We start from the raw sequence: 288,358 nt of genomic DNA, 5'->3' as shown, positions 1-288,358 counted from the left end.
GTTCCGTCACATGTTTCTGGCCGCTGGGGCGCTTCATGGTAAGGCCGTCGAGGGACACACAAAGCAGCAAGAATATTTATCTTGCGTCCAGTAGGTTCCACTGCTTTCACACCTGGACGCCGAATCCGGTTTTGCGGTCGAATCCCGTTCCGTTCACCGGGGAGCCTCGGCTACCAGGCGAGATCCTTCTAGAAGTAACCGCAGTTCTGTTCTGGGGCTCCTGCGTGTCCCCTGGATGCCGTCGGCTGCGTCTAACCTACTGGTTTCCCACGGGACTACAAATTTAATTTAAGGCCTAAATTGTATTTGAGAAGTCTGAAGCGCATTAAGCCTTCTGAAATAATTCACTTGGGATTACGTTCAGTGAACGTGTAAATATGAGAATGTGCGAGGCAAGTGGTCTCAACAGAGAATGGATGCGAGACCGCGTTGATGCAAGCCACATGTGCTTCAAATCTTGGAGGAAAATCTGTGTCACCGCTGGCGACCAGACCTTGAGGCTGGCCGGGGAGGTTTACGTCCAGTCGCTTCTGCGCTGGGTCCCTGCCACGTCCCCGGGGGAGACCTCGGAGACAAACTGCTAACTGTGGGATTGTCAGCCAGGGGGCTCAGCTGTCAGCTGTGGCACGGTGAAGGCGACAGAAAGCCAGAGGGAGGGGCTGTGTAGCCCCCATCCCCAGACGGTTCCCCACCAGCTTCTCAGGTTGGGTGTTTGTGGGTGCGAAATGGCCAACGTGTGCTCTTGGAAGCTGCTATGTTAGTTAGACTTGGGTTGGGGACGACAACCGTGGGGTTTTTGCCTCCAGGCTGAAGACCTTTCTTATGCTGGGGCGGGTACAGTGGCATGATAGTGTCAGGCCCTAGAGACACCTGGTCAGTGAGGACAGTGAGCATTGCTAAGTGCCCCCCACTTCCTGCTGACCTCTGGCGGACACGTCTCCCCCTCGGCACCGGAACCTCCCATCTCTGCCTCTCCTGCACCGGCCTGGTCCCCTTCAGCGCATGGGGTCTGAGGTGGCCGTGCCAGCGAAATTTCACCTGCCGTGGGCACGCACGGGGGCTAAAAGAAACAAGCCGGCGAGTCTAATGAAATCAGGCTGCAGATCTGAAGCGATTTTGGAATATCCTGCTCTGCTTTCTGTCCTGTGTCTGGTTTTCATGGAAATTGGTGTCTGGGAATGAGAGGGAATCGGAGGGGATTTGCTGGAGGCAGGTGCCTGGTTCTTTGGCTTTGGCCCTTAGGAGTCAGGTCCAGGGACCTCCTCAGAGGGGGGAGGGACGCAGAGGTCTTAGGAGATTTGATGAGCACCGTGCAGTCTTTAGAAGACTGGGGATTTTTGCAGACTTCCCGATTGTTGAAAATTATTCATAAGTCCGCCGTAGTCTGGGATTTTTAGGACAGAAAGCACACTCCACTTATTGTCCGTGCTTCGCAAGTTACCCTTTGAGGTCGCCACAATGTTATTTTTATGGCGTGCGGGGCGCCTGCGTGGCCACCTGCGTGGGTTAACTTCTGAGATTATGAGCAAAACGACTCCATTTCTTTCTCCGGCAAGGGCCTGACCGGTTCAGGTCAAAGATGTGCAGCAGCACCCTGGCCGTGGTGGAAATCCAGGCTGCGTCCTGAGACATTGGGAATGCGTTCTGGTCCACCCTAGATGAAAGAAGTCGTGGAAATGAGGATCGGAATTCGTTACGTTTGCCCTGGCAAGGGAAGCAAGATTGAGCACCAGTTTTTAGTCCTTGCTCCAAGCAAGTGAAATAAGAATTGCATATCAAGTATTCGAGAGAAATGCATGCTTCCCTTTTGGAATGAGCGAGATTTGTAACAGACTAAGGCAAGAAGGCAGAGATTGCTGCCTTGGCTACATAATACGCAATGAAAAGATGTCCTGAGAAACCTGAGGCTGGTAGGCTTTTTAAAAAATAGGTTGCTGGTTTTCAATAACTACACTCATCTGCCTCATTTGTCTCAGACCATTAACTTTTTATTTCTTTCCTTTTAACCTTCTTTTTTTTTTTTTTGGTTTCTTTTTGGTTTTTTTGTCTTGTACTCGACACCCACCGGCTTCCAGAACAAGAGGCGATGTGTGTATGACTCGTTGGCTAAAGGGCATATCGGGGAGCATCCCTCTTCTAGAAATAATGATGGGGACATCCTAAACTGATTGGGGTAAATGCAGACGGCTTTTATCACGAGGCTTTGGTGCTAAACACATGGAGACCAAGCGATGCTTTCGGAAGTAGTTACCCTTAGGCTTAAATTTGTGTTTTCCACTGTTTTTCATGACCGATGCCCTACAGATGGAGTCTCTGCAGGCATCCTTCTCCTACCCTCCCCTTTTCCTACATGCAAATCTAACACCATTAGGAATTTTATGGTATATATATTAAATGTGTGTGTGTGTGTGTGTGTGTGTGTGTATACACATATTCAGGTATAATTTGTACTTACACATGAAAAGAGGGAAGACTTTTCTTATCCTCTGAGAACTGATTAGCTTTTTTTTTAAAAAAAATTTAATATTCATTTTTTTTTGAGAGAGAGAGAGAGAGAGAGAACGCAAGCAGGAGAGGGGCAGAGAGAGAGGGAGTCACAGAATCCAAAGCAGGCTCCAGGCTCCGAGCTGTCAGCACAGAGCCCGACGCGGGGCTCGAACCCACGAACCGCGAGATCGTGACCTAAGCCCAAGTCGTATGCCCAACCGTCTGAGCCCCCCAGGCGCCCTCCCCCCATGCTTAGCTTTGAAAAAGATTCTGTTTAAGAGAAGGGAGGGCATCTGCCCCAGAGCGTGGCCTGAAAACGGACAGTGGTAAAGCAAAACCCTCCCAAGAGCTCCCGCTGCTTCTCTCAGAGGACTCCGTTAAACACACAGACTCGGAGACCACACATTCCTTCTGCTTGCAAGAAGGTGCCAGGAGGCTTATCAGACTTAGGGTGGACAAGACCCGACGGGCTGCCGGAGCACCCCAGCTGCAACACAAGACCCCAGAGGCCGGTGGCCCCTTGCGCGGTAGCCCCTGCCTTTACTTCTGGGTCTGGACAGGAGCAGCCCTCTGGCTTCTGCAGACAGCCTCCCCCCCATCCCCTTGGACGTACAACTGCAGGCCGTGTGGCCGATCTGGTACAGCTGGACCCCACTGACGCTCATGTCTCCCCTCCAGTTAAGATGGAAATATATTAGAGAATAAACAACCAAAAGAGACATGCTGAGTTTCACCCAAAAATCAATCAGAAGAGAAAAACACTTGGGCCAGCGTCAAGAGAAACAAAACTGAGCCAGCACAGATTTTTATGAAAATGATCATTGAATAGTATTTCCATGAAAAGGCAACTGACTCAGAGTCGGAGGGTGAGTGTCCCGTGAGGCAGACCAGAGTCGGAAGGGCCCGCCCACGCCCGGGGCTCACAGCCCCGCTCGAGCTCAGTTACTAGAAGTGACCCAACCATCCCGAAAATAGGAAAAAGGACACGAGGGACCAGCCAGACTCTTAGGAAGGGAGAAAATGTGTGTTGTGAAACCAGCCCGGCTCGGGAAGACTGTCACGTCGCATTGAGCTTCTCCTCCCCAGAAGCAGCCCCGCAAATAACCCTCTTGCGCCCGGGGAAGGCTGTGCGACACAGTCCCTGACCTTCTGGAAGGGCCCAGCGAGAAAACGGATGTTGCTGCGAGTGCCAGAGGCGCACAGATGAGGCGTTTTGTTTAAATGCTTACCTCCGGCTCAAGGCATAGGAGGCGTTCTGGTACTTTCGGCTGGTATACTTCCTTCTGGAACGTCACGAGGGAGCTGCCTTCCATCTGAGGCAGGAGATCCCAGTGGTTCTGTGAGCATCTCCCGGGAGCTGCCCTGTGGAACCCAGCGGCTCCCTCCGCCCCTCCCCCCGGGCCGTCTGGGCTCCGTATCTGGAATGTAAAAGGTACGTTCTCGTGGATTCTTCTGGTCTGGTTTGCGCTTTAAGAGATGCTTAACTCCTAGCGAGTACCGGCTACTTAGGAAAGCTCGCTCTCGTGAAACTTTCCCCTCTTCTTCTTTCCAAATGGCCCCTTTTTAATGTCTTACAGACAGACGTTAGTTTGAGTCAGCGGTGATCCGCAGTCTTAATTTTGACAGCAGCAGAATGACCAAGAGCTATGTCATAGTCACATGGAGCACAGACTTGGGAGTTTATGAACGCTTGCCCTTAAAAATCACTAAAAATACCTCTTCACACTATGCCTCCACACGCAGTGGATGCCAGGGTGGTAAAATCACATCGTTATCTGCTTTTTTGGTCCTCAGAGTGGATGGTAATAATTTTGGGGTGGATGACAGACCACAATGTGTGTCTAAACACTTACGTGAAACTCACTTACATTATGGGCTGTATATCCGATCTTCTGTGACTATAGCCGATACTTTGCTGTGCTCTTTCTGGGGAATTCTCTTTGAACTTGGTAATGGGGACTTTTGATTGTAAAACAAGACAGGCGTTTAGAAAACATCGATGTTCCTCATGAACCAGGGTCAATGCTGGCACCAACTGCATCTGCACCTGTATCCAGAAAGAGGAAATATCTAACACCGTTTGGCCTTCTGAGACCGTTGCAGACTTGTTTCACAGCTTGGCTCTCTTATTCAGTATGATTTTTGTATGGCATTTTCCCTCCAAAACCTTATCATAAATGTAAGCTCTTACATATATGACGTACACACACACACATACTGTATTATGTAGGTTACATGTATGCATATTACATTACGCTACGTATGTTACAACAACGCTGTATTAAAATAGCCTCGTCATCAGAGCCTAGAATTAAGGTTAAATTGTCTCTTCCTAGACCACATTCAGAGAAGTCTGAGGAGGACCCCAGGTGGCCTGGATTTTACTCTCCTGCTAATTACTCAGGTGGAAAAAGACTGGTCTGTGCTGTTGTCCTTATAAGCGATTTCTGTAGACCCAGGCACCTGCAGTCAGAGTATGGGAAGGTTCCAGTATGCTAAGAAACCACACCTAAATAAATACCAGCCTTCACAACTGGGACCTAGGAAAAGTGCTTTTATCGTGGAAAGCCGAAATCCGCTTTAAGAAAATAAGATTTTTTTTTTTAAACTTTTTTATTTTTTTTTTTTAAATTTTTTTTTTTCAACGTTTTTATTTATTTTTGGGACAGAGAGAGACAGAGCATGAACGGGGGAGGGTCAGAGAGAGAGGGAGACACAGAATCGGAAACAGGCTCCAGGCTCCGAGCCATCAGCCCAGAGCCTGACGCGGGGCTCGAACTCACGGACCGCGAGATCGTGACCCGGACCGCGAGATCGTGACCTGGCTGAAGTTGGAGGCTTAACCGACTGCGCCACCCAGGCGCCCCTTAAACTTTTTTAGCGTTTATTTATTTTTGGGACAGAGACAGAGCATGAATGGGGGAGGGGCAGAGAGAGAGGGAGACACAGAATCAGAAACAGGCTCCAGACTCTGAGCCATCAGCCCGGAGCCCGACACGGGGCTCGAACTCACGGACCGCGAGGTCGTGACCTGGCTGAAGCCGGACGCTTAACCGACTGCGCCACCCAGGCGCCCCAGAAAATAAGATTTTTAAAAGCGAAGTTGTCTCCCCATCTTGTTGTGTGTTGTAGTAAATGGAACCGTCTTTTCAAGCAACTCTTCTGCTCAGTAGGAATATTGTCACACTGATTTGCAGAAGGCCACCTGTTAGCTGGAGCCACAGTTTTCACTGGAAAAGAAAGCCGATGCCGGTCCCTCCTTTTTTACCTCTCTTCCTGGCTTGGCCCTGAGTCAGGCTGGCATATCGGACTCCACTCTGGGTCCAGGGGTACCACCCGGAGTGGGGAGGGAGTGTGGCTGGAGACCCCTGTAGGGAGGATGTCCAAGCCCGCCTACGTTTGCTGCATGGAGCAGGGGTGGGGCTCAGAAAGGGACCGGGCGTGCTCATGCCAGTTCCCAGCCGTCCTAGCCTTCTTTCCACACCCCTACCCATGAGCGGTTTCCGTGAGCTCTCAGCTGTGGGTCACCTGCTGCAGGGGCTGGAATTTGTCACCCTGACCCCGTCACCAGCCAACACAGACTCAAGCCCTTGGTTCTTTCGTCACATTTACTTGAAAACTCTCTGAACACGTGGCATTGACATAAACACACTGGTTCATTTTTCTTTACGTTGCCCCAAAATGGTACTTGGGGGGGGTCCTCAAATGATCTTGCCAGCACTGAAAATGGGGACACACAGGTGCCGTGGCACCACTCACCGATACATTGTGGTCGAGTCCCATCTTCTTTTGACCTTTTGAGGGTTGTTCCTGTGGTTTGGGATATTCCAGGAGAGGACTGAATCGAATGGGTTCTTTTGTTCCTCAGAACGCCTGGATTCCTGGTGTGGTGTCAGGACCGCTTCTCTTAAGAAAGCACCTCCCTCTTAAACAAAAGCACCAGGGACCGCGGACCCTGCTGTTGGCTGTGACGCGCGTCAAGCTTAGAACAAGGAAGGATTGCGTCCTCACTCTGTCGCCCTGCAGACCTGCACCTTGGCCACTGTAGGTGAGGTTCACGGAGCGCGTGTGGGCGTAGTCGGTATGTCCACAAAGATGTGTCTGTTCCCCCACTTTGGGTTTTCGTCCCGAGACTGCTCATTACACCATTCCATAAATCCTCCATTATAGGTAGTAAAACCTAATTTTAGATTTCCTGCCTGTGCCAGTGTCCTGCCTGATTGCTACGAGCTGGCGAGAGGCGGGACCTGGGAAGTGGACTGTTCAAACCCGGCCACGTGTTAAAGGCTTTTCCTTGAGTTTTTGGCCTCTGGTCCATCATTCCCTGATGGCTTTTATCTTAAGTTTCAAAAGCTTCTGGAGATCAACTCTGCAGTTTACTTGGTTCGTTTTGTTTCGTTTTGACACGAGGGATCCGAGAAGGGGCTCCAAGGAAGGAGTGGGGCATCAGGGGGTTAAAGAGAGTGATGAGGCCAGTGGAGCCCCGGCCATGTTTGCCAAGAACGGGAGGCTCCGTGCCCTCCCAGGGGTCCGAGACTTGGCCCCTTCCTCATGTTGGAAGCTTCCTGGGAAAGTGCATACAGGTTCCGAATGTCTGGTAGAACCAGTGCTTTCTTCCCACCCTCCCCGTCCAGTGGGCCAACACCTTCCACCAGGGATGCCGAATGGTTCAGCGGGGCTGGGGTGGGAGGCATTGGGATGTGACTTCCTCATGGCCTCTCTCACGGTCCCAGCTCCATGATGCTCCCTTCTCGACCCTCAGGCTTGGAAAGGTGCATTGAGAAGCTCAGTGGGCGTAACAAGGTTTCAAGGATATTTTGGGTTTGAGGCAGCCATACTTTGTTACCTACAAAGTTGAAACCCACGAGCTGTTCGTCTACCCTGGAAGCTTGGCAGGCAGCAGAGTGCCCTGGAGAGAGGCTGGCGACAGTGGGGGTGACCAGATGTGTGTTTTTATTGGGCGGGTGTGAGCTGAAATCTATATGAACAGTGTTAGAATGTTTGAACCTTACAAGAGGTATTATGTCCGGGCATTTTTGAACTTGAGAAGGTGGTATCCGTAATACTTTGTCTGTTGTGGAAATATTAGAACATACAGACAAAAATATTTAAATCTTTCCACACTCAGACATTATGGCTACTGACAATGATGCATTTAATTCCAGAATTCTTTTATACATATTCTTTTCCCCAAAGTGGATCATATCACATACACAGTTTATATAACGTGTTTTTATTTTACTGAGGAGCACATTGTAAATATCTGTCCGTGTCGGTAAACATGTTTCATGAGATATCTTATTTCTGCCACATTATTTTAAGCCTGTTTAGGATTCCGTTGTATGGTCCTATCATGATGGATTTAATTAGTCCTCTCTGTTGAGTATTTAGGTTGTTTTCTGTTTTCTTTATTAGAATCCAAAAGTTCTGCGTCTTGGCTGCAGAATACGGATGCCCGGGTCCCATCACAGAGGAATGAAATCAGGCTCCCCTGGGAGTGAGGCGTAGGGGTCGGGACTCATGCTGCACAGTTTGCCAAAGTCTAGAATATGTTCTTGAAAGTGGAATTGTGTGGGGCTGGGTGGCTCCGTCTGTTGAGCAGCCGGCTTCGACTCAGGTCATGATCTCACCGTTCGTGAGTTTGAGCCCCATGTTGGGCTTTGCACTGCTAGCCTGGAGCCTGCTTCGGATTCTCTGTCTTCCTCTCTGTCTGCCTCTCTCCCACACTCGCTCTCTATGTCTCTCAAAAATAAATAATCATTAAAAAAATTAAGAAAAGAAGAAAGTGGAATAATGTGGTCCGGGTATGTATCTTCATCTATCTTTTGATATATGCGGGCGGCTTATCATTCAGAACTTTTTTCTTTATGAACTGTTTTACACTTTAAGCCTTAAGGCTTCTGAAAGGCGAGGGATGACGAGAATTTGCACGTGGACTTGGGGAAGAGGTCTTACCACGCCACATAAGCACACCAGGCTCGTTGGCTTTTGCTTAGTTCTTTGGTGTTGTCACATGACCTAAATAAACAGATGAGCACATTCCTAAGATAATGAAGAAGAATGTATTTGGTGCCTCTTTCTCCCCATGGAGCTTTGGTCCGACCACGGGGCAGGTGCCACAGCCCTGGCCACCAGCAAGTGGCAGTGAGTGCTGCAGGACCCCAGGCCTGTGCCTCTCTGGGCTCCTAACCCGTCCGTAGAAATCTCCCGCAAGCCCGTCCGGTGTTGAGTGTATTTACTCTGAAGGTCCTCTATGTATGTCATCACTTTTCTACTTTAATTGCTATTTTTTTTTTTTCTCGAAGGAATACATATGCATAAAGTTAAATGGTACATCTGGGCTTGTAACGTAAAATGCTAGTTCTCTGCCCTCGACCATTCCTTAGCTGTTCTTGGCTGTTCTTTGTCATTCACCTCCATATTTCTAATTTCTGGGCTCGTGGCACTCCTTCTCGAGTTTTCAGTTTGGCCAGGATTAGTTTTCTGTTAAAGAAGATGGGGATTGGGTTCACGCCCCTCCCTCCCTTCTCCGTTCCGCTGTCCTCACAGTGTAGTGAGGCAAAAATGTCCGCTAAGTTCATGTCCACGTCTAGCGTTATTGTAATGATATAAACGTTAGAGGGGAGCCAGAGGATGTGCTGCGGTTACATTTTGTCCTTTCCCAGACTTACTAACTGGGATTTGCGTGCTGCTGTCGTTTTTCTATGTGCTTACACATCAGACTGCCCTCCACTTCCCTGGAGGGCTGGCGTGTCCTCTCCGGGCGGGACGGCGTGTTCAGTGATCGCTTGGGGCTGTGGAAGGGAGGGAGGGGGAAGACCCTTAGGAGGCTCGTGCCATCAGGCTCCGGATGAACTGGTTGCTTCCCGGCACTCTGTTGTCCTGGGTCTTGGCTCCTTGTAAAGTCCGGGAAGGTAAGGAATTCTGAATATACGGCAACCAGCAAACAAAGAGAAGCTGGTGACCGAACCGAAGGGTCTTGGCTTAGATCTTCACTTAGAATACGTCATCACTGGGGGCGCCCGGGTGGCTCAGTCGGTTGAGCGTCCAGCTTCGGCTCAGGTCACAGTCTCGCGGTTTGTGAGTTCGAGCCCCGCGTTGGGCTCTGCGCTGACAGCTCGGAGCCTGGAACCTGCTTCGGATTCCGTGTCTCCCTCTCTCTCTGCCTCTCCCCTGCCCATGCTCTGTCTCTGTCTCTCTCAAAAATAAGTAAACATTAAAAAATTGTAAACAAAAGCGTAGATCATCACAGGGAGGGCCAGCTTTGGATCCCAGATGCACCTCCCATTGTGTAGTATTCCACGACATCTTTTTGCCCTCGTTTAGGGCTCTTAGAACTTAAGAGTTCATGCTTCTTATCTGTAAACATAGTGGGTATTTGCCTCTTTGCTTTTTGATAGTTTGTCTTCTTACCTAATAACTGGCCTTGAGTAAACATTGGCTTCCTTTGTAGCAGGGAGGTTCCCCAGACAGTGCCCACCCGCCCCTCCAGACACGGGGCCCCAGTCACCCAGATCGGACTCTTACTCCCCACGAGGCGGTTGGACCTGGAGAGGACCTCTGGATGACGCCCTGCAGAAATGCAGCAGTGGCCAAGGTGGGAGATCAGATACTGGCTGGGCCTACGGGAGCCAGAGTACATTCCTGCCTCGATAATCCCCTTGGAAATGAAAAAAAGGTTCCCTCAAGTTTTTATATTTCCAGCTTTCATCTGCTTCTTAGTCACAGGTGCTTCATTCCTTGGCTTGAGCAAATACCTTCAGGGAAAAGGAACCAGATGTCTCTTGAAAAAAAAAAAAAAAGAATTACTTAGCTTGAGGAGACCTTCGTTCAACTAAATCGTACATAAAAGCCCAATAAATAACTGCCCCCGCCCCCGCAAATAGAGGACACTTCTTTTGGCGGAAGCCCGTGCACTCTGGCCCTGCCCTACCCCACCTCCCCACTGTCCCCAGACCCCCTCTGCCACTGGGGACCAGCGTGAAAACCGCTAGCTGCTCTATTCCGTTCGTTTCTTGCATGAGAAAATAGACACCTGTAAAAGTCAGTTGTCCGATATGGCAGGACAGGTGACTGGCAAAGGGGGGCCCTCGCCCAGCATCTCATTCCAACCTGAGTCACGCGGGGGTCAACCGTGTTTGAACACACGTGGTGACAGCCAGAGGGAATCGCCATCACGTGACCCCGAACGCCCACAGCACGGCTTTCACGTCTGCGGCCAACCTTACTGAAACATGGAAAGGTGATTGCACGGTGGTCTGTCATCAGGTTATATTTTATACTCGATTATGCTTTGAAAATATCACACTGAATTCCTTTGCAACAGTTTTCGGGTTTTGGGTAGGAGAAATTTTTTTTTTTTTTTTTTTTGGCCACAAAGGTAGACATGCCTGTGAAATTTCCTCCTGATTGTTTTCATTTATTTAATTATTTACTATTTATATATCTACGTAGCTACTGATTTTTTTTTTTTTGCCAGCTCAATATAGATTCTTTTCAAAATTTTTTTAAAGTTTATGTAGTTTTGAGAGAGACAGAATGTGAATGAGTGAGGGGCAGAGAGAGAGGGAGACACAGAATCCAAAGCAGGCTCCAGGCTCCTAGCTGTCAGCACGGAGCCCAACGCGGGGCTCGAACTCACGAACTGCGAGATCATGACCTGAGCCGAAGTCGGATGCTCAACTGACTGGGCCACCCAGGCGCCCCAGGATTCTTTTTTTTTTTTCAAGGGTGGTTTATTCATCGTCATTGTATCAATACATTATTATCAACTAAAGTCCATAGTTTACATTAGAGTTTACTCTGTGTTGCATATTCTGTGGGTTTGGACCAATGGGAAATACCATGTATCCACCATGACTGTTCCTACTGAACAGTTTCACAGCCCTGAAAATCCCCTGTGTTATACCTCTTCATCCCCCCCTTCCTATCCCTGAACCCACAGCAGACACTGAGCCTGTCACTGTCTCTGTGGTTTTGCCTTTTCCAGAATGCCCTAGAGCTGGGATCAGACAGTACGGAGCCTTTTCACACTGGCTTCTTTCCCTTAGTGATAGGAATTTCGGTTTCCTCCATATCTTTCTGGGGTTTGATAGCTTATTTCTTTTACTGCCAAATAATTTCCATAGTGTGGATAGACTGCAGCTTATCCGTCCGTTCACCTATTGAAGGGCCTCTTTGTTGCTTCCGGTTTTCTTTAGCAGTTATTTTTGTGATATTTTTCAAAGCCGGAGCAAAGTTTCTGAGCGAGGGATACGACCTCTAGATGAAATGCTATGCTATTGTAATAAAACTGAGATTCTAATTAAGGATCATGGGTACGCATCCATGCAAAGGGAGCTGGCTATTTTTGATAAAATAAATGTTCCCGATTTCATAAGGTCTGTATCATTTTAGGTCTTTGCTCGGGTGGCCGCTAAAATCGGTAATGCAGCTTCTCTAAATATTATATCCCCAAATCACTCTGCATGGAGAGGCATTCACTCCACTCAGTGTGTGTGTTTTTTAAAATGTTTATTTATTTTTGAGAGAGAGTGCCAGCAGGGTAGGGGCAGAGACAGAGAATCCGAAGCAGGCTCCACACGGCCAGCGCAGAGCCTGATGTGGGGCTTGAACACATGAACTGTGAGATCATGACCTGAGCCGAAGCTGGACGCTTTACCCAATGCAAGGCTCAGACTCACAAACTGTGAGATCACGACCTGGGCTGAAGTCAGATGCTCAACCGACTGAGCCACCCAGGTGCCCTGAGGTAGATGGTTATCTACACCAGATAATTAGAACCTAGTTTCTTCTTGGCATTCTTAATGCTCATATTGTCTCTCCCTGCATAGACCCAGGGCAGGGAGCTCATCCCCTCATCCTTTTATGGTCCTTTCTACCTAAAAAAAAAAAAAAAAAAATGTTTGTCAACAGGTGCTTCCTTAGACTGACCTCAGACGGTCTCCTTCATTGTGTATTGTACCTTCTAGAATAACACAATAAGGAGGCTGGTTTTGCTCACGATCGGCGTGGTTAACCCCTGACACACTGCCTGGTTCCTAGAAATCTTTCAATGAATATTTATCAAGTAATTTCAAAACTGAACAAGTGAATGAATGAATACTTGACAGACATTCGTATATTTCAGGAGAATATTTCCTTCAACGTCCCTTTTGCAGACAAAACACAGCTAGTTTTTTTTTTTTAACCTTATTTCACACACTATGTTTTTTTTAGAGCTATCATATATTGATTTTATTTGTATGGACATATGTTTTTTCTCTATCAGTGTTCTTGGAGAGTCACGACCAGAATAGTCCCTAGGAAATCTGGGACCATTCTATTTTGTGATCTCGGCTCTGTGCCTCCTCTGACTATGTTAGCTTCAGGACATCCCCATCACACTGCCCTTGAAAACCTTCATGTGTTTTCTTGGCCCCAAGAATGTCCTAGTGGTATTTTTAAATAAGTATATGCCACATATTTTAATTAAATGAACTTTCAATGATTTGGGTATGTGAATACCCATGCCTTTCAGGCCTAGTGGCGGGAAATGACAACTTTTCTTTTTATTTGAATATAGTCGACGCTTCATAATAATTAAAATTTTTTTTAACCTTTATTCATTTTGTGGAGACAGAGCGTGAGTGAGGGAGGGGCAGAGAGAGAGAGGGAGACACAGAATCTGAAGCAGGACTGACAGCACAGAGACCGACGCGGGGCTCGAACCCCGTGAGATCATGACCTGAGCTGAAGTCGGATGCTTAACCGACTGAGCCACCCAGCTGCCCCGACCCCTCATAATAATTTAGAAGTAGAGCGAGGAAAGCTTCTAGCACGATTTGACTTTAGAGAGCCATACGTGAGATCGAAAATTGAGACGACAAAAAGAACGAAATAAACAAAACCAACCAACGAGCAGATAAAAAACATCAAACCTAAAATGATTTCTACGCGTTGATGCAGTGTGGAACAAAGGACAAGGCACCGGTAGGGATGACATTCACGTAACCGTTACTCTGTGTCTGCCAGCGTTCCGGGATTTCCACATGTGAACCAATTGAATCCATACAGCAGTCCACGGGAAGGCACGTTTTTGTGATTATGTTTTATTGTGGTAGAAAACACAGAAAATGGACCATCCTCATCAACTTTTCAGCGTCTGGCTTAGTAGTGTTAAGTGTATTCACGTTGTTGTAAAGTATGTCTCCAGAACTTCCTCATCTTGAAGATCTGAAGCTCTGTCCCCACTCAACAGCAGCTCCCCTCTCCTCCCTCCACGGCCCTTGGTCACCACCATTATATTTGTGGCTCCATGAATTTCACGGGTTTAGTTGCCCTCTTAATCAGTGGAGCCGCGCCATATTTGTTCTTCAGTGACTGGCTCATTTCGCTTAGCATCGTGTCTTCCGTGTTGTAGCAGGAGACAAAATCTCTTTCCTTTTGAAGGCTGCGTACTATTCTACCGGCTGCACAGACCACATTTTCTCTATTCATTCATGTGTTGATGGAACCTTGGCTAGCTTACATCTCTTGGCTGTTGTGAATAATGTTGCTCTGAATGTGGGATATGGGTGTACAAATATCTTTTTCAAGACTCTCTGTCAATTCTTTTGGGTGTATACCCAGCAGTGGAATTGCTGGATAACATGGTAATTCTATGTTTAATTTTATGAGGAGCCTCCATACTGTTTTTTTTTTTTCAACGTTTATTTATTTTTGGGACAGAGAGAGACAGAGCATGAACGGGGGAGGGGCGGAGAGAGAGGGAGACACAGAATCGGAAACAGGCTCCAGGCTCTGAGCCATCAGCCCAGAGCCTGACGCGGGGCTCGAACTCCCGGACCGCGAGATCGTGACCTGGCTGAAGTCGGACGCTTAACTGACTGCGCCACCCAGGCGCCCCTCCATACTGTTTTTTAATAATGGTTCTACCATTTTACTGTCCCACCAATTGTACACAAGGGTTCCAGTTTTTCTGCACCCTGGTCAACACATGCTACTTCTTGTTTTTGTTTTTGTTTTGTTTTTTGTGTTTTGTGGTTTTTTTTTTTTTTTTTTTTTGCCATCCTAATGGGCGTGAGGCGGTATTTCGTTGTGTTTTTCAATTGCGCTTTTCTGATAACTAGTGATATTGATAATCTTGTTCATATACAAGTTGGTCACATTGTGTGGGGAGCACTTCTCCCACATCCATCGTGTGGATAAGCAAGTTTAGGCGAAGAAAGATCAGTCAGTTCGTTCCAAGTCATGCAGCGTGTACATGATGGAACCAGAGTTTGAATCCGCAGTGTCTTGCTTTGTGACGCCTGCGTTCTGCCCCTTCCCGTGGGGGCACACGTTTGGTGTGGGAGAATGCTGTCCCTTCAAGTCATTTTATTCAAATCTTCTTCCTTATATGGACTCATGACTGAAGTCTGAGCAAGGGAAGTAGGAGAGATCCCTTCTTTCTATTCCTTCTCTCCCTCCCTCCTTCTCCCGTCTTTCCTTTCCCCCTTTCAACAAGTACGGACCGTGTACCTGTCCGGGTCAGCTGCCATATGCAGGTGGAGAATGGAAAGGTGACCGGGACAGAGTGTCCCCTGTTACCACCGAGGTTCCGGACACACTTGGGAGATTCATTGTGTGTCCGTGTGATTTTTCTTCCAACCTTGGACTGGAAGAAGACACAGTATTTCTAATGACAGCAGACTGAACTAGAACTGCCTTGGATAAACTGGAATGTGGGATTGTCTTTGAGATGAGGCTGTAATAGGAGAGGCACAATAAATGCGAAAAATAAGGGAGGGTTGAACGCGTTTTGGAACTTGAGAGATGACTTCTGTAGCGTGGCGATGGTGGAGTGATGAATCGAACAGAAGCCGTTTAGGCTGGGTTTCCCCAGCAAAGCATACCCTCTAGAACTGTCTATGGGATTTTGTTTGCAGACGCCAGGTCTGAAGTGCTTCCTGACTTGCCAGGGGGGCGGAGCTGGGATGAGGGCCATGGCTACCAGGAGGTCAGGACAGGAGTACGGGGGCTTTTTGCCTGTCTGCACAGACCTTTGCCAGAGTAGGGGGTGGGAAAGGCACGGGATCAGGTGTGCATATGCAGTAACACCGAGTTGTTCTAGTATTACCAGGATTACCTGGATTTGGTCCAAAGGAAAGGAAAGTAGTAAAAAGGAGGTCAAAATTGGGACCACGCCATCTCTTAAAAAGGATGGGAAGGCTATAAAAGTCTTCCCAGGCTCTTAGTTATTTTCTCTCTGCTGCAAATGACATATAGCAGCAACAGAATGTTAAGTTACCACTAAAAGCAAAATTTCCCCCAGTGTGCTTTAAAGAGACGAGACATGTGGGCGTTTAGTGTTACTGATTCTTCCTGATGCCATTTTTTTTTAAACCAAATTTTCTATGACTCATAGAAACTCCCGTTCTCTCTCTTGACTGTAAGACTCTGTGAATCCGTGTGCTCGGTCTGTGAGACGTTCAAGCAAGGACCACCTGGATGGGAAGCACGGTGTAGGGAACGGTGTGTTTCGAAGGTGCCGAATCTTTGTTCTTGAGGGCAGGATACGCACAGAGTTGGGGGAGGAGGATGCCCGGGATAAAGAGAACGTTTATTTCCCACCTAAACCATGAGGAGCGTGCTGGTGGGTCTTCCTAGTCTCTGCCAGAGCTGAATGCAGCCGGACTCTAAGGGCTTTTTTTTTTTTTTTTTACGGTGTTTCATCTTCTATGAAATGGATGGGGTGAGGCACCCTTTACCTTCCTTCATCTTCTTGGGTTTTTTTTTTGTTTTTTTGTTTTTAAATTTTCTTCGTTTCCTTTCTTCTTCTTTTTTTTTTTCTTTGCCATGCTTCTCAGTTCAGCTGCCTGTCCTGCTTCCTGTGGGGAGGTTTATGGTGAATGGCTATCTTTGTACTGCACATCCCCGGATCCTTTATTTCTTCCAAAGCCAGCTTATCAATGAAGCAAGTACTCACTTGGTCACAGCTGTTTCTTAAAGCTCCTCCTTTCTGCACGCAATCCTAGGAAACCTTGAAGATTTACAGCTTGGTGCCAGGAAACATTTTCAAGATGATTTTCACGTGTGCAAAGCTGGCTTGCTGTCTGTCAGTACTCCTTCTTCCCTTCCTCCTTGGGAACAGAACGCCTGCATGTTCTCCAAGAACAAAGACCACATTTCCCAGTTTCCTTTGCAGCCGAGGGCAGCTACGTGACTCTGATCTGGCAATAAAATATGAGCGGAAGGGCCATGTGCAACTTCCAGGAAGTATCCCTAAAGGGAAGAGTGGACTTCCAGGTAGAATCTTTAAAGGGTGTGCACTCTGCTTTCCTTTGTCCTTCCTACCTGCTGGATTGTTGATGTGATGGCTGGAGTTGGAGCAGTCTTTTTGTGTCTGGCTTATTTCACTTAGCAGAACGTCTTTAAGGTCCACTGTGGTGTAGCACGTATCAGAATTTCATTCCTTTTTAGCCTGAATAACATGCCATTTCACGTCTGTACCTCATTTTGTTTGTCCGTTCATCTACTGGTGGACATTTGGGTTGTTGCCACCCTTCACCTGTTGTGAATAGTGAGCATTGATGTATAGGTATCTGTTTGATTCTCTGCTTTCAGCTCTTTTGTGTAGAAGTGGGATCGCTGGATCGTTTGGTAATGCCACTTTTTGAGGAGTTGCCACACACCCTTTTATGGTGCCTGTATCATTTTAACATTCCTACCAGTAATGCCTAAGTGTTCCACTTTTTTCACATTCTCACTAACACTTGTTATTTTCTGTTACTTTGATAGTAGCCATCCTAAGGGATATGAAGCTATATCTCATCGTGGTTTTGATTTGCATTTCCCAGATGATCAGCGATGTTGAAGGTCTTTTCCCGTGCTTGTTGGCCATCTGTATATCTGCTTGGGAGAAATGCCTGTTCAAGTCTGTTGCCCATTTTTAAATTAGATTGCTTGTTTTTAAAAGCTACCATTATTATTTTTTAAAGCAAGTTTTCTGCTGTCATTTAAACGTAAAATGAATCATAACCGCACATTGCCCTGTTGCTCTGGTCGTAACGAGAACCCCTTGGGTGGGGGAAGGTCACGGAGACGTAGTGTCCCAATTCTTGAAGCCGGCTAAGATTGCCTCTGGGCCAGGTGCAGAGAGAGCAGTGATTTGCCTCAGGTTACCTGCTTGGAGGCTGAGCAGAGACGGAGGGACTTAGGACTATTACCTTCTCATGCAGGAATTTACATCTCACCGCCTCCAACTAGAGAGCTCTACAAACAGTCATCTGTAAGCCTTAGATACTCTTTTAAAAAACATGTTTATTTATTTTTGAGAGAGAGAGCACAAGAAAGGGAGGTACAGACAGACAGGGGGACAGAGGATCTGAAGTGGGTTCCCTGCTGACAGCGCAGAGCCCGATGGGGAGCCCGAACTCCCCAACCGTGAGATCATGACCTGAGCTGAAGTCAGATCTCAACAGACTGAACCACCCAGGCGCCCCAACCTTAGATACTCTTGTCCAGGGGCTGTGGGATGCTGTGAACTGTGTGCTAAGCATGGGAAACTTCACTATCAAACTGTGAAGTTATCTACCTAAAAACAGGTCCCCTCTTAGCATTAATGGTAATAGTAATGAGAACAATAACAATAGTTTAGGAGAGTTTGGGGGAAGGGGATACTTTGGATGACATTTATAAACAAGAGCTGTGTGTTGCTGCTTTCTGTATCTCTTGATAAAAGAGAAAAAAGTTAATTATGCAGGTATCACAAACAGTGATCATTTATACACAATGCGTAAAAATGCTCGCCTAGCCTGGTTGACTGTGGAGCACGACAGGTGTCATTTTGAGAGCCTGAAGCAGGTGGAGGGAAGAGGTAGGAGACTAGGTGGAAGTGGGGATGGGCAGTGAGGTGCTATGAACCCCCTGTGAGGGCCCCCCACGTCCACAGGAAGGGAGCGGCCAGGTTCTTTGAGTTGCCAGATTGGCATGGTTGACTCTGCCGTGTCCACAGCTGTCCTGTGATAGACACGCCTCCAGATGAGTGCTCTAACTCTTCGCTTGGTTTGGTAGCTGTGGGCGTGCAGGTGGCTACCGGTCAGGGACGTCGCGTGCTTTAATTGACCCCTTCCTCAGCCATGAGGTCATCACATTCACAGCGTCGAGTTTGTGGTTCCGGGTAGTGTACGGGGCTCGTCCGTAATTGGCGGCTCACGTGGTCCCCTCGACGGGCAAAGCTCTCGAGAATTGTTTCTAAAAGGCTGACCTCATGCAACCCTTTTATTGACTCTGTGGTCTTTTGTTTCTTTATGACACGAGTGCAATTCAGTGTAGAAAAAATGATAAATACAGAGAAGCAAAAGGAAGGGGAAAAAAAAACCTCCCTGTAACTTTCCTTGGAGTTAGCCTCTGTCATTATCTTGTTTTATGTATTTCCAGACTCTACTATGCATCATGACAGAAAGATATACGTTGAAAAGGCACTACCTCTCCTCCCTGCCTAGGAGGATTACAATATTTAAAAATACTGAGGAGGTCAGAGAGATGAGCAAGCCTGACTGCTTATTCACATCTTTAAAAAGCTGGAAAAAAACCCCGGTGTCTTAGAGAAAGAAACACTAAGAGTTCAGGTGTACTCATCTTCCACAGTATCACAGGGGATAAAGACAGAAGTACCGAATGGAATGTGTTAGCTTTCGTGTGCTGTGTCACCAGGCGTGTTGCTCAGCGGGCATTGTTTTCCCTGTGGCAGGAAGCAGGAAGCAGGTTGCTGAGTGCAGTTCGGGCACAGGCACCCTAGCGGCGTGGCTGTTCCGTGCTCCACCCCTGCATTAAGGCTCTGCCAGCAGCTCTTATTGGAAAGCGCTGTGTTATCATGTTATTGGGAAGTGGGACTTGATCGACCCTTGTTTTGGGTCACAGATTCACCCAGCGTTTCCAAGCAGACTTTTTTGATGCACGTTTACATTAACGTCTGGGCAATTTTATGGTTTTTTTTTGTTTGTTTGTTTTTGTACTGCTTCACAAGAAGCCTTCAAAAACAATAGTTAAAAAAGTTTTTTTATTAAATGTGTATTTATTTTGAGAGAGAGACAGAGCACAAGCGAGGGAGGGGCAAAGAGAGAGGGAGACACAGAATCCAAACAGGCTCCAGGTTCCGAGCTGTCAGCACAGAGCCCAACATAGGGCTCGAACTCAGGAACCATGAGATCATGACCTGAGCCAAAGTTGGGTGCTCAACCGACTGAGCCACCCAGGTGCCCCTAAAAAAAATTTTTTTAAGTTTATTTATTTTTAGAGAGAGAGAAAGAGAGAGTGAGACAGAAAGACAGACAGACACAGAATCCCAAGCAGGCTCCACACTGCCAGAACAGAGCCTGATGCAGGGCTTGAACCCACGAAACCACGAGATCATGACCTGAGCCGAAGTCAGACACTTAACCAGCTGAGCCACCCAGGTCCCCAATAGTTTTTTTTTTTTTTAATATGAAATTTGAACATCGCTTCTGTTGCTTTTCTATTAATGCTATTTGTTGCAAATATTTTTTTGAGATTTTAAAACTGTTTTGTGTGTAAAATACTGCTTATGTTTTTCACTGTTTCATTGTTTCGTTTGCCAATGTATCTTTTCAAATGGCATGCAGTGTTTGTAACAGTTTGTCGTCAATTATGGCTACAAAACTGAATTCAGTTGTATGAGGGATCATACTTCCAAGTAAAACAAATACAAAATGTCCTGGTCTTACTGTCTTCAAAATCAGCTCCTTTGTTGTCATGTGGTTTACTGTGATTGCTGCATTTAGAAAAAGGTGTTTTCTCTTGGCCAAAAAGGGGCCATCAATAAATTAGGGTTATAAATAAATAATGCACACTTCACTTCCCTTATTTAGTTGTAACATTAAACTGTAAATTTAGAAAGGGATGATAAAACTTAAAAAAACATGTAAAAAATAGCAAGATATAAAAATAACTATGTGTTTACTTTTTCTCATTTTTTAAATACACTTTTGGCTTATACTTAACACACTGACCGTAAATGTCATACATTATGATGGGGCCCTCCCAGTGCATGACCAGATTGGTTCATGATGTGACTTCTGAACTGGTCTATACTGTGTTCAGAGGAACGAGTCCACCGAACACGCATTTGGTGGCACAGTGATGTCCAGTTGCCGTAAAAGTTTCCAGACCCTTCTTGCTTTGTATACTTCCCTCATCGTGGATGAGGAGTGAACGTTCTGGGACTGGGCACTGGTCTGCAGACCAGACTTTGAGCCCCACCGCTACAGAGGAGATTGGGGTCAGAGGGGCTCAGAAAGCAGTCAGTCAACACATTTATTCAAATGAGCTTCAACTATTTTTCTTATTATAATGGGCTTTTTGGGGCTGCCTCAATGAGTTTATCGAAGATTATTCTAAGTAGTCAGCACCATAATGCTAACAGTACGAATTAACAAGTGCATAAATACTCTGCTTTCCACGAAGCAGCTGGCGTGGGAGCAGTGCTTTTATTGTAGACGTAGTCAAAAGTCGAGTGTCGATATGAAAACCAACAGAACCTGGATCCCAAAGCCAGCTCTCCAAAATCAGCCTGACCCAGGACCTCTGTTTTTCCTTTCGGCTTCTTGGAAGCAGTGCCTCGCCCTGTGCTCAAGTTCAAGGACGTGCTTTGCCTTCTGCTGTTTGAGCCAGCCCATGCTCACTGCTTTAGTCTCCTCCTATGGCACCTTGACCTGCTTTCTAACAGGATGTTTTGATGTCTTTCCCAGAGAACACGGTGATGAGTGTAAGGGGAGGCCATGAGGGTAGTATTTAAAAGATTAGCAGCTCTTGGGGCGCCTGTGTGGTTCTGTTGGTTGAGCGTCCAACTTCGGCTCAGGTCGTGATCTCGAGGTTCATGAGTTCAAGCCCGCGTCGGGCTCTGTGCTGACAGCTCAGAGCCTGGAGCCTGCTTCGGATTCTGTGTCTCCCTCTCTCTCTCTCTCTGCCCTTCCCCTGCTCGTTCTTTCTCTCTCCCTCTCCCTCCCTCTCTCTCAAAAATAAACATTAAAAAATGAAATAAAATAAAAGATAAGCAACTCTTAAAAACGAATGATACAAGCAGACCGAATCACTGTGTTTTTTTAGACCTTTGCCTCTAAGAGAGAAATTTATATATTTCTCAATTTTTCATTCTGCCTTCATAAGCTTGTAGTGCTGAAAATGAGTATTCTGGATGAAATAAGTCAGCACTTTTGGAGAATGCCTTTCTCTTTCAAAGCAACAGTTTCAAGCCATAAGGTATGCATCGAATTTATTTCTGTTCTAACCAAAATTCTCAAAGGAAGCAAGTGGGTTGATGTGAGAAATACGGTACATCCTCTTTGAGCAGTTACGATACCACATTGTCTTTTGGGGGCAGTGTAACGGGAACGTGATGTGACTATACATGAATATCTATATTTTTATTTCATTCATTCATTTGTTCATTCAGCATTCTCAAAATATGTTTTCCACGTGCCAGAATATTTGCTGACTGTTGGGGATATGAGCATATGAAGACATTCTCTCTTTAGGGTGCTCACAATGGAGTAGGGGAGGCAGCCTCTAAGATGTTGTGGTAAGGGCTCTGATGAAAATGACTCATGTCAACACCTGCCGTGTTTCAAAAGTATTACTCTCAGTGCTTTACATTTCTTAAAATGTCGAATAGTTGCCACAGTTTTATCCCGCGGGTGCTCTTATGGGCACTTTGCAGATGGAGCAAGTGAGAGACAGAAGAGGTGAGGAATCGCCTGAGGGCACACAGCTTGTGAGTGGGGGAGCTGAGATTCAAAGCCGTCTAGCTGAGCTCTGCTCCCAGCTCCGCACTGGGACGGAGGTGGACAGGTGCTCCAGGAGGAGCCACAGAAGGGGTGTTTCACCAAGACCTTCCAGGCATCAGGGATGGCTTCCCAGAGGGGCTGCTACATGCATTGGTTGTAAAGGGCAAATCAGAATTATCTGGAACGAGCACGGAGGCGGATTCCAAGAAGTGCATGCAAAGCGCGCGGCTGGAGTGCTAGGCGCATTCCGGAGACAGCCAGTGGTGCACCGGGGCTGCACCGTAGGACGGGCAGTGGGATGGCCAGAGATGACCCAGAAGGTAGGAGTGGGGACCTCCAAGTCACATTGTTGGCTCCTCTTGGAACTTTTTTTCCCAAGGCTTCAAATACAGCCTGAAGGATAAAGAAACCTGAGATGCTTTAATAAATAGTTTCACTAGTCACAATGACAAACATCTCAAGAATGTTTTTATTTGATATGTGATTACTACGACTCTGAGAGCTTTAAAAAATTATTGTAAAAAATTTGCTTGGGAAGAAATGACTCACTTGAATTGTGAGTGAGTGAATTGTGAGTATTACCAAGGATACAGTTAGAGATCTCCTTTAAGAGATCCCGTGGCTGAGTGTTAGAGCCGCACCGTTAACTTAGGGAATAATGCTTGTGTGTTGGAGGCAGGGAGTTCAACGTTTATTTATTTTTGGGACAGAGAGACACAGAGCATGAACGGGGGAGGGTCAGAGAGAGAGGGAGACACAGAATCGGAAACAGGCTCCAGGCTCTGAGCCATCAGCCCAGAGCCCGACGCGGGGCTCGAACTCACGGACCGCGAGATCGTGACCTGGCTGAAGTCGGACGCCCAACCGACTGCGCCACCCAGGCGCCCCGAGGCAGGGAGTTCAAATGCACAGACTCGAGTTCAGTTCCTCCCAGGCAGGTGAAATTCTATGCCTTAGTCCTATGATTGCCTCTAGCGCAAAGCCACATAGGCACTTCATTTCTGAAGGGGGGAGCATCCGAAGTCTAGGACTTTGATTCTCTGCGACGGTTATGTGGAAACAAGCTCAGACACGTGAGAGCCCTGTTGCACGGGCTCATATTGTTGAACGTGCCGTTGTCACGTGACAGAACCCTCAAACACTACCTGGCGGGTGAATTCTTATTTTGCTCACGACGAACTTCTCAGAGGTAATTTACAAAAGTCTTACGTGTGGCTGCTACGTTTTAATCCAGTCTGCACTGCGTGAGAAATTAACGTTTGTTTTCATTTCCTTTCTGTTCATTTCATGGGTGTGCACCACACCTGCGCGTGTATATGTCTGTTAGCTGTGTGATCCGGAAGGAGTCCCAGGAAGCCTTTTAAAAGCTCGGGATTGGCTGAGCCTCATTTTCCTCGTTGTCAGCCCGCTTTCGATGTCCTCTGTTGATCCGGCTCAGGATGCAAAGAGGAATGCTAGTTGGTGAGTTGCAGTTAATGGTGGAGAGTGAAAAGCCCAGAGTTTGGCTAAAACGAGGATGTATCCCATGCCCCCACTGAGCTGATGGCCTGTGGCAGGTGCATCCTGGTGTAGCCTCCGAGGGGTGTCCTCCAGGATGCGCCCACCTCTCTTCCTTGCGGTCCGGCACCTGGGCAGTCCGGGGGCGAGCCAGAGTCCCAGAGGCTCTTTCCAGAACAGCCTCTTGCTTAAGTGGGGGTTGAAGGCCGCGTCTGCCCTCTGTCGCTTCCCAGGCTCACGCACTCCGTGTGTAGGCTGGATATCAGCGCACCAGAGGCCAAGATTGTTCTGTGCTCACCTTTGTGAACAGCTCTGTTGGCTCATTGATCTTGTAAATCTGTTGGACTGAGCTACCGCAATGGCTCACGTCATGTCAGAATTCCTCTCCAGAGCAGATTCTCACTTGGAAGGGCACTCATGTGGAGTGGGGTGGAGAACACCTAAGCAAAGTCTGGAAGTTCCGGTGGTAAACTTGAACCAATTTAGTCTTACCTTGGGCTGACCTTGCACGGCCACCTGGAACTGTCTTGGGTTCAGGGGCCTGCTGTCTTTGAGGTAGGCTAATGTTGCTTTTTGGATGTATCTGTGGGGGGACTGGTTTCATTTATGTATCAGTCAGCTTTTGCTGCAGTGACAAACAGCTCTAAAAAAACGTCAGTGCCTTAGAAGAACAGAGGAAGCGGCAGTGGGAGGAAACTTGAGGGCAAGCAGAAACCTGTCATTCCTCTTAAAGTTGCCACCTGGGACTGGCGCACGCTCACTTTTGCCTGCATTTATTGGTCAAAGTGAGGCACGTGGCCAAGCTCAAAGCTAAGGGGGAGGCACATATACTTTGGCCGCTAGAAGGCGAGAGCATGCCGTAAGACCACAAGGCAGTGCATCGAGCTGCCATATCCTATTACAGGAGAGAGGGAGCTAAGAGTTGGAACAGGAGTCCACGGTAATCTGCCACAATCCATTTATCACATACGGGAGTTCGTCTGTTACTTCAAGGGACCTCATCCAGCCCCTGTCTTCCAGTACTGCCCATGTGCTGATGACTCCCCGTGTCTCCATCCCTAACTACACCCGCTCTCGAAAGCCTATGTCCAACTGTTGACTTGGCCTTTCACTTGGACACCGAATGGGCATCTTTAAACCTGTTCCTCCCGTAGTCTGTGCTCTCAACAAATTGTGGAAATCCTCCACATCCTCCCCAACTTCTTCCTGCGGTGCCAGGGGTGAAGTGTATTGCAGTATGTCTAACGTCCTTCTAACCAAACAAGTCTGTGCTTGGTGAGTGTGTGTAAGTAGCTTCCAAATGGATTCCACTTTCCAAGCTCTTTAGGGCTGTTGTTTCGGGACCAGATTTACCAGACCGATGCCCCCCTACCCCAAACGCTGCAATGGGAAAATTGACTTAGCCCCAGGTGGTGGACAGAAAGGCCTGTCCTTGGATGAACTTGGATGGTGGAGTCCACATTTGACCCTGCCCATTTGTCTCCAAAATCCATGCTTTTTCTCTACAATGATGTCATTGATAATGTCATTTGCTTGTGGCATCCTTAACGTCTTGATGACGGGAACATTTTAAGGGTTTAGAATATCTGTTTTCTAATTTATTAAAAACCAGTTCCTTACCCACGAGACAGTGGAACCTGTATTTTAAAATGAATAAAACCAGTGTTCTCTATCTTTGGTCCTTTTCAAGTCACGATAGCGTTCCTTCTGCAGACAGAGTGACCTCAGAGCCGTGGAGCTCGTTGGAGTTTTGTAGCTATAAGCTAGAGGTCTGTTTGGCTAGTGCCCACGGGCAGGACAGATGAATTGGCACTGGTTTTAGTCCTCAGAGTAAAGAGCAGGAACAAAAGAACGAATCGTAGCTTCGACGCTGCACAGTCTCTCCACCCCCTACACCAAACCAAGCCCACAACTGACCACATAAAACCAGACCAGACGAAAGAGCTAAATAGCAGAAGATCCTTTGTGAAGACACCAGGTCACGTTGAGGGAATATAGTACTGATTTATGGATTCTCTTTATCTAACACTTAAAATGCTGATTTACAGAGGGAACACAGCCCAGATACTCTGACGGAGTAGAGCACTTTCGCTTGGCCGGCGTTCCGTGGATTTTCAACGGGCTGTTCACTGGGTGTTTTCCCATTCAAGTGTGTCAAGCTTTGTGAGTTGGAATCACACTACACACGTTCAAGACTCATCCAAAGACTGCAAACTTTACCAAGTGTCCCCTTTCCTTTGGGGATTGATCCTGGCCATTAGACCATAACCTACATATTTTTCTTCCTCTTTTGTTTATGTTGGTATTCTCATAATAACCATGATGAATTATACCTCAGGATAAAATTAATGCTCCCAGTACTGGAAAGTGATAGCAGTGATGCTACTTTAAGCCAGAATACTATAAATTCCTGGCTAAAACAGCACTCTGAGATGGGACAATAGCTTGACTGGCTAATTTATGAAGCCATAAAGCCGGTAATAAATTCTGGTCCTGTAAACGGTGTCAGGCGATGTAGATTGAAACATAATAGATTCAGCTGATACGTCGTGCAGGGCCTCCGGAGCTACCCCCATTAGCTAGAATCTCAGAAAAGTGATGCTCGTAGGTTGGCTAGAAGATCTCATGCACCATCGTTTTAACTAATGTGGAGGACTAAAGGCCATAGTGTTAAGGAACTGGGAGGCCAGGTAGTGAAGTAGGCTTGAGATGAACTGGGAGAGGAGGAAGAAGGGGAGAGGGAAGAGACGTCACATCTTGGGACAGGTCGTTTGTATGCGTTGAACACTCTTCTCTGGCCCTCTGGACACCAGGTACGTGGGCCACGATTCCAGACCCCTTTGGCTGGTGAAGCTAGAGTCCCTGAAATACTTTCAGCTCAGCGTCTGGGCTGCCTGGGGGGTGAGGCAGGCACTAGATCTCTGGGTCGAGTTCATCCCCGATGCCATCCTGGGGACGTGGGGGACGTGGATGGCAACAGATCACAGAGCCCGGATTCAATTTGATTTGGAATATCTGGCGGACCCGGTGGTCTTCCTACCTAACCCAGCTTTACGTGACCTTTGTCGAATTACATCTTCGTAATATATTTGGGTCCTGTTCGGTTCCTTCCTCAGATACTATCTTTGATTTATTTATTTATTCCTTTGTTGTTTTAAATTTTGTTTGATGTTTATTTATCTTTGAGAGAGAGAGGGGGAGAGAGAGAGAGAGAAAGGAGACACAGAATCCCAACCCATGGACCGTGAGATCATGACCTCAGCCAAAGTCGGACGCTCAACCGACTGAGCCATCCAGGTGCCCCTGATGTCTTTGATTTATTAAGTACTGGCTACATTTTCAGAACTGGGTTCGACTCTGGAACACAGAGTGACCCACTTAATTGTCCCAGCACTCTGGGGCGTAAGTATGATTTTATTCTCATTTGATAGCTGTGAAACTGAGGCACAGAGTGGAGCCTTGGCCAGAGTCACGCTGCTGGTGAGTGGCCGAGGGGAAATGGAACCCATTTCAATTAATTAACCCACTTCAATCTCCGTGCCCGCTGTCTCCCATCACAGGGTAAAACACTTTCTTCAGCGGAAGGCGATGCTGGGTGGTCCTGGGTGTCCTGTTGTGCCCGACACGGTGTGGGTTTTGTGTTCTGTTAACAGCATAGCTACATCGCCAGTAGGCCATTGCCTTTTGCTGGAAGAATCTGCTGAAAGGCTGAGTATTGCCCATTTTATTGTTATGTTTTCAAAAATTTTTGTTCCTTTTCTTTCTTTTCCTTTTTTTTTTTTTTTTTTGTCCCCAAATGAGGAGACGGACTTGTTCTTGCCCACCTTATGGTTGTGGCAGTTTAAAATGTCACCAGCGAGGGGCACCTGAGTGGCTCAGTTGGTTGAGCATCCGACTTCGGCTCAGGTCATGAGCTCCTGGTTCGGGAGTTCGAGCCTTGGCATCGGGCTCGCTGCTGTCAGCACAGAGCCCGCTTCTGATTCTGATGTGCTGTCCCTTGCGCTCTCTGTGCCCCTCCCCCGCTGGTGCTATCTCAAAAATAAACATTAGAAAAAACTGTCACCAACTAAGCCTCTTGCTTTTGGGGCCAAAGAATGTCTGTTAGGTTCCATTTGCTCTAAGTTGCCTTTCGATTATCGCTCTGTGTTACGTTTTCATCGTGGGCTGTGATTTTTACGGGACTCGCACCGTTCTGCCAGTTTATGGATTCTGATGTTCGCTGCTTCCATTCCTACCTCCTCCTGCATGGATCTGTTTATTCTCGGGTCATCTTTTTCTGCCCTCTTTTGGCAAAGGCTGCAAGGTCACTTTCCCTACCCCCCCCCACCCCCCACCACGAGGAGGGGTCTTACTTCCAGCTTCCAGTTGAGGCTGCATTGTTGTGGTACATTCTGCCCATTTCCCCCGCATGGCTTTGCCTTGATTCTCTGTGTTCTTTTCCTCTCTAGTCTGCCTGCCGGTGTTCTGGAAGCTTCTATCCCCGTCCTCCACTGTTGGCCAGTAAGTGTTCAGGCCCGCTCCTGAATGGCTCCTGGCCGGCCCTGCCCTGCGAGGAGCCGCTCCTGCTGACTCAGGGCCACCAGGCGTCCCTCCCCTCTCTGCTGGCTATGAGGGTGGCCACGCGGGGTACAGTGAGTGGGGCCTTCCTTCCCCGCCACTCTGCTCTGGACAGGGGTTTCTCCTTGTACTCCCTCAGCGGCGGACTCTCAGCGAACTCTAGGGAACAGTGGCAACAAGTGGCCTCCAGTTTGAATCTGAACAAATCCCATGGCATGTTTACAGCGAGCCGCGAATAATGCCGACGCTACAGGACATCTCTACCGCACCTAGGGCAGAAGCTCTCCCGGCGCCTCCAGTCATTATGTGCCGTGGAAACGAGCACAGGGGCGCCTGGCTGGCTCAGTCGGCAGAGCGTGAGACTCTTGATCTCAGGGTCATGAGTTCGAGCCCCATGTTGGTTGTAGAGACCACTTAAAAATAAAATCTTTTTTTTTTATTTTTTTATTAAAAAAAATTTTTTTTTAACATTTATTTATTTTGAGACAGAGAGAGACAGAGCATGAACGGGGGAGGGGCAGAGAGAGAGGGAGACACAGAACCGGAAGCAGGCTCCAGGCTCTGAGCCATCAGCCCAGAGCCCGACTACGCGGGGCTTGAACTCGCGGACCGCGAGATGGTGACCTGGCTGAAGTCGGACGCTCAACCGACTGAGCCACCCAGGCGCCCCAAAATAAAATCTTTTTTTAAAAAAAGAGTGAGTGTAGGATTGGCATTGCCTCTGGTGGGGGGGGGCGGGAATTGGTGAGGAAGGAGGTTTAACCATGTGCCTGCTGCGTGTATTTGTTCCTTTAAAAACCTGTCAAGACCATTACAAAGGAAGGCGTGGGTATGTTCTTTTTTTTAATTTTTAATATTTTTTTTAAAGTTTATTTATTTACTCTGAGAGAGAGAGCACAAGCAGGGGAGGGGCAGAGAGAGGGGTGGACGGAGAATCCCAAGCAGGCTCTGCACTGTCAGCACAGAGCCGGATGCAGGGCTCGATCTCACGCACGGTGAGATCATGACCCGAAATCAAGAGTTGGGTGCTTAACCGACTGAGCCCCCCAGGCGCCCCTAAATCTCTGCCTTTTAGACATACTAACCATGCCATTGAATCTTAGAATTGGTCATCTCTGCCAAAATTCATGAGGGCTTAGGGGACACTTCCCAAGGCACAGCGGGGTTATTGATGTGACTGTGTGAATGTGTCATCCCAGCTGGTCACCACAGGTGGGTTTGCACAAGCAGAAGGGGACCCGGTTCCTCAGGTCTTTTTGCTGGAAATTCGGGCAGGTGAGGTCATGAAATGCTGTCTCTTCTCAGCCCATCTTGACGCGTGGATTGGCTTTTGCCGGGAGGAGCATCTCATCGTTTCCTTGGGGAAGCTCCGCGAAATTGCCTGGTGCTCCGTGTAGTGGCATTTTTAGAAACCTTTAGAATCCCTTGGTTCCACAAACATTTCAGAAATCAAAGCTGAACTCTATTTAGAACCAAGAGTCACCTCCATTCATTGAGAGGCATTAGTTAGACTGTGTTTCCGCCCTGGAACTCTTGAGGGCTTACAATGTAAATAAACGAGGGAGGGCAGGACAGACTGATTGTATGTGTCAACTTGACCGGGCCACAGGGCATCCAGGTGTTTGGTCAGACTTGACTCTGGGTCTGTGAGGGTGTTTCTGGATGAAATGAATGTTTGAGTCAGTAGACTGAGTAAAGCATGTTGCTTCTCCTAATGAGGGTGGGCCTCATCCTATCAGTCGAAGGATGATTCACCTTCCTGTGAATAACAGGGGACTTCTCCTGCCTGACATCAGGCAGGATACATCAGTTTTTTCCTGCCTTCATGCTTGAATCGAGACACCAACCCTTGGGTTTTGAGGCTGCCTGCTTTAAGGCTGGAACTTCTGCTGGTGGCTTTCCTGGTTCCCCAGCTTGCTGACTGCAGATCTTCTACGGGGACTTCTCAGCCTCCGTAATTGTGTGAGCCAGTAGCTTACAATAAATGTCTTTACACACACACACACACACACACACATATGCACACACATCTTGTGTCTCTGGACAAGCTTGACCAATACATCTCTTCAACTTTGGGTGTTTCCAGACTTAAGTTCCTTTGTTTCTGGACCCTTCTTCAGTTCAGTCCAGTTCAGCAGACGTTTACTGACTGTGTGCTGTGTTCCTGGGGTGGCGCTGAATAGGAGGAGAGCGACGTCCTTCTTCTCAGTGTGATCCCGGCTGAGTGTAGGCAGTAACCCGTGCCTTTAACATATCCCTTCTCTGTTTAGTTCATCAAAACTTTTTTCAATTTTTTAAAATTTGTTTTATTTTTAACGTTGTTTATTTATTTATTGGAGGGGGGTCAGAAGAGAGGGAGAGGCAGAGAGAGAGAGAGAGAGAATTGCAAGGAGGCTTCACGCTGTCAGCACTGAACCTGATGCAGGGCTCGAACCCACGAACCATGAGGCCTGAGCCGAAATCAAGAGCTGGAAGCTTAACTGACCATACCACCCAGGCGCCCCCCGGTTCGAATTTGTGCCGAATGGTTAAGAGATGAAAATAGCTTAGTGCCTTAATAACCCATCATTCACTCATTCCCTGAATACTTCTTAGCGCCCACTATGTGTCCGGTGTTAGGCCACAGACAGGAGACACCGTGTAGGTGTGGCCACGGTCCTCAAGCCAGAGGTGAGCTGTTGTGAGTGCTTCCTGGCTCGTAAGCGCTGACTGGATGCACATCTTCCCAACTCGGCATTCAGTGACATTGTGCTGGTGGCTGGAAGGTGGCCACAGTGGAGTGTTTGCACCATGGAAATTGGCAGTCCCTACAAATTGGGTTTGTTTGTTTTCTCCCCCAAGGAAAGAACACTTTTACCAGTACAGCACTGCCTCAATCTCACACTGTAATAATCAGCCATCATTTAGCACGAACATTATTATTTAATGTCGTTATTTTTTAAAATTTATTTTGGGAGAGGGAGAGACTGAGAGAGCGTGCGCATGTGCAGGCAGGGGAGGGACAGAGAGAGAGAGGGAGAGAGAGAATCCCGCACAGGCTCCGTGCTGTCAGCATGGAGCCCGATGCGGGGCTCGATCCCACAAACTGCGAGATCAGGTCATGAGATCCGAGTCAGGCACTTAACTGACGGAGTCACCCAGGCACCCCTAGTATCATCATTAATATATATTTCTTTATCCGATTTTCTACATGGCGGACACTTTACAGACCTTGTCTCAATATTTTTACAGCTACCTCTGAGGTGGTTTCTGTTCACCAGGGATCCGAGGCTCGGGGATGTATGTCACCGAGGTCGACCAAAAGTTAACATGAGAGCCAGAGTCAGACTCAGCCCTAACGTCAGAGCCCCCGATCCCACCCTCTGGGAGATACTGCCTCCTTTCCGAAGGAAGGACCACATGTGCATTTTGGACAGGTGCCTTCCACACGTCCGGTGGCTTCACCTAACGGAATAGGACGCAGGGGACTTTCAGGCTCTGTGAAAAGTCAGTCTGGATATTTTGCTCAGATAATCATTTTATTCAGCTAGATAATTTCGCAACTCTCAAGTTGCGCGACATTTGATCTGTTGACGAGGTGGTGGTCTGTGTGTGGGCACCACCGATTGGTGTTGCCAGTTAAACTCTACCCGCTGTTTATCAAGGTACGAAATCCAGCGCATCCCCACGATTTCCTGGTGTCTCTCCACTTCTCGTTGTGGTGGGTCATGCCAGCTCTGAAAATCCACTTGCTAGGCAGGGATGCAACCTCTGCCTTGATAAATAAGGAGGGAGGCTTGCCGATGTGTTACCTCGGATCGACACTTAGCATCGGTCACGGGCAGAGCTAGCTGGGCAAACCCAGCCTCCCCCGGAGAGAGAGCCCGCCCCAGGAATCTTAGCACATGGCACACCCGATTCTTGTCGTTGGGTAGGCTGGTTCCCCAAAGCAAGAGGGGGCCGAGCTGAGCATCGTCTGTGCCGTCTCTCCCACTTACTGATCAGATGCAAAGTGTCCTGCATGAGGACCTGCATGGACAGGAGCAGTCCTGGACTGGTCCAGGGCTCAAGGACGTTGTTGATCATGGACCCAGATCCCTTCTAGCCCCTGCTCTGCTACCTTCGAGGTGGTTTCATCTGCTTGTTCCCAGGATAACTGCCCACCCCCCACTGCTCCCCGCCCCAGCGACCTTGAATCTGATTTTGCTGCAAGAAGGAGAATGTCACAAAAGATGGGTAGGGCTTATGGTAGAAGGGTAAAACTTTCCCAGAAATCTAGAGAAGATGTCTGCGTACATCTTCTTGGCCAACACTCTTATGCTCTTATTCTATGGGCACTCTTATTCTATGGACCCATGGGAGGGGTAAAAGCTATTCCTTCTACATATAAGTTGTGCATCACTGGGGCGCCTGGGTGGCTCAGTTGGTTTAGCATCCGACTTTTGATTTTGGCTCAAGTCATGATCTCATGGTTTGTGAGAGTGAGCCAGCCCCACATTGGGTTCTGTGCTGACAGCGTGGAGCCTGCTTAGGATTCTTTCTCGTCCTCTCTCTCTCTCTCTTTCTCTCTCTCTCAAAATAAATAAATAAACATTAAAAAAAATAAGTTGCGTTATTATTTTGGGGAGGAGGAAGGTGCTAGAAAGGAGGCTGGGCTTTGGGCTGTGAGCATAGGTGCTTCTAGCAGGTGTTTTTTCCGTTGTTCGTAAAACCCGAGGAAGGGGTGACTGGGTGGCTCAGTTGGTTAAGCACCTGACTCTTTATTTCAGCTCAGGTCTTGATCTCACGGGTTCATGAGTTCGAGCCCTGTGTTGGGCTCTCTGCTGACAGCGTGGAGCCTGCTTGGGATTCTCTCTGCCTCCCCCTCTCTCTGACCCTCCCATCTCTCTCTCTCTCTCTCTCTCTCTCTCTCTCTCAGAATAAATGAATAAATTAAAAAAAAAAAAAACATACCACAAAAACCCGAGGGAGAAATGCCTCAGGGATTTTCTGAGAAAAAGTTCACTCAATTTCCTCAACTGTCCGATGAGCAGAGTGGGATGACCTCCGAAGTCCCGAGTGGCTCTGAAAGCCTGTGGTTCTGTGTTTCTAAGACACCTTGACTTGAGAGGGCAGGATACAAACGATGAAGACATCTGAGGTTCTGAGTTGACCTTGTGTCTTGAGCAAGGGCTGGCTGTGGAGGTGAGCCCACACCTGCTGTTGGGTGTGGATGGGGTCCTCTTCTAGGTAGAATATTCCTCATCTTTTGGGAGCCCACGGCGCACAGACATAGAATCCCTTCTTTGCCATTTTGATGAGAAGGAACGTGGCGATCTCAGGGTTGTTTGTCACTCTCACTGTGTCGCCAGGACGGCTGTTTGTCCTCTGCGGTGGGTGTTGGGGGAACGGACTGGAGAGGAAGGAAAACAAAGTGACACGGGTGCTTGTGTGTCTGCACGGGGAGCAGGAGGACGCCAGTCTGCAGGTGCGTTGCCTGCTGGTGTTTGCGGATGTCAGCGCTCTGGGGACGGTGCCGCTTGGGAGAGGCTTCTCACGTTCTCGGGAAAGCGTCCGACGGCCCGCAAATGGGGAAGGAAGAGCTTCCGTGCTTTCCACGAGGACGGCTTTTCATTGCCGTGGCATGTGGTCGCGTGGCACGCTTTACCAACCGGCTCCGACGGAATGAATTCACCCAGCAGCTCTGGTGACAGCGAGACCGTCGGGTTTCACACTTTGGTCACTTTTTAGGAAACACACACATCCACAATAGGCTGAAAAGTGCTTGTGCCCATTTTCATTTGGGAAACTCAGTCTGACCCGAGGCCAGTGATTTCTTTTTTGAACTCGTGGCAGTTGACCAGCTCCGTCTGATTTGTGAGTTTACCGACTTTTAAGTAAGTTTACTTACTTTTTAAGTAAGGCGACTGGTGTCCAGGGCTCCCCTGGATGGACACGTCCAGACAGGGTGCCTGTGACACCAGTCCCACCGTGTGCTTGAAGTGCAGCCGACCACATGACCGTCCGGTTTATGCTGATAAGAACCACCCAACAAATGAGGATGAATCTGGGCATCGGAGCCCCTCCGCCTGAGACGAATAGTTAGCATGTTTGCACATATCATCTGCTGCTTAGAAATGCCCAAGAAAAGAGCTATCATGGTGCAGAGTCACTGTGTTTCCTTTTTAAAATCTGTTTATTCATGAGGATTTAAATAATTCAGTTGAAATGGCAGATGGAGAAAAGCAAAAGACCACGTTTAAAGGGGACACACTGGGTTTAGTATGTGCAGGTGCCCTCCGTGTGAATGGAGTCTGCCCATCGCACGTGATTTAAGCCTTTTAAAAAATAAGCATGTTACAAAGAAGTTACCATGTATAATGATATAAATTGGAAAATAATTTCTTTTCTTTCTTTCTTTTTTAAAGTTTATTTTGAGAGAGACAGAACATGAGCCGGGGAGGGACAGGGAGGGAGAGAGAGAGAGAGAGAGAGAGAGAGAGAGACAGATAATCCCAAGTGATATCATCACTGTCCGCGCAGAACCCACTGGGGCTCGAACCCACAAACCATGAGATATGACTTGAGCCAAAATCAAGAGGCAGGCAGATGCTTAACTGACTGGGCCACCCAGGGGCCCCTAAATGGGAAAATATTTTTAAAAACCCAAAGTTTTACTAATATGCTTTAATCAGAAAGCTACTCCGAGGGCATCTGGGTGGCTGAGTTGGGTAAGTGTCGGACTTCAGCTCAGGTCATAATCTTGAGGTTCGTGAGTTCGAGCCCCACGTCCATCTCTGTGCTGACAGCTCAGAGCCTGGAGCCGGCTTTGATTCTGTGTCTCCCTCTCTCTTTGCCCCTCCCCCGCTCATGCTCCCTCTCTCAAAAATAAATCAACATCAACAAATTTTTGAAAAAGTACTATTACTTTATTTCTTAAAAACAGGAAAAAGAAAGAGAGAAAACTCATCCAAATCAATCACATTTTCACCGAACTATTTTTGACAAAGGTTTTCAGGTCCTATTTCAATAGTATTTTAAGCTTTTCTACACACTTCCTGACTATAATTTTGTAAAATGGAATTCTTCGTGGGCAGGACATTGCTAGAGCTTTAGGACATCTTCTGTGTTCTTTTACTTGGTTGGCCTTTGCCAAAGTGTTGGAAATGTCACCGCATTCCTCCTCTTATTTATGAGTTAGAGTACGTGTAACTTACTTGAGAAAAATGGTTTAAAATGTCTCCAACTCGAGTTAGTTTATTTTAAATTTTTTTAATGTTTTATGTATTTTTGAGACAGAGAGAGACAGAGCATGAGCAGGGGAGGGGCAGAAAAAGAGGGGGAGACCCAGAATCCGAAGCAGGCTCCAGGCCCTGAGCTGTCAGCACAGAGCCCGACGCGGGGCTCAAACCCACGGACCGCGAGATCGTGACCTGAGCCGAAGTCCGACGCTCAACTGACTGAGCCACCCAGGCGCCCCACGAGTTATTTTATTTTAAAATCAGAGCCGTTAACATTTTGATCCAGGAAAAGAGGAATCGCACGGAACCAGTGCGAGTTTCACAAACCAGGAAACAAAAGTGTACTCCTCCCCCTTCTGTTTTGACATAGCCTTTCAGGAGTCAGTCGGCAGGGATTTGGCACCTGCTAAGCATGTGCCAGAGCCTGTTCCGGGTGCTGGGGATGGGGCAGCCAGCCAAGCCGACTGATGACGATCCTGCCCTCAAGACCTTCCACGCTCCCCCCCAGGGGACAGTCCAAAAATAGGGCAAACAGGAAATGCCCAACGGGGGCGGGGGGGCCCTGAGCGCTAAGGAGAAAAATAAAGCAGGGACAGCGGATGGAAAAATGTTGGGGGTTAGGGTTTTACGGAGTGGCAGGTAGTAGAGGGGGTGTCATGGCAGGGCAGCCTGAAGGACATGAGGGGAAGAACATTCCAGATGGAGGGAACACCAGTGCCTCCTGGGTTTGGGGAGCCAGTGTGGGTGGAGTGGAGGTGAGGTCAGAGGAGCACGGGGACCCATCACGATAGCAATAAGGGGGCTGACAGGCCATAGTAAGGACAGGGTCCAATCTGGTTCTCAGTCAGTGTGAGACGGGAAGCCCAGGAGCGGGGCACTTTGAGATGCACCGGTGACGTGACACCTCGGAGGTCTTCACAAGGTCAGGGTGGTTGCCGTGTAGACAGCGGTGTCCAGCATTGAGGCAGGGATGCGGACTGCCACGGGATGGTCCTGATGAGGCGTGATGGTGGCCTGGACCCGGGAGGCTGCCCTGGGAGGGGGGGTGGGTGGGTGTGCAATATTCTGGATGGATCTGCATGAGCTGTAAGGAGATGGGAGAGGACAAGGACGAAGCCGGTGCTTTGGGTCTGAGCCGCTGGCAGGGATCTGACCCCTGTGTCGCACCTGCCCCTGCCCCTGCCCCTGCCCCTGAGGGTCCTGGGGAAGAGAAGGAGCGTCTGTCAGGGGCAGTTTGGGGCAGCACAGTGCGGGGAGGGGGGTGGGCAATGACAAGGAAGAGCCTCTTCCCTTTCAATCATCTTACCCTAGAGCGTCCCTCCTCCTTCCTGTGAAACACCTTCTGCCCCGTCCTCCGCCTCTCCTTGGCTGCCTCCAGGTGAGGGGCCCGCCACACAGGGGAGAGGTCCCGGGGGCCACTGCGCATGCTCCCGTGCGGTCACTGGAGGTGGCGTCACCCCTGAGGTTTCCTTTCTCACCGCAGAGCGGAATGACTGCTGGGCTCAAAAGTTGATTGTCCGTGAGCGCTGGTACAGTCGCAGCTCGATGGCCTGTGCTGTGCGGTGCGCTCAGTTTTCACGGAAACTTGGAGGAACCCAGTCCCACCCGCTCGGCACACCCTGACAGCTGGCCCCAGGTGTGCGGAGGGACAAGCTGGGGGCCGGGGGAGGGGGCGTCTGGACGGGGAGGCGGCTGAGTGCTGCCACCGCACAACAGCTTCCAAGATGCGCCCAGGACCCCTTTATGGCCTGAACTTGGGTCTGACTTTCAGGGATCCAGGAAACACCTCCATTCGCTTCCTTCCTCGGAGGCACGGCCTTTGCGGGCCGGGGAGACCCAAGTCCGAGCTTGCCGTGTGTTTGAGTCCTGACCTGGTGCTTCCGTGTCCGTCTCGAAAGCCCCTGGAACTGGCTCACCCTGTGTCCCCTCACTGTGGCCGCTCCTCTGTCCCCACCAGAGCCTGTGCTCAGAAGAGCGGCAGCCGCCCTCAAGCAGCCTTGTGTTTTCCAGCGGCTTTTCTTTCCTTTAATTCTGTGCGTTGGAAACGCACAAAAGCCCGGTCACGGTAAAACGACATAAACAATCCCTGTACTCAACCAACCTCATTTCACATATGCTAACACTTAGCTATATATTTTTTCAGATTCTTTTCGAAAGAAATAGTGGATGATTCATCCACCCGTCTTCTGTCTCTCCGTTCAGTCCCCAGAAACGGGCGTGTTCTTCCTCCTCGGGGGGAGCTTGGGCTCTGTCTTTGCAGGCGTGTGCCATACCCAGCACACCCCCACACGTGTGAGCTCTTAGAAACGCATTAAAATGCTTTTTAAAATGTTTATTTATTTAGCGCATGAGTGGGGGAAGGGGCAGAGAGAGAGAGGGAGAGAGAGAGAATCCCAAGCAGACGCCACACTGTTAGTGTGGAGCCCCCTGTGGGGCTCAAACCCATGAAACCCATGAGATCATGACTTGAGCCGCAACCAAGAGTTGGAGGCTTAACCGACTGAACCACCCAGGCTCCCCACGCATTAAAATGGTTTCGCACAAACACTGTTCCATTAATCGCTTTCCGCCATTTGCTGTGGCCCAACGTGGTGTCGTAAGATTTATCCACGTTGATGCAGGTAGATCTGTTCGTATACCGATTTGGCGGTGATTCGGCTCTAAGCATCTCGTCGTTTTCTTTGACTCATGATAATTTTGATTATTTTTTTGTTTCAAAGTCTTCTTTCGAGGTGCCTTTCTGGTATTTCTAATTTTGCTCTGCTGTGGTGAAATGTGGCTATCCATTCTTTGGTGTTTGCGGGTTACTTCTTTGGGACCTGCTACGTAGTCAGTTTTTATAAATCTTTCATGTGGACATGAAAAGAGTGTGTTTTTTCTCTTTGGAGCAGCCCTTTTCTTCAATGCCTGTTAGATCTAAGTGGATCATTGTGCTTTTCAAATCTGTATGTAACTGACACATCCAGAGGGTTCTTTTTTTTTTTTTTTACTCTCTGCCTTCATCACTGTGTAGATGAATCTCTTTTTACATCCCTCACTGTTATCTTGGGTAGATTCAAGAACTTTCCAAGCTCAGGGTGCCGGGGTGGCTCAGTCAGTTAAGTGTCCAACTTTGACTTAGGTCATGATCTCGTGGTTCATGGTTTTGAGCCCTTCGTCGGGGTCTGTGCTGACAGTGAGTATCCTGTGTGGGATTCTCTCTCTCTCTCTCTCTTTCTCTCTCTCTCTCTGTCTCTCTGCCTCTCTCTCTCACTCACACTTTCTCTCTCTCTGCTCAAAATATGTGAATAAACTTAAAAAATACTTAAAAAAAAGAGCTTTCCTTTATTTCTAATTCTACTCATTTTTGCTTACATATTTTGAGGCTTTGTTGTTTGGTGCATGCAGCTTCTGGGTTTTCCCATTTTCACGGTGACTTATTCCTTTTTATCATTCAGCATTGCCCATCTTTATTCCCAGTAATGAATTTTGTCTTAAAATCAACTTTTTCCTGATACTAAAATTGCTCCTTCAGCTTTCTTTTTGTTAGTGGTTGAACTGCTTTCTTGGTTTATCACGTGTATCTTTTTTACTTATTTATTTTATTTTAAAAGATTTTTTTTTTTTATAATTTTTTTTTCAACGTTTATTTATTTTTGGGACAGAGAGAGACAGAGCATGAACGGGGGAGGAGCAGAGAGAGAGGGAGACACAGAATCGGAACCAGGCTCCAGGCTCTGAGCCATCAGCCCAGAGCCTGACGCGGGGCTCGAACTCACGGACCGCGAGATCGTGACCTGGCTGAAGTCGGACGCTTAACCGACTGCGCCACCCAGGCGCCCCTAAAAGATTTTTTTTTTAAACGTTTATTTCTGAGACAGAGAGAGATAGAGCATGAACAGGGGAGGGTCAGAGAGAGGGAGACACAGAATCCGAAACAGGCTCCAGGCTCTGAGCTGTCAGCACAGAGCCCGACGCGGGGCTCGAACTCACGGACCGCGAGATCATGACCTGAGCCGAAGTCGGCCGCCCAACCGACTGAGCCACCCAGGCGCCCCTTAAAAGATTTTTAAGAGAAAGAGAGAGAGTGCACACGTGCACACAAGCAGGAGGGCGGGGCGGGGCGCGGACAGAAGATCTGAGACAGGCTCCGTGCTGACAGCAGAGAGCCTGACGCAGGGCTTGAACTCGAGAATTGAGAAATCATGACCTGAACTGCCGTCGGATGCTCAACTGACTGAGCCACCCAGGTGCCCCTGGAAGGTGATACATTCTCATTTAAGTTAGTTTGGGCTCCAGAGTTACGATTATGCCTCGCCTGGCGAGGCAGACAGTTAGGCCCTAGCTCTGTCTTCTTCCCACACAGCCCCAGGCCTGGACTTTACCCTCTCCTCCCATCTGCCATGTGATTGCTGCCCCCACACCCCCTCGTTCCGATCTGCTTTAAAATTCTCCCCACATTGATCAGTGTTATCATAGTTTCAATTGTTCAATGTTTATCTGGATCTCTGAACTGCTGATTTTCTTTGTTTACCGTTGGTCCTTGAATTTGATTTTTTTTTTTTTTTCCTTCTTGGCTTAATTTCCTTGTTACTACAGACATGCTTTGGTAGTTCTTTAATGAACGATCTGTGAGTAGTAAAATCTTTCAGTCTTTACCTCCACATATCTTCCATGTACCCTCCCTCTTGAATGATCATTTTGCCTGACACAATTTTAGGTTACCGGTTCGGGTCCTTCAGCTCTTTGAATGTTTTATTTTGTTGCCTTGTGGCATCTGTTGTTGATGACGAGAAACTTGCACCCTTCACACTGGTTCCTTTGTAGACAGTCTCTTTTCTGTCCTCTGGCCACTTAAAAAATTTTTTTTTAAATGTTTATTTTTGAGAGAGAGAGAGCGAGCGAGCGAGCATGAGCAGGGGAGGGGCAGAGAGAGAGGGAGACACAGACTCTGAGCTGGCAGCACAGACCCTGATGTGGGGCTCGAACCCACAAGCTGTGAGATCATGACCTGAGCCAAAGTTAGACACTTAACATACTGAACCACCCAGGTGCCCGAGTCTTCTGGACACTTTTAATGCCTGGTCTTTCACGTTTCATCACGATAGGGCCAGATGGGGCTTTCGTTATATTTATTTTGCTTAGGACTTCTTTTATTTTTGTATTTTTATTCTGCAGTCACAATTCTTTCTTCTAATCTGGTTATGATTTCTTCCTAAGTATCTCTTTTGAATATTTTTTTGTCACCCATTTTCACTACTCCCTCATCATGGAAACCCTAATAGGTTTGGACTTCACTTTCTAGCCTCCATGCCCTTAACATATGTCTCTCCCTCTCCTTAACTTCTTTCTTTCTAGGTAGCTCACTGATGGTTCTCATCATTTGTGAATAATTAATTTTTACAATTGTGTACTAAGTTTTTTTATTTCTGTAAGTGTCTTCAGTTATTTCCATTGTGACTCCGTTATTTCAACTGTATTGTCTTCGGTTATTATTTCTCTGCCTGTTACTGGTTTATACTGTGCTGTTTTTCATTATGGGTTTAGTTACTTTTTGAAAAAGTCACTTTAAGCTTATTTTATGAATTCTTTTGGTTTGCTTTTTTTAAAGAATTTATTTTTAAGTAATCTCTATACCCAACATGGGGCTCAAACCCACACTCCCAAGATCAAGAGTCACCTGTTCCCACTGACTGAGCCAGCCAGGCGCCCCTGATTTGATCTTATATCCAAAGAAGAAGCTAACCCTTCTTTTTGCAATGATCACATCTGCTAAAATCTACTCAATTTAGTTTCTTCTTTGTGTTCTTTGTAGTCTTTGCTTGTGATCTCATCTTCAGTGGGGCTTAACTCTTCTGGGTAAATACACTGTAATCTAAAATGTGAAAGGGTCGCTACAAAGTAGGTTTTCTGTTTGTTTCTGTCAGAGCCCTAGGGATTTTGATGGTTATAGGTCAGTTTATCTATCTATCTATCTATCTATCTATCTATCTATCTATCATCTATCTGTCATCTATGCATCATCTATGTTGCTGTGTGCTGTACCATTAACGGAAATGCGTTCTCCCAGTGACTTTTTGTTTCTGCATGTGGCCTTAGGCACACAGCAAACTTCCTTCCTAAGGTGGGTTCCAGTTTTGGCTCTAATGTTTCCTCTGGGCCGTAGATGTGTCCTTGGTTCCTGCTTGGGCATAAGAACCCCACCCAGAGTCCTTAAGATCTATATTTGTGACCCAGGCTCCCATGGGTTCCTGGGACTTCAGCTAGCACTTACCCACTCTTGCTGTCTTTGATTCTGTCTTTGATTCTAGATCTTGAGGATTTCTTTTTCTTTTGACCAGCACGTAAATTCTTTTTCTGGGTGATGGGGGTCGGTGGTTCTTTTCGGTAGCATTTCAGCGTGTGTGTAACGGGTGTAGGGCCTGTCTCAGGGGAGGCTGCCATGTGGTGGCCTAGGGTTGCTTTTCAGGCAGAATATTTAAGGGACATTCAGTAAGAGAAATCATTTTTTAAAAACTTGTTAGATGACAATGCATACTGTACCAGTGAGAGATGATTTTATCTAATTTTCTGTTACTGGTGTTGAAAGCGTCAGGATAGTATAGACAGTTTTTTGACTGTTTAAAAAGTGGACAGAAGTGGGGAGGAAGACAATAAAAATCTTGTCATTCATTAGGTGGGAAAAGCTGAGGATTTAGTAAAGATTAAACTTCCAACTATGTGCAAAAGGAAGCTGGAAGGGAGGACAGATGGAGAAAATGATTTAATCTAATAACCACTGGACATTTATTATTATTATTATTATTATTATTATTATTGTAAGAACACTTAACATGAGATCTAGTCTCTTAAAATTTTTTCAGTGTACCGTGGAGTATTGTTAACTGTAGGGAAGATCGTTTTAAGGGGAATTAAAACAGAATCTTGAATGGGAATTGGGGGAGAAGAGGTAAGATCTTCTGTGATAAGTATACTCTTCAGTCACATTTCAGACTCCGCGTAAGAGAGCAAAGGGATTGTGACCCTCGTCGTCACATGAGGCTAATAGAAATTGCACGTGAGTTTTAACTTTGCTCCTGTTCAAGCTTACCTTATCAGACGAGGGTCTCTTGAATGTGTTCTGGACTGTTCTTCAGGACCCTGCATGGACATGAAGGTTGGATTAGCACTTAGGTAGGATGCAGTGAATAATACTCATGATGCATAAACTATAAAAATGCTAAAAGAGCTAACGTGTATTTGAATATTTTTGGAAAGACACATTCCAGTGGCTGTAGAGAGAAATGTGTATGCTTCCAAAGAGAATTTTTAATTTTTGTCTTTTGATCTCCTGCTCGTTATAGTAATATATATTTACTCAGAACTTCTTTCTCTTTTAAACTTTATTTATTTATTTTGAGGGAGAGCAAGAGAGAGAGAGAGAGAGAGAAAGCAAGCATGAGCAGGGGAGGGGCAGAGAGAGAGGGAGAGAGAGAAGCCCAAGCAGGCTCCACATTGTCAGCACAGAGCCTGACGCGGGGCTCACATTCACAAACTGTGAGATCGTAACCCGAGCTAAATCAAGAGTCAGATGCTTAACCCACTGAGCCACCCCGGCACCCTGCTAGAGGCTTTTGTGTCTTTCTCCGCATGCATTTTTGTCAAAGGATTTGATCTGGACCGGTTTCAGATCTCCTCCTATGGCACAGAGACCCTCACAAAGAAAAATTCTTTAGGAGAACAGTAATGTGGGGTAAAAGGTACCATTTTGGAGCTGGTTCCATGTGATGTCATTGAGCGTTCACCGTGCCTGCGCACACAGGATTGTGCCCTGCTTTGGCTTCTGCCTGAAATACGTCACCTGCCCCGATGGCAAGGTTGTACCCTCATCCCAGCCACCGCCACGGCCACGGCTAGGTGAACCTGTTCTCAGTAGAGGCAGACCGCACCTCAGCAGCTTTTTGATGTGGTGTATCTTTCAGTTCTCAGCAGGAAATGCACACCAAGTGGAGTCCTGTGCTTTTGAGGACTTTTCACCAGATCTTAGAGTTCCAGAAGTAAAAAGCCTCCTGTGTTTCATTCAGGAAGCTTCCAGCTGCTTAAAGGAGTTGAACGTTAAGCGTCAAACTCTGTTAGGTGTTCAGAGGTATTCTTCGAAAGGGCTTGAGAGAAAGAGAATTAAAAATCACAAAGCCCGCACGTGAATGTGTGACGCGGCGTGACTTTCACCGTGTTTCACCCTCTGCGGCTGTTTACTGGATGTGGAAGGAAGCGCTGGTAACACTAAGGGTGGACTTAATTACTATAAATACATCAGCTTCCGCTTTGCCAGTCCGCACCACCTTTCCCCTCATTTAAATCAATATTTAGCAGAAAACATTTGATTTTCCAGTATCTTATGTTTGCACAGCTGTTTTGGTTTCTTTTTAAAAAGTTCCTTCCCATTTGCAAGGGAAGTGTCAAAAGTTAAAAACCTACATTGAGTCAAGAAGTACGAGGTTTATGCCAAGTGCGGAGAACACGATGAAAAGCATCCAGGAAGACCACTCAAGTGGCTCAGGGGTCCTTCAGAGCCTTCACAAGTTCCAAACGTGCTGCACAAAACAACTTCCTTTTTACAAAGTGCTTGTTAAGCTTTGACTTTGCGTGCATTTTGATTCCTTTATGTCTTTGAATTTATTTTAAACTTGCTTCTGTTACGACTCTAGAAGCGAACTGTAATCCTCCCTCCTTTAAGTGGCGACAGGGTGCTTGCACACGGCAACGTGAAGATCATGTTCACGGTGAAGTGCTCATGCAGCGTGGCCAGGGAATGAGAATGCAGGAGTTAAGTAATCCAGTAATGACAACGAGGGAAATTCCTCTTTTATGGGAATAATGGTTAGTTGTGATTCCAGTCCCCACCCTGTATCTGTCCTGACTTCTCTGGTCAGCCTTTAGTAATTAAAACCCAAATTATCTATCTGTCTATCTATCTACTTATCTATCTATATATCTATCTATCTATCATCTATCAATCACCTGTCTATTATCTATTCATCTATCATCTATCTATCCATCCATCCATCATCTATCCATCTATTTATCTATCTATCCAGCTATCATCTATCAATCAGTCTCTCATCTCTCATCTATCAATCTATCTGTCTATCTATCGTCTGTCCATCTATCATCTATCTATCTATCTATCATCTATCATCTATCATCTATCAGTCAATCACTTGTATATCTATCATCTATCCATCTATATACCATCCATTGGTCATCTGTTTATCTATCTATTCATCTATCATCTATCAATCAATTATCTATCTATCTATCATCTATCAATCATCTATTATCTATTCATCCATCTGTCATCTATCCATCTATCTATCCATCTATCATCTATTAATCTGTCTCTCATCTCTCATCTATCTATCTATCTATCTATCTATCTATCTATCATCTATTATCTGTCAATCAATCACCTGTATATCTATCATCTATCCATCTATCTACCATCCATCGGTCATCTATTTATCTATCTATCCATCTATTATCTATCAGTCTATTATCTATCTATCATCTATCTATCATCTATCTATCATCTATAAATCCCCTATCTATTGTCTATTCATCTGTCATCTATCTATCTATCCATCCATCCATCCATCATCTATCCATCTATCTGGTTATCTATCCATCTGTCATCTATCAATCAGTCTCTCATCTATTATCTATCTATCTATCTACCTACCTATCTATCCATTTATCCATCATCTGTCAATCTATCATCTATCAATCATCTATCTGTCATTTATCTATATATCATCTATCTTATCTATCATCTATCATCATCATCTATCTGTCATACCATTCTCTCTCTCTCTCTATATATATATGTATATATATATATACGTGTGTGTGTGTGTGTGTGTGTGTGTGTGTGTATCTGTTAAAAGTCATGACACTGGGTTGCTTCACAAGTTAGCTTAGACCATTGTCCTTGTCCCTTAAGAGCTCTCCATTGATTTTCTTTAGGTTTTCCAAAGCTGTAGCCATTTACAGACCATGATACTTCCACAGTTGAGCCTCCAGTTAGGATTCCCATTACTGGTGCTCCTTGAACATTGGATTGGGTTCTTGCCTGGTACGGTGGTGGTGTTTTGGGCTCTGACATCTGAATTGGTGGGAGTGGGGGGTGAGGGTCCTCCTGACCAATCCTGGAATCTGGTGGTTTTCTGAGTCATATCACATCTGTCAGTCCCAACAATAAAAGCTGGTGAACCCTACGTCCAGTGGGTAAGGTGATGGTCTTGCGGGCACTTGCTCCTCTGTAAACTCAATCACAATAGCCAGGGAGGGAAAAACAAAACAAAACAAAGCACAAATTGTGACAGTTATGGAAATCTTGAAGCCAAGGATTCCCAAGTGGGGTTAGACACATGGGTAGATTGGAATCCCAGGCCTGCCATTCCTTTGCAGTGAGCTGTATCAGAGTTTAGAAATTGCCAGAAGTCTCAAATTGATAGTCTTGTTGGCTCAGCTCTAGAGGACATTCTATATTAGTGGTTGTCCTAAATAAATAAATAAATAAATCAGAACAAGCAAAAACCTCTTGGTATATTTCAGCCATAAATATCCTTTGTTTAATTCTACCCTTTTTTTTTTTGTAATGTTTATTTTGGGAATGAGAGAGAGAGAGAGAGAGAGAGGGATCAGGGGAGGGGCAGAGAGAGAGGGAGACACAGAATCCGAAGCAGGCTCCAGGCTTGAAGCTGTGAGCACAGAGCCCGACACGGGGCTCGAACCCATGAACCATGAGGTCATGACCTGAGCCGAAGTCGAACGCTTAACCAACTGAGCCACCCAGGCACCCCTAATCCTACTTTCACCTGGTTCTATGATTTTACCCCGTTTCAGATTTCGGTTTATTGCATTTCTTGGGCAGATACGAGGGGCTCCCACTACCTGCCCTTCACTCATCTTGGGAGGAGGCGGGGGGTGACCGACGCCGTCTTGCAGGCCCGGCAGGAGAAGGGAAGCCACATAGGATGAGGTCTCCCCTGTGTCCCTTCATTGCATGTTGAGGGGGCTGCCTCTTGTGGCGCAGGTGGGGACCCTGTGACACCACACCGGAGCCGTTCTGAGTTCTGTCCTTCAGGGGACATCTTCCATCTCAACCGCCCTACCCTGAGAGAAAATGAGAACCCAGCTGTGAATTTCAAATTTCTATGTCGCTGGACATTTCTTCCAGCCACTGGCCTGTAGGAAAGTACTTCTGACTCTGAGGTTGTCAGGACTTGATGGCCAGCCACTCTCCCTGCCAGGAGTTCTTACTAATCACCTTTGCAGTCCCCGTATCTCTGTGCCAGAGGCAGGGCGGGGTGGGTTTGGTGCCAGCCTGGGTCACTGGCTGCTCTAGACCGTTCTGTCTCCTGGTGCCTATCCTTCTGGCACTTCTCACTCTTGTGGATGGATGACCCGGCTCTGTCCTTGACGTTGGGCCCACTGCTCATTGATGTGGCCTTTTCTTGCTTCCCCATCTCTTGCTAGAGACCAGGGGCGTTGTTGCTAACTCTTGGCCTGACGGCTCCCGATGCCTGTCTGTTTCCACCCGGCTTCATTACGGGTTTTCCTCGCACGGCCAGCCCTCTACCACGCATGCGAGAAACCAGCGTCTCTTTTGGTTGAATGAGCTGACCCCAGCCGGGTGTAACGCAGCACGCCGTTTTGTGTCCCACGCTCGCTGCTCAGGTCTGAGACACTTTTCCACCCCGGACCCAAGTCTTGTCAGGTGCCAGACTTTGCCCATCACGCTTCCGGATATACTAATTAACAGTCCAGTTTGCAAGTATTGAGAAGTTCAGACACATCTGCCGAAACTACCATTGTCCAGTCCACGTAAAGGTCCTCTGCATTCTGAGCTCGTCTCAGAACCGGAAGGTCCCCACGACTGGCTCCCTGGCTCCTGGGAATGTTCCACTTCTTCCTCCGCTCCCTCTCCTACCCCTCCTTCCCCACTGTCCTTTGCCTCTGGCCCCCCAGGGCTGGGGCAGGAAGAGAGGGGACAGTACAGAGCTGTTGAAAGACTTACTGCACTTGTGATCCAAGCAGTGGCTCTTGCGGGTGGTGTCGGTGGGGACCTCGGGGCTCCTGTAGGGATGTCCCACGATGGCTGTCTGTGCCCCCCATGTTGATCTCCTTGTGCCACCCTGTCCCTGGCTTCCTCGCCCCTGGTACACTCCAGCCTCTTGCTGTCAAGGACCACTTGCCCTCCGAAGCCCAGCAACCTTCCATGTTGCACGAGAGGACACTCAGGCCATCTGGCGTCGCCGTGGAAGGCAGCTCAGCGCGCTCCCACCAGATCCCTTTCTACTTACCTGCTCTCTGGGGGCTCCAGGCCACCTCTCCGAGAGCTTCCTCCTACCCTGGGGTCGGTCACCTGTGCCCTGGCAGCTTAGAACCTTGAATGGTTCTTCCAAAGCCTCCCTCCCTGGCTGGAGCTCAGCGTGTGTCTGTGCTCGTGCATTTGCCCATCCAGGTCCCCGTCCCCTGCCCCCTGCTGCACGGCCTCTGACAATGCTCTCTCTGAAGAAGGGCCACTCTCTGATCCCTTCCACGGGCCCCTTCGTGTCCCCTTCGAGTGTCGCACATGGAGCCGTGAGAGCCACATGCCCTTTTCTTCCCAGCACCTCCTGTTGGTAGATGGATCGGTGGGGGGAGCACTTACACCACACGGACATTGGCAAACCTTACAAATTAGCCCCCACCCTGCCATGAGTCCCGATTTTAGGGAGGCCCCCCCATGCATAGGAGAGCATCAGGCTCCCATCCTTGCGGTGCCTGAAGGTTGTGGGTTCCCCTGATGTCAGAGGTCGCTGTAACTTCATCGGGGGCCCCTGATGACCCTGGTCTGCTGAGATTGACCCCAACACTGTGGGCGTCCAGTGCTGTCCATTTTTATCCATTATTTCACACTTATTAATGATGTCTAGATTCTCTCCAACTCCAAATTGTGTGATTTTATCATTCTGGGTTTTACCTTGCAGTTGTAGGCATTTCTTCTATACCTACACAGTTCACCCCGTTGGCATAGACCCCACAGGTCCCCCCTGACAATGGAAGATCTGTTCTCTCCAAGGCTGCGAGTCGCTGGGAAGATGCCCCTGCTGTCAGGCCTCTTTGCTACCAGCTGGTGATGTCACCCTGTCCAGGGCCATGCCTCTTTCCGGGGGCAGCCCATGACCAATCAACATCAGGGTAACAGCTCTGTGCAGAAGCAGGTGTAACGGGACAGATACAGATGTGTGTAGGCAGATAGCTATCTGTAACTATATCTCTGAATCTCTATTTTAATGAAATTTATCTTGAAGAATTGGCCCACGCGACTATGGGGCTGGCAGGTCTGGAATCTATAGGATGGGCCAAGAGGCTGAGTACTCGAGCAAGAGATACTATTCCAGTCTTGATTCTGACATTTGTCGGGCAGGCTCACAAACTGGACACCCAGACTTTTACGTTACCGCTCAGGGATAAGAGTCCTTCTTTCCTGAGAAACCTCGATCTCTTCTCTTAAGGCCTTCCGGTGATTAGCTGAGGCCCACCAATATCCAGGAGACAGCCTGCTTTACTTCGAAGTCAGTTAATTGTAGACGAGAACCACATCCGCAACACCTAGACTAGTGTCTGGATACCATAGCCTCCCATGGATTTACACCCACGGTGGTGGTTAAAGGCCTGGCCCCTTGACCTTGACTCCCAGCTCTGAAGGGTCAGCCCAGCTCCAGAGGGCCCCACTGGGTCATCTGAGGCCTTTGCTGGGGCCGGATCACAGTCCCGCTTCCTCCGTCTGCATCTATGGGTGTTGATCCCAAGAGCACGGCCTCTTGAACTTTGCATGCTTATCTCCAGCTCGTCACATATCTCCAGCTTTGTCCATCCCACAAAACCAGTTAATTGGGAAAGTCAGGACACAGCAGTGGGCTGTCATTTCCTGCCCTGCCTTTACTCTGTGGGTGTGTAATTCACCCTCACTGTAACTCACACTCACCTTTATTTATTTATTTATTTTTTTCAACGTTTATTTATTTTTGGGACAGAGAGAGACAGAGCATGAACGGGGGAGGGGCAGAGAGAGAGGGAGACACAGAATCGGAAACAGGCTCCAGGCTCCGAGCCGTCAGCCCAGAGCCCGACGCGGGGCTCGAACTCACGGACCGCGAGATCGTGACCTGGCTGATGTCGGACGCTTAACCGACTGCGCCACCCAGGCGCCCCACTCACACTCACCTTTAAATGACCTTCTAATAGCAAGAAATGTGACTCCAGTGGACCAGGTGTCCCCCAAAACTTATTGTAAGTTCTTCTCCATAAGCCATTAAGCAGCTGATTAAATAGTTAACGTTTACCGTATTTGCTGTATTCTGAGAGAGTGAGAGAGAGAGGGGTACAGAGGATCCGAAGCGGGTTCTGCACCGACAGTCGTGGGCCTGGTGTGGGGCTTGAACTCACGAATGCGAGATCACGACCTGAGTCGAAGTTGGACTGTCAGCCTGCTCAACTGACTCAGCCACCCAGGTTCCCCTCAGCCGTTTAAATAGCTAATTTAGCACTTAAAAACAGACTTCCAAGGTAGACTGCTTTGTATCTGTTTTATAGATGTGCAAACGGAGGCACAGAGAGGTTAAGCAACTTTCCCAGGGTCACACAGCTTGTCCTCTCACTCATGATACTGTAAATGTGAGGCAGGAGTAGATGGAAGAGAGCGATGGGTTGTGCTGGGTACACGCGTCCTTCTCAGCACCGAGGGTGGCTGCAGTCTGTTTTCTGGGCAGGGCGCCCCATGTGGATTTAGAGGGGTGAATTGGAGTGCTCTGAGGGTCTCGTTCTTCTACTTCAGAGGGAGGTCCTCCAGAGCAAGTAGCAGACTGGAGGTCACAGGAAGGAACAAGAAGACGATGCCATTAGAGCAGCTAAGCTGCCCTCCCAGATCCCATAATTGGTTTCCGCTCAGATCGCCTCTGGAAGGATCTCGAGTCCTTCTGTTTTAGGAGACCGCCTTTTGTTTTTCGTAGTTGCAGGCTGACATTATGGGATGGAGGATGGATGGTGTGATTTCCGGGTCTGCCTGGGGTTTGTCTACACCACGTCTGAAACACCAGCGTGGGGAACACCAGCTGGGAGGGTACTTGAGATCACATTCTGGAGCTTTCTGGAAGGCCATTTTTGGCCGGCTGACATTTTGGGGGGGTTAATCCAGAAAACTGATTCCTGAAACTTGGCGTTTCTTTTTTAAAAAATTTTTTTTTTCAACGTTTATTTATTTTTGGGACAGAGAGAGACAGAGCATGAACGGGGGAGGGGCAGAGAGAGAGGGAGACACAGAATCGGAAGCAGGCTCCAGGCTCCGAGCCATCAGCCCAGAGCCCGACGCGGGGCTCGAACTCACAGACTGCGAGATCGTGACCTGGCTGAAGTCGGACGCTTAACCGACTGTGCCACCCAGGCGCCCCAATTCCTGAAACTTGGCGTTTCTGAGATGCCTAGTAAACTAGGGGGTTCTTGGGAGAAAGTAGGAGGCATTAAAGCAAAGATTAGCCCGCATGTACCCACTCGTGCGGATTTGGGCTTTGGGACAGAAGAATTCGTTCTATCGAGCGATCAATCCAACTGTGATGCTGCTTAGCTCTTTCTTTAGGGAAGCCTTTCCACTTTTCCTGGGTTTTAACTGTGAAAGAGGATTGTGGAGATTGAGATTGAGAGAGGCCCCCAGAAAGGTGCCAGGAGGCCGGACTCTGGTTTGTCTTCTCTGCTGTTGAACCAGGGTGTGACTTTTCCTCGACTCAGGAGACCACATCGTTCGCAGGAAAACAGAGGCTGAATCCCGAGTTTGAGGCTCTGCTTGTCCGCTTACCAGCTCTGTGGTCCTTGTAAGCCCAAGTTGCCTTACCAGGAGAATTGAGGATAGCAATAATCACCTTCCAGGCTCTCTCAATCAGTGGGCCCGACGAGTAATGCCCCGACAGGCCCTGCGGTTTGGACTGACGAACGAGGCCATTACTGTCCTGCAGAGAAATAGGGGTAGCCTTGCTGTGTTCAGGGGCTCACGATGCATTTGTTTTTCACACCCAGACTGAGCTGTTCTATCTACTCTGAGATGAGAAGAGAGAACCCCCCTCCCCTCCACCCCCTTTCTTTAGAGAGGGCCGGCCTTGAACATCTGGTCTTGGGATTGCAAACCCTCCTCAGATTCCAGAAGGTCAGGCCGGCACAGGAAAGTTCTGGTAGCTAGCTCCTTTCCCAGCCAGAGAAAAAGCAACTGTTGAGTGAAGTCTGTTAATGGCACCTTGTGAATTGCTGCACATCGGAAACTCAGAGAAATTTCAGGTGAGAAGAGAGTGTCCTAAAAACGGGGCGCTGGTTAAACAGGCAGGTGTGAGGGAGACCAGAGAGGGTCTTACCCGCCCCCTGGAAGCTGTCACTGTCACCTGTGTAGTGTGGCCCGTCTCGGCAGCAGTCTCTACCACGTTTCTGCTCTGAGGTGGCCCCGCAGAGGCCGGAGTCCTAGTCTCAGTCCCGGTCCCCAGAGTCACGGGGGATGAAACTTCCCATTCTTGGGGCTGAAACAGAGCTCCCCGTCTTGTCCATCCTCCTCCCCCTCCCCCCCTCCCCTCCTGTGCCCAGCTGGCCACCAGGTCCTGCATTCCTGGCTCCTGCATTCCTTGGCTGCCCTGGCCTCCCTCCCTGGCTGGGCCTCGGCAGCTGCTTGGTCCCGGTCTCCCCCTCCCTGCAGTCAATGCCTGGTGAATCCTCCCGGAAGCCTCTTCGGAAACTCGGTGCCCCAGATGCTCCGGGATCTCCAGCTGGGATTTTCAGAATAAGGGTCAGGCTTCTTAGCCTGTACCTCTGGGCCCTCCCGGGGGTCTGTGTCCAGCCCTCTGTGATCTACACGGGCCTGATCATCCAGCTCATGGGCCCCCCCCATCCCACGTCGGGCCCTCCCGCTTCACCACTTTTCTAGAACATCTGCCGGAGAGACCACCCACCTCTCTCCACACCCCCTGTTGGAGGCTGTTGTCCTGGGCAGAGATGGTAAAGACACTGTTAAGCTGTTGACAGAGGGCTTTTCCCATAGCGCCTCATTTTACCCTCGCAGGAAATGTGACTGCACCACCGGATGCCCTTACAGACGAGGGCTATAAGGGTTGCCTAGTCCTCCGCCCTGGATTCCTCTCCGCTCTGAGGTCTGTAGGATTTCTGTTGTTAGGATCGCATTTAGATCCTGCCACACCAAGCTGCAGCTGCATTTTCGTCTCCCCTGACCTATCCCCATGCTTCTTCCTGGAGCTGCTACATTGTCCCTTCTTCCGTGACATAAAACCTCGGTCCACAAGCTTACTGTCTTGCAAAGCACGTCAGCTGTCCGGAGGTAAGAGACGCACTGTGGACCCTTTTCCTCCTGCAAAACCCCAGGACAAGCTCTTTGCACGGACCGATCAGTTAATTCCCACCGAACGACTCGTTAATGATAGAGCTCATGGAAAATTCTATATGGATGGAATGCATAGCTGGAAATCGAGAAGGGCATTTTAGAAACCTCATGTCAGTGAAGGGCATTCATGGCGAGGCTCATGACTTCTATTTAAAATACGTGGGAGGGTTAAAACTTTTTTGCTTCCAAACTGTGTCCAGTACAAATAAGGTGATCTTTATGTGATGCTCTTAAACCCGTCAGAAGTCAGTGGAGATGGAAAAGCTGGTTTCAGAGCTCCTGCTGGTGAGATACCAATCACCAGAGTGCCAAAGTGTTTGAGCAAAGCTGGTGGGCACAGAGTTACTTTCATAGTGAGTTCAAGGCTCTTTGAAATTCTTCACCCTTTAAGGGTATAAGGCAACCTTTCCCTGTTGGTATTCTGTAAGTATTTGGCCATTTTTTTTGGTTTGTTTTAATTTTTTTAAACATTTATTTATTTTTGAGAGACAGAGAGAGACAGAGAATGAGCAGGGGTGGGGCAGAGAGAGAGGGAGACACAGAATCCGAAGCAGGCTCCAGGCTCTGAGCTGTCAGCACAGAGCCCGACGCGGGGCTCGAACCCACAACCTGTGAGATCATGACCTGAGCCAAAAAGTTGGATGCTTAACTGGCTGAGTCAACCTAGGCGCCCCCTGTTTTGTTTTGTTTTTAACAGAGCAGTAATGGCAGATGATGTTGAGAAGTATCTACATTATTAGTCTCAGTATTTTTTTTTCTTCTTTTTTCTTTCTGCCTTTATGCTAGTTGACTTTTCTTAGGAAAGTTTCTACCCTCTTTCTATCTGCCTCTTCCTACTCGATACAAAATAAAAACATCAGGGTGATGCTGACAGGCAGAGTTTCACCGAAAAATGATCTGTGTTATCCTTTGCGGCCCTGCCCCTGTTAACGTTCATTGTTGTCTTTTCTGTTCTATTATGGGTTATCTTGCCATTCAGGAACTTGGCCTCTTTTGTCCATAATATTGAGATGTTAATACAATATCGATTCAGTTAACTGGCAATTAGTGGTTTTCACACCCAACCTCCAAAACAATTGTATGTTATTAACAGCATTTCGATTGTTTTTCCTGCCCAGTGTTGTTAATTTAAAAATATGAAACAGACCTCATCGTTTGCAAAGATGGCATCCATGCGATCGCCGTCCTTAAGATTTGACCTGGTGATTACATCAAGACAAAATTCCTTGATGAAGGTCAGGCTCGTTTCTAAAACAGACTTTGGGATTCTGTTCCCCAAGGACATATTTTGTTAGATGAACTTTCTTAGCAATACATAATGTTCCTTTAACCCGTGGCCTGCTTGTCCCTTGTCTGCTGTATGAAATGACTAAATATTTATGTTTTTCCAGTTGAACTTAGGAAAAAAAAAAACAAAAAAAAAAACAACCCTCTGGTAAATGTGTTTCCCTTAACAGTAGGCTCAGTGTAGACGGGGAGAGAAGTGGTATTTATAGTATTTTCTCTTTCTTGATGTCACCCGCCTTTCAAATGCAGCCTGTTTTCCTTCCAATGTCTCATTTTTACCGGGACCTTGAGGCAGATCACGGTCCCCAGACCGAGGGGCCGTAGAGCTGTTTTGCTGCTGTGTGTTTTGTTTTGGTGGCAACTGTCAGCCACGCCTTCCCCTCCGAGATCAGCTTGATGCTTTCGCGTGGGAATGGCAAGGCTAAAAAGGGATGAAGGGACCTTCCTTCAAGAGCGACGTGGTTTCGTAAGGGTCCGTGTGTCTGGGCGCGTTGAAGTGTATATCCATTTCGTTGTCCCCACGAAGGAAGAATGGGGAGGAGGCACCGTGGATGGAGTTTGGTTTAGTGTCTTCAGGGGGAAAAGATTGAGCCCAGAGCCCAGCATGAAACGGAACCGAGCAGTAGGCAAGCCAGACCCGACCGAGCTGATGAAGAAGCGCGCGGTCACGGCCGGCGTGCGGCTCAGACGTGATTCATGGGAGACCCTTGCCCTTTTGTCCCCCCGGCAGAGCTGCTGGTTTAGTTTGGCAACATTTCTTTATGACGCAGGGCAACAGGAGTCCCTTCAGGAGATCCTATAGGATTCCAAGAACTGCCTCACTGAGTTCTAAGTGCGAGCAGAAGACACAGGCCAGTGATTCACCAGTGGAGACATACACAGGCGCACACACTAACGACGTCAGACCGAAGGAAGCATACGTTTTGAGCTACTAACCAGCTGCAGGAAGCAGGAGAGCTTCTAGGGAGACCCGGACCGCTCATATTTTCTCGTTTTTGAACTCCCGTCTCCCTAGGGTTTGTCCTTCCCAGCAGTGACTCATCGCAGGGACTCAGGCGGGTCTCTGGGCGGGTCTTCCCAGATTTCCTGTGCCATCGCCCTCCCTTCCTTGCCAGTTACTTCCGGCTCCTCGTCTCGTGGCTTCTAGAGCACAGGTGTGCGGGGTTCAGCTCCTGCGGGCCGGCTACGGTGATCCTGTGCCTCTCTACCCAACTCTGCGTTTGGGGACAGCTGTTGGCTCCTTGCGGTTGGCCGTGATGGGAATGGTGACTCCACAGAAATTGCCAAACGCCTCATACCAGTTTTCCCTCGGAGAGCTGGTTGTCAAGCATCGAACGGCGCATCACTTCGTTTGCGGCTCACCACCTGCCAGGGCGGACCCCACCAACGTGCTGTTGCGTCTGGCCTCTCCTCTGGCTCTTCCAGAGTGGGCCATCCCTCGTTCCTCTCTCTCTCTCTCTCTGTCTCTGGAATCTCTGTGTCTGCTCCTCCACCGGTTCCCTCTATCCCACTTGTAAACACACCTTCCTTCCTCATCACCGACAAAGAACAGTGAACAAAGCGGGTTGTAAACCTCTTGAGGGCAAGACTTCGTGTGCCTGCTGCATCCCCAGCTGCTAGCTGTTTCTGAAACAAGGAGGCACGTGACAAGTGTTGAGTGGCCGGGTGAACCGGTGCTTTTTCCTTGAGCTTCTCTCCCTTCCTCTCTCTTGGCTGCTCCACTCCTCTTACGCGTAGCCTGCAGTGGCTCACATATCCTCTCCACCATCCGCTGCCCAGACCATCCATGCAGAAACTGGCTTGCTCAGCCATCCTGTTGCAGTGCTGATAGAGGCCCCCAAGAGGTCCCGACTTGCCATATCCACTGTCCGTTTGCAGTACGTGTGGTCGGTGAATGAACTTCTCGTGCTTATCCATCCCTCTGCAGGTCCCGTACTGTGAACCATTTCTGTCTTACTGGACGTCCTTTCTTGGATTCCATGGTGTGGATCTTTTCTAGTTCTTCTAATTCTCTTCCTGCTGTTCCCTGTGTTCTTGGCAGTTTTGCTGTCTCCTTCAGGGTCTCAAATAGGTCAGGTGCTGCCCCCACTCGTATTCTGCAGCTGGGGGGGGTCAAACAAGGCAGTGGGGAGTTGGTATTTATTATTGCTTCCGTACAACTCTATCTCTCCCGCCCGACTCTGAACTCACGGGCAAAGCCCAGCCCTAGTTGCTGCTTAGCTCAGTAACTGGCACGTGTAGGGGACTCGGTCGGTTGCATGTTGGACGGATGAATGGCTAATGGATGAAGAACTGAATGAACGAATGAATGGATGGGTCTGAAGGGCAGGCTGCGTTTAGATCATGGAAGGAGGCAAATACCAGTGGAGCTTCTCGTGGATGATAGAGGCAGGTCGCCCGCATTTCTGAGCTCACGCTCTGAGTGGATGTAGAGATGTACAGATGTGGAGATGCGGGACGTAGAGAAAGACCTTCTCCTACCACGCCTCTCCCAAGTGCACTCACTCACTTTCGTGCCTTTGCTCACATCTCCTCCACCTTGCCCGCTCTCTGCCCCATTCCCACCTATCAAATACTAAGTGCCTGTCACATACTAACTCCCCCAAAGAGGCATCACCATTCCATGGCGCTGCATGCAGTTGTCTCCTCTCTTGTACCTCTCACGACTCTCTGCCCCCACCCCCATTCTGCATCCAATCGGTCATTTAACTACAAGTATTATCCCCCCATCAAACCCTGTGTTTATTGAGGGCATGTCCTCACCCCCAGTGCTGGATGCTTAATACATGTGCAGATTGCGAAGGGCCACTTCCCTTAATGATCGTTGTTTTCTAAGTCCTAGGTCTAGTGTTCATGTAGAGAGATTTATGGGCTAATTTCCAGCAGATCGTTTTATTTTATTTTATTTTTAAGTGTTTATTTATTTTTAAAAAATTTTTAGTGTTTATTTTTGAGACAGAGAGAGAGAGCAGAGAGAGACGGAAACACAGAATCCGAAGCAGGCTCCAGGCTCCGAGCTGTCAGCCCAGAGCCGGACTTGGGGCTTGAACTCACGAGCTGTGAGATCATGACCTGAGCCGAAGTCAGACACTTAACCGACTAAGCCACCCAGGCGCCCCAAATGTTTATTTTTGAGAGAGAGAGAGAGAGCGAGAGCGAGAGAGAGAGAGAGCCTGCAAGTGGGGGAGGGGCAGAGAGAGAGAGGGAGACAGAGGCTCTGACAGCACAGAGCCCGAAGTAGGGCTGGATCCCACCAACAGTGACATCGTGACCCGAGCCGAAGTCAGACGCCCAACCTGAGCCACCCAGGCGCCCCAGATCACTTTATTGTAAAGTTACAACTGTGGAGCATATTCAGCACATCTGTTTGAGTTGGATACAGACGGCGAAAGCGACTCTATTGTTCGCAGCTACCAGAGCGAATAGGGTGTTTTCTGCCTTCAGGGTTGGTCCGTTCTGTTTTTCCCCACCCGGAGCAGAAGCCCAGAGGTTTCCTGCAGTTACTCCCAGACAGCCACAGCCTATCGGTTTGGTCCTCAGGTACCTGCCCTCATGGACCTGAGATGGCTGCCACAGCCCCAAGTGTCACACAGAGAGGACAGTCCCCCCCTGCCTGGAGACTCTTCCCCGAAGTGCTCCAGCTCATTTCCCCGGTGTCGAGTGGCCCATCCCTAACCTGCCAGTGACAAGAAGAGGGGTGGCCCGGGGTCGGCTTTGCCCTTGAAGTGGGGGAGGGTCACTAGCCTTCCCGGCGCCTGGTGGGATGTGGGCGTCTTCTGCGAAGGGGGCGGGGCCGCACACCTGTGGCCGCCTCTGCGGCCTTCCGGGGGCTCTGAGCGAGCCAAGCGAGTTCGCCGTGACCGTGGAGGTGATGGCAGCCCCTCCGTCCCGGGCATCCTTCCGTCCGTCCCTCGTGGCGATGGAGCCTTCTCTCGAAAGGCTACCGTTCGCCGCGTGTCCGGGCTGTTCCCTGTCGCAGAGGGCACGGAGCGCTGTCTGGACGTGGAGGTTGGCACCTTCCCGGGAGCCGGCCTCGCCGTGGAGCCTGCGCCGCGGCGGACACGAGGTGGCCAGGAGGGTCTGGGTGCGGGGAGCGGCTCCGCGTGCAGGGTGCTTGGGGAACCGGGAGGCCCCGCGGCGCTGAACATAGCGGTGTCTTCGTCTGTCCGCCTGGCGCTGCCACGAGGCGACTTGCACCACCTGTCACCCGCGCCTCCCCTCCCTGACCTGCGCCACCTCTCTGTCACCCGCGGCACCTCTCCCTGACCCCCGACCCTCGCTGCCCCTCCCCGACCCGCGCAGCCTCTCCGTGACCCGCCTCGCCTCTCCCTGACCCGCGCAGCCTCTCAGTGACCTGCCTCACCTCTCCCTGACCCGCGCCCCTCCGTGACCCGCTTCGCCTCTCCCGACCCTCGCCGCCCCTCCCTGACCCGCCTCGCCTCTCCCCGACCCTCGCCGCCCCTCCCTGACCTGCCTCACCTCTCCCTGACACAAGCCCCTCCGTGACCCGCCTCACCTCTCCCTGACACAAGCCCCTCCCTGACCCGCCTCGCCTCTCCCCGACCCTCGCCGCCCCTCCCTGACCTGCCTCACCTCTCCCTGACACAAGCCCTTCCGTGACCCGCCTCACCTCTCCCTGACCCGTGCCCCTCTCTGACCCGTGCAGCCTCTCCGTGACCCGCCTCACCTCTCCCTGACCCGTGCCGCCCCTCCCCAACCCACGCAGCCTCTCCGTGACCCGCCTCGCCTCTCCCCGACCCTCGCCACCCCTCCCTGACCCGCCTCACCTCTCCCTGACACAAGCCCCTCTGTGACCCGCCTCACCTCTCCCTGACACAAGCCCCTCCGTGACCCGCCTCACCTCTCCCTGACCCGCGCCCCTCCGTGACCCGCACCGCCTCTCCCTGACCCCTGCCACATCATTGTCACCTGTGCCACCTCTCCCTGACCCGCGCCGCCTCTCACAGTGCCCCCTGTCTCTCATTCACGCCATCTGTTACCCACAGTACCGCTCTCGCACCCGCACCCCCGTCTCTCGCCCACAGCTTGCGGACGAGCAAACTGGGGTGCAGAGCGGCTCTGGCAGCTGCCAAGTGTCAGCACGAGCCTGGGACGCCCAGCCCGGGGCTCCCTCCCCCGCACCAAGGCTGCTCTGGCAAATGAACTTGCCCTTCAGATGCTCAGATGCGTTTGGCTCCACCCGTGTCCAGTGGGCACTCTCTAACGACCACATCCTTCTTCCTGTGACTGTGGAGACTTCGGAGCCACGCGGAATCCGAGGGTGGTGGGGACTGTAGTCCTTGGCCGTGGCGGGGCTGGGGGGTGGGGGGGGCGGGCGGTGTCCTCATAGGGCCACGTGGTCCTCTGGTCTCTGCTTTCGGCGGGACCAGGGACTGTTGGGCAGGGTTAAGCAGTGTGCTCTTAAACCAGAGCTCTCAAATGGCTGCGTTTTTTGAGTTCTGGAGTCTGGTTTGCAAAATTTTCTGACTTTCTCGCTTTGACCGGGCCAGCTGTTAGCCTCACGCGGCTGGTAGCGTGCCTTTCTCTGGCAAAGCTTCTCTCCCCGGACTTTGTGACATTTTTTTGGATCCTTTGTGTCTTCTCAGCTGTGTTATGGATAATTTATGTTGTCAGATAAGTGCCCTCTGGATAAATGAAATATTAATAACGCCATAATGCTAATTTAAAAATACCCATTGCACATATTTAATAGAATCTTCTCTGGGCTTTACTCTTGTCTTTAAATCAGGTCCAACAATATTCAGTCATAAATCAGGTTATTCCTTCGGCACGTAGAGGTTTTGGCACTGAAGGATGCTCGGAGGTGACATAGGATAGTAAATCTCAGCCCATGCTTTTAAAAAACTCTTACTCCCTCTTCAGCAATTGGAAACTAAATGCTACTCTGACCACTTGTCCGTGGAAAGCATTTAACCAAGCGCTAATCAATATTGCCTTTTGGATTTGGAGAAAAAGAAACTTGGGAACACCTTTGGTAACTCAGGGTCCGCGCGGCCACACAGAGCGTGATCTAGTTCACCGTTCCCTTCCCCTTTCCCGCTGAGCACCGTGTCCCTGATCAAGGGAGGCCGGCACCAGGCCACCAAGGCCGGATGGGTACAAGTCGCACATCACTGTCAAGAGAACAGTTCGGAAATCCGTCGAGTAACATAAAAGGATTATTGCTTAGTTGGTTTTTTTTCTTTTTTTTTTTCCTGGTTATCGAAATGAATATTCTTTGTTCTGAAAATTAGGAACATACCCCAAAGAAGATCACCGAGAAAATAAGACTCCCTCGTGTTGGAACCTCAAAGCCGCTTCTGTGAGCGACTCCGTACCCTTCCTTAGAGCCGCCCCCTTCCCTTTCCGCCTTCCCTTTTGTCTTTCATCCGGCTCGTGTTGGTCTTTTTACAATATTGGAATCACATTACGCATGTGGTTTTGGATTCTAATATTTTCCCGAGAATTTACATTTTCCCATATCACAGCAGACACTTTGTGGGGACTGGGGCAGCCGGACGAACTGTCCCAGAGCCCAGGCCCAGAGACTTTAGGTGGACTTGGCTGGCACCCCGAGCAGAGTGGGAAAGCCAGCAGGACCGTGGAAACATTTATAAATACTATCGCCCCTTGCAAATATTGATTTTGATGCAACACTTAAGACATTTTCTAGTTTGAAAATATTTTCAGCTGAAACAGTTGCCATTTGCAATTTGTCATGTTGTGAGGATTCCGTTAAATGTAACATTTTGGGATTGGATATTTTACTTGGAAAGTTGCATGAGCCCTGAAATTCCTGTATCGCCAAAAAAAGAGATTGGATTTTAGAGCTGTGGCAACAGGCGTATTCTAAGGAAGACTTACCCACCCCTCCCTTCTCTCTCTCCCTTATTTCAGTTTGGTAGTGTGTCTAATGTTTCTAAAAAACATGGATACTCCTAAGCATCTACAAATTAAAAGGATTGTTTCTTTCCTGGAACTAAAATGATTGCTTAATTACAGTTCCCAGGATGTTTAATAAACTTTGTTACTCTTTGTTTGAGCAGACAAAAGGGCTCAAGGATGGAGAAACCATTATTACTAAAGCTGGGGTCTGCAAAGGAAGGAAAACATGTTCAAAATGTTTTCTTTGCAAAAGTGTATGTGTGCTTTACTATGCCAGTTCAGGCTTGGCTTTTATTTCACTCCTAATTTTTGTTTCTTAACGCTGAGCTTTCCTGGGGAGATGTTGTCACCCCTCTCCCCCCTGCGTTTTTTTAAGGGGAGGATTTTAAATTCATTCTCCTTTTAGGATTTTTTTTTTTTTTTTAAGACGGGGAGAGAGAGTATGAGCAGGGGAGAAGGGAAGAGGGAGAGAGAGAGAAAATCTTACGCAGACTCCACGCACGGCGCAGAGCATCACTCGGGGTCGGTCCCATGACCCTGGGATCGTGGCCTGAGCCAAAATCGAGAGTTGGGTGCCCAACCGACCGAGCCACCCAGGTGCCCCTCTTTTTAGGATATTTTAAAATAATATTTAAGAAATAGGTTTGGGCACTAAGCACACGTTTGATCCTTGGTATTAATATTTGGGGGCAAAACCCCAAGGTTTAATATATTTAAATTCTTTTTCAGGTGTTCCACGATCTTTGAAGACCCAAGAAAAGCAGTGTTGGCCAAAAGCAAGACAAATGACTCACAGAGAAAAAAGATGGTGGGGCCAAGGGCAATTAAAGGTAAAACAAAATCCCGGATAACCCTACCTCTCCTAGGCAAGAATTTTTTTTTTTAAATAAGAATCTATAAATATTTGGTATCTTGAATATTTGATCTTTGTGCTCCAAAACCTCCCGAGACCTTCCCTTGGTGGGGAGGTGGGTGAAACGGAGGATGACGATTGAAGAGCACATTTATCATGATGAAGACAAATTAAAACCAAAAACCGAAGACCCTTCTTTGGATTGTTTGATGTACGTTGAGGGATTGTGTTGGTTCCACTGATTCTTGCCCTGAGTAAGATGCCCTTGGCCCGGCATGGTCTGCTGGCCCCCGCCCCTGACACAGGGGATGGTTTGTTGTGTCCCTGCTTCGCAAGTATTGACCTTGTCATCGCCCTTTTCTCCACTTCCTTCTGTTCTCGTCTGCTCCTTCCAGGAGAGCCGGAGGCCAAGGGCAGTGACTACAGATACTTATGCTTTATGATATGTACATTTTCCTATCATATCACCGAATTCGCTCTGTGGCTATTTTATAGTTATTTGACTTGTATTCCATGGAGGCCTCATCTCAAGAGGCAGACACAGGGAAAGGTGGGGGATTTGAGCACTTTATCTACAAAATGTGTCCTTTGGCTGCGGAGAACCATCAGGCTTCCCTCAGAAAAGCATTTCAGGGGTTGGAAGAGGTTATGGTGGGGCCTACATTAACACTCATGTGGGCCACGGAACTTAAAAAATCTCTTTTTTGCCAAAATGAAGCCAGGAGTGGTTAGTAGATGGGACGGTAATGCACAGTGCCTGGGATGCTCCTTGAGCCGAGGTGGTAGTCTGGTAAAAAAGAGTGGAAAATAAATCGGATATGATTCCTGAGGCACACCCTCCCCGCTTACCCTTCCCTAAATCAGGCCTCCTAATCTTCATCAGTTGAAATATCGAACAAGTCCCTCAGGAAAGGTGTATTCGTTTTCCCCAGTAGCTGGGAGAAATCACTGCAGACTGGGGGGCTCAGACGGCACAAACAGATCGCCAGCTCTGGAGGCTGGATGCCGAGGTCAAGGTGTGGGCAGAGTTGGTTCCTTCCGAGGCCGCGAGGGAGAGTCTGCCCCAGGCCTCTCTCCTTGGCGTTTGATGGCCATCTTCTCCCTGGGTGTTCATATCTTCTGCCCTCTAGATGAGTAAGGACACCAGTTGGATTGGCTTAGGGCCTACCCTATGACCTCACTTTAACTCAATAACTTCTTTTTTTTTTAATTTTTTACTAATGTTTATTTGATTGAGAGAGAGAGAGAGAGAGAGAGAGAGAGAGACAAAGTGCAAGCAGGGGAGAGGCAGAGAAAGAGAGAGGGAGACATAGAATCCAAAATAGGCTCCAGTCCCTGAGATGTCGGCACAGAGCCCAATGCAGAGCTTGAACTCATGATTTGTGAGATCATGACCTGAGCGAAAGTCGGCCTCTTAACCGACTGAGCCACCCAGGTGCCCTTTTTTTTTTGTTTGTTTCTATTTTTTTAAATGTTTATTTATTTTTGAGAGAGAGAGAGAGAGAGAGCAGGGGAGGGACAGACAGAATCTGAAGCAGGCTGCAGGCTCTGAACTGTCAGCAAGGAGCCTGATGCAGGGCTCGAACCCATGAACTGTGAGATCAGGACCTGAGCCAAAATCAAGAGTCCGATGTTTAACAAGCTGAGCCACCCAGGCACCCCCAGCATCCAGGTTTTAAGTCAAGGATGTTTCCAGTCAATTGACAAAGGTCCCTTATGAATTTGTTTATTGAGAATTATTTCTCTCAAAGTTGCAGCATTTTGCACAGTATCGAATCTTTGCTCTCTCAATCATAGCAGTTACCACTTCCTAAGTGCTTATTGTGTACCTAGCACCACAAGAGGTTTCTTGGGCGTGACTTAATGTAATTTCACAAAAGCCTGGTGGAGCTGGCCTCGGAGGGAGAGCCCAAGAGTGGTCCCCACTCAGGTACTAACCAGTTGGGAACAGACCCTGACCAAACCCAGTATTCACAGCTGTGTGAACCGCTGACCATCAGTTTGGAGGTAGAAAACTGAGGAGTCTCTTCTCCCCGCTCCTGACATCAGGTATGTAGTGTCTTTTTCAACGCCATCAACGAATTTTCCCACTCTCCGACCCCAGCTGGGTATCCTACAATTTAATTCGGTTCTGACACTCCCTGGGGTTAGTGTCACGCCCCACACATGAAGGGCTCCGTCCCGCAAGACTGACCTCCTCCATCTACTTCAGATGCCAATTCAAGGTATCGGGTCCCTCCCCAGATTGCCCACATTTCTGTCCAACTTGCCTACAGACCTGGGGTTCCCACATCCCCTTCCGTGATTCAGTAATTTGCTACAAGGACACAGAACTCAGGAGAAGGCTGCACTCACTCTTACAGTCTATTATAAAGGATACAGGTGAACATGGTGAGATCTAGAAGGGGCCTGAGAACGGGTGCTTCTGTCCCCATGGAGTTGGAATGTATCACCCTCTTGGCTCTGACTCCTGTCATTTGGGTATATATATATTTTTTAAGTTTTCATCACAAAGGCATATGAATTATTTAAAATTCTTTTCATGTTTATTTTTGAGAGAGAGAGAGACAGAGCGTGAGTGGGGGAGGGGCAGAGAGAGCGGGAGACTCAGAATCTGAAGCAGCTCCAGGCTCTGAGCTCTCAGCACAGAGCCCGACTCGGGGCTCAAACTCACAAACCATGAGATCATGACCTGAGCCGAAGTCAGTTGCTTAACCAGCTGAGCCACCCAGGCGTCCCAAGGCATATCAATTATTAACTCAATCCCCAGCCCTTCTCCCTTCCCCAGAAGATGGTGGTGGGACCAAAAGCCCCAGGCTTCTCATCAAGGCGTGGTCTTCCTGGGACCTCCGTGACGCTCTCTAGGGGTCCCTCAAAGGTCACATCGTTAGAAGAGATGCTTCTATCATTCTTCTCACTCAGGAAGAGCCAGTAGTTTTAAGAGCTCTGTGCCAGGAACGGGGGAAAAGACCAAATATCTTTTCTATTTTTTTTTCAAGTTTATTTATTTTGAGAGAAAGAGAGAGAGAGAGAGCAGGGGAGGGGCAGAGAGAGGGAGAGAGAGAATCCAAGCAGGCTCCACACGGTCAGTGCAGAGCCTGACTTGGGGTTCAAACTCACACACCGTGAGATCGTGACCTGAGCCAAAATCAAGAGTCAGACGCTTAACCGGCTGAGCCACCCAGGCGCCCGGAAATATCTCTTCTGTTATACCACAGTCATATTATCTCCATTTTACGGATGAGTAGCTATAGGCCCTACAGGGCGAAGTGGCCTTTTTCAGGTTTCTGAGAAGAGCACCCTCCCTCCTCCATGCGTTCGAGGACCCTCTTGTCTCCCCAGCTGCACCCGTCCCCCATTCCGCACCACACCTGCGGTGCCTGGGAACCCACAGCTCCTGCCCAGGCTCTTCTCTCCTGCAGTCTGTCTCGTTTGGTAGATTCTGTGTGTTTCCCTAGGCTCGAAGCATGGCCATCAGGGCAGCTGTTCGGTGGGGCATGGCCGTGTGGACTGGGGTGTCCACATGACTGTGGGAGGGCCCCTTGCATATGGACAGAACTGGGGTTGGGAAGGACAGGTAGGTCACCTCCATGTGTGCTCTTGCCCCAACCCTGCAAGTATCCCTGTCTTCTCTGGACCACTTTGTACCCGTGCCTCCCGCATCACGAAATGCGTATTTCACTTGTGGTGCTGTGTGTCCATCCACGCTTTATACACTTCTAGTAAAGTAACCCAAATCAAATATTTGCTTCTGTTTTGTAAGACATTGGCATTTTTATTTTTAAAAATCTTACTAATTTTTTAAAATATTTATTTTGAGAGAGAGCGTGTGAGAGCGGGGGAGGGCACGGGGGGAGGACAGAGGATCGAAAGTCGGCCCTGTGCTGACGGCAGGGAACCCGATGCGGGGCTCGAACTCACGAACCGTGAGATCATGATCTGAGCCGAAGTCAGAGGCTCAAATGACTGAGCCTCCCAGGCGCCCCGACATCGGTATTTTTGAAAAAAGGATGAAGAACAGTGACAAGTAGAATTCTGTTGGGTGTCAGTACATTTTATTTTTTAATATACCCAATGATGAAATAATGCTGGATCATGAAACACAAAGTCATAAACAGACACATTACCAAATGAATTTATCGCAGGAAACAAGTATTAAAGGAGGGGTTTTTACACAACACGGATCCAAGCTCTGCAAGGGTTCAAAGCCAGGTAAAATGGAAAATGAAAGCCTTCCCACAATGGTACATAACCAAACGTCATTCATCAACAACTAAAGTTTGGAAAAATTAATCCTTAGCATCAGAGAAAGAAATTAGAAGCACTCTTAAAAAAAATCCACAAAATTCCTCCCAAAGAGCAGAAAAGAATAAGCACCCGAATGGCCGCAGAACCAGTCAAGGACCTCTGTGGGAGGAGGTAGCTTGCTAAGTGGTAGAACTTCTATCCTCTTGGTCTCGAGGTGTTTTGCTTTTGAGCTGATCTGGTTTGCAAGGTGGGGTGCCATTTGCTCTGTGAATGTTTAATAAATCCCTCCGACGATGGTGATCCTGGTGGTGGTTGGAGGTTAAGGTCATATGCCTTGGTTCCCTCATGTATGGGGAGCAGGGGGGACTTTTTGTTCCCCGCCTTCCCGCCTTCCGGCCAGCCCACATGCCTCAAGGCTCCTTGGTGGCACCTCCTTGGCTCCCCTCATGTGTCAACTCTCTCCTTCCTCTGGGTGTTGTCCTTGACCTTCATTGGGCACCTCTTGATATCTATATGGATTATTTTCCCGTTCCCATCCCTTGAGGGGTGCGGTGGTGATGCATCAGGAATATATACACCCCCTTCCCTGCCATTTCCTCTCTGAAAGTACCCACAGCTTCTCCATAAAAGACAGGAGACACAAACAGTTGTTCCTAAAGTTTATCTCTCGGTTGGTCACACACTGAATGGCAGCTGTAACTTCTGTGACATTTCTGTGGTCTCGGGCATCCGGAACGTTGATTCCATTTCATCGTATCAGGAATCTCCAGAGAGTTGGCAGGGTCCCATCGTGTGAAGTGGAAATTCGGCTGTTCCAGGAAGGGCTCTGCGAAGCTCACAGGCCCTTCGGGTAGTGGTATCTTGGTTACTCTTCAGTTTCCAAACTCATTTTGAGGGGAGGACGGGGGTTTGAGGTCCTGTCTCTTAGCTGGATGGAAATGGTGCAGTTGTGTGTTGGGAAAAGTTTCTTTCCTTTGAAATCACTGTTTGAATTCTTTTATCTCTGTAGCTAGAAAAGTTAAAAAAAATTTAAGTTTATTTATTTTGAGAGAGAGAGAGAGAGAGAGAGAGAGAGAGAGAGAGAGAGAAAGAATGAGCAGGGGAGGGGCAGAGAGAGAGGGACAGAGAGAATCCCAAGCAGGCTCCACACTGTCAGTGCGGAGCCTGATACGGAACTTGAACCCATGAACCGTGAGATCACGACCTGAGCTGAAACCAAGAGCCAGATGCTTCACCCACTGAGCCACCCAGGCACCCCTAACTGGAAAAGTTTTAAGGGGGATCTTGATAGCCTGGTTATCCAAGGCATATTGTGTGTATTAGTAATTTACTGCTGCAAAAATGCTGCGTAACAGCCACCCTAAATCTCAGTGGTTTGAAACAAGAAGAATTTATTTAGCTCACAAGCCTGTGGGTTGGCCATTCAGGTTGGCCTTGGTTGGCCAGTTTTGGTCTTGAGGTGTCCCTCCTGTGCCTAGGGTTCGGTTGTCTTATCAGATGATCTAGAATATTCTTGGCTGGGGATATGGGATGGCTTGGCCTTGCACCACGTGCCTCTGTTCCTCCAGCGTTCTAGCCTGGCATGTTCCTGTGGTGGCGGGAATTTGCAAGTGGAAACAATTCATGCCTCTGGGGCTTTATCCAGGAACTGGCACACTGCCCTTCTGGTGCATTCTGGTGACTGCAGCAAGTCGTGTGGACAGCTCCCAAACAAAGGTTGGGGAAACAAACGGCCTCTTAGGTGTGCGCACCACAAAGTCATATGGCAGGAGGTGCAGACACAAGGAGGGGAGGGGAACTGGAACCATCACTGTAGGTCACCGTGGGGTGACAGTACGCCATGAGCTACTTAGTCTCTGCCTCCTCTAGGTATCTAGAACACTTACCGGGTGTTTGGGTTCTCCATCTGTGATAAACTGTCCCCAGACCTAGTAGCTTAAAACAACAACTGATTTATTATCTCTCATGGTTCTGTGGGCTGCCTGGACTCAGCTGATAGTTCCGTTTTCCTGATGTCAGCAGGGGCTGTGGCCACGTGAGAGACGATGTTCTAGAGTGTCCAGGGTGGCCGCCTTACGGGTCTGGCATAAGGTGCTGGCTGTCAGCTGGGCACCAGCCTTGGGCCTTGGCCATGTTGCCGTGCGGCTCAAAGTACGGGAACTGGGTTCCCAGAGTCGGGAAGAGGAATCTTCTGGATCTACTAAGGCTTGGGCTCCAGACTTCCAGTGGAACGTTCCTTCCACCGATTTGGTGGGAAGGGATGAACTTTAACTTGTTATGAGCGGCAGGATATGTGTGCAGAGAGGCAGAATTGGGAGGGGCGAGCTGCCCCAGGGGGATACCAGAACACGTAGGAAGAACGGTTTGCTCCTGAGCGTGGGGTCGTGCAGTGGGGAGCCTTCCTTTTGTCAGGAAGGCTGGAGGATGGGCCTCTCTCAGGCCGAATGGCTTTGGGAGCAGAGTGTTGTTTCCTGGGGGGATCTCTGCTCTCCTGAGGAGACCGCCTTGGGGGAGGCGAAGGTTCTCGCTTCAGAGGAGCAGGGGTCCACGTTTGTCATCTCCTCGTTCAGCCACACTTTCCCTGATTCGGGGAGGACTCCATGAAGCCCTTTTGGGAGACAGGCCCCAAGCACGCAGACCTGGAGGCGAAGGCTTCCCGCGAGAAGCCCATCTTTGCTGGGAGTGGATGTGTTTGTGCCTTGAGAGGGTGGGAAAGGCAGAACACAGACGTAGTTAGGGCTCCAGGGAGCGCCTTTGCGTACCCCTGGAAGAATGTGGTCGACAGCAAACTCGAGAGACAGCTCTTGTGGCTGTCGTCCTGGAATTGAACTGTTTATTTTCATGTGGCAGTTTACTACTGCTAAGAGTCATAGGCCAGCTTTGCACAGAAGAAGACAACGAAAAAATGGTAGTTGAAAGAAAATGGTGATGGCACCTAAAGATATAAATTGAAAGAGGGGTTTTCAGTGCCAGAGAAGACATACGGCTAAGATGTACAGAGAACCAAAGACGGGGCGGGGCGTGGTTCCTGCAGCCCAGGGGGAGGGTCCCCAGGACAAGAGAGGTGACCACAGGGTCAGTTATGACCAGAACGGTAGCCAAATAGGAGGAGGTGTCGAACGGGTGGTGGGCAGTGTGGGCAAGAAACACCCCACCCCTCTCTCCTCCTGCCTCTGCACCGTCTCCAGATGGTGTCACAGGGACCAAACATGTTGGGGGCCAGAGGGCAAGGGAACCCTACCGAGGCAGCCTGTGGGGGTCAGCCCTGGAGCCACGGGGCAGGGAAGGGGGCCATGGAGGGTGGCTCTGGGGATGGGAAGGGACAGACGGACAGGAACCAGAACATGCTGGTTTATAATCTGAATAAAGGAATATATTGGATGAGGTCTTTATCCTTAGAGTATGGACACCTTTAAATTTAACTCATTTAAATTTAAATTAAATTCTAAAATGAATTAACATACCTTCCTCGTATAGGGCTTAACCAGTTCATCTTGTCAAACTGAAATGTCTTAGCGGTCTCGGAGTCAGGCCAGTGCGACTTGAATCCTGGCTCCATTGCTTATTAAGCAGGTGATCCCGAACAAATCGGTGACCCTTCCCGGGTCTCCATGTCCCCGACTGGACAGTGGGGATGCTGACTCTCAGACGGTGGTTAGGATAAAATGAGAAAATTCCTGTGGAGCCCTTGGTCCAAGGGCTGCTGCTTAGGCATTCAATGAGTGATAGCTGTGCTTTTCATTAAGAGCTTAACTGTGAACTTTTAAAGACGTTTAGGTGGTATTAGTTTTTTTTTTTTATGTTTATTTTTGAGAGAGACAGAGCGTGAGCAGGGGAGGAGCAGAGAGAGAGGGAGACACAGAATCCCAAGCAGGCTCTAAGCTCTGAGCTGTCGGCACAGAGCCCGACGCGGGGCTCGAACCCACGAACCCTGAGATCGTGACCTGAGCTGAAATCAGACGCTTAACTCACTGAGCCCCCCAGGCGCCCCTCATTTCTTCCTTTAAACGATCCCTCACCGACGCTGCCCGTGTACCACGATGTGTGTGGGCTGCCTGTGACGTGGGTTTGTTTGGGCTTGTCAGACCACTGTCTCACTGGCCCTCAAAGGCAGTGACATCCCGGCAGGAGAGAACTGCATTTTCCAGGAGCTTCATTAGGGCGCTTCCTGCCCTAGCAAGGTGCTCGCGGGGGCAAACGCGTTCAAAAGCTGTGATTCTTTTACCGTAGTGTGTGGCGTTTGGTCCTAATGGAAAGCAAAGCGTGGAAACGTGGTTATTGACGACTGTCCCTTTTTGTCACCCAGCTGCCTCAGGTTCTGAGTGGATGGTGAACGAGCTGGTCGACTGAAGGACATGGTTCAGACTGTCCCGGACCCAGCAGCTCATATCAAGGTAGGTTTCATCTCGGCCGGGGAGCCGCTCTTGCTTCGTCCTTGGCTGGATTTTGGTGGATGCCTGCCCACACATCAGTCCGTGTGGGGGGCAGCCAGCCTCTGCCGTGGGCCCGGTCCGGCCCGCCACCTGTTTCTAGACCGCCATGACCTAAGAAAATGGTCTTCACAATATGCAGCGGTTGAAAACAATCAAAAGAAGAAGAATGTTTCCTAACCCGTGGTAAATTAGATCTCGTTGTCCATAAAGAAAGTTTTGCTTTCTTCCTGGTTTCCACACCGTGTGTGGCTGCTTCCGTGTCCTGACGGCAGAGCTGAGTGGCGGCGACCAAGACCGCGTGATCCGCGAAGCTGAAAGTATTTACTGTCTGACCTTCGGCAGAACATGGCTGACCCCCGAATCGACACAGAAGCCACATCCGGATTCTTCCCGCTTCTGTTTTAACGCCACCCCCTTGCCCCTCGCCTCTTGCCTGGGGTTACCCGGGAGGACGCCGGAGGCTGTGCCCTCGCACTTCCTGTGCCCAGGGGTGGTTTTACCTGGCCACGCCCGCACGTGGCACCTGTTTCACCTGTTCCCCAGCTGCACCTCCCCGTGTCTTTGGAGGTGGGGCCACAAGGTTGAGTCCCGAGAGGAAGCCGGCCCGTTTGGCACACACGGGCACAGCCGCCGGGAGGAAGTAAAGAGATGGCTTTAGTAACTTGACCCAAATAAAAGTTACAGGAAACACTGGGGCTTGAGCCACATTACCCAGATTGTGCTAGTTAGTTCAGCTGTCTACACTGGCCCAAATCATCCGCCACCTTGCCAGTTCTGCACGTCCCCTGCATGTATTCATTTTCCCTAAGCGGCCTCGTAGGTTTCACTCATCTAAATGTTCTTTGCCTGAAACATTTCCTGAAAACGGAAAGTGGCTTCTAATTGAAAGGAAAGTTCACCCTTTTTTGGCCAAAATACGAAGTGCCCTCCAACATCACGCACACGCACGCACACATCTTAAAAGCAGTGCGCTTGGGAGTGCTATGTACCGGGTGTAATTCACGCTCTTCCTCCACGTTTGACCGCGGATTTAGAAGTGACGGGTTCAGTGCGTTGTTCAAGGTTGGTGGGTGCTCCCGAAGCGTCAGAAAGAGGGGCTCCCCAGGGGGTGTTGAGCCTTCCGCGTCGGGGAGGAGCAGACCTCTGTGGCGGACACTGTCGTGTGGCTTGTGTGTGATGTCTCACTGGGGCCGGGACAGTTATGCCTGTAACACGTGCAGTGGGCAGTCTCCCGTGGACGTGGTAAGGCTCCTTCGGCAAATTCCTGGGGCGTATTTGGCAAGCGTGTCCGTGCCACACAGGGACGGGGGAGGGGGAAGGCTTTTTCCGTTTCGTCTTTGTTGACCGTGAAGCTGAGGGATGCAAATAAAAGCTCGTGGAGAAGGCCATACGAGAAGAATCTTCTGTGTCTCAGGCTATGAAGGTCAACCACCCGAAGTCATCATGGTTGGCATTTTATTCCTAGCCAACGGGAAGGAAAAGCTGAAGTCAGCAAGAAATCATTAGGGCTTGTTTTTAAAAGTTAATTCATCAAATGCAAACAGTCTTAGATAAACCTAAGAAGCATGATCTCTGAAGATGTGTTTAGTGGACAGGTTGGTATTTGATCTCAGGAGCGAGCTGTATTTCCAGCTCTGATTTCTCTCATTATCATCATAGCCGTTACCATAAATGTAAGTGAAGGCTGAAGAGAAAGAGAACCAGGAGAATTTTTTTTTAATACATATCAACTCAGAAAGTAAAAATAAAAAAATAAATCTCAACTCACATTGCTTCTGTGTGTTTTGAAGATGAACTGGCAGTTAGAAGTGCCGTTATTAGCTGATGTTGGCTCTGAGTTGCAGAGAATTATATTAAAGGCATTTGTCTCCTTTGTAAAATCTATCAAATTCCAGCTATTGGAATCTGAATAATTATTCCTGGACTTCCTCCCCCTTTTTTTTTTTGTACATGAGATTGGTATCCTTGCCAAAAAAGTTAAGAAAATAGATGGCCTTCCACGGCTTCCTTAAAACACCTGATTTGGGAAATTTATTCACTAAAATTTTATGTGCTGTGAAGTCTCTGGTTGTGGGCTGAGTGCAGCTTTTATTTCTGGGAGGGGAAGTTCTTATAAATGGCATATGAACTGTTCCACTTGATGTGTTAATGTAAATAGTGGAAGATTTTGTCTTTGGCTCATTGCTACTGAACGTTTTTTTTTTTTTTTTTTTCCCTCATCTGAAAAGGACCTGAATTCCCCACAGAAGTGACTTAACATTGCAGGTGTGCGTGGAAACAGACTTTTATGACTCCAAATTTGTGTCCATAGTCTGATCCGAGGGAAGTCATGTTCCTTTCATATTGAAGAAATTTATTCTCCATGATTTACTCTAACCCTCTTCTGCCAGAACAAATTACTTTTCCCCTTTTATATGTTTAAGGAGCTAGAAATAATAATAATAAAAGGGAGGGATGGTAAGTAACTGTGAAATATAGAACATTCTTGATTTAAAAGAATATTAAGAGTTGTGGCAATTTCGTTGACAAAGAATGAGCAGAACTTTAATGAGAAAACATTTCCAGCTTATTCTCTGTCGGTGCTAAAACCAAGTCACTAAGCACATTTTAATTTGTCTTTCTCTGCTGGTCCTTCCACGTCCTGTCTTACACTAGAAATTGTACTTCTGTGTCACATAAGCATGATCTTAGCATGTCAGGTGTATGACCATGCTTCTGCTCTGCTGGGTGGGTGCAGTCCGTGGCTGTCAAACATCAACCCACGCTATTATCCCAAGGAGGGAAAGACTTGCAGATTTATTTTGTTAGGATTCGAGATTTTGGTCATTAATTCTCATTCTAATGTTTATTTTTGGGAGAGAGAGAGAGAGAGAGAGAGAGAGAGAGAGCACACAAGTGGTAGAGGGGCAGAGAGAGAGGGAGACACAGAATCGGAAGCAGGCTCCAGGCTCCGAGCTGTCAGCCCAGAGCCCGACACAGGGCTCGAACTCGTGAACCACGAAATCACGATCTGAGCCGAAGTCAGATACTTAACCAACCCAGGTGCCCCCCATTAGTTCTCATTCTGATAAAGGAATTTTTGATTCACGTTATCGCGTTTCTTCTCCAGAATTTCATCCTCTTAATACTTCCATATACTAACATTTGAGGAAAAGGATTAACATATTAGTCAAGTTTACAGCTTTAAAGAGACAGCCGATTGGCATGTTTTTTAACTGTTCCTTTAAGGCTGTTCACCAGGTATTCGCATAGAAGGTTGTATGTTTCGGAACTGACCAAGCGAGGCCTGTATGAATTCTAGTTTCACTCATTGGTCCACCAGAGGTGTGTGTGATCTAGGGATGCCGGTTACAGAACTGTCTGCCTCGTGCATCCTGGCTAGGTTCGTGTCGTGGATCAGAGCGAGGGTTCTGGCATCTTAAGACTTGATTCAAATCCTGCTCCTTCATTTACTAACCTGGGTGGTTTTGAACAGGTGCCTGGGGTTTCCTCTTACTTGAAATGCAAGCACTGACTTTGTGGGGTCAGAGTGAGGACTCTAATTACACGCAGCACACAAAAATCCCATTGAGTGTTGAACTACTGTGAGCTGTTCCTGTGGTATTCTATAAAATGAGGGTAGCATCCCTCTTAAAAGTACAGTATAATAGTGTCTGTGATGACACGGAACAGCATGGGTCTGTCTTACAAAACACGGAGTCGGGTGAAAAAAAAAAGTCCAGAACAATGTGATCTATGGCACAATGCTTTTCGCAAATACATGAAAACATGTCCACTTCCCCGGCGTCATGTAATTTTCATGCACGCAGCTAAAACATAGTGATCACATCAGAGTAGATGGGTGCACAGGTGGGATATGTTGTCTGGTGGCTTTGAGAGAAGGGTTAAGGGAAAAAATAATAATACAGAGATAGTGCAAGTTTATAGCATTGAGGCTCAGATGCGGTGCTCAGGATGGTCTCCTGCACACTGGGGGAGGGGGAGCGTAAATCAGCATATGACCCTTTGGCGTATAAGTCAAGTGTTGCCTAGTGAGGCTGAAGACGCGCCGACCCTGTGCTCCAGTGGTCCCACCCCTGGGTACACCCCTGTTGCCCTTGGATGCCTGGAGATGGGCATGAGGAAAAAGTGAACAACCCAGATGCCCACCAGGAGAATGGATAAATGAATGGCATTCTAGCCCTATAATGGAATACTATACAGCAGAGAAAATAACAAGTGTCTGCCTGTGTCTGTGTATCAGTGTGGGTGATTCTCAAGGTTGGGAAAAAAAACCAAGTCACAGGAGAGTAAATACAGTGTGATTCCACATGTAAAGATCAAAAAGTGGTGGGACTGGGGCGCCTGGGTGGCTCAGTCGGTTGAGCGTCTGACTTCGGCTCAGGTCACGATCTCACGGTCTGTGGGTTCGAGCCCCGCGTCGGGCTCTGTGCTGACAGCTCAGAGCCTGAAGGCTGCTTCCGATTCTGTGTCTCCCTCTCTCTCCCTGCCCCTCCCCTCTCTGCTCCCGTTCTGTCTCTGTCTCTCTCTCAAAAATAAATAAGCATTTAAAAAAATGTGGTGGGACTGAAAACATCATGTTGTCAGAGAAAACTATGTGTGTCGGAAAGAAAAAAAAGCCACATTGAGTACATACTTCAGGACGGGCCTTACTTACCTTGTCAGGGAGGAGAGAGCTTGGGGAACGGGTTTCTGAGGTTGCCTGTTGTGAGCTGAGTAGCACCTTCCCTGTACCCACAAGGGGCTTGGGGTGGGTGGGGGAATAAGGGACCACAAAGACACAGCACCTGCCATCCAGGGTGCAAGTCACATGTTCCTAAACACCTGGGATGTGGCACTGCACGCAGCCAAGGAGGGACCCAGGGCAGGGGGCTGGGCGGATGCCTAAGGGAAGCTGCCCGACCTGCTCTACCCACTCACCTGTCCTCACCTGTGAGCAGGTGCTCAGCTATCCTCACCCATCCCCCTCACGGCACCTGTGCCCACATGTCCACCACTTCTGATCGCCTAGTGGCCTCAAGTCCTCCGAGGTGTCATGCTTAACTGTTTATTGCAGGGGAGGCATGTGGGGGGTTCTGAGCATGCTCTACGTGGGCGATGGCTCGCAGGTGCAGTTCGGGAGCCACTACGCCTAGAAATGCCTGGAGTCTGTCACTCCACTGACACACTGACCCTCTGTCGTCCCCAGGAGGGTGGCCAGCCTCGGTTCTGTTGTCCACTAGAACTGATCTAGATCCCGCTCCCCAAGAGTCTCTGTGAGGATCAGTCACAGTTGATGGACCGTGGAATAAACGAGGGCTCCGTCCTGGTTTCCCGTTGATTCTGCAGGTGGAGAAGGACCAAAAAATCGGTTTACTCGGTCCTGTTTCTGATGGTGATTCCCCCTCCCCCTGCTTCTTTTCCTCTTCCTTTCAGCTTTTATATTTTTTGCTTATTTTTTGTAAATGTGTTGGGACCAGTAGTCTGGGTTTGAAACTTGGCTTCACTTACCGATTGCCTCCGTTTCCTTAGCTGTAAAATGGGGGTAAATAGTGTACCTGCCTCAGAATCATGAGAATTAGACTAGTTCATGTTAACATATTTAAAGTGTTCAGAGCACACAGTAAGCACTTATTATCACATTACATGTTACTATCAGTATATTATGATGTCATTAATACCACATTTTTTATATATTAATGTATAATATTATATTTTATCATATTTATATGTTATAGTAATTATAAAACATATTGTATCAATACAATATTGGTATTTTTAACATTAATATTAATGTATTAAAAATGTATTGACATATCAGTATGTTAATATATTAATACTGTTAGTATAACAATATATTGTTATATTATTAAATATGGCAGTTATAGAATATATTGTTATATTATTAATATATAATGTTATATATTAGCATACTCTCACACAGTAGCAGTACAAAGGAAGAGGGAAGAAGAGATAATATTCTGGAGGAAAATAGACATAAGGTCAGGACTTGCCAAGGAGTGAACTGCCGAACTGACTTTGTTCCCACGTGATTCGTGGCCGCCGCTCTGGAAGTGACGCTAAATGTTTCTGACTGTAAATCATGCCACGTGTAAGCTCTCTTTGTGTGTCATGGAAGGTTCTAGAAGAGTTTTAGGAAGTACCCAGCAATTGAGCGGGAGGTCACTGGGAAGCTGGAGAGCCCAGCCCGTGAGCAGGAGTCTTAAAAGTAACAGATGCAGGAAGTCCCCCAACCTGCATCCTGAGTAGGGGGTGGGGGGACTTGGCAGTGATTTAATCCGTTGCCCGGGAGAAGGGAGAAGCGTGGAGCTCACTTACTAACCCCGACCCATTGAGTTGCAGACATTTCCCACATATTTGCAAACCTGGTTTATAGTAACTGCTTCACCGGAAGGTAGAAAGTTTATCCTCTTGAAGACATACTCAGCAGAGGCCCGGTTTCCCTCCAAAGTCTGTGTACTGTGAAGACGATAGAAGCCTTTGATATGCTGCCTGACTTTTCCCCAGCAAATCAGCTTTGATCAGACTCCAGCGGGATGACTGATGCCTGATGACTTTGTGGCCATTTATAGCCACACTTCTTTTTCTGCAGAATGGTGGTGCTTAATTAAACATAGAACGGCAGAATTTCTCCAATGAAGGTGTATTATTTTTATAATCAGAAAATAATATTGCCTAGGGGCGCCTGGGCATCTCAGTGGTTTAAACGTCTGACTCTCGATACCGGCTCAGGTCGTGAACTTGATGTTGTGAGATCCGGCCCCGTGTCGGCCTCCGCACTGTCCGCGTGGAGCCTGCTTGGGATTCTCTCTGCCTCTCTCTCTCTCTCTCAAAATAAATAAACATTAAAAAGGAAAACAATGTTCCTTGAAGATACCAAGATATTTGATATAGCAAAACAGTGGAGACTTCTAACATCTGACGGCCCGCCTGCAGATACCTTATGTGTGAGGTTTGCCAAAGGTGGGCTGCACTTTCTGTCTCCTCACCGGCTTCCTGTGTCGCTGGGGACCGAGCTCAGTCACCTGTTGTTGGGGGCTGTGCTCCCGATGCAGTGGGGGTTCGGTGGCACGTTCCCCTAGCCGTGCTGCACAGAGCCCCCGAATCCGGGGACTCCTTGCTAAGATTCAGAGATGCTGACGTTCAGGGAGGACACCAGCTTTATCGGGAGGTATGGGCAGGGCTGGAGGAGACCCGGTCACTTTCCAGGACAATGGTTAGAACCCTACAGAGCTGGCACTTCTCTCCCAGAGGTGGTTCTCAAACATATTCTGGAGAGCGAGTCAGAATGCAGATTCCTGGGCTCTCCCCCGCCAGCTGCTTCTCCAGCAAGTTTGGATTGGACTCGGGAGCTGCGTTTCTACAAGCACTTGCAGTGTTTCTGGAGACTTGGCTTCAACAGTGAATAATTGTCAGTTTTTAACCCAGCCTTAGATCACCCATACCAAAGATCACCGTACCAAAGCAACTGATTTCTTCTTTTCTGTCTGCGTAGGGGGCTATGTTGTTCTGCACCATCGCTCTGAATATCCTAGCCACACCTGTAAGGGTTTCAAGAACACGTTTTGGACGTGGGTTTCAAAATGTCTGCACGTTTCCTGGGCTCTGTGATCGGGTGTGACAGAGTCCAGAGGAAAAAAAGCGTCACTTGTCACTTCTTCTACCTTCTGGGAAATTAACTTACCAAGAATTTGAATCAAGAGTTTTTTCAGGTCAGCACCCAGCATTTGAGTGTTCGAGAGGTGGCACGGGGCGGGGTCCCTGCCGCACGTGACGGTCCCTCTGTGCAGCTGGGGTTCGAGCATTGCCATCGCCCTTGGTGCCACACTCAGCACTGGGAACGCGTGCGTCGAGGAGGCAGGAGCTGGAGGCCAGGTCAGGCTGCAGCGAGTTCAGGACGCGAAGGGCACATTTCCCGGCGGTGCTCCCCACTTCCGGCCTGCTCTTGTGAGTGAGGGGGAACGAGCCTTGCGTGACCTCTCCTTTTCCTTTGGCACCGCTTTACCTTCTGATCTCCAATGTCAGCGATCGCCTTCGTGCGGGAGATTGTGCTACCTCTCGCCCTGGTTTCTCCCCTGAGCTCCAGCCTTCGTTTCTAGACACCTGCTAGACGGCTCGCCTGGATGTGGGTACGGGTGCCTTCAACTCAGAAACCAGTCAGCGGAGCCGTACGTCCGTTTGTGTGATACTTCCGGTCTCCAGAGCACCCTCCCGTCCCCTGGTGCATTGAGTCCAGAGTTCAAGTGGTTTGTCTGGGTCGCAGAGAGCCCAGCCTCTGCCAAGGTCAGGTTCAGGCTTCTATAGCATCGTTTCCTTTCTAGTACTTCTTCCCTCTGGGGCAAGGCCGCTCTAGGATAGTGGGTGAGCAGGCAGTGTGTGAGGCCAGACTTTATGAGCTCAGGTCTGACCTTTGAAACTGATGGGTTTGGGGCAAGTTACTGAGCCCCTGTGAGCCTCAGTTCTCCATCAGGAGGTGAGGATAACGATAGCACCTCCTCGGCTTGTAGCAGGGTCAGGCGAGGTGATTTGTGGGGAGGCGTTAGAATAGTGTCTAGTGAGTAGCAGTGGTTGCTGTTGTCATTACCGCCACCACCATCATCTCGTCATCGTCGTCACATATGCATTTTTGTTCATCCTTTTCTCCCTTTTTCACAGCGGCCACTAGTCTCAGGGACCCAGGCTTAAAACTTAAGGCTTCTCTTCAGCCTGTCTCTGCTCACTTCGTGTCTGGCTCATAGCACCTGCTCTGTAAGGCACTAGGACAGGGCTGCACCGTCCCCCGCCCCATTCTGTCACAGGGTCTGTGACTGCTCTGCCTGCGGTTCCCCTCCCTCCAGCCTTCCGTTCTTCCTCAGCGCTGCCAGCTTAGTCCTTCTGGAAGCCCGCTTCCTTCACGCTTCTCTGACCGGAAACTGTGATAACTGCAAGGGGCATGAACACTTTGAGGCTTTCGATACGAATCTCCCCACCCGGTTGTGCCTCTCTGTACTTCTCCAGCAAGAATTCGAGAGTGCCGTTTGATCATACTTTGTTGTGACTGGTGACGTTTGCTGATGTGGCGGGTGGAAAGTGGAGATTGACAGATGTCCCTTCACTTGGAAACTGGTGCACGTGACCACCCCCTCGCACATTGATCAGCGAGCTGTATTATCTCTGGTCATTTTTTTTTTTTTTGACCCATTTCAATGAAATCATTCAACATTGCTGGGAGTAGAGCATGAACGAAACAGATAAGATCCTTGCTTGCGTGAAGCTTACATTCTAGGGGTGGAGATAGGATATGTTTACGTACGTGCGACATTACAGTATTACAGCCAACATATGATGTGTGTGTGCACATTGTGTGTGCGTGTGTGTGTGTGAGTACAGTGCTGGTTGATAATTCTGTAGGACAAAAAGTAAGGTAAGCAAGAGGGTGATAGAGGGAGAGGTGCCATTTTACACACGAGGTGAGGGAAGTTTGTTGGAGGAGTTGAAATTCAAACGGAGAGCCGAAGATGTGAGACCGCGAGCCATTTTATCACGCGGGGGGAAGAAGGTCCCAGAAAGCGAGAACAGTGCGTGCAAAGACCATTAGGAAGGAGCTTGCTTGGCGTGTTGAAGGAGCATCAAGGAGACTGTTGTGGGGAGGGTGCGGAGTGAGCTCAGAGCCGCGGGCTGTGGCCTTGAGGCAATGGTGAGGCCACGTGTGAGATTCCCATGTGCAAGGGGTAAGACCCTTCAGTCTTGTGCTGCGTGTGGGGCTGCGGAGCATGGGAGGGTTTTAAGTAGAGTGGGTGACATGATGTGATTGAGCCCTACATTTTGAGTCAGAAGCTTGCATTCGAGGTTGGGTCACTAGGGGAGGTCACCTGGAGACCCACATACAGAAGGGCCTGAGGGATGGGCTTTGGGTCCCTCCAACATGCAGAGTTTGGGAAGAGGAGGGAGAACCCAGGGAGGGCCGAGAGGAAGAGCCAGTGAATAGAGAGTAAAGGTGAGGACCACCAGGGTTGACAACTCAGAAGTCACGGGTGGCCTTGGTAGCAGTGATTTGCCTGGAGGGGACAAGAGCCCCCTTGGAGTGGGACAAACATAGAAGGGGGGAAACTGGCAGAAAGTTCTTGCGGGCAGCTCTTCTCATAGTTAATGTCTAGAAGGTTTAGTGCTTTTCTCAATAACTGGTGTAAATTATATTTTAATGAGATCAACCCCAATCCACGCCCTGTTGGTCATACAGATTAGCATTCATTCTGACCTCTGATGTTTGGGATGACGCCCACGAGATAAATATTTTTATTTGCTCACAACTATTGAGACTTCTCTTTACTTTCCTTGAATTTTCAAACGTGGAGAGTGCTTCTTATTTTTACTTCCGTGCATTTCCCAGTTTTCTACCTGACTCGTTCAGTAAAAGTAAGAGAAACATCTATTTTCTGTTGAGAACCATCAGCAAAGGCATTCCGTGTTCACAGAAGCCACACAGAGCCGGCTTTCTGCGTCAAAGCCAGGTTCTTCCATCTGGAGCTCTGCGTCCTGTGCAGGATGAACCCAGCATAACTTGGCAGTGGCTTTTTTTTTTCCTGCTAGTGCCTCCCAACCCTTGAAGGGTGAATAATCAAAATAGTTGACAAGGAGCTTGGGCACACCAATCAGGGTGTGTCACAGACCGATCAGAAGAGGTCACGGCTGAAAACAGCTGGTGTCCCTGTCTACCCCCTAGACGCTTCTATATGTCTGCCTAGCATCCCTGTCGACAGGGAACTGAATTTTTTGCCCCATGGTCTTCCGGCTCCTTGCTTTTGTCTTTCTGCCCTCCAGTTCTTAACATCTGGCTCCTTGCCATTTGGAGAGAGGAGGGAGTGTCTACCATGGAAAATGATTACTGTGTGCTCCTTTTCTCTGCTTGCTAGATTACCCATGACTTCAAGTGACCACATGGTGATTATTGTCTGTTATTGTACCTTGTGCTTAGTAGATACTTAACATGCCTGTGTCGATTAGATTAAGTTGCAGTGGTCTTGATGGAATGAGAATGGTCCAGGGGTCTTGGACTTTTCTGGGTCAAGTGGCCCCATTTAGTTGGTATTCACCTACCCTTTATACTTCTCCTACCCCTTTTGAAGGTATGATTGGAGCCACACAGCCGACTGGCGGCAGAGGTGAAGTGTTCTCAAGGGCCTTGTGTCTTAACTTTTATATATATTTATTTTCAGAGGAGGTTAGGTTCCCAGTAAAACTGAGCAGAAAGTACCGATCTCCCCCCTACTCCCTGCCCCCTCCATCCACAGCCTCTTCATTATTCAACATCCTGCACCGGAATACTGCATTTGTTAACAATTGACGTACCTACATGGACACATCATTGTCACTCAAAGTCCACGGTTTATATTAGGGTCCACTCTTTGCGTTGTATATTCTGTGGGCTTAGATCAATGTATGATGGCGGGTATCATATCGTATGATAATGTAGTATCATACTGAGTAGTTTCACTGTCCTAAAAATCCTCTGTGCTCTGCCTGTGCCTCCGTCCCTGCCCCTCTCCGCCCCGACCCCTGGCGACCACTGATCTTTCCACTGTTTCCATAGTTTTGTGGTTTTCAGAATGGCGTATAGTTGGAATAATACGGTATGTGGCGTTTTCAGATTGGTTTCTTTCATGCAGTAATACACATTTAAGGTTCCTCCACGTCTTTCCGTGGCTTGATAGCTCATCTTTTTATTTTTATTTTTTTGAATCATGGAACTCTTGAAAAGTTTATTAGATGCTATGTATTTTCTCCCCAGAATGAGCACGCATGTGCACACCCCACGCCCCCCTCCCAACACTCTTACATGCACCCAGATCTCTTGCAATGGACTTCGCCGTCCTGCACATCCGTCCCCAGAGTCCCAGGGATCCCAGATTAGGAACCCTGTGCTAGCATTGGAAACCCGCTGGGTACCGTCAACGACCCTACAAATAAATTCCCATATGCAGCCACCTATCCAGCCAGAAAATGTATTGTCCCTGGAAGTCACTGGACTCACAGAGCTCCTTGGACCATTGCTCTGAGGCGCATTCTTGATCTAACTTCAGTTCAGAGGACAGACACTCATTCCGCGGCGTTCTGTTCCAGAACAGAGCCTCCCAGACTCTCACGTACGTCTGAGCACCTGGGGACGAGGACGCGTCTTGAGATTTTGCACTTCAAGTAAGGCCCCAGGTTCTGCTGGTGCTGCCGGCCTGAGTCTGCAGCCCTGGTCTTCAGATTACAGGTCACGACCCACTTGTGGAAGTGAGTCAAGGCTGGTATTAACGAAAGGAAATGGAATGGAATGGACTTGTGGAAACTATCAGCGTGCATTGCATACAGAAAGCAAAAGTGTTACTTTAGAGAACATTCCTTTTCGTTATATACGTGGATGTGGATGTGGTGGGGGGTGTGATACATAATACGTGATTTCTTACTCTGGATACTTTTGGAAAACACGCCTCAAGATTTCTGTGAAGTAAGAAATGGGGGGGGGGAAGCCCCATAGGGGTTTCACCCTAAAAAATAGTCCATTTGCAGGCATAAAATTGCACATGTGTCTCTATGGATTTTTGCTGCTGTGACTCTGGTATCCAGATGTTGGGATTTATCCCAACGCAGGAACTGTAAATAGCAGAGAAAGGGTTGTTTTTTTTTTTTTTGTTTTTTGTTTTTTTTTTTTGTTTTGAATTTTAAAGATCAAATTCCAGGGTTAAATTAAAATCCTGGCTGCATTTTGCTTAATTGAGAGTACATGTTAATTCTAAGAACGTACTTTTAAAAAAGTAAACACATTTCACTGAAGCATGGCTATTAATTTTTTAGTGATTCTTTGTGGATTTTCTGGAAAGTACTGTTACACATTAACTGCTAATATTCTGCTAGTATCAATATCCAAAAATAAACAATAACACCCAATTTATATGGACCTCCAAATTAGTCTCATAAAATTTTATGGTGGTGGTATTATTGAGCCAACTGAGTTTGAGGCTGACAAAAATATAAAACTCTAACCATGTGATTCTTACGTCCTTTCTTTTAAACCCCAAGTTTAAAATGTCCTCATACTTAAGTTTACTCGTCCCTAATCTAGTGTATGATTAGTACCTAGTCATCTACTAAAGTAACAAAAACAAGTCATATTTTTCATGATTGCTGTTGTTTGAAAAAACTCTCAATTCAAATACTTGCTTTCTATTAAAACTGAAATTAAAAACAAACTAGGGTGCCTGGGTGGCTCTGTCGGTTAAGCGTCCGACTTCAGCTCAGGTGATGATCTCACGGCTGGTGAGTTCAAGCCCCGCGTCGGGCTCTGTGCTGACAGCTCGGAGCCTGGAGCCTGCTTGGATTCTGTGTGTCCGTCTCTTGCTCTGTCCCTCCCCTGCTCATGCTCTGTTTCTGTCTCTGTCTCTGTCTGTCTGTCTCTCTCTCATAAACGTTAAAAAAAAATAAAAAAACAATAAACTGAATAACCCTCCAAATCTTATGTGATGTAACCTATATCTTACAAGACAAAATAAGAAGGTTTTCTTTTGGTTTTGTTTTTCCCAGCCGCATTGAGATGTAACTGACATTTAACATTGCGTATGTTTAAGTCATGCAGCGTCATGGTGCGATACACGTCTGGATGTGTTGCAACATGATTACCACAGTAGGGTGAGTTAACAGGGCCATCACCTCACATAATTATCTCTTTTTGTTGATGGTGAAAACATTTAAGATCTACCGTCTTGCAAATTTTAAGTATTCGCTACAGCGTTATTGACTGTAGTCACCATACTGTACGTTACATCCCAGAATCACTCCTCTTGTAACTGGAGCTTTGTGCCCTTTGATCAGCATTTTCCTATTTTGCCCCCCCTCCGGCCCCTGGCCAAAGCCATTCTGCTGTGTGTCTATGAGTCCAGTTTTTTAAGATTCCACATGTAAGTGAGGTCATACAATATTTATCTTTCTCTGACTTATTTCAATTCATATAATGCGCTCACAGGTTTCTTTTTTTTAAGTTTATTTATTTTGGAGAAGGAGAGAAAGAGCGAGCGAGGGAGGGGCAGAGAGAGAGGGAGAAAGAGAATCCCAAGCAGTCTCCTCAGTGCCAGTGCTGAGCCTGAGGCGGGACTCGAACTCACAAACCGTGAGGTCATGTCCTGAGCTGAAATCAAGAATCCGATCTTAACCAACTGAGCCACCCAGGCGCCCTGTTGTTTTTTTTTTTTTAACACCCTTTACAGTATTAAAAAGTATATGTTTTAGAAAACTTTTTGATTGATATTAATATATGATACCAATCCATTGGAGGATTTATTAAGTGCTATTATTTTTATATCAAGCAAAACTATTTAGATTTACCTGAAAATATAATAGTGACATGTTACATAGCAACCCTAATTATTTTGTGTCATAATGACAGTGACATTTCAATCATCCGGTCACTTGCTGAGGATTAAAATGTGTGATGCTTGCTCCTTGCCTTTTCAGATGGCCACATAACATCATGGATAACTGGAATTCTATGGCATTTTATTTTCCAGAAGGTCGATCTTCATTTTGGGGCATGGAAAGCCACTTCCCCCTACTATTGGTTTTAGGAGCGTTGGGTTCGCTGGGAAGCAGATGTTGAGACAGAATTAGGAATGCAAGAGGTTTATTAGGGGGGACGGGGCGGGGGTGTGCCTGTGAACAATGAAACAAGAATTGGAGCAGGTTTGTGCCGGGAGAGCCTCAGACCAGGTACAGGCTGGACAGCTTGACCAACCCGATGGGGAGCCCTGGAGCACAGATTGCCTGTGGAGCGGTCCAGCACTGGGCAGCGGTGGCCAGGCTCTCACCCCCCACTGTGTTCATTTATTGACTTGGGGCCATCTGGGTGGGATGGGGCAGAGCCTCAGCTGGGAACCGTTGAGGGCTGTTGGGGTGAATGTTGGGTTCTCTGTGGAGGGAGAGCTGAGTGGCCTACCTCCAGGGCTGCTGTGAGCATCTGGGGAAGAATGGAAGGTAGCCAGCTGCTCTGAAAGATCCACAGGGTCATGATTTGCTCGACATTGTTACTCCCTTGTTACCGTCTGCGGGCTTATTTTCTGCTCAGTAGTAGATGCCCATTGGGTACGAAATCCACGCGATGGTCACAACGTGGAGTAGCCACTGGTCCCTAGTACTTGCACTGGGGCCCCTGGATGTCACAGAGTGCCACCATATTGGAAAGTTGGAATGCTTAAAAAAATAAATGATGATTTAAAAAATCCTTTCAGGGGCGCCTGGGTGGCACAGTCGGTTAAGCGTCCGACTTCAGCCAGATCACGATCTCGCTGTCCGTGAGTTCGAGCCCTGCGTCAGGCTCTGGGCTGATGGCTCGGAGCCTGGAGCCTGTTTCCGATTCTGTGTCTCCCTCTCTCTCTGCCCCTCCCCCGTTCATGCTCTGTCTCTCTCTGTCCCAAAAATAAATAAAAAAACGTTGAAAAAAATTTTAAAAATCCTTTCAGACTGCTGATTCTGTCGTGTGAATGTTTCTTGGGTTTAAACCTCTGGATAGACCATTTTTCACTCCATTTATCAGGTCATCCGCCTCTTCTGTTATTCAGGGCCGACATCACATTTCTCTAAGCGCTTTTGGTGACGTCTGTTATTGGCCAGCCAGATCCACAGTTTAGACACCCAGATCGTGTTGGGGATGGCATCGACCTTTGCTCCCCCGCCCCCCGTCCCCGCCAGCGTCTGAGCCCAGTTTGGGGGCTTTATTCATGTCTGTCTTGGGTCTAGATTGTGCCACTGTCTCCAGCGCTTGGAGTGAAATGGGATCCAAGGGGAGGGGGTCTGCTTCCCATCAAGTTCTGTGCTAAAAAGCAGAAGGGCCCCCTCGTGTCTCCCCAGGAGGCAGCCCTACTCATGTTCCCAACACTCTCCAGCCTCAGCCTCCTTCTTCTACCAGATTTGGGGACTTTTTGACCAGGAAAATAAACGATTGTGGAGGGCACTCACGTGGGTTTCCGTGTTCTACTCCTGATGTTTCCTCATCCAGGCCACCTTCTAGGCTTCCTCAATCAGCAGGGTCTATGGTTTCAAAGGCGCGTGAGGTTTTGTCTCCACTGCAGGGCACCTGTAGACACGCTTCGTACTGTGGCACTTACTCTGTGGATCTTGATCTCGCTTCTCTTTTCTGGGTCTCTGGTATATTTTTTTTATGTTCCTATTACGTAGGAACAATAATTTTAACATTTTTAAACGTGTTTCCCTCCATCTTGATGAAAGATACTGTACATGTCTCGCTTTTCTCTGTGTTGACGGTGAAACTTTACAAATATTATCCTCATGACTTCACTTCTTTTCTTCTTTTCTATTTTTTAAAAAGTTTATTTATTTTGAGAGAGACAGAGAGAGAGCAAGCGGGGGAGGGGCAGAGAGAGAGAGAGAGAGAGAGAGAGAGAGAGAGACAGAGGGGGACCGAGGATCCGAAGTGGGCTCTGTGCTGACAGCAGAGAGCTTGATGTGGGGCTCGAACTCATGAACCATGAGATCATGACCTGAGCCAAAACCAAGAGTCAGATGCTTGACCAACTGAGCCACCCAAGTGCGCCTCATTTCTTTTAATGCACCTCAGTGCTTGTGCCGTATTAATTGGAATCATTAGCTTTTCCCTTCATCTAGCTCTGGAATTTTTGTTCTCCCTGTGTGTGGAAAGCATACCTGTGAGGTTTCTTCTCTTCTTGCATTTGGCTCGCTTAAAGCCACTCTCTTTACTGACAGATCCTGGAAAATAAAATAATTCCTGAGGAAGATCTGTCCCAGACTCTTAGGAATGTTGTGGTGACGTGAAACGCTGTCCTGTCTTGTATTTCTACACTTTCACTATTTCCTATTTGAGGATTTGGAGAGTGAGGGCTCTTACTTCTTGTCTGAGGCACACTTACGGTCCTCTTTGCCTTTGGACTAGAAGTTTTTGAATGCCTTTGGAAAAACAGAATGTCCAAAAACTAGAACCTAGGGAGAAGGGATTATGATTTATTCCCTCTTGAAGGATGAAATTTAAAACTGTTGCCAATGTGACTTTTACAAATTGTCATGCTTATCTATTAGAGTGGGACAGACATATGTATAAATCACCATTTTATTGAATGAACTAAGTCAGTAGGAGCACATACAACTATTTATTTTCTCAGTACTGCTCCTTCCCACCTGCTTAGAGGCAATACTGTCTTCTACTCTCAAATGGCATCTCAGGTCACCCATAGTGTTACGTTACTTATAATGGTTAATGCGCAATTTTATTTTCAGGTATCGAGAAGTCCAGTTAATTCTTTTTTTTTTTTTAATGTTTATTTATTTATTTTTGAGAGGGAGTGAGGGAGGGAGGGGGCAGAGAGAGAGGGAGACAGAGAATCCCAAGCAGGCTCTGTGCTCTAAGTGATGTGGGGCTTGAACTCATGAACCGTGAGATCATGATCTGAGCTGAAATCAAGAGTTGGATGCTTAACCGACTAGGCCACCCAGGCGCCCCTAAGAAGTTCAGTTAATTCTTAAAGCAAATCTCTAACTCAATCTAAGCTTTCTTGCCTCCTTCGATTATGACCTGTTTCAGGCTGGGAAACCGTGTGTGGAAGAAGGGTGTGGACTGTGCCCTCTTCCCCACCTTACGTGTCCATTTCTGCTATGGCCTTGCCTCCTCCTTTACCCTTGAGATTCATGGTGGGCTGAGATCAGCAGACCAACTTTGGGGCAACTCTAAGTACATTCTACTTCCATAGTCTGGTACTTCTCTTTAGAATGATGGTCTCTGCTGAATGGCTGATATCAAAACTCTAAATCGGACCAGGAACTTAATACCCTGCTACGATTAAAAGAAAAAAATGGTAAAATGAAATATAAAACCTCAGTTGTCGATGGCATATATCAAATAAAATAGTTATAAATCATACATAGTTTTTTCAAAAATTTGTACATCTCCCTAATCTCCGTTAACTCTGTATCTTTAGGAGCAAAGAAGAAAGGCTAAATATGCAGGTGGTGCTGGGGTACACATCTTTATGGGACAGTTATTTCAAAATATATACCTAGAATATTCTGAGACTCTTCTGAAGAATCCAAGGGAATTGTCCACCACACATTCTCTTTTCCCGTGTGGTTATGATTTACTCTACACCTTTAGGAACTTTACATCTAAATGATCGCTTCTAAGTTGCTCAGCATTTAACCATTATTATCATTTTTAAAAAAATATTAGCTTTTTCTCGAGCTACTATATCCTTGGTCATTGATCCTCACAGATCTTTAAAACCCCCCAGTGAGGCCCTGGAAGCCTGGGAGATGGACCCTAACAGCGCACGACCCAGAGTCTCGCCGACCCACCGATAACTTGCAACCTTTATCAGCACTGTCTGTGCAACCCAGTGGAGATTATATAACTTCACAGATCTTTATGTAACAGGTTTTAAAATTTTATTCTGAAACAGCATATGGCAGTATTGAAATTCAATATGGAAATATTTCCTTTGGCTTTAAATAAAGTTTTCAGAAATGCATATGTTAGCAACTAAAAATAGAGAAAGTTCCAAATTTCTCATTTGCCCATAGTTATTGGGGGTGACTTTTAACACTTTTCTTGGCACCCCAAGGAATGTCATGCATGATGTCAGTGGTGCCAGAACACAGAAACATTTACAACTTTTCTCTTCCGGAGCACCTGTAGCTTTGAGTAGTTGAAGACATGCGCTCTGTGAGCGTTCAAGTGAAGAGTCCCCCAAAATGTGGGCCGATGTAGAAAGACCCAGTGCGCCTTAAGTGATGATTCCCCCACCCCCCCGAAGACATCTGTTCTCTACTGCCTGACTTTAGATTACTGGATTAGGTTTGGTTAGGGTTCTGGGCAGGAGTGAAGAAGTACCTCCTGGGAAGGAGGTAGTTGATAGGGAAGGCTAACAGATCTAACAAAACCTGAAATTTCGGAAGTCCAACAAATAAAAGTGTGTTTCTCACTCAGTCCATTGCTGTGGTGGCTTTCCTGGGTAGCGCTCTTGCAAGCAGTGACTCAGGGATCTAGCCTCCTTTCCTCCTAGCCTCTGCCTAGCCTCTGTCCTGCTCTGCTGTCCTTAGAAGCCTTTCCATTCAGCCCCTGTGTGGGAAAAAGAATGGGGGATTCCACCGTGGGAATGTTTCATAGGCCGGGTTTCCCCCTAATTCCCATTGGCCAGAATTCAATCACATGACTACACTTGACTGCAAAGAAGGCTGGGAAATGTAGTCGGCCCAGGCACCTGGGAGGAAAAGGGACACCGGCAAATGCTTAGCCAGTCTCTGCTGTGCCCACAAAGTGCTGTGGGAGCCTGGTTGGATCATAGAGGAGCCGGGGGGTCCTTCATTTCACAGATATGACTCTCTTTTCTTCTCTGTCTCCTTCTATGACTGCAAAATAGTAGTCTTTTTGTTCATTTTCTATCATGCCAGAGCTCTGTTTGCTTAAAAACGTAAAATAAAGAATTGCATAAGACCCCACCAACTTAGATACCCACAATTGATGTTTTTAGGGACATCCTGCCTGTCTGTTTTTCCATGAATAATTATTCTTACCAAAAAGAGATCATGGTAAACATGTTTTGAAACTGCTCTTTTATCATCCAGAAATATTGCTTTGGACGTTTTTCCATGTCCTAAAAGCCGTTTAATACCCCATGGTATCACCTCCTATGCACATTCAATGAATTCTGAACTAAATATCTATTGACACATTTTTAGATGGCTTCACAATCTTGGCTCTTACATACGGGACTGTCCTGAATATCCCGTGTCTTTGCTTAACACTCATGATAACTTCTTTGAGATGTATTCGTGGATGTGGAAATCCTAAGTCAAAGAATGGCCAAATTCTAGTACCCATGTGGATGTCCAAGTTTCCTGGAAGACTTACACCAGTTTAAACAGGCACCAGTGTACAAGAGTTCTTTTTTCCCCACTGCTGGCCAGTACTGATTATTATGTCTTTTTCTACTGTGACAGTGTAAATGGAAAAAAAAAAAAAATTGATGTGTCATCTTCCTCTGCATGTTTTTAAATGTGAATTTTCTTTTTTTTCTTATTTTATTTTATGTGTTCCTTAATTTACCTCTAAGTCAGTCAGCATCTAGGGCAACAATGATTTCAGGAGGAGATTCCTTAGCGCCCCTCCCCCATTTAGCCCATCCCCCCTCCCGCAACCCCTCCGGCAACCCTGTTTGTTCTCCATATTTAAGAGTCTCTTGTAATTTGTCCTCCTCCCTGTTTTTATATTATTTTTGCTTCCCTTACATTCATCTGTTTTGTATCTTAAAGTCCTCACAGGAGCGAAGTCAGGTGATTAAATTTTAAAATTCTAGAAATTGTTTTGGTCATTTCTACCTCTTTCATGGTTTTTTTGCCCGTTTTTTCCATGCGAACTCGAAGGTTTTTCTCCAGCCCCTCAAATATCTTGCTAGTGTGGGGCACAGAACTTACCTCACGATAAACAGGCAATAAACATTTGTTAAGGGAATAAGGGAAAATGGGGGGGGGTGTTTTATATATAGTAGCGGTGTTAGAGCTCTGTTAGGTGTGTTTCGTGTATTTTCCTCAGACTGTTGAACATTTTCTAATTTTTTTTTTTACAAAGAGTATATACTTCTTTGGTCACCGAGAAAGAACAAAACTATTTGCTTTTCCATTTTGTTTAGCGTATTTGTCTTAATATTTTTTTTCTTTGTTAATTTATTTTGAGAGAGCGAGAGAGCGTGAGCAGGGGAGGGGCAGAGAGAGAGGGAGACAGAGAATCCTAAGGAGGCTCCATGTGGCCAGCACACAGAGCCTGACACGGGGCTCGAACCCGTGAAGCCGTGAGATCGTGACCTGAGCTGCAGTCGAGTTGGTCTCTTAACTGACTGAGCCACCCAGACGCCCCTGTCTTAATATGTTCAAATGTAGTTTAATCTATTGGTATTTTCCTCCATGGATTCTGCTAGTAGCTCATCCTGACAGAGGCTGTACCCGTCCTGAGTTATATAAATATTCATTTGTATTTTCTTCTTTCTTATGGTTTAATTTTTAATTTTTACATCTCTCATCTATTTGGGTGTTTAAAAAAATTTTTAATGTTTATTTATTTTTGAGACAGAGAGAGACAGAGCATGAATGGGGGAGGGTCAGAGAGAGAGGGAGACACAGAATCTGAAGCAGGCTCCAGGCTCCGAGCTGTCAGCCCAGAGCCCGACGCGGGGCTCGAACTCACAGACTGCGAGATCGTGACCTGAGCTGAAGTAGAACGCTTAACCGACTGAGCCACCCAGGTGCCCCTAGGATTAGATTTTCTGACCCTAACCCTGACCCTAACCCTAACCCTAGGGTTTGCAGTCGTGGGACTGCAAATTGGTGCAGCCGCTCTGGGGAACAGTATGGAGGTTCCTCAAAAAATTAAAAATAGAACTATTCCACAACCCAGCAATTGCACTACTAGGTATTTATGCAAAGGATACAGGAATGCTGATTAAAGGGGCACATGCACCCCATGTTTATAGCAGCACTATCGACAATAGCCAAAGTATGGAAAGAGCCCCACTGTCCATTGACTGATGAAGGGATAAAGACGATATGGTATGTGTGTATGTATATATATATATATATATATATATATATATACACACATACACACACACACACACACACACACAATGGGATTTACTCTGCAATCGAAAAGAATGAAATCTTGCCATTTGCAACAGCATGGATGGAACTAGAGTATGTTAATTAAGCTAAGTGAAATAACTCAGGCAGAGAAAGCAAAAATCTTACGATTTTACTCGTGGGATTTAAGAAACACAACAGATGAACGAACATAGGGGAAGGGAGGGAAAAATCAGGTAAAAGCAGAGAGGGAGGCAAACCATAAAAAACTCTTAAATGCAGAGAACAGCCTGAGGATTGCTGGAGGGGAGGTGCGGGGGGAGGATGAGATCATGGGTGACGGGCATGAAGGAGGGCACCTGTTGGGATGTAAGTGATGAGACACTGGGTTCTGCTCCTGAGGCCAATAGTACACTGTATGTTAACTAACTTGAATTTAAATAAATAAACAACAAAAAAAAGAAGTCATAAATACAAAACACACAGTGTCGAGGAGCCACTACACTGTGCATTACTGTGTATGTGTTACATTGTTAACAGCTAATCGCAGAAAAGCATACTGAACGTCTCAGCTAGGATGGAGAAGGGGTAACATTTAAAAAACATTTTTTTTTAAATGTTTCTTTATTCTTGACGGAGAGGGAGAGAGACAGAGCACGAGTGAGGGAGGAACAGAGAGAGAGAGAGACAGAATCTGAAGCAGGCTCCAGGCTCTGACCTGTCAGCACAGAGCCCGACGCGGGGCCCGAACTCACGGACTGAGAGATCATGACCTGAGCTGAAGTCGGACACTCAACCGACTGAGCCACCCAGGCGCTCCCGGGGTAACATTTTTAGCTGTAGAGTTTAGGAAAGTAGTTAAACTAGCTGCTTAGATAGGGTTCCATCTCCCGTGCACGGCTGGTTAGTGTCAGGATATGTAGTAGAGGAGGACCTTAATTCAAAACTTCTCTAATACTCTCGGGAGCTTTCAGATGATGCTTTTAACACACTGGTATGTGACCTTGGGGTCACAGGAGTCATCTAGGGAGCGTTAGAAATATACCTACATCTGGCTCCCACTTCTAGAGATTCTAAGTCAGTTGGTCAGGGGTGGGCTTGGGCATGGTTATTTTTTTAAATGCTTCTGGGTTGGGGGCGCCTGGGTGGCTCAGTCGGTTGGGCGTCCAACTTCGGCTCAGGTCATGATCTCACGGTTCGTGGGTTCGAGCCCCGCGTCGGGCTCTGTGCTGACAGCTCAGAGCCTGGAGCCTGCTTCAGATTCTGTGTCTCCCTCTCTCTCTGCCCCTCCCCTGCTCACGCTCTGTCTCTCTTTCTCTCCAAAATAAATAAACATTAAACAAAGTTTTAAAAAATGCTTCCAGTGGATTCTAATATGCTTCCAAAAGTTCACACACCACTGCTCTAAATAATAAGAATAATAAGAAAAAAACTGCTCCAAAGTCATTTTGGAGTTTCTGAAAATTATTGTGTAGTTTCTCTTTAAAAAAAGATCGTATGAAAATGGCCTCTGTTCAAGGAAATCAAACTTTAAGAATCTTAGAATGGTTGCCTGCATTGGTTTGAGGGGCCTTATTTGGGGAGCAAAATTTAAAAATTAAGCTAAGGATGGAATATGTACGTCACAATTTTTTTTTTTTTTGAAAAGCTTTTGCTGGTCTCTCAGTAGCTTAAGGTAGAAAGCCAGTTCCTTGTGGTGGGATGCAGTCCTCACCCTCAAATAATCAGAGATTGCCCAGGGAGGGAAACATGAGGAGGAAATTTTGTAGGTTTTTGCTTTCACTGAGCTGAAAGGAGCTATAATTCTCACCTCTGCAGCTATTCCCCCTTTTCTAGAAGAAAGACTGAGAGAATGACATGGTAAATTTGGGGGGGGGGCAAGATATCATTATGCATAACATGAAAGTACTTAAAAAATTTTTTTTTAATATTTATTTATTTTTGAGAGACAGAGAAAGAGAGCGCGAGTGGGGGAGGGACAGGGAGAGAATGAGACACAGAATCCGAAGCAGGCTCCGAGCTTGAGCTGTCAGCACAGAGCCTGATGCGGGGCTCGAACTCATGAATCGTGAGATCGTGACCTGAGCCGAAGTCAGATGCTTAGCTGACGGAGCCACCCAGGCACCCCACGAAAGTACTTTTGACGTAGAACAACTATGATTCCATAACTTTAGATATCTTAAATATTTTTCTGCATAGCACTCATGGGTTTAATTAGACGGGAAGTGAAAGATGATGTAACGTTTTGTGCATTTTGTGTTTTTTGTTATGTGTGATTATACCTTACATATGAAAATTGCCACAAATTCACAATGGTGCAGTCTTGCAAATTCTGGTTATAGTAACAATGTTTCTGGTGTTGGAATATTCTTGGCTTGTTAGATGTAGGGAAGTATTTCAATGGTCAAGGGTATAGCGGAATGGACTAAGGGCATCATTTATCTTTCTTTGGTAGAGATATGTGGTTATAACAGCACTTTTTTTGCGTGTGGAAAGCAAATCAGTTTCCACAAAGTAGACTATTGAACAAAACAAAACAAAAACATCCATGAGCCAGCAAAATCTGAGGTGGGATTTTGGTGCTAATGGCACATATTTCCAGAATCCAGTTGCCCTCTTTTTAAAAAAAATTTTTTTTAATGTTTATTTATTGTTGAGAGAGACAGCATGAGTGGGAGAGGGGCAGAGAGAGAGAGGGAGACACGGAATCCGAAGCAGGCTCCAGGCTCCGAGCCGTCAGCACGGAGCCCGACGTGGGACTTGAACCCACAAACCTCAAGATCACGACCTGAGCCGAAGTCGGACGCTTAACCGACTGAGCCACCCAGGCGCCCCCCAGTTGCCCTCTTTTATGGTTAAGAACTCACTGCTCATCTTCGCTGTTCTTCTGTTTCCTGTTAGGAGAACTTTCCTGGTGGCTCAGTGGCACCATTTTTACTTGGAGCCAACATTCCCTCTTGTCTTGTGGGGATACATTTGATGCTCTCCTTATTGTAGTGAATTGGTAGAGGGGCTTATAAATATCATCTATAGCCCGCACACATTGTCAGCCACGGAGACCTTGCTGTGCAATTGCAGAACACGCTCTCTTCCATCACTAACCCAGTTCCAAATATCTTGACAAGAACAAGTCCATGGCCACATACATGGGAGTCTGGCTGTTAACCCCAAATCAGGACACTTGAGGTCGAGAAGATGGCAGAAAACCCACATCTCTTCATCTAACCTTGTGAACTGACTCAGCAGCGATCCAGGACAGGTGAGGCCAGCGAAATGTGAGTCACTCCTTACACTCTTCCTTCTTCCAACACCCAAGCTGACGCTCTGGCTCAAGAAATTATAACAAGAAATTCTACAAACAGGCTCACTGCCTACAGATGAGCAAAATCACCTTCAGGGTATATGAATCCCCATGGTTGTCCTTGGGTTGAGAACCAGTTCATATAGCCATCCCCAAACAAGAGAAGAAGTCATCATGGATTCATTTTTCCCAGGTACTAGAAATAATTGGGTTAATTTGACATCATTCTTATTCTCAAGAAATGCTCAGGAAGGGAAGGAGCTCAGCAGGAGACGGACAGCCAGATTCGGTGGGAGGCTCCGCCCGGGTATTCGCTATGATGCACTTTGAGTGTCCTCAGAAGATGTGCAGCTGTTCCTGGGAAGCTGAGCCCAGGAGCAGGCGCCGTTCGTGTGCACTGTGCAAGCATTCTCTGTGGGGATGAGGCCTGGGAGCTGGACCGGTTTGCTCTTTGGAGCTTCTCCCAACTCTCTGTTACTGGTTTCTTTTGATGTAGACACAGTGGTTAGGAGGAAAAACGTCTTGGCCCCAAAGTAGAGCCATTAAACACTTCTCTTATGGGTGTGGCCACTGAAAACTGAGCTCAGGTCACAGCATTGTCAGTGTGGCCGACAGACGCTGTGTAGGAAACGCTGCCTGTTGCACTGTCACACGAGTACACACCTGGTGTGCAAAAGCAGACCGAAGGAAGCACAGTTCAGCCCTCGTTGCAGAGCGGATGGCTCTGCGGTGGGCAGAAAGGAAACAGAACACGATTCCTATAATTGAAGCACTTCAGTGTGAGTTGGAGAAGGCAGACGCAGCACAAGGAGTTCTACTATGAGTGGGTGTGGTAAGAAGGAATTTTTTTAAGTCTATGGGATATTAAAGGGGAGGGTGCCAGGCATCTTGAGTAAGATAGAGGCCTTACAGACAAAGGGACATGATGTGGGACATGGAAGATGGAGGAGGGCGATGGTACTGAGGTACCGTATGCAGAAGATCTGCTTTTGAAACTCATGGGGTCCAAGGCATCAGGATAAGGGAGAAGCTAAGGATTACTGAAGGCTAGGCCTGGAGGCCTGGAAGATGGGGTGCCGTTTCTTGGGATAAGAAGGTTCCCGAGAAGGAGATAGAGTTAGAAGACAGAAGCCTGGAGAAGTCTGAGGAACTTGGTTTCTGACCTGTGTCTTGGGAGTTGAGTGGCGACGTCCAGCTCAGGACGTGGACTGGAACCAGGAAGACAGTGAGGGGCTGGAGGATTTCGAACACCACTGAACGAGGGCAGAGTCTCATTCTTGGGAGTGAGTGTGGTTCCATCGTGCAGGATCTTTCAGGAGAGTTCTCTAGAAGCCATTTTGGAAGTAAAGAAAACGCAGGCAAAATGGTGGAGTGTTGGGGCGCCTGGGTGGCTCGGTCGGTTAAGCGTCCGACTTCAGCTCAGGCCGTGATCGCACAGTTCGTGGGTTCGAGCCCCGCGTAGCGCTCTGTGCTGACACCTCAGAGCCTGGAGCCTGCTTCGGATCCTGTGTCCCCCTCTCTCTCTGTGCCCCTCCCCCACTCATGCTAGGTCTCTCTCTCTCTCTCTCTCTCTCTCAAAAATAGATAAACATTAACAAATTTTTTAAAGATGGCAGAGCGTTGACCGATCTTTCAAGAAATATGGTGGCAAAGGCCAGGGCTGAATATGTTTGCCATTGTGTCAGAGCGTTAGAGTGCCTTCGTGGCTCAACAAGCTTTGGCTGAGACGAGAGAAGGTGGGATATTGAATGTTCACTTAAGTGGGGTCAGGCGACGGTTCGGATGATTTGTTTTAGGATAGAAGACATTTCTCTTACACGGGGAAAACACCCATCGCAGAAGGAAATATGGAAGATGCAGAAGGGAAAGACAGTGGATGGAACAGCGTGACAGCGTCGGCATCCAGGGCGCAGATGGAGGGTTAAATTTGGAAAGGTGCAGGGGAGTTTCTCCCCTGAGTCAAGAGAAAACTGGAAGACTACGTGCGGAGCTACAGAAAAATCTCAAGAGTGAGAGGCTCGCGGTGAAAGAATTTACGTTTTGTGGCTTCGGTGTTCTTGATGAGACAGAGAACAAGGTCATCCTCTGTGAGTGAAGTGAGTTTGGGGTAGGGAGCAGGAAAATGCAAGGGCTCCAACAGCCGTGCTGGGTATTACACAGGAAGTGAATTAGAAATGAATGCAATTGGGGCGCCTGGGTGGCTCAGTCGGTTAAGCATCCGACTTCGACTCAGGGCACAATCTCGCGGTCCGTGGGTTCGAGCCCCGCGTCGGGCTCCGTGCTGACAGCTCAGAGCCTGGAGCCTGTTTCGGATTCTGTGTCTCCCTCTCTCTCTGACCCTCCCCCATTCATGCTCTGTCTCTCTCTGTCTCAAAAATAAAAAACGTTAAAAAAAAAAAAAAAGAAATGAATGAAAAAAAAGTTAAGGCGTAGGAAGAAGTAGGTTCCAAAGAGTTTAGGCCTTTCCGGGATTTATGGTAGACCCGACTGGTACAGTTGTGTGACCTGGGCAGCACTGCTTTGTCTGGGGGGCCGGGTGGGGAAAGGAGGCCGAGGGGGTGGCCAGCCGTGGGGTTAGGAAGGAGATGACAGGTGTCAGGGTTCTGGGAGGTGAGTAACGGGCTGCCCACGGGGCGTCCGTGAAGCCATCAGTTGATCAAGGATCTGGGAGAACGGAGACCATCAAGGAGCCTTGGCGAGGGTGCAGGGGATTTGAGGCAGAGCGAGGGAAGACGGAGGAGGGAAGGCTGTGGTTAGACGCAAGCAGTGGCACTTGGAGAGCCTTTCACCCTGGGCGGGTCCAGTCCCGCATGGGCGGTGTACCTTCCTTAATCGTTCTCAGCATGTTGGCTGGCCCGACGGGAGGGTTTCTGCGTTGGCTGGAAAAAGATACGCTGAGAAAGGAAACGTAAAACCCTATCTCTTCTGTGTCGTAAGACCGCCTTGGGAGCGTCGTGTTTGGCTCCAGACGTGTCTTTTAACTGGGTTCTCTCCACAAATCCTGGTGGCTGAACCAGAACGTGGGCGCTTGTCTGCTGCTGGCCTTCTGGGCTGGGCCCCCAGTGCCCTGCATGTGGATCCGAGCTCCGCTTTCCTGGCCCCGGCTCCTTCTTCTGCTCTGACCTTTCGTGGCTCTGCTCTCCACACGCACCCAAAGCGACCTGTTAAGCGTCAAGTGAGACCGTGCCACTCCACTGCTGCAAACGCTCCAGGGGCTTTCCGCCTCACCGGCAGTGTAGACTCAGGTCACTCCAGGGGCCCTACACCATCCGACCCCGTCACTTCTGTGACCTCCTCTCCTGCTGTCTTACCCTTTCTTCTCTCCACCTCATCCACACAGACTTGCTTGGTGCTTCTCAAGCACTCTCTACCCCAGGGCCTTTGCGGTCGCTGTTCCCTCCTTCCAGGATGTTCTGCCCAATATCTCTGTGATTTATTTCCTCACTTCCTTTAGGTCTTTATCATTTCCTAGTGAGGCCTTCCCTGACTGTCCTATTTAGCAGTGCACCCCCCCCCACCGACTTCATTCTTTCCCCTCTTCAGTTTTACGTCACCTCCTCCCATGCCGTTCACACGACCACTACTGCTTCTCCTCCTTCCTCTCCTCCTTCTTCTTTTCATTCACTGCGTGTGTCCTCCAATGAGAAGGTAAGTTCACAAGGACAGGGCTTTTCATTTCTCTTGTTTGTGGCTGCATGCTCATTTCACACAACCGTCCCTGGCCCGTCGTGGGTGCTTAGTAATGGGGGGCGAGTGAATGAATATCGAATGGCCTGGCTATCAAAGTCACATATGCCCACTGCGGAATATTGGGAAAACACAGAAGAGCAGAAGAAGATAGAAATAGACACAGTCCATAGTTCTATCTGGAGACACTCCCCCCCTAATAATTTGGTATAGGCTCTTTATTTTTCAACCTGTGCAGACAGAGTTGATGCATCCACAGGGATATCGGTAAATAGAATAGGATTTCAGGAATGTGACCAGAACGATAACGATGTGAGATTTTGTCGTCTGGAGGGCATTTTGAGGGATGGTTGGCACGGAGATGAGAAGGTTTTGGGGAGCATGATGAACATTTTAGATATTATGGCATCTAAGACAAATTATACACATTCTGCATAGATGTAGGACAGAACCTGTGTCAGTGGGGGAAGCTATGGAAAGGGGGCTTTCAGCCCCATAGAGAGATCAGTTCTCTCCAAATGGCTACCCACCAGGGGAGCTGAATTTCAAAGGACAGAACTTCTCATCACTAAACTCTGTGGCCACATCAGGTGTGCTCACCTTGTGGGTTTTTGCCCGAAGACTCCCAGGTAGCAAAAACACACTTGAAAACCTTCTAACTGGTTTCAAACTGGTAACAGTAAATTTGCTAACGGTAACAAGACATTTCTTCTATTTCCGTGGGTATTTTTTTTTTTTTAACAAAACATCTTTTTTATTTTTCAGGTAGCAGTTTCTTGCATGGCAACACCTACTTAGTGTTTTTAGTGTTTTGGCTTTGGTTTTTCTTTCTGTTCTATCACGCCGTTGGTACTCGCAGGTTACGTGTCGTAGTCTCTCGGAAGAACGTGAATTAGTCATGCATAAGATAGATCGGACAAGTAGTTCATTTTCTCTTAACAAACGATTCCTCTATTTTTAGAAGTCCATTACTCCAGAAACATCAGGAACACATTAAGCTACATAATAACGGAGATTTTAGAACCATGTTTTGAAGACCCACTAAGCCCAGTTGGTATAAACATAGTTAAGCCTGTCAGGGCAATGATGTCACTTGTCCCATAAACATCTTTAGCCTTTGGAGAATCGTAGCAGATCTATCAGTGAATTCACAAACAAACCATTAGAAAATACACACAAAGAAAAGTCAGTAATTTGAGCAATTTGTGTTGGAGAATCTCAGGCCATCTTGATAGCTTTACAGATTAAGTGATAGAACTGACAGTGTGTGGTATTTTTACTTCAAAGCTGTTGATATTTTCAGATTATCTATTTTTAAGAAGAGTGACAAGCATTCTAATTGAATCGCACAAGTTCTGATGTGAAACACACTACAAGTTATATATTTAATTCGATCTGTATTTTAAATCAGTTTGAACTAAAACTTTATTTATTTTTTTTTTTGGAATAAATCTGATGGCGTTTTAATCTCAGCGGTTCACAAAATAAATTTTAAGCTGCTCAAGATTCTCCTGAAGCCTGACTCATTGCCTTACAATTCACGTTATGTTGCTTTTTCAGATAATATTAGTGATTAGTGTCAACCTCGTAGGGCTTATTTGATCCAACAGCAAGTGGCAATATGTGACATGAAGTAAGGCTGTCCCGTTATTATAAATACAGTATAATTAAGTGTGTTATAAGAAGGGGAGGTGAAAAAAGAGACATGCGTTTTTTAGACAGAGCTATGCAGGCAACCCACCTTCGTGCTCACGATTTATTTGGATTACCAAAATGATTGAAGGGATTTTGAGTCAGGTCATTGTGGTTGGGTAATCTGGACTTTTCTTCAAATTCGATTTGAATGAAGCGGCTTAAACAGAAACATGTGGGCATGTGAAAGCCAGCATCAGAACTCTTACAAGGCAATAAAAAGAGTAATAGGAATTCATAATTGGATGACATCTTTCATCCAGATGGGTTCAACAGCACTCTGAAACCTCGTGCACAAAGTCAAGACAGACACACACAGTGGCACGCTTTCCCCCCGCATTGTGCTCTGCTCCAGAAAGGCCCCGTGAGCTCTGTAGAAAGGTAACCACGTCCAGTCAAGTGAGGGGTCAAGTGTACTGAGTCTTCATCCCCAGTCCCTTCGCCGGGGGTGCTGGCCAGCACAGCACTGTCTTCCAGAACTCCGCCACATGGTGACCTGGGTCCTGATGTGGCCTCCCCCTGGCGCCCGCCCTCTTCGGGCACCTTGCTGATCTCACCGGTGAGCCAGCCTCCAGGGTCATCACCACAATGTCCCCTCACTCAGAGCTGAGAAGTCGGTCAGGCAGTTGACACGAGGCCGGTATGTTTGGAGGCGGGATGAAGAGTTTTACACTCAGAAGACCCAGGAGGGATCACATTGAGATAACAAGGGCTCTTGGCAAGATCTGGAAGACAGGGTCTCCTGCCTGAATGTGTGTTGCTGTATGAGGGGGTGTTTCGATCCAACTGATGATCGTGGGGCCTGACTCCTGGCTGCGCCTCATCGCGGGGGGGGAAGGGGAGGGTCATTCCACTGCCGTGTCCGCCCCGTCAGTGGCTTTGGTCACGTTGTAGGTGAATCCGCCCACGTCGGGATTTTGAGAGGCGTTAAATAGTTCATTCACCGTGGGCTTGTAGTTCATTCATCTCATTTAAATTTTAACTTAAAGGTAAGGCAAACCATTGCGCACAAAACAGTGGCTGCTTAGCGGGCACGAGGTTTCCTTTCAGGCTGAGGGTTTGGAGCCCGATAGAGGTGGTGATTACAAAACATCGTGAAGATGCCAAATGCTGCTCGTTGTTCACTTTAAAATGATTTCGTCCATATTTTGTGAAAGAAACCAAATGAATGATGCTAAAAAAGTCACGGTGGAGGTGCCCTTTTCGCACATCAGACCCGGAGGGGAAGAAAGACCCGGGGAGTGTTTCCCCCAGGACGTGGACGGGCCCCAGGGTCAGAGCACGGGCCGCCTCTGGGGCCTGGGGGCGTTCATGGCCCAGGACTGCCCTGCCCAAGTGCAGGCAGGAGCCGGCGGGGGAGGGGGCCGAGGCAGGGGCTTCAGGAATCTGCTCTACACGGCCCCATCAGCAAACACAGTCGTGATTTCAGATGTCTGGAACTTTTCACTTCTGGGGGTTTAGTCACTGGTTTCTTTCCGTCCTCCCACGTTCAAAAATAACTCCGAGGTTCTGTGCATCGGAATGGAAGCATGCATTTGCTTTTATGTTTTCTAGCAGCCACATTAAGAAGGGTATGAGTTAAAAAAAAAAAAAGGTGACATTCATTTTAATCACGTTTGCCAAATCACGTATATATTTTAAATACTGCCTCGGTATCTTCCCGGACAGTCCAGGATATCCGACGTAGAATCCTTTCGACATGTAACCAGTATAAAAATTATGATGAGATATTTTACTTGTTTTGGGTTCTAAATCTTCAAAGTCCAACGTGCGTTTTACACAGCGCATCTCAATTTGGGCCAGCCACCTTCAGCGGCTCAGTAGCTACAGGGGGCTGGTGGCTACCATCAGGACAATACAGATCTAGAAGTTACTATTTTGGTTGCGTTCCCTGTGGGCTCAGGAGATGCTCAGCGAGTTAAAATACAGGTAGAGAGGGGCACCTGGGTGGCTCAGTAGGTGAAGCGTCCGCCTTCAGCTCAGGTCATGAACTCGTGGTTCATGAGTTCAAGCCCCGTGTCCGGCTCTGTGCTGATCACCCAGAACCTGGAGCCTGTTTCCGATTTTGTGTCTCCCTCTCTCTGCTCCTCCCCGACTCACACGCTGTCCATCTCCCACACACCAATAAATACAAATTTAAAAAATATAAAAAAATACAGGTGGAGAATGGGACCATCGTCACTGAAGCGTCTGCAAATAGGTCGGCTTCTGACCAGCACTATTGTGTCGGAGGTCGAAGAAGCATTATTCTTTTGCATTTTGTAGGTGAGGAATCTCGGGTTCTGAGAGCTTGAGCAAGCCCACTTATTCCTGCCTGAGAAGTCTTAGCTGCTGCTCCGGTGGCCCGGTGGTCCTGCATAGACTGGGCAGCCCGTGGTCCTGGGGAGAGGATTTTTGCAGCTATGACAGGAGCTCAGTCCCCTTTCGCAGAATGGAAGACGGATCTCACAGAAGCCAAGTGGCTGCCCTGCTGGCCACGTGTGAGTCCACAGCAGAGCTTGAACAAGAGTCCCACGGAGCTCTTTGACTTTGGTGTATAGGCAGGAGCCCAGGGCAGCTCCTGTCCCCCAGTATCCGGGCCAGTATAAGTCACGCCTGGCCCCGTGGCCGAGAGCGGATTGCTGTGGTATGTTGTGAACTCGCATGACTCCGTTGAAACTGTGGGAGCTGACAGACCAGTTCACTCTCTTAGCCGCGTAGCCCTAGAAGATTCCGACCAGACAATTGGACCCCGGTTCCAGAAATCCGGATTGCGCTGGCCAGTGCCTCTCCCACTACAGCTGAGTGCTGAAGCAGGCAGTGACTGGAGAGGGGCCCCTTTCTCAGTGACCGCTTGGTCACTTTGGATACTCTCTCATCTCCGTGGTCTGGGTGCCGTGAAGGAAGGAAGCCCAGCTAGACCCAGGAGTACTGGAAGACACGTTTAATTCTGTTTCCCTCCCATAGCACGAAATTCTGAGATTTGATCGGCTAGAAAAGTCCATCAGTTAAATTGATCTTTTGTCGTTGCTGTTGTTAAGGGAAGACCTGACTTGTAAAAAGAAATTTCAGGGTTGAAATAATTTCAGCCAAATCCGTTTTCGGCATTTTTTGTCTTCATGCTTCTTTATTTGTTTTGAGAAAGACAGAGGGCACAGGAGTTGGAGAGGGGCAGAGAGAGAGGGAGAGAGAGAATCTCAAGCAGGGTTTGCACTGTCAGCGCAGAGCCCGACGTGGGGCTCCGTTCCACGGACCGTGAGGTCACAACCCCAGCCAAAATCGAGAGCCGGATGCTTAACTGACTGAGCCACCCAGGCGCCCTAGTTTGGGGCATTTTTAGTACAGATTGGCTGCGGCCGGTTGCACATTTTTCATGTAGCATTTGGAGTATGAATACCAATGAGACCGCCGTTGCCTCATCTCACACGCCCCTCCATCCACCATGCTGGGTGTTGGGTTCCGAACGGTCGGTGGCATGGCCTGTCACCTCCGAGCATAGTTGGTGGATGTGGTCTTGCGACAGGTGCTTTAATAGAGGACTCACAAAGCGCTAGGGCACGTGGAAGAGGAGGTGACATTCCAGAGGGAGGCTTCCCCTAGTGTGAGGCTAGGTGGGTGTGGAAGGAGGGGGAGGTGTTCTCAAGGTAGATAAGCAAGAGGAGTGTGTTTTGGGCCCGGCAGAGAATGGCTGTTCTGGAAACCACAATCGTTTCCCCGTGAGGTGCTTCCCCAAATGGCTCAGCCTCGCTCGGGTTCCCTCGCCAGGTTTGGGCCCTGGAAGGTGATGCAGCTATATGGCTCTGGTGGCTCCCAGAGCCACTGCGTGTACATTAGGTTTGGTTGGAAACAACCTCGCCATCTACCTGGAGAGTCTGTTTTTGGGGCTAATTCACCAGCAGGGCATTTCGCCATAGTCTGCTGAGAATCTTCATGTGAGCTCCTTCCCTGGGGGGGCAGGGGGAGGGGACGGCTCACCACTCACGTGACGCCTGTCGTCAGATACAAAAACCTCGGATGGGGTCCTCAGGCAGGGCAGTGAAGCAGAGAAGATAGTACTGATACAAAAAACACCGCGACTTGTGTTCATTTCCTTATGGGTTGAAGCTGTGGATATAACAGGAAGTTCCTTTACCTCTGAGACGCCGTAGCGTGTTGTCTGTACCTCTCTAATGAAAAGGGAGCTTGCACCAAAGTCAAGCCCACTAACTTATACATGCAAGTGAATTTATGGGGCCAACGTGGCGGAATATTTGAAATCGCAATTGCATTGGAAAATGTGGCGCCAGGCACATTTTTCTCTAAATTACCAGTATATTCCTCCCAGGATGGAGCTCACGCAGGTTCACCTGTGGGTGAGGGTGTTCTGGGCTGCCCAGCTCATCGGTTTACACACTGGGGGTCTCTGTAAATACCTGCTGTGTGAAGGAAGACACGGGGAAAGGGGCTTTGAAAATCATGAAGCAGTCATCAGTGTGAGATACCACATGTTTTTTTTTTGTTTGTAACAGGTGCTAAGAAATCTTTTATTTTTAATTTGGTTTTCATTCTTAATTGTAAAGTGCAACAAAAAAGTGACCCATCGTACCCGTTATTAAGCGTACAGTTCGCTAATGTTAAGTACATCCACGTTGTTGTGCAACCTCCAGAACTTTTTCATCTTGTAAAACTGACACTCTGTACTCGTGAATCAACAACATCCTATTCCGTCCTCTCCCTGCCCTGGGGAACCACCACGCTACTTTCTGTCTTTACGAATTTGACTGCTCTGGGGACCTCGTAGAAGTGGAATCATGAGTCGTTTGTCTTTTTATCACCTGGCTTATCTCATTCCGCCTGATGTCCTCAAGGTTCATGCATGTCGTAGTAGGTGTCAGAACTTCCTTTTTAAGGCTGACCAATATTCCATCGTGTGTATGCGGTGCATTTGGGTTTTCCGTGCCTCCGTGATGGACACTTGGGTTGCATTTGTTTTTCCACTATTGTGAATAATGCTACTGTGAACATGAGTGTACAAATATTTTTTCACATCCCTGCTTTCAATTCTTTTGGGTATATACCCAGCAGGGGAGTCGCTGGATCATTTTTTTAGGTTTTTGAATAACCTCCATACTGTTTTCCAAAGCAGCTGTACCATTTTACATTACCCCCAACAGTGGCACAAGGGTTCCAATTTCTCCACATCCTCGCCAACACTTATGTTCTGTTTTTGTTTTTATAGTAGCCGTCATTTTGGGTGTGGGGTACAAAGCTTTTCTTTTTAGGATTAATGAATGAAGCTATTAAGTGCCCGTTGCTTTTCTTCAGTCATTCGCTGCCTTTTGAGAAATCACTCCTCAAAGCAGACTGTATTGGGACGTCAGAGGCTTCTTATGCGTGACTTTTGAGAACTGAATCAAGTGTTGTTTTGGCAAAGCAACTTCAGCGAAGCGTCCAAAATGACCTCTTCTCTCAAATCTTAAAAGCAACATAGTAGAAATTGTTTGTTTTTTTTTTTTAAGAGGAGAAATTGATTCCTTTTGACAGTGACTTATGGGTCCAAAGAGAGGTTAAGATTAGTAGGTAAGTCTTTCAAGGAGGGTATGCAGACCATGATGATCAGAAGAGACTGCGACGATATTGTCTGTGGGGGGAAACCCTTGAGTGGAGGAGCTGTCCAGCAGGAGAGAGGCGCGTTATAAAGAGTTTATTTGCACGCAATGTACTACGACTGTTTGTGGCAATACAAGTAGGAGTGAAGTGTGTGTGTGTGTGTGCGCGCGCGTGTGTTGGGGAAAGTGTTTCTCGCGTAGGAAAAAGTGGCTCTGTTTACTGCTGAAACTTCCCTTGCTTACTGCATAAGCAAAAATAAATACTTGCCAAAGGCAGGCAGTTTTAAGACCATGGATACTGTGACATCACCCAGCAGAATTAAATATCAGTTTAGCAGCTGGTGTGAGAGTGGTTTGCAATAAGTTACCAGGCTCCGAAACTTTCTCAGTGAGTTTACGCCCTTCGTGGCATGATATGAAGACTTTCGTTTAGCCTAAGTGTTTGTTTTAATGAGGTATTGCAGTGTAACGCACTCAAATGAAAACCACATGATGTACCCCAGGCAAGAGAGAAGCAATAACTCTACAGATTTTTGAAGAAGACTAGTCATACCACAGGCTACCATTATAACAGAAAAAATAACAAAAATTTTAATACGGTTGTCTGGCCAAATATATTAATTTAAACTGAATGCCTTTTAAAAAATCTTATAGCTGTGAGGCAGGACGTTCCATTGGCAAGCATCTTCAAAACCTTCATTTTAGAGGATTCATTGAAAAGTATTGAAGTGTAGGAGCCTTTGCCCGTACGTGCATTTGGAAGAACTACTGAAAAGTCTTTGATCGTTTGTGCGAGGCTTCTTGGAGTTTGACACAAAAAAGCTAAACTAAGAAGTGCGTTTTTCAATGGGTTGCCTTCTTTGCATGTATGTAAGAGCATGGCTGGTTTATCGATCGCAGGAAAGCACTGGCAAATTCCGGAGTGAGGACACCCGATTGTGCGTTCCAGGTGAGCCGTTCCCTGGCCACGTGCTGACTTGGGTTCCAATTACTGAGGCGGGTTTCTGCTTATCTTGTTTGGAACTGTTTTCAGGAAAAGGTGTTCTGCGACCTTGCGTGGGCATCAGCCCGGGGTTTTCACAGTTATTTTCTGAAAAATGCCAAGTTTTTGTGTCTATCCTTTGATTTAGAGATCTGAAGTCTTAGAGTGCTTTAGTTCACTTTAGTTCAGCAGGCATTCTGCTGCCTTCCAAGGTCGGGGAACACAGAGATGGAACAGAGGTGGTACCCTCAGGAGGCTCTGTGGCTGCCTAGGTCGTTAATTTTTACCGAAAGTCTCTAAAGTCAGTTGACAACTGATACGGCAGTGGGAGGCGTGTGGTCAGCTGATGTAATTTTTTTGTTTGATTTCTTTACACTCCTTTTGAGTCCGCCTCCTGTGTGAATCGCCACTGAGAACATCAGGACCCTAGTGACTTCTGCTGGCCTTAGAGACCGTCGATTTCCAGGTGTGGATGGAATGGAGGGTACTGAGAGAATGTGCGAAGGCAACGCCACTGTGAAAGCTTCCTTCTCTTCCGAATATCCGAGGTGCCTGGGGCCGATCTGTTCTCAGGGTGAGCACGTCGAGGCCAGGGACTGAGATCAGGAGTCTTGGCATTTAGCTCTTCTTCTTACAGAAGGTCTCCCAAGGTTCCAGTGTTTTGCATAAAGCTCCCCCTTTAGAATCCTCCGCAGACAGCTACCTGCTTCCAAAGTGGGATTGTTTCAGGTAAAAGGGTAACGCGAGGTGTGGAGGCCTCTTTTAGTTTTATGAACTAAGCTTTATTGGCAGCTTCAGAAATTACTGGCTAGCCATTAAAATGGAAGCCCACAGATACATTTTCCCCCTAACATACACTCTCCATCTCTAAGTGTGTTGCCTTTATTATGTGAAAAAAAAAACAACCCGATATAATTTTCTGTAGCGCGAAGCCAGTTATCTTGATGCGTAGGTAACAAGTGTATCTTGTCAAAACTTCCCTGTGTGCGTTCAATTATCATCGGTTGTCCCTCTGTACCTGTGACTAATGGAAGGGAGGTCTTCTCCTTTGGTATTTCAGATTGTCTGAACAAGAATTGCGTTTTCTTTATTACTCTCTTCCTAAGTGCTGTTGTCCCGAAAGCAACCAAGAAAATACAAAGCATTGGCTCGTCTACCAACACAACCTAACTGTGTATTCAGAGGCGAAAGGGAGAAATCACGTAATACTCTTTTTCTTTTTTATGTAAGTTTTCCTTTCTTGAAATGAACTGAATTGCCTACACAGTTGTTTCAATTGAAAGAGAGACTTTGTGAAGCTTTTTCTGGGCTGGATCCTGTTTAACACGCTGCGTTCGGGTTCTGTCTGAATATGTCTCCTGGAGCTCGCCGAGCCGTCATGTGTAATTGGAAACATGCACGTTCACAGCGGCACTTGACTCTGAAGAATGGTCCGGACATTTTTCCCAGCTTTGTTCTTTCGTATTTTGTCCCCATGCCATGATTTTTTAAATTGAATTCAAATTTGCAGCTTTTAAAAGAAAACCACAAGAACACGATTTTTAATCTCTTGTGATTTCTTTGCCCCTGTTCTACATATAAAATAGCGATTGCCTTAATCTATCCAAGCCAGACTTAGAAAAAAATTAAAGCTGGTATCTCTCTATTCAGTTAGGTCCTTAAAAAAAAAAAAAAGTCTTTTTACCAGTTAAGGAGGAGCATGTCCTACAAAAGCAAAGCGGAGGTTTTTCCGTCTGGGGAGCCCGAGGGGTACGGGTATAGCTATTGACACAGACCCTCCTTCACAGTGTCAAGGAAGGGTCAACCCTTGTTTTAAGTGGTAATTTTAGCCTTCAGCCAGATTCCAATCTTGAAAAAAAAAAAAAAAAGGTTGTGGAAAAACCATGTCACCACATGTTGAGTGATGTCACCAGGCAGGGAGGTTACCTAGAGAAGATGAAGAATCTTACGGCTTATTTGATTTGTGAACTGTTTCTGATTATCCCAATTGAGGGAGGGTCACTTTGAATAATGACGCCTTGATATCCCTTCCGTGGGGAGTCTACACCACTGGTCACCAGATGTGTAGGGCGGGCGCCTCAAGCCCGCCAACGGTCCTGTGAGCTACGTGTGTTCAGACGCTGCCGTCCGTGTTTAACCTTGCTCTAGGTAGGGCCCACCTGAAACCCACCCTCTGCCCACCGCCCCAAGAAGGAAAGTCTAGTTGATGACGATTTGTCATTAATATTCATGTCTGTGGGCCCGGTCATTGTTCTCTGGCATGAATGTTTGGCACGGGCTTCAGTTCAGCTGCTGCCCAAACAGAGATCAATGAGTCCTTTTGAGCAAGTATTAAGATACTTCGAGCATTTTCTGAGAAGGGAAATTTTATGCTTAGACGTGACTGCAAAACCCTGGATTCTAAACCTTGAAGGGACTTGGAAGATCATTTACTCTTGCAGATCTTTACATTGTCAGCTTTCCTTCAGAAGCTTGCAGACTATAAAGTGAATCCCATCGAAGTCAAATGCACGGTTAGAAAAATCTTGCCCTCCCGCCTTCTCTCACTGCTGTCAGAAATGGCTGTGTACCAGTTGGGCATGTAACTGTCCGTGTATCAGTGATTTGGGGAACTGATGATGCCTCTTCCTTTCCTGGAGGAACATTCGGCCTCTCTGAAGAGTTTACCCCTTGGTCTTAGACCCTCCAGAACTACTAAAACCCAAAGAATGAGTAAATCCCTTTTCCCAATACGTGAGGACAATCCACTCATGCCCCCGCCACCCTCCCGACTAATCCTCATTCTTTTCTTCTCCGAGACAGTTCCCTGTTTCCTCACTGTTCTTTCCCATGGTTTTATTTCCTGCACCAGCCTGGCCCTTCTCCCACGGTGTATTCCCATCGCTTAAAAAAATGCTGGCATTTGGGGCGCCTGGGTGACTCAGTCGGTTGAGCGTCCGACTCTTGATTTCGGCTCAGGTCCTGATCCCAAGGTTCTAGAATCCAGCTCTGTGTTGGGCTCTGCACTAACATGGTGGAGCCTGCTTGGGATTCTCTCTCTCCCTGTCTCTCCTCCTCCCCCCACTCTCTGTCTCTCCAAATAAATGAATAAACTCAAAAAAAAAAATAAAAACATGCTAGCATTTCATTCTGTGCTGGGCAGCCTACAACTAAATGTGAACGAGGTCTTTCAGATTTGAGCCCAGCAGCACAGTGCAGTTTCTGAAACTGGAGGGGGTCCTTCTCCATCCCCTGCCCTGTGTCACAAGAGCCTCTGCTCCCTATTCTGGCTTGCTGTCTTTTTACCCACGTGAGAAGAGTCTTACTGGAGAACTCGACCACTTCTGTATGTGTGTGGTTCTGTAAATAAGTATTTGTTCATTTAAAACGTGTAAACAAGGGGCACCTGGGTGGCTCAGTCGGTTAAGCGTCTGACTTTGGCTCAGGTCATGATCTTGTGGTTCGTGAGTTCGAGCCCTGCGTCGGGCTCTGTGATGACCGCTCAGAACTTAGAGCCTGCTTGGGATTCTGTGTCTCCCTCTTTCTCTGCACCTTCCCCTGCTAGCACTTCTCTCTCTCTCTCTCTCTCTCTCTTAAAAATAAACAAAACATTAAAAATAAAACTAAAGAAGAACAGAAGCCAAAATTAAAAAAATATATAATAATAAAAATAAGACATATAAACGATCCACAAAAATATAAAGAATAAAGTTAAAAAAAAAAAGTCGGGAACCCTACCCTTGAGAAATAACAGGGCTGAACCTGCCACTCAATGACAACAGTGTGTCTAACATAGGATCCACACGTGGAAAACTGTATCTCTGTATGTTTTTATTTTTAGAGAGAGTGATGCAAGGGTGAGTACCAAAATGTTCAGGATGATTTGACTTTTTTTTTTAAGTTTTTATTTATTTATTAAGTAATCTCTACATGCAACGTGAGGCTCGAACTCCCAACCCCGAGTCAAGAGCCATGTGACCTTACGAAGGAGCCATGCAGGTGCCCCTGATTTGGCTTTTTATAAGAAGAACGTGGTACTTTTATATCAGCTACATCCATATCTGTCTAAATCAAGACTATCGAAAGGGACTTAATATGGTGACGTATACTTTGACACAGGGAGTAAAGACACGCGTCAGTCCACCTGATAGTCTGTTGAACCTCTTAGGAGTAAGAGGACACTTGTCACTCACTTCCCTCCCTCAAGTCTCCTCCTCCCCTAGTGCTGCCCAGTTCAGTAATGGGATAGCCATTTACCCTGGTGTTCAGGAGCCAGACCTTGGCATCCCGGTTTCCTCCTCTTTACCTTGGTCTCTAATCCATCAATAAGTTTTGTGGGCTCTACATATAGCCCGAAGTGCCCACCATCTCCTCAGCCGCTAGCACTTTTTAAAAAAAGTTTATTTATATTTGAGAGAAAGAAGGTACAAGTGGGAGAGGGGCAGAGAGAGAGGGAGAGAGAGGGAATCCCAAGCAGAGCCCAATGTGGGGCTTGAACCCCTGGACCAGGAGATCATGAAGGCTTAACCAGCTGAACCCAGGCACTGCCGCCCCCTAGCGCCTTAAGATCCAGGTGATCCTCTTGGATACTAAAATAACCCCTCCATCACCCCCCTCTTTCCACTCTTGGTCCCCTGTAGTCTCTTCTCCAAGCAGAAGTCAGAGTGCTTTCCCCTAAGTACAAATCAGGTGATACCATTTACTGGAAAAAAAAAATACTACTCCATACTTCCCTTGGCAATTTGAATAAGGTTCAAACTCCTGCAGAGGTTCCCAAGGCCAGACCCGATCTGACCTACCTCCCAGAGCCACTAACTCACTCTGCTGCAGCCACACTGGCTCTTGCTGGTTCTAGAATATTCCGTGCCCATTCCCACCTCAGGGTCCTTGTGATCACTGTTCCCATCGCCCAGAACATTCTCCCTAAGAAATCAATATGGCCTACTCCTTCACATTTGTCTGTTCTTTGTTCACGAATCATCCCAGGGAGCCCTGCCCGGACCATGCCATCTAAAAAGAGCCATTATTTTATCTCTTCAGTTATTTTTGTTTTTTCCTAAGTACCTTTATCTGATTGTAAGTTTATTTATAGATTTTTTTTTTAAATGCTCTGTTTCCCACACTGGAATGTAAGTGCCCTGGGGGCAGGTCTTTGTCTTATTCATCAGTGTATTTCTAGTACCTAGAATAGTGCCTGGTATATGGTGTTCATTCAATAAACAGATAGTTTTGGAGCAAATGAATGAAAGAATCCCATTCCCTCGGGATTGGGAATGTTTCAGGCAAAACTTAGTCCATGCTCGTGCATAACCCTGTCAGGGAGATGGCCCTCCTATGGGCCACAATTCTAGAAATACCTACTTCAGTGTTATTCGAAGAGAAATCTGATCAAAGTAATCTGCAGTCACGACTCACTTCTTGTCAATGTGAGCCCAGGAGATCTCTTTTGGATGAACAAAGAGGCCTTTTGATCTTGCCCTGATGTGTTTTCCTCTCTGACATTGATACTACATGTAGTGATTATTTCTCCCTTAAATGCAGTATGCATTTTTGGGTCCAGTTATGGGTCCAATTATGCACCCAAGATGCATAGTGAGAGAGAAGGTCAAGATATGTGAGAAGAAGCAAAAGCCACTTAGGCACCATAAGCAACTTTTCATGGTATGGGAACTTCCCCTGTGTTCTTATCTTTTGATGTGTGTGTATCTAAGCCTACAGGTTGTAGTCAAATTGGAAATATTTCACCTTTTGGCCCTGAGGAGTGAAAGCAATGGCAGGCAGGTTCCTGGTTGGGCCATCCTGCCGGGAATGCAAGAACTCCATGGTAAAGTCGGTTGCCCCATTAATGGCACTCTGAGGAGGTATGGTAGACCCCATTAACGGCGCTCTGGTAGACAGTCATGCTGTGGTAACAAATGAACTCCAAATCCCAGTGACCTAACCTAATGAGTGTTTATTTCATGTGCTATCACATAGTCCTTAAGGCATCCTGGCTGACAGAAGTTCCACCATCTTGGGGTACTGTCCTACCAACACATGGCTTCTAGGGCCACCTTAGCAGGGGAAGACCAGCACATAGAGTTCATGTCTGTATGCTATGATACGGGGAACACCAGTGATGCCCTTCACCTCTGTTAACAGACCAGTGGCCAGAGCCTATCACATGGTCCCACATCACTGCAAGGGTTGGAAATCTTCCAGTGGGTCCAGGAAATTTCTGAGAAATTCATGAAGCTTAAAGACTTTTTAAAAAGGTGATAGTAATAGGCAAATAAATAAATACTAAGAAATTTATTGAGGTCTATAAAAGTCTTTAAAATAATAACAAATAAAATAGCTTTTTAAAAGTTTGCTAAGAAATTTATTGGAAATTTTAAGTGTAGTGAGTTTCTTTAAAAATTTTTTTTAAATGTTTATTTAATTTTGAGAGAGAGAGAGCGAGAGAGAGCAGGGGAGAGGCAGAGAGAGAAGGAGACACAGAATCTGAAGCACAGAGCTATCAGCACAGAGCCTGACACGGGGCTCGAACTCACGAACTGCGAGATCATGACCTGAGCAGAAGTCAGTCGCTCAACCGACTGAGCCACCCAGGCACCCTGTGGTGAATTTCTTAATAACTTCCTATAAGTAGCTCATTTCCTAAACAAACAAATACTTGGACAACTGAAGATTTTAGTTCTAACTCCTTAACTAAGATCGGAATGCCATAAACACTGGTTTGTCTATAGCAGAGGATAGACAAGGGTCCCCTAATCACAGGATTTTAATTGTGACTGACTCATGCCTCTGTTTATGTGACATGTGATCAATTGTATTAAGTCTGAAAAAGACCCTAGAAAGACTTCTCTCAATTCCGAATTTTTTTTTTTCAACGTTTATTTTTATTTTTGGGGCAGAGAGAGACAGAGCATGAACGGGGGAGGGGCAGAGAGAGAGGGAGACACAGAATCGGAAACAGGCTCCAGGCTCTGAGCCATCAGCCCAGAGCCCGACGCGGGGCTCGAACTCCCGGACTGCGAGATCGTCACCTGGCTGAAGTCGGACGCTTAACCGACTGCGCCACCCAGGCGCCCCTCAATTCCGAATTTTTAACCCATGGTCTAACTGGTTAGCCCCAAATCCTGTAAAATGGGCTCAACTTTACCCTTTGGAAGTTACTTCTAGGATGCTTTGAAAACATGCTATTAAAAAGTTGGCTCCTGAGAACTAACTCTCAAACCCATCCATCTGCTGGATCAAAATGTGACATCAGATTTTCCCTCCGTGACTTCCAGGTGAGGGTGTGACAATGACACGTCTAGCCTCGGGACTAGATAGGTTTTAGGATGAATTATCATACCCTTAGCTACTGTTAGATCGTTGGCTGATTTCCGTGTGTTAATGAAGCTGAAAACAGTTTATAATGTGCAATTTAATTTCTAATTACAGTTTATAACTTGGCAAAGCTTGACCATGCAGTGCGAGGTACAAATTAGGCACCAACACACTTTTAAAACATTTGTATCCTTTGTATTCGTATTTCTAGGTTTGTTTCCCGAGTAAATAGTTTGACAAGTTTAAGAAGACCTTTGCTCTTAACATTGGAAGGGAGCCGATTTTCTAGTAATAAAAAGGTGGTCCTATCACCGAACAGTTTGAGTGCCTGTTCCATGCTGAGCATTGCTTTTGGTCCGGGGCTAAAACTGACCGAATGGCCCCAACCCCTTTCCACTGAGAGCCTTCATGCTGGTGAGGGAGGCGGTTCCCAAGGTGATCACGTGGAATACGTAGAAGGTGGTGAGTGAGATGGAGAAAAATCTGGCAGAGGACAGGGGGTGCTGGAAAGAGGGAGTTGAGGGTTTTCATAAAGTGAGGCTACAAAGAAGGCAGCGTCTGTGGAAACACCTGCGGAAGGTGAGGGGAGCCAGCTGTGCGGATGAAGGGGGGAAGAGGCGTTCCCGGCACAAGGACCGAGGACAGAGGTGCAGAGGTGGCCACGTGCCTGACATGCAGGAAAAACCAATAAGGAGGAGTCCCTGACCCGGCCGTGCAGGGGAGTCCTACGCGGCCGTTAAAATAATGATGCAAAGCTACATGCATCCTGTGGAACAGCAGCCACAATGTAATTAGCGAAAACAGCCAATTTTGAAACGCTGTGCACAGAAAATCCCATTATTTTTTGCCAAACAATTTTATACTTCGCTAGTTGTAAACCTACACTTAGAAAAATATCTGAGAGGATAGAAATCAAAAGGTTGACGGTGACTTGCTTCTTTCCTTTACACCTGAAAAGTTTGCAACGAATTCTAATTGGGATGCGGACACAGTATCTTTTTATAATTAAGAGACCATTCTCTGATTATGCTAATACCATGGTACTCTAAGTGCAGCTGAATATTTTAGTTCTATCTCGCCGGGAAAGATATTTACGTATTACTTATACTAAACTCAATAAACAGTCATGTTTGAAAAGTTGGCTACAGCTTCCTGGTACTTAATGCTAAACCATCCGTTTTGGGGTTGAATTGTGTCCTCTCGAAATGGGCACGTTGAAGCCTAACCCTTCAGTGCATCAGAACGCGACGTCATTTAGAAACAGGGTCACCTTATGTAATCAGGTTAAGATGGGGTCAGGCTGGAATAGGGTCGATCCTAACCCAGTAGGACTGATGTGTTTATCAAAAGGGGAACTTGGGGGCAGACAGACAGACGCACGCACGCACAGAGAGAATGTTGTGTGAAGTAGAAGGCAGAGGCCGGGGTGATGCATCCACAAGTCCAGGAACGCCAGAAGTCGCCGGCAACCCCCAGGAGCTGGGAGAGAGGCCTGGAGCAGGTTCTCCCTCACAGCCCTCAAGAGGGACCAGCCCTGCTAACCCCCCTCAGACTTCTGGTCTCCAGAAGGAGACATTTCTGTTGCTCAAACCCCTGCGTCTGGCGTACTTTGTTATGGCGGCCCTGGGGAACTGATACACAACCCTATTGGAAGTGAAGCCGCTTACTGATCTGGAGACTACGTCATGCCTAACTCGTGGGCATACGGAAGAAACTTCTAGAAGATCATGCATTATTGTGGTCACGTTAAGGTTTTATTAGGGTAGTTGTTCAGTAACCTTTGACCTCAAAGCTTTTTTGCACAAGGCCGTATAATATTCAGTTGTCCTTTGGTCTTTAATGGATTGTACTGTCTGTGGAAAGTTCCAGCTCTTTCTTCGGTGTTCCTCTGAGAGATGTGGGGGTGGGGCTCCCTTAAGGAGGAGCAGAAGCAGAAAACACGGTGGGTCACCTTTCAGCCAGCCACAAGCAGTGTGTCCCCTTCAGATGTGCACAGTGACCACGGTCCTGTTTGTCATCGGCAGCTGCCACCAACATGCTGGTGGGGAAGGTGATATTCTAGTGATTGATTTAGGGCTTAGTTAGCCAGTGATTCCTCAGTTGACTGAGCACCGTCCTTGTACTAAGCAGTTAGGGAATTGTCCCCTCAGGAGGGTTTTCAAACCCGGAGGGAGGGAGAATGTAAATCCTGATCCCTGACTGCCTTCAGGAAGTTCTGATTCCAGATGCCTGGGGGTGGGGGGGGCCTGAGCATTTCTTTCCAGCAAGTCCCCAGTGGCACAGAGGCTGCTGGTCTGGAGCCCACCCTTGGGGTAGCCCTGGCTTTCCAGGACTGTCCCACGCTCTTGTCCCCAGGCCAGGTGGAAATTTCTTCCCACAACTTCAGTTTAATATGATGTCCTTGAGGGGCGCCTGGGTGGCTCAGTCGGTTAAGCGTTCGGCTTCAGCTCGGGTCGTGATCTCATGGCTCCTGAGTTCGAGCCCCATGTCAGGCTCTGTGCTGACAGCTCAGAGCCTGGAACCTGTTTCGGATTCTGTGTCCCCCCCCCCCCCCCCCCGCCCTCCCTCTCTCTCTACCCCATTCTCGCTCTGGCTGTCTCTCCCTCAAGAATAAATAAACATTAAAAACAAATAATTTAATATGATGCCCTTGAATATCACCACGGGCCAGGGCAGGATAGGCTACTTTCTGTTCCTTTCGTGGACTTTGCTCACTTCGCTGCCCTGTGTCTCTCATGGAAAATGACTCTCAGGCTTGAGGACGGAGATCAGTTGACTCTTGCTAGAAACTGATAGACTTCTGGCAGATGGTGAAAATTCCCTAAATCATCGTCTAATAAGATGCTCAGAACTAGGATTTTTCTCGATTGCTACGACTTCTCTCCAACAGAATACATAACATGATTTTCCAATTCTTTGTATAAGTTTTGTTACTGCTTGCTTTTGTGTTTTCGTATGTCCTAATAATATTTGTATACTTGAGCTTTTTAAAAAAGTAACATTTCTACTGCAAAGTCATAAACGGTAGACAGTTTAGTAGATACAATAGAGAAATTAAACCTTCGTTAGCCCCATCACCTGGAAGTAACATCTATTGATATTTTTAGGTATTAGTCTTTTGCTTAATATGTCAATTTATTTTAATTAAGTTATACACCTTATGAATGAAATAACATACATTATTTATTTATAAAAAAAATGTAATGGTTATTTTTGAGAGAGAGAGAGAGAGAGAGTGAGCAGGGGAGGGGCAGAGAGAGAGATGCACACACAGAATCCGAAGCAGGCTCCAGGCTCTGAGCTGTCAGCACAAAGTCCGACGCAGAGTTTGAACCCAGAAACCGGGGGGTTCGCAAACTGCGAGATCATGACCTGAGCCAAAGTCAGTCGCTCAACCGATTGAGGCACCCAGGTGCCCCCATAAATTTATTTTAACAATTAAAATGGAAGTTATTGGGGCGTCTGGGTGGCTCAGTCAGTTGAGCGTCCAACTCTTGATTTTGGCTCAGGTCACGATCTCTCGGTTCGTGAAATCGAGACCCGCGTCAGGCTCTGCATTGACAGCATGAAGCCTGCTTGGGATTCTTTCTCTCCCTCTCTCTCTGTCCCTCTCCCACTTGCATGCTCTCTCGCTCTCAAAATAAACAAATAAAAAAACCCCAAACATTTAAAAGGAAAATGATTTAAATTACTAAAATTAAAAATAGTTCTCTTGGAATTTTATTAATTGCTCTCTTTGTTTGTCGGTATAATTACAGAATAACTTTTTCCGCCACGAATAGCTTTTTCTTTCTCTGATGACACCGTAGAGACTCCAATATATTCTTACAGTCTGGCTTTGACTCCTCGAGGTAGTTTGTGGATTTTCACCATCACGGACAGAATTGTGATTAACGTTATGGTAGATACCTCTGAGTTTACCTAGCATAAAATTCTGCAAATGAACTTGAGTGAGAGAGAGAGGTACAGAGGTGCCTACAGGGTTTTCTTAATCACCTCTGGCTCTGGGCTCCTGCTTACAGGGAATTTGGTCCATTCGTGGGTTGTTTTACTGCCACACCTCAGAGAAGAGAAGGTCTTTTCCTTTGCGTTCACCTGCACTGAGTGTGTAACAGGCCCCATCAGTGAGTCTCTTAGTCCTTTTCTTCCTCAAGACTCGTCTTGCAATCTATGTGTCTATGAGCTCATGCCCACCCCCCTCCCTGCCGCCCCCAGGACTTACCCTTTCCCCTCAATAGTCAAAACAGTGTTCTGTTCAAGAAATGGCGTCAACGTATCTCTGCTGATCTGGTGCCTTAAGGAAAACACCGCCATGATATTTGGCTCACACCCCTGGCTGGCTCCTCTAGCTTCTGGTCTCCCTTTTCATACGCACAGACCCATATCGCCATCAAAGACATGATCGCCAGGAGGACTGGAAGAGACTGTGAGGCTAAGCTTTGAGGGAGAGCACTGAGGACAGCGGTGCTCTCCGTCTGGATCATGTTGCGTTGCAGTGCCGGGGTCCCTCCAGCTGAAACGTCTGGCCGGCATTTGAATGCACAGATCCGAATCAGAGGAGGATCAGAGCTTGGGCGGCCGTGGAAGGCAGTGGTCTCAGAGGCAGGGACCCCTGTGAGCGTAAACGTGGCCTTTCTCGGAGAACGTGGGCAGGGAGCTGAGCGCGTGAATGCAAGATGGTGGAACAGGCGCCGGGAAGGAGATGTGGGCGGTGTCACCTTCACTGCCCGTGACCTTCATCCAGTCGCACCAGCAGCAGTGGCTCTTGAAAATCCTCTTAGGTTGTCTTTCCTCCCTGTCTTGGAATATCTGAAATAAATTTCCCTTTTAGGTTTTAAAATTAATTTCTGATCTTCGCCTGTAATTACAAAGACTATTGATTCTCCCCCAACCTCCACGCCTTCCGATAGTGGCTTAATGTGGGAAGCAGCGTGCCTACCGTGTACGGTGGACCCTTACTTTGTGACTGTTGGTCTCACGGTTTGGGATCAGCGTGAGTGCTCGTGTTCTGCCCCCATTCTGTATTTTCTTTAGGAAGGGCTTCAAACAGAAGAGGCTCGAGAACTCTCTTGCGGGAGCATTTCGGAAGTTATTTCCGGTAGTGCTGGGGTTGACATCTCTCCTTAGAGACTCTTAAATATTTCCACAATAGAGGACACTGTTTCTGGCTCTGGAGTTTCTTGTTTCCGGAGGGTTTCTGTAGCCAGGTGGTTCCTGTCTTCATCTCACTGAAGAAGACCTAACTTCTTACCGCCTCTCCTGCATTTTGGAGTTTCTAATGACAGGGCATCTTGTTATCAAGGATGCTTTTGCTTACTATATCGTAGACATGCAGTGATGTTTCAAAAAATGCTCAGAAATGGAGCAGGGAAGGTCAGCGGCAGCTCCATTCAGGCGCTGCTGGTTTGGGGTTCCCGAGGCTGCGGGACTTCGGTGCAAGTAGCTCATTCTGCTTCGTGAGGTTCTGTTTAATCGTTGGAAACGACCGGCAAAGACTCATGTGTATGAAGAAATCGACTCTCTCCCTGGAGAACAATCGTCGCCCTTCCTCGTCCAGTGGTCAACAAGGCGCTGCCACTTTGTGACATGTTTGAATTTATTCTTTGTTTATAGACATTCAGGCCAGAAGGACTCATAGCTTTGGCAGATGATTAAAGCCATTTAAGTTAGACTTTTGACACTGTAATTAAATGTGAGCACAAATCAAATAACGCATTCCATATTCCTTCCAGTGGGGACGGCTCGGGAGCTGGCAGAGTGTCGCTGTCTAGCTTGGATTAGGTCTCTGGGATTCCAGAGAAGGCTTTGATTCGTAAATGGTTGGGTTGAACGGTGCTTTCCAAAATATATCTTTTAGAGGTATGAACTAACAAAATAAATGAAAGAAAATTGGATTAATTTTAATAATTCTGCTGCTTTGACTCCAGATGCTTGAATACCTACGAAAACAAAGTACCTCTTAAAAGAGCAGCCTTGCCTTTGGATACTGGAACTTTCTGTTTCTGTTTATGAGAAGGAGGAGCCAGATGTATATTTTTAGACGGAGGGAGGCATCCAGGGGGAGAGGGAGGGTCCCTGAGGAGCCTTTCCAGGGTGCTGGTCGGAGATCAGGCAATTCTTGGAGCTTTCGGAGTGAATGCCTTTCAAATTATGTTTTTGAAACCAGATTCAGGCCCCTTCTGTTATTGATTGTTTTCATATGAAATAACATTGAAATCCAGTAGCAAATTGGGCTAGATGTAGATGAGTATTCCACATGGGTAACCGGGATTTTGTTGAGAATTACAGTAATGAACGGCATGAGGATCAGACATAGAACACTAAGCAGGGATGGAAGTTCAGAGGGACAGGTCCGGATGACCACTGGTTTCCTGCTCAGAGAGAGTTTTGCTGCAACTGTGGCTCGCCCCTTACTTTCTGACCTTGGATGAAAGACTTAGCCTGTCTAAGCCTCTGTGGCTTGTCAGATGGAAAGAATAGCATGCAATTCATAGGATGATGGTTGGTAAGAGTGAACTTAGATAATTAATGGATATAAAGCATTTATGGTGATTCCTGGCATATGATAAATTAGTGGCCTGTGTCATTATTATAGTAACCAACACCACTCTCCAGATGAAGTAGAGAAGAGGAGGTATCTTCTTAGAAAATTTTTATTGGAGTATTTTTGGGGGAGATGTCCGTGACAGATACTCATTGGAATGTTTATTATGAATACAGACGTGGTGTTGTATAAGCTACTATCAATAATAACACTACGGTTTTGATTGTATGAAAAGGTACAGGTTCATCATAATGGATTGTTATCGGTGATAGACAACCAGTGATTGGATAACTTTTTTAAAAATATCAAATGCTCAGGCTACTTAGAAAACATGAGCAGGATATAAACATGAACCCATATTATTTTTAGCATTACCCACTGCCCAAGTCCCCCCCGCCCCAACCCCCCGCCATCTATGTGTGTTTTTAAAGAACTGTATAGGCCACATTTCAGGGAGGGAGCCTGGAAGCCTGTGATCCAATGGCATTTAATGAAATGATTTTGAGTGGAAAACTGGTCTCACCCGGACACAAAGCCTCCTTTGATAAACCATTTTACCGAGCCAAAAGTTGCTCCCACGTAAGAAATAACTACCCTAGCTCATATGGAACAACTCATTTCTTCCCCAAACATATTTTATGTCCAAGAGAAATAGTTTAATAGAGCTTATACCTTCTTTTTTTTTTTTTTTTATTTCCATCATTATCGTATCTAAACAGATTGTCAGAGCAAGATTGCTCAGATTTCCACTCAAGAGTCACACGACAATTATAGGTGTCTTTGGGATTGGCTTAGAAAATACTGAAATAAACAAGAATTTGCTTATTCCTTTTGTCTGGTCTGAAATTGATTTATGAGGCTGGACCTTTATTGAACTTTGATAAATACCTGGGAAATAGGTGATCGAACTTCCGCATTGAAATGTGAAGCCACAAGTAGATAATTGCTTGATTAAAATTGAATATTTTGACATGCTTGATCCGCACCATCCACTGGTAATTAAAAATAGTCTGAGTGCTTTAACTTTGCTAGTAGAGCAGTTACGGCCAAATCCGTTTTATAACTTTCAAGTAGCTGTTATTGATTGTAACTGTGCACAATCATTTGTCATATTGCAACTGAGAGAATACACTTCATGTATGGATTTTTAATTTACAATATCCTCTTCTCGCCCTACCAATATAATCCATCTTTTCAAACGTTAGTAAATCAAGACAAAACCTTTTATTAGTAAATTTATAGATACAATAAGAGAAAGGAAACCAAAAATTCATATTTTGTAAAGACCATCACTTCCGAAGTAAATCTTTCCTTACACTTTAGAAAAAGTACAAATCTTATTTTATATATTTTAATTTAGTTAACGATGTTTGGTCAAAATTTATATATGAAACAGGCCACGTTGTGCCACTTCTTAAAAGCAGACCTTTCTCCGCCCGCAGCTTATTCAGAGGGAGGAGACTGTGTATTATGAAACATTATTAAAACTACTGTAGGTTTATCTTTAAGCAGTTCTGTCTGTAAGAGAAAACTCTCTGATTTCATATGGTGCTGTTTGTAGTGATTGTACAGAATATAAATTATCACCCTTCACACTGAGGGCTTGAGCTGGCCGGAGGACTAATTATTACCTTTACGTAGGGATATTAGAATTTCGTTCATGTCATATTTTTAATTTTTTTTAACGTTTATTTATTTTTGAGACAGAGAGAGACAGAGCATGAATGGGGGAGGGTCAGAGAGAGAGAGGGAGACACAGAATCTGAAACAGTCTCCGGGCTCTGCGCTGTCAGCACAGAGCCCGACGCGGGGCTCGAACTCACGGACCGCAAGATCACGACCTGAGCCGAAGTCGGACGCTCAACCGACTGAGCCACCCAGGTGCCCCCCTGTCATATTTTTAATATTCAAACCATAAATTGCAAACATTTGATCTAGAATGTCACAAGTCGGGGCGCCTGTGTGGTTCAGTTGGTTAAGTGTCTGACTCTTGATTTCGGCTCAGGTCACGATCCCAGGGTCGTGGGATTGAGCCCCACATCAGGCTCTGTGCTGCATGTGAAGCCTGCTTAAGATTCTCCCTTTGCCTCTGCCCCTCTCCCCAACTCACACGGGCTCTCTCTCTCTCTCTCCCTCTCTCAAAAAAAAAAAAAAAGAATATCACAAGTAAGAGTGTCAGAGTCTGCATATACTTATCTGATCACCATGTCAAGTGAAGCCTATTCCCTTGGGAGTTCAGGCTACCTGGGTTTGCTCAGAGGAGCAATTGTGCCTAATTTAGGCTGCACATTACTGCATTTCTTAAGTCACTTACTATTTTGTTTCAGTTTCCAAAATTCAAAACCTGAACTGTGGTTTCCTAACAGCAAATTCAGTGAACTTCATCTGTATCATTTTTCTCTCTTTTAATTCATCACACAGTGATGCGCCATATTGTGTTGATGTGGAAGATACCCTTCCCAATAACCCTGAGTATTTTAATTGAAGTCACACATTGTGTCCTTTTCTCGGTTTCCTGCTTTAGGAGCTTCTTTTGTCCCAGAGTGCCTTTTTATTTCCTTCAGAGGTAGCATCAAAATGGTGTTTAAGGACTTGAAATACAGAGTTAGAGATACTTTGCTTCAAAGTCAATGGTTCCTGTTCTCACCTCCGTCTTTGTAAGCATCTCCTGCTGGGTCACGTGCTGTGACGTTGGGCAGGTTACTTCTCTGTGCCCATACCTTCCACTATAAAATCTGGCTAATCGTAGACATACCTATTAAGGTTTTGTGATGGTTGGCCCAGGGCTTGGCCCCATGTATAGTAAGTACACTTTGAGCTGCTGAATGTTGCCTGAGAAAACATGCAGAACAGTGCTGGCTGGTCTCTACAGCTGTGACCACAAATCCCCAGTGGGTACAGAGCACTGCATCTGAGTCCTGCCCTCCCTGAGGTCACAGGCTGCCTCTTCTCTTCTCCGCTCAGCTTCTAAATGGACAAGCTCAAGGACCCAGCTTTGATCACCTCTTCTTTGTTGTCTAACTCACCTCTCCGCCCGCTCAAAAAAAATTGTGATCCAATCACATGGCTTGAAAACCACCCACATTTCAATGATTCGCAACCTTACCTCCCTGTTCATAACCATGTCCTAATTGGTATCTCAGCATACACGTTTACAGGCGCCTTCGACTTTAAGTACCAATCCTGATCTGCCCTCCCGAAACTTGAATTTCCCAAGTCTCTCCCATCTCTGTAAAGTGCAAACACCGTCTTCCCAGTTGCTAAGGCCATAAATACAACAACATGACAACCAGAGACCACGGATCATGTCTGATTTTCCTTCCTTTGCTCTCTGCCTCCAGCGTAGCAGCCGGTTTCGTCCTGGTCCCTCCTCCGTTACTTGGATGGTGCAGATATCTTAGCGGGTTCTCCCAGCTTCCACTTGTGCACGTTGACAAGCGTTTGCTTCCCGTGAGTGGGATCGTACAGCCTCCATTTGTTCTCCAGCTCCAGTGGCTTCCTGCCATTTTGGGGATAAGTCCAAACCCCTCAACGTGATCTGGCTTTTGCCCACCTTGCAGACGCAGGATGAAATTACTGAGCCCTGGCTCACGGCGCGCCAGTATTCTGTTTCTCTGATGTGCCAAGCTTATGCCTGGCTCAGGAAGACTGAACTAGCTGGTCCCTCACTTGGAAGGCGGCCCCCCCTGCATCTGTGAATGGCTCCGATTTGTTGTCTGGGTCTTAAATGAACGCCACCTCCAGGATGAAGGCCCTCACGGAGGAGGTAACCCTTGTTGTGGAGCGGTGAGGGTCATGGGAAGTATTTGGGATGCTGCCTTCTTCCTCCCACCCAGAAAACGCGGAACTGATAATATATTCCCAAGAAGCAAGATTATCCCTTCTTCACTGCCTAGCCCCATGTTTCATCTGCTGCCTGTAAAAGTATTCCTTGTGTGAAAACTTTTGATCTGCTAGCCTGGAGAGAAAATGCAGCCCTGGAGCATTCTCTTTTCCTCCTTTCTTTCTTTTTTTTTTTATTAAAAATATTTTTAAATGTTTATTTTTGAGAGAGAGAGAGTGAGCAAATGGAGGAGGGGCAGAGAGAGAGGGAGACACAGAATCTGAAGCAGGCTCCAGGCTCTGAGCTGTCAGCACAGAGCCCGACGTGGGGCTTGAACCCACAAACTGTGATATCATGACCTGAGCCAAAGTCAGATGCCTAACAGACTGAACCACCCAGGTGCCCCTCCGTCCTTCCTTCCTTCCTTCCTTCCTTCCTTCCTTCCTTCCTTCCTCTCTTTCTCTTTTGCAGAATGAGAGGATTATGTAAAGAGTATTGTACACAAAATGCTTTCTACCACCTGATCTGAGTTTCTCTTATTTGGAAGCTCATCGGGTGGCAGTGTTTCTCGATTGCTCCTTTCTCCCAGATCAGGTGGCTGTCCTGATTTATATCTTGCCCATCTGTAGCCAGATGCAATGTTTACCTGTCAGAGCAAGACAACGCATGCCTAACATCTACTGTCTCATGGTGACACACACCATTTTATTAATTTTTAAAAACTTTCAAAACATCACACATAAAGAAAAGTACCTGAAAATCAATGTACAGCGTGATTCATCATAATACAGGAACAGACCCACCCTTGTGCCCCTCCCCCCATCCTTACTCTTCCCTCCCTCCCTCTCAGGGAGATATTACCTTAATATCTTAATTACCTTTTTTGATCATCACTTCTTCACTGTTTTTGGTAGATTTCTCATCCAAACGTGCATATCTAGTCACTATAGCGTAGCTTTGCCTCCGTTTTGATCTTTATACAATAGTAATCGTACAGTGTATTCCTTTCTATCAGGTTTTCCCTCACCATTATGTTTGTGAGATTGATACATAATGTTGTGTGTGGCAGTGGTTTCTGGTAGTTTCTTCATTTTCATTGCTGTGGAGTGCCCGATGTATAAGTGCGCCACACTTTATGATTCATTCCACTACTGAAGGGCTTTAGAGATGTTCCCAGCATTGGCTATGGCAGATAATACTGCTGAGAATGTTCCGGTGTGTGTGTGTGTGTGTGTGTGTGTGTGTGTGTGTGTGTGTGTGTTTGGTGCATACGCCATACCTTTCACTGTACATTTATTGTGTAGTGACATTGCGAAGTCTTTAATGATATAGATGTGCTGGATTTTCTCTGTTTCCTTCTCCAATCCACTCTTTCTCCTTCTCTGCCCTGACCCTTGCCTCCGGGTTTCACATCTCTGAACTGCATCACACGGGCTGCCTGGTCCTCTGTCTTCCACTGAGTTCAGCTTAAACACCAGAAGGAAATCACAAGGTTGGAAGAGAGAGAGAGACAGAATTCAACTATTTATTTCCCCAGCTTTCTCCCTTTGGCCAAAGGTTGGCACTGATGGTTTTCCTCTAGAGAAAACCGTAGCTCCTATCGTTTACCATGTCCTGTAATTACAGCTTCATCTGCGTCTGTTTCCAGGTGCTGATAACCACCTTCTCCTTGGCATTGGGAGCCTGAGGACCATGATGGCTTCCCCTTCTTGCTAACCCTCAGGACTTCATCACCCTCTAGCTTTTACTAAATTCTTCCCTCATCTTTGTAAGTTCTTCCACTAAACTCTCTTCAGTTACCTCTTTGAATATAGTGTTTTCTAGAAGAAACTTGACTCATAAATAAAGGTATCCTCTAAACCCCAGCTGCAGGCGAAAAGTAGGCAGATACTCCATATCTTTGCCAAAAAGTTGTCGGTCTTCGTTTTAGACGTTCTGATGTATATGCTCTGTTTTCTCATTATGGTTTTATTTTTTTAAATGTTTTTTAATGTTTTTTTTTTTAATTTTTTTTTTCAACGTTTATTTATTTTTGGGACAGAGAGAGACAGAGCATGAACGGGGAAGGGGCAGAGAGAGAGGGAGACACAGAATTGGAAACAGGCTCCAGGCTCTGAGCCATCGAGCCCAGAGCCCGACGCGGGGCTCGAACTCACGGACCGCGAGATTGTGACCTGGCTGAAGTCGGTCGTTTAACCGACTGCGCCACCCAGGCGCCCCAATGTTTTTTAATGTTTAAAAACATTTTTTTGAAGGAGAGAGAGACAGAGAATGAGCGGGGGAGGAGCAGAGAGAGAGGGAGACACAGAATTCGAAGCAGGCTCCAGGCTCTATGCTGTCAGCACAGAGCCCAACGTGGGGCTCAAACTCACGAACTGTGAGATGACGACGTGAACCGAAGTCGGACGCTCAACCGACTGAGCCACCCAGGCCCTCCTCATTGTGGTTTTAAGTTGCATTTCCTGGGTTAATAATGAGGTGGAAGACTTTTTCATAGATTCAGTGGGCACTTGGTGGCTTCTTTTTTGAATGCCTGTTCAGTTTTTTCCCCTGTGTTTCCTTGGGTTGTGTATCTTCTTATTGATTTATAGGTATTCTTGAATGAATAGTAGGTCACATGTGTTAAAAATATCACCTTCCACTCCATTGACTGCTTTTTATTCCCTTAGTAGTGTCTTCTGATGAAAAGAATTTCTTATTTTTTTCTTAATTATAATGGAGTTCAATTTATCAGTCTCATCCCTTATAGTTAGTGGTTTTTATGCCTTATTTATAAAATCTTCACCATCCCAAAGTCATGAAGCTATCCTTTACATCATGTTCTAGAAACTTTATTGTTTTGCCTCACATTTATATTTACAATTAGACTGGAATTGGTTTTTGACTTTTGACTGATTGGTTTTTGATGGTATGAGCTAGTTGTCAAGTTGCTTTTTTTCCATATGGATATCCAATTTCTCCTAACACCATATTCTAGAGATTTCTTCCTTTCTTCACTGCTCTGCATGCCACCTTTGTCACAAGTAAGCATGTTCGTATGTGTGTAAATTTGTCTCTGGGCTATCTTTTTTTTTCCATTGTTTTGTTTGTCATACCTGCATGAATACTACTCAGACCTAATTATTGCGCCTTTAATAATGTTTGATAGAACAAGTTATCCTACTTCACTCTTTTTTAATAACATGTATTCTATTTTTGACCCTCTGCATTTCTACATAAATTTTGGAATCAATTTGTCAAGTTCTCCAAATATCTTATTGCAATTTTGATTGGATCTACATTGTATCTGTTGATCAGTTTGAAGAGAATTGACATCTTCACAGTATTCAGTCTTTCAATCCATGAATATGGTATACTTACCCATTTATTTAATCCTTCTTTTGATAATACTTTGTAGTTCTCTATATAAAGGTCCTGCACCTCTTGTACTAGATTTATTCCCATCTTTTAAGATATTTTTGATGGTTCATTTCTAAATTCTCTTGGATTTTCTAGGTAAAAAATGATACTATCTGCAAATAGCTAAAGTTTTAACTACTTTTTCCTTGGCATTTTATTTCAATTTTTACTTATGTACTGACTAGGACCTCCAGGACCATTTGTGACAGATGTGGTGATTGTGACCCTCTTTGTCTTTTCTCCTAACTTAAAAGGAATAAATTTCAGTGTTTCATCATTAAAGTAGGTGGCTTACTGTAAGCTTTCATAGATGCTATTTATGAGACTGACAAAGTTCTCTTTTATTTCTAATCTAATAAGAATTTTTATTATGAATTGATATCATATTTAATTAAATGTGTTTTCTTCTTTTATTTGAGATTATCATATGATTTTTCTTCCTTACAGTGTATGTATAATTTACATTGATTGAAATAACCGTATATTCTTGGAATACACCCAGCTTGACCATAATATATTTATTGTCTTTCATATACTGTTGGATTTGGTTTTCTGAGATTTTGTTCAGTTTATTTTGCATCTGCTTTTATGTGTGAGGTCAGCCTATAATTTTTTTTTCTCATAGTGTCTTAGTCACATCTCGAGTCAAGCTTTTCCTTTTTTCTATTACCTAGGAGAGTTTGTATAAGACTAGCATTAATTCTTACTTAAATGTATGTCAGAATTTGCTGTTAAATAAGTCTGGGCCTGGAATGTTCCTTTTTGGTTTTCTTTTAGGAAGGATTTAGATGATCTAATCAATCTATGACTTTAATAGTTATAGGAGTTCAGATTTTGTGTTTCTTTCTTTGGAAGTTTTGGTAAATTATATTTTCCAAAGATTTTATTTGTTTCAGTTAAACTTCCACATTTATTGATAGGAAATTATTTATAATGTTCTTTTATAATCCTTTTAATGTCTATAGGATCTGTAGTAATGGCTCATTTTTCACTGTTGACTTTGGTTATTTTTACTTTCTCTGTTTTTCCCTTAATAGTACTCACCAAGGACTTATAAATAACTAATCTTTTCAAAGATTTGACTTGTTAATCTTTTCCATTGTATGGTCATTCTCTATTTTATTAATTTTATTCATATCTTTGTTATTTTCCTCCTTTTTTCTTTTTTTTTCTAACTTCTTAAGATTAATACCTTTCCCTTTTTCCTATGAGGTATTAGCCACAGAAACAGTAACATAATTGTCTTATCTATTTCATATTTACTCTTTTTTATTTTCAGAACCAAACCTGGCTTAAGTTAGATTTAAGATACGTATAATTTCTACAGGCTTCTCTTCATGCAATGTCATACAATGTGTTCTAATCAAAAGAATTTTATGTCAAGTGCCCTTTGAATTATTCTTGTGAGTCCTCGTTGCTCAAATGAGTTACCAAGTATCTGTCTATAGATGTCAAGATATTTCCTCACTTTGACACATTTTTTCAAAATAATCTTAACCTGTAGTTTATTTGTTCCTTTTGTGTTGAATCAAATACTTTACCCAAGTTAGAATTTTTTTTTCCTAAAAGATTTTGCCACTTTTTTCCCACCGCCTGAACACATGCTAATCCTGTGGGACCCAACTAAAATTTCATTTTCCTCAAAAAACTTTTATTAACAAGTCATTATTTTACTAACATTATATTTAACAATATAGATGCACAAATGTTTCTTGAGTAAATGAACAAAACTCCACCTCTTTGTACCAATATGTATTATTGTATTTATTTATTCTTTAAAATCTAATCAGTAGCCTAATAAGTTTTTATTAATGCATTACAGATTTGTGGCATTTTAATATTTCTACATTAAGATATGAATTGAAAATTTGTTTCTGATTATAAAAGTAACACATACTTGTTATAGTCCAACTTTCCCCAAGTGTTTGACTTGAAAAGAGGCTGTTTATGCCATGGTCCCAACTTGTAAACTGAGGTTTATACTTCAGAATGTTTCCTCTGCATATACTAACACACATCTGATAATGTTTTGAACTTAATATACCGTAAAAATTTTCTATGCAGTGAATTTAGATCTGTCTCATTCTTCTTAATACTGTGTAATATGTTTATCTAGTCTCTGATTGATAGGTATCCAACTTATTCTCATTTTTTACTATTACTAAAGAGTGTTAGAGTGAACATTCTTGCACCCATGTCTTTGTTTATTGTGTTTCTAAAAGGTGGATTCTAAAAGAATAGGAATTGCTGAGTGAAAGGATAAATTATTTTCCGATAAGATCTTAATCTGTATTCATAATACACATACATGAATGAGAGTGTTCTTTCCTCCACATTCTTACCTGTGCTGCCGTAATAAAAATTTTTCATTTTTTTTCATATGGATAAGGCCCCAAATACTGTGGTTTGGCTTCCTTATATTGATTTCCTTGCATTTCTTTTAATATTTATTGGACAGTTTATAAATGGCAGAATCTTGTGATAGTGACTTGCTTTTATCCAAATTCTGGTTTTTAATTTTTTAATTAAGTTATAGCTGACATCTTATAACATTGTATTAGTTTTTGGTGTATGACAGATAACATTTTAGTGCTCTCATGATGGGTTCTTTCATAAGTAGACTGCATCACATCTACCGTAAGGCACATAGTTATTTTCAAAAATTGGGCTGTGTCTTACAGCTGTTGGACTAAGAAAGTGTTATGACTAATTTTGTTTGGCAGAATTATTTTTTCTTTTCTAGAAAGTGATGCATTAGATGGTGGCATGCTGTATATGTGCCATCCATGGTCTTACAGTGGTGAAATACGGTAAAGTGACTGTGTCTAATAATTTTGCAACTATAACTCTGCATCCATCCAATTTCAGTGTGAGACCAGGAAGTCCTGTGTCACGTGACGGTGTAATTGCCGTATTGATAGGTGTTAAAAATCAATCAACGTCTAGCCTTGCATCTAATACTCATTCCACCTTGCGTCTGCTTTCAGGCAAAAAACAATATACAATGTCTGAAACAATTTTGTCTTTGATTTTACGTTAAAGGAGTTCCTCTTGGATTTAGTAAATAGACGTACTATTGATAGAATGTTCAAATTTAGTGCAGAATGACTGATTTCTTCATTTGGGGGGTTATGAATCATGCCTGTACCTATTGATTTTTCTTCACTTACATTCATTACTTTTGAATTCAGGAAGATGGTTGGAAATTAAAATGGTTTTGATGTTAGAGAAGCGTTTTTGGATTGCTGGATTCATACCCAAAACCTCTGGTTTTTTACTTCCAAGCAGTCTACTAATTCAAGAAATTCTGCACTTACTGCTGCTGGGAAAAGGTAACAACGGAATATCTGATTTTCAGCATAAATGCTCTCCTTCTAGCTGTTGTTTGGTTGAAGGCGATGAACACCTACGCGGGCACAGAGTCCGTTCACAGCTGCACAATTTCGCGGGGAGAGCTCTTACCTCCCGGCTCTTATCGGAGAAAATCTGTATGTGTTCAGAGGGAAATGGACCTTAATGTGTCTGTCAATTCTTTTTTGCACTTGTAAGTGAGAAAAAAATTAGAAAGCTAAAGGGTGGCGGTTTTGAGTTATTAAGAATGGCCTGGATTAGCCTCAACGTCCATGGGTCAGTACAAGGTGGCCGCTGATATTTCACATCTGTTTTTGGTTTGCAGTTACTAACAAAGAAGCACAAGGTATGTGTAGCCTCATTGTTAGCGGTTTCCCCGGTCTCTTAAAGACACAGAGCCCCCCACTCCAAAGGTACGCAATACTTCTCACTCCCTTTTACAGATTAGGCACAAAGGCTTGGGTTAGGGGTCACCCTTGGCAGTTGAAAAATTTCTTTGTGAACTTTCCCAGTTCTTTTTTTTTTTTTTTTTCTGGCTGTTAAGAAAATCATAAAAAGAGCTCGCAGCGCAAGAATTCCGTAAAACGGAGCGGTGTGAGACATACTAATGGCTTCCGTTCCTGATGAAAAGTTTGAAAGAACTTGAAGTCACCTGGAATCAGATATCTCAGATGCAGATTATCTCCAAGTCGGGGAGGTGAGATTTGGGTGCTCCGGCCCTCCGGGCTCAGAATAGAGTTGTTTCATCCACAGGAATTCAGTACGTGAGTTGGAAAGTAAGAGAACTTGACCTTCTTTATAAAGAAGCCCCACAGATGTGTGGAGAGCATTCCGTGGGGACTGCTGTTTTTCTCATGCTCTTTCTGGGGATGAGGAACACCCGGGGCCGCGGATCCGGGAAACAGGGCCCCATCGTGGGTACCTATGCCTCTCCCCTCTGCTCTGGGGTGGTGGTTGGCCAGGCCCCACCTCACGGTCTTCCAGATGGCTCTCCCCATTGTCACAACTGACCCAGTGGAAACCCCCGTGGCATCCCGGAAGGCTGAGACGCCGCACGGGGGACAGGGCCCCTGGTTTCTAGCGGCTAATGTTTCAAGGGGAATAATAGCACCAACTTCCAAACACTGGCGCTTCTCTTTTTAGTAACTCGGGGTAATGAACCCTCTCCCTCTGCTTCTCATTTACCAGCCCCGTTCCTGTGGAAGTCACAGAGGGGAAATTAAAGCTTTCCCATGTCTCCTGGGGAAAGTAACCTAAGGTGGATGGGCAGAGATGCTTCCAGAAAGTGGGAATGGGGAGGGTCAGCAGGCTGCAAGCACGGGGTGGGGACCGAGGAGGGAGGTCACAGCCAGGAGCCAGGGGTCCCTGCCCTGGGGGGCTCAGGTGACCCGAGGCACACGCACCTGTAATGAGCGGAGAGGAAGTGGGGGGAAGAGGGAGGGAAGAACTCGCGATGTTCGCCTCTTACGTCTTTTAAGTCAGATGCTGTTGAAATTTTGGCACGTTTTCTCTCCAACAGATACGTACTTTTTGTGTGTGTGTTTGGCCGATGACTGCTTCCTTTCCTTCGCACATCTTCGGTGCCTGACACGGGGCTGAGCATAGAGTCGATGCCAGGAAGGGTTTGACGAAGGGACAAGCGATCACAGAAGAATTATTGGCTGCGTAACAAGGTTGCAAAAACGTGTTTGAGTAAGGAAACTTCTGAGGGCGTTGCAGTCACCTTTTGCTTTAGAACGAATTCACTCTGGAACTCGGTGGCTTAAAAATCACAGTGACCACTTTATCACTTCTGTTCTCCGTGGTTCCAAGGGTTGACTGGGCTGAGACAGGCATTTTTCCCTCAGAGTCTCCGTCGTGGCTTCTCCGTGCGCCTTGGGCTCTCTCTCGGTATGGCGGTCGAGATGCGAGGGTGGCTGTCGCCAAGGAAAGCGGGTGGAAGCTTGGAGGGCGCAGGAGCTGAACTTAAACGCTGTAGAGACAGGTCTTCCCAGCTTCGGAGGGTGGGCACGTGGGCCCCCCCCTTTTGATGGGAGCAGTGTCGGTGTCACCTTATAAGATGGGCAGCTGTGATGGCGAATCTTGCTGGGCTCTCTTGGCGATTCAGTCACCGTGGGTGACGCGGCAAGTGTCCAGAAATGCAACGAACCCGGCATTCTGACGGTTTTCACTAATTGCACGTGGGACGGTCCCAGGTGCTGTATCAGTGTCGCTGGAAATAACCTTAGTCACAGTTACTTTGGAAAATTGCAAGGGCTGGGGTAGCGCCAAAAGCTGTTATTTTATTTTGAAATAAACGTGCCGTAAAGATATCACGAGGCAGGCAAAACACAGGACAGAGTCTCCTTCTTTCAGTCACTCGTTTACGTGGTTGGTAGTTCGTTATTATTATGGAATATCTTCTCACTGCCAGGTGGTGTCAGTTCAGTTACCGAGAGGGAAATCCCGTCACACACAGAGTTGGTGGAAGGTCTCGAAGGGACCAATTGCCTTCTTCCCTCACACGGCCTGATCTGGGGGAATTGCTGGAGAAAGTCGCCTCTAAAGTTATGCGGGTCACGTGGCCTGGAAACGGGGTGGCACGGTGGTGGGGCAGCCAGCCTCTCTGTGTCTCTGTCTCTCCGCATCAGTCAGTGTCTTCCTCGCTGTCGTTCTATTGTGCGTGTGCGCGTGTGGTGGGGGGAGGCGTGGGTGGCTCACAGCTTGAGTGCCAGTTTCCCTCTTAATTTCGAATGCAGATCTTCTCAGGAATTGGTCAGCACGCAGTGGAAAACCAGATGAAGGCCAAGTTCAAGTCAGACTCTGGGCTTTTGAGGGCCTCTCCTGCGCTGCCCACGGGCATGGCCGGTACTCTCCTTCCCCGGTGCTCCTGGGCTCTGTTGACGTGCTTCATTCATTCATTCATTCATTCATTCATTCAGCAAATGGTTGCCGAGCACGGGAGGACATGAGGACATGTCCTGTGCATGAGGACAGAGCACCAGGGGCTCCGGGGGTTTGCTGCCCTCAGTCTTTGGGCACGGGGAGGGTGGCACATGGAAGGGTACTCAGTACGTGCTGATTCCTCCCTTGAACAAACCTGCAACGTCACCAGTTGATTTGCCAAAGGAAAACGGGCCCAGGTGGAGTCCGTGACTCTTGACTCACTGAGGCTGAGGCCAGGCTGAGGCCTCCTCGCCCGGAGCCAAGGCCCCTGTGACGGGACTCACTAGACTCGTGCTCCCTGAGGGGTGTCAGCCCAGGTGGTCTCCAACCGTCTCCCTTGGGGACCCAGAAGCCAGCTCTGCCCTCCCATCCTTCAGTTTCCACCTAAGCTGTTCATCTGGGGAGCCGATAGTGTGGGGGCAGGCTCTGTGAGCCCGGGGTTGCTCTTCTCTTCTGTCAGTGCCTTAAAAAATATTTTTAATGTTTATTTATTTCTGAGAGAGAGAGAGAGACTGTGTGAGCAAGGGAGGGGCAGAGAGAGAGGGAGACACAGAATCCGAAGCAGGCTCCAGGCTCCGAGCTGACAGCACAGAGCCGGACGCGGGGCTCGAACTCACGTGCTGCGAGATCATGACCTGAGCCGAAGTCAGCCACTTAACCGACTGAGCCACCCAGGCGCCCCTCCTGCCAGTGCCTTTGTCTAGAGTGGCGTCGCCTGAGGCTGGGCACGGGGTCCCCCGGTCACAGTTTTCCACACCTCGCCCCATCCGCCGTGTGCCATTTATGTGCGAAGGTGAAGTTTGTTTCCCTTTAAAAGTCGCAGACCAACAGACGAAACACTGCCTTAATTATCCTTCCGTAGAGCACATTGAAAATGAACCTCTGCTCTCCTGGCAGACCGAGAGGAAAATGCATCGCCAGCCACACTTTCTGTCACCTCTTCAGAGATCGGTGGGAGCCTGTCCCACATGCAGCCCCACCTTCAGATGGCCGTGAACCAGACAAACGACTGTCACCCACTGACCTCTCCCTTCGTTGGTATATGAACCAAAATGGAAGGGGGAGAAGAATGAAAGAAAAAAAAAACTATAGATATTTTAAAGCACAAGTGAGGACGAAAAGAGAAAAGTTGCAAGTCACTTACATTTCTTGCAAATATTCCCAAGGCACTGTGTTTTGCTTTAAGCGTTTAGCATTTAGATGGCCTAGAAGTCAGTGTAATCACATAATAGGATTGTTTTCAGGAAAACTTCCTTATTCAGTTTTAAAGGTAACTTTATTTCATATGTATTTTTACATATTTTAACATTGTGTATCGTTTTTATAAGTGATGCTCTATAAACATAGCCCCAAAACTGTAATTAAAAAAAATAAATAAATGATGGCATCAGAAGGTATCTCCCACATGTTATGATATAATCCATACCCTTCCCGCAGTCCGTTTCTGGAAGGGGTCTTCGAATATCAGAGTTTAGGCAAGGTGCGGACGTGAAGGCAGTGTTGTCTCCGCAAAAAGCAAACATACCCAACGCTGACCTGTTAATGTGATGGAACATGTATGAGGAAGATATTGAACCACTTGGAATTACTGAGCAGTAGAATGTTTTTATGGTTTGGGATCACTGAGAGTGGGGTAGAACAATTCTGTGATTTCCATGGTCAGATCTCACCCAGAAAAAACGGTGGCTTTAGTCTGAGGTGCGTATCTGTATAATTTATCTTTGCTCCTTATCCAAGTAGATTTCCTTATGTTACACTAATGACCAGTGTAAACTTCTCTGAAAAGCTTTCTCCATTATGAAAAGGTGGATTTTAACGTTAATGGATAAAAAGGAGACGACTATGTAGGATCATGATGTCAATGCAAAAAACGTAAAGTGAAGAATTAGTCACACCCTTAGGGCCCTTTAAAGGGACATTTAGCACCCTCTAGTGACAACAGTTCAGCTGGTCCCAAGGAAAAGTCCCTGCAAGGCCTCAGGTCCATCGCTGGCAAATAAAGCAGTGAAGGTCTTTGGCCAATAGGTGATTGCTTCCTAAAATTCTCGCTGCAGGATTGTTTTTGTGCCCATAAATACAGGATGCAACAAGCGACCACCAGGCAAACCCCAGCCTGCCTTCTGCCTGTCATCGACAACACATTTAGAATTGTCACTTCCATTTGTCCCCAGATACTGTAGTTTTCCCCCAAACGATGTGCTGAGGTTTGTACTGAGATCAAATGAAAACCGTGAATTAGCCTGGGTCACAGTTTCAGTGCAACTCAGTGCATTTAAATGGAGTAAACACATCTTTTGGAAGGCTGGCCTGCCTCCCTCTGAACTGCACACTGTACCCTCAAGAGGGAAAGGGCCTCCTTCCGGCGTTGCAGAGAAAGGATACCACGAAGAGGGTGTTTACCTGCATTGTGCAGGGCACGGTGCAGAAAGAGTACGAGGCCGACTGGGTCCAGCGCAGAGGATGCGGCGTGGCAAATGCTCACTCTTTCACACACGTGCCTCCACGAGCCGGCCTGCAACTTGGTGACTTCTGTAGGTTGCCTGAATCCACTCTCGCAAATGTAAATGCGCTCTTTATGGCAAACACTTTGTTCCTTGGCTTCATTTCTGATTCCATTTGTGATATAAATAGATTAGCAAATACATACACACATATTAAGTGCTGTAGAAAGAAAGGCCTTCTGAATCTGACTCAAAACATTCTGTAAAAGAACGGGGAGCAATTGTCTAATGCAGGCTTCTCTGTAAATTTCCATTAGCTGGGTGACATTATAGTGCAATTTACTATCTTTCTTTACAAAGTAGTATGGGGGCGCCTGGGTGGCATAGTCGGTGAAGCGTCCAACCCTTGATCTCTGCTCAGGTCATGATCTCACAGTTTGTGGGTTCGAGCCCCACATCGGGCTCTGCGTTGATGGCACAGAGCCTGCTTGAGTTTCTGTCTTTTCTTCTCTCTGCCCCTCACCCACTTGTGCTCTCTCTCTCTCCAAATAAATTAAAAAAAAAAAAACTTAAAAGAGTGCATATTTTCTTGACAAAATAATGTATGTGGACGGTCAAGACAAAAATAGATGCTGATATATAGTATCTTATAAATGAGACTGACACACTTAAAAAAATTGACAGTCTAACTAGGTCAAAATCGAAGTTAATTTAAACAGCTCAAGATAACTTCTCAGGATGGTCAGGGGTGACTGCTGAGGAAGTAATTGGGACATGATTCTCCAGATCTCAGTAGGGGACAGAGGAGCAGGACAACACCAGGCGGGATGGCCATGTGATTTTGTGTCGCCTCCAATTGTGTGGCACGGGTGCTAGACCCATGCCCTGTGGGCAGACCAGGCCTTATGGTGACCACTGCCATCTGCAGGCTGTAACATCTAGGCTTATATATGCCAGTTGTATGGATAAAAGACCTCGAAACTCATAGAATGGTTCACAAATTATATGTGGAAACACGATCATTGAAACAGGAAATTTCCTTTAAATTACTGTGTCAAAATAAATGTTCCTAGGAATTTCTTTTCTCTTTAGCCCCGAGTGTTACATTGACATATTTAGGGTCCCTAATACTGATTTTAATACTCCTGAGTTTTTAGAGGCATACGGAATTGGCTAAGAGCAAAGTTGCTAAAAAAACATGAGAATACATGTGACGCTTATGAAATTGCGTTCATTGAAATTGTCGCTCCATTGGAGCCTATAGAGCTGAACTGACACGTGCTTCAAAATTAAGGAAATTGCAACTCGGTGTTGAGAAGTTGAGGATTTAGTATGTGATAACAATTTCCTCGGTTTAGATGAGTTCAAATCAACCAAGATGTTGAAGAATAATATTAACCACATAGAGAAGGTGTTGAAACAATAGTTATTTGAATTGTAATTGGATTATTTCTTAATGTGTGGCTGGAGGGCATCACATGCACACACACACACACACACACACACACACACACACACACAGTCTTACTCAATGGAGTGAAACTGTGCTCACGCAGTAAGCTTTGAATAGAAAAACGGTCCTCAACCTGTGTGTCATGAGCGACCTTGGCGGCTAAGAGTGCCTTACACTGTGCGTGTTCTCAAGCAAACCCTCCAGTGGACGGAAAAGTTCCACCGAGTGATGTAGTTTTCCACTGTGGGGGCAGCTCCAGATGCTTGATCCTTATCTGTAATCTCAGGCATGTCCTTGGCAAAAATCCCTGGGACATCCTTCTTGCAGGCTGTTCATGAATAATCCAAACAGTATACATTTTAAGATTCACGTGTCATTTTAGGGACAATATAGAGCACTGGGTCCTATTGTTTTACCCTTAAAAAGTTTGCATCTCATGGGCTGGTTCCAAGCTCCACAGTTTTATGTGGGCGGAATTGAAGTCGACAAACAGACTTCCTGAATGTTGGGACACCCAGTGGCAGGACAGAGCCTTGCCATGCTTTATTTCCTAGTGCCGACCAGAGCTCCTGGAAAAGCCCCTTTATTAATATTGACTAGATGGGTTGATGTTGGATAGCTGACCGTGACAAGACACATGAGTATCTTCTGGGTTTCCTTACTAGTTACAAACAGGGGTCCTCTTTTCTTGCTGTAGACATTTAACAAAGAACATGCGTTTTGGTACGCACCCATGGGGCTTGACAAGTATAGATATTGCGTGCTGCGTGTTACACAGGCATTTATAAAAAAAAACATGGAACCTTACGTGTCACTTCTATAACTTTTATATTCAAATTTAATTTCTATTTACTGGAAATGTTCAGAAATCGAGATGAACCGAAGGAGACGGAGGAAAAACAAATAAGAAAAGGAAGACCATCCACCATTAGTACCATAGTACCTAGAACCTCCTGGAAGTCCTCTCTTGCTTTTTTTCCTTTTAACAAAATGGGTCTCTGACATAACTGTCTCTTGGACCCTGATTTTTAACTTCCCAGGCATAGTATCATAACAGTTCTCCATATCACTGGGCATTCCTCTGTTACATCATTTCCCTGCAGTATTTTAAGTGCTGATGACCATTCCAGTGTGTGGATGTTTAATACCAGGATCAATCAGTCATTCATGAGCGAGCCTTCTGTTGGGTCTTCAATTAAAATTGTGGTTCATTATCTCTTTGCTGCGCCCATACATCGTTTTTAGAACCATACCGCCCTCATCCGAAGTGTTTCAACTCCTGACCTTCCTCTGTCGATCTCAGATAGAGAAGTTAATAACAGAATATGGATGAGAATTTGTTGCCTCTTTAGAAAATGGGAAGACGTGGTTTTAAGACAAATAAATGACAATGCCCCTTTTTACTGTTACAGTAAACGTATGGTCAGTTTTGTATGATTTCCTTTTTTCATTTAGAACAAGATAGGAACAGGCTTACAGAGGGTTGTGGTAACCTCATGGGGAATGGGTCCATGATGGGTAAGTAAAAATGGAAATGTAGAATTTACTCATGGGCTCAGATGTCCACAGACACTGGGGGGGCCATACGGGTCCATTGTGGTGTTTACTGTGTTCCAGGGAGAGTGGAGAAGGACCTTGTCCTGGCAGGATCGTGGCAAGATGCCCCCCCCCAAGCTGTGTCTCTCTCTGCTAGATTGCCCTGACGTGGGTCAGCCTGGTTACCTGAAGGGTGGCTTTCCCCAAGGAGGGGTGCTGTCTGGTTAGGAGCTGCCTAGTCCTTAAGATGCCGAATAATCTGGTGCTGAGGCCAAATGTAGGTGTAGGCTTGGGGTGGGGGTAAAGGGGAGGATTAAGTGATACCATTATCTTTGGCTGATTCCCCCAGGGACTAACATTTGGGACGTGGTTTCTGCACCAGTATATTCTTTTTTTTTTTTTTTTAATTTTTAAAGTTATTTGTTTATTTATTTTGAGAGAGAGAAGCATGAGCAGGGGAGAGGCAGAGAACAGGAGAGAGAGAGAGAGAGAGAGAGGGGGGAATTCGAACTGGGCTCCACACTGTCAGCACAGAGCCTGATGCAAGGCTTGAACCCACAAACCACGAGATCCTGCCCCGAGCTGAAATCAGGAGTTGGGCAGCTTAACCGACTGAGCCACGCAGGCTCCCCCCTGAACTACTATATTCTCATTAATAGATATGTCAAACGCTTTCAATAGCCAATCAAAGTTAAAAAGCAACTTTGCCTTAAACATTCAGAGAGTACCGGGCTTGGATGCTATTATGCCATTGTAGGTATCAGGAATTATTGTCTTTGAAGATGCTCAGCATGAGTCTAACATCTTGTTGTTAGAAATGAGGAATATTCGCCTTAAAAAACTTTGTGACGGGAATTACAACTCACTACCTGAACACTGGCTTTTTACTAGATCACCTCCATATTTGTGCGCATCTTCAATATTCAACACGGTGAAACTTGTGGATAGAATCTTCAGGAAATAGGTCAAATAGTAACATCTGGTTTTCTGTCTGTAAGTATCCAAGCAAACAAATTCGTCTCTAATAAAACAGCATTTTTATTCATTAAAGAATAAAGGAGATCTGTGCCTATTCACACGTAGGTATTATACATAAATTTTAGAGAGAGAAAGCAAAGGAAATGAAAATTACCAGCATTTGGAGTAAGTGGGCGAAAGATATTAGGGGTCCTTTGCATTAACTTGTTTCTGCACGTTGGAATATTTTTCCCTGCATAAAGAATTAAAAGATTCCCCTGCTTGATCTGAACTAAGCAGTAACCAAGGAGTTAAGAGCAGAGGCTTGATGAAGAATTAGGTGTCCTAGGTCTTTGGGGACGACACGGAGAGGGCTGGGTTAGAAACCAGGAGACCAGAGTGAGGTAGGACCAGTCAGCAGGTTCCCCCAAGGCTCTTTTGTTAGCAAAGTGTCCATCCTGCTTAAGGCTGCTCTTTGGGGAACCCGTGATGGAACACTGCTCACTGGGGTACCGTGGGTAACATTTACAGTCGATGCTTCTCAGGAGGGCAAAAGCAGGGAACCCTGGCAGAGCAGAGAACATTTTTCTCAGCACTCCCGAATCCTTGTGGACGCGACCCAGATAAAACAACTCAGTGCTTTGAAACTTTCGGGGAAACAAAATTTTAATCGGCCTGCCATCTCCTTCATTGTTCAGAGATGAAAAGAGGGGAAATCAACACCCCCTCAAAGTGTAGACGGTGAGAACGTGTGGGTTCTGACTTTTATCCAGAACAGGATTTCTTTAATTTTCTCTTTTTCCTTTGTTTCTTCGTTTGTTTGTTTCTCCCTGCCCCCCCCCCCCTTCTATCCTAATGCAAAGGGGTTAAGTCAGGAGACAACAAAAGATATAGAAACCCAGGCTAGTTTCTAGAGCTCTGCCATAGGCAGGCCTGAAGTCCGAGTGAAATCAATTCACCGACCGTCCACTTCTAGAACCAAGAGTTGCTGAATGACTCAGGATTTCGTCTCTTGGGTTCTGAGGGTCCCCGTGTGGAGACCACACTTCTTTACTGGTCCAACTTTCGTGTAGCTGGATTCAAAGCAAAATGTTGTTCCTTCCAGAGAACAAGTAGTTTCCTGAAAATGAGTAATTAAAGGCCCGAAACCCTCTAAGGAATGTTCAAGCTTACATTAGCTGTACTTCCTTTGAGTGCAAAACAGACGTGTGGCCCTGAACTTACAGCCTGGATTTTAAAACCCTTAATGAGGTCTTCACCTGATATCTCCGCAGAGTCAAGATCTCTCTGAGGGTCTGTGGCCCACAGTGCTGACTTTCGTCACAGTGGGACCGGCTTGCTCGCATCAGAAACCATTTGCCGTAATTTCCGTTATTTGGCCTTTAAATAAATACTTAAAGATCAGGATTTGACGGGCTTAGTTTTCCCTTTCTTTGCCTTGCTTTACCTTCCTAGTTCTAGAGCCTTTGTGTGTTTTTGACTGGTTTATTGTGGAGCAAATAAAAAAAATTACATGTGCTTGGAAAGAGAAAATGAAACTTCTGGGAATACTCACTTGAGATGTTGAATCAAGGCAGGCCGTTACAAATCAGCAAGCAAATACGTTCACGTGAAATAAGTTCTACCTGCAACGTTTCCATTTGGGAGAATGGAACGGGGAGTGTGCGGGGATGAGTGGCTCGAGTGCCGTGTGGCAGGCGTGTGGCAGGTCCAGGGAGGTGGGGGCCCAGAAGGCCTGGCACCCGGCTGTCGGGGGCCCTCCACGCCCCGTCCCGAAGTGCTCACGGCACATGTGAAGCCATGAGGAGTGCCACCACGTCTGCATCCTGCCTCTGCGTGGCATGTCGTGTGGTGGCACAAGTCACACCTGCCGTGGGGGTCCCTGTCCCGGGCAATGGATGCCTTTTTTTTTTTTTTTAATTAAAAAAAAAAGAAATCTCCTGGCTGCATATCATCAAGAAAAACAACATTGTTTTCAGGGTCCCTTATCTCTCCACTCCCAAATATCCTGTTTCTTCGGGCTGGGCAGCCAGGACCAATAGAAACCTCTTCCTGCCATTGGCTGACTTCATTTCCCAGACTTAGCACGATCTCATCCGCTCTAAACAACCTCATCAAAACTACTTTCTGGTCAGAGAGAAGCAATAATTATTATTAACATTTATTAACGATCAATAAACTTGATTGCATTATGGCCAGCACTATTAAGGTAAGGAGAGGGTTCCTTTTCGTTTGACAAAACCTTGTGCTTGTTACTTTTTCTTTGGTTTCCTTTATCAAGGCAGATAAGTCCGGATTGGGCAACACCCCCACTGCCACAATAGAGGACAACAAGATTTCCTCTGCACTGCCTAGTAAATTTCCTTTTTCCTACTCCAACCATCCGCAAGGCTTAAAAACTTCAAACTCAGAAAAAAATTGGGGTTTCTAAATTCACTGTTGAGGGCTGTGGATGACTTTTCCAAAGGCTTCTCGGAGCGCGTCTGAATTTTCATATTCTTTAACTATCCCTAGCGGGGTGTGGATGTGTTATCTGCTGGAAGGTGACGGACTCGGAGAGGTTGGAGGGAAGGGTCGGAGAAAAACAGATGGGCTTGTAAATGGCGGACTTCTGGATGCCCTCGAATGACTCCTTGAGCATCAGGGTTGCTAGCCGGCCCCAGTGGCAACGAAGAGATGCCGGGCGAGTGGCGGTTGGTCATGGGACACGTTGACTCGCTCTTGGATCCTTCGTGCTGAGAACGGAGTGTTCTCATAACTCAAATGGTGGTAATTCGGTTTGTTCGGTTACATGTTGATCTTTAATAAAAGTGCTACTCCTCTCCGCGCTGCGAGTAAACGTTCTTGCCCGTCAGGGTTGGTTTGCGGGAATGGGAGAGCAGCGGCCTATTGGTTGATTCTCTCGCTCTGGGGTATGCGGTCTGCTGTGTTTTTCGTGCAGATGTCTCTAGTAGATAGCATATAGAAATTATGGATCCTTTCAGATGGAGTCTGAACGCGGCCTAATTCCTGGAAACGAAGCCAGTTTAATGGCGAGTGCAGGGCAGCGGCATGGGGTGTATAAAGTGGTGGACCGTTGGAATATTTTCCAGGCCACTCCGCCTGGGTGACATTTGTAGGAATGAGAAAAATCAGCAGCAGACACATACTGAAGGGAAGAAAAAGAAAGCTCTGTTAGTTGTGTGTCTTTAGTTTTGCTGCCTATAGGTGAGAAGCGTTTGGTGGTGTTTTCATCGAGGGTTTTCGTTCATTTCAAAGCTCCCGAATACGGAAGTCTGCCCAGGATTGAGCCAAGGCGTTTTCAAAAATCTTCCTTGGTTTGGTGTCCGAAATGTTGGCATTAGAGGTTATGAGTAATACCCACCCTATGAACTGTGTCTCAGAAGTTTTGTTCCGTGTTCACTTCTCAAAGGATGTTTTCTTTTTCAAGGAATGTTCGATAATATATATTAAAAAATCATGTATCAATGACTAACCTTGCAGAGGTTTTTCCTTCTCTGGCTTTAAGGATCTGAGGCTCCTGAAACTATCATAGAAAAGAATTTTAAAATTGGAGGTTTGATGTGACCCTTTCAACTATGTGAGCAGAAATTGTTCGATTGTATGATGCAAAATGCTGCCCTTTTTATTCTTATTTTCTCTCTTAATTATGTCCATATTTAATAACAATTAAATCAAATATTCTTTGTAAACTTTGAAGAGCTTGGGTGCAATTGTGCGGGTTCCAAAAAAATCAGTGTATTGAAGGACATCGAAACGACAGACCGCCCTTTAGACTGTGGGTTATGTTTCGCAAAACATACACATGGGTTAATAGTGTTTAAAGTATACGTGTCTGAAGATACGAAGGTATTTTGAAACTTGGATGTTTTGTGACTTCTAGAATAAATTTTGGGTCGTAGTTTTCACTTGTCTAAGATACTCTGCTTGCCTCAACATTCGATGACACTGCGTTGTCTGTATATCGTATATTATCGCAGGTGAGCTTTAAAATGACTTCAAGTGGATTCTTTTTAATCCTCAGTTCAAATAAAATAGCCCCTCTTTATAGGTAACTTCCTTCAAGACATGTTCTGTTGGCCTTCCTGGGTAAAGTAATGCGATGATTTTACAGACTTGTTTATAGAGTGGAAAAAAGGCAGCCTGAGTCTGTTGACGGCAGTTTTAATTATGTGAGTGCAGAGCTCAAATTAGCATAAGGAAAATTATGGCTGTCCGTTGGAATTAGGAAACAGCCTGTCATACAGGCAATTTCTGGTCTCAAACGCACTCTGTTTTTTGTTGGTGGTGGTGTTTCAATAAATAAATCAATTAGTCGATTAAGCATCAGATGCACTGAAGTTAGTACACCCCGTCGGAGTGAGCTTTTTTTTTTTTTTTGGCGTTAATATTTACGAGACCTTGTGAGGCACTATGCAAAAGCTAAATGTTTTTCTCCTGTCTTTGTGATTCTCGCCATCATTTTCCCTTGGTGTTTGCAACTGGGAACAAAAAGTATGCATTGGAAGCAGCAAAGGAATTTGTGGAGCTTACCTGAGAGTGCCTGTTTGTCTCTAAGTGTCCGTGAATTTTAAGATCAGGTTATAAGAGTTCTCACGGAAACATGTAAGCATCAAGGATGATGTCCCCATGGGCAATTCAGTGTCAGTGGTCCCATCTGCTTTTTGCTTTTTGCACCATAAGACAGTACTGAGGGGTAACCCGTTTCCCCTGTTCCCCACGGAACAGCACTGTGTTACTTACAGACTCCAAGGAGCTGGTTGTTAAGCCTTGGACCTTGCTTGTGCTTTGGTTAGGACTTTTAATCCAATCTCCCAAAGACTTCCCGGGTCCTTACATGATGCGCTGGGTCACTCGGGAAGTCTAATGAAGCCCGCAGTCCCCTCTTGGGGATAAATGCTTCTAAATGCCTAGAATGTGGTGCTTAGAATGACAACAGAAGCTAATTCTATCCAAGGACAATTCAACTCTTGGACTCCTGGGGAGGCCCATGAACCCCATGTTACAATCCCTGATCCTGGGGTTTCAAGATCCTTAGTGATTACAGTGGGAATGTGGGGATTTTCCATTATCACGGAGCTCTGACACTGAAGGACAAGGAGAGAGCAGGGCCGATGGAAAAGGATCTTAGAAACAGACAGGATGTGGAAAGTTACAAGGCTTGATGAGGGAGCACACATCACTGTTCCAATTAGTTGTTTAAAGAAGTTACTTTGATTCAGCAGAGTTTGGAAGGTTTGATGATGATTGAAACATGGTGTTAATTTAAAAACATCCTGCTTCTTTTATACGTTTCATGCTTTGACATAGCAGGCACTCTGAATATTTGCCATCATGTGTGAAGGAAGAGTTAGTAAAAAGCTCAGGGTTATGTGAAGAAAGTTCATCTCCTAGGATTTTGGTGCGTGTGATTAATGAGTTGAATGGCTCTAGGCATGTGATTTTTCATTGGCCCGTTGGCTTATGCAGAATGAGAATCGCTTCATCCCTTATTACTTGGATGGCGGGGGAGGGGGTTCAGGCCGTGGAAGGAAAATGTTGCCGTCCTGCTGTGTAAATGTCATGTCGGAGCAGGGGCCCTGATGGTCTGTCCTTGCCTAAAAGTGGAAGTACAGGCCATTATCTTAAAGTGACTTGCTGTTTGCATTTGTGAGCAGCTCTCTCATACAGGCTGCTCCCACCCCCGGATGGAGCACAGGTCTCCCTAGCAATCTGAGTGTGTGCACGGGTCCCTAGCAATCTGAGTGTGTGCACGCACCTGTGCCCGCTCAGCGCCCTGACTCGGTAACAAGGGAAAGGAGAACAGGGAATGACGACGTTTTTGGGTTTCTTTCCCATTAAATATGCATACGTAGGACCACAGTGCTCTCAGAGAATGTTCTGGAAGCCAGAATCATCTCTTAATTATCTATGCTTTCTTTCAAATGATTATTTCACCATTATTATTATTATTATTACTTTGCAAAATAGACCTTTCTTTAAAAAAAAAAAACACCTGCAAATACACCCATACTTAGGCTTGTTTAGGTCTCTTGAAAAAGCGTACATAATAACAAAATTAATAAAACCACCATTGCTGATGCCTTCAGGAGAATATTACTTCTGTGTTTAGAATTTAGGGTAAGATTCCCTCCGTAGAAGTGTCGACCCAAAGCAGAAAAGTCCACCTTGGCATCCCAGCAGGTACATTGATTTCGTGGCTGATGCAGAAGAGAATGACCATACAGGAGGTGTGGGAAAGCCAGGACTGTGAGAGTTTCTCCGTGGTCTGAGATCTTCCGGCAAGCGGGTCTCACAGAGACAGTCTCCACGTCCTTCTAGTGTTTGATAGCAGTCTCGGCTTTGGCAGGATCTTTTCTTCAGGGCTAGGGAGCACCTCGAATGCCACAGGACCCGCCTCCTCCATTTGTCCCAACAGGATGAAGGACGTTCTCTGCCCTGGGCTTCTGTCACATGGCCCCTGAGATTTCATTTCTTGTATCAGGTGGCTATAGCCTCGCCTGCATTTGGAGCCTGACTAGTCACGTGACCCTGAGCAAGGGCCTTAAGCTGTCAGACCTCAGTTTCCTCACCTGTAAAATGGGATTGTAACGGCTATTCTGTCTTGTGCTGGTATGAATTGAAGTCTCTAGAGCCTCTAGGATGTGCTCCATAAAAGGCAGATGCCGTCAGACGATCCAAACGGATTTAACCTTTCCTAACACGTTGCGTGGTCTTTCTGGCCCTGCTTTCAGTTCTCTCTCGATTTCTCACTGTCCTGCTTTAGTTTTGAAGCCCAGAGCCACAACGTCCCTGTTCCAATGCTTTCAGAGAGAACAGGGTCACTTCTACATGTCAGTACCGTGGTCTCCTACCGAGGGCAGGTGACACCTGGGTCTGGGAGGCAGCAAGCCAGGAGATGGCAGGAGGGAGAGAGGCTTGGCGGGGGTTGGGGTGCAGGAGGGCAGGAACCAAACACGCAGGCAGGTAGAGCATACAGCGGGTCACTCAAGGTGTGGCTGGTCAGGGGGTTGGTTTAGGTCGGTTCTGAGGGCGGAGGCTGTTTGCTGCTTTGCTGAAGGACGGCAGAGGCCTGGAGCACATCTTGCCCCTGATTAGGGCAAGGAGAGGAATATTGCAAAGCCTCCACTCTTCTGTTCTCTCATTAATTTTGAAAAATTCACCTTCTTGTTTTGCACAAAGTGCAGTAATAAAACATTCTCACTGTAGAGAAAATGAAAAACAAATCATTACAAAGTCAATATAAGTTGCTCCTGATCCCAAGCAGCCAGAGAAAATGACTAACATTTGGTGGCTGTCCTTATCCCGTGTTCTTCTCTGTCCTGTTCCCTACCTGAGTCTCCATCTAGGTTTTCTCGGCTAACGTTAGTTTAATTTCCCCCGATCGCTAAACATTTTCAATAAGCAGAATTTTTAGGCTTAATCAGATCTCATCTAAAATAAGTATTACAATTGATACAGCCAATATCCTGTTATAGAAAATAACACTGCTTTCAGTTTTTCACTAGTTGGCAATATATTCTCGACCTAATTTTGTTTTTTAACTCACATTACTGGTATTCGTGTTTACAAAGGGAACTGTTGGGCCAGTGGGCATACGTATTTTTCAAGTCTCTGCCGAATTAAAGTATTTGCCAATTGGGGCGCCTGGGTGGCTCAGTCGGTTGGGCGTCCGACTTCGGCCCAGGTCATGATCTCGCGGTCCATGAGTTCGAGCCCCGCGTCGGGCTCTGTGCTGACAGCTCAGAGCCTGGAACCTGCTTCGGATTCTGTGTCTCCCTCTCTCTCTGCCCTTTCCCTACTCGCACCATCTCTGTCTCTTTCAAAAATAAATAAACGTTAAAAAAATTTTTTTAAATAAATAAAATAAAATGTTTGCCAGTTAAAAAACTTGCCATTTTACTCCTCAGAAGGATCGTACCGGTTCCCACCTCTAGACATAGATGAGGCCACTGTCATGCACTCAGTACAACTCTGCCTATTTTAGTCTTCGATTCTTTGCCATTCTGACAGTTAACACTGGAATCTCATTGTTATTTGTGTGTCCTTAGTTATAATACCCATTCTTTCTTTTTTTTTTTTTTTTTTTTTTTTTTGCCATGAACCTGTTTCAACTGGTGGCCACTATGACCTCTGGATCTTTCTTATTCATGCCTTCATCCTGTTTGATCCAACTTATTTCCCACACATTCCCCTTATTGAACTTGGCCGAGGCATGTTTTCTAAAGTTGAAGATCATTCCTCATTCTGTCCTTTCCCTTACGCTTCATCGTCTCCTGTCAGCACGTTCTCCCCGCTCTGTGCTGGCGAGTGTGACTGTTCTGTGAATACATCATGTGTGCAACCACGTGAGCCTCAGAACTCCTTCTAGGTGACCATCTGTCCATCTCTTTGGCGTCCTCGACAGCGACTGGCAAAATGTCGGGGGTCCATAAATAGTAATATTTTTTTTTTAATGAAAATCCTTTGAGGTCACAAAGAGACAGTTAAGAAGGCAGAGTAATGAACCATTATTGTAGATTTTAGATAGAAGTCGTAGGTCTTTAGTGCTATTTCTCTAGTTAAAGAAAAGCCGGGTAACTGGAATTAAATTGCCGTTTAAGAGAGCAGAGGGAAACGTTTTTGAAGAGCTAGCTCTTGTATCTTGAGTTCATAATCCGAATTAACATCATCCTTGTAACTGCATAAAGGCCAGGCTCTGTGCTGGGCGGTCACGTTATCTCGTGAGATACTCATTCTACTTGCTTTTTGTCCACACAAGGGCAAAGGATTTGAGAGGCCAAGAAACTCGCTCAAGTAACACAAATTCATTTGTCTCCCCTCAATTTATCATCATGTGCTCTCTTTCTCCTTCTGTTTGCCCTAGCCTCCGATATTAAATGACTATTCGGAGAAACGATGGATCAGATGACCTAGTGATACATTAAATAGTGGAATAATGAAAATTACTAACTATAACTGCCTAATTTTGTTACTCCTCTTGCGTGAAAAAACCCACTGGCAACAATTATTCTACTCTTGGTGACTCATCAAGGTAACATGCCAGAAAGTTCGAGAGCTGAAACTCCAGCACCGATCTGTATGTGCTTGGTGACAAGAATTCTTTCCATATTTGGCAATATCCAAGGGGCAGCGGTTCCAGATTCCAGATCAGCGGCTGATTTAAGTTTCCTCATCCCAAGTATCAGCTTCCTTGCTCTCACCTTGGCATCAATAATGAACTTGCGGCTCCATTTTCCATCAGGCCCTTACAAGTCTTTCAGCAGGGGTGCTCGTGGGATTAAACTCTGGGAAGAACAATTATCTGCTGTTGCGCACAGATAAGTCCCGAGACATGTAGCAAAGAAATGCCAAGGCCAAGCAAAATTATTTATTTTTAAAAGCCACATCATATTCCAATCATAACATGAACGTCAGGGCTGTTGCTTCCAATGCTTTTTTGTTCAAGACAATGCATGTCCAATTCTGGAGAAAATAGCAAAGAACATTTATAACCCATCGTACGTAGAACCTGCACTCTTGAATTTAACAGAGTCACCTTTAAAACGTTCCACCTTGATTGAACAGCTCTCTTCCCCTTACACAACTACAGAATAGCAAATTGATTTGTTTTCTTCGTGTATTGACACAGTGTCTGTACTGAAGAGACAATTCCCCCCTCCGTGCTCATACCCACATTCCCCCAAGGAAGGCCATTCATGCAGATCATCAGCCGGTAGCAAGTTCCTTGTCCCATCCCCTTTGGGTCCCACTGGGTCTTACTGAATTTTATTTTTTCAACTGAACCCGTATGCATGTGATACTCACCTTTGAGGAAGAGGAAATGGTTGAAACAACACTTCAGAATTTGTCAACACAATTAGTTTGTGTCTCAACTCGAGGTAGATTTCCCAAGACGTTGCTCCAAGTTAAAGAGAAAAAGAAAAAACACACCAAAACAGCGTGTGTGGCTTAATATTGCGAAGTGCTCCTGGGATCTGTGTTGTGTGTGTGTGTTACCTGATGTTCCAAAGATCGACAGAAGCCTAGAGGTTAGAGCTAGCACAACCTGTGTTTATCTCAGGCCCGGGGAGGCACTGATACTCTCTGGGTCTTTACAGATCCTTAAAATAGCCTCCGTGGGGAAAGCATCGGTCTTATCTTGCTTGCAGGGGAAGGGAGGGGACAGAGGGAAGGGTTGGCCCGGGACGTGGCGGCTGGGGCTTTAGGTTGATGCCCTGGGAGCCAGCAGGTGAGTTCACCTCTGCTGGTCTTACCACCCCTTCCTTGGGAAGCTGGGAATGGCCTTCCTAGCACTTCGCTCTTGACAAGTACTCGCCTCACTTACGAAATCTGGGTTTTTCCACCTGTGAAAGGGGGCTAGCAAGAGTTCCTACCTCCCAGGGTTCTGCTGAGTTTTGACTGAACGTGATGGAGTGCCTATGAAGTGCTTCGTAAATGTTAGCTAATTTTACTATCCACTCGAGTCACATAAATTTTTCTTCTACGACGAAGGTCAGGAAATCCACAAAAGCTTTTTCTTTTTTCCCCTTTCAGTTGCGGTAACAGTTTGTGAATTCAGGTTTTTGTTTTGTTTTTTTTCTCAAATAGCCAACTTTCCTCCAACATGTTCTTCTTCCTCTAGGATGAAGTAAACACTTTTATAGGCGGTGAGTTCTCCATTCAGCTTAGCGCTTTATCTGCACTGGAGGTCATTTCCAGATTTACTGGGTGCTGAGTCTGTGCACATCCTCTCCTTGAGAAGATGTTCAGGGCCCTGTCGCTCTCTGCTTCTCTTTGTTCTTCTCACCTTCACACTCCTTCCCTCCTCCTTCTCCCTCTTTGCGATAGCTGATCACCCAACAGGAGGGTTTGAACGCATGAGGGACAACAGTAATGAGGAAGAGAACCCTCCGACCCGCACCGAGTGCTCAGAGGTTCCTCTGGAACCTGCTTCCTTCCATGTTCTCGACTGCTTGTGTTCTCCCAGGACTCGGGGATGGGGCCTTCCATCTGGGATAAAGACATACAGGGAAGACTGTACGTAAATGTCATCAAAACCAGTAGCCACAGGGGCGCCTGGGTGGCGCAGTCGGTTAAGCGTCCGACTTCAGCCAGGTCACGATCTCGCGGTCCGGGAGTTCGAGCCCCGCGTCAGGCTCTGGGCTGATGGCTCAGAGCCTGGAGCCTGTTTCCGATTCTGTGTCTCCCTCTCTCTCTGCCCCTCCCCTGTTCATGCTCTGTCTCTCTCTGTCCCCAAAAAAATAAATAAACGTTGAAAAAAAAACCCAAAAACCAGTAGCCACACGTCTACTTTACTTCACCTTACGGGGACTCTTTGAGTTAGAAGTGTATTTACAGTCATGCGTACAGTAAGAATATTGGCCCCGACCAAATACACGTGACGCTGCGAATTACCTGACCTGGGCATCATCCATGCCACCAATTTGAGTTAACACAGATTGTCTTGTTGACTGTTGCCTTTGAAGTCAGAAACCATGAAGTCTGTTAAGGCGGAGTTAAGCTAAGAAGTGAAATAAAATTTGTTTTGCTAGAGAAGCATCCGGATGAAGAAGGCCCACCGTTTGTTCCTTGGGCACCCCTCACGGGGCACCTCCTGTCCTACTTAAAAAGCTGTTCCTGTTGACTCACTTCTATTGGAAGCACCATCACACCGCACACAGTTTTGATAAGAAGCTGATTGTGAAAAGGCGTGCATATATATTTTTTAAGCCCGGTTCTTTGGAGATGGAAAACATCTTTTTTTAGATCACATGTTTACTGCTTTGGTAAACAGTAAAATGCTGCAGCAGCAATTACCTTGAGGATAAAGGGTTTGTAGACAGATACTTCCTGCATTCACTTCCTACACAGATAGCCAGCCCAGCCAGAGGCGCACCGATGGCAGGAAGGGCTCCCAGTGGAGACTTCCCCAGAGCATGTGTGGTTCGTTACCCACTCCCTCCTCCCCCAGGGGAATAAACCTGTTGCTACAGATTTTCTGGCAGAATGCTCCGTCTCGAAGCAGTTGAAAATCCAGGGTTTCCAAAGTAACGGTTTTAGTGCCTCTTTCTCATTCTTGCCCTTGTCTGCGTGCTGTGCTGTCGCGGATGGAGATAAGTGTCACCAGACCAGACACGCCTGTGAGTAAGATGTGGGTCGCGCGTGGGCACCTCAGTCTCCTGTGAATCACGGTGAACGATGTGTGAGGCTGCCTTTGTAGTTGGTGGGAATAAGCTTCTTTGAGATTCCACTGAAGGTTTTTTTTTTCCTGTGGTTATTTAGAGGAAAGGTCATTGCGGATCTTGCTTTCTTCAGTCAAGCGGAGATCGCCAGATTTGGGTACAAAAATCTCAGTGCACAGATTGTTCCCTGTGCTGATTTTACACCGGTTATTAAGTTCCAGCGAATGCATTGTTTAGGTCCTTTGAACCAAAGCACATAAAACCACAGCACACAAACACTGAACAATAGGGACTCATCAATTATTCATCTCTAGGATGCACCCTTACCAACTGGGCCCTTTGTAAGGGAAAATAATATACCAAGTCAACAAACAGTAGCACTTAACAATAAACCAAAAAAATAAATAGCACCTGAAAGCAACTCAACTCAACTCAACTCAACTCAACTCAACTCAGGCGCAGGCAAAACTCCAAAGAGTGATGTTTACATGCTGCAAACACGGAAGCCTCCACCTCCTACAGGTTCCGAAAATAATCAGAAAACCCAGCTGCTATTCGTTGTTGGGTCACATCACGGGGTGTAAAACACCTCCTTTGACGATCCGAAAGTGCCTGAGAGCTCTGCTTTGCAATGACAAGAGCACAGTGTCCAGGAGGCTCCTCCCCCAGGACCTACTCCATAGTTGTTGATGATTTCCAGGTGGGGAGGCAGGCTAGCCTTGACCCTGAGAAGCTGCTAGACATGGTGAGATATACTCATGTCTCGGGAAGATGCTCCTACATGAATATTCACTAATGATTTTATCTGCAGTCACTCAGTATGCAGATTTACTCCGAGTTGACGTGCAATTGCCCCAAGAGATAGTTTCTTTGCAAGACTCAAGTGTTTATATACTTTGGCTCATCCTGTTGGAAGACACCGTACAACCTTAGGGTACCTCCTGTTCGAGTGGAAGACCGCTTTCGTCCTCTGCGCCTGTGTTGTGCAGCTTCGTTACCTTTTAGCGGAGCTCCCCGGGGCATCCCCCAACATGCCGCCTTCCAGATGCTACCTTCTGACGACTCTGCTTTCCGAAATGACCTCTCTCATCTGAGTCTAGATGGGTCCCGGTAAGGGCTGGAATCACAGTTTTGGGATGCTGGTGCAGGGCTGTTCAGCAGATAGACTTGACTTGGAGGCCAGATGGAGCCCATCCCGACCACCGTCCTCCCTGGACATCATCACTGCTTGCCTGGGGATTGTGGTTAGTTGTGTCTTGTTTCATTCTTTTCTTTGCTTTGGCCTGAAGCAGACACAGGTTCAATATACCCATCGAATAGCATACTGTTGAGACAACAACAACAACAACAACAACACCTTTGTTCTTTTCCCCTCATTTCACAAACACCTGTTGTAGGATTTCGAAAATAAACGTTTAGAAAAGGAAATTAAAATGATTGATATTGCACCATGAAGGGTCTGTGAAGACATGGCACGTTTTGGATTTTTTGGTCTTTTTTTCCATGCACACACGTATATTCTTTAAATAAGGATAATAGCATTTGAGAAATTAAATCTGTCTTAGAGAATCCTTTTCTGCTCACTGCCTTTATTCCAGGATGGAGAAGAAAAGAGGAGTAAGGGCTGAACGTTTCATGATCCCCTTTAGAGATTAAGGATTAGAGTCCAACCTAAGGATCCCGTTTCTTATTATGGAGCAGAATCAGACTGGCTGGGCAAGTCCTTACCCGTCATCTTACCCTGGCAAGGGGACTTCACTTTCCTGCGCTCGCTTGCTCATGTATAGGATAGATTGAGTAATGATAATAGCACCTGTATCTCGATGGCATGTGCGTTGAATAGTAACGTGCATCTGTGTGAAAACAGTGTTCACCGTTATGAGCTCTTTGGTTGCCCACCCTAGCCTTGTTCCTAGTATTTCATTTACTCTCACATCTTATGTGTTTTTTCTGAAGTAATCGGTTCTTGACTGTGTTTGTTTCGACGTTCGACTTTCGAAAGGAATCCTCCAACATGCTTTGGATATTTATCCAAAAAGACCTTGATCTGTTTCATCTAAAGAGATAAAGTGAATATCATTTGCTTCTTTCTCATGCTTTCTTTGAGGAGAGTAAACACACCATAATGGAGTTACCCCCAGGGGTTCATTAAATGGTTCAAGCAACATGGTACCTAAACTTTTAGCAGCTGAACGGAGCTGGGTTCTCATGAACCCAAAACACCAGTGATTTTGAGGGTCCAAAGAAAAACCAAGATGGAGGACTATACGGTGTTCACTGTCACCTCCCCACCCTTTTCGATGAATGAATGAATGAATGAATGCATTCCTGCAGTGGGCAGCGACAGCTGGTCTCTGGAGGGTCCAGTCAAGAGCTAGTTTGAATCATAGCCAGTATGTTCTTTTTTTTTTTAATTAAAAAAAAATTTTTTTTCAACATTTATTTATTTTTGGGACAGAGAGAGACAGAGCATGAACGGGGGAGGGGCAGAGAGAGAGGGAGACACAGAATCGGAAACGGGCTCCAGGCTCTGAGCCATCAGCCCAGAGCCCGACGCGGGGCTCGAACTCACGGACCGCGAGATCGTGACCTGGCTGAAGTCGGACGCTTAACCGACTGCGCCACCCAGGCGCCCCTAAAAAATTTTTTTAACGTTTATTTTTGAGACAGAGAGAGACAGAGCATGAACGGGGAGGGTCAGAGAGAGAGGGAGACACAGAATCCGAAACAGGCTCCAGGCTCTCAGCTGTTGGCACAGGGCCCGACGCGGGGCTCGAACTCACGGACCGTGAGATCATGACCTGAGCCGAAGTCGGATGCTTAACCGACTGAACCACCTAGGCGCCCCATGTACTTCTTGATCAGAAGACAGGATTATTACTGTGTCTTGGGACCAATGTCTTGAATGCCCGTGTGTTATATTTGAATGCCTGATGTTAGACATAAGCCTGCGTGTCCCAAAGAACCTGCCCATGTGTGGGAAGGTGGGATGATCGTGGGGCTGTGTCCAGAATCTAACTGTGATTGGAACATCGGTGAGCGTGTGCCCGGTAAGTGCATGTGTCTCTGCTGGGCCATGGTGGGAGATGCGTTCTGCTTGAAAACTAGAGGCAGAAATAGAGTTCTTGGAGCCTGCGCTCTGTTATAGGACGCTTGTCCCGATGAGACAAAACCAAGCAGTACTGACGCTTTCACTAAGTGACAACATCTATCAGTGGTCATGTGTCCGAGGTTCGCACCGGGTCATCGCTGTGTCCAACTGTTACAACCCCTTATGCAAATAGACATTCTAGGCTCAAAGAAATGAAGAGTTGTGTTTAATGAATTATGACGGGCACTATTTGTTTCTCTTGTCTGTTACCGCAGCGGTTCCTTTGAAATTTCAGGGAAGCTGCAGGTTAATCTCTTAAGACACATGCTGGTATCCCATGTACTGGTTCACACTGGGGGCTTCCGTATTCACCAGGGAATCGGGCAGCTCTTACTGCCCTGTAATTATTACACACGACACCTGCAAAGGGTATGGTGTGATACAACATTTTCAGAAATACCTAAGTCCTTTGCATTCGATTGCAAGACAGTCTGCTTTCTAGTAAAGATTGACTTTCATAGCAATTAACGACCAACTTACCGAAGCCAGAAAATAAACCTGGATTCCTTACTGGACTTTCAAGTGCAGCACACATATCATTTAACTTGGTGAGCCTTACTGGTTAAGGCATTACGTATAAGCCAAAGAAAATGTGATCGATGTGTCATAAAACCTAAAGTATTCCGGCTTTCTGTGAGCTGCTTTTCAACTTGATCACTTAGAAATTGACGATGATTTACAAATGTGGCTTGTCGTGGTTTCTCTTGTACCTCACACAGTACTTGGTACACAGAGTACTGCCCCGTAGATGTTCGCTGAATGAATGAACACACGAACACACGACCAAATGTGTAGCGAAATCTTTCCCTGAGTGCAGTACATCTTTGGCGGTATATGTGAATAAAAGAAATCTCAATTGATCCCTCTCCTAGAAAAAAACTATAATTTTCCTTGCCTTGTCAAAGAAAAGGGCGGGAAAACGCTTTTATTTGGGAACCCAAAAGTTAGATGAAACTTGATTGGCCATCTTAGGGGTCCAGTGTTTTTCAACCCAGTTAAGTTTGGGGTCTGTGCAGTCTTAATTGTTTCTAAAATAATTAAAAGGAATTCTTAAGAGAATGAGGATTTTGTTGGGGAGAGAGAATATACATGAAGGAATCGTAATTTGACTCGTTTGCCCACAAATATCGGTTGGAAAAAATACTAAAGAAATAAATGTTAATTTCCCTTGGCTGTTTTTTTTTTAACTTCTAACAGCATTTTTAAACCAGTAAAAATTTGAGAGATTTAAAGATGTTTGTGAAGACAACCTCCTTGCACGATGATGACTTTCATTAGAGTGTGACCCAGACATTTGTTTTCCCAGTGGTACAAGCAGACAGATTCCTAAGCAGAATCAGGGCATTATCAGACAAAGGAGTTTGCGTGGAGAGTTTGGCAAAGTTAGCATCATTCTGGAAACTTCAGGCTATCTGGTGGTTGTGACCAGGGATGTATCTAATTCTTAGCCTATACTCACGCGCTTTTGGAAACTGCACTAACCGTAAGGCAGATAGTGAGCCATAGAGTGCCCGTAAATGGCGAAAATTTTGTTGAAAACAGCATCCACAGGTAGTGTATTCGTTTTCTGGGTCTGCCGTAAGAAATAACCACAAACTGGCTGGCTTCAAACAACGGAAATTTATTCTCTTGCCGTGTGGGAGGCCAGACATCCAAAATCAAGATGGCAGCTGGGTGAGTTCGTTCTGGAGGCTCTGAGGGAGGGTCCTCCCCATGCCTCTCCCAGCTTCAGATGGTTGCCTACATTCCTTGAATTGTAGCCACATCACCTGAACTCTGCCTCTGTCCTCACATCACCCTCTCTGCGTATCTGGCTGTTCCGTCCTCTCTGGTCCCTTATGGGGGTGCCCTTGCTGGATTGAGGGTCTGCCCTGATCTAGTGCGATCTTACCCTCATCCTTGCCTTAATTATATCTACAGAGACCTTATTTCCAAATCAGCTCACATCCTGAGGTTTCCAGGTGGACATGGGCAGGGGCCACCATCAGGCAGGATGGAGACAAGGCAGGTCTAAAGTCGGCAACTTCTCTCAGACTCTGGAAGAGCAGGGAAGCCGCTCGCCGATAATCCCCATAACCCAGCGCGGGTGCCGGGGTTCGCGCGTCATGCTTGTGTGTAAGTACTGTCCGGGAATGTGTGAATGCGGTTGGCTTCATTGAAAAGCATGCACATGTACAGTTCCGTGGCGTGAATGGCAACCATCACACCGTTAAATCCAGCGTGATGATCAGACCAACAAATCACTGTAAGACAGGCGTTCACCCTGCACCGTTTCGGTTTCACAAGATACCGGGTGTGATGCTGTGGTTTTCCCTTATCTCGTAGTTTTACTTGGTGGATGTCAAGACGCACACCAAGGCTGGGGCAGCCACACTACCCCTCAGCATCACGTGGGGAATTGCCTACGCAGGCAGGCAGCCAATCACGCTCCCCGTCGGCCCAGTCCAGACTCGCGGATAAGTGTGCTGTTTGCATCTTACAGAAAGAAGTGATTCCTGTGGCCTTTTTCACTAAGGTCCTCAAGTCGAACCTCCGTGGCCCTAAGACTAAACTCATAAAATGGCGTCGTGTCGGGCACCAGGATTCCATTTTTGTCTTCTGCTATCTGCTGGGGGTATAGACAGGGGATTTGGGCCCAGAAACGTGAACTGCCCCTCACTGTTCTGGGGTCACGTCTTGTGAAGTAGACAGGGTGCTAAACGAAGAATTGCACATCACCTCAACGCTGATGCCGAAGGCTGCACAAGACTTTCTTGGGAAAGGCATGCAAATTTAAATTCAGAGCCAGTCAGGCGCTCCCGTTGTGTTGTTGGGACGTGCCCTTGTCTACTTCGAGTAGACACGCGATGGCCCCTCCGGATGAAGAGTGTGCCAGCACATCTCCACCTCCCCTCGGGCTAAGACACTGGAAGGCTCCCAGTGTGACTGGGACAATCGGACCCACGGAATCTTCTGTGTGCATCTCGCATAGCTGCAAACACACAGGTGATGTAAAGCCCTGGGAGGCAGGGGTCAGTCCCACTGGGTGTCCTTCACGACTCCTGCCCAGTGGTGGCAGGAAAAGGCACGGGGGAGCACGCAGATGTGGACCATGAAGACAGGACGCTGTGGCCAGGAAACTTTGTCCCCATGGCAGTGATATTGCCCATATGTCCCTTGCCCTCTACCATGTCACTCATTCTGTTACTAGAGGCCAGCATGAGACCCGCCCTGTCATGTGCAAACAGCCATGAGACCTTGAATACCACCACTTACCCGCCGGAGAAGGAAACTGGGCTCGAGGGATAAGATTAGGTCTAAGGTTAGCCTGGAGTATTCCGAGAATGGTCTTTGGCCACCGTGAAGATGGGATTGAGGCCTCGGGAGAGAGAAATTTGTTTAGAACTTGCTAAGTGAATGCTCTCATTTTTTCCCTTTTATTATTGATTTGTTTTAAATGTTTGTTTATTTTTGAGAGAAAGAGAGAGAGAGAGTGAGCGAGCCGGGGAGGGGCAGAGACAGGGAGTCAGAGAGCCTGATGCGGGGGTCAAACTCATGAACCGAGAGATCATGAGCCAAAGTCTGATGCTTAACTGACTGAGCCACCCAGGCGCCACCCCCTTTTTATTATTATTATTATTATTATTATTATTAAATGTTTATTCATTTTTGAAGGAGAGAGAGAGAGACAGAGTGTGAGCAGCGGAGGGGCAGAGAGAGAGGGAGACAGCGAATTCGAAGCAGGCTCCAGGTTCCGAGCTGTCAGCACAGAGCCCGACATGGGGCTCCGAACCCACAAGCTGTGAGATGGTGACCTGAGCCGAAGTCAGACGCTTAACCGACTGAGCTCCCCAGGCGCCCCTGCTATTTTTTTAATTCTTTGAGAATCGGAGGTCAGGGCCACTAGCAGACAAGCTAGTTATGTAGAACATCCACCTTCTGTGTTACTTCGTACATGGACTTGACACACCCTTGCTCAAATGCTCCGTGGGGTGTGTTATGGACCCACTTTGGTTTGTAACCCCCTCTAGGGCACCGGGGTCTTATCCTTTGTTTATTACTCATATCATGTCCATAAACCCAATCCAGCGGCTCAGTATGAAAGAATGCTCAAGAAAGCTGTTGCCTGGGTGGTGAGTGAAGTGACCTCAGAGATTTCTCTTCAGGGTTGTGCAAGTTATCGTCACCGTGGGTGTTTGACGCGGCCCGCTCGGTTAGCCCGGCCGGTTACAACATAACGCCGATAAAGGCAAGACCACAGGTTGGCACTCCACGAAAGCTGATAACTTCTCAGAGATTAAAACAACAACAAAAAAAAAATTAAAAAAAGAAATCTCCCTTCTGCGACCGCAAGACGCGTTCACCTGCTCAGATGCCTGCGTGCTTGGAAGAGAGGAACTGAGTTGCAGTGGGCCTTACTGTGGGCCACGAGAACAAGAAAAGAAGAGAAACCACCCAAGTCGTGTAACTGTTAGCAGGCAGTGTGTCCCTGCAAGAAAGTAACTCCACGCACCTCCCTAAAGCTAGTGATCTTACTTAAAAATGCCAAAAAATAAATAAATAAATACATAAATAAATACAAATAAAAATGCCCCTTCGCTGGCTCCCTGGGAGGCCCGGGTTACCTGATTACCAGCAGAGCTGTGACCCACCTTTCCCCCCCACCCCGTCCTTTGTCATCAGAACACATCTGCAGAAAGAAGCCGTTTACATGGAATTCAAATCTGGTTGTTTAGTCTACAAGGAGGAGGGGAGGGTTCTGTCTCTTTAATGTTTATAACGGTTGGACAGAGCTTGTCGGGTGAAGGTTAATTGCTCTCCGGTTTAAGCAGTTGTGTGCCCAGATGGGTTATCAGAGCCGAACACTCGTTACAAGATTAATCTCATTTCCGACAAGACTTCCCTTTCCTTCAACTGATTTTCGCCCAGCCATTGGAGCTGTCATCAGCCGTTAAAAGAAGGGCGGATTGCTCTGGGATATGAATGCGGTATGCAGTGAAACAATGCACAGGGCTGTCCTATCTCAGGGAACATCTTTAGGAGAATACATTTCAGGGGTGTTACGAAGGCTCGGGCTCATAAACAGCGGGGACAATTGGGCCACTTACACCAGCACTCCTGTGAAAAGGCCAGAGTCAGAAGCGGCCGCCTCCCTCGGGCCAGGACCCCGCTCTTTTCTACAGAGTGATCCACTAGGCTTTGCTCCCCGTCGAAGACTTTTTAAGAAAAAAAAAAAACATTGTACTGTGATCAGATCTTCGTTCTTCTGGCCCCCACCCCAGCGGCGGGGAGTTTGGTTCGCTGCGTCCATGCTGAAGTTTTGTGGCAAGCGGGCACCCGCAGGGAGCCTCCCTCCCTCCCTTCAATCCCTATGCCCCCTTCAGACTTCCGTTTCATTTTAGAGATCGCATCGTCCCATGTTTGCCTCAAGACAGAGGCAGATTCTTCTTCCTTTGATGACAGGTAGCTTCATTTCTTTGGTTTGTCTCACGAAATTCTTCCAGGAGCCTGGCAGGTGAGAAATACCGTTGCAGCCCTCTGGGATTTGGCACGTGGGAATCAACCCATTCATTCATTCATTCACTAATGACGTGTTGGTCTCCCACAGTGACCATCAGCGCAGGGGGGGACGTGAGGCAGGACAGATGGGCTCACGCAGGGCTCTCAATCCAGTGGAGATGGGCGTATAGGAGACCAGTAGGACACAGGGGGACAGTGATGGTAGACCCACACCAGGAGGTAAGAAGTGTGACGGACACACAGAAATGCGGAGGGTGGCAGGGGGTCCGAGGGCTCCGGTTCAGATGAGGTGACTGGGCAAGGCCGTCAGGCAAAGACAGAAAGGAAACGTGAGAACAAAAGTTGCGTATCCGGTGGAAGAGTGCCGTGCGCTGAGGGGAACAGCGAGGGCAAAGGCCCTGAGGCAGCGACAGGCCTGGGAGTCTGAGAACGGTGACAGTGCTCGTGTGGACGGTGGGCAGAGGTGCTGAATACGGGCGGTGGGCGTCGAGGCCTCTTGGGGCCTAATTTCTCAGAGGCGGCAGAGAGAAGAGCCTCCACCTGAAAGAGGACTTCATCAGTGCCAGTTGCTTGGGTGTGAAAACACTGGACAATGGCTTGGCCGTGGAAGGGGGTGCCCTTTTCAGGGCCCCAGAGTTAAAGGCGTGGAGAAAATGTGTATTAGCTAGGTTGCCTCTCCTTCTTCTTGCATCCCATGTCCTATACGTTGTCTCTTTTCAGGGACTGGGCTAGTTTCCAGGACGCTCTGGTTCCCTGTATTTCCAAATGCCTTTGTAGCCATTTCAGTCCCAGGCCATTTGGTGCAGTGCGCTTAGTGGTTAGACCCTCCCTTTGGAATCAGGTCGCTGGGTCAGAATTCTGGGGCTTCCTAGCAATATGCTCTAGGCAACTTAGTCAATTTGCAGAGGCTCAGTTTCCCCGTCTGTACAATGGGTACAAGAGTAGCTCCTTCTTTGCAGAGAAGAAGGTTCCATGCATGCGTTCACACAGGCACTTAGGGAGCCTGCCGTGTGCGGTCATGTTGTCCACATCAGCGGTTATGGTCAGGAAGATCCCCTCATGTTTATGTTTCCTTTGTGTTGACCCATCCATTTCCCCGAGGACAAACAATCATTAAGTTTAGAGACATTTTTGTTGGTTAGAGACTTCTTTATTTTTTTTTAAGTTTATTTATTTTGAGAGAGAATTTTATTTATTTGATAGAGAGAAAGTGCAAGTGGGGGTGGGGCAGAGAGAGAGGGAGAGAGAGAATCCCAAGCAGGTTCCAGGCTCAGTAGAGAACCCAACACGGGGCTGGATTCCAGAACCTTGGGATCATGGCCTGAGCCGAAATCAAGAGTCAGATGATCAACTGACTGAGCCACCCAGACGCCCAAGTTAGACTTCTCACTACATTTTCTCCAAATAAAAATGTTGGAGCTAAGGTTCCATTTCACTTTCTCCCTTCCCTTCCCTTCCCTTCCCTTCCCTTCCCTTCCCTTCTCTTCCCTTCCCTTCCCTTCCCTTCCCTTCCCTTCTCCCATAAGGGCAGCCACCCCATGTCCCCATACGTGTTATTACACTACCATTGACCGTGTTCCCTGTGCTGTACTGTTCACCCCCATGACTTACTCCATAACTGGAACCTGCACCTCCCACCCCCTTCATCCATTTTGCCCATCGCCTCACCCCTCCTCCTTTCACTCTGTTTCTTTGTTTGGAAAAGAAGGGACAGTCACCACCTTCTACACAGGCAGGAATCACTTGGTTTCTCTGTGGCCTTGCAAGAGCAGGTGTTTTCTCTGTCCTACAGGCCATCACGTGGCTTGATGACCTCTTTAAACCTGCAATATGCACATGGTTGTCAGGGCGAAAAGCTGAGGAGGAGAAGGGAGACCAGACGAGAGCTGCAGTTGTTGGTGCAGAATCTGTCCTGGGCCTCGGACCGATTGTGGCACCAAGGGCAGAGCACAGCCCCCACCTGGGGACCCAGCGGGGTGAGAAGAAGGCGGTGCCTCCCAAGATGCTCGGCCCGCGTGCAGACACCGCGACGTCTGAGCACCTGGGAAGGTGGCGCCCAGTGGGTTCCATCCACACGCGCTTTCCCGTTTCCCACTTTTCCCTGAGACAGTCACCGCTTCCCAGAGGCATCCTTCTAAGGAATACACAATCATGAGCGCCTTGGGGACAGTGGGGTTGAGAGAAGTGACAGGACATTCTCAGGCATGACCATTTTTGTCAGTGGATTCCAGCACCAACAATGGGGTGACTCCGTTGGTGACTCACACATCGGTGAGAATTGCCCTCCCACATTTCCCTGCTTATGGGAAGGAAACGCTCCTTAAATACGGATTTACTCATGAGTAGGCTTCTAGCCATTCTTCCATAGCCTAACCCCACTCTGATGCCATCCCAGAAAAAGCCATTTGGCTCATTTTCCCAACTTCCTTCTATGGTGTTGCTTATCTGTGTGTCTCATCTATCTGTTTATACCCATTCGGTTCCCATCTCAGCCACTGAGCACAGGTAGGATTTGAGTGAACTTTCAAAATATCATCTCTTCTATACATTTACCTACAACTCCATGTCACAAAGTGGCCGCAGGCCCCAGACCCCGTCTTCCCTTATGACCTCCTACCTGGACTGTTTTCTCTGCGCCCGCAGAGTGAAAGATATTTCCTACTGGGTATTTGCAAATGCTTCTTGATTTCTGACACTCCCAAGTTTGAGTCAGTTTCCCATACGTCAGGGCAGGATTAAGTTTGAATCATTCCTATTTCACCACTCACTGGTATCTAAAATAAATATGTTATCTTACTTGAAGTATTTTTCAAGAGAAAAAAGAGACAGAACCGTTTTACATAGGGAACTGAATGGTAGGATCATGTTAATATAAAGTAGAAAGGGCCCGGCGTCCCAAAGAACAATGGAAAGCTGAACAAGGAAAATGAAGGGGTTTATGCTGAAGATAGATGATTTCCTTGAGCCCTCGTCTGCCTGGACTGAGGGTAGTTGGTGGATAGCAAGACCGGGCTGGAGGGATCGGAAATCAGATTTGGGAAACTGCTCTCGGTGGCTCCGTTGAGTAGAGTGTCTGTGCAGTGCCTGTGCTGTGTCCTGACTTAGGGAATCTGAGTCACACATTTACATTCGAGAGGTAATTAGCACGTCCCTACTCAACCCTAGCAGCCTGGCGCGCACCGCAGGGAGAAGACTCAGCTTCCTGGGGGCAGCGGGCTTTGGGTTCAGACATGTCCCCCAAAGTGGCTGCAGTTAAAGCTTCCAGATCAGGGCCTCGGTCCTTCCCGCTAAGACGGGCCAGGCGCCACTCTCTTGCCCCTTCGCAGAGAGCGAGATGGCCACACTTCTGGCCACACACCTGCTTCTGGAGCCGTGCGGTGTAGACGGCACCGGATCTGGCCAGCTCATGCTCTTGGTTCACGGGCACATTACCTCCCTCCTGTGGATCGACCTCCAGGCATGGTGACATCTTTGCAAAACCCAAGCTTGGTGTGCCGCTCGCCTGCGGGAAGACCTTCCCCAGCTCCACATCACGTTTAATGGTGCGCACGTGGGGCCATCGGAGTCTCAGACCAGGGACACGCTGTGACCTGCTGCCTGCGACCCCGGCACCGCATTAGGAGTCTCCAGTAGGACGGGTGCTTTCTGCTCTGCTCGCGTGCCCACAAAACTCTGCTCCTTCTCTAAAGCTCAGTTGCAATATCACGTCTCCGTGAGGCTGTTGCTTTATACACTCAACGCTCGGCAAAGAATGTGCTTGGAGGAAGGCTTCCGTGACTGTAGCACGGTTTTCGTGCCACCGTTACAGAAGAATGGGCGTGCAGAGATAGGAGTGGGCCTGGGCACTCTCCCCGCTGGCTGTGGCACAGCAGTGGTCATCTTGGAGTGGGAGATGGGGAGGACATTCGGTTTTGCTGCTCTGGGCTCTTGGAAGGGGCACGTGATGTAGGTTTCAGCGGGATCTGTCCAGCCATTTTTATGAACGGGGGCCACCACTGTCCAGAGGCACTCCTGTTAGCCCCCTTTGGGGATCCATTCGGAGGCTGACTCCCTCATACTCAGGACACGTGTCCTGCAATCTCTCCCCGTGCTCACGTGCTGTGACGAGCCTGCTGTCTCTCATGCTGTGCGGAGCACACACAGAAAACATGCAATTGGTCACGTATGTGGGATGTGATCCATACATACGACCAATTCTCAAACGTAGTCAGTGCAGGAAGAAGGACCATCCAAAAATGGCTCACGATCCCCCCCCCCCCGTGATTTCTACTTCAACAACTTTTCTTTTTTGGAAATAATTTAAAATTTACGCAGAGTCGTAAAAATAGCGCAGAGAGTTCCGATGTCCCTTTACCTCGTTTCCCCTTGTGTGACTGTCTTTCACCAGGGTACCCATGTCAAAGCTGAGAAATTGAAAGCAGTACAGTATTGCTGTCCTGGAGTCAGGAAGCTTGGCTCAAAGGCCAAATCCAGCCCACTGCCTTTTGTTGTTGTTGTTGTTGTTGTTGTTGTTTGTATATAAAGTTTTATTGGAATATAGCCACACCCATTGACTTACGTGTTATCTTTGACCACCTTTACACGAGAGTTTCCAAGGATTCCACACAGCCAATAGAGCCAGAGATATTTACCACTCGTTCTTTATAGAAAACAGTGCTACCCCCTCCTTTTAAATAAACTGCACACTTTATCCAGATTCCTCCAGTTTTCCACTGACGTCGTTTTTCTGAAACAGGATACCACCTTGCACGAGTTTCCTCTGCTCTGAGACAGTTTCGTGGTCTTCCTTGTCTTTCATGACCTTGTGAAGAACACTGCTCAGGCATTTTGGGGAACATCCCTCGTTTGGGGTTTGCCACAGGTCGGCGGGGGTTGTAGGTACTTGGGGAGAAAACACCTCGGGGGTGAAGTGTCCGTCTCCTTGGATCAGATCGGGTTGTACATGATGACAACGTGCCTTCTTGCTCGTGAGGCTGACCTGAATCATTGGCGAAACAGGTGTCTGTTCCATTCCAGTAACAGAAAGTTACTGCTTTCCCTTTGCCCATACCTTGTTCCTTTTCACGTCAGTCAACTGAATTGAGTTCAAGTGCAGCCCTCACTTACGGGGGTGGGGTGGGGTGGACTTGAGCTCCATTTCCCGGAGGAGGAAGTATCGGAGATTTGTGGACGTATGTTAACATAGCAACAGTAATCCATAAATATTTTAAAGGCGACGCTTTGAGGGTGTTCAAATACCCTGTTTCTCCTTAAAGTGCTGTCCGCTAATTTTAGCACCTGTCAGCACATCTTGCCCACAGCAGTTTGGACTGTGGGCTTCTGGTGGTGATTTTCTATTTCCCTCGTTCCTTCTACATTTGTTTCTTGGGACTTTTCTGTAAAGAAGAGTTGTCTCTTGCCCCCCGTCTGGCTACTTAATTCCGTTATTTGTTCACAGCGGGGTAGGTATTGGGATATTTATTTTGTTCTTTGAGGGGCGCCTGGGTGGCTCAGTCGGTTAAGCGTCCCACTTCGGCTCAGGTCATGATCTCGCGGTCCGTGAGTTCGAGCCCCGCGTCGGGCTCTGTGCCGACAGCTCAGAGCCGGGAGCTTGCTTCGGGTTCTGTGTCTCCCTCTCTCTCTGCCCCTCCCCCATTCATGCTCTGTCTCTCTCTCTGTCAAAAATAAATAAACATTAAAAAAAATTTTTAAATATTTTGTTCTTTGGGTTGCAGTCCGGTACTCGCGTGATTTATTTTGTCGTGGGGCTGGTTCCCGCTGTGGCCACGACACTGGGAAATGTCTCCGCCTCCCAGGTTGGTTCCTGCGTGCTTTTGACAGGCCTCTGACTCTCCTTCTTTTCTTTTGAACACGTCCTCTATGTCATTTTGAAGAACGTTTCTGTAGAGCGTTCTGCATTCGGAAAACACCCCACGCTGCAAAGCCCCAGCTCAGAAGGAGGTGGACAGGTCTGCAGGTCCTCGGCAGCCCGCCCTGGGGTGGCCGCTGCCTGCCTCACGCTGGGTGTGCGGCGCCGGGGTGGGGGGGGCGGGGGCTGAGGAGCCGCGTTCAAGTGCAGAGATGGGGCTGCAAACCTCGTTTCCTTCCAGGCCCTGCCGGGGCTCCTGGAAACGGGAGAACGGGAGAGGTGAGCACGGTGACGCGGGGACGTGGCCGACAAACTCGGCCTTGCAGGTCTGAGCGCAGAGTTGGCCAACGTCCGGCCATTTCCTCCTCCTTTCTCTTTCATCAGGAAAAGAAGCTGCAGGAGCCGGTGTGATTTCTTGCCCCGCCCCGCCGTTGCAATCGACGAATGTCTTTTTCCGAAGGTTCTCTCTCTTTCCTTTCCTTTCTGGCTCCCCACCTCCTCCATCCCAGGCCTCGGGCTGTCCCGGGGGGGGGGGGGAGGGGGGTGGCCCGCACGCTGTGCTTAGCTCAGTGGGGGTAGCAGACCTGAACCCCTCACGCGGGAGCGTCACCCCACTCGCCGCGAACATGACGCGTCTCTCCGGGAGGTCAGAGCGTTGGCAGTTACAGACAACAGACTCAGAGTCAGGCGCTGGGAGCACCACCCGTGTCTTTATAAAGCGGATATCAGAGAGGCGCCTGGGTGGCTCAGTCGGTTGAGCGTCCGACTTCAGCTCAGGTCACGATCTCGCGGTTCGTGAGTTCGAGCCCCGCGTCAGGCTCTGGGCTGATGGCTCAGAGCCTGGAGCCTGCTTCCGATTCTGTGTCTCCCTCTCTCTCTGCCCCTCCCCCATTCATGCTCTGTCTCTCTCTGTCTCAAAAATAAACAAACATTAAAAACAAATTAAAAAAAATAAAGCGGATATCAGAAAACCTATTCTGTGTCTCCCCGGAAGGGTGAAAAGGATCACTTGAGATGATAATCGAAAGGTGTTCGTGAGACGGTAAAGCGCTCCACTCACGATCCGGTAAATGGCTTTGCCTCGTGGCTAATGTGACATCCGTCTCACAGGGTGCCAGCACGTGATATAGTAGATGGGCACTTAAGGTAGCGTGGAACAGTCATCACTTCACCCATACACACCATCCCATACGCGACGAAGGTGCTCATCAGACCGGACTGTGAGCATGGGAAGGTCAAGGTGACTCAGAGCGGTGGCAAACCCGTGGAAGGATGCTGGCTCTCTCTGTACCGTGGGCACCACGCTACACCAGCTGTCTGTTTTCTATGTTCCTCATAGCTTAGTTCGCCGTGGTGGATGCCCGAGGGCAATACGTAAACATAAGAGATTTAAAAAATATATACGTTAATTGGTATGAAAACTAAAAGTTAGATTATGGAGTTCGGTGATGAAATCACGTACGTAGTTCCATCGCTTGGCTTAAACATTAAAATAAGACAAGACAAGAAAGGTGGCCGAGCAACGAGTACGTCATGGTTCTCAGGGGCGGCTGCCTCTCGCCTCCCCCACAGGAGGGTGTCTGGGTACCTGTGGGCATTTGCGTTCTCACGATCGTGGGGGAAGGGGCTCTGGCAATCAGCGGACGGAGGCGGCGACGCCTTAAACACACAACATAGTTCCACGTAATCGAGGAAGACCGTCTTCCCCGAATTCCACCAGTTCCTGCTGAGGGTGACCGTGGCCGTGGAGCCCATGGGAGAATGACGAATGGCTGGAATAATTAACAAGACCGATGTCTCGTCCTTCTGAACATATTCAATTACACTGAACATTTATGTTCTATCCCATCTCTACTTCTCCGAGGACGTCTGCCACACTTCCTAGTGAACGTCAAGCCTAATTAAAGATCGCAAGCAGACAATGAGATTACTCGGTGGCTAAACTATAATTAGCTTTCTGCAAGTGAAAAAAAAAAATGAGTCTAGCATCCTTGCTTCATTCTATTGAATCCCTGTCTTTCCTGAATTGAACATTAAGATCAAAAGTCTGAGAACTCGTGAAATGATAAGATGATTCAAAGCCCCGTCTATTGGGTTTTGTTTTCTCTTTCTTTGTTTTTTATTGAAATTCGAATTAGTTAACATGGTGAGTCTTGGCTTCAGGAGTAGAACCCGGTGACTCATCGCTTACATGTGACACCCAGTGCACATCCTGAAAAGTACCCTCCTTAATGCCCATCCCCCTGCCCACCTCCTCTCCAGCAGCCCTCAGTTTCTTCTCTGTATTTAAGGGTCTCTTATGGTCTATTTGTTAATGACGAAGAGCAATTCCTTTTCTGATGACGCTTGGAAGAATTCATATTAAGTAAACCTGTTGTGGAAAATAAGGGTTGGGCTAGGAAAGGGAACCACTTTCAGATTTTTCGATGTCTGAAAAACATCTCAGACCTGACAGGCTCTTGACAGATCCTCCCTGGAAACCCAGCCCCTCCCGTCTTCCCTGTTGGCCTCTTGTTAGCACTTGACGTGGGCTCAGCCAACCCCGTGCTCAACCACGTATGGCAATTTTAAGACTCTCAGAAATAAAGAGAATGTAAAGGTACCAATGTTAATTGTACTTTTAATTTTCCTCTTTATATTCCGAGAGCTGGCGCATGTTCGTTTGGTTCCTGGTACAAGGTTTGGCTTATGAAGCAGTTTGACAGATGCAATTATAAAATGTAAAGGTTGAGGAAAAGAGACACCACTCTACTTGTCTCTCCAGTGTGTAAATGTCCAACATAGACTTGGTAAGGTAAAGGGAGTCATGGCAGGAAAAGAAATACAGGTAACCCTTACAAGTAAATGATTTTTTCTACGATATTAATGGAAATAATTTTGAAAAAAAAAATCCTATAACGTTGCTTAGTAGATTAGCTAAAGCTGCAGACCAGGGCACAGAATCACTGATACTCCTTTCTTTCTGCCAGTTATCTGTCACATTCCCTCGTACAAGTCAGCTTACTTTCGTGAACTTTGATTCAATTTAGTATAAGTAACAAGACCAGCAGCTATAATGATGGCGGACACTTGGAGGTACTTACTATGTGCCAGACATCGTATTGTTTTACGGATCAAAACGGGTGAGACAGATAGATGCAACCGCTATCCTCATTTCACAGATAACAACACAGAGCTACAGAGACAGTAAGTCACCAAGGAGGGCTGGGTTCATTTAATGACCGTGAGGTTCAGCCCTAAGGACATAGAAATGAATCAGATACATCCCTGCCTTCCAGGAGCTTACGGTTTAATGGCCTGAAACAGATAAACCATGGGTGTGCGACGAAGTTGTACATAAATTGCAAACATCTGTAGGGAACACAACTAATAAACTTAGAAAGACAAATTTCTAGGGACATCGTTGTAACAGCTACAGCAGGTATTAATTCTTATAGTGTATAAAGATTATACTAGATCTAAATGAGATAGGGTGTGTAAACATTCTCTGTGAGCCACACAACAGGGGTGTGTATGAGAGGTTATCATTCCTATTCCAACTTTGCCTCATTAACATTGACAATAAGCCCATAAATTCACTTCCTTTCTTAAGCAAAAGCAAGACATGCTCACAGGCTGCCTGTAAATGTAGTTTTCTACTCCTCAGTTTGTTTAAAAATAAATACGAAAAGCCTCTTACTCTATCATAAAGTGCATTTCTTACAAATTAATATTGCCTAAAAGAAAAGGAAAATTTTCATGATATTTTCTAAAGGGGAAGAAAGACAATCAAAGCCCAAAGCGTCCAAAGCACCCAAAGCGCCCAAAGCAATGAATACAGTGTTTCTAGGGGAAAACAGAATGCACATAATTATACCCACATGTACTCGGTGATTTTCCCGAAAAAACTGGATCTTCTTGAAGCTTCAGAGCCGGGTTCCTGTAGATGACGTTTGTGAGCATTGGAGGCTGAATTTCTATGAAATGACATTCAGAGAGATGGGAATTGTTTTTCTTTCTGTTTTGATGACAATGACATACAAATAGCAGGTGGAGAGAACCCTCAGGTCTTCTTGCAAGAGGTACTGAAATTGTGGCATGGTGCATGGCACAGAGTAACAAGTCAATAAATGTTTGGTAAGTGATTTAATGAGTTCATAGATGGATAGATGTAATATTAAAAGCAAGTATGACCAGAGTCTGAAGATGAGGTTGAACTTTGTCCCAAGTTTCTTGGGTTCTGTGCCTGAAACCATTCTTGTTAGAAATGTGTCTATAGGGGCATCTGGGTGGTTCAGTCAGTTAAACGTCTGACTTTGGCTTAGGTCATGATCTTGTGGTCCGTGGGTTTGAGCCCCACGTCGCGCTCTGTGCTGACAGCTCAGAGCCTGGAGCCTGCTTTGGATTCTAGGAGCCCGTCTCTCTCTGCCCCTTGCCCCTCGGCGCTCTCTCTCTCTCTTTCTCTCTCTCTCTCAAAAATAAGTAAATATTAAGAAAGAAATGCATCTACAGTGGCAACTGTCAGGGGGACCCCCACTCGTACCTTCAGTTCCACTGGGGTCTTGGGTTTGCATTCTGGCTGGAAGCCTTACCTTCTGGTCACACTTCCATAGTGAGCACACTGCTTTGGCTGAGATAGCAGGTTTATTTGGGGTGGCTGGATGGGGTGTTAGGTGAACTGAAGACTCCCCCAAGACTTCCGTTGGGCGGCAGTTGCCAGAGGGGAATTCAGAATGTTTCATTCTTGCCTCTATTACGACATTTTTTTCCCCCCCGCATCACAGTGTACTGACTGGGGCAGCCAGGCCTCCAAAGTCAGGAAAAGATCCATGATCCTTGTCAAGGAAAAGATCGTTAGGAACGGAAGCTGGAGCTAAAGAAATTTGGAACATCTTTGTTTTTCTCAAGTTTACTTTTTGTTATTAGAGAACAATTAAGTTCACAGTATCCATTCCATGTTAACTCTGGTTTCCCCCTCCATATCTAGAGAAGCACACATTTTCCCCATCGCGTAGAGTTGTAGGAGAAGCTTAACAAGCCCTTGGGCAGCCCAGCGGGAGAGAGTAAGTCAGGCAGGCCATTCCAGTCAGGAGATAAGAAGGATTGATTGACTGGCCTTCTAGGTAATGAGGAAGGGACAGATCTGCATAAACCACAAATCTCCCTTCCCTGGCTCTCCACCCCAGGCCTCTTGCTGGAAGCACTGATAAGTCACAACGTGGATCGAGTGGAGTTTCACCTTTTCCCCCCTTTACAGATCATTGGCTGATGGCCAGTGGATGTTTTAAGAAGGCAGGAAGCTGGTGGGAGAAACACAAAGGCTTGAGTAACTCCTAGAGTGGGTAACAGGCCACAGCATGAACGACCCCGGGTCAGGTGTGCATGGAGCCCATGGAATGCGGGTGACATACCCGCACCGACACACTGCCAGTGCGCTTGCGTATTTTACTTCGGCTCACTTCTGCATCCTATGCCGGGAATGCGTGCACGTTGTGTTGGTATGCAGACTTTACTCGGAATTAACCAACTGACTGTGTGACTGGCGTCTGTATTGCTTTTCTGTTTTTGGGTGTTGAGAAGGAAGTACTAATTCTTGGAATCCCCATCGTCAAGATGCAAATTAGCAGCTCTTTCTCTGGCCTCAGATCCAAGTCCTTTGAAATGGGCGATTTGTCGTGAACGCCTTGGCAATTCCAAGACCCTTCGCTCTGTGTCTGTCGGTTCCCCACGGACTTACCTCCTGACCTCCCTCTTCTCCTCCTCAATCCCCACGAACATACGTGCCTCCGCTGCACCTAACTTGCTGGCGTAATGCCCTTGTTTCTTGAAAATGTGTGGTTCTGATCTCACATTTTGGTGTCTGACTCCTTTTCGGGAAAGTGAAGAATCCCAGGGCGAGGTAGGAGGAAGGAGACGGGTTTGCGGCAACCGGGCAAGACCCGAGCTCATTCCCTCCAATGCTTCTGAACGTACACATTTCCTCGGGAGCGTTCGGTGGCAGCATTGACATTGATGTGCTCTTGCTTATGGCCTTTGTGGTATATTGGATCTCCCTCCGAAATACAAGGCGGGACCTCATCCAGATAAAGAGCAGGGTCCTTCACTCAGGGACTTGAATCCTAAGATTGGATATGGAGTCTCCACAGCACATCCACATGTTTCTTGAATTGGTAGAAAAAGAGGATTTTCCATGACAGTCAAGTGATGTCGGCCATCCCTTGCCAAGTTATCCTGCCTCTTCCGACTGCTTGGAAGTTACTGTTCTTGCTCAGGTCCCTAACAAGTGAATGCAAGAGTAGGCAACGAGAGGGCGCCTGGGTGGCGCAGTCGGTTAAGCGTCCGACTTCAGCCAGGTCACGATCTCGCGGTCCGTGAGTTCGAGCCCGCGTCGGGCTCTGGGCTGATGGCTCAGAGCCTGGAGCCTGTTTCCGATTGTGTGTCTCCCTCTCTCTCTGCCCCTCCCCTGTTCATGCTCTGTCTCTCTCTGTCCCAAAAATAAATAAAAAACGTTGAAAAAAAAATTAAAAAAAAAAAAAGAGTAGGCAAAGAGAATAACAAGCTCAAGACCCTACTTTGCAGGACTTACGGTTTCTAGGGGCCAGGATACCTTGGCAAGTTGGACTTCATTTGAGGGCAGTGGGTGACACAGTTGGATTATTATTACTGTAAAGTGGCCCCGCTTTTCAGTTGACACATGATCTCATCATGTGTCGTAAGTTGTCCCACATCCAAAGGGACCGTAGTCCCAAACCAATGAAAGTAACTGTTGCTAAAGTTGGTTAACGCAAGTCGTGGCCCGGGTATGTAAGAGCTGATGCTCCGTGGACACCGTGCCTGTTTTTGTTGTCAGTGCCGTTTTACCACATGGGAGAATTGCCCATCCTTAGATGGGATTTTCCAAACGTGCTTTCTTTAAATTGCTTTTATTTTTGCTTCAACGCACAGCCCCTCCCGTTGGGCACTGGGTCTTGCAGAACTGTGGGCCCGTGAGAGGCCATCTTAGGTACAGGATGTAGGAAATTAAAGCACTCCTGCTAATGCAAAATGAACTAATTACATTTTAAAATTAATCTAAATCACAGTCAAGCGTGTGCCTCATCTAAATAGGAGGGATATAGTCCTACACTGGAGGAGATGACTAATACCATGGATGGAAAGGATGTGAGACAACGGTGGCCAGGGTGGAGGACATACGGAGATACACAAATAAGATGCCCACGTTTTGTGCAGAATGAAAGACAGACTCTGGATGGGGCATCCACAGCCTTCAGAAACGAGGGCCAGTCTATGGATCCAATCTGAGCTTCCACAGCGTGCCCACCCCTCATCATCCTGGGTCCTCCCCCACTTAGAGAGGATGGTCCTTCTTCTGTGCCTTCTCATGGATGTTCCACCTGAAAATGTTCCTCGCCAGGTCCACATGTCTAGTTCCCTCCATTCTTCAAGGTCAATGAACACCAATTCCTTCCTTCTTCCCCCCTCCCTCCACCCTCCAGGCAGTCAGAAAACTTGGCATCACCCTCAGCACCCACAAACTATGAATGCACACAACAAATAATCACCATGCGTGCGCCGTGTGTGGGCACTTTCCCAGGCGCCGGAGAAACATCTTGGAAAGAGGGAAACAAATCCTTGCTCTCAAGGAGCCTCCACTCCCCCGGTCCTGGAGAATCTCTTCTTTGTTTCTCTTCGGGTATTTTGTCCCTCTGTTAAAGTAATTACAGTCTGTGGAGAATAAGGACTTTGAGGACAGTCCAGCTTCCTGTCACCACCCCCAGCGCCTACTGTGGTTGCTTTGCACGTTGTGGGTGTCCAACTACTGGTTATTTGAATTGAATGCATGCCTTTTGAGAATCCGTTTTAGTTTTTTATTTTTTTGAGCATTTGTTTATGTATTTATTTAGAGAGACAGAACGTGGGGGGAGGGGAAGAGAGCGAGGGAGACAGAGAATCCGAAGCAGGCTCTGTGCCGTGAGCCCACAGCCCCACGGGGGGGGCTTGATCTCATGCACCATGAGACCATGACCTAAGCCAAAACCAAGAGTCAGATGCTTAATTGATTGAGCTACCCAGGCACCCCAAGAATCTGTTTTAAAATTATTCACGTGCAGTGTTCAGCGAGGAAATAAACAGGAAGCATCTTCCAATGTCCAGGTGTTGAAGAGATGAGTTTAAAACTTAAAGTATCCTGGTCATGAAAAAAAAAAACAAAACAGAGTGGTCCTTAGCATTCATTGGAGGGTGCCGCTTCCCAGTCCGGAGAGGCGCCAGGTGAACCAAGACGGACACGCTGGGAGACGGGCAGAGCATCTGTGCTTGGCTTCTGCGGCCCACGGCCCCAGGGACCACTCTGTCAAGCTGGCTCTGCTCCAGAACCACAGCCAGCTTGGCAGCGGGTAGGTGGTCTATATAGCCTCTGCTCATTTCCTGCTGGTCTGTGGTCCTTCAACAGACCTCCTCCCATTTTGCCAAAAGACACAGTGCCTTCCAGAAGTCTCAGCTGGAAACAGATGTTGCTAGGTAGTTTGTAGCTAGCAGGAGAGGGGCGGTCTGCGTCTTTAGTAGATTCTGCCCAGTGTGGGAGAGTCTGGGGACCAGCACTCAGCAGCCGAGATGCATGAAAATGCCAACCCCCAGACTCTTGGTTTTTGTTAAGTGCGTTAACTTCCAAATTTAACACATCGCTAAGTGCTATCTTGGGAGGCTCAAGATTGGCCTTTTTTTTTTTTTTTTAATGAGAACTCCCTGTTGTCAACTAACGGGAATGGCCAACAGGCTTCATGTTTTGTAGCCTTTAGCTACGAAAAATGTGTTCTTTGTAAAGTGCGTTATTGCCGTAAGACTGTGGGTTACTTCAGAGAAGATAGACTGTGTCCCCGCCCATTTAAATCCCTGCAACAGAGGTCCCCAAACTTTTGGCTTCAGGACTTCTTTATACTATTAAAAATGATCCAAGGGGTGCCTGGGTGGCTCAGTCAGTTAAGCGTCTGACTTCAGCTGAGGTCATGATCTTGCGGTTTGTGAGTTCCAGCCCCACGTGGGGCTCTGTGCTGACAGCTCAACCTTGGATTCTGTGTTTCCCTCTCTCTCTCTGCCCCTCCCCCACTCGTGCTCTGTCTCTCTTCTCGCAAAAATAAATAAATACTAAAAAAATGATTGAAGATGCTAAGAAGCCATTGTTTACATGGGTTATATCTGCTGACATTTACTGAATTAGAAATAAAAACTAAGATGTTTTCGAAAAACATTTATTCATGAATTCATTCTATTTACTTATTCAATATTATTTTTTTAATGTTTATTTATTCTTGAGAGATAGAGACAGCGTGAGCAGGGGAGGAGCAGAGAGAGAGGGAGACACAGAATCTGAAGCAGGCCCCAGGCTCCAAGCTGTCAGCACAGAGCCCGACGCGGGGCTCGAACTCACAGATCGCGATACCGTGACCTGAGCCGAAGTCGGCCGCTTAACCGACTGAGCCACCCAGGCGCCCCTGTGAATTCATTTTACAATAATGGTAATAAACTCATTATGTATTACTGTAGAGAACAGATTTCTATGAAAAATAGCTCTATTTCCCAAAGACATATTTAGCGAGAAGAGTGGCATTGTTCTATATTTTTGTAAATCTCTTTAACGTCTGGCTTAATAGAAGACAGCTGGGTTCTCGTATCTGCTTCTGTGTTCAATCTGCTGTGATATCACATGTCCTGCAGTCTCTGGAAAACTTCATTGCGCTCTGGTGAGAGGCTCAGAATGGAAAAGGCAGATAACATCTTAGTATATTACGAAAATAGCGTGGACCAGCAGACTGCCTGGAAGGGTCTTGGGACCCCAGGAGGTTCCTGGAACACACTTTGAGAACTACTGACCCACCAGGCTTAGTCTGGTACCTCCCACTGTGCTAGGTGGGTGGGGTACAGCCATGAACGAAGTGGACATATTCTCTGCTCTCTGGGAGCTTATAGATCGTTACAGGCTGAACTGTGCCCCCGTATTCATGTATGAGAGTCCTAATCCCGATAACCTCAGAATGTGACCTTGTTCGGAGAGCCAGTCTTCACATTCATTTTCAGGTAAAGACGAGGTCATCAGACTCGTCCAACATAGCCGGTGTCCTTATAAAAAGGGGAAACTTGTCCAAGACACGAGACTCGCATACACTCAGTGAAGCCGCGGGGAGAAGACAGCCGTCTACAAGCCAAGAAGTGAGGCCTGGAGCAGATCCCTCCCTCACAGCCCTGGAAAGGAACCAGCTCTGCTAACAATTTGATTCTGGATGTTCAGCTTCCAGAGCTGTGAGAGTATCAGTTACTCTTGTTGAAGCTGCCCAGTCTGTGGTACTTATTTTTTTAATGTTGATTTATTTTTGAAAGAGAGCGAGAGACAGTATGAGTGGGGCAGGGGCAGAGAGAGAGGGAGACACGGAATCCGAAGCAGGCCCCAGGCTCCGAGCTGTCAGCACAGAGCCTTGACGCGGGGCTCGAACCCATGAACAGCGAGATCATGACCTGAGCCGAAGCCAGAAGCTTAGCTGACTGAGCCACCCAGGCACCCCTTTGTCGTTCATTTTGATTGCCAGAGGTTGGTTTCCCTGAGGGCTCCCCTTTTTAAGAGGTGGCCGAGATGGGTGGGGGAAGCCTCGATGCGATATCTCTTATATGTGCAAAATCTCTCAAAAACGCCAGGCCCAGGCCCTCTGAGTAAAAAGCAGGTATCCTGAGTTCCCAAAGCTTCCGTGTGTGATGATAAGGGGAGTTCTCATCGCATAGGCGACAGACGGTGGGTATAACGGCTCGTTACGTGTGGCTTGTGGTGTATACGCGGCATGCACGATACGTGCGTTCGGATCACACTCCGTTTTGAAAATAGTAGAACTTCAAAGAGAGAAAGAATGTCCCTTACGAGGTGAAAACTATTCGTGCCTTTCAGGAAGGAAGGCATCTGGGGGGGGGGTTGGTCTGTGTACATAACAGGGGTCCCCGCTGCTGCCACTGTTACTGATTCCAGCATCAGCCTTTGAAAAGCAAGGTTCGGATTCCCTCCACAAGTTACGCACTTACTTAGTTTGAATTATAAAGGTTGTCTGTTGCCTGCCCTTGAGTGGGGGTAAGAGAGAGAACGCGGGCAAGCGTAGATCTGAAGGCGCCACCGAGAGCGCGTTGCCCGGCAAGGCCACTTCTGCCCGCGACGCCAGGTTTGAGGAGCCCGCGGGAACGAGGGTGCCTTAAGGAGCTACCAGAAACTTGACGAGGCATGGCTGTTTTCGTCGCCCCCGCCCGCTGACACACAGATGCTCTTCTGCGCGGAAGCAAAGGTGAAGGTTGGCGCATTCACACGAGCGAGAACCCAGCGGATGGGAGCGAGCCCGCGCTCAAGGATGGGTTCTGTGGGAGCGCGTCGCGATTGGGACAGTTCTGCGTCACCGTCAGAGGCACGAGTTACAGTCCAGCCTCGGATGTCAGGGCCCAGGGGGGCCCGTCTGGCCCCTGGCTTGACAGGGACTCTAGAGGGGGACATGTCTGTTCAGTTTGGGATCAGGAGCTCGTGGCGTCGGATGGAACAGGGGCGGAAGTGGCTTTGTGACTTCCAGTTACACAGCTCCGTATACCTCGCTTTAATTTTTAAATTGATTTCAAGGGCGCCTGTGCTTACGGTAGCGATCTGCGCCCTCTGTCGGGTTAGAAGACAGGGAAGGCAAATCATCTTTTGTTCCAGAAGCAGACGGTAGAGGGGTGATATGCACAAAGGCTCGTTATGCAAACCAAGTGGGTGAGTGACATAAAACCCCACCCTTCCGAAGGGAGCTTGCTCTGCACCGGCCACGGGGCTGGGGAGGCAGGTGCCCACCTCTCACCCATCCAGCAGGCGTCTTTGTGTTCAGCATGGGCCTGAGCCCTGGAAGCCTCCTCCTCTGCATGGAAAAGATGGGCCCACGGACATCAGTGGGTCTGTTTTCTCCATGAGGATTCAGTACAGTAAGTGAAGAGGTTCCAAATAAAGAGCCAATCCAAAAACCGAGGTTTAGACCCTTGTGTAGGCCTCGTTAAAAGTTTCAGGCCACCTGCTGTTCTGCAAGTTAGACTGGTCTGGGTATGAATGGATCTACAGAGTTTTAAAGAGCGATTCTGACTTCTAACGTAGACCAATTTACAGAGGGGTGCAGGGCGGACTCCCAAGAGAGCCCCGTTGGGTATGATATATGTATGTGTGGTTTGAAATTGTCGGGCAAATTTACAATGAATAACTCAAGTGCAGTAGGTTTTGAGATCAACGCTCCCAGAGTCGTAAAAATCAAGTCTCGCTGCGGCCAGCTTGTTGGTGCGTGAAAAGTGTTCCGATGACAGGGTGCTCCCTGGTGTTCCAGACTACATCATGGGAGAAGAATGAGGTCAGCCCCGAGCATGAACAAAGGTTATGATGCCCTGGCTACTTGGTCTCCTTCCTGTGCAGAAACTAGGGCAGATTTATGTACTGGAAAATCTCTGCAGAGTACAGGCTTAGCCTCCCGGCCCCGGGGAGGGAGGCATCATTACTCACAGAGCCGAAGCAGGAGCTTGGCAGGGATGAGACCCTCGCAGTGGGGGAGCGCTTGGCTCTTTCCACAGCGGGAGTCGGTGTCTAAGAAGGAGAAAGTGTCCACGTTCGGGTCTGCTGTATACAGTATGTGGTCTGTGCCGACAATTATTCGAGAATGGGGATGGTAAGGAAGGGAGGGAGGTCTTTGGACCTTGACAGTCCTTGGGGCTTCGTACATGTGCTCGACTTCCTCACCCGCTCGTCCTGGCTTCTGTAAGGCTTTGGTTAGTAGAACCTTACTTTGTTATCATTGGCGTGATTGATGTGCCAAACGGCCCTAGAGTCCCCATACGGGAGATGACATCCTAACGACACCTGAAGACGTGAAATGAGTTCTCAGGGTCTCGTCTACCTTCTCACGGTGAGCAAGGAAGGTGTTCGTGGGACGTGGGCAATTCAAATCTGGGGCTGCGGGAACGGAGCCTAAAGCTAACCTCTAACTTGACCTTATAAAAACTTTTTGACAACCGCACAAGTGGTAGATCAGATGCGCCTAGGGGAGACCTCCACCGATACTCCCCCCACCCCCCCAACATCTGCTCAGAGGTAGAGAAAGGCGGTCACAGATGGAGAAGGTGGAGCTTGCCTTGTGGCCATGGCAGGAAGAGAATGTCACTAGTTAAATAAAATGGATTTTATTTGGGTACAAGAAGGGCCCTTAGGAAACATCAGAAGAGCAGACCCTCATTTCAGACCTAAGGAGTGGTGGCCCCAGGGCTGGGCCTCACCGAGTGGCCGCACTGAGTGGGTGGCTACATCTGGAATCAGGGACCCTGCATCCCTGCTGTTCTGTTAAACCCCCATGTGCCCCAGCGGGCACTCGCGGGTCGAATCTGCTCTCACACGTCTGGAAGGAACTGCATCAATTATATTTTTATTTATTTATGTTCTATTTGAGAGAGAGAGAGAGCGTGAGTAGGGGAGAAGGACAGAGGGGGAGAGAGAGAGAGAATCTAAAGCGGGCTTTGAGCTAAGCATGGGTTCGATCCCACGATCCTGGGGTCATGACTTGAGCCGAAATCAAGAGTCGGCCGCTCAGCCGACTGAGCCACGCTGGCGCCCCATCAACTTTGTTTTGAATGTAAGGCTGCTCTCACGCTCCTTTTAGAGAGAGGCTCGGATTAGAAGTTTGCAGGCACGAGATAGAAACCTGATGGAAACAAGCTGAGCCAGCAGCGGCAGCACTGTGGGTGGAGGCCGGGACATCTGCTGTTCCTATCTTGCGCTTGCCAGGGTTTTCCATTGTGCCAGAACTTTCTCATGAATAGAATTCTTGGAATTTTATCGAAAACAATGAATCCATGTGTCAGAGATTCACGGAGGAGACACGTCCCAGATGTGCACTGCACTGTATTTTTAGTGTGCACATGTGTGGTTTGCAAAGGCCAAGCAGAGGGCTGCCTGTATTTCACGCGGAGCTCCTTCTGCACACGAGAGGGGTGACATACCATCCCTCCCTTGGTGCTCAGAAAGAGACCGTTCCGACAGACTGTGACAGCAAAAGACTGTGTCCCCCTGTGGGCCTGGGGTGCTGTTCTGAGAATCCTCTGTGCCTCTTGAAACCTGAATCACCTGCATTCCAAGCTGGGCGAGTAAGCTTCAAAAATCAGAAGGATAGCATCATCCCACGAGTTTCTTAGCAAAGCTGCTGTAGGAACACGTCCTTGTACCAGTTTATTAAAAACTCATGAGCTTTTAGGGAAAGTTAAAATAAAAAACATCAGGGATCCCACATCCCAGAAGAGAAGACCTTTTTGGGAGTTTGAGGAATATCAGTTGTGTGCCATGGGCTATTTTGGGGAGAGAAATACAGATTATGTTGTAAGAACATGGTATCTCCATCCATCCATCCATCCATCCATCCATCCATCCATCTATCCATCCACCCATCTATCCACCTATCCATCCACCCACCCACCTGTGCATTTATCTATTCATCCATTCACCCATCCATTCATTTAGTCATCATATAAAGAATGCCAACAGCATGCCAAGGAATGTACCAGAAGCTGAGGCTACAGTTTTGACCAGAAGACCCAGATCCCTTCTCACACGAAGCTTGTGTTTTATTAATACCAAACAAACTAATGTAGGACTACAACTGAAAACTCTGCAAGAACTGATCAGGGACCAAAAAGGTGAAATCACATGGGGCTAGAGTGACTAATGTCCTCTTAACATCAAAAGAAGAGGTGTTAGCTTGTGCTCTCCCCCCGTGAGATAAAGGCACATGACTTTCAAAACTAGTTTTTACAAAGAGAAGTGACTACTTACACGTAAGAGACTTTATACTTTTCGGGCATCTGGCTTGTTAGAACCACATGACTAGGAATGGGTAATCCAAACCACGGCTTGAACCACGTGGAGCATTTGGGTCAGTCTCGTCAACTTTCTAGAATGTGATAATAATTGAAACATAATAGGAAAGTTTATAAAACCTTTTCCACATCCTAGCTCACCGAGTCCAGTTAACATCCCTGGTTGGAAGGTGGGCAGCTGTGATTAATGCCGTCTTTACAGTTGAAACAATCGAGACTCCGACAAGGGTGAGGCAGCTGTGTTTGAACTTGCCCATGTGAGGATGTAGTATGCCCATGTTGTGGAGTGGACTGTTCGCAGGGCTGGGGACCAGAATCTGCATCTCTAACAAGCTCTCAGCAAGCTCCTTGTGGCAGTTGGAGCAGGAAGCGGTTCCCAAAGTTCTCTTTTCATCGCCAATGGATTACCGAAAAATAAAACTAGATAAAAATAAGATGAAGGCTTTGGATGCATATCCTCTGACCGTTAGGTGACGGCAGTGATTAGGAAAACAAAAAGGAACATTGAACGCCAGCCCCACCAAACTCAGGGGGCGCAGGAGGTCTACAGGGGCAGTCATGGTGATCTTTGCATTTCCTCCGACCTAAAACTTATAAACAGGATGCTTCCACACATGTTTTTATACTTTTAGTTCATCTCTAAAGAAGGAAAGAAGCCTATGGGAAAAAATACGTTTCTTTGTAGGAGAACAAAGAAGCTATTAACATCACTTACACATTGTTCCTTTTTTTTTTTCTTAACCTTTTTATTGAGGCTTGATTAACACGCAGAAAGCCATACGTATTCACGTGTACAACTTAATGAGTCCAAGAAGAGTATCCACCGATGAAACCACCACCACAGTCTCCGCCACAAACGCATCCGTCGCCCCAAAAAGTTTCCTCCCTCCCTCTTTATTTGTTTGTTTTTGTGATAAGAACGCTCCAGGTACTGTAGTCAACTCCAGCCTTGGGCTGGGTGGTCAGTCTTCAGGACGCAACTCCTGCACATCTGAAACCATGCACCCTTCACCCTTCCGTTGCTGACAGAAAGAGTCTCCTTCAGTTCTCTCCGATGTTTCAGAGGGCATCCTGCACAGCCCTGGGCAAGGAAACAGAAGTCATTTTAAAATTATGTGTGCCGGGTTTCTGATTCCTCAAGGTTCGCTGAAATCTAGTCTTCGTTGCGTGAGACCTAACTATTCTTTCTCTGAAGTTTTTCTGCAAAGCTCTGGTCTTCCACAATATTTCTAGGATTTCTGCTCCGCAATGAATGCTTCTCTGTTGCGTTGGAGATTTTAATTTCCAGTAAGCCTCATTTTATTTGTATGTGCCTGGCTACATAGGGTCCCCAGTTTATGCCTCCGCAGATTTAAGGCAAGACCCTGCGATGCTCTGTGCGGGTGACTACAGACGTGTTGCCAGGGACGGTTAGCCTCTGGATTCCTGGCCGTTGGATGCAAAATCCATTGATCTCACAAACGTGGATCCCTCATTGTGATGGGATAGAAGTTTTGGGACCCCACTTACTGCATTATGATTGGGCTGTAATATAATTTCATGACTTTTAAAAACTTTTTTTTTAATTTATTTTTGAGAGACAGAGTGAGAGCGGGGAGGGGCAGAGAGAGAGAGAAGGCGACACAGAATCTGAAGCAGGCTCCAGTCTCCGAGCTGTCAGCACAGACCCCAATGCGGGCTCGAACCCACAAACTGTGAGATCATGACCTATGCAAAGTCGGACACTTAATGGACTGAGACGCCCAGACGCCCTGATTTCATGACTTTAATGGTTAATATGAACATCAGCAAACGTGATGTTAAGCAGCTCTTTTGATGCTAGTAACGAATGTATAAATGATCCCGCCCTGAAAATGCTTATATTTTAATAAGTGTGGGAGCTGGGAGACAGGTATCTGAGCAAAGAGAATTCCCGGGGTCACCTTAGACCTGCCCAGAGCCAAAGAGAAATCCAGCGAGTTCAGAGCAGGGAAATTCTACAGGGGGTCCTGAGGGGGCCGTCTGTAGCTCAGTGTTTTCTGAAGGGATATGCCGAACAGAGGGAAGCACCTTCTAGACGAGAAAGGAAGGGATGAGGAAAGATGGAAAAGAGAGAGTTCAGGTTCTCTGTGTCATCTATGCAACATCTGCCCCATGAGTCTTCTGAGAGATGAGGAATATGTCAAAGTCTTTTTCATGTGCCCTGTGAATAATGATAACGTTAGGAGATAGATGGGTGGATGGATGGGTGGATGGATTGTAGACGGATAGGTGGGTGTATATCTGTGTGTGCCAGCGTGTGTACACACATCTGGATGAATCTCCCTATCTCCACCCCTGTCCTGGGTCTCGAGCTGGTAGCACATGTTGTCAACTTGTCTGATACTGAAGCAACACCATGTTGGAGAAATACGCTCTTCAAATGGACTTCGTTTGCCTACGTGCATGTTCCCTTTGAGGTGAATCCAAGATTTTTTATATTTTTCGAAGGACTCAAATAGCAATGTGTTAAATGAGAAAAACGTGACACAGAGCTAGATGCTACGTTTAATATATGGTTTTAACGTTTCCCGCACCAAAGAGTTAAAAAGAATATCAGGAGAGGGCAACAGGGATTCACCCCATCTGTAACTTCGTGCTTGGCTTCTTGTGTGTGTCATAATGAAAAGGCCCACTGGTCAGATGAAGCTTCTTATGACATGAGATGTTGGCTGTATCTGAATGCAAAAACATACACATTCAGAATAAGTCCTTCTACGCGATTGGTATGTGGGTGTTGGGTGAATGGTGGTGGGAGGTGGTGGTGGAGGTCTTCCCTTAGGTGTACTGTTGCTTTTTTCCCTCCCAAATGTGAGCAGGAAGTGACTTTCCAGAAGCATCTATGGCAGGGGTCTGCCTTGAAGAGAAGCTATACACAGTCGGGCTTGAGACAACCTAATAAGAGTTTTCCAATACCATTAGGTCTCTAGACACCCATACAAGGCCACCACGTGCTGCTGGCTGTAGTGTATTTGTAAATGGGGTTCCTACTTGCCCTGTTTTTCCTGTGTATTATTCACCAAGAGAAGTCAGGCATCCACCCAGGATGCACACGTCCCGATACATGGCCCTCAGTTTAAGTCTGAATAATATGATTAACCAAAGAAAACAACAGCTCTGTTGATTATCTAAGAAATACTGAAATGGGGGCGCCTGGGCGGCTCAGTCGGTTAAGCATCCGATTTCGGCTCAGGTCGTGATCTCACGGTTCGCCAGTTCAAGCCCCGCATCGGGCTCTGTGCTGACAGATCGGAGCCTGAAGCCTGCTTCGGATTCTGTGTCTCCCTCTCTCTCTGCTCCTTTTCCACTCACACTTTGTCCCTCTGTCTCTCTCTCTCTCTTTCAAAAATAAATAAACATTAGCAAAAAGAAAAGAAATACTGAAATGCATCTGGGGCCTGTTGCTGCATAGCTTTTAAGCTCATGGGAGAGCCTTTTGTATGTAGAGGGTTCCTTTCCTCTCCCGATGCTTTAATTCCGTCATAAATCGTGAGATTCTGGGCATTTATTTCTTCACCCTCTCCCACTGAGTCCCTCTATAGCCTCTCTCTTTCTAGGTGGTCCCATCTCTTACTGTGATAACAGCCCTGCTCTTTCCACGGCCGTGACAAGACCGGGTAGGGACGCGCTCTGCACGTGGCCTCCATTAGCCCAGCCTTCCTTCCTTCTCGGACATCCGGGCAGTGGTGAGGGTGCAGCCTTGGGGAGGGATTCTCCCCAGAGCCCCAGACCCTGCCTCTACTTGGCCCTCCTTACTGACGTCTCTCTTCTTCTCAGGCCTGGTTTCTCGTCCTGGGGCGTGAGTGGCGGTTGACCTTACGGGGTTGCTGTCAGAACTGAATGACCATGTTTCATAAATTTAAGATGGCACTGGTTATAAAATGAACCAACATTTCGTCTGCCACCAAGGGGAAAGACATGAGTAGGCAAGCCAGTGGCATGCCGTTGACTGTAAGATGCTTCCAGATTTCAGAGCTGGGAAAATGTGGAAAACGGTGTAGTCCGTGGCATAGGGCTTAAAAGAATGTGCACGCGGAGCGCTTCATTCCCAGCGCAGCCTGGTTATTTTGTGATGGAGCAGCTGTTTGTGAATCCAGAGAAAAGTGGCCAGAAGATACGGTACTCCCTGCAGGCTGTGGAGTTACGGGATGCCCCAAATTCTGCTTGGCTCTGTGTGGGAGACGTTGAAGGAAGAGTTTTGTAATGGGGTGCAGTGGGTTTGAGAACCCCCGTGGAAAAGACTGGCTCCTGATTTCAGATGACACTGGCTTCCTGGAACAGACGCTGTGTTGTGACAGCAAGAACTTCGTTGAGAATGTTCTCCAAAGCACGACCGTAATCTTATTTAGCGTGCTTGTTTCACTTACGTTTTCCACTTGTTTTTCCTGACTCCTGGAGGCACATGACACTTGAGGAAGCCGGAGAGACATGGGTTTGGGAATCCAGTTCGGTGGACGCCGAGTTCTGGATGTTTCTGGGATTTTTGAAAACCACGTAAGGACTTGTCTCTCTGTCTTGCTTGCTTCGGTTATGGAGGAGGGCCGTTCATCCTGTGACTCACTCCCAGATTTCATGACAACCTAAGTATGTTGGGTTCTCTGGATTAACAATGTGGTACTTTTAACCCTCGTGGGGGGAGGGGGGGTCACAAAATTAGGAGCAAAGAGGAGCCCAGGCCTTATTTTCTAATTCTTTTACTTGAAATGTAGGAGCTTCTCAAAATACTCATCTGGTAGAGAAAGGAATGCATCTGTTTCAGGACCCCTGATGTCTTCTGCTGAAAACGTCAGTGCGCTTACAAAGTACATTCCACTTTTCATTATTATCTTTTTTTTTTTTAACATTTACTTATTTTTGAGACAGAGAGAGACAGAGCACAAACAGGGGAGGGTCAGAGAGAGGGAGACACAGAATCTGAAACAGGCTCCAGGCTCTGAGCTGTCAGCACAGAGCCCGATGCGGGGCTCGAACTCACGGACCGCGAGATCGTGACCGGAGCCGAAGTCGGCCGCTTAACAGACTGAGCCACCCAGGCACCCCTCATTATTATCTTTTGAACATAAGCATTTGGATCCTTTGCCGTACCCAAATCTAGTTACTTGAAAATAAAGCGTGGGGCGCCTGGGTGGCTCAGTCAGTTAAGCATCCAACTTAGGCTCAGGTCATGATCTCATGGGCCGTGAGGTCGAGCCCCGCGTCGGGCTCTGTGCTGACAGCTCGGAGCCTGGAGCCTGCTTTGGATCCTGTGGCTTCGCCTCTCTCTGTCCCTCCCCTGGTCATGCGCGCTCTCTCTCTCTTTCTCTCTCTCGTCTCAAAAATGAATACATTAAAAAATGTTTTTAAAGAAGACAAATCGAATTTTAGGCTCACACTATGAAATATCATCTGGGTGAGAACTCCCCAGCTTCTGGAACGATCAGTTGACTCTTAGCCCATGACCAAACTCCAAAAGAATGGTCCTCGTATGTTATTGGTGCATTGAGTACATTCATTTGAAATAAACACCGTAGCCCTAATACAGCACGACCTTTAATTTGGGGGCAATTTGCTTAGAATTTATGTGCGTCTCATAAGTTCGTAAAAAACGAGGTTGGTCGTGTGTCACTTGCCACATTGGAATATCCCAACTTTCCTGGAGCCACAGAGAAAACACCCCCACACACCAATCTAAAGTTCAGCTCTTTTTATAGTAACATAGAGGCAGGCATATTAAATTATTATGCCACGTTTCTGCCAGGTTTTGACTTTTTTTTTGAGTTCTCCGTTATAAGGCAACCCGAGCGGTCCCCAAGTCCCGCGGCTGCCCGAACGTTCTGAGAGCATAGCCTATGCATGTTAACTAAGGCATCTTCTGACACCCCAGGCAGGTAGGCAGGTAGGTAGGTGAGGTGGCCACAGACGAGGAGGGAAGCAGGGACAGCGTCAGCCAAGGCCAGGAGTCCCTTGCGGAGCTGGAGTTGAGGGACTCATGTGTTCCTGGTTACCAGCCTGTGTTCAGAGCTCTGTTCTGGTTTTAATCCTGCCGGGCGAGATCCTCTCCCTCTTTGAAGTCCCAGAGCCGCCAAGCAGGGAGGGGGCGAATCCTTCACATCAGCCTTTGTCATTCACACCGAGCCAAAGGGACGATGTCACTAAGTCAAATGGATGGACAAAGAAACACTGCTGGTCTGTAGTGTCTCTTGCTTGTTTTCTTCTAAAGGGCGGTTACTTTTAGTGACGATCCTTGTCGAAGGGGGTCTCTGACAACCAGCCTTTGGCCTCTTTTTACTCTCCTGTTGCGAAAATGTGCTACATGGGCATGTGTGTTTGTGTGTGTGTGTGTGTGTGTGTGTGTGAGAGAGAGAGAGAGAGAGAGACAGAGACAGAGACAGAGAGACCGAGAGACAGGAAGAGAGATTGATTCTGTTTGTTTCCTTTTCCTGACCTTCCTTAATTCTAGGTGTTTGGCGGTGTTGGTCCAGTTATAATAACTTCGGGGCCTGCGTTTTTATTGCTCTCTCTTTCCAGAATGTGGCTTCGATTTCACCCTTCGTGAAATGCCTGTCCTGAACCTCCCTCACTTTGGAGCTCTTTCTCCTCTAGTGAACAAAAGCAACCTTTGATATTCCGAATTGCACCACCTTTCTCATTTTTTATGCAATGTGAACTTTGAGGAGAACTTTAAGATATGAGGAAAAGATGTGTGTCTCCCTTATCTTTGGCTTTTGTAAGTTTTTTTTTCCTTCCTCTAAATCGATCTCAATTAACTTTGATTTCTTTCTTTAGAAAACCATGTGCTGAAATAATGCTTTGCCAGATGTGAGAATGGGTTCCTGCCTCTCCAAACACACACTGGAGCCTTGTCTTAGTTCTTCTAGTTTGATCCACTTTTTAAAATCTTACGCCGCATTTGTTTGGTCACGGGAAGCCCTACTCTACTTTATCTCGGAGGTATACTCATATTTTGACGCTGTGACTCTTTTTGTCGGGACGACCTCTTTCTTTCTCGCTTGTAATTTAAAACCTAGCCCGTCCCTCCTCCCCCACCTGTTTCTGCCGAGTTCTGATACGAATCGCACGTTTATTCGTGTTTCTCTTCACCGGGGAGCCGGCGCTAACCTTGCACTGGGTCTTGAACTGGGTCTTGTCTGTGGGACCAGGCGGGAGAGGGGGGCAGGCGTCGGCCTCGTTTCCTGTTCTGACCAGGCGAACCCTTTCTGTCCAAGTGCTGCTATGGGAGGGGAGACTCAGTTTTGCAGAAACTATCGAAGATGCTGGGATTGATGTCTTTTTGAAAATATCACTAGGACGCTAAGCCCGTGGTGCTGATTTTACTTGTAAGGCCACACCTGTGAATTTTGAGTCGTGAGATTCCTTTACCCTCCCTTGGGACCAGAAGACAGAGCCATGTAATTCGGGTCCCCCTGGACGTCTCCGGTGCCCAGAGCTTCGGAGCTGCTGCCTCGTGTCGCTGTTGTCTATTGTTGACGTGTTTGGTTTTTCTGTGGATTCAAGATGCCTTACCTTTTTGTTGTTGTTGTTCCTCCCTCGTGTCCGATTGTGGCCGTCTGGCGGGCGCGAGCCGTCCTTGTGTACGTTTTGTGTTACTGTTTCCACCGCCAGCTGACTCTTGCCCCCAAGTGGCACAAGCTGTGATTCTGGGGATTTTTGAGAAGTGGGGAGTGGTGGGGTGTATATATGCACAGGCACCTGGCCACCACTCTGACGGCCAGAGCGCTGAGTTTGTTGCTGCTGGTTCTTCCTACTCGCTGATTCGTAGCTCAGTGTTGTTGGGCAACGAAGTTCATGTGCTTGTGAGGTTGGTCCTCGGGTGGCAGAGTGCACGCGGGGTGGGGAGGGGTGCTTTGTGAAATTACACGTGTTCTCTAATAATCCTGATACTTCTGCAAGGAGGTAGGTCTGTGTCTTCGAAAAGCTGCCTCCCAAGTCTCTGTTACTAACAGGGAGCGACCTTATTTACTGAAATACCAACTCGAAGAAAAAGAAGGGAGTGCTAACGTAAACAGTATCCCAAACCCAGAGATGTAAGAAAGGCATCGTCGTAGGCTGAGGCAGTGGAAGGTAAAACACAAGTCCGATCTATCCCTAATTCCACAGCTCCCTTTAAGGTGAGTTCTGGACTTTTCTGGATCTCAGATTCTCTCATTTGGGGATGAGCAGTTGGGACTAAAGTCTCCACTGTCCCCCCAGGTCGCAAGATGTCCATTTTTAAAAAATGTTTATTTCTTTATTATTTATTTATTTATTGTTTTGAAAGAGAGAGACAGAGAGAGCACATGGGGAGAGGGGCAGACATAGAGTGGAGGACAGAAGATCTGAAGTGGGTTCTGCACTGAAAGCAGCGAGCCCGATGTGGGGCTCGAACTCACAAACCATGAGACCTGAGCGACCTAAGTCGGACGCTTAAGCGACTCAGCCACCCAGGCACCCCTAAAATTTCCATTTTTTCTTTAAAATAATGTATGACCCACACAGCATTTGCTTCTGGCCAGTCGATAACGATAACTGTGGATGCCCAAGGACTGAAATACAAATGAGGTATCCCATGGATTTCTTGTTTCTGTTAGAGAAACCAAAATTGGATTGTCCCGTAATTCCTTCTGCAGCACGGTATATCATCCAAGCAGTTGAAATTTCCAGATCTAATTTGCCTTTGCCGATCTGGCGAATAGGATATACGCGTAGCCATAGGCCAGCCACTTGTTTGACTTAAAGCCCCACGAGAATGGCCCAACAATGACGAATATTTTCTATTTCTTTGCACCAAATCACACAAAGGACCAAAGATCTTAATAGAAAATAAGGGAGAAAAATAGCTCGTCAGTGATCCCAGATATTTTAAACATCCTGGTATTTGGAGGCATCTGGATAATTCAGAGCTTTTTTTTTTTTTTCTTTTTTTTCTGGTTCATTTATCATCCAGATGTTCGCCATCATGGAAACTGCTCGAAACTCCATTTCAGCTAATAACTTCGAAGTGGAAAAGTTCGTACCTTTGTCCGTTCGTCCTTCGGTGCCCCACTTCCCTTTACTTTTCTTCTAAGCGTCTCCTCTTGGAAACCTCCTGGGAATGTGGCAATTTCGCCAGATGCTTAGGTGTTCTCCATCACATTTCTTTTTTTTAATCTCCATGACCATTCTGTACCCTGTCTGCTTGAATTATAGATTGCATTTGTCAAATAATGACACAAGCAATTGGATGTCTTCTAAGACCTTTGAAATTCAACTTCCTTGAGTTGAGATTAAAGTGGGTATTATCTGCACTGTGGCAGTCAGGCCGGGGATGCTAAGAGACCCGCAGGAAAGTTTTTCGGGGCCGGCCGCTTCCAACTGCTGCGGTCGGGAGGGAAGAAACCCAGCTACTTTTTTCTTCTCAAAGGTAGAAATGGATACCACGACAACTCCCTAAAATGTGGTCCCAGTTAGAAATGGCTCGCAAGCCAGCAGCCCTTTGAAGCGTGACTGTCCTGTGGCGCGTCCTGAACGTGTGTTTCTTTGGGCATTCAGGAAGCGCTATCGGTCGTGAGCGAGGACCAGTCATTGTTCGAGTGTGCCTACGGAACACCACACCTGGCCAAGACGGACATGACCGCGTCCTCCTCCGGCGACTATGGACAGACATCCAAGATGAGCCCCCGCGTCCCTCAGCAGGACTGGCTGTCTCAACCTCCAGCCAGGGTCACCGTCAAGATGGAGTGTAACCCTAACCAGGTGAACGGCTCAAGGTAAGGAGACGCCCCTGCCCCTCTTCTCCCCGACTTCGCTGTTTTCCTGCCCCTGGAAGAGGCAAACGAGTCGCGCTTCTCCAAGGATCGTTGCCGCGAGTGAGGCCCTTGCGCGGTAACATCGGGCCGGGCTGAGAAAATGTGTTCTCCAGTGGTTTGCGTGAAGGCTAGAGGTTGTAAAACGGGTAGTATATTTACCAAGAGCTCCCTTTGAAGATGTGCTCGATTCTGTTTCCCAGGCACGAGGGCTCTGCGGGAGGGGGGCCGTGCCCACATATGGCAGAATTCATCTCTGAGGGTTTTATTGCCTGGAAAATAATGCCGGCTTATGTTTTTATGGAGGGAGAGTGTGAGCTAGTGGCCAGGCAGTGCGGCGTGACGTCCGGGCCATATGACTTGGCTGGTGGGTCTAGTTCATACGCGCTCCACCCCTGCCTTCTTGGTGCACGCCGTTGCTTCTGGCCTTTCCTTACGCTTGAAGCCAAGTTCTGGCGGCACGCGTGAAGTACTCCCTTTCCTGACTTTGTCACTGCCGCTGTCTCACCGCATATGTTATCGAATGCGGGACCGTGCACCTGATGCCCAAAAGCGTTTCATCAGACGCGGTTTTGAAAAGTAAAGTTGACTTCCATTGCGACGCGATACCCCACGCGTATTCGGAAAGAACGTAAGATCCCAGGACAAAGAAAGGATAATTCCCTTTAGATGCCGCATGATCTGACGTAGAGTCCTAAGAACGGCTCACGTTTTCTGGTGCTTTGTTAACGCGCAAAGCCCCTGTACAGCCAGCGAGCTGTGAATGCTCCAAGCAGCCTTGTGAGGAATGCTTGTCCCCATCTGATGGATGAGGAAACTGAGGCTCAGGCATTTTCTGGCTAACTTGAGATCCCAGCTTCGAGCAATTGGATTCAAACCAAGGGCGTCTGACTCCACACCCAGTGCATTTTCCACTCCGCGGCGCCCATAATAGGCCCCCTTTTTGCTTCACGTATATTTCAATGCTAAATGTGCTTTTTATAATTGTCATGTTTTATAAGCACTGGAAACCATTGCGTCAACCCCTAGTTGATGAAAGTGCCAAGTCACAGGGCCTTAGAGAGAACGTCCGCGGTGTGGCTGACGTGCCAGACAGGGAGATGGGAGACGGCAAGAGTTTTCCTCGGCTCCGAGAAGCCCGTTCACTCTGTGCGTCTCGCTTCTTCTGGAAGAGGGGGAAGATAGCTCTGATGTTGAATCTTGCTACGAAGCTGGTCCTTTAAGTGGAATTCAAGCCAAGATAGGCCCGGCAAGGCAGTAGTTTCTAGACGCCCATGAGGACAAAAGGACCCTGGTAGAAAATGCAGTCAGAGGGTCCAGGATAGCGGAGTCCTGGCCCGGCCAGTTGACGGTTACGTGTGACTATTTCACAGTAAACCTATCCGTCTGATAGAATGTTTCCCCTGCTCGTTAACTGGTCGTCCTGCTGTGAGCCCTGAGTACGTAGCACTTCTTCCAAGGCTGGTTTCTACCTGCAAGGAATACATCACCACGTGCGTGCGTGTGTGTGTGCGTGCGTACGTGTGTGTTAGAGCAAGGCTGTGTTAGGGAGACACTGAGTATGGGAGAGAGAGGGAGAGAGAGAGAGAACACTTCGGGCAAAGGGCACTGAGACGATTTCCAGGCAGCAAAAAGTGGAGCGAGCCGTGCCCTAGCCCATGTTGCCAAGAGCCTGGCCTGCGACCAGCTCTGGGAATTGCCAGGCTGGATTCAGCAGCCCCAGAAGGAGACCGAGTGAGGAGGTGAGGACGGTGTTGGAGAAACAAAACCTTCTCTTATTCTTCCGGTGCTATTTGTGAATTTAACAAAATACGTAAATAGAGGAAGCCCGCTGTCTTGTGGGAGAAGTGGACACCATTTCCCCTGGGGCGGGCCTGTGCTTCCTCTCTGTAGCCAGCGTCCATTTTCTGCCCGGCCGGGGCCGTGGGCCAGCCTTCCCGGCCCAAGGAGGTCCCCACGGGGATTTGGGACGGGAACCCTGAGCCTGGCTAAGGGGCGGGGTCCCCAAGAAAGACGGGGCTCCCGGGAAGCTTCTTCCACATTCCTCAGCCCAGCTGACCAGGGCAGGCCCTGTGGCGGTTCCCATCAGGTGCAAAGGTGGGTCTCTTCTCTGGGAAATGCCATCATTCTGGGAGGAACTGGACGGTTATCTTGTGGGGGAACAGTGGAAACTTTAGTACCTCTCAGGCCCTCAGAAAATCTAGGATTGCTCAGAATGTTCCCATCACAGAACTTTTAAAGGCCGTTCCAGCTTTTGAAGCAAACTGTGATGTGTTTTGGTGGGGGAGGCAAGTCAGTCCTGTCGCTCCCCTTGTCTTCTTGGATCCACGGTGCTATGTCGGGCAGGTCCGTGAAGGGAGCGTGGCTGCCTCCATCTAGCTTTGATCAAGATCCGCGCGCTTCTTTGATGGAAAATCCAGGGCTGGCATGATATAGGGAGGGAGGAGCTTCCAGAACCGCCGAAGCCTCGTGGAATGGAGCTATGACACAGATAGCAGCTGGTCACCAAGTGTCATCGTTGCCCACCCCCAAGAATGTTCTGGAAAGACAGGAGGGTGACATGCACTGACCCTCTTTGCAGTAGAGACAAATACAGCGCTCCTGCCCGTCCTTTCCAGAGCTCAGTGTGCCTGCTGGAGTTGAGTGTGCTGCCTGGGCCGGTGCGTCAGTTGAAGTCTCCAGAAAAACAACCAATAGGTCAGACCCTGCAGAGGTTTGTTGTAAGGAATTGGCTCTTGCAGTTGTGTGGGTCAAGTCTGAGATCTGTAGGGCAGGCTGGAGGGCTGAAAACCCAGGCAGGAGTTGCTGCTGCTGCGGTCCTGAGGCAGAACTTCTTCTTCCTTAGGGAGAAGCTCAGTTTTCTGCTCTTTAGACCTTCAACTGATTAGACGAGGCCCACCCACATTCAGAAGGATAAGTGCCTTTATTTAATGTCAATGGATTCTAGATGCCAACAACATCTATGCAATATCCTTACAGCAACACCTTGATTAGCGGTGGTTTAAGTCACTGGGCGTGATGCCCTGGCCAAGTAGACGCAGGAAACCGGCCCTACCTGGTGTTTCCAGACTCTGTGCTGGGCAGGGCTTGGTGGAGCCATTCCTCTCAGACCTCCAAGCCAAGGATTCCCTGCGGTGGCCAGTTCCTTGTACTGAGGGGCTCAGCCGGCTGGATGGGAAATGGTAGAGGGTGTTGTACCTCAGATCGTTGGTTCACTGGCACCTTGCAGGGCACTGAGAGCTGGGCGGCCAGGCAGTACCTGCTGTTCAGAACACAACAGGCTGCCGTCGGGGCGGCTGAGGCTCGTTTCATCTGGGGGCCCGACGAGTGGATACAAGATTACTGTGGATCAGGCTGCACACTTTGCAGACCCACCGTGTGATATTTACACACAACAGCTCCATCACGGGGAACGTGGATCTGCGTTCAGTTGGTTTTCATTCTGGAGACCTTGAATGGACACTTGTCTGTAGCAGCCCTACATGAGGGTCAGGGGCGGAGGCAGGGTCGGCGAGACAGGGGTCCTGCCCTGCGGGAGTTCTCGGCGGGGGCAGTGTGGAGCAGGCATGGTTCACCTCTGCGTGAGCAGAAGGGACAGGGGTATAGCTCCTAAACACCCTGTCTCCCGGCATCCCTCCAGAGACAGCAGCCGCCGCCCCCCAAATCCCCCAGCCTGGAAGCCCCAGGCCAGGTGTGCCGGGGCGTTAGAGACAGCAGCGTGAAAGGAAGCACACCTCCTGGCCCCCAGCTCGGCAGCTTGTCCTGATGGTCATTTCTGGAAGCTTTCACGAGTCAGACTCCCATGCAGCGCGCACGCGACTTGATCAAGTTCCAGGGGCATTTACGTAAGTCAAAAACTGGACTTTGCAACATGCGAGCGGATACCTTTGCGGCCCCTGAGTGCCAGTGTGCAAATACCCCCCCAGGACGAGAGCGCTCTGCAGCTTGGGTCTTGCCTGAACGTGACCCAGCTCCTTCTACGTAGAGTGACACCCTCGCGAATGGTCCTCTCTGTCCCTGTCCATCCGTCCCTGCCCTTGGAGGAAAAAGCCAAGTGCTTTGGGAGGAGGGTGGAGCCCAGCTCCTAACCAAGTGGTGGAGTTCTACAAAACCTCAGCCCGTATGTGCTCACAAGGCTCCTGAAATGAAATACAAGTGGCGAAATGAGATCTGTTGCCATTATACTAGAGCTCTATAAAAAATAATAAAAGGAAAACAGGAGAGAAAGGCACCACCGCCTTGCGAACCCGCGGGGAAGTAATTGTGGGTTTGGCTTGGCCGCTGCTGTATCAGAGGGCACGGTTCTTGTAGACACCCATCTAACTGCACGCTGTGTAGACACGGGACATCATTTCTCAGCCTCGGTAGTCCGTGGCCACCCTGCCTTCCCCCTTTCTTCACTCCAGCCTCACGCACCAGAAACCCCCACGTGTCCACACGGCGGAGGAGGGTCCGTGTGCAAACTTGAACCAGCTGTTTCCCAGCGCGGTACACACAAAGGCCCTGTGGGGAGTTCCGCTGCCTGCCAGGCCTCTAGTGAGCCCCCTGCTGATGGCCTTAACTTGCCGTGAGGTTGCTAAGGCCCAGGCCCCTACAGACAGGCGAGATGGGCCAAGAAATAACACACACGCACACGCCTGCGGCCCACGAGAAAATTGCCTTCCGTGAGTAGGCGGGCAGTATTGTGTGCAAAGCAGCTGCGTCGTGGCACCTCGGCGCCTCTGACTCGGAGATGCAGCCAGATGTCCGGTGCATCGGACGTCTCCTGCCCCCTTCCTAAGGCGGTGAAAATTCCGCGTAGCCCGGCTGGAGGTAACGGCAGGGCGGCGTGGGCCCACCCGGAAGCTCGTTGCAGCTGGAGTGTAATGAACTTGTGTGCCGTGCCTGTGAGTCTTGCCCTGGCACCGTCCCCAGACCCCCTGGAGTCCTCAACTTCCTGCTGGAGTCAGGTGGGCGAGGGGTCCCTGGGGCGCCGGGGCGGGGGGGGGGGGCGTTAGACGTACAGTTCTCGGGCCACCCCACACCCGCCGAATCCCGCCTGACTCGGGGACGGAGCCCAGCACGCGGTGTTTTAATGAGCCCTCTGGAGATTCCCGCGCTCGCTGGTCCGAGAACCGCCGCTCTGTGGTTGCAGAGTCGAGGGAGATGAAAAATGGGTGCCCTGCAGAGTGAGTGGCCCGGGAGAATACAACGTGTAGAAGTTGGTCTGCTCCCAGGAAGTCGGTCTATCCGTCTGTCTGTCTGTCCTCTCTCTGTGGTCTGGGAAGAAGACTCGTTGGGCGGGTAACTCCAGCCGCACGCCAGACAGCAGGATGCTCTCGACGTCATATTTAACGAACACGCATCTGCCAAGTGACGACGATGACGGAAAAAGGGGGTGACCCGATTGGCCCGTCCGCGCATCAGGCACACTGGCTATGCGTGCGGTCATTCATCCATCCAACAAGAATTCACTGAGAGCTTACTACGTGTGGTCACTATTCTTGGTTCTTGACCTACAGTCATAAAGCACAAAAAACTTCTGCCCTGCTCTGTTCCCTTTCTCATGGGGAAGATGGCCATTGAGCCATCTAGTTAAACATACAGTAGGTTGGATCGTGGTAGATGTGAAGGAGAAAAATCAAGCGGGGAAACAGGGTGGCCACTCTAGATGGGGTGGCCTGGTCTCTAAGACAGTGACACGTGAATAACGTCCCAAAGGGCGTGAGGGAGAACGCCCCATGGTCAAACAGCAGAATATTCCAGGAGAAGGGAGTGCTCTGTGCAAAGGCCCCGGGGTCAGCCTGGAGCGCTGGAGGACAATCGTGACTGACACCTAGTGACCCAAGCCACAAACAGGCAATGAGGTGCAGCGATCTTCCCTCTGAGTGAGCGAGGAGGCTGTCGGGGTGCTGTAGGAAGGTGGGGGCGTGACATTCCTCAGAGTTAGCAGGTTCTCCCAGGCTCCTCCTGGAGGAGGCCTGTGCAGGAATTCGGGTGAGGGACGGTGGTGCCTGGCTGAGAGGTGGTGACATTCTGGACCCATTTTGAAGGTAGGACTGACGTGCTTTGCTGACAGGTTGGACCTATGGAGGAAGAAGGCGGGAAGTAGGGATGAGCCCAGGGTGTTGGGGAGACTCCAAATGAGACGTGGACAAACCACACTGGGAACCCTCCCGAGGTTAGAGCCTGGGCGCCTCCAACATCAGCCCAGACGTTGGGGCCACGCACTTAGTGCTAATGAACACCGGGCGGAATGGGAGGGGCTCTCACCTCCTCACCTGAGTTCAGTGGATCTTAATTCATTAAACCATTTCTCAACCCTGGTGATTGTGTCTCAGGGGACATTTGGCAATGTCTGCAGACACTTTAAAAAAAAAAATTTTTTTAACGTTTAGTTATTTTTGAGACAGAGAGGGGGAGACACAGAATCCGAAGCAGGCTCCAGGCTCTGAGCTGTCAGCGCAGAGCCCGACGCGGGGCTCGAACTCACAAACCGCGAGATCAGGACCTGAGCTGAGGTTGGACGCTTAACCGACTGAGCCCCCCAGGGGCCTCTGCAGAACACTTTTGATAGTCACAGTGGGAGAGGGGGGTATTCCTGGCGTCTGGTGGCTGGAGGCCAGAGCTGGTGCTCAGCATTATATGATACACAAAAGAGGATCCCCCGCCCCCACCCCCCGCCCCCTCCACTCACCTCTGAAAGAACCTTCCCGCCCCGAACGTGAACAGTGTCGAAATTGAGAAACCTTTTCCTAAATTAACATCTAATTGGTGTTCACATCATGCACTGCGTTAGCTGCTATGAAGATGGGTGAAAAGAAGCTCACGGTCCGTCAGGCGTGAGGAAGGTTCTGGGAGATCCCGTGGCAAGTACGGAACAGAGGGATGTCTGGGGCCCAGCCATCGCAGGCATGAGGGTGTGACCCCATCCTCCTGGACACAAAAGAAGGACTCCAAGAAGGAGCAGCATTTATCAGCACATCCACAGCCCAACTATGATTTATTAATAGATTTTAATATACGATGTGTTATCCGATGTATGAATGACATTACGGGTTTATACCCGTCTCACGGAGGAAAACCGTTCCTTCCATCTCGTGTCGTTTTATTCCAGCGGGCCAGTTTACCTGGACTCACCTTCACGCTACCTTCGTGACATGTCCCCAGATAAAACCACATTTTAAAAACAACAAGCGGGTTGGAGGGACTTGGCCATCCAAGCTCATCAGTGGCTCTCAGTAAATACTCATTGGGCCGAAATGAAAACTGAAACAAAAATTCTCAGTGTTAGGATGGCAACCGTTCAACCACCCTGCACGTCAGTTGTGTTATGTTGTGTTGTGCTGTGCCCACCTACTGCCTACAGAATGAGTCTCTGCTGAAGGTCTTTTAATGCCAGAGTCTTTCATCGTACCTGCGACACTCAATATTTGGTATTTGAACGTGGTTCGCTGGGACCACTCTCTCTCCGTGCCTTTCTCCTTTGACTCATGGAGATTTGACTTAGTCTTGATTTTCCTACATTTGCTATAAGACTTCATGTATTCTGTTAGGACAGAGAAGTTCCCAATGCTAATCTCACTTACTCCCGTCTGCCTCAGGGTTCTGAATCAGATTGGCATCCAAGATGCCTTGTTCGGCCACCTTCCAAGTCACGCTGTGGGAGCCTTGCGAGCTAGTGAGTTTTCCGAACCGTGACAGGGAGGCCAGTTAGTAATAGCTCGCCTACTTGTAAGGGACCTTGAGTCTTTACAGATGTCAGTTCATCGGGCTGCAAAACTGGGACGTGGACCCAGAGCCTCACCCAGGGAACAGTCGGGAGGGAGACCGAGGTTCTGCCGCCGCGTCTCTGTCTGGAGCAGACTTCTCAACCCTTCTCCTCAGCAGCCACTCATTACCTCCTTTGACATCTCTTGGGGTGTCGAGTGGGTGGGCGCCATTTTGTAGAGTAGGAGAGCCTCGGGGTCCTGCCCCCCGTCAGGACACCAGAAAGTTCCGTTGGGTCAGTGCGGGTATTGGCAGCGGGACAGGGGGGACCGCCTTGGGATTTTCTATCTTGAAAGTGAAATCATTTTGGTTAACCAGAATTTGCATAGCCTGTTATGCAAATAAAAGACTGAAGCCCCTTGGTGCCTACTGGGCTTCGTTCTTTCCTCTCTGAGAAATGCCAAGTATATCAAGCAAACAACGACAACAACAAAGACAACTCACGAACGAGACAGAAGAGAAGCCACATCTCATCCTGCGCATATAACTCTTCATTGAGATCCTATTCTATAGCACATTTTATTTCCAAATGATGAAGCCCAAAAGGACGCATCGCCCCCCACCCCGAGATTTCAGGACCGACACGTAACACGGTCTGGCTGGTACCCGCTCTCAGCTGTAAAGAGAATTATAAACTTAAATGAAGAAACTCGGGAAAGCTTCAAACCCCTTGCAGGGACAAAGAACTAACTGTTGGTGAGTTGGTGGTGACTTTTTAATTAACTCAGTCTTCAACTGCTTTGGAGAGGGGGGGAAGGGGACAGGGCTGGAGGGAAGAGACTGGGATTCCAGGTGTAAGAGAGCATATTTAGCAAGGGTAAAAATAACACCCAGCTGTAAAGACAAACATCTCCAGTTTCAGTGTGAGCGGGGAGCTCTCCATGAATCACTGCCAAGCTCCGCCCGCCGCTCAGCCGTGGGGTCTGAAGCGGCTTTTCCACTGCCTCTGATTCAGAAATAAAACAGACCCACAAATTACCCCGGCGCTCTCCAGACAATCCCCTCCTTGTCTGGGGGCCTGAAAATGCCTTTTGTAGCGACTTGCCTCAGTCCACGCCATGGAACTCGATTAGGAGTTTGTTCGGTCGATTAGAACCAAGTATGCACTTTGCCCCAGCCAGCCTCCCGTGGGCCCTCTCTCGGAACGGGCCTCTCTGGACTTTCAGGGCAGAACTGCCAAAGAAAACCTTTGTATTTCTCTCACGGAGCTTCACCACCCAATGAACTAAAAAGAACGTTCTGGAAGATAGTGACGTTCCAATAAACGGCGACGAGCTGAAGGCTGCGTGCTAGCGACATTAACTTGCTTATCCGCATAAGAGTTGGGGTGATAAGGACCATCGTGAACGAGGGCAAGAGAAGGTGTAGCGGGGGAGAGGGGCTCTCGCCACTCAGATGCAGACACTGTGAGAACAGGGACCCCGATGTATCCCCAGCACCTAGGACAGGGCCTGGCAGAAAGATTTGCTCCGTAAATGCTGGTTGGAGAAACGAATGAATTGAGGAGACCCAGAGAGTCTGGGGGCGTGTCCTGTGGACCAAGAAGGTCCTGTGGTCCAACGCAGGGCTTAGGATGCACGTGACCAGTGTGGGTTTGTATTTGGGGAAGATCATTCTGGAAGCAGAGCTCCAGAACACTATTCCCCCAGCATGTGGTGGAGAGAAAGGCAGTGGAGAGTTGTCTCTACGTGCAAGAGGAATTCAGGGATAGGAAGAAGGATGGGTCTTGAAGAAGCAGATTTTCAAGAGGATCGTGGGTTTGTCTCTACCCGCTTCTAATTTTTTTTAAGTTTATTTTTGAGAGAGAGAGAGACAGAGTGTGAGCAGGTGAGGGGCAGACAGAGAGAGAGGGAGACACAGAATCTGAAGCAGGCTCCAGGCTCTGAGCTGTCAGCACAGAGCCCCGTGCGGGGCTCAAACCCACGGACTGTGAGATCATGACCTGAGCCGAAGTTGGAGGCTTCACCGACTGAGCCACCCAGGTGCCCCATCTACCCGCTTCCAGAAGAAGTACATTGATTTTCCAAATTTGATTTTGCCTTGCTGTGGACTTTTTCTAAGTTCCAAAGCCTCTGCTAACTATTCTGAACTGAGGGTGAATCACAGATTTAATGTGGCTGGTGAGCTCAGGGCTGTCGCCTGGGGCTGCGTTCAGCGACATTCTTGGATAAATGAGGTCCATTCACACAGCACAGACGACAGTACAGGGCTGAGTCTCCGTCCTTGTCAAGCTAATGGCCATGTCTGTGCCGTTCGCTGCGGGCTCTTTCCATGATGGAGTCTACCCTGCTGTCCGTAGCCTCTGATGTGAGAAACTCAACGTCAGATGCCAAGTTTATTTTGTTTTTTTCAAAAACAAAGCCCCAGTTTTAATTTCTCGGTACATTTTTACAGGCGCATTATCCCTTTTTAAAATAAGGTATTATTGGGGCCCCCCGGGTGGCTCAGTCGCTTAAACGTCCTACTTCAGCTCAGGTCATGACCTCACAGTTGGTGAGTTTGAGCCCCACGTTGGGTTCACTGCCATCAGTAGACAGTCTGCTTCGGATCCTCTGTCTCCCTCTCTCTCTGCCCCTCCCCTGCTCACGTGCTCACGCCCTCTCTCTCTCTCTCTTTCTCTCTCTCTCTCAAAAATAAACATTAAAAAAAAGAGTTCTTTGGGGTGTCTGGGTGGCTCAGTCGGTTAAGCCTCCAACTTCGGCTCAGGTCATGATCTCATAGTTCGTGAGTTCGAGCCCCGCGTCGGGCTCTGCACTGACAGCTCGGAGCCTGGAGCCTGCTTGGGATTCTGTGTCTCCCTCTCTCTCTGCCCCCTCCCCTCCTCACGCTCTGTTTCCCTCACTCTCAAAAAATGAATAAACATTAAAAAAAGTTAAAAAAGGAGTTCTTTAAAAAGAATAAAAAATAAAATAGGGTGATATGTATGGCAACAGCTAAATGAAGATTTGCCTCGGGCTGTGTTCCACTCGATCTGAAAACCTTAGACTGACTGCTTTCCCGATGGTCCAATTTCTGTCCTGGTCCTCAGTTCTTAGGTCCACATTCTGGGTCAGGTTCATTCCTGCTGTGCCTCTTAGCCGGGGAACCTCTGGCCAGATTTCCTGTCACAGTCACCAGCATTAGCCCATCCTCTCTGCAGAGCCTGCAGCGACCAAGGGACCGTGCTGAGCTCCCCCAGGAGGTCTGGTGGGGAGAACATTTGACATTCAACTGTAAATGGGGTTGATCAGCATTTTCTAAAAAAAAAAAAAAAAAAAGGTGGGGGGCTGGTGCCTGGGTGACTCAGTCGGTTAAGTGTCCGACTTCAGCTCAGGTCATGATCTCACAGTTTGTGAGTTCGAGCCTCGTGTTGGGCTCTGTGCTGACAGCTCGGAGCCTGGAGCCTGCTTCCGATTCTGTGTCTCCCTCTCTGTCTCTGCCCCTCCCCGGCTCGCACTCTGTCTCTCTCAAAAATAAATAAACATTAAAAAAAATTAAAAAAAAATTCTTTAAACAAAACAAAACTAGACTTAACCAAAATCCGTATGTATGTCCCCATAAACACATCATCTTCAGCTTCTCCCTGGAGGCCCTGCCTTTGTGGGCACGTGGCTCAGCTCACATCTGCAAATCTCTCCATGACTGCCTTCAGGGCCACTCCCAGGATATTCTTCTGAAAATACCCAACAGGTGCCCATTCTGTTGTGTTTCACGTCCGTGAGACGGACGACTCGTGTGGGGCTACCGGGGGAGGTCCTAGAGCGTGGTGATCGAGGACTTGGACTCAGGACCCCGCGTGCCTAAGATCAGATCCTGGCTCTTCCCCTGCTGGTTGTATCACCTGGGACACAACACACTCCCTACCCAGCCTCTGTGCTTTACCTGTAACGGGGCTCCTGTTTCCTGGTATTGGCCTCGTGGAGTTGTGTGCGTGAAGTGCGTAAGAAGCAGCTAACATGTGGCATTTACCGTGACTTTGGCACCGTGCGAGATGCGTTGCCCATATATTTACTACAACGTAAATACATGAAGAGAGCTTGAGGCCGGTCCTGGGATGAGTAAACAGTCAAATACTAGGTAGGAGATGAACCAAGTAAGGTCTGTAAATATTTGTTTGCCCACAGTGCATTGGGTGCTCTCAGGGGCAAATGTGAGTTTAAAACATAGAAGATTTTTGGAAACTGGAATATAGACCATTCTGTCTCTCCAGGTTTTTTTGTTTTTTCAATTGTTCCCTTATCTTTTTAAAAATTTTTTTTAAAAAATGTTTAATGCTTATTTATTTTTGAGAGAGAGAGAGACAGACCGTGAGTGGGGGAGGAGCAGAGAGGGAGGGAGACACAGAATCCGAGGCAGGCTCCGTCAGCACAGAGCCCGACGTGGAGCTTGAACCCCTGAACTGTGAGATCATGACCTGAGCCGAAGTTGGACGCTTAACCGACTGAGCCACCCAGGCGCCCCATATTCCCTTATCTTTTTAATGTTTATTTATTTATTTTTGAGAGAGAGAGAGAGAGAGAGAGAGAGTTCATGAGCTAGCAGGGGAGAGGAAGAGGGAGAGGGAGAGAGAGACTCCCAAGCAGGCTTCCCACTGTCAGCACAGAGCCTGACTCAGGGCTCAAACTCATGAACCGTAAGATCATGACCTCAGCAGAAATCAAGAGTCAGATGCTTAAATGACTGAGCTACCCTGAGGCACCCCTGAGGTGCCCTGATTATTTGCTTATTTTTAATATTCCTGCACTGGCCTCCCTGGTTGGCCAGTTCTTTCCAAAAGGGTCAAGAAATGGCAGGTATAGAGGACTCGTGAGGATGTGCCGTCTCTTGATTTCTGTAGCCGAAGCAGCAGGGACCTGAGTGCTTGGAGCACCCTGCTTTATCACCAGCCCTCCCCACCCCTACCCCGACACTGTGTGCGATGCTCTGAATCTGTTATCAGATACTGGGAAGGATGTCGCTTGCTAAGACCTGGTTCGTCTTAATGTTTCTGACACCTTGAATAGTAACGGGATGCATTTCCTTCTTTGCTTTGGCCAGTAGGAAGCTCAGAGATAAATTAGTGTCCTACTTCTAGCAACAATAAATAGTAAGCCTACTCATTGTGCTGATTTTATCTCGTGGTTGGTTACTTTTCTGCCCTTACATTAAATTCACTTCCATGCCTTTGATTATTTATGTTATCGTTTTGTCTCGTGTGCGTTTTTATAACTGTCTTATATCGTGTCGTCTTCTATGCCTCGTAAACCTCACATGGTTTGAGGAAGGGTAAAGGAAGAAAGTAGATTCAAAACCACCACACGCCCACATAAAGATAACTCTAAAGTTGCAGAGGAGAATGATGGAACCTCTTCCCTAGAAAAACATTAGTAATGTGAACTAAACATTCGTTGGTCTAAGTAGCTTCCGGAGAGTCATGTCTGGGGGGTTGGGGATGGAGATTCTTCCAGCCCCTTGATTGTGAAACTCTGTCAGAACCCAGTTGGGTTCGGGGACATGGCTGACATCTCACCTGAATTTAAATTTAGTGCAATTTCCAATTTATTGGGTATTCTTTGCCTGCCCCTTCGATCGTTGGTTTGAAATGCTAGTGTGCCTTACGAAGTCAGCACTCATTGTCTCGATTCATGAGAACTTGATTCTGCAAACGCTCTTTCAGAGTGTTTAGTTTGTTGAGGCTCAACAAGCCAACTGAGTTGGGCATGTGTGTGCAGTTTTCTGAAGAAGGGCACCATGGTGCCATCTTTTCTAGGTGAAGGTAGAAGGGTCTTTCTGTGCTATTTCCATATCCCCTGGAGTGGCCACAGTTATATGCGTGTGCCATGGGGTTCTGTGAGGTTGCTCCTTTGGGAGACTAAACTCCCAAAGCCGTGTGGCCCCAAGAGGGCACTGGGGGAGTTGGGAAGCGATATGGCGCCCCAGCTTTCGTCAGGTGCCTTAGTGAAATTCTTGTTTCTGCAGCAGCCTTCCCCTCCCGGGGCGACCTCAGCCCAAGGTGGGATTTCTTCTGCTGTGACAGAGGGGAGCAGCTGTCCTCCCAGCTTCCGATCCCTCTCTCTGATGCCACATTCTCTATGGGATTGTCAAAACCAGTGTTTTTTCGGGTTACACACTGAACCCAGACCCGAAAATGTGAATACGAGAATGTGGCTAAGACCCAGTCATTTCCAATTTATTTTATTTCAGTGTGGTAAGAACACCTGACATGAGATCTATACCCCTTTTTTCTTTGTTCGGTTTTTTAAAAAGTATTTATTTTATTTATTTTCGAGAAAGAGTGTGAACAGGGAAGGGGCAGAGAGACCGGGAGAGAGAGGATCCGAAGAGGGCTCTGTGCTGTCCCAGGTGCCCAGCGATCTATACCTTTTTAACAGAGTTTGAGGTACACATTATTGTTGACCAAAGGCTAGAATATTGGAGAGCAGGTCTCGAGAGCTTTTCCATCTCGCTTGATTGAAACTTTATGCTTATTGGTTGGTAACCCCCCATCTCCCCGCCTGCCCGAGCTCCTGGAAACCACTGTCCCACTATTCAGTTCTCTGAATGTGACTACTTTAGATACCTCATGTGAAGCGGAAACCGGCTTTTGTTCGTCGGTGACCGATCTATGTCACTCAGCATGACGTGCTCAAGGCCCAGCCGTTGTCGTGCGTTATAGGATTCCCTTCTTTTACAGGAGGATGAGTACACTGTGGCATGTACCACAGTTTCTTCATCCACCGGGCCATCCGTGGACATTCGTTTCCACACCTTGACCATCGGGAATATTAGCCGTAAGGAACAGAGGAGTGCTAATATCGCTTTGAGACTTGGATTTCCCTTCTTTTGGATGAATATGCAAAAATGAGATCCCTGGATCATATGATTGTCTTTAATTTTTTTTTTAATTTTTTTTTAATGTTTATTTATTTTGGGGACAGAGAGAGACAGAGCATGAATGGGGGAGGGGCAGAGAGAGAGGGAGACACAGAATCGGAAGCAGGCTCCAGGCTCCGAGCCGTCAGCCCAGAGCCCGACACGGGGCTCGAACTCACGGACCGCGAGATCGTGACCTGAGCTGAAGTCGGACGCTTAACCGACTGAGCCACCCAGGCGCCCCTATATGATTGTCTTTTAAAAAAGACTTTCGGGGACCTCCCCACGGCGTTCCATTACAGCTGTACCATTTGGCATCCTCACCAAGAGTATGCAAAAGTTCCGATTTCTCTGCGTCCTCGCCAACATTTGTCATCTTTTGTTTTTTGCAGTAGCCCTCCAGCTAGGTGTGAGGTGACATCTCGTTGTGATTTGGGTTTGCATAATAACTTCCGTATGCCCTGAAAAGCATCACTGAGAGAAATGTCTTGAAGGATGCCTTAGGTGCAATAAAGAAATTCATGCCCCAAACAATAAGACCAAAGCATTTCGTATTTCATATTTCACATAAATGATGACCCATTTAGCAAGCATCTAATGAATTGCCTTAGAATCTTCACAGAACTGCTAGAAAACACGTATGTAAACACAAAGAATACAGCATTTAAAGGGATGCCCTTTGCTATGTGCATTTCAAAAGCGATACATTGAACACCCAAACCCTTATCATGGTGGCGTAGAGATCGCATGATCCTCTGTTCTTGGCAGGGCTTGCTGCCGGTGGAGTACCAAACTGTTTCTGGAAGTTTCTCTTTGATGACTTTCAAGCCTCGGCGTGCACGATGTCGGTGAAGCTGCAAGTGCCGTAAGCCGGGAGGCAGATTCCGCGCAGTGTGGATCTTTTCTTCTCACACCTGCGCTAAGAACTGAAAATGTATTTACTGTGAGACTTTTAAAAATACACTTTCCAGTTCTCTGAATCAGGTTGAGATTTTTTTTTTTCTTAAATAAAGCAGGGTCTAAATAATAGATGTATCCTCTGAAAAAAAATGTTCTTCTCCTGGAATTGCCTCTATTTCTTACTTAGGTTTTTTTTTTTCTTTTATATGTGTCCTTCGTTGGGTCCCACACACGCCGTGCCCGGGATTGAACCTGCCCTGGGGCTACAGTGATGCCCTAGAATAGGAATTGTGCAAATATTGCAGCACATGGCTTAAACCAGAGTAACACGTGGTCAGGGAGTTGTCAACGCCTTTCTGAAGTTCAGGTTTATTTCACCTTGTAGGGACAGCATCTTCCCTTGACTTGGTGGGGGCATTCTGCACAGGGGCGGGGAGTTAGGCTGCCCAGCTTCAAGTCTTAGTTTTGACCTCTCCTGGCTCTGCGACCTGAGCAGGCCCTTCTCCTTTGTGTACTTGGCTTACGCCTCTGAAAAATGGACGTGATGTATGCACCTGCCTCCCCAGGCTATTGTGAGGACTGTTAATGGTTAGGCTCTCAGGACAGGGCCCACACTTCCGTGTGCTCCTCTTGGTCTGTTAAAATTCCCAAGAGAATACACCAGGGGAAATGCCTGGCAAGTGAGAACAGAACAGCCGGGGCTCTTGTGGCCACTGTGTATCGATAACCTGCTTGGAGTCCAGCATTGTCAGTGGCCTGGGGAGTGACCCTCTCCCCTCTCTGGGGCCGGAGTTCCCTTAGAGCTTTTTTTTACAGAAACTATTGGAAATGATCAAAAACCTGGTTCCATTCTATCTTCCCCTGAAGCTAAAACAAAATACAATGGAAAAAAGATGATTTTTTTTTCAACTGTCTTGAAGGCACAGCTTTTGAAAATAGGGTCTGGGGGCTGTTTTGTTTTTGTTTTGCTTCTGTTTTTTGTTTTTGCTTTGCTTTTGTTTTGTTTCTTGTTTTTGTTTTTTGGGGTTTGGTTTTCAGTGGAAGGTGAATGGGAAAGCTTACCTGTCCTGCTGGAGAAGAGAGAACTTATGGTGCCTGGTATACAGCAGGCACTCAATAAAAATGGTCTAGATGGATGAGTGAATGGGTGAACTTGCAGCGCTCATCCCAGACTCTATAGTTGTTGCCAGAGTTATGCTCATCTGCTGAACAGCATCTAAAGCTTGTTCCTTGAAGAACCAAATCTTTTAGACTCTGTCCCCTCGTCCCTAGTAACTTCTCTCCTTGAGGAAAATACACCAAAACACACACCTTCCCCTCAACTGCTGGAATTTTCCAGAGGGATAGGAAACTAAGTGTCAAGTGAAGACATTCCGTGTTGTGATATTAGGATGGGTCTTTTAGAGATAAGTGTCTGCAGCCAGGAAAAGTACCATCAGGAGGAAATAATGCATGTGTAGGCAGTGATGGAAATCTAGAGAGTCTGCACCATGGGAACTCAGACTGTTATTGTTTATAAATTTCCTTCGTGTTAGTACAGCTGTGGGGATGCTGTGAAACATGGCCATGTATTTCCAGGCCTGTGGTGGGGCCTTCGTTCTGTGACCCTGACCATGATCTTTATCTGTAGATGTACCTACGCCTTCCTCGCTGTCAGCCCTGAGCTCTCTCCATCAGCACCAGGTCTGTGTGTATTTTCAGTGATCTAGGATGCTGAATGAACTCTTTTCCCTCTTTTCCCTCTTTTCCAGGGCACTTTTTCCCTTGGTCTGCCCTTCCTGTCCACACCCCTGCCAAGCCTTTGGCTCCCGAATGACCTTCTCCATCCCACTCCGGGCCTGTCCCACCCAGAGAGTGCCCTTCTGGCTCAGAGGGTTTTGATGTTCTCAAGCTTGAAGGTCAAGACCATGCCAGGCCCATGGTTCCATGATTCCACAAGTTGGATGCAGAGCTTCAACTAGTGAGGTGTGGAGGAGACGAAGAAAAGTTCATTGGAGTGGAGCCCACAACCTCAACGCCTTAGACACTGGGAGGGAATCCAACATGCAGTGGAGTTTTGGAGATTCCCAAGAGTAGGAAAATCCTGTGTGGGGTAGAGCTTGAGAGGCAATTTCTGGAAACCCACCTTAGAAGATATAACCCAACTATCAAGGCCCCTCGTCTACAGTGGTCTCGAAGTTAATGACCTGTGGGCTAACCTTCTAAAAGGCATCGACATATTTTTCTGTTTCCTGGTTGCGTTGGATTTTCCTTTTGGGGGGGTTCCCTGTTAGATATGATTTCATCATATATTTACAGTCCCTTTCTTCTTTTTCCAGAAAGAAGGCAGGGTTTGTCTTTATCCAAATGGCTGCCGCTGCCTTCCTAATGGTAGTGGCCCTGTGAGTGGTCGTCAGAGGGCCAGCGGCTGACTCCTGTCTGCATCCGTCCTCATGGCTGGTTTCACACCCCATCCCAACCCTTAGGGGCAGCTGAGTCCACTCTCCGGCCACCTCCCAGGCTGCCAGGTCTGCCCCCGTCCCTGCCCCGCCTGCCAGTGCCTCGGCGAGGGACAGTGTGAGGCTCCAAAGCTCCATATCTCATGATTGGCTATAGGGAGTTGAAACTGAACACACGGATTTCATTCTGAGGTTTTGAAGGCGAATGTCGTTGGAGGCTAAACCCAGCTGTCCGAGCTGGGGTCACCCCTGTGCATACGGTACATGGCCTGTTTACAGTCACGGAGACAGGACCGTGGCGGTTCACTGTTCCTTGCAAGTGTTTCCAAACAGCTGTCACCAGTGGAGTTTTGACATGACAGTTTCAGAAGGCTCTGGCTTAAGAAACAGAAGCCAGCTGGCAACTTGCTTCCCTCCAGGCCGCCCCGGGCTTCAGCCGAGGGTGGGCAGTGCACTAGTCCCCTCGGGCTGGCGTAGCTAAATGCCGCAGACTGGGGGGCTTACGTGACACAAATTTATTAATTTATTTCCCACAGTTCTGGGGGCTGGAAGTCCAAGGTCAAGATGCCGGCGAGGCCAGGGTCTGGGCTGTGGACGGCCACCTTCTCAGTGTATCCTCAGTGGCAGAGACAGAGAGGGAGAGTCCCCGGGTCCCTTCTGCTTCTTGTAAGGGGACTGATCCCATCACGGGGGCCTCGCCGTTGTGACCTCATGTGATCACCTGCCACAGGCCCCACTTCTGAATACCGTTCCATTTGTCAGGGCTTCAGGAAAGGAGTTTTGGGGGCACAGGGCCATTCAGCCCCGCGCAGACACTGTATTTGCCCGTTGACTCTCCTCCCTTCTCCGTCCGCCTCTCTCCACCGCACCCTTGCTCCGTTCTCTCTGTGTGTCACAGGCAGGCCGGGTGGCAGCAATAATGGAAGAATGTATCTTCTTCTCCTTCAGAAACTCCCCGGATGAATGCAGCATGGCCAAAGGCGGGAAGATGGCGGGCGGCCCAGACACCGTCGGCATGAATTATGGCAGCTACATGGAGGAGAAGCACATTCCGCCCCCAAACATGACCACGAACGAGCGCAGAGTGATCGTCCCAGCAGGTCAGATGCTCCTGGGGTGCCGTCGAGCTTGGCCTGCCTGCCTCTGGCATCCAGCACCCTCCATGGCCTGGGGGAGTGACTGTAAACGCAGGCCAGCAGGAGCCTGTCCACCTGTGGTGGAATGTCCACTGAGCGTGCGTGTGCGTGTCTGTGCGTGTGTGTGTATGTGTGTGCGTGAGAGACAAAGACAGAGGATGGAAACCTATGAAAAATGACCTTTCCGGGGAAGAAGTGCCCTTTCTCTGAGATTATTTGGTGGTAAATATTCTTTTTTTTTAAAAAAAAAAGTTTATTTATTTTTGAGAAAGAGATTGAGAGAGCACACGTGGGGGAGAGGCAGAGAGAGACGGAGAGAGAGAATCCCAAGCAGGCTCTGCGCTGTCAGCGCAAAGCCCGGCGCAGGGCTCGATCGCACAAACCGTGAGGTCGTGACCTGAGCGGAAACCAAGAGTCGGCCGCTTAACTGACCGAGCCGCCCAGGGGCCCCTCTTAAATACCCTTGTTTTTGCATGAAGTGCTACATTTTCATCCTACGTGGTATGCTTTTGAAAAAGACTTCTCAGCTGGCAAAATACAAAGCTGGGAGGCATCACGGTTCGTGCTCAAAATCGAAAATTCCAGCTCTCCCTGGCCTGCCGTCCCGATTCTGAGAACCAGAATGACTCTTTGCCACAGAAGTAATTCTAAACTCAAACCAAAGCAATAGCCCTGAACTTGAGGAAAATGCCACGAACTCACTTGTTTAGCAAAAAACTGAAGGTGATGGGAAAGATGACTTTTCAGAGGAAACGAGCTGCAGAAACCCAAAACTACCACAGACACCATCACTGCTTTGTGGGTCCTTAACAGGTGTCAGGGTTTGGGGTAAGCAGTGTGAAGGCACCATCTCGTGATATCTTGGGAAATAGGAATTGGGTTTTTTTTAATTTTTTAATGTTTATTTATTTTTGATAGAGAGACAGAGAGAGAGAGAGAGAGAGAGACAGCATGAGGGGGGAGGAACAGAGAGGGAGACCCAGAATCCAAAGCAGGCTCCAGGCTCTGAGCTGTCAGCACAGAGCCCGTCTCGGGGCTCGAACTCACGGACCGCGAGATCCTGACCTGAGCCGAAGTCAGACCCTTAACCGACTGAGTCACCCAGGCGCCCCTTGGAAAATAGGAATCCTTATCACAATTTCCCTGACGAGGAAAATGGAGCTCCCAGGGGTCAACTAACTTCTCCCGGGGACTACTGTTAACAGGAGGCCAAGTCCGCGTTCAGACGGGCCTGCCTGCCCTGGTTCTCTTCCGTTAGCTGCTGGGTTAAATCTCGGCTCCTAGCACGGCCCCTGTGGGCTCCCCTCTGTCACTCCTTGCAGCCATCTGGTCACCCTGTGGCTTGGCCTCAGGGGCTTGGAATCAGGGTCACTTCAGCCTGAAACCCTTGGTTCCAGGTAGTTCTGTCCTTCGCGAGCGCTCGGTGCAAATGTCTCCTCGGAGAGGCCTTTCCTGAAGGCGCCGCCGAAAGCCATTCCCCACTCTACCTGCTGACCTCAGCCCCCTCCGCCCTCTTTGTCTCCCGGCTGTCACTCCACTGTCCATTCACGTGAGCGTTTGCTGAGTGGCTTCCTCCCTCAGTACAACGCAAGCCCCCCCCCCCCCGAAAGGCCCAGCCTCCATGGCCAAGTACGGGGCTGGCCTGAGGTAGGTTCTCCACGAACACCAAGCGAGGGGAGAATGCACGAAAGGCTGCCAGTGCACGAGCGAGGTCCGTGCAGACTGGACTCCGTCTGGCTCCAGGGGTCACTGACCTTCACCTCCGTGAAGCGGGGTGGCCGCAGGCTCAGATCCGCTCAGGGTGTGCGTCTCATCCCACTGCCCCTTCTCCTGCACGCGGCCGCTTTCACGGACCTCCGACACCTTCCAAATAGAGTGCAAAGCACGCGGTACTTGGCAGAACGTCTGGCTTGGGTCCGTGGCCCGGGCTGCTCCCCAGGGTGGTCGCTGGGCAAGACTGCTTGATGCCTTGATACGAAAGGCATCGTCCTTTGGGGCCACCTCGGAGGCGTGTTGTGAGACCTTTATAGGAGACAGCAGACATGAAGTCTCACGTGTGCCCAATGACGGGGACAAAACAGGTTTCGATGTTGACTGAAAGGCAGTTGGCTTTTGTACGGAAGCTCCCCCCTTTTGGTTTGACCATAGCCCCTGAGCTGCTGACCCGAAACTCGGGACTCGATCCCGGGCCGTCGCACAAAAGGTTTCCGTATGGGGGAACCATACGGAAATGCAGATGGTCTGAGGCACGCGTCCTGGACGTGGGGTACCTAAAAAAGGCTGGAGAGCAGGGGAGTTCCTGGGGAGGAGCAGGGGGCAGGGGCGCCGTTTCCTCGGACGCTGTCTGGATGTGAACAGGACGAGGTCCAGACCCGAAGAGCACCCGCCCACAAACCCCTCTCAGCCTTAGCCTTGTTTCTTCAGAGTGTCGTTTCTTCAAGTCAGCCTTGTTTCTTCAGAGTGTCGTTTCTTCAAGTCAGGCAAAACGAAGTTTTTGTTAGTTCTCTAAGACCAGAGAATCCATCTGAGGACAGGCCTGTATTGAAGATTCTTGTCTTGGCTCCTGAGAGCCTCACCGGCCCAGGAGGTAACGCGTGATGCGCTCACACTGTATACGGATGGGGTCATGTTTCTGTCGTGCTATCAATGTGCTTCGATGGCGTCGATATCATTGCCAACGAGGGACAGACTGGACGCTTCCTACGTTGAGTAAAATGTTCAGAGATCAGGAGAGCTGTTTATACCGGGAAGAGGCAAAGGACCGATTCAATGAAGTCAGAGCCCCCCCCGCCACCGTTCCCAGTTTATAGTAGGTGCTCATTAAATGTCAGCTGGCTGGGTGGACTGACGGTCATGTACATTGGCTCATATTGATGTTTTTGTGCAAAGATTGGTTTCATCCCCTGAAGAAAGGCCTCTTCCAGCTCTTCCCTCCTTCAGTTGCTTCATACCAAACGCAGGCAGTTATTCGGTTGATAGTGTTTGTAAGAGAGCTGTGGCTGATTTTGCAAGCCGTCAGCCTTTCAGTTATTGGTCAAGCTTCAAGTAGGTGTGGTCATACACAGACACACAGATGAACACACGCGCCCACACCCACACCCACTCACGCCCGCCCACACGGCCGCATTGCACCGTCCAGAGAATTCCCCAATGTGGCCGTGAGATTGCAGGACCTGGGGACGGCCCTGTCCAGCTGCAGCGTCTGCAGCTCAGCCCTGGCTCCGGGACCCGGGCACCTCGTTCAGGCACATCTTGGGCCTCGAATGCTCTGCCCACGGAGAGAGTTGTCCAAACCTGGTTCCACCTGGCATGTGTTTCTCCCTCTAGCTAAACACACGGACTGACGCTCATCCGCGCAAGTCATAAAGATTGCTGAAAAAAATACTTATTTCTAAGCATCTGCTTTTATTTTATTTTATTTTTCATTTTTATTTATTTATTTTGAGAGAGAGAGAGAAAGAGAGGGAGAGAGAGAATCCCAAGCAGGCTCCATGCTGTCAGCGCAGAGCCTGAGACGGGGCTCCGCTTAATGAGACGTGAGATCATGACCTGAGCCAAAAATGAAGAGTCAGGGTGCTCAATGGGCTGAGCCACCCAGGCGCCCTGAAGCGTCTGCCTTTAGAATGCAAACTTTTAACCTTTGCACAGTTGCAAAAGGCGGGTGGCATTCAGCTCCCAAGGTGTCCCCAGGCGTCAGTGAGAAGGGAAGGCCTCAATCGGTACGTGGTTAAGCGTTCATGGAATAAAAAGGAAGGCGATGGCCCGGCTGTTCATTCTGAGTCGAGAGAAAAATGTATTCCTCGGCTTGTCGTAGGGGAGGAACAGGGAAGTCATGAGAACAACCCTCAGTGAGACCATGAGACATTCTGGAAAGCCTTGGCTCATGCCTCTTGTCCTGGAAAAATTGTTGATGCGTGCTTCTCCCTCGCAAAGTACACGGTTAGACAATAAATCACATTTATACGTTTCTATCTATCTATCTATCTATCTATCTATCTATCTATCTAGTGTGCATGTCCGTAGGTGTAAGTCTCCATCTCGTGGCGTTGGGCTGTTCCTTACACGGTGGCAGCTCACAGTGTCATTCCGTGAACTCCGTCTTATGAGGAGGTGGACACGGGCGGCCTGGTGAGACGGCACGTTGTTGGTTGGCTCAGGGGGCTTTGGACACCGATTGGAGAAAGTTTCTCCGGGTACAGTCAGAACCACTTGCATCAGGATTACCCGGGAGACTTGTGATTCGAAAATGCACATTTCCGAGTTTCCTGAACCTGGGTGTGGGAAGGGTTGAGGAGGCCACATGGTTGGCACACTTTCTGGGTGACTTGCATGCAGAACATGGTTTGAGAAGCTCTAATCTAAATAGAGGACACTGAATAGTTTTACCTGAACACAGGTACCTGTTTTTACCTGTTTGTGATAAAGGCGTGCTGTGTTACTTTCAGAAGCGTGGGTGGCCGGGAAGAAATAACCAGTAGTTTCACAATGATGTTCCCAACAATTTTGAAAAATGAAGAGTCACCCGTTCGAGGGGAAGGAATTTTGTCTTCCTAAAGCTTCTTCTCCCTTAGGGTGTATTTTGGGGACCTGTCACGGGTGGCGCACTAACGTAACACTGTGTGTCAAACATACTCAAATAAAAATAATAAAATAAAATAAGATAAAATAAAATAAAATGAAATAAAAAATGAAATAAAGTAAAGTAAAGTAAAATAAAATAAAATAAAATAAAATAAAATAAAATAAAATAAAATAAAAAAATCTGCAAAGACCACACATCACTTCATCCATAGGAAAACCCGGGACCGTTAAAGGCACGAAATATTGCGTGGGAGAAGAGGAAGCCTGAGATTCATTCTGACAAACTGAATCGTAGTATGAGGCTTGTAGGCATTTGGCTGCATTCCTAACAACAGCCAAGACACCGGGGGGTACGATGCAAGAATCTAACTTCCAGGTGTTTCCACGTCTGCCTCCCCAATTCTGCAAACACAGATCACTATTCAGAAACAAATGGGTCCCCACTGCACCACTGGGGTGCACTTTTTTTTTTTTATTTCTGAGACAGAGAGAGACAGAGCACGAGCAGGGGAGGGGCAGAGAGAGAGGGAGACACAGAATCCGAAGCAGGCTCCAGGCTCTGAGCAGTCAGCACAGAGCCCGACGCGGGGCTCGAACTCACAAACCGTGAGATCACGAGCTGAGCCGAAGTCGGCTGCTCAACCGACTGAGCCACCCAGGCGCCCCACGGAGCTAGTATTCTAAAGAGCCTGGGCTTCACGATGCCTCACTGAGCACCTGCCATCACATTCACAGTGTACTTGGTGATGTGCTAACCAGCAGGGCTAACAAAGAGGAAGGCACAGTCTTCGTCCACTGTTCTTAAAAGTTGCAAAATGCTGACCAAAATGCAACGGGACCTCTGGTTTTAGCAGCTTACATCATTTTGAAAGATTTTTTTCCCTTTTCTGTTTTTATTCCCTAACATGAGTGCTAAAGCACTGGGCTTTTCAAACATTTCTACTTTTATTTTCTAAATAGCCACCCGGGGCACAAACACTCATGGTGATCAGAAGTCTCGGAAATCAAGAATTGCCACATTCGCTTCATCACTCACTGATTGATTGATTCATTCATTCATTCACGGAGCGCTTACTGTGTTTCAGTCACATGAATACAAGCTCTTACGTGATTTAAGACCCCTTTATTCTTGCCCCCCAAACACCCATGGCTGGAATTACTGGTATTGTGTCTTCCTCACACCCTCTGTGCTGGGTCCCTTCTCCTCAATTCATCAAGTATTCACTGAGCACTTATAACTCATGTACCCGTCGCAGAGGAAGTGACCAGAGCCTGTCAGAAGTAGATAAGACCCATCCACAATGAAGTATGTAGTTCCTGACAGGAGAGTGTGGGATTCAGAGCTCAGATGACTGATTCAGGCAAATGTCACAAACATCTGAGGAATGAGATGGCTGGTCAAGAGGAGCTTCCTTTGTACCTTTCGTGCTATGATTCCTAAATTTTTTTGCAGCCTCCGTCATTTTTCTCTGCCACATCCTGTCCCCCCCCCCACCCCGTCACTCTGCTCTCATGCTGCCATTGCTACAACCCAGTGTCTTCGCCCATGCTGTTCCCTCCGATGGAATGCCCTTCTTCCTTTCTCTGCTAACAGTCCATCATTTTTCTCTGCCACATCCTGTCCCCCCCCACACCCCGTCACTCTGCTCTCATGCTGCCATTGCTACAACCCAGTGTCTTCGCCCATGCTGTTCCCTCCGATGGAATGCCCTTCTTCCTTTCTCTGCTAACAGATCCTTCTGCAAGGCAAATCCACTCTGTCTAGGAAACCAGCCTTCATCTTTTGGCAACGTCATGGCTTTTTTTTTTTACATCTTACCAATTCTTTTATTATCATGCTTTATTTTGTTTCACACCGTATACCAGAATAGACCTCATACTTACTTCGATACGCATGTATTCATTCAATCCCATGAAGGATTTGAGATGCCTTGTGAACTCAACTACCGATAGACACGCGAACCAAACCACTGATCGAAAAGAAATCACGCGAAAGAATGAGGCAGCCATTTTGACCACATTTGACCGCAAGCTTGGCCAAGATATTGTAGCCATGCTTCCAGTATGGCTTTGAGTTTCCTGGCAGCCAAATTAAAAAGTCGTGTGGGAACATAATCCTTGTTTTCACAGAGAAGTTTCACAAGGAAGGCATTGTTTTTCTCAATTCTGCATCCCACACGCAGGATCCCCAGACTTGACACTCAGGGTCCACTGAGGCTATAGAGGGGACCATGGGACTATCTTTCTGGTATAATTGCAGCATTGCGTTTCACCAGCCCGTTTTCTTCTGACATCCTTTCTGAACAGAATGAATTACACGAGAGAACGGCTCCATGCAGACAAAGAACATGCGCCCAGCGGGGGTCTTTGCTGGTCTGGCTTATGGTAAAGTCAAGATTTTGAGTTGTTAGGGGCGCCTGGGTGGCGCAGTCGGTTAAGCGTCCGACTTCAGCCAGGTCACGATCTCGCGGTCCGTGAGTTCGAGCCCCGCGTCAGGCTCTGGGCTGACAGCTCGGAGCCTGGAGCCTGTTTCCGATTCTGTGTCTCCCTCTCTCTCTGCCCCTCCCCCGTTCATGCTCTGTCTCTCTCTGTCCCAAAAATAAATAAACGTTGAAAAAAAAAATTTTTTTTTAAAAAGATTTTGAGTTGTTAGAGTGACAGAGGGCTCACATGGCTGTCACGTGATTCTTCCCACATATGACATCTCCAAGCTGGGCTTTGGAAGCAAACGAATACCAAGTGACAGAAGACTGTACTCACTGACCAAGTGCAGAGGGTAAACCTATTATGCTTTCGTCTTCTTAGAGGTCATAATTTCTGAGCCTGTCTATCCTATTAGATTGTGAGTTGGTGAATATGTCTTTCGCATTCTTCATCACCAGACAAAGCGGCGAGCTCGGGGCCTGTGCTCAGGGGTCAGTTAATGTGCATTTATTGAGTTCATGGTCATCCAGATTTAGTTAGCAGGAATCACAGGATCACAGGAGTTGGCGGTCCAAGACTCTTGATGATCTTAGTTGAACTTTGTATTAGGGTTCTTCAGAGAAACAGAACCAATCTCTCTCTCTCTCTGTCTCTCTGTCTCTGTCTCTCTCCTTCTCTCTCTCTCCCTCTCTCTGTCTCTTTCTCTCCCTCACCACTTTTTTATTCTTATGAGGAATTAGCCCATGTGATTATGGCGGCTGAGAAACCCCACAGTCCACAATCTGTTGTCTGCAAACTGGGACCCCAGGAGAGCCAATGGTGTAGATTTTAGTCTGAGTCTTAAAGCATGAAAGCCAGAGACCTGAGGGCCCGAGATCAATGCCCCAGCTCAAAAGTCAGGCAAAGGGAGCAAATCCTCTCTTCCTTCCTCCACCTTTTTGTTCCATTTGGGTCTTTATGGGTTAGTTGGTGTCACCCACCCCCACAGGGGAGGGCAGGCTACGAGTTTACTCAGTCTTCTAATTCAAATGCTGATTTCTTTTGGAAACACCCTTACAGACACACCCAGGAATAATGTTTAACCAAATGTCTGGACGTCTCGTGATTCAGTCAGGTTGGCACATAAAACTATCATAAATATCTCCCTTTAAACATGGGAACGTGGAGCCCTAGCTAGAAGCAAAGCAACTCTCTCAGGAACACTTGTGCAGGTGGGTAAGACCAGAGCTGCCACCCAGGCCCGTGCTCACGTATGCCTACAGAAGTTGTTGGTAAGACCTCAAGCCTTCATTTTACTTCGTCATGCCACGAACCACTCCCACGGATCGCCCCCGCTGTGTCTACCTTATGGAGCGTGTTTCTATAAGCTTCTACTTAAACTGCTTCTGTGCAACCAAGTCAAGCAAGCAGACGACCAAACCAGTTAAACCTTAACTCCTAAAGTCCAAGTTAATTATCGTCCTAAACTATGAGCTGGGTAGCGATTGAGGAAACTGCCCTTGGGTTATATGTGTGACCGAAATCATAAATACAGAAATGGTGACGGCTCCTGTGTATCGAGTGCACGCTGTTGTCAGGCACCGGGCTGTCCACTTTGTCTGTAAGGTATTATCTCATTTAAGCCTCACAAAGCACCCTATGGTATAGGTAGTATTTGTTGTTCTCACGTTACAGATAAAGAAACTAAAGCTCGGGAAGCCAAGGTCATTGCTCAGGGTGTCTCAGCCAGTAATTTGGAGAGCCAGGATTCTCATCCAGTTCTGTCTGATCCCAGAGGCTGAGTTCTCCTTTCCATGCTACGCTATCAAAATTATCCAGGGAAGAACACAAAGCCATGCCATGGTAGGATGTGTTGGTTAAGTTGCTGCAGAAATTCTAAAATGGGCTTTTCAAAGGGGACTAAGTAAAGAAGGAAAGACTGAAGATGTTCACAATAGTCTACTGTGTTGCTCAGCACGTAACCTGTCTGACTCCACAATGGCATTGAAAATGGCTTAGATTCGGGGCGCCTGGGTGGCTCAGTCGGTTGAGCGTCCGACTTCAACTCAGGTCATGGTCTTGTGGTTCGTGGGTTCGAGCCTGGGACGGGCTCTGTGCTGACAGCTCGGAGCCTGGAGCCTGCTTCAGATTCTGTGTCTCCCCTTCTCTCTGCCCCTCCCATGCTCATGCTCTGTCTCTCTCTGTTTCTCAATAATAAATAAAACATTTAGAAAAAAAATAAAAGAAAATGGCTTAAACCTAGCGTGAGTGGCTGGCTGGACGTATAATGAATTAGAAAAAAAATTTTAAGATAGATGATTTTGGTTTGGTTTATTCTGTGTTTAAGTTACCCGTGGGACACCAGTGAGGCAGTATGGGGGTAGAGCTTAGGGTGGAGAGTCATCTGTCGGGGGTTACCACACCTGTTTTCTAATCTCTGCCATTTTGTAGCTCTGAGATCTGGAAAGTCACTTAATCTTGGCTTTCCTTGGCCTGCAGCTACACCCAAATACAGATGATAGTGATGCTTACTATCTATCTATCTATCTATCTATCTATACACACACACACACACACACACACACACATATACATGCCATATATATATATATGACGCTGTATGGATTAAATGAGACAACACATGTGAAGTGCATACACAGTGCCTAGGATACAGTAGGCCTCAAAAAAATTACAGCTTTCCTTTTCATAGTTGGCTCAGGCACTTGGGAGAAGTTTCTAGACTCGAGATAGATCTGCAGATATAAGCATGTGGTGTCGTTTGAATTGTGCCCCCACAGAAAAGCTATGTTAAAGCCCTAACTCCCAGGGCCTTAGGACATTACCTTATTTGGAAGTAGAGTATTTTTAGGTTGAATCAAGTCAAGATGAGGTCATGAGGGTGGGTCTAATAAAATGACTTACGTCCTTATTAAAAGGGGAAATTTGGACCCAGACGCACAAAGGAGAGATGATGTGAAGGCACGTAGGGAGAAGCCCTGTGAAAATGGAGGCAGAGATTGGAGTGGTACAGCTGTCAGCCAGGGAATACCACGCATGGCTGACTGACCACCACCAAAAGCCAGAAGAGCCAGGGGAAGGATTCTACCCAGAGCCCAGAGGAAGCCAGTCCTACTGACACCTTGATCTCAGACTGCTAGCCTCCACAGCTCTAAGATAATACATTTCTGTTGTTTTAAGCCACTTAGTTTATGGTTCTCTGTTACAGCAACGCTTGGTAACTAATATGGAGTGCATGTTGTAGATAGAACATGGGAGGGGCGCCTGGGTGGGTCAGTCGGTTAAGTGTGTGACCTTGCCTCAGGTCACGATCTCCTGGTTCGTGAGTTCGAGCCCTACATCGGGCCCTGTGTTGACAGCTCAGAGCCTGGAACGTGCTTCGGATTCTACGTCTCCCTCTCTCTCTGCCCCGCCCCTGCTCACGCTCTGCCTCGTTCTCAAAAATAAATATTTAAAAAAAAAAAAAAGAGGAACATGGGAGTAGATAGGAAGTCCAGGGGAGTGCCCATAGGGAGTGAGAACCAGAGACAAAACTCTGGGGACACCAACATCTAAAAGATGGGCAAAGAAAGAAAACCCAAGCAGGAAGAAACTTTTAAGTGGAACAGGCATTGCATTTCTAAAACACGATGAGCATAAGCTGTGTAACCATGGAATGACCAAGGAGAGGCAACAAGGGAGGAAATGAAGTAAAACAAAATCCCAAAAACTAGATAAACCGTGATAAACCACTCCAGAAGAGTTGAGAATGACTCCACGCAGTGAAATATTTTGGTGCGTCAGAATGCCAAAGATATGTTTAGAGGCCAGCAAAACTGATTTAATCACGTGTTTTTGAATAAAAGACATAATGAAATTATGTCTTCTCAAGCAGGCTAAGGATAGGCACATTTTCTTACAGTGTTTGAATTGTAGGGTATTACATGATTAATATGTACAATCAATTTTTTGACAATTGGTTACGTAAAACATGAATGGAATAGAGTATAGCATGAGCTAGGGTGATGGGTGCATTGGAAACGGAAACGTTTAAAGTAAATCGGTAAAAAATAGGCCGAGAGGACTGGTGGTCCTGGTAAAATATTGAGCTTAAGAGGAGCTAAAGATGTTCCTCTGGCCCAGCACCTGGAAATGCAGATTGGAATCAGATACCCTTGGATACGCATAGCTGAACTGGGAAGAAAGTGCGTGAGTTCCTGAGGGACTAAAAACAAAGAGGGAGCTGAGAACAGAGTACTCCACCCGTTGTCACCAGCTTGTCACAAGTGGCATGGGTGGGGGTGGGATACCAATGTCTATACCACAGAGATTTGGGTTTTAAAGGGCCAGAAGATGAGGTCTTGGGCTGCACAAAGCAGAGAGTTGGATCCCTTCTCTCCCTATGCACACACACACCGAACTGTGTTTTCCAGCAACCCCAGGCTGAGGAATTAAGCAATGAAAAGTGGTCATGGACTAATGATAACCTCAGACACCCAGCGGACGTACCTGTGAACTCTTCCTGGACAGACATGTCTTCAGTCCAAACTTTACAGAATTCCTGCAGAAGAACATGCGTTGAAGATGACTCTGTAACTCCAAATTACAAAAAGAGGAAGAAACAATCTACCTAGACCAAGATTCAGCGGAGACCACGGACCCTCAAGGACGTTAGATAATTCAAGTATGGGATTGAGAATATAAAGTAAGTAGATTTTAAAGTGGTTAAATACACAAAAGAAGGAACCCAAAAGAGGTTATGGAAAAGACATTATGGAAAAGAACAGATGATTTTGAAGAAGCATGAAGACTCCTAGAAACACAAAAAAAGGATTCCAAGGTATCAGAAACTCAGTAGAAGGGTTAAACAGCTGACCTGAAAAAGCCAAAGAGTGAATTAACGAAAGCAGACTTGCAGTTGTTTTCAGAGCCCATCACAGTGATGAAGAGAGGGGACATAGGAGAGAAGGTCAAGGGCAGGGAAGGGGCTCATGAGAATGTGCTGTGCAGATCTAATAGACATTCCAGAAAGGAGGGAATAAAAAGAACAGAAGATATGAAATATTTGAAGAGGTAAAAGTAGCTATCTTCTGGGCTCTTCACTTTTTCTTTTTTTCTGCCATAAACTCGCTTAGTAGTTTGGTGAAGCCAACGGGTCCTTTAAAATCATGACTTTAAAATAAGCTTAAGAGGAATATGTTGAAAACTACATTAAGAGTGCATTCTGATTCATTATGTAAATTGAGGGGGAAATAAAGATACTTTCAAACAAAGGGTCAGAGTGTGTTGCTAACTGACCCTCACTTCAGGAAATAACAAAAAATTTAATAAACAAAGAAAATGGATCCTGGATGAAGGAGTGAGATAAGAAGAAAATGGGAGCAATGAAATTGGTTAGTATAAGAATAGATCTAAAGAGAAATGGCTGTAAAATGATAACAGCCTTCTAAGTAGGCAGTACAACAACAGGGTAGGATGAAAACATTGGGCAACATCATCATATAAGATTAGGGATGGATGATGAGAGTTCGAGACTTCTAAATTCCTTGCTTTCTCTGGGAAAAGGATATATTTGGTGATTAAATTTAGATTTTGTTTAAAGATTCACAAGTAAAGAAATAAAACTAGAATGTTAAGCAGCCAAACCAAAAGAGAAAGGATGTTAGCCAATTTGACCATAAATTATATTTAAAAAATTAAAATAAAAAATAAATAAAAAATACTCCAAAGTCAGTTAAGTGCTCTTTATAAAAACATCTAACACAAAGAAAGAATGACAGCAAACAGATGGAATAAAATGTGCTAGTCAAATTCTAAGCAAAACACACATGACAAACGTGGAAATAGAAAGCAGAAAGCATTATTGGAGATAATTGAGGGTTAATACATAATCAAAAAAGGATACGTTCATGAAAACCATATAACAGTGATGAACTTGTATGTACATAATAACGTAGGCTCCAAATACATAAAGAACTGTAAGGAGAAAAAGATCCACTTTTGGTGAGAGATTTCAATTTGCCTTTTGCAGCAGTTGATCGATCAATGACATAAAAATTAGGTATATGTTACCAATTTTGACCCAATGGTTATTTATAGAAACCTACATGTAACAATTAGAGAATATACATTCTCTGTAAACTCTCCAGGGATATTTGTAGAAATTGACCATACACTATAGGCCACCAAAAAAGAACAACTGGAATAAAAGAATAAAAGGAAATTGGCGTCATATAGATCTCATTCGCTGGCTAATTCACTAATTTAAAACAAAAAATTAGAAATCAATAGCTATCAAAACGGTGACTGAACCTCATCTGTGAATTAGGAAATCAAAAGGTTCAGAAACAGCCTCGGGTGTAGGCTTTTTGTGTTCAAATTTCAACCTGTGATACAGTGGAGCCCGAAGGGAGGCCAGTTCTATTGAGCCTGCTTTGTAAATGTAAAGCCTCCCCCTACAAGGAGACGAAATGTTAAGTCTTATTTTTGCAGGCTTCTGAGTGTCTCGGACAGCAGACTGGCAGACTTGCCCAGGGCTGGGTTTTATAAACAAAGATTTCATAGGGTTGTGATATGGCTTGGAGATACATTCTATGTTTTTGGTCCTTATTTATTTATTTATTTTTTTAAATCTCAAAGCCAATATCTTACGCTGGTATTGTTCAAGAAAAATGTCACTCGGGGCTTATATTTTCACCAGTCTGACTCTTGCTTAACCTTACTTTTATTCATTCCTCTGGCAGGGGGTGGGGGGTCTGAAACAGGATGTTTGCCTGCATGAGGTATTCTGTTTCACAAACTGATTTAAATATCTACTTAATATTTTCCTGGCAGCCGTGGAACTCTACTAGGTCAGAAAACAGTTTCAGGGAAATGTAAAAATAAGTTCAGCCCTCCACCCACGCACTGCTCGCCACTCCCCCCCGCCCCAGCAGTAATTTAAAGGGTGCAACTCCTGACCTCCCTTGGACTATGGGGGCTTACCATTTTGATGTCCGTGAGATGTGGGCTGGTGACACAGATGTTTTCAAAACAATTGGACTGGAGGCTGAAAACCAAACAACTTATCTTCAGTGGTTCATAATTCATCTGACAGAAAGCACCTCCAAAAGCTTCTCAAAATAAAGCGATAAATCAGACCTCTGCGTTTAAAGGAAGAGGCTGCTCCTGCGATAATAGATTGTTTATTTCATCTCCGCAGAGTTTACGATGCGAAATCCAGCGTGTGGATGCATTCTTTCTCCGCAGTATGTTACTGTTGGCAGAGTGCTTTCACGTTCATTATCTCCTTTACTTTTCTATTCCCCTGACGTTTCACTTAATTACCCACAGAAGAAGGAAATGATTTCCAGAGAGGTTAACGTTTACATCTAGTAGATGGTTGAATCGGAACCCCCCAAGAGCCTTTTATTTGACCACCAAGTTTGGGGTACTCGATGTGATTATGATTCGATGCCTCAGACGTTTTCAGTGGCTCGGAAATTCCTGGACCATCAAGCCCAGCCTTCTTAGCAAGACGTTTAAGGCTCCCTGTGATCGGACCCCCAACGTTCATGTCCATCCTCCTCCATTTGTGTGCGCCCTCTGAAACCCTCCGCTGTAGCCACCCCTGGTTTCTCCCTTCTCTCTCAGCACCTCTGGTGTTTCATGCCTCTGCAGCTATGAAGCCGGGCTTACGCTGCTCCCGTAAACTAAAGGGCTTCTCTGCTCTGTCACCTTAATTCTGTCAAATCCTTTTCATTAACCCAGGCTCAAGCCAAGCCCTCGTGGTGAAAAGTTGATGTTTTTCCTTGGCGTCTCTTTCTCCTGGCCGCCTCTGAATCCATACTCGTGTGTAGCAAATGCTCAGTAACTCTTACGTGAGTTTACTTAATCTTAGTCCTTGTCCTATGGGAGTCATGCCTTAGGTCCTTGGATTCTGCGTGTTGTTTTATGGAAGAGGAAAAGCAGGCTCCATCATGAGGTTAGGTGATGGGTTCTGAGCCTGGCTGCTGTCTGGAGGTGGAAGGTGTGAGATGGCACACCTAAACACGGGCAAAGGCGATACCTTGGCTGGGGTTCCTTCTCTGGCCCCCCCCCTTTCTCCTTCACATGCATAGTGGGGAATCGGAGAAGGAGGTGAGGTCTCTTGAATCTCGTAGGACCTCGTGCGCCTCCTTCAGTGACGGCAGGGTGGGACAGAAGAAGAAAACTTTGCTGACATACCATGAACCATGGAGGATACCCAAGAGACGCTACTGGGCTCTCTATGGCGTCGAAGGGTGAGCTGGGACCCAACACATTGACTTGAACTCTCCAAAACGCGACCTACTGCTGTAGCATCCATGCTGGGCCGGGGTAGCTGGGGTGGGTGGGGCTCACTGGGGCTCTGTCATTGGTGCAGGGAGTGGGCTTGCCGTCTTGACGTCACCTCCCTACCCAGAGGGTCGTGACAAGCGCTTACCCCTCAAGAGCACTGAGGACAGATGGCCAAAGCAGGTGGTGAGTGTAGGTAAGGGGACAAGAAGGGGCTGGTCCTGCAGGCAGTGGGTGGTGTTTGGGCACAGGCATGGGGCGTGTGTGGCTGTAGGAAGACAGAATGGGGAATGGTCGAGAATAACACCTATGAAGACATCGGGACCCAGCGAACTAAGTGTCCTGTGCTTCGTGTTGAGGAGATTGGCCTTGTCCCTTGAAAAGGGTTCTCTGTTATGACACCTCCAGAGTAGGTCTGGAATAATGGTGCCCCAAGGATAGGTCAGAAAGGAACATCCTCATTTATTGTATCAGATGACCATATTTGGTTTTTCACGTTCTTCGCTTATACAAGTATAGGACAGGGACGTGGAGATCCATTCTCAAAAAGATACGGGAGTAACGCAACTTTGGATATCTTTATTCTTTTCAAATGAAAAAGATACCCATTCATCAACTGTAGAAGAAAGTGAGATTAAAATCTTACACCGTTGAAAGTTTTATAAAAACACCTTAACAAATATGCATATATGTAAATCCTTTGTAAGATCTTGTTTTGATTTTGAAACAGAGCAGAATACGTTTTTATAAACACCTTTTTAACCTAAGTACTACATGTTTATTGGAGAAATAAGAGAAAATGCAGTTTGGTGAAAGAGAAAAAAAATCTAAAAATCCCCATCACTTGTTCTCCAGAGATGGCGGTTGACATCTTTCTGCATAGCTCTCCCAAATTCTTTCCATGAATGTATTTACATTTCTTCACAAAGTATAATTGTGCTTCAATAATGTTTTCAGACTTTTCAATTTAATTCACTTTGAGCACGTTTTCATATCGATGTATTCTGCGGTATCATTTTAGTTTTCAAGCATCACAGAAACATCCCTAAATGTACTGCAACTTAACTCGTTTTCTTTCGGTTGGACATTTAGGGTGTTTCCAATGTTATGCTATTATAAACAACACTACAAAGAACATCCTTGAAAATAAATCATTGCGCACATCCTCTATTATTTCCTTATGATAAATTTCTAGAAGTGGAATTTTTTAGTTCAGAGACGATGCACACAGTTTTTTAAGGACATCTCAAACGTATCGCCGAATTGTTCATTGCAAAGGCGGTAGCAATTTATAGTCACGCCAGCGGTAGAAGAAAACAGCCGTTTCACCAACCAAAAGTGAGAACGTTGGAAATAAGAACAATACAGGTCAAAGAATTGGTCTCTGGGGTCTCGCCCGTGAGTCCCTGAAAGGAAAGTTGAATAAGCTGGGCTTAGCGAGGGAAACCAATCTCTGTGGCGAGGGACCACAGAGAAACGAGACTTGTCTTTTTTGGCTGTCTTCCTAAGGTGTCATTTCACTATTTTAACATGAACCCAGGGACTTGCAGGAAGATACTTATATATCATTTTTTAAATATCTGGTTATACCATTAAAAGAAGAAAATGCATTCCCAGAATGAACTGATTTCTAGGAAGTAGCTACTCCCCCCCACCCCCCCACCCCCACCAAAATAGTCCTTCTGGGTTGTTAAAAGCAGAACATGACAAAATAAAAACACAAAGGGTGGGACAGCAGACGGCAGGACCTTCCGTGTGAGTGTCTGCGACTGTCCTCTGCACAGAACCGAGGGGGATGAGGGCTTGGGTTGCGGATCATTAAATACAATCCAGCTCTGCATAACGAGGAATTGTGACAGGGCCATGAGAAAAAAAAAAAGAAGAAGAAGGAAGACCTTCTATAAAAGCAGTCTGGGGTTTTGACCATTTTTATCCCTGAAGGTAAAACCCTGACCCGGTGGCGACGAGCCATCTGAACTTTCCTGGTGGACAAAGTTACCCTTCTGTGTACGCACTCAGTTTTCGCAGACGACCGAAGCGGTCCCGTGTGTTTGGGTTACAGAGGAAGGTACACACCTTCCTGTCATTTCAGGTTTTGTAGGTGATGCTCTCGTTGACACAGAGCTGTCCTTGGTTTTCCGATTCTGTGCGCTGATTGCTGGTTGAGGGCGTGAGTGTTACAAAACTGGTTGAGATCCGATAGCAGCCGGAAAAACTGAGCATGTACATGCCCCACGACCCAGCAATTCCACATCTAGGTGGCCCCTTCAGGCCGGCCCTTCCCACGCTTAACCTGCACGCGGATCATCTCGAGAACTGGTGGAAATGTAGGGGCGCCCGAGACTCTGCTCCACACTTGGAGCAGCGAGGCCCCTGGGGGTGATGGTCTGAACCTCGGCTGCGCTTAAGAATTACCTGGGGAGCTTTTTTTATTTTTTTTTTATTTTTTTTTTTCAACGTTTATTTATTTTTGGGACAGAGAGAGACAGAGCATGAACGGGGGAGGGGCAGAGAGAGAGGGAGACACAGAATGGGAAACAGGCTCCAGGCTCTGAGCCATCAGCCCAGAGCCCGACGCGGGGCTCGAACTCACGGACCGCAAGATCGTGACCTGGCTGAAGTCGGACGCTTAACCGACTGCGCCACCCAGGCGCCCCAAGAATTACCTGGGGAGCTTTTAACAGTTCCGGTGCCCAGGCTGCCCTCCAGCAGGATGAAGTTAGAATCTCCGTGGGCGAGACCAGGCTCGGGCCCCCATCTCCGTGTGATTCCAATGTAGAGCCAGGGCGGTGGACCAGTGCCGATTCCTTCCCATGTGCGGGGTGGGCACGGACGCTCGGGTGTTCACGGAGAAGCGAATTGTGTCCACGCCTGTGAGGGGGCCCGAGGGCTGCTTAGTTGACACGATTGAATACTCCCACGTGGATTAACTTGGACACATCTTGAAAATACACTGGTGGGTGCCCAGAGCAAATCAGATACCGTTCACGTGAAGTTTAAAAGCACAAACCCCACCGGAGGCCTGGGTGGCTCGGTGGGTTGAGCGTCCGACCTCAGCTCGGGTCATGATCTCACAGTCCGTGGGTTCGAGCCCCGTGTGGGGCTCTGTGCTGACGGCTCAGAGCCCGGAGCCTGCTTCGGATTCTGTGTCTCCCTCTCTCTCTGCCCCTCCCCTGCTGGAGCTCTGTCTCTCTCTCTTTCTCCAAAATTATAAATAAACATTAAAAAAAATTAAAAAAAAATAAAAGTACAACCAACACACATGGTTGATAGGGTAAAAGTATTCAAGTATACGTAGGGATGATGGGCACCAAGCTCAGAATGGTGGTTGCTTCATGGGTGTTGAGGTGGGGGAAGCTAGGAGGTGGATTCCATTGGATTTGAAGTCATTTCTTTCAATTAAAAAAAGATACGAAAGGGCCACCTGTTGGGCGTTCGACTCTTGGTTTCTGCTCATGTCATGATCTCATGGTTTGTGAGTTCAAGCCCAGAATTGGAGCCTGGAGCCTGCTTGGGATTCTCTCCCTCCCTCTCTCTCTGCCCCTCCCCTGCTCATGCTCTCTCTCTCTCTCTCTCTCTTTCTCTCTCTCTCTCAAAATAAGTGAATAAGCTTGGGGCACCTGGGTGGCTCAGTGGGTTAAGTGTCCAACTTCATCTCAGGTCATGATCTTGTGGTCTGTGAGTTTGAGCCCCGCATCGAGTTCTGTGTTGACAGCTCAGAGCCTGGAGCCTGCTTCTGATTCCATGTCTCCCTCTCTCTCTATCTCTCTCTGCCCCTCCCCTGCTCATCTCTCTCTCTCTCTCCGTCTCTCTCTCTCAAAAATAAATAAAGATTAAAATTTTTTTTTAATTAAGTGAATAAAAAAAGAAATATTAGGGTGTGGATGGGAGGAGGGTGGGGGAGACAGAAGGAGGGAGAGACGAAAAATGGAAAGCAGAGAGGAAGCGGGTGAGAGGGAGGAGGCTCTGGTGGTAGGATTGTCTGGAAGCCTCTCACTGTTACTTCTGTTTACTTCTGTAAACTTAAAACCTCTTCCAAGGGCACACACCATGCCCGACTCTTGAGTAGCCTGAAACGTTAGTAAGACCAAACAAAGTTCTAAAGCTATTAGCTACGAAGTGGTTCCAAAGGGTGACTTATCCCTACACCAGATTCTCACTCATTATGACCAGAGCATCGCAGCACGCCTGACCTCTAAGGGCCTGTCCACAGAACCAAGGTCAAGGCTCTCGTTTTACATGTAAAAACAGATGCGGGAAGGGGATACAGTCTCTGGGGGTTGCAGCGAGTTGAAGGACCCTGGGATTCGAACTCTGGGCTCCGGCTCCTTGCCTGGGTGTCTCCCATGTGCAAATATTTTTTTCTTAAGTTTATTTTGAGAGAGAGAGAGAGAGAGAGAGAGAGAGAGAGAGAAAGTTTGCATGCAAGTGGGAAGGGGCAGAGAGGGAGAGGAAGAGAAAATCCGCCAGTGCAGAGCCCGATGTGGGGCTCGAACTCACAAACTGCAAGATCATGACCCAAGGAGCAGCAGTCAGACGCTTCACTGACTGAGCCACCCAGGTGCCCCTCCTACCTGCCGGTATTCGGGTGCCCTAAATATCCCTCTGCCCAGGCTGTTTGTGTGGGGTGCTCCTGGCTGTATTTCCACTGGGGATAATACAGTGGCTGTCCCACTGGCCGCGCCCTCTGGGACTCTACCGAGGTCCCCTCCCATATGTGGCAGTGGAGTGGGATGACACTGCCTGCCTGAGGTGGGGTGTTTGTGTGCCGTAGCTGTGCGGTGAGAAGGTCCCCCAGCCAGTCCCCTACTCCTGCAGGTGCCTGATAGGTGCAAAATCAAACTCTCTGCAGGAAAAGCAGGAAACCAACCGCTCTCTCTTGGAAATACCAACCCAGGGGCGCCTGGGGGGCCCAGTTGGTTAAGCGTCCGACTTCGGCTCAGGTCATGATCTCACAGTCTGTGACTTCGAGCCCCACGTCGAGCACTGTGCTGACAGCTCAGAGCCTGGAGCCCGCTTCAGATTCTGTGTCTCCCTCTCATTCTCTCTCTGCCTCTCCCCTGCTCATGCTCTCTCTCTCTCTCTCAAAAATAAATAAACTTAAAAAAAATTTTTTTAATGAAATACCAGCCCATATGGGGTGCCCGGTGGCTCATTTTGGTTAAGCACCGACTTAGGCTCAGGTCGTGAGTTTGAGCCCCCTATGTCGGGCTCTGTGCTGACAGCTCAGAGCCTGGAGCCTGCTTCAGATTCTGTCTCTCTGTCTCTCTTTGCCCCACCCCTGTTTTGCTCGCTCTCTCTCTCTCCCTGTCTCTCAAAAATAAACATTAAGAAAAACAATAATAAAAAAAAAAGAAACACCAGCCCACGGGAGGCACTAGGGTTTTCGTTCACCTACGCTTGACTTCCAGTTTTGCGGTCAGTATTTTTCAGTATTTTGTACGAACGCTTTTTTTGCGTGACGGACGGTGATGAGCGTCTTCCTGATTTGTGTTCTGAGCTCTCGATGCCAACAGTTCCCTAAGGAAAGAAAATTTCCATGATTTTTTCATTTGTAAATAAATAAATAAAAATGAAACTAAGTGACAAAAATGGGGTGCCTACGTGAAACTTCAGATGATCTGAGCCACGAGGGGCCAGTGGTGTTCCAGAACGATTCACTTTAAAGGCAGCGATTTCTGGGCGTGACTCAGATGGCTTTTTTTTTGTTTTTTGTTTTTTTGTTTTTGTCTTTCCCCCAAGACACTTGGTTTTGACAGGGCACCGCGCCTGTTTGGAAGCCTGTCTTCTAGAACAGCGGGGAAGGGGCCCCTCCGGGAAGCCGTGGCTGGCGGGGGCCCTGCCTGGGATGTGGCTCTGCCCTGGAAATGCGTCTTCGGGAGCCGACTAGCTGATTGCTTCTGTCCCAACCCCTTTCAGATCCTACACTGTGGAGTACGGACCACGTCCGGCAGTGGCTGGAGTGGGCAGTGAAAGAGTATGGCCTTCCGGACGTCGACATCTTGCTGTTCCAGAACATCGACGGGAAGGAGCTGTGCAAGATGACCAAGGACGACTTCCAGAGGCTCACCCCGAGCTACAACGCTGACATCCTTCTCTCCCACCTGCACTACCTCAGAGAGAGTAAGAGGGTCGGGACGGAGATCACTGGGGTGCGGGTTCTTGCCAACCCGAGCTGAGGGGGTCCAGTCCAGTCTGTGACAGCTTCTTCCCGCCCTAACCCAGTTCTCACTTAGGATCTGGGAGAACCAAACGCTTACGAGGCCACGATCTAGGTACACATGTGACAAGCGGTCAAGCGCTTTTCCCAGAAGCCGGAGGGGTCACACGAGGCTTCAACTGCCTCCCCCCGGGTCACCTCCACCAAGAGGATCACATGGCAGAAGGGAGCAGAGCTTCCTCTGGTCACACATTATTGAGTCCCCGTGGTGTCCCACACTAAAACGGAAACAGACAGAAAGGCCCCCGATGGGAATTACGGGGCTCATCCTCCCTAAAGCTAAACCAAGCCCCCTCCCGGTCCCACCTGAGCACAGAGTGAGAGAAGTTTCCAGTTCGTATCATGACACGTGGCTTCACCTGACAGAGTGGGAATGGCATATTGGCGATTGGAGGCATGAATTCACCCGGTTTGCTGTATGGTTTAATTTTTCAGACATCAAGCATGGTTGGCAGGAGAGGGAAATAGCGCAGCAGGGGGCTGGGTGTGGACTCCGGTGTAAATGCTTTGCCTGGCATCCCGATCACTTGTTCCCCGAATTAAATATGGGCCCACCTAGGTTTTAACACGCTAACCAGCCGCAGGGCCATGGAGAGATTTCCGAGCCGCTCAGGAAAGTAGGGTGGGGGTGGGGAGGCGTTCTTCTCCTTTCTTTCCTCTTCTTCTTCTTTTTTTTTAAGGAGGGTAATTCTCTCTCTCTCTCTCTCTCTCTCTCTCTCTCTCTCCTTTTTCATTTTGATGTCGCTTTTGTTTTGTTTTGTAGCTCCTCTTCCACATTTGACTTCAGATGATGTTGATAAAGCCTTACAAAACTCTCCACGGTTAATGCATGCTAGAAACACAGGTAATGCTGGGCCTGCCCCTTCCCCACAGGACACGCGCAAAGCCTTGTCCACAGATTGCACGCTTTCAAGGTGGATGGCGGGCCGGTCAGGGCATCAGGAAGGCAGAACAGAGGGGATGCTCGAGGGGTTCTTGATATGCAGGAGGCTCTTGCTGAGGTACCAGAGCCGGCCGGCAGGGGGCGCCCGTTTTGGTTTCTGAGCACTCCCCACCCCCCTGGACCATCAAAGGACTTCTTTCTACCAGGAGAGGCGCAGGATTAGCCCTTAGCCGTTGCCTTACCTCTCTTTTGCTGGATTACAATCTGCCGCTGTGCTGACTGTAGAAACTAAAAGCATGTTCGATATAAAGGGGGCCCTTGGGGTTCTTTTTATTTCTTTTTTGTTCGCAAAGGAACGTGTACTAGGACAAGCAGGAGTTTTATTTTTTCCTTTTAGGAAAAGTCTTAGGCCACTTGACTCATCCTGACTTTAATCTTCTTGCACAGACTCTGGACGTTTGCAAAGGGCAGGAGGAAAGAAAGCTCATTCGTCACTTTTGGGGAGCTTGGGGCTGAAAGGGAGACTGCGTTGTCATTTTGGAGGATATGAAATCAGTTACTAACCCAATCCCTGCTATCCCGTCTCTAACCACAGATTCTGCATTTTATCTGTTTATTTATGGCCTGAGTCTAGTCGAGTTGAACAGGATGCTTCATCCCCGCTAACCTTCCCCATCCCCCTCCCTCATGGTCGAGGCTGGCTTTCGGCGGATGAACGTGTCCGCGGCTGGCATCCGCCGTCTCCCTCCTGATAGAGACAGCTGCCGAAGCCTGGCCACAGGCTGCTTACCCCACTGTCCCAGCCGGCAGGGCCCTTCCGCCACCACTCAGGCCGGGGCGGGGACCATCAAGGCTTGGGTAACCCCATCGTCGGCAAAGAAGCCGATTCATGGCCAGCCTCACACGGAAGTACAGCCGTGTTCCCAAAATGCGTGACGTGAGCGAGTCCCGGTTTGGGTATTACAGTGAGATAGATGGCTCATTTATCTTGGTCCTCCAGATTCAGGACATTGTGCTTTTCATTGAAAGTGAAAAAAAAAAAAAAAAAAAAAAGCTTGGAGTCAGTCGTATGCTTTTTCACTGTAGGTTACACACGTCAGCCTATTAATGACCTTGTGGCCAGAAAATAACAAATAACTTAGGCCGAGTGATTTCCCCCTCTTAAGAACCCCCTTGAGCGACACATTTTCTGATCATTTCACAGTTGTTTAGAAAATTTATAACAGTGAGTGAAAGTTTCGAGAACGCTCTGCTTTCGTTACTAGTGTTACTGTTACACGTAGAAGCAGTCGAAGAATGGGAGGACCGATTCCAAATGGACCGAACTGCAGAAGGGGATTTTTTTTTTCCTGCTCACAACACGGGCAATGGATTGAGGCAGAGAAGGGGAAACATGCATTTGAAGAGAAATGTGGATTTATTTTTAATAAGATCCATACATTCTTCGGCAAAAAAATATTTGTAATTCTTTGGGACTGTTTTCCAAGGGCTCTGTAAAATGTTTCTCTGGATTTTTATGCAACTTATAATTGAAAATACGCACCATAGAATTTTTTTTTTTTTTTATAAAGTGAGATGGTTGGGGGTGATAGGGGACACACAGATGCGCTTCAGCAAGAAGCCATACCATCAAAACACGGGACACTTTCTGACAAATGGGACGCAGTATAGCCTGACATCTATCTCCGTAGTCGGAATCAGTTTCTGCCCCCGTTTGCTTATCCCTTCCCCCCTCCCCACCCACCCCCTGGGAGTCCCAGATGGCCGGCTCCAGGGGGTCCCCTCCCTTTGGTGTCACAGGGCAAAGTTGATTTGGTTGCAGGAGATCAACAACCACAACAAAAGACCTTCACATGTTTTGTCTTTCCTTTTGTCTGCAGGGGGTGCAGCTTTTATTTTCCCAAATACTTCAGTATATCCTGAGGCCACGCAAAGAATTACAACTAGGCCAGGTACGAAAAACACCCCTGTGTGATCTGTCCCTGCAGAGACATCCTGGGATGTCCCGTGAGATCCGTGACCTAAGTCACCAGAGTCAGAGGGCGCGGATCCTGGGTCTGAAGGGAGTCCTGAGCAGTCTTGTTCTGCCCCTGTGAATCTGGAGCCCAGATTCCATCAGACCGTTTCATTCAGAGATCACACTTCAGGTCCCTGACCGCAGAATTCAAAGCAGATCGGCCCCTTAACTAGCTGCTCCGAAAGGCAGATGGGCAAAGTTGGCACCCTGGAAGCCTGGCGGAAAAGCACCCGCCCGCGCGCCAGGCGACGAAAGGATGCGCGTCCTCGGGGGAACACACGAAGCACGAGGCGTCCCCATAGTGTTAGTGATGGACTCTCGGCACGTCACGAGAGCCAGCGATTCAGAGCAGAAGCATGCCATAGGTGATATTTACATCGGACTCTTTATGTCTTTCCTGATTGCTCTAGGTAATTGATTTTCATGTCATTCGTGAAAGAATAAATATCACCAAGTGCTTACTAGTGACAAGCACAGTGTTACGTTCTGGGCCAGACTTCAGAAAGCTTCCTGTCTGCAGAAGGCTGGCCTGTTCATTCCACGATGTCCACGGAGCGCCTCCTGGGCGTCAGCCGCGGAGGGGACGACGGAAACCAGCTCACAGGCACACATCCGGGCTTCGCCTGAAGTTCTAGATGTCGCGGTAGAGCCGCCTAGAGCCAGAGATAGACTCACACATAAGTGTCGAACCTCAAGGGCTGGCGACATAGAGCAGACACGCCCCTGAGACTCTAACCTGAAGGAGTAGAGGCATCATCTTTGATGGCAGAGGCTGTAGGACCAGCCGCGGTTGCAAACGTACCTTCCGTGAGAGCGGGAAGGACGCTCTCCAGAGGAAGGGCCACCCGCCACAGGAGGATTAGATGTGTGCCAGGTGGGGAAGGAGGGGGAGGGCATTTCAGATCAGGAGCAGCGTGGCTCAGACCTCGGTCCCCTCCCCAGGACTTGCACCGATAACACGCCAGCCCGCCAGCTGAGGAAATGGTGGTTCAGGGTAGGGGGCTGGTTTTTCGATCGTCATCCATGCCTCTGGAGTCATGCGTTCCTAGACCCAAGCTGTCGCCCTTTGGCCTCTGTCCCACACCCAGACTACATAAGACTCAGTTTGGATTGGTCCAGGGCATTAAGTTTGGCACGGTCGTTTCTTTCCAGTCAGGAGCTCAATAGCATGGGTGAAGAAGCTTCTCAGAGCTGTTGCCACCCTGACGCTGTCCTGTTACTTCCACAGAGCCTTGAGGCTGGCCATTCCCTCCTCTCTGACCTCAGAGGAAGGATTTGCGCCCCTCTCCCTGGGGAACACGGTGGAAAGGTTTAGCTAAAGTGCTTCGTTCCCTCTGTCATGGTGGAGACTTCACAGGCCATTTACTTGTGGATCAGATTCAGGGTCTAGAATGACCTGGACTGGGCCTGAGGAAACCCACCGTTCACCTCTGATAAATGCATCCTTGGGAGAACATAGGGAAGTATAGGAAGACCGCAACGGTTTTGTGAGCATTTAAAATCCATTTCCATCCATCCTTAAAAGAAGAAGAGCTTTCCGGGAAGCGGCGGGCCACGGTTTGTTTGCTTGCTTTTGCTGGTTTGTTTGTTTGGAGCTGCCTCATGGATGCGTCTCACTGAGTCGCAAAATCCAGGGATCGGGAGCTGGGCTTGGGGTTTTGTCGAAAGGTCACGACGTTGACCAGATCCGTTGGTTACAGCCCAGTGGTCAGACCAGCTGGCTAATCGCTTGCTAGTACGTAGAACAGTGGATCCTGGAACTCCTTTTTCTTTATTCGCATCTGGAGATGCGATTTGGAAGATTCAGCTTTCCAGGTGTGTGGGGGGGGCGGGGCGCAGGGAGTAGCTGGGAAGTGAAGGCTGGGACACGCCTCCGCGCTCTGGCCACGCTCTTCCTTGGGGCCGTGATTTGTGCGTGACCCGCAGGAGATCACACTTCCCTAACTCCACCCCGGCAGAGTATGTTCCTGAGACTCAAGTTTGTAGCAAAAGTACCTGTTTTGACGGCCCCTCCTGTGACTGTCCAGGGAGATACAGATGCTCGTATATGCGCTATAAGGAAGTTGAATCAGACTGAACACGCCAGAGCTCTTTGCTGAACTATCCAGGGGTTTGACCTTGGAGAGGAGAGTTGCTTCCCCGCTTAGGTGGACGCAGGGATGGACCTTGAAGGATGCGCTTGGGAGTCGGAAAGCCCGTCGGGGTGCGGGTGGAAATCTGGCACTGGCCCTGGGGAAACAGGTGCCGCAGGGCGGTTCCCAGACCGGCTGGGCTGTGTTCCTGGGCTCAGAAGCGTCTGATGCCGGCAGAAGAGGTGATGGCTGACTCCCCCCTGGGAAGAGGCCCCTGGGGCCCTTGGGGATCGAGACCCGACTTCCCATTCCCCTGCACTCCTGGTTTGCTCTGCCACGACCTTCACGGCCGCTCCACTTCTGTAACCCCCCAGCCATGGGAACAGGGGGCTTCCTCCACCCACGCGTGCCCAGTCCCCTCCCCCATGCTTCCTGTCCCTCCCTGCCTCCTCTTCTTTCTGCCCTGTGTAACCCACCCCCGGGCTGCTGACCCCAATCTCCCTTTTCCTTTCTTCCTCCTGGCCTTCCTTCCCAAGTGGGTCACTTCTTCCAGGTCCCCCAACTGCTTACCCCATCAAGTCGCTGTCATTGCAATCTAACCCCACATTTGGCCAAGGCTGGTGACCTCCCAGACAACCACACGTGGGCATGTTACTGCTTTGTCCATGTCTCTCCCTTCTCTTCCCAGGCTGGCTTCTATTCGCTTTTCCCAAATGTTCCTGATTCAAAAGGCACCCTCCCTCGTGATCTCTTCGTTGACTTAGCACTTAGATCCGTCTCTCTCCTACTCGTAAAAAGCGTTTGCACGTAGGCGTGTCGTTTTACATTCTGTTTTCGATGATCATGATTTTAGGGTGCTTCATGTGTTTCTTGGGTTGCAAGTACCTTCCTTCCTTGCTGAACACGTGCCTTCGGGAGCCATGGCCCTTTGAGGTCTCAAGTGACATAAAAGACATAGGTCTGACCCACTGAAACTTGCAAGCTGGTTTTTGACCCCCTGCGGCATGTCAGGAGCAGTTTATATGAAAGCCATGGTGGGCACCAAGGGGGACATTGTGCAGCCCCGTCTCTCCTCCTCCACCATCACGCAGTCCCCAGAGCATCATGCACGTCTAGGATGTTATCCAAAGACCCTGGAGGCTTGAGCCGGCACGAGCAGCCTTACCTTTCACTTTTAAGCCAGTGCCCTTCAGGGGTTTCTCAGAATCTTGAACAACTCCTCCTTTGGCATTCACAACTGAGTGACATTTCGACGTCACCCGTCAAGGCAAGGCAGCAAATGCACGTTCTCCTCAGTCAGGCCCTGTGGAAAGTCTGCATCCCGGCTCACGGCTGGAAACGCACCCTCTGCTTTCCCTCTGGTTAGACCGTAACCACAGAGGTCTGCAAAGCCAGGAGAGAAAGCCGTGCACAACGCTCCCAGGTCTCCATGTCTTTGATGGGGGATCTTAGAAGACCGTAGGAAGGTCTGGAGGAATACAGGAGAGGGTGACTCAGCCACATCAGGGCGGACTCCCAACCTTCCTTCCATTAAGTAGGTGTTTATCAGGTGGTTCTGGGCGGTAGCTCTTGGCCTTTCTCTTTGCATTAGCCTCTAGGTTCATGGACAGCAGGCAAATCTCATCTGTTCCTACCCAACCCAGCCAGGGCCCTTGCACACTGCGTTGCAGATGCCGCATAGATCCTGCAGAATGAAGATGAGCTCTCGCATGGTCCAAGTTCTGGTTCATTAAAAAATAAAGTGGGCGTGGGCATACTGTGAAGGCTAGAGGGCTGTTCCTCTGTAAGCGTGATGAAAGCAGAATATAAAACTTGGTGAACTTCACCCCGCAGGATGCAGCATAGACTCTATATGTTGTCTTGATTCACTGATGCCCAGGGAAGGGAGAGGGTGGGGGGAGGAGGAGTCTCTTTCCAAATCAAGGACCGATCCCAGCTCCCAGGAAATAAATCAAGGTGCTGGTGTGGAGGGACCCAATGCTAGTCAAACTCCCGATTTTTAGTGTCGTGCTTTTTGGCCTGGATCATGGCATAGAACACGTTTCTTTGTTGACTCTGAGCTGCCCACGAATGGCTTTTATAACCTTCAGTTTTTAAACACACAGCCTGGTGCAGAAAAAAAAGAGAACCAGAGTCAGAAAGCGGCCTTCCCCAACACAGGACCTTGTGCCAAGTGTGTGAGTTAATTACCTTGAAGATCCCAGTACAGGAGAGAATGAGGGTGCATTGAAGTGACCAGCAGAAATTCCATGTAAAATCTGTTCTTAGTAGAAGTTCTGTGCCCTGCTATCGCCAAGGGACACATAGCAAATGCGCTTGGAGTCGGAATTTCTACAGCAGCCCAAGGGCAGAAATGCCCAGGGCTGGCCGTGCTGTGAGGTGGGGCGGCTGGAGAGGCCCCGGCGTGTCCTTCTGAATCAGTGTGGCTTCATTCAGCCTTTTCCCAGAGTCACCTCCCTGGGGAGGGAAACTCAGTGCCCCCAGCGCGTGAGCAGCAGCTGATAAGGAAGCACCGGACCAGAATTTCGTGAACGAAAACAAAAGCCGACTTATCTTCCGTGGCAATATGTTTATGAACATGTTAATCATCGTTCATATAAACAGCTCAGATTCTTGGCTTAGAGTCAGACTTCGTGTTGTTAAGGTCCTGACTTATTTTCAGGGGAGGGCGGAACACAGTTATAGACCCGGAGAAGGGTTTTATGAATAAAGAGTTTCAAAATATTTGTCTCTTGCTAGTGGGGTGGTTAATTTTTTTCCAGTCACATCACATGAGCAATACTTTCATGTTTAACGTAGTAGCAGACCAGCGACCAACGGCCGTTCGTTCCGCTCGCATTCTCTCTGGGGAAGGTAACCAGCGTAGAACTCTTCGCACGCATTTTCTCATTTGTCCTGACACGCTCAGCGGTTCTGAGATCTGTTATCTGCGGGAACACAGATTCCTGCCTAGAAACATGTAATGGAGATGATCTAGAACGGCCTCGCTCCGGCATTGCTCAGTGCGCTCCCAGGTCACCCGGGACCTCGTTAAAGGGCAGATTCTGGCTCGGTAGCCCTGGAGTGAGATTCTGCCTTCCTAACCAGCTCCCAGATGTTACCAGTCTTGCTGGTCCGTGGGCCACCCTTTGAGACCTGGGATCTAGAACACCCTTTGGTATTGCCTTGCTTTTTTTTTCATTTGGTCAACAGAAGCCCCTTTGTCCGTGTGCCTGTCTGCTCCTGAATTCGGCTAGACGCTGGTACAGTAGTCCAGTGTTCTTTCTGAGACAGTTCTCAGATTGAAACTCTGGCCGACCGTTTTTTTTTTTTTTAGACAAAATTCAACTGGGTGGGTATCTGTGTGCGAAGGGCGCCCAGAGACTTAAGTTGAAATTTAGCCGTAAATTGATAGCGGCTGCAGATTTAATTCCCATGTGCAACCCCAACACCAGAAAAGTGAGAATCTGAGGAGCTGAGTGGGAACGGCTTAGGATCCAAAATGCAAAAACACCAGCTGAGAAGAAGCGGTGAGCAGTTAGTGGAGTTAAAAAAAAAAAAAAATTATCTTTTGCTCCACCAAAGCTATAAAGGGTAGCATTTCACAGACCACACGAGCCGAGGTGCTTGTAGCCAAACAGACCAAATAAATTAAGGCACCTCTGTGTTGAATTTCACATTGCATTTCAGTGGTATGCTCTTTGGGATACGAAAGTAAGAAGAGGCACATCCTTTTATTTATTCTTTTATTCGTTTATTTTGAGAGAGACAGAGCGCGAGTCGGGGAAGGGCAGAGGCAGAGGGAGAGAGTGAAGCCCAAGCAGGCTCCGTGCTGCCAGCACGGAGCCCGACGTGAGGCGTGAATTCACAGAACCACGAGATCATGACCCGAGCCGAAGGCAAGGGTCAGACGCTTGACCGAGCCCCCGAGGTGCCCCAAGAGATGCATCTTTTGCGACATAGGCAGACCCTTTGAGGATTGACCCGCCAAACTACCAGTCTAAAACAGGGTTAAAGAGTCTGTTTAAAGAGAGGCTTAAAACAAATTAGATTGCCTGCCCTGCAAGTGAGATTCGATAGCCATTTCCAGATGTCCAGCAGCAGAATACCTCAAGTATCTGGCTGTGGCTTTCAGTTGGCCCAGAATGACACATGGCATGGAACTGAGCACCCATCAATCCAAGAAGGCATAGTTTTGAAGTGGTTCTATAATAAGATTTCATGTAGAAATCACTTCGTGTGTGCACACTTAGTAAGGATACGCATGGTGATGTTCTGGAGTATATTTTAAGTTTATGTGTTTATTTTGAAAGACAGAGCGCATGAGCAAGGGAGGGGCAGAGAGAGAGGGAGACACAGAATCTGAAGCAGGCTCTGCGCTGTCGGCACAGAGCCCGATGCAGGGCTCGAACTCATGAACCTGTGAGTTCACGACCTGAGCCGAAGTCAAACGCTTGACCGACTGAGCCACCCAGGTGCACCTGTTCTGGAATACGTTTTTGAAAGGACCTTGAAATGACTTAGAGTCTTCGTAATCGTTAACATAACTTGCACCGAGGATGGGAAGGATAGTTACTAACTTTGTATGTGCAAAGTGCACTGAAGATTTACGAGACAGATGACAATACATTATGAACGCAAAGAAACCGTTGCATACACTTAAGCTCTTACCGTCATTGTTAACATGTTGTGGGAACAATATTATTCCGGTCTTGCGATTGATCGCATGCAGTTCTTTTAGAGAACTTCTAAATTCGTTTAGAGAAAGAGCTATAGTAGATATTTACATGGAGAAATAACTGGACAGTTACGACTGATTTAGTATGACTGGGTGAGGGGGGCCTGGGTGGCTTAGCTGGTTGGGCGTCCGAATTCAGCTCCGGTCATGATCCCTCAGTTTGTGAGTTCGAGCCCCGCGTCGGGCCCTGTGCTGACAGCTCGGAGCCCGGAGCCTGCGTCCGAGTCTGTGTCTCCCTCTCTCTCTGCCCCTCCCCCACTCATGCTCTGTCTTTCTCTCTCTCTCAGAAAATAAACATTAACATTTAAAGACATATCTATAACTGGGTGAGATTATAAAAAGAAATGAGGGGTGACTGAGAGAGGCAGATGGCAAGTAAGAGGATGAGAAGGCCATGCTCGTTTCCAAGGAAGAAGTGTCATTTGGGGGATTTAGGGGCCGACCTCGAGCATGAATTGGTAGACTTATCAGATTTGTCAGCTCTCTTCTGAGGGGGTCATGAAGGTAACAAAGGGATGAACTTAGGTCAGTTCCAGGTGGAAGCACACCAAAGTAGATTGTAAGAAACTCTTTATGTGGCCTTGACTGTGGTCGTAGGAGGTTTCCTTAGAAGGCTCAGGAAGCCCTGTGAGAATCTCTCAAGGAGAGTTTCCAGATCAATGGGTGAAAACGTTAGATCGATAAAATGGACAAAACGATAATTGCTGAGTAAAACGCAAATCTAATGGGATACAGGTTGGGTATTTCTTTGGATTGCTGGATTTTCATCCACGGTATTTATTCTAACGGACACAAAACAAAAAGCATACAAAATATGTGTTATAAAATTACATTATTGGTCTTTCAGTCATTTTATTTGTCTTTGCAGATTTACCTTATGACCCACCCAGGAGATCAGCCTGGACCAGTCACGGCCACCCCACCCCCCAGTCGAAAGGTACAGTGTTGGCTCCCGTTGCTTGAATCTGCTTCTCACCAGGAGATGACCCTTGGTGACATTTGGTGACCATTGGTAGCGTGCTGATTTCTGCAGGGTATCTACGCTTTATCAGCATAAAATGTTCCTTTGGCAGCAAAGAACAACTTGATCTTTAGATGCAATGATTCTTTTTTTTTTCTAAGTTTATTTATTCATTTTTGAGAGAGATCGCGCGCGCGCACACGCAGGGGAGGAGCAGAGAGAGAGAGAGGGAGACACAGATTCCGAAGCAGGCTCCAGGCTCTGAGCCGTCAGCACGGAGCCTGACGCGGGGCTCGAACTCACAACCACAACATCATGACCTGAGCAAGGATTCTTTCTTGATTGGGGTTATAGAAAGGAAATTTTCTTGCCATTAAATGCTGCTTAGTCTAAGAGTAAGACTATTATGTTAATAGCTAAGCTAATCGATGGAATGATAATACAGCATCAAAGATGAGTGGTCAGATAGAAGTTATAACTAACTCTCTCTTTTATTTTGGGATTTTCAGCTGCTCAACCATCTCCTTCCGCAGTGCCCAAAACTGAAGATCAGCGTCCTCAGTTAGGTATGTTTCAGGGAACGTCTTGACGGCCATCGAAAAAGAAGTAGGCTTAGCAGCATGTTTCTAAAATGTGTCACTTCTAAATGAAGTTAATCCGACTTTGTCTTCTTTAAATTTTTTTTTTAACGTTTATTTATTTTTGAGACAGAGAGAGACAGAGCATGAACGGGGGAGGGTCAGAGAGAGGGAGACACAGAATCCGAAACAGGCTCCAGGCTCCGAGCGGTCAGCACAGAGCCCGACGCGGGGCTCGCACTCACGGACCGCGAGATCATGACCTGAGCTGAAGTCGGACGCTTAACCGACTGAGCCACCCAGGCGCCCCAAGATTTTGTCTTCTTTATCATGGCTCCATGCATAAAATATGGACCAAAATTATCAGTCTACTCAGTAGGGATAACTCGAGATTTTGCTAAGACATTTCCAAACCTATGCAGTAAATATGGAAAGAACATTCTGCCTCCACTCACGTCCCTTCTCTGTGACAGACGAGTCCTTTTAATTTTACCCCCAGGCCACATGCCGCAAGCCCGCACTCATGCCAGGCCCCATGCGGAACACCGCGGATTGGTGATACCCAACGGAACACCGTTGATATTGCCAGTGTGCTGAACAACGTGGCCGGCGTGGCCCCGGACCCAGTGGGGACATAGCACATGTTTGCCCAGTTTATGTCCTGGGATGGAGAGAGCCAGGTGTCAGGAACCCTAAGCCAGAGCTGAGCTTAAGAGGTCTTTGGCAAGAAACTTCTCTCGGATTCCACGTGACATCTTATTCAGTACAGGAAGTGGTGCCGGGCGACTTTGGTGTGGGGGATACAATGACTCTGAAACCTGGAAACACAAGTCAGGGGTATCATACCTGCAGTGACATCACACCAAGCCGCGACAAGGTCTCTGGGATTTGACTTCTTTTCTTTTTGTTGTAGATCCTTATCAGATTCTCGGACCAACAAGTAGCCGCCTTGCAAATCCAGGTGAGAGACTGCTGGTGGTTTTGCCCCTAACAAAGTTACCTTTTTGGCAGTGGCTATTTTGAAAGATTAACTTGTATTGGCGAGAAATCCTTCCAGCTGCACAAGGTGGAGTTTAGATCTCGTTGGATTATTTGCAAGAGTGGAAAAAAACTAAACGGGTCATGGAATCCATTAAGATCTTAGCTGCCGCAAAGGGCAGGATCACCGAATCTAAACTGTATCAGTTGCCTAGGGCTGCCGTAACAAACACCACAAACCGGGGGCTTAGATAACAGATATTTACCGTCTCACAATCTGGAGGCCAGAAGTCCAAAATCGACGTGTCACGTGACAGGCAGCGTTTGTTCCTTCCGAGGGCCATGAAGGACGGATCTGTTCCGGACCTCTCTCCTTGGCTTGTAGACGGCTGTCTTATCCCTGGGTCTCTTTACCTGTCTTCTCTCTGTGTGTGTCTCTGTGTCCAGATTTCCCTTTATAAGGACACCAGTCATACTGGATTAGACCTACCCTAACGTCACTTTCACTCAAACAGCTCTGTAAAGCCCCTTTTTCCAGAAAAAAAAAAAAAAGGTCACATTCTGAGATAACTGGGGGTTAAGATTCCAACGTGTGAATTTTGGGGAGAGGGGACGCAGTTCATCCCATGACACAGGGAGGTCAAACCCTATCCTAAAAAGGAGAACCTTAACTCCAACCCGAAGGCTTCGAATGTAGGATCATCTTCGATGAACGGTCTGTTTTTGAAGTTAGAGGCTAGGAGAGGGTGCAGATTCTTAACTGGCCCACTTGTGACCCGTACCTCGCCAAAGATCGTCACCTGTCATCACATTTCAGTGCCAACCAAACTGTTGTATTTGTTTGTATTCAGATCAGAACCAGCTGTGCTGGCTGGCATCCACTTCCGAAATTCACAGCATATGCTGAGGGTTTTCAACAGCACATTCAAATGCCAAGATGACACAGGCGTATTGCAAGTACAAGCTGGAATGTATATTTCCTAAACACGGAGGCCAAAATAGGGTTGGAAACGGAAAAGTTCAGATTCAAGCAGCATTCGTCCCCACAAGGGAATCTGTATTTTGAGAACACGAAATATCATTATCAAGTATCTGCAGCTTTGACATTACATTTTAGGTAATGTTCAGTAGTTCAGAAAAATCCCTCTGAGGCATTTGAGCCGTTAGAAGGGACTGTTTTAGGGGTGCCCGGGTGGCTCAGTCGGCTGAGCTCCGACTTCGGCTCGGGTCCTGATCTCTCGGTTTGTGAGTTCGAGCCCCACGTTGAATTTGCTGCCTCAGATCTTTTGTCCACCCCCCCCGTCCCCGCCCCTGCCTCTGCCCCACTCACGCTCTCTCAAAAATGAATACATATTTTTAAAAATAGTTAAAAAAAAAAAGGGATTGTTTATTACCCAACCCTGGGGACTAGACCAGGCGCTCAGTAATTATTTGTTGAAGAAACAAATGCGAGGAGTAAGGAGATACCGTCCTTGACCTTCGAGGTCCTCACATTCTGGTGGAGAAATGAACACGGGTGATTACAACACTGCCACACAGGTGCTTTGCTCTCAAGGGAGCGTCCAACTGGTGGCCAAGGCTCCCGGGTGTCTGGTCCCCCCCCCAATCCCGGGCTCAGCTCTCCATTTCGAACTGCTTCGTAACGGTTCATATAAAAAGGATTACTATGTTGGGAGATTACTGTTATCAGCCATGCCTCAGGAAGATTGATCTGGCATCAGTGTTCAGGATAGATTAGAAAGAGGAAAGGAACAGACGCGGGAGCACTCTGGGGACTTTAATACAATCATGTGAAATAACAATCAAATAGCTCCCACCCTGTGGAAATGCCCGGGCAAGTGCTTAAGTCTGCCATGCCGCTGCATGACACAGCCCTGGGAGGTCATTATCTTCATCCTACAGAGGAGGAGTCAGAGGTCCAGAGAAATTAGGTGACTTTCCCTGGGTCACACAGCCAATAAAACGGGAAGTCGCATTTGAACCCTGATTCTCCGTCTCCAGAGTCTGGTTTTATTGTCTTGCCCTGCACCGCTCCTGAGTGAGCCCGAGGGAGGAGGGAGGCCTTGGAGAATGGGGGCCAAGAGAATAGAAAGGAAGGATTTCCCTTGAGTTCTACAAGCGTGTAGGTGCTGGGAAAATGGCTCTGTCCACAGTAGGTCAGCAGGCCCAGCACTGGGAGCAAAGGACAGCCCTTTGTCTACTAAGACCATCCTCACTTGGCCTGGGGAAGATGGTGACCTCCAACCAGGGGCTTGAAGATAAAGACTTGTTTTACTTAGTTGATAATGATTAGGCTTCTTTCCATCTCTCCTCGGGCTGCACGCGCGTCAGTCGTATTCACGTGGCTTCCCCCACCCCCAAAACCAGAATGTCTCTGGTCTTTCTGGGGATGAGACTCCCTCTTCCTGTTTGACTCTATTTTCCCATTCTCTGATAAGTAAGCCCTTCATCACTTCAAACTGCTGCCTTCGCTCTTTGTACAACGCAAACTTTTAAAATCATTTTAAGTGGGAAGGTGACATCGTGGTGTGTAAACGCACGAGAGAATAACCGCATCTCAAGGTCTCGGTTCCAGATATTCATGTGACGTGCACTTGGGGCCATATGTCTCCTGCTGAGAGGTGCGTCCCATCCCTGAACGATTACGTCATGGATCACACGTAAACCACACAGCCCCTTGATGTCCCATTAGAATGGCTGAACATGTATGTGGCTTCTCTAATGAACCGAGGCTGCCTTTCCATGAAGGCACCTTCTTGGGTTGTGTTCAGTGGCCCCCCCTGGTGCTAACTGGACACTCTTTAATGGGGGGCATGAATTGTATCCAGCTTTGTGCAAAGCCAGAAACCAGTTTTAGGGATGTTTTGCCATTGGTTAGGAGGTGGGAGTGTCCAGTCTTCCACTTTGAACCTCCCAAGCCCCAGGCCAAGGGAAAGGACGACGTGGGGAGGACTCAAGGGAGTGGAGGTCAGGCCTGAAAGCAATGGTTCGTGCTGGGATTCGGGCGTCCGAGCTTAGAGACTGGGTTCCAACCTTTGCCGACATTGGGCAAGATGAATCACTCTATCTCTCTGGGGTCTAATGTCCTCATCTCAAGAGTGGGCTCCCTCACGATTCTTGGGGGGATTAAATAAATACAAGTGTTCAGGATGGTATTGGCAAAGAGTAGGCTTTCGGTGGCCGTCAGCCAGCCCGAGGACACCATTCACAGCTTTTCACGGCCAACATGGGGTGCACGGGGAGGGGCACTTGGCTTCGTTCTGTCCTCTTGTAGCTCTAGGCAAGGTATGTGCCTCTCTTTAAACTAAGGTTTTCGGAGCACCTGGGTGGCTCCGTCGGTTAAGCGTCCGACTTTGGCTCAGGTCATGATCTCGCGGTTCGTGGGTTTGAGCCCCGCGTCGGGCTCTGTGCTGACAGCTCGGAGCCTGGAGCCTGCTTCGGGTTCTGTGTCTCCCTCTTTCTCTGACCCTCCCCTGTTCATGCTCTCTCTCTCTCTGTCTCAAAAATATATAAATGTTAAAAGAAAAAAATTAAAAAAAAAACCCTCTGGTTTTCAGCTCAAACAAACCATGGTAAGACCCTTCATGTGTTGAGTTTATCCTCACAGTGTCCTGGCAAGATGCCGTTACCACCACTCCCATTTTATAGATGAGGGCACTGAGGCACAGAGCGTTAGGTGAGCTGCCCAAGGCCCCGTGCGTGCCAGTGCCAGGATTCAGCGGAGGTAGGGATGATTCCAGACTGGTGCTTCCGGACACCGTACTGCCCTGCACTCTACCAAGTCCTGTCTGAGCCACGCTGAGCCCCGAGCAAAGCCTCCGCCCTGGGACGTGCCAGCTGCCTGGGGCTCGGCATGGCGGAGGGGCCAGGCTGTGCCCACGGGCTTCTCTGCCGCGTGCCCGGCGACGGCAGAAAGTGGCCTCCGCTGGCTGCCACCGTGGTGCTTTAGGGGACCCTCTCTGCTTCATTTCCTGCTCTGTCCCTCCGTCAGGTGGTGGCCGCTGAGTCCCGCTCTTGGGGGGGGGGACACCCCTCCTTCTGGACCCACAGCTGCTGAGTCACTCCCAGCTCTGCTTTTCTGTGTGCTTTATAAACCTTTGGGGTGCTTTGCCCTTTTCTGCTTAGTTGTACTTCTTTGCTACTGTTCCTTCTCTTCTCCTTCCGCTGCATGAAGAGACCACCTTCCTTCTAAAAATAGAAGCATTGCCTTTCATTCTCTTCCAGGCGCACCCCTCCCCCCCTTTATCCCATTGGGTTCTCCTGTGGGCGGGGCACAAGCGACATCATTGTTTCTCCCACCAATCCTGGCTTTGTTAATTACCCCACCCAATCCTGGGTAAAAGTAGCTACTTCTTACTGATGTTGGAAAGCCGCTACCAAGATAGGGTGAGAAAACAGACTGGAAAGGTTTTCCCAAAGGAGGGCGATGGAGGAAGGGGGGAGGTGGCCAGGCTGCCGGATGCCGGATCCCGAGTGTAAGGACCTCTCCTTTCACTTGTCGGCTTGGCCGGTGAACGGCCCAAGCCCCTCTTAGGCTTCCCACCACTTAGATATCCTTGTCTGACCTCCCCCGTTCTGTGTTCTCAAATGCACCTTTATCGTACCGTACGTGTTTTCGTCTTCATAAATTGCTTTTGAAATTTGTGGCCACAAGGAACTCAGTTCATCTACCATTGGCTGAGTCCTCAGCCGCCGCGGTGCATCCTTGACAATTCTTGCACAAGAAAACCTGCTCCACACTGCGGATACAAGGGATTTTGTTACGAGTATTAAATGTAACAGTTAATGCTCTGGGCACGCCGTTGCATTTCATAACATTTACTTAAACAGCGATTGATTTTGCATTTTCCCTTTTGTTCTCAGGTTTGGAAGGTGATGAATTTTGTGTAAAGATCTCTTATGCCCACAGATCCTTGAAATGCTCAAGAGGCTGTGTCTTAAAGGTTAACGGGCAAAAGAGTCTAGTAAGAAATCGCGCATCTTTGAATTTCCAGCTGCGCATTTAGATCTCTGCCTTTCTAGTGCTTCAGAAGCAGGAGGGGTATGAAACCACTTTTGTCCACTGGCTGTCTCTGTGCAGGTTTCTAAAGGAAGTGGGCAAGGGACAGATGCCTAGGAGCAATGCCAAGGTTTGAATAAATGCCGGCTAGTATTCTGGCTATCTGGGAAGGTCTGTGTGTTTATGCGCAATCTATGGAATTGCTTTCTCTGTGGGAGGACGTTCACAGTGAATATTTATTTTCAGACAACTCTATGTGTTTACGTGGAAGCATATGTTGGGCTGTTAAATAAAAAAATTTTGTTTTTCCCTATTCCCAGGTCATGTGTGGAATTTTTGTCAAGTAGTAATCCTTCGGTTACAATATGTATACTAAACCCATATGGTTTTCTCATACCATTCTTCGTATTTTTTCAAATGCATATTAATGAGATGTTCGGGGCAACCAAAACTTGATTGAGAACAGTTTGAATATGTGGTTCCGAAAAAGCACAGGCTTCCATTGAGTTGAATGACAAGCTGTTAATGTATTTCAAATGTGTTGTAGAGTGAAAATGAGAATTTTCCAGAACACATTCAGAAAAGGCTGACCTTTCTCACGATGCTGTTGCATGGATGAATTCACAAATATACCCATCTCCGTGTAGCCAATGTGGAAACAAGGATTTAAGAGTTGGGCAATTTATGTAGGGAGTTAGCTAGGGAGAAGGGTTTGGGGGGGAAAAATTCTAATTGATTTTTACACGACATCAATTCCCTGAACAGTTGCCAGTCATTTTATCACATCTCTTGGTAATTTGCTGATCGTGCAATAAAAAGTATTCTTTTGGGGGGCGCCTGGGGGGCTCCGTCGGTTAGGCGTCTGACTTCTGCTCAGGTCATGATCTCGCAGTTCATGAGTTTGAGCCCCTCATCGGGCCTTGTGCTGACAGCTCAGAGCCTGCTTGGGAGCCTGCGTCTCCCTCTCTCTCTGCCCCTCCCCCACTCATGCTCTCTCTGTGTCTCTCTCTCAAAAATAAATAAACGTTTAAAAAAGTCATCTTTTTGGTACAAGCCTGAGGCAGTGTTCGAGCTGGAGTTTGGGAGGAAAGCCAGGCCTCTTAGTTACTTTCAAAGCCTCGAAAATCTGTTCAGCACATCTTAGTTCCTCCTGGTGCTCAATACTGCTGTCGATATTTACATGCTGCTTCCCTGGAGGAAGCCATAAGTCATCTTAAAATAGTGTAACGTGGTGGCTGGAACGATATGCCTGGATTTTTCTCGAAACTTTATAAGACCTGAAAGGCACACCCACGTGTCTCTCCAGTGGGATCAAACACAATTCTGTGTGCCCCCAGCTAACTGAGACCTCGCTGATGAAGGTGGAGTCTCATTTGGTTCCCCAGAAGGGCTTGCAGTCACACTCACTGCTGCAGATTTTCTTCTGGAAACTTCTGAACACAACTGGCATCGCAATGTGAGGGCAACCCGTGGATTTCCGTTACGATGCAGTTGCCTAAATACTGGAAATAGGTGATCTGGTTTGAAAAAGAGCCAACTTTTTCTAAACTTCCTCATTTTGAGTGGGTTAATTCTGTTCTAGGAAAAGTTTTGACAGAATTGCTTTCTGGGTGCCAGCAAAATGTTATGTTAGAAATAACGGTGTTTACTTCCATTCTCTATTTTTTCCATAAACTTTTAGAAGTTCATTTCCTAAATATGACTTTTATTATTTTACTTGACCCAGCCAATATAAATGGTGTTAAGTCATTATTGCCATCAACATAATGGCACTTTTTGCCTCGCAAGATAGGAAAAATAAACCCTTTCACCCCTGAAACACAGAGTTGGCTTGGCTATGCTTCTAAGGAAGTCAGACATGGATGGGACCAACCTAAACTTTGCCCCATAGAAATTCTTTGCGTCGCATTACTTGGATCTGTGGATGAGCCCGATATCACCAAAGATCCTCACCGAAGACCCTGTTCCCAAGACACAGAACTTGGGATGCCGATACTTGTGCAGGTGCTCAGTTCATTGTGTGTCTCTGGGAGAGAGGCAGTGATGAAGCAGACAGGGCAGGGGTAAGGCTGCGGGGGCTGGTGGCCTTAGCCGGAACCTTGCTCCGGTCTGGTCCTGCAAGGAGCTCACGAGTATGAACAGCATCACAGAGCCGGCCCCTCCTTGAGGCAGTGAGACGGGGCCCCTCTGGCTGTGGGTTGCCCTGGGGGGTCGGGGGGGAGGCGAAGCAACTCCTGGTCAGCCAGGGGCAATATTCTGGAGAAGAGGGAGGAAGGCAGCCACCATCCCCAGCAGCCGAGGGACGGGCGCACAGGCAGGTTAAGGCGTCTGCATGGAACGCCACTAAGCACCCGCTTCCGCCTCTGGAGAAACACTGCCTTTAGCTCAGAACCTGTTCTCACTGGTGTTCTGTTTCCTTCCCCCCCTCTCAGGGAGTGGGCAGATTCAGCTCTGGCAGTTCCTCCTGGAGCTCCTGTCGGACAGCTCGAACTCCAACTGCATCACCTGGGAAGGCACCAACGGGGAGTTCAAGATGACGGACCCCGATGAGGTGGCCCGGCGCTGGGGAGAACGGAAAAGCAAACCCAATATGAACTACGACAAACTCAGCCGCGCCCTCCGCTACTACTATGACAAAAATATCATGACCAAAGTCCACGGGAAGCGCTACGCCTACAAGTTTGACTTCCACGGGATCGCCCAGGCCCTCCAGCCCCACCCTCCAGAATCATCTCTGTACAAGTACCCCTCAGACCTCCCTTACATGGGCTCCTATCACGCCCACCCACAGAAGATGAACTTTGTGGCCCCCCACCCTCCCGCCCTACCCGTGACCTCGTCCAGTTTCTTCGCCGCCCCAAACCCCTACTGGAATTCGCCAACCGGAGGTATATACCCCAACACTAGGCTTCCGGGCAGCCACATGCCTTCTCATCTGGGCACTTACTACTAACGACCTGAGGGAGGCCTTTCCCAACAGCATACAATCACCAAGAAATTGCCACCAACTCTATCGGAGACCGTGAATCAAAAGTGCCTCAAGAGGAATGTAAGAGCTTGACTGGCGCTGGGGAAGGAAGCCAGGGACGAGATCCAAAGACTCTTTAACGGGAGGGATTTACTAAAGTATTACTCCAGGAATAAAGAGGATGCAAAAAATGTAACGTTATCTGGACACCTCGGGGGTGGACCCACCTTGTAAAAGACATTGTAAGTAGAAGCATGAAGAAGTCATGAGGACCAAGTGCCAAAGAAAGTGTTCTTAAGAAACCTATAAACTTCAGAGGGGAGTTTGGGGTCCCGCTAGTGCAAACGGGGATTCAAGTACAGTGAGAGTGGTAACACAGCCTTCCCCTGACATACCATTTACATGTCATTTTAAGGAAAACTACCTGTATTTAAAAATAGAAACATATCAAAAAAGAAAAGAGAGAGACCGTGGCCCGTCGACAGATACCGAGATGGAACTCAGTAGAACGTGCTGTTTGGGTGAAATCAGATGCGTTCCGTTCGGGGGAGAGCCACAGCTCCTGGACGGTATCAGGGGAACTGAGCCCGGCGGTGGGGCCGGGGCCGTCTGCGGACAGCGAGCGTGTGGTTGTAGACAGAGGGCTGGAGGAGGTGCGAGAGAAGGGAGCGGAGGAGGAGGAGGCCAGAGGGCTGGGAGAGACGCTTGTCAAGCAGTGGAGACCGGACTTGGGACAGTGCAGAGGCCGGAGACTGAGTCGGGAGACTTGCGGGTTCATTGGTCGGTGCCCTACCAAACCCAGTGTTAAGAGGAAGAATATGGCGTCCAGGACGAGGGGAAAGTAGTAGAATTCAGGAACAAGAATACGCATCTCTCTTTTTTGTTTGTTTGTCTGTCTGTCAAAAGAAAAATTTAACTGGAATTGTCTGATATTTAAAAGAAACATTCGGGACCTCATCGTTACGGGGGGGGAGGCTCTGTTCCCCACAGGGTCAGGTAAGAGGTGGGTAGCCTTCTTCGATGCTGCCATCGGAAACCATCTAGGCGTTTGGGTTAGGCAGAGGCTCCGGGTTTCCTTTCGAGTCGCAAACGCTGTGCGTTTGTCAGAATGAAGTATACAAGCCAATGTTTTTTCCCCCCTTTTTATATAATAATTATATAACTTATGCATTTATACACTACGAGTTGATCTCGGCCAGCCAAAGATACACGACAAAAGGGACAATCAATGATAGAATGTGGCCTTGAATTTTAACTCTGTATGCTTAATGTTTACAATATGAAGTTATTAGTTCTTAGAATGCAGAATGTACGTAATAAAACAAGCTTGGCCTAGCATGGCAAATCAGATTGACCCGGGAGTCCGCATTTGCACTTTGTTAGCGACTGAAGTTGCCTAACAGAGATGTGTGCTGAACTTCGGGTCTTGTGTTCTGGTTTTATTTTGTCCGGGAACTCGTGCAAGCGAGAGCCAAGCAAATAGGATGTTTGGCGCCCAAACGGTGTTGGCCTCTCCAGGCCCTTCCTGCTCACTCTCTCTTCCTCCTCGTCTTTCTGGAGCAGACGACCAAAGGTTTCACGTTGGAACCTCCATGTGTGTGTGCCCAGAATGGAAAGAGGCCCCTCGAGCGGGGGTTGTGACAGAAATTCCAGAGAAACACCTGGTCACAGATCACCCTCAGTCCCTGCCAGGATCATAAAACATTGGCTGAACGGCGAACCGATCTACTGCTCTTAGCGCAAACTGTAACCTTGTTGGTCAATAAAGCGTCGTGGACAGCCAGTTTCTCACTTTACAGGAACAAGGGATGGCTTCTAAGTTTACCACTTGGCTTCCCTTTGAGAGGCCCTGGCCGGGTCCACAGTTGCCTTAATCTTCCCACGCTGGGATGATCTGGGCACTGTGGTTTGGGGTTCGCCAGCCTTGAGCCTCACATGTCCGCAGACACTATTCCTACGATCTGAAGTCGTTGGTTGCCCTTGACATCTTCTCTCTTCTGTGTGTGTCACCTGCCCCCAACTTTGGCCAAGGTGAAGGCAGTTCGAGAGGTGGGATACAAAGCAAGGGAGAGGCACCAAAATCGAACAACTTCTTAGCCTGAGTCAGTTTCTGAACTGGCCCATTTCATAGCTGTCTTGGGGCTCGTTTCGCACTTTGTAAGTCTTTCGCTATGATTAAATCAAGTTGCCAAACCTCTGTGCTATGGATATTTTGGCAGTGGTCTTTAAAGTCAGTAGGATCCGATTACCAAAGCTTCAGACGCTCTGCATTACTTGGATTAAAAGAAGTCCAACCATCAATCATTTTGCGGCAGCTTGGGAAAGGCCCATAAAGTGCCTGTATCTCCTGGGGGGGGGGGGGGGAATGAAAACATGAAAGCTGGCAGCTGGGGTGACCCAAACGTTTCTAATGGAAAAAATCCATCATCTCCATTTTGAAATGCAGAGTCAAAGACACCTACATTTTGCTTATAAATGAGTTTGCTCAGATGATCACTCCATTCCACTCCTTCAGAATTATATCGTGAGCAAAATCGTAAAAATAAGACCTGATTAGCATATTCCATTTTAGCAGATGTTTTCAGTTAGGCTCTCCAACACCCACCCAGCCCAGATGATTAGCAAGCTTTACGACAAGCGTGAGCAGCCGAGATGATTTTGGATGACACGATACTCCTGTGTTCTCCCAAATAAATAATTCTTAAATTACATCTCAAAATAACATTCGCTACCTGCTCCTGTCTTAGTCTAACTCCAAAACACTCTTGAGTTCATATTTGTAATTACACGAAGGACCTTTTCCTTCTCAGCTTCTCCCGTTTCTTCGTTTGCCCTGATGTACGCTCCTGACCCCTGCATGGCATCACTTCTCCCAGCGAGACATTCATCCAGTTTTGTCTTAAATGGCCTTCTGGGCTTTGTGGAAGCCCCACCGTAGCCTTTTGGGTACTTGGTAGCATCCCTGCTCTTCCCAAATCTCAGGCAAGACTTCATTTATGCTCCCAGTCTGCTGCCTTTGCCAAGTCTCGAAGACTCCACGGTGAAGCCATCTGTCGGGACTGGTGCATTCGGAGGAGGTGTTGTCCCTCCCAAGCGCCTGTCTGTGCTGCTGCAGCACCTGCCACCTGGGGATGAGGGCCCAGAGGGGCTTGCCTTGGATGGCGGGCACGGCATAGACTCCTAAAGCCCTGGAACTGGGAGATGATGGCAAGTAGGGAAAACACGGGTGTCCTGCAGGCTCCCAAGTGGACCTCTAACTGTGGATACAGTGTGATTTTATTATTTTTTTAATGTTTTTTTTTTTTTTTGAGAGAGAGAGAGTATGACAGAGCACAAGCAGGGTAGAGGCAGAGAGAGAGGGACACACAGAATCCAAAGCAGGCTCCAAGCTCTGGGCTGTCAGCACAGAGCCCGATGCGGGGCTTGAACTCACGAACCACGAGATCATGATCTGAGCCCAAGTTGGACACTCAACCCACTGAACCACCCAGGTGCCCCCAGTGTGATTTCTTAAAGCCTGGTTTAATTGCTCTCTAGTCACTCCACCCAAACAGAAGCTCTGGGTGGCTTCATCAGAAGGGATAATGATCTCCCTTGAGGCTGGGGTCCTTTTCCTAGCTCACTGGTTGTTGGCAGAATTTGGTTCCTTGCAGTTGCAGGACTGAGGTCTCATTTCCTTACCAGCTGTCAGCTAGGGATCACTCTCAACTCATAGAGGCCACTTAGAGTCCTTGCCACATGGCCCTCTCTGCATCAAGGCAGTTGCTTCTTCGAGGCCAGCAGGAGAATGTCTTTCATGTTGAATCTCTTAGACTTCTTTTAAAGGTTCGCTTGATTAGACGAGGCCCACCTACGTTAACCACCTTTTTAAAATTAACCCAAACTTAGCTCATTAGAGGCCTTAATTGCATCTAAAACTGTCCTTTTGTCATAGAATATAACCGAATCATGAGAGTGAATCATATTCACCGGTGCTGCTCACACACCAGAAGTGAGCACTATATAGGTAGGGCATCTACACTAGAGGATGGGAATCTTGGCGGCCATATTAGAATGATGGCTGCATACCATGGATATGTGGCCTGCCTTCTACCTTGTTCTAAGCACCGCTGGTCAATGAAACCTCCCTAAAATGCACATTGCCAAAAAGACCAGCCACAATTCGGTAGCTTTGTATATCTGAAGCCACGTGCTCCGTGGCTCCCTCTCTCCCCTGGCAACATGGACCTCTTTTGGCACGTCTGATGCTCTTAATCTGACTAATCTGAAAAGCTTTATGTTGAACCTGGACGGGCTAATGCTAACTGTTCAACGACATCTACATATTCTTTTGATTCTAGCTAAAAAGGAACCCAAGTTATTTCTATATGCAAAGAACTATGCACACTTTTCTAACTTATTTTAAACCAATTTTATAAAGCAAAATAGCTTCATTCATTTTCCCATAAACGTTTTTTACAAAATATTATTCTGTTGAGGCAAGCCATAATAATATTTGATTGTGATTTGTGCCAGGCGTTTTGAATTACAGATTTATGGAGGAAGCATGTTAAATGTAAGAGCTTTATGGAGACAAGAAACAGAGGCGCTTTTCATGTTCCATAGACACACAGCATTCTTCCTAAAGAAAATACTACAGAATGGTAGCCAGAGTTTCATTCCGAGAGAACTTCATAAAAAAATGGTTTTGAGATTTTACAAGGTCATGACTGGCTGAGTGAGCCTAGCCAAAGAGTACTCGTTAAAAGATCAACACTTAGGGGCCCCTGGGTGGCTCGGTCGGTTGAGCGTCAGACTTTGGCTCAGGTCACGATCTCACGGTTTGTGAGTTCGAGCCCCGCGTCGGACTCTGTGCTGACGGCTCAGGGCCTGGAGCCCGCTTCGGATTCTGGGTCTCTCTCTGCTCTTCCCCTGCTCATACTCTGTCTGTCTCTCAAAAATAAAGATTAAAAAAAAAAATTAAAAAAAAAGATCAACACTTATCTGGAAGGAAGATCCCAGGGACAAACTCCATGCCTCAGTAGGATGAGGACATAGAAGGTACGCTGAGGACAAACTCCAGTAGGTTATTTGATAAACGGGTTAGATGAGGACAATGGGTTATATGCTGAACACAGGATCCCAAAGAACAGGCTGAAGGAACAGGGCTAGTTTAACACGCTTACCGGAACTCAGTGATGTTAGGACCCACGCTGTGTCAAAAACACCTGAGAACAACAGAAGCACGTGTGAAAAGAACCTTAGGGATTTAGCGATATGCAGACTAACCAACATTTACTGAGCTAAGGGCAGACGCCATACTGAGCACTTCAAATGCATTATTTTATTACTTCTCCCAATTGCCCTCCTGATAACATATTAAAGATTAAAATGCTGACACCAAGATTCAACAATTTACCGTGCCTTCCCGAGATCATACTTGCTCCTGTGCTGACTCTCAAACCTCTACTCTTAATCTATTTTTCCTCATCTTGATAGGACATGGCAGAGGGTAGGGGTGGGGGGGGGCATGGCATGACTATTTAAATTTATGTTGCATTTTCTAAAATGGATTGTAAAATAGGAGTCATTTATTCCATTTTGAACTGATTCCAGTATCATTTCTGGACATAACACTTGCCGAGGGACACAGGCCAGCTAGAGCAAGCCCAGTGGAGAGAGAGAGACGGGGGCAACGAATGAGCTCAAGGCTATGCCATGAAGGAGTTACTGAAGGCACCGTTCAGTGTCTCTCATGGAAGCAAGGTTACTTTTAAGGTCCATCAACACAGGCCCCAGCGTGGTGCATGGCAATATTAAGCTGTCAATAAATGTCTTCAGCTGCGTGCATGCGTGAACATCCGGAAAGGTAATGTGTGGACCAAAGGTGCACTCAGCAGGGATGCCGACTGGGCAAACTCAAGAAAGAACCTTTTTTTTTTTTAATGTTTATTTATGTTTGAGAGACAGAGTGTGAGCGGGGGAGGGGCAGAGAGAGAGGGAGACACGGCATCCGAAGCAGGCTCCGGGCTCCGAGCTGTCAGCACAGAGCCCGACGTGGGGCTCGAACCCACGAACTGTGAGATCGTGACTAGAGCGAAGTCAGAGGCTCAACCAACTGACCCACCCAGGCGCCCCTCAAGGAAGAACTTTTCAACAGAGAAGCTGCCTCTGGCCCAGGAGTTCCTGGATGTGGGCGTGCTCACTGGGGACCACGTGACTCTTCAGGTATTTAGCAGCAAATGGCAAGCAGACTACTTGGTTGTTTCGGACTTTTTCACTTCTATGCAGTCCGGGTTCTACAAAATGATTCAACGTCATACATACACGTACCTAGATCAGGGAAGAGGGTCTGAGATGCATGACGGCCTAGGCGTCTCCTACCAGTCTTAAGGGCATGAGCGCATGTGGGGGTTAGGTACTAGAATCCTCCTGAATTCACTGGTGGTGTGGCCGTGTCTTCAGGCTGACTTGGAGGTTAAAACACATGGTATCTGTCGACAACACAGGGCATGGCCAGAGCCGCCAACTGGTGGGACCACTGAACCATCCCTCCACGTTCCCTCTCTGGGAAGAAAGACCAGCCTCCTACAGCACTTTTTCATAAAGGCATACATCGGGGGTGGGGGGGTGTTCTTGGTCACAGCCTGCTCAGCATCAGACATGGCACAGCTAAAAGTGTGTCAGGCTGCCCTCCCGGGACCCTCAACCCAGCTCCAGACAAACCATTCCTGCCTTCCAGCTGGCATGGCAGGCAGGCAACACAGACTGCTGGCCTCTTAAGACCCTAAGGAAGGGGTGGAGGCGGACGTTAAAATGTGTAAGAAAGAATTTGGGGTAGAAGCTATGAAGCTCTTTGGCAAAGTCTCTTGATTAGAAGGTGAGGAAGAACTTGGGGGAAGGTTGGCAGGGGAAGAAACCACCTGGCTTCTTTAGAGGAGGCGACCCCCAGGGAGAAAGATCCTTTTCAGAGGATAGGTCCCGCCTCTTCCTGTGGGAGAGAGCGGAAGGGGCGGGGACGGAGCTAGAGGAACTAGGGGAATGTCCTCCTCCCCGCCACACCTTTCCTGCACCCTGCCGGAAACATGCGTAGTGGAGAAGAATGGTTCCATCTGAATGGTGGAACCAACCTCCGCTCGGTCAACGCGGCAGCTCTCCTTAGAAGAAAGAAATGCCTGCTCTCTTTCTGTCTTCTGACCTGACACTGTGTCCCTGCCCGTGCTTCTCCTCATCTGCGTTCATGTGGCACAAAGCGTTTTGAAAGTGGGATTATGCGATGATCGCTGAGTTTTAAACCAATGCTGTCCGGTCCACGCTTACAGTTAAATTGCTCTCTTCCAATTAAGAAAACACCAACGCGTTCTGTGCCATTGGCTCAATTAAAGCTGAGAGCTTGTTAAGATCGTTGTATTCAATTTCACCTGGCTGTGAAGCAGGAGAAAACGGACTTGAATGAGGGTGTGTCTGACTGCCCAGCGTAGGCACTGTGCTGGTCTACCTCTCCAAGGAAGCTGACTTAAGGATACGATCCTAGGATGGGCAGCCGTCACAGGACGGCCAGACAAACGCTTACTCACGTGATGGTGGGAAGGCAGGTGGAGGAGGAAAAAACCAGTGGGAGGGGAAGACAGGTGGAGGGAGGCCGAACAGTGAATGCGTGATGTCCAGCTGTGTGTGTGTGTTGTTGGGTGTAGCTCTGGCCGGCAAGAGACTGAGCTACAATTATTACCGGAGGCCTCATGACAAACCCGCAGTGGAGGTGCCCGTGAACGGACCCCGGCCTTCCTGTGGAGTGTCGCGCAAGTCACGTAAATAAGTTCTACAAAATGAAGCCAAATCGGTCCAGGCTACAGAATATTTAGCTTCGGTTGAGGGCTATCTTTTGAGAGGCCAACGATTCTTGGAAACTACATCTTTCGTTAGTTTTCTTGGGAAGTCGCTCTAAGGGTGCTTTCTCTGTTTACTGCTGGTGAACATCCCAGAATGTCCCCTCTTCTTTGTCAAGTTCTTCACCCCAGTTCCCGCTTTCTTCCAACTGTGGACCAGTCTCTATAGGCGTGGTTTTTGGAAAGGAATATTTTACCATGATTATCGGAATTCAGTATAAACCCATGAGGAGCAAGAATGTTGGCTTCCATTTTTCGAACATTTCTTTTGTGTCTTCAGTTCACAGCCCTGTGAGAAGCGCAGAAAGGTGTGACAGAGTTATGGCCCTTGGAGAGATTAAAATCTAGAGGGAGATGAAAAGGTACATGAAAGTCTCCGGTGTAAGACAGTATATGATCTACATGTGAACATTACAAAGAAGGAGAGGTCATGCTAAGTGCTCTGCTTAAGGAAGGCTTCCTGAAGGAGATGGTATTTCAGGAGGGGGAGATTTTTGAGGGATACACAAGTATCCATTAGTATATCTACACAAGTGCTCACCTTTGTGTGTAATGATGGATGCCTGTTTTTTTTTTTTTACAAGATACCTGATCTTAACTCTCAGCATCTTATTCTTTCAACCCTAAGCCCAAGATAGATTAGCTTTAATTGTGCTTCCGAAGGTTCTTGAGGAAGGAATTATTGAGAATAATGTGCAAAAGAGATAAGAATAGTGCTAAGACAGGAGCGAGGTTGGGAGGAGTTACCCCAAGAATGGGAGAAGATTATGGTCTACGGAATTCGCTGGCAGTGGGGATCTACACCATCATGAATGTGTAGGCACTGAAGTGATAGAATTCAGAGATATGGCTGTATGATGCCCCTAGGGAGCTGGAGCCCAATCCTGGAGATTCCAGCACTATTGTGGACCCTGCTTGATACTGAAGCAAGAATCTCTAGGGTTTGGGGCAAGCTTTCACTTCCAGGATGTGGAAATGGAGGAACCCATCGTGATGATGACATTCAAAGATTCGAAGTCCTCACCCATTCTGGGTGGAGTCAATTTCATTTTTATTGTATTTTGTTTAAGTTTATTTATTAGAGAGAGAGAGCACAAACGGGGGAGGAACAGAGAAAGAGTGCACACAAGTGGGGGAAGGGGCAGAGAGAGGGAGAATCCCAATCCGATGTGGGGCTCGAACTCACAAACCGTGAGCTCATGACCTGAACTGAAATCCAGAGTTGGATGCTTAACCAACTGAGCCACCCAGGCGCCCCTCATTTTGATTTTAAAAGAAAATAATGCAGTGTCTTACACCAGGTTCATATTCATGTATCAATATACTTATCTCAGTTATTGGTAACACAAGTGGAAAAAAAATCAGGAAGATGTAATATTATTAACAAACCTGCCCTAATGAAGTTAGGGAATTATCCTCAACAACTAAGGAATAGACATTGTTTTCAAACACATACGGATCATTTATAAAAATCTCCATATGTAGGTTTATGAGGCAAGTCTCCACACATTTAAAGGATTAAAGTCATAAAATACCTTCTCTGACCCAAATTATGTTAAAGACCAATTTTTAAAAAGTCAAATAGAGAAATTATACTCAAGCAATATGCTAGCATTTTTCCAAAAAATTATAATGGAAGCTAGAAAGGATGACATCATAAAATGAAAATACATATCAAAAATTTGTGGAATGTAGCTAAAGCAGCATATAGAAAGAAGTTTACAGTCTTCAGTGGTTATATTGGAATAGAAAAATGGATAAAAATTAGTAGGCTGAACATCCATTTTTAAAACTTAGTGTAAGAACAGCAGTACAAACAAAAATTTCAAAAAAAAAGAGAGAAAAGTGGATATGTAAACATGAGGGCACAGCGTGAAACTCAGACTCAAAATATAATTAACAACAGAAGTTGTTTTGTAAAAGATTAATCAAATTGAAAAATCTCTGGTAAAATTTCTTAAAAAAGAGAGAAGATACAAATTAAATAATAATTAAGAATGACTAAAGGAATTAAACTATGGTTGTTACAGACTTTTAAAAGATGATAGTGTCCTGCAAACCGATTTATGCCTTTTCATTTGAAAATTAGATTGAACTGACATATTCTTATAAAAAATAAAACAGACCACATACGATTCAAGAAGTAGAAAGCCTGAGGGGCGCCTGGGTGGCGCAGTCGGTTAAGCGTCCGACTTCAGCCAGGTCACGATCTCACGGTCCGTGAGTTCGAGCCCCGCGTCAGGCTCTGGGCTGATGGCTCAGAGCCTGGAGCCTGTTTCCGATTCTGTGTCTCCCTCTCTCTCTGCCCCTCCCCCGTTCATGCTCTGTCTCTCTCTGTCCCAAAAATAAATAAACGTTGAAAAAAAAAAAAATTAAAAAAAAAAAAAAAAAAAGAAGTAGAAAGCCTGAATAGTCTTACAGCCATTAAAGAAATGGAATTAGTCCTCAAAAATCTTCCCACAAAGAAACCTACAAGCCAGATGGCTTCCTCGTGAGATCAACCAAATATTCAAGCTGAAAATGGTTCCAAAATTGCCCAAAATATTATAAGGAATATAAAAAGAAGAAACAATCCTCAATATAATTTATAACGGTAACATAACCTTGATAGCAAAGTCAACAGACGGTGCAAAAAATCCAATCACACTTGTGAATGTAAGATACAAAAATATTAAGCAGTAGTAGCCAATAGAACTCACCCATGTATAACAAAGAAACGACATTATAACCAAGTTGGGCTTATCAAAATAATGCAAAGTTGAGTAAACGTTGGAAAATCAATGAATGTAGCCCCCACATGAGCACACCACAGGAGCAAAACATCATCACACATAGAAACAGAAAAGTGTTTGATATAATAAAACCTCGATATGTTATTAACTATTAGCAAACGGAGAAGAGAACGTGACTTCTTTAACCTGGTAAAGGGTATCTATAGAAAACATACCAGCAAATGTGGGACTTAAAGGTTTAAAATTGAAAGTATATTTGATGTCAAGAACAAGAAAAAGGTGCCTAATATTACCATTTCTGTTCAATGTAATTTTGGAGGTCGTCACTAGAATACGAAGGCAAGACAAAGAAAAATTTAAGAAATAGTTCATTATACACAGAAAATATGGCTGTGCATATAGAAAATCCAAATGAATCCTTAGGTTAATTTTTTGAATTTCTAAGAGTTTTAGCAAAATTACTGAAATAAAAACTCAATTACATTTCTACATGCTACCACATACATCTAGAAAATTAAGCTTAAAATGTATTATTTACAACAGCATAAAAATATGCAGTATCTAAGAATAAATCTAACAAACATGCACAAGATCTCTATGGAAAAATAATAAAACTTCATTGAGAGACATCAAAGAAGACTGAAATAAATAAAGAGATGAATCACATTCATGGATTTGATGATTCGATGTTGTAAAGATGTCTATTATTTGCAAAATCACCTAGACATTCACTGCAACTCCTTTCAAAAACTCCCAACAGTTTTTTTTTAACTTTACAAGCTGATCTCTAAAATTTTTACAGAGAACCAGATTAACCAAGACGTCCTTGAAGAAAACACAGCCTGCCAACATTTTATGGTTTTTTTTTTGTCCTCCACCATACTAAATCTTAGAATGTTATAGTAATTAAGAATCAGAGTGTGAGATGGCTCAAAGAGACAAAAAGACCAATGGAATAGAAGTCCATAAACAAATTCAACATATATGAATACCTGATATAATCACAAATGATAGTGAAGATCCGTGCTCAAAAGATGGGTTTTTAAATAAATGGAGCTAGAACAATTGGAAATCATATGTCAGGAAAAAACTACATCGCAGCACTATTGAATACCACACATAAAAGTCAATGACACGTGGCTAAGAACTAAAATTTAAAATTCAAAAGTGTAAAGGTTTTCAAAGATGTTACAGAAAAACATGGTCATGACCTTCAAGTGCAAAAGAATTTAATGACAGAAAAACTACAAAGTATAAAAGAAATATTGATAACATTTTCTATATGAAAATGACGAACTTTTTTCATTAAAAGGTACCATTAGGGTACCTGGGTGGCTCAGTCAGTTGAGCGTCTGACTTTGGCTCAGGGTGTGATCTCGCGGTCCATGAGTTCGAGCCCCGCGTCGGGCTCTGTGCTGACAGCTCAGAGCCTGGAGCCTGTTTCAGACTCTGTGTCTCCCTTTCTCTGCCCCTCCCCCACTCATTCTCTCTCTCTCTCTCTCTCTCTCTCTCTCTGTGTCAAAAATAAATAAACATTAAAAAAATTTTTGAAAGGTGTCATTAAAGACAGCAAGAAGACAACTGCACAATGGGAGAAGATATTTGTGACCCATGTAGCCTACAAAGTACTAGCGTCCAGAATGTACAGCCATTACTAAGTCAATCAGAAAAAAAATGTAGATATGTAAAAGAACTGAATAGCTCACTTCTCAAGAGTGGAGACACGATAGACAATAAATGTATGGACAGTGCTCAAGCTCAGGGTAATCCAGGATACGTACAGTAAAACCAAAATGGTACCCATTTACCCCCACCATATGGGCAAACATTAAAAAAGCCAATCATGGGGCACCTGGGTGGCTCCGTTAGTTAAGCATCCGACTCTGGGTTTTGGCTCAGGTCATGATCTCGTGGTTCGTGAATTTGAGCCCCACGTCGGACTCTGCGCTGACAGTGCAGAGCCTGCTTGGGATTCCCTCTCTCTCTGCCCCTCCTGTGATCTCTCTTTCTCTCTCCCTTTCTCAAGATAAATAAACTTTAAAAGAATAAGAAAAATAAAAAGTCTAACCCAAAGCAGTAAGGGTGAGGATGTAAAACGAAGAGGGGCACTACTGGAAGGCATGGGGATTGATAGAGTCTCCTTGGAAAATAGTTTGGCACTCTTTGGCATTCACTGTAGAACAGATAACGTGTATACCCAAAATCCTGTTAGGGAAATTCCGAAGGAAATCAAGAACCTCCCACTAGTCCACTAAGATACATGAACCGCAATATCACTACAAGCATGCTTGTAATGATCAAAACTGGAGGCAACCCAAGACTCCATCAACATTAGATTAGATAAGACAATTTGGGTATATCTACATAATGCAAATAATGACTTAAACTCACAAACTTAATACTGAGCCAAAGAAGCAAATAGCAGGAAAGCATATACAATATGGTTTCATTTATTTAGATTTCACAAGCAGGCAAAGACAAACAACATATTGTTTAGAGATGGCGCAACGATGTTCAAAAGATAAGAACAGAAGCAAGAGGCTGATTATTTCAAAGTCAAGATAGTGATTACCTCTCAGCGGAAAGAAAAGAGATGGGGTCAAGGAGGGATGCTAGGGTATTTTAAAGACCTGGCAATGTTTTATTTCCCGTTGTGGTGGTGATTTCTTTATTTGCTATGTGTAGTCATTTTAAACGCTCATCTGTATATATGATGTATCTTGTCTTCCAAACGCTATGCCAAGAGGAGGATAAACAGACTAAGTCACGGTTTCACACGCATCAAGAGTGGGCTCCTGTCGGAACAATGTTTAGCAGCCGTGGGAAATGTGGTGCACCCTGATGGTTCTTGCACAGGATGTTCCATTTCCTCTGCGAGACGGCTCAGAGTTCACTTTGGGCACAGTGGGTTTTGGTATTCCCCAGAAGATTCACTTCCTCTGCCCAATGCTCTCTGTTGGTTAGTTATTGTGGAATGTCTATGCGGCATTGCGTCTGTCTCTATGAGGCCCCTGTGATTGTCCTCCCTTCAAGAGGTGGAGCTTAATTCCCCACCCTTCAAGTGTAGGATGGACTAAATAACCTGCTCCGACTAAACAGAATGTGGTAGATGGGACAGTGTGTGTCTCCTGAGATTAGGTGATAAAAGGCATTGTGACTTTCTCCCTTCCTTGTCTCTTGGCTAACTCATTCTGGGGAAAGCTGGCCGCCATGTCATGAGGACCCTCAAGCAGCACTAGGAGGTCCAAGGTGTGAGGAACTGAGAAGTCCTGCCAATAGCCAGCCCTGTAGCCCCAATCAAGCCTGCAGATCAGCGTGTCCTTGGTCAAGATTTTGTCCGAAATCTCATAAGAAACCATGAACCAGAACCACCCAATTAAGCTGCTTCTGAATTCCTGATGCACAGAAACTATAAGGGAATAAATGCTCATTGTTTCCACACACTAAGTTTTAGGGAAATTTATTATGCAACAATAGATAACTAATACACCTTGCGTTCTCAGGATTGATTTGGACCCAACCTATATATTGATTTGGACTTTAAGAATGGCTGAGGTGATATAGCCTGGTTTGACCTCAGATCTGCAAGGTGCTTCCTCTGCTTCTGAAATATCTTCGGCTGATTCTTATCTCATTCCACTCTCCGGAGTTGACTCTCCGGTTTTCTGAGACTAAATACTATTGCTTCTTCCCCCAGATGATAAAGGGGTCATTATAAAAGCCTAAGACTTCGAAATTCTGGGTTTTGTAGATTGTAGTTGAAATGGTGTGGGCTTTCAAACCCCACAGGCAAGCACTGGGTCCTACCCTTTGCTGGTTGTTTGACCTTGGGTACGGCATTAGCCTCTCAGAAGTTCTCAATCCTTATCTGTTGGTCAAATGCCAGTCACACAATTAAATACATGTCACTTAGGATTAAGTTTGGCCATGAAAGACGAAAAACAGTGGCTTTAATCAAGGTAGGATTTTGTGTCTCTTCCGTGTCAAAATCCAAAGGTAGGTGGTCTAAGGATTGTATGATATCCTTGATATCAGGAAACCCAGGATCTTTTTGTGTTGTTGTTCTACCATGTGTAGTTATTCTGGTCAAAGATAGATGCTCCAACTCCAAAATATTCACTGAAAAAGCAGAAGTTGGACTTGGACTCTATCAGGGTTCTACCTAAGAAACCAAACCAGTAGGATAGTGTGGGTGTGTGTGTGTGTGTGTGTGTGTGTGTGTGTTTGCGTGTTCCAAGGAATTAGCTTCTGACGTCATGGAAACCAGATGGGAAAGTCTCAAATCTGGTGGGCTGACCAGCTGGCTGGAAACTCTTGGGCAGAAATTCTTCTTCAGTTTTGCTCCTAAGATCTTTCAACTGATTGGATGAGGCCCACCCAGATTATTAAGGATGATCGCCTTTCCTTAAAGCGAACTGCTTATAGCTGTTAATCACACCTACCAAATACCTTCAGAGGGACACCTGGATTAGTGTTTGGAGACCTGTCAGGAGTGACAGTTGCAGGCTACAAGTCCGGTTAAGATTGAGTCACCACTTCTTGGTTTCCTGCAAAGCTCCATGAAAACTGCTACAGCAGAGTGCCCCGGGGGCGCAAGTCAGGTCCCCTGATTTGGCCCTGCCTGCCGCCTTTCTTATTGTGCCACATACACCCGTGACCTCGTCCGCAAAGCAGGCTTCCTGTTCTGCAGCTCTCAGGGAGGCCTCCCTGCCCAGTCCCGCAGCCCCTGGGCTGTTTCCTCTCCCTAGTGTCCTCTTCTACACTCTGGATTTCCATCATCATCCCGGCTACGGCCTCCCTGAAGGAGAGTCCTGGCCCAGGGCAGGGGAACGCGGTAAGGACCTTTTTACTTGTAGGTGATGCTGATTTGGAAAGTTCGGGGGTAGACTTCAGGCAGGGATGCACCCTCTCCATCGGTCTCAGTGTCGGGTGGGCTCATTTCACATCCTATCAAGGTAGTTGCCCAAACCAAACTCCGGGCTTCCAGATCTCTAAGCTCCACTACCATTGATATTTTGGGACAAAAAATTCTTTGGCGTGGGGGCCGCCACGTGCACTGTAGGTGGTCAGCAGGATCCTTGGCCTCTCCCCACCCGATGCCAGTCATGCCGCCCCTTAGCCCCAACAAGATCTGTAGACATATTTCCAGTGAGCCCACGAGAGACAAAGTCGTCCCTGGTTAAGACTCACTGGCTTGCGTCATGGCCTTTCAGCCACTCCAAAGGAAGAGCACTTCTTGGGGCACCTGGGTGGCTCAGTCGGTTAAGTGTCCGACTTCGGCTCAGGTCATGATCTCATAGTTCACGAGTTCAGGTCCCGCGTCGGGCCCTGTGCTGATTCGGATTCTGTGTCTCCCTCTCTCTCTGCCCCTCCCTCACTTGCTCTCTTTCTGTCTGTCTCTCTCTCTCTCTCTCTCTCAAAAATAAATCAATAAACATTAATTTTTTTTGAAAGCACTTCTTTTTTCCAATACTTACAAGAGGACTAACTGGAATTATTCCCTGACTTCGGTCACACGTCCACCCCCAAACCCATCACTGCTGCCGGAGAGAGGCCAGTCTGAGCCATGTGCCCTAAAAGTAGGGCTGGTTCACACTCCGATCTTTGATGGGGGCGGGGAGGAGCTGTTACCCAAAGGGTAGGGAGGGAACCGCCAGGGCAGAGCTATCGCGAGATCCGCAGGAAGTCTCCCCCCAGGGCACACGCTGCTGTTCCCACAGGTGCAGGTCTGCACCGGGCCCACTTCATGCCAGGTCAGGAAAGCTCTCGGAAAGTGCAGATGATTTCCGGACTTTTCCATAGAGCGGAGATCCATAGCTGGGGCTGGGTAACCTCTAAATTGCATTAGCAAAATCCCTTGCATTTATAAATTTTTCTGGTGAGATGGTCCGTTTCTTTCATCAAATCCCCGAAGTTTGCCATCTCCCTGAAATATTAAAGGCAACTGTTACAGAGGCCGACCTCCGAATTTCCAACCTTTCATTTAAAAACATTATTACTTTATTTAAAAAAAATTTTTTAATGTTTATTTATCTTTGAGAGAATGAGAGACAGAGTGTGAGCAGGGGAGGGGCAGAGAAAGAGAGGGAGGCACATAATGCAATGCAGGCTCCAGGCTCCGAGCTGTCAGCACAGAGCCCAACGTGGGACTTGAACTCAGGAGCGGTGAAATCATGACCTGAGCCGAAGTTGGACGCTTAGCCCACTGGGCCACCCAGGCACCCCTTGTGTATCTTCTTAAAATCAAAAAAACCATGAATATAAACTTCTATCTTCCTTTACCTTTTATCTGAAATATAGCAGAATACATTCCCTTTACACTGCTGTGTGTTCTGCCTTTTCCACTTAAAAATGCATCCCAGAGGGGCACTTGGGTGGCTCAGTACGTTAAGCATCCGACTTTGGCTCAGGTCATGATCTCGTGGTTTGTGAGTTTGAGCCCCGCATCCGGCTCACTGCTGTCAGCACAGAGCCCACTTTGGATCCTCTGTCCCCCCTCTCTCTGCCCCTCTCAATCTCCCTCTCCCTCTCTTAAAAATAAATAAACATTTAAAAAATGTGTCCCAGAGGCATTCAGTTTCCATGAAAGCTTCCTGGTTTGTTTTCATAGCAGCATGATATTCCAAGGCTTGGACGTACGATATTTTACGTGACTTCTCTATTAAGGAATTTTTGACTTTTGCCAACCTCTTGGTTACCCAAGTAACACTGCCATGAGTAACCTTGGACACCCGGAGGAGAATCAGCAGAAGCCAGAAGTGGTAAATGGATGCGTGTTTCAAAGGAGCAGTTTTGAAAATATTTGTAGTAAGGATTTCAACCCTACATGCGTTTGACATCACCTCGGGGCATCTAAAAACTCCTGATACCCAGACCCAGCTTCCGGAAATTCCAATTGCCCCCATCTGAGGTGGCATCCGGGGGCTGGTCCCTTTACAAGTTTTTCGGGTGCACTGAATGGACAGGGAAGGCTAAGAACCGGGAGGGGAGGGGGGCTGAGAGCGCGTGGAAAGGAAAGTGTTTGTGAAGCAACGCTGGAGAGAGAGGAGAGGTTGGGGCTGCCTGCTCTGTGGACTTTAGCAAGATAAGCGGGTTAAAGGCTTTGAAGATGTTTAGGTGTATTTAGCTGGGTTGTGTGTTATGTGGCTCCGCCCCCTGTCTCCCTTCGAGTGACAAGGCAAGGCCCACGTTCCTTTCCGGGGGAAGTCTGTTCCGCTCCACGTCTGTTCCACGTGTGGTCGGCAGGGTGGGCTGGCAAAGGAAAGCCTGCTGTTACTCGGGTAAACACATCCTGCTGGCCCATCGGCTCTCCATGAGGAGTCAGGCACTCTTACAATCTTCATTTTGTGGAGGAGGAAGCTGGGACTCAGAGAGGTGAGGCGGCCTGCCCAAGGTCACACAGCTCAGAAATACGAGATTCACACCCAGGCCTGAGCGCCGAGGCTTCCTGCCAGATGAGACCAGCGTCCTTCCCTGCAGCTGTCAGGACGATCAGACGTGTGGCACTTGCTGCTTGCTGTTTGTCTGTTTCCCTTTATCTTTTCTAGATCCTGTCCTTCCCTGGCCTCTTGAAACTTCGTCCACATCAGCTCCCACAGGGTGAACCAGGCTAGGTGAGGGGTGGACTGTCATCGCTCCCCTACAAGGGGACTTACCAGCCCAGCCGCTCACCGGCCTTTGGCAGGAAGCACTATAGGAATGTGGGGGGTGACCTGTCCCCGGGAGCTTCTGTCGTGGCCGCTGATAAGGGCTGGGCGGGCAGAGATGGGAATGTGAACCATCAGCCGCCCTGGCTCACAGTGGGAGCGTGAGTCCCCCTCGTGGGACTGTCCCCCCGCCCTCCATCCTGATCAGAGGTTGGCGGAAAAGGGACTCTTTATTTTAGACCAGGCCAGGACCTTGATGAGGCACGTTGGCCATCAGGGCTCATCGGTGTAACGTTTCTCCTGCGCTCTAGAACGCAGCAAGATCTGGGGGTGGACAGTGTGCTGGGCTCACTGAGCCTGGGCGGGGCCTGGGGAGAGACGGGATTGAGCCTGTGGGCACACACACTTCTCTTTCTGAATGTATGTGTGTGTGTGTGTGTGTGTGTGTGTGTGTGTGTCTGTTTGTATCCCCGTATGTATCCCTGTGTGCATGTCTGTGTGTTTTCACGCGTCTTTGTGTGTGTGTCCCGATGCGTGTATCTGTGTCTATGTTGCTGTGTTTGTGTGTGTGTCTCCACGTGTCCACGTTTTTGTATCTTGTCTGGACCCTTGTGTGTCTGTGTGCGTCTGCATGTGTCCACCTGTGTGTCTGTGTGTCCCTCTCTCCCTACTGCGCCCCGGCACCTGCCGCTGGGCTCCGCAGCGCCGGGCCAACCCCGTCGTGCCACCAGGGGGCGCTGGAGCCACGTGCGTCGCCGCTTCCGCAGGGGACCAAGGCCGAGTCCTGCCTCCTTTGCCTTCCCAACTAGGAACGCTTTCTCTTTAAGGCTTCACTTGTCCCTCCGGAACGTAGAGGCCAGTTGTTGGGTCATCTCCCGACGCTCCCGAAGCACCACAAGCTCCCTTTTGTAGATGTTTAAGCTGAGGCGCAGCTGTCCCGGGTCTGGGGACAGAGGGAGCCTCAGTTATAAATGTAATGAATTATAGAGTCAGACTCTAAATGTTCATCGAATGTATAGCCTGGCTGAAAATATACCCTACAGGTTCTTAGGAAAACCGTGTAATATTGGCCCTGTTTTCCAGAGGTTGGGCCTAACGTGTCATCGGAGGAGGAGGCCCTGAGGTCGTGGGCCGTGCACCTGCCGCGGTGGGGATTAGACCCGGCAGCAGAGCTTGAAGCGGGCGCCAGTCACACCATCTGACTTAGGGGACACACCGGGCAAGGGGCTCTCGTGGCCATCCCCCGGGCCGCAGGGCTCCCTCTTGCGGGAACCGGAGCGCGGCCTGCGTAGGCCTCCTTCCCAGCAGGCGCGCTCCCTCCCGCCCGCGTCCCCGCTGGGGCCCAGGTCAGCGGCAGCTCCCGCAGCTCCAGGCCCCGGCCCTGCAGCCCGAGCCCGCGCCACCCGGCTCAGGACCCCGCGGGCACCCCTCTGGACGCCTACATCACCGCACCGGCCCCAGGGACACTTCCTCCACCGAAGCCTTCCGTCTTCAACCCCAAACACCTCGGTTGGTCCCCTGGCCTCGGGGAAACAGGTCTGCTGACCTGCAACGGCCAGCGCACATGGGTCAGGACGTCTGTCCCTCCTGCCCACAGCTGCCCTGTGAAGAGGGAGACACCTGGAAGCCCTGGAATTCTGTCTCGTCCCCAGGGGTCCTTGTGACAAACCTGGGGCTTCACCAGGATGTAAGCAGTTTACCAAAGGAATTCATGTCCAAGCCCTTCCTTCCGACAGACTGCCTCTCTCCCCTCCCCATGTTCATCTGTCCTCACGTGACAGCTCGGGTCTGTTGGGTCTGTTTTAGACCAGGGGCAGAAGTTTGGTGGGCAGTGCGGCCATCGGGGCTCATCAGGGAGCCCAGGGTTTGTCCCCAACTTTGGAAAACGCAAGATCTGGAGAGGCCGGGGTGCTGCGTGCAGGTGCCCCCGCCAGCCTGGGCAGGGCCTGGGGGGACACTTGGGATGGACCCTGTGGACACACACTGCCCTTTTTGGGTGTCCGTGTGTGTGTGAGTTGTGTGTGTGTGCTGTGTCTGTTGTGTCTGTGTGTGCCCATGTGTGTATTGTCTCTGTGTGTGTCTGAGTCCCTCTGTGCCTGTGTGTGTGTGTTGAGTTTCCCTGTGTGCGTGTGTATGTATGTTGTGTGTCGTGAGTTTCTGTGCGTGTCCACACGTGCGTGTCCACCTGTCTGTGTGTGTCGTGGGCTGATGCCCCGGAACCGCCCTTTCCAGAATTTGGAGCGGGTCCCCCGAGAAGAGCCAGCGCTGGGAGCTCTGGGCCAGCAGACCCCCTGGTGGCCCCCGGGGTCTGGGCACAAGAGTCATGGAAACTGGGAGCCTCCTGCAGACTCTGCCCCGGCTGTGACTTCCCCGACACGGGCGTGATCCCTGTGTGTGCATTCGAATCCGTCCCGCATCACAAGAGGGAGGCGTCAGGTGCCGGGGGCCACGGTCAGGGTCGTGTTTCCCGAGAAGCAGCAGAGAAGTGCCTTCCGGTGGACCCAGGGTCAGAGCACACAGGCGTGATCCCCGGTTGTGACCGCCCGAGTCGGTCGCACGCGCGGTGCAGTACGTGTCCCGGCCCCAGCACAGTCTGTGAAGGGGAGTTCTGCTCTCTCTGCCCCTCGGTCGGATGTGCTGCCGTTTCGAGAACAAGTCCACGTGTGGTGGTTGACGCCATAGGGAGACATTCCTTCGTCGTAAAACATCGTGAGGTTCAGAGCCAGACTCCCCATCACCCTTGCCAGCCGCTCACCCCACCGAGTTGGGTTGGGAAAGACCCGTTTATTATTTCATCTCCTTCTCTGATACAGTGCACGAAAACGGCTCGGCCCTCATAGGGAAAACGTACGCATGTGCGTTCTTACTGGAGCAAAAGGAAGAGAGCGTTCTGAGTGCCAGTTGCCCTGAAATGTCCTGTTACACTAAACATTTCTTAAAGGAGCTGGAGAAGGAGCACACATGAGCCGAGCGCTTGTGTCTGGAGGGCCAGGTAGGTGCTCCCTCTACACGGGGGGGGGGGGGGGGGGGGGCTCACAGTGGGTGCAGCGCTTCTAAAACTGAGGCTGCAAATCACCGAGTCTGTGTGTTACCAATATGCCTTCCCGAGCGTGGCCCTAACTGCTTTCATAGCGCCCTCTGCACCAACACTGGCCTGGTGGGTGACCCGACAGGTCACACGAAACCATATTCCCGCCTAGTAAGCGTTGTAGGAGGGAACGCGGCCCCTGAAACCCCTTGGTGGCAAACACTCAGTTCTCCGTCCGCCACGGGCCTCTTCTAAGTGCTTCACAGGCACTGACGCACCTAATGCCACCACAAGCGTTGGCGTTGGCTTCTGCCGGCGGCTTTGTTTTCCGGATGAGGAAACGGAGGCACAGAGAGGTTAAGTAACTTGCCCAAGGTCACACGGCTGGAGAGGGATCGGGACACAGGCCGCCTGGCAGCAGAGGGCAGGACGTTGACTGCTCTGCTCCCCCCGCCCGCCGCTGCTAAGGTGTAGGAAGGAGAAACCCTTCGTGTTAACGGGGCTGAACATAATCCTCCTAGAGAATCAGCCTTTGAAGGTTTGAACTGAGCTATGAAATTAGAAACGAGGACGAAAACTCCCTCGAAGGTACCGGTCAAAGACCCAGAGAAACTAGGCAGGAGCGGTTGGGGTGGAAGAGAGGGGGATAAACGTGTCCGCCAGGCCCTTATGAGGAAATAGCGAAGAGGGTTCAGGTGAGGGAATCACAGCCAACAGCCCAGCCGAGTCAGTGCGGCTCTCGTCCAAGAGGTGGCGCTGTGTTTCCTAGAAGGGAAGAGGCTGAGGGCTGCGGCTCTCCAGGCCCCCCTGAAATGCTGAGGTTCGCGGTTGGTTCCTGGGGTGGCTTGAGAGCAGGAAAACCTTTGCTGGGATCCCCCGGGAGGGGGGAGCACCCCCGGCGCCTGCCAGTGTTAGACCCGGAGAGGGGCGTCATCAAAGCCCTCCTAGCAGAGCCAAGGTCTCAGGCCTTGGGGCCAGCCCGGGGTGCCCTTGGCCTTGGGCAAAGACAACTGCGTGCACGAGTTCAGAAAGGCGCCCGGTCCTGTCGAGCGGCTGCCGGGTGAGCAGTAGTCCCCCAAAGTCCTAATCTTCGCAACGACGACTCTACTGAAGAGGCTCTAGGTTTTTAATCCGCAGTGCGTGGGCCAAGAAATCAAGCCCAGAGGTAGGCAGCAGCCAGGATGACGCGGCCCGGCGCCTGGAGACCCTGCCGTCCCCGCCAAGTCCCTTCCCGCCGCCACCGACCGCCACCCCCCTCGGAGCACCGAGCATAGGGCAAAGGTGCCTGTGCCCAGCCCCCAGCCCCGGCGGCGCTCTGAGTGTTACAGAAAGAGGGAAGGATAAATCCCAGGTGCGAATTTGTGTTCCCAGTACTTGTTTTCCCCTGAAACGTGGAAGCCGAGCCGAGCACGGGAGGGTTTCTGTTAGTTGCATGGCGTCCCGGCTCCAGACCGCGGTGTGACCGCCAACCGCGCGTGATCGGCTGACCCAGCTCTTACAGGAACGGACGAGGCCGCCTTTTTTTGGACGTGGGAGGCGAACGGAGGAGGCCTTCGGTGTCAAGCTTCTTACATTCCCCAGGCTCTGGTCCTAGTTTACGTCATCAAAGCTGATCTGGGGGGAAAGGGGAAGGAGGAGACCGTGTGTCACGTGACTGCAGGTAAGCCAGGCGTCAAAATTCTCCCCCTCTCTCCCTCTCCCCCTTCCCCCTCTCTCATCCCCCTCCCCCTCTCCCCCCCTGCTTCCAGTCATCCCTCCCAACCGACCAACCAACTTCCCCCCTCCCTTTCTTCTTCTTTCCTCCTCTTGCCTCTGCCCTCCCTCCTCCCCCCTCCCCTCCCTTCCCTTCCTACTTTACTCTGAGCCTGGGGTGGGAGAGGACCACTCAGAGCCAGCCCAGGAGGCAGAGACCAGAGCTTCTCAGAAAAGAAATTTTTTTTAATATTTATTTATTTTGGTGGTGGGCAGGGGGGCAGAGAGAGGGGGAGACAGAGAATCCCAAGCGGGCTCCACGCTGGCAGCACAGAGGCAGACCCGGGGCTCGATCTCAGGCCCCGTGAGATCGTGACCTGAGCCAAGATCACGAGTCTGACGCTTAACGACTGAGCCCCCCAAGTGCCCCCCCCACCCCGCCACAGCTTCTCCAATGTTAATGGGCTCACAGGTAAATCACTTCCGGTCCTCGCTAGCGTCTGGGGTGAGCCCGCGATTCCGCATTTCCGGCAAGCTTCCAGATGCTGCTGCCGTGTGATGCTTTGGACAGAAAGGCATGAGGGGGCGTCAAGGATCAAGTGATGTGCCTGACCTAGTGGTCTTGGGGTCTGGCTGTGGTGACGGCCCAGCAGGGGCTGCTGACGACTGCCATGAGGCCCGGCCAGCTGACCAGGACAGCTGGGCCCTGGGCCCCTCAGACCAGCTACTCTGGGAGCTGCAGCTTTGCATCTTGGGTCTGGGGATCTTTTGAACTCAACACCCTCTTACAGGCTCTGGGAGACGGGCTGAGGCGAGTGGAAAGGGAGAGAAGAAAACGGACAGCCGTCTTGTTGGGAGTCCCCTCATTAGACGGGGGGGGGGGGGTGAGAGGTGTCCCTTTTCGGCTGGGCACCAACTCAGCCCTGACAGCCTTCTGACTCCCGGATCTGAGAGGGTTGGACAAAACTGGGAAATTAGCATCCCATGGAGTGTTGTGCAGGGACAAAGGTAGCCCTGAGTGTGCCTGAATCTCCAGGGGCGGGTGACCCTGGAGCTGACCCATCTGTTGACACGCAGCCCGGGTGATTCTGACCTACACTCTCATTTAAGAGCCACCATCACCAAGGTCACGTCCAGCTGTACAAGTTTCTCTTTCCAAGCTGGTCAAGCTGTCGCTCCTGCAGTGTCTCAGCAAGCCTGCAGGAGGGGCTGCTGTGCAGGGTAGTCGGGGCGCCCAGCCTCTGCCCCTCCCCCCCTCCCCCTTCCCCACTCTAGAGGAACCGAGGCCAGATAAATTAAATCTTGGTCCACAGCCCCCAAGTGCAGGCCGGGACTAAGTTCAGACGTTTGGATCCTGGGTCTAAAACACGTTCATCGTAGCCACCCCTCCCTCCTTTGCCCTGAACATGCCCGCTAGTTTCTCTGCCCCCCCTCACACATGTTTTTCGTGGTGCCCAGCTACTGCAAAAAAGCCCAACTTCCTGTCTTAGGGAGACCTGCTGTATTTTGCCAGCCACTCACCTGCCGCTCCATTCTGCCCCTTCCAGGCAAGTCTGCTTTCAGCCGCGCCGTTTTCCTGACTTGCTCGTCCTTGGAAAATCATCTACCGAGAGCTTTCCTGCCCTGAACACCTTCCCTGCCAAGGTCTTCCTCATCCTTCCGGGACCAACATCAGTATTCCCCCTCTCTGGGGATTTCCGCAAGAGGCCCCCTCCTCTGACTTCCCGTGGACGCTGCTCTGTGGCTGGAAAGCTCTTTGTATTCAGGGGATCTGATTCACCTTGCCAGGCCCAAAGCCTCGCCCAGCACGCGGCATCCTGCAGCTAGGAAGTGCCTGTCGATAGGTTGGCAGAATGGATGCATTATTTAGTTTTTTTAGAGGGCCAAGCTTGTGCTGAAAGAGTCTGACGGTCTTTTTCTTTTTTAATTCTTGTAAGGTTTTTTTTTTAATTTTTGAGAGAGAGAGAGAGAGAGAGAGAGAGAGACAGAGCGTGAGTGGGGGAGGGGCAGAGAGCGAGAGAGACACAGAATCCCAAGCGGGCTCCAGGCTCCGAGCTGTCAGCACAGAGCCCGACGTGGGGCTCGAACTCACGGACCGGGAGATTGTGACCTGAGCCAGAGTCAGTCGCTCAACCGACTGAGCCACCCTGGCGCCCCTGGATGCATTATTGACCAAGGCTTATGTATTGAATGACCCGTCTTGACTATTGGAGCTTCATGATCTCCAGGGTCTTAGGATCTTCCACTGATTAGTGAATATAGGTAAAATTTTTGAGTTTTTAACCCAGAATATAAAAGCGCATGTAAGATGCCCTTAGTTTATCCTCCAAATAGAGCGTAACAGACCCAGGACACCACACGGGAACCACAAAGACACGTCGGAAAGAAAACACTAAGGGTGATGGTCGAACAACTAAAATTGCCTGCATTTTCAAGGCGTTGTTATTCCTTAACGGGTTGATTCAGAGCTAAGGAAACCGTCCGTGCCTTAATACTATGCGCGGTAACTGCCTAGAAGCATCTTCACGTCAGACAGCTTGGTTGACATGTAATAGACTGACCTTATTAAAAGAGCATGACGATAAGTCCTTGGGGGTTCATGGTGGGTAGACGTCAGAGACCCGAGCTACGTTCTTCTCTAGGGAGTGTGGGCAACAAATCAGACGAAATAGATTCTCTTATTTCATCTCGAAGTCTGGCCAGTCTCCAGAAACCAGAACCTTCCCACCTCCCACTTAAGAGTAACTAACCACAGCATGCTTCGGCTGTGGAATTATCCTGATAACTGACACAGAATGATGTTTCCTCGGCTCTGGCCTGCTCACTGGCTTGCTCTCCCTGCCCGCGCCCCCCAGGTAATTTGAAAACACTGTTCCACTTTGCTTCCTGTAACTGTAGCCAGACATGCGGGGCAGTGAAGAGAGTCATTATTTCCGTAACTGTCCACGAGCAATTTTCTTACTTAAACCACATCTCCGACCCTCCCCTCAGAAAACAACTCAAACGGAGAATATGTTTTCTTAGCAAACCTCAGGCAAATATCTTGGCCGGTTTGCCATTTTCTTTCAGTGGATTCCAGGAAACGGGGATGCAGGGGTGCCTTACGAAGCCCCAGCGTGTGAGGTTCCGGACGTGAACCTCCCATCCTGAGAAAGGGTGGCGAGGGGTCAGGTGTATGTGTTTTTTTTTCCTTCCTTTTTCTTCTAGTAGACACAAATTATAAGTTAAGCCTTTTTTGTCCTCTTTTCTCTTAAGAATACTACTGTTTTTTTAAATTTTTTTTTTTTTTTCAACGTTTATTTATTTTTGGGACAGAGAGAGACAGAGCATGAACGGGCGAGGGGCAGAGAGAGAGGGAGACACAGAATCGGAAACAGGCTCCAGGCTCTGAGCCATCAGCCCAGAGCCCGATGCGGGGCTCGAACTCACGGACCGCGAGATCGTGACCTGGCTGAAGTCGGACGCCTAACCGACTGCGCCACCCAGGCGCCCCGAATACTACTGTTTTTTTAGAAACTGTGCTCACATGAGTTTTTCCTCCCTCGTGGGTGCAGATGGTGACAATTGCCGGGAAACTTAGCTGCTTATTTCTAACGCAAACAGTGATAGAATCTTTAAGCATCTTAGCGGACACGGCGTGCTTCCCTGTGGGTTGCTGGTGCCGTGGACTGCAGGGAAGGGGTGGGCCCTGCTCCTAGCCCCTCCCCTATGAAATCCTGTCCCCAAATCAGCCGTGGTTGTGCTCCCCAGAGATTCCTAAGCAGGGACATCTTCTCTCCCAGGATCTGGGGTATCTAGGAATCCGTCTTTCATTCAAACCATTAGACTATGAAACCAGGGTCTAAGGGACTCAGCCGTCTCACGTTTCCTGTCCTACCATTGGAGTGACAGATGTCCAGTGTCCTGGGCAGCAGGAAAATGTGTGACTCCTGATCACCCCCCACGAGAGGCCACAGCACAGGGGACCCACCGCCTTCTGAGACGAGTTGCATCCTGGAAGCCTCCGCAAAGAAAATTCCTAATGGCAGCAAGCTAGCCCTGCTGCGTCTCTCTCAAGAAAAGACTCCTCCTCCGCGGGTCACAGAAGGTGTGGCCCTGTTCCCCTGGGAACCAGCTCTGAGGAAAGAAGTAGTCCCTCCAAAGGGGGTCGCCCCGCCTACTTGTCACATGAGGAAATTACCCTTCGGTTTCTGCGACGCTGTTCAAGTAAACGCTTCCCCTTCCCCCTAAACACTTACTGTCACGGAGCAACCTTCACGGGTGGGGCTTCATCTTCACGTGAGGACCTGAACGCCAAACATTGTCGTGGCTGCACAGGGACAAACCATCTTTGGGAGGAGGAGCAGTCCTGTCTGGGAAGCCATCTCGGAACTGTGGTCACAGCTCATGGCCACTGTTTTTGTTAAGCCAGGCGACGGGGATAACAGAATAAGGGCAGGAGGCAGTTGGCGGGGATTGCTGTGGGTCCAGCGACCCGAGCTCTGAAATGCACAACAGTCCGAGAGTGATAACCTACCAATACGTCCCCTGGAGAAAATAGTGGCTACCGACGCTGGATCACTGCGTGGCAGGCATTGTGTGTGTATTATCGCACCCTATCGGTGACTATATTTACAGAGGGAAACACTCAGATTTAGAGAGATTCGTAAATTGCGTAAGGATGTAGTTTCGCAATCGATAAATGATAGGGCTTAGAATCTGTTATGGACTGAACTGTGTCCACCCCCCAGATTTGTATGTCGAAGCCCTAATTCCAGCGTGACTACATGCAGGGAGCGCCTTAAGGAGGTAATTAAGGTTAAAGGAAGTCATAGGGTGAGGACCTAATCCAATTAGACTGGTATCCTTTTAACAAGAGGAAGAGATACCGGAGGTCTTTCTCTCTTCACAACACACACGGGGAGGGGTCCGTGTGAGGACATGTCGAGAAGGTGGCCATCCACAAGCCAGAAGGGGAGTCCTCACCAGAAATGAACTGTGGAGGCACCTCGATCTTGGGCCTCCAGCCTTCAGAACGAGAAGAACATAAACGTCTGAGGTTTCAGCCACCCTGCCTGGGGTATTTGTTGTGGTAGCCTGGGGTAACACAGAATCTGACTCAAAATCCATGCTCTTCACCATCCGCCACGCTCCATGGTCCCCTTGCTGCATAGTAGGGACTTTCACGCTTGATGGGCTGATGTAGTGCTGATATCCAGGGCTGATGGGGAGTCCTCTTGCCCCCAGAAAGAAACTTGAGCGGGGATAGTGGCCTCTTCCCCTGTGTGCACACTAACTACATTATATTAACAAATGAGCGTACCGGATCAGGTGGATCGTAACCAAGCAGAAAGGGCTGGAATGTTGTGAGAGGATAGAACCATGTGTCCTTTGAGGATTCAATACCGGAGATGTCCCTAAGGCACCTCAGCGCCCCGCAGGTCCAAAGGACTCATGCTGTTCCCTGCCTCCCGCCCCAACCCCCAAACACCACCACCCTGGTTTTCTGCCCATGATCCACATCTCGGAGAGCGGCACCCCCCACTTCCACCCCAGCTTTATCCCTGAGACGCTCTCCCCGACATCTCTGTGACCCATCTGTAACTGATTTCTCGTCTTTCCTTTAAAAACAAAATGATTGAATTGTAAATAACACACGGTGTTATGTGCATTGCAGGTGGATATAATGATTGGGCAGCTCTGTGCACCGTTCAGTGCTTCTCACAAGTGTACTCTTAATCCCCTGTGTCTGTGTGTTTTTTTAATGCCCTACATATCTTCGAAATACATCTGCTCCTCCCCAGCTCCACCGATACCACCCCACTTAGATTACCGAAATAGCCGTCCATCTGGTCTACCCGTAAGATCGTGTTGGGTAGTCGTTAAGTATGTGACTTCGCAGCCAGATAGCCCGGTTGGAACACTAGCTATGTGTTCTGTCCGTGGTTTAGTTTCTTCGTAGTTAAAATAAGGATCAAAACAGTACCTGCTTCGTCGGGTGCCTGCACTCCAATTAAACACTGGTGAGTACGCCAGACACGTACTAAATCACTCCGTGCCGGCTGTCGTTACTATTACCCGCTCTGGCCTCCTCTCATCTGTCCTTCCCTGTGCGGCCAGAACACTCGTTTGAATGCTCCACGTAAATTGATCGTATGGCTCGTCATCGCGCTTTAGGATAAAGATGATGGTCTTTAACTCACCCGCCAGGAATTGCCCCGTGTGGTTCTCGCTCACCTCTACAGCCCGGCCCCACCACTCACTCCCCTGCCTCCACGGCCTCACCCCCAGGCTTCCAGACCTCGTGCTCACTGGCCCCCTTGCCACGGGGACTCCTTTGCACTCGCATTTAATCAGACTAGGAACCACCTTCCCTCCCTTCCTTGTCAACATAACTCCTACCCATCATTTGTTTCTCAGTTCAAATGCCACTTCTTAGTGGAGACCTTCTGTGACTCCTCTTACTTGGCTCCTTTCCATGTGGGAGGCTTTTATTTGTGTGAGGGATTTTCGGTAATGTTACGCCCCCCATGTGAACAGCACGAGAGACTGGCCTAATGCGCGACAGGTAGCAGGGACTCAAGATTACCCTACTGTGAGAGTTTAATGAGAAAATCATGCCCCCCATCACTTCTAGACATCCACTCTTCTCTACGATCAGCTTGCAGGGTGGGAATTGAAGGGCAGAGTAGAAACTCATCCTTTCAGGCTATTGTATTCAAGCTCCTACTGACTTCTCAATCTTTTCTTGGGGGAGAGAGAAATGGCCACCAGCAGGTGGAGTGTTACGGTTCCCTGTGCTCATTCACATCATTACTCTACCAGACCCTCACACCATGACTCAACTGGGAGGTGGGGAGTCTCCCTGCTTGCCAATGGGTAGACAGAGGCCCCAGGAGGTTGATCTATCCAAGATCGTACAGCTAGTGAGTGACGGAGCTAGGGTGAGGCAGCTGCCCGAGGAACCTAGCTGCGCTCCAGCACCTGGCTGCTGCAGAGACCCAGACAGGGACAGGTGATGATGGCACAAAGGAAGGAGGTCTGCCCCTTGCCCTTGTCATTCGCTTCTTTGTCTTGGAGAAGCCCATCCATTCTATTTCCTAGTTGTCACAATTTGAGTTGTCTGGGAGAACACTCTGACCTGGAGTTTAGGGTAGGTGTTGATGAAAAGGTGCCCTTGGGATGGACACCCCCAGTGGGAGGGACGGGTGGGACAGCATGGGTGGGCTGAGGGAGAAGCTGAGCTGCGGTGCGGGACAGGCAGCCTCGGCTGACTCTGCGGAGAACTTGGGAGCTAAAATGGCCAAATGCTGGGCCTTTATACTCCCTCTTCCACCCATCATTGGTTGTGGGCCACCCCCCCGTGACTGAGGCCATCCAAGGAGGGCTGATAGCCATCCTGGCAGCTGGGAGCGATACGTCCTCCCCTGAAGGGGAGTCTGGGCAGGGCATCATCACGTCTACTCAGCTAGTCCCCATCTCCTGCTTTTTCTGCCTCATCTATGGTTTTTGCCCTTTCTTCTACTCTTTCCATGTTTTCTAGTCACTCATCAGTCTGGGAGGACTTTTCCTGGATGAGTCTCTAATGATACGTGCCTATGATCCTGGGGCGGCCGTGCGTCTGAGCGCGTCGGGTTTTTGATCTGCGATAACTGACACTAGAGTGATTACATGGCCTAAGGGATTAAAACCAAGGAAGGAACCAAAGCAAAAGTAACCTACCTGCCCTTTTCCATCAGAGGCTTTATATTCCAGCCCACAGTTCCTTTTCTTTTGAAGATAATTCCCACAAAGCCGAATAATTACATGACGCATATCCTCGCGCAAGGCCCGGCTGTGGTAGGACCAATGCCCCTGGGACCTTGCTTCTGTTTGGCCCTTTGTCCTTCTCAAGGGTTTCCACGTGTGCTTGATTTCTCATATCAAGGCAGGCACAGCAGATATCAATTCCTTCTCGAGCCCGAGAGGACATACGGAGGTCGGTACCATGCTCAAGGCCACGGCACCAACTCCCGGCAGAACCAGGAGGAGAGCACGGGTCTCTCAACACGCAGAGCTTTTCACTCTTCCGGTTTTTAGGGAGAAGGCATCGGTCACAGGGAGAATCCCCCTTTTGTGTGATGGTTTACTTTTTGTGAAAATATCTAGATTCCTTTTATTGGCCAGTTAGATTACTCAGGCTTTAAACTTGTGATAATTTGCTTTCTTTTGGAGTCAGAAGAGCCCAGGTTTGGGGGCGTGCGACTTTGGCTCAGGTCATGATCTCGTGGTTCCTGAGTTCGAGCCCCACGTTGGGCTGTCTGCGGTCAGCACAGAGCCTGCTTCAGATCCAGTCTCCCCCTCTCTCTCTCTGCTCCTCTCTTTCTCTCAAAAATAAATAAACATTAAAAAAAAAGAGAGTCCAGTTTTTGTCACATTTGCTCCAGTGAGCCCCAAGGGAGCCAAAAGTGTAGACACCAGCAGATGTGAGCAAACAGCTCAGTGGATGTTTATTAATATATGAATATTATAATAATCACGATAATTTTAGTAATACTAGGAATCACGATCTTTTTTTTTTTTTTTTTTTTTTTTTTTTTTTTGCCTCTCTGGAAAGTCAGGCTCCAGTCTCAGCAGAGTGCACTCCCAATCTGCAAAAGATGTCTTGGGACTGCTCTTTTTCACTCTCTCTGTTCTTTCCTGCCAGCGGGCTTCTAATCTCTCTTGGCATTAGGGCTCAGTTTCTTGCTGTGGGACCTGCACCAGTGGACACACTCAGCCAAAGTGACCCCGGGACAGACTCAGCATAAACACAGTCCCTTGTGAGTCGACCTTCTGGGGTAAGTGAACAGGCGCTGGGCTAAAAACCCGGAACTGGGCACGGTTTAAGGATCGTCACCTGCTCCTTGGCTCTCTTTGTCCCCCGGGGGTGGCTGGCTCACGGAGTGCATGCCCGGCCCAGAACCACACAAAAGCCAACATTTTATCGACACTCGACAGCCAAGCAAACACTTGATTCACTTACTTTTTCCTGGCTTTGCTCTACTTGATAACAGAGGAAGTGTCCCGGGGAGAGAGAGTGATGGAGGGTGTCAGCAGGAGTAATTGTTCTGGGCTCGCTGGGGCAGGCGCGGTGCTCACCAGAGCTTACGCTGGCTGCGGGGCCGTTATTCGTGGGTGGGAAAGGGCAGTTCTCATCCAAGTCATCCGTGGCCTCTTTCACTGGGTAAATGTGCTGCATTTGAATTCACCGAGGCTGTGGAAGGGACTATTTGATTATTCAGAAGAGGGAAAGACTGAGCAGAAGGATTGTTTCACAGTCTAAGTGACCAAGACTGTCAGATTAAAGGGGCTGATTCTTTCCTCCTCATACAATCCCCATCATTCGTGAAAGACCTTCTGAACGCGAGTCCACTATCATGCTCTGGGGACATTTATGAGGTCAGCATCTCTCAAGGAAATGCAAGGCCAATACTCTGGGGTTATAAATGCGATTCTAAATATCTTGATGAGAATGTAATATCTCAGCAGGTGGCCTGGTGCTTCACAGAGACCCTTTTAAACCTAAAGTCTGTTTCTATTTTCTGATCATCCGGGGGAAGGGACGGAGTTTGAGGCGGCAAAATGAAAAAGAGTTTGAGAAGGTGGTTGCAGAGGAACTGTTCCCTCCCTACCAGCTCAGGGACTCCCGGGCTGAACCTGTCCATATACTCCTGATGGCATCTGGAGGTCAACTGGGGAAGTAAGGTAATGAAAGAGATCCAACCCGTGTCGTACAGGTGGGTAAGAAAGAGTGAGGTGGTCAGGGAGTAGCAGATTGGGAGACACAACCCTGGTAATAAGGAGCTGAAGATTTCTGCCAGGGCAGCTGTGACCTAGGCATTGGGGATAAGATCATGAAGGAGAGGGACGTCCCTGCCCTCACCGAGCTAACGCATCGTTCCGCAGATAGCAGTTAATTGAAGACATGGATGCCACAAACGATGGGGTGCACTTTTCTGAAAGCTACCAAGCTTTAAACCTTTTGGTGGAGAACATGGGAGATCCGAGCGTAAGACCTCTCACGCTTAATACTTGTACAACGTCAAGGGTCAAGATGCAAGGGTCAAGACTGAACACCAGATGTGGCCATCTAAGCCTATTGACCTCTCCAAGGCTGGGACTCTTGACCTTGCTATATCAAGGGAATGGGGACTCTTGGCCACTCCATGGTCACCTCGGGCTCTACCGTAGGGTGTGTTTGGAGCAGCAGTGACTGTTGATGACTTCATGTCTCGGTTCTCAGCTTGGGCTTGTTGCCTTTGGCCCTTGGTCCAGGCTCTGCCCTCATGCGTCCTCTGGCTGGGTTCTGACGATCACATGAGGGAGGCACTTTTCCTCAGAAGCAAAAACAGAGTTGTTGGTTAGTTAGCAGGGTGGGCCGGTGGCCCCCTGGCAAAGATGCTGGCTGTGACTTAAAGCACCGGGAGTGGGCAAGGGAAACCCTCCTTTCCAAAAACTGATGAGGGTCCTTGGGGAGAAAGAACAGAGGTTTGTGGTGGGGAATTTGAAACTCTGGGCAAAGATAGGCCTGGAAGCGAAACACAGGCATGACTTCCAGGAACCAGGTCTGCTGGGAACTGCTGGGGAAAGGCCAGCCAGGAACACCTGGCCAGGGAATCAAGGACGCAACAACCTCTGTGCTTCAAGGCTCTGTAGGCTGGAAGAGAAGGTGCGTGGCTACTATAAGGACTATGTGTTCCATACCCTTTTCCCAAAGAGGGCAAGTTATCTCACTGCACTACACGGGCTTCTAAGGATAATAGATCAAAAGAGTAGAATTTGGGATTACCCCGAAAATCTAGAATGTATGACTGTCATGTTGTGGGGGAGGTGACATTTCTTCCCCACCCCATGTGGAGGGATATCTATTATGTGGTTTAGCTTGCTTTCTTTCTTTTTCTTTCTTTCTTTCTTTCTTTCTTTCTTTCTTTCTTTCTTCTTTCTTTCTTTCTTTCTTTCTTTCTTTCTTCTTTCTTTTCTTCTTTCTTTCTTTCTTCTTTCTTTCTTTTCTTTCTTTCTTTCTTTCTTTCTTTCTTTCTTTCTTTCTTTCTTCTTTACCAATCGCTTGAAAACATGGCAGGTATGAATGGCATTATTTTTTCCTATTTGTAGCTACACTTCACAATGTTCACATACACCTTAAAGGAAGGATGAAAAATCTGTCCACCCTGGTGTGTATTTGTAAGTTAGCACCTAAATGTTTTTCATCACAAGTTTGAGCAAGTCTAGTTCTTGGCAATAAATAAGACAAATGCACAATATTCTATAAGGTGAAGTAAGATGATGATTGATTATGATTAGAATACATGTTATGTGGCTTAATAAGTTTTAACTATTTTATTAAAGAAAGCCCACCAACTGTAACAGGAATCTCATAAAAATTTTCTCTGCACATTTTATGTAATGTAGCTTGAAGAATTTGCTCATTCCACAAAGTGTTCTGCTTACATCTAAGAACAAGTGACGATGACCTGAACTGTTTGGCTGTTCTGTATTCAGAATATCACAATATAAGTCAAAATATGCCATTTCTAATACACACTTCACCATTAACAGAAATATCAGACAGGGAAAGACAGGAAGCCCTATGGCTCAATGGTGTTCGTTTAATCATTGAAATATTCCTTTTCTATGATGCCATAGCTGTATTTCAGCTGAGGGCAATGAGCCACAGTAATATTTGAAGTGGGTGAGGGACACTAATTTTTACAGGGGGAAAGACTCTTCAAATGAAGATTCGCTCTCAGATAAATCTTAGGAAAGCGTACCATGTTAGCATACGTACTTTGGAACCGCTCAGAGAGCTGGATGGAGAAGCTGACTGGAGAGTGTTCTGGAGGAAATCTACATCTAAGGAAGTGAGGAAGACACCAGTGAGCAGAGGGAGAGGCTGATAATGGCTATCATTGAACTGACACGTGTTGTCCCCCCTTATCCACTGCCCGGTCTAGATTCCCTCCTCCTCGGCTACAGCTCTGCTGGTGTAGACAGATCGCCTGATAGAATGACCCAGATTCTCATCTCTGACGAATCTGAGTCCCTGTGTACCATACCCATTTAGGTCATGGTTTCTGTTCTTTTATCATTGGAACTGAGAGGACGAGCACTGAGAGATGCCCTACTTTGTTACCCAAGGGCCAAGCCTTTTTTT

At 47.8% G+C, this 288,358-nt stretch overlaps 1 protein-coding gene and 1 long non-coding RNA gene across 4 annotated transcripts; one reads left to right on the top strand and one right to left on the bottom strand.

The window, feature by feature from the left end:
* Positions 1-143,289: 143,289 nt before the first annotated feature.
* Positions 143,290-254,598, top strand: ERG (ETS transcription factor ERG). Of its 2 annotated transcripts, XM_047098871.1 has the most exons (10): positions 143,290-143,415; positions 192,268-192,485; positions 211,388-211,539; positions 232,771-232,974; positions 233,835-233,915; positions 235,835-235,906; positions 243,629-243,697; positions 244,231-244,287; positions 245,213-245,260; positions 252,709-254,598. In XM_047098871.1, exons 1-10 carry the CDS (start codon positions 143,398-143,400, stop codon positions 253,227-253,229), a joined length of 1,440 nt encoding a protein of 479 aa, XP_046954827.1. In that variant the 5' UTR covers positions 143,290-143,397; the 3' UTR covers positions 253,230-254,598. The 2 variants fall into 2 exon arrangements, with proteins under 2 accessions (XP_046954827.1, XP_046954828.1); XM_047098872.1 differs by lacking the exon at positions 235,835-235,906.
* A 19,653-nt stretch (positions 254,599-274,251) lies between these two features.
* LOC124527073 (uncharacterized) lies at positions 274,252-279,474 on the bottom strand. Of its 2 annotated transcripts, XR_006965798.1 has the most exons (4): positions 278,769-279,474; positions 277,729-278,041; positions 276,678-276,768; positions 274,252-276,129 (listed from the first exon to the last, which is right to left on the bottom strand). It is a non-coding gene; the product is annotated as an uncharacterized LOC124527073 (long non-coding RNA). The 2 variants fall into 2 exon arrangements; XR_006965799.1 differs by lacking the exon at positions 276,678-276,768.
* Between the last annotated feature and the right edge of the window lie 8,884 nt (positions 279,475-288,358).

This window comes from Lynx rufus, unplaced genomic scaffold (genome assembly GCF_022079265.1).
Source record: "Lynx rufus isolate CCGP_SWC_20201006 ecotype Redwood Valley unplaced genomic scaffold, mLynRuf1.p SCAF_5, whole genome shotgun sequence".
Classification (NCBI taxonomy): domain Eukaryota; kingdom Metazoa; phylum Chordata; class Mammalia; order Carnivora; family Felidae; genus Lynx; species Lynx rufus.
This window is presented reverse-complemented; position numbering and strand designations above follow the sequence as displayed.

What these genes read in the sequence shown, in the direction of transcription:
- ERG (XM_047098871.1), top strand. An exon ending in CCTGCACTACCTCAGAGAGA is followed by an intron (nt 232,975 to 233,834) that starts GTAAGAGGGTCG and finishes TTTGTTTTGTAG; the next exon opens with CTCCTCTTCCACATTTGACT. An exon ending in CCCCACCCCCCAGTCGAAAG is followed by an intron (nt 243,698 to 244,230) that starts GTACAGTGTTGG and finishes TGGGATTTTCAG; the next exon opens with CTGCTCAACCATCTCCTTCC.